At 57.2% G+C, this 224,227-nt stretch overlaps 4 protein-coding genes across 12 annotated transcripts; all 4 read left to right on the forward strand.

The window, feature by feature from the left end:
• Positions 1-3,677: 3,677 nt before the first annotated feature.
• PNPLA3 (patatin like phospholipase domain containing 3) lies at positions 3,678-19,726 on the forward strand. The gene is made up of 9 exons (XM_043562851.1): positions 3,678-3,957; positions 6,535-6,767; positions 8,369-8,434; positions 10,489-10,698; positions 11,532-11,592; positions 13,928-14,143; positions 15,778-15,910; positions 16,878-16,983; positions 17,410-19,726. The coding sequence occupies exons 1-9, from the start codon at positions 3,771-3,773 to the stop codon at positions 17,482-17,484; spliced, it is 1,287 nt and encodes a 428-aa protein (XP_043418786.1). The 5' UTR covers positions 3,678-3,770; the 3' UTR covers positions 17,485-19,726.
• A 2,323-nt stretch (positions 19,727-22,049) lies between these two features.
• On the forward strand, positions 22,050-56,901 carry SAMM50 (SAMM50 sorting and assembly machinery component). 3 transcript variants are annotated; one of them, XM_043562850.1, is made up of 15 exons: positions 22,050-22,068; positions 27,005-27,115; positions 30,196-30,297; positions 32,148-32,235; positions 34,105-34,211; positions 35,065-35,195; positions 35,436-35,523; positions 37,767-37,895; positions 38,297-38,368; positions 39,065-39,151; positions 41,699-41,769; positions 44,248-44,315; positions 48,824-48,970; positions 49,643-49,784; positions 56,717-56,901. In XM_043562850.1, exons 4-15 carry the CDS (start codon positions 32,151-32,153, stop codon positions 56,760-56,762), a joined length of 1,173 nt encoding a protein of 390 aa, XP_043418785.1. In that variant the 5' UTR covers positions 22,050-22,068; positions 27,005-27,115; positions 30,196-30,297; positions 32,148-32,150; the 3' UTR covers positions 56,763-56,901. The 3 variants fall into 3 exon arrangements, with proteins under 3 accessions (XP_043418785.1, XP_043418783.1, XP_043418784.1); XM_043562848.1 differs by lacking the exon at positions 22,050-22,068 and adding an exon at positions 22,504-22,698; XM_043562849.1 differs by lacking the exons at positions 22,050-22,068; positions 41,699-41,769; positions 44,248-44,315 and adding an exon at positions 22,504-22,698.
• Positions 56,902-77,359: 20,458 nt separating this feature from the next.
• On the forward strand, positions 77,360-182,513 carry PARVB (parvin beta). 4 transcript variants are annotated; one of them, XM_043562852.1, is made up of 13 exons: positions 77,360-77,553; positions 128,463-128,552; positions 131,618-131,688; positions 146,198-146,300; positions 153,147-153,287; positions 155,072-155,187; positions 158,000-158,058; positions 160,711-160,730; positions 166,694-166,755; positions 169,300-169,368; positions 173,162-173,263; positions 178,122-178,194; positions 179,681-182,513. In XM_043562852.1, the coding sequence occupies exons 1-13, from the start codon at positions 77,439-77,441 to the stop codon at positions 179,755-179,757; spliced, it is 1,098 nt and encodes a 365-aa protein (XP_043418787.1). In that variant the 5' UTR covers positions 77,360-77,438; the 3' UTR covers positions 179,758-182,513. The 4 variants fall into 4 exon arrangements, with proteins under 4 accessions (XP_043418787.1, XP_043418788.1, XP_043418789.1 ...); XM_043562853.1 differs by lacking the exon at positions 179,681-182,513 and adding an exon at positions 177,756-177,875 and having other exon boundaries at positions 77,385-77,553; positions 178,122-178,200; XM_043562855.1 differs by lacking the exon at positions 77,360-77,553 and adding an exon at positions 104,736-104,832.
• Positions 182,514-182,620: 107 nt separating this feature from the next.
• On the forward strand, positions 182,621-206,960 carry PARVG (parvin gamma). 4 transcript variants are annotated; one of them, XM_043562857.1, is made up of 13 exons: positions 182,621-184,187; positions 186,006-186,100; positions 188,588-188,652; positions 190,397-190,499; positions 191,178-191,318; positions 192,251-192,366; positions 193,468-193,523; positions 194,822-194,844; positions 198,147-198,205; positions 198,408-198,476; positions 200,776-200,877; positions 206,115-206,187; positions 206,638-206,960. In XM_043562857.1, the coding sequence occupies exons 2-13, from the start codon at positions 186,022-186,024 to the stop codon at positions 206,745-206,747; spliced, it is 996 nt and encodes a 331-aa protein (XP_043418792.1). In that variant the 5' UTR covers positions 182,621-184,187; positions 186,006-186,021; the 3' UTR covers positions 206,748-206,960. The 4 variants fall into 4 exon arrangements, with proteins under 4 accessions (XP_043418792.1, XP_043418793.1, XP_043418794.1 ...); XM_043562856.1 differs by lacking the exon at positions 182,621-184,187 and adding an exon at positions 184,197-184,325; XM_043562858.1 differs by lacking the exons at positions 182,621-184,187; positions 206,115-206,187; positions 206,638-206,960 and adding exons at positions 184,195-184,325; positions 205,928-206,108.
• Positions 206,961-224,227: the final 17,267 nt, after the last annotated feature.

Here is a 224,227-nt window from a genome sequence, read left to right on the forward strand (position 1 = left end):
TATTGGAGATGCGGGAGGGAATCACGTGAATGCATGCGCATACACGGAATGTACCAAAGGCGGGAGAAATCTCTTCTTCAGTTCCCGACTGGGACAGATTTGTGAGAGAAGCATAGTTATGCATTAATATAAGTAATGTGACACAGGAGGCTTCATATAGAAATGAAGACCCAAGGGCACTTGGGTGGCTCTGTCGGTTAAGCATCTGACTTTGGCTCAGGTCACGATCTCACGGCTCTTGGGTTCAAGCCCCGTATTGGGCTCTGCGATCACAGTGTGGAGCCTGCTTCGGATCCTCTGTCTCCCTCTCTCTGCCCTCCCCTGCCTGTTCTCTCTCTCTCTCAAAAATAAATAAACATTAAAAACAACAACAACAACAAAGAAATGAATACCCAAAGGAAGGGTTCAACCTGAGCGTTTTAACGCTCAGTTTAACGAAGAGTGGAAAGTCGTGGAAAAATATGGGAGGACAAAGGGTAAGAGGTAAGTGTTGTGAACACGGCTGGAAACTTAGCAGGGCCCACTGGCTCAGATTCCTCTGTCCCTGAATCGTTGCAGACAAGCAGGCTCCTCTCCTCCGGGCATAGGGGAAGCCACCTCCCACGTGAGGGTCTGTGACCCGCTTCAGGGTGGGTCAGAGTCCCTGTAGCTGCCATTTCTCAGATTCCTTCAGCTGAAAATATTCACTACGCCAAGAAGCTATATTCTGGGGGGGTGTGTTCTGAACCCCATCGATACGTACAATGGACACTATTCGGCTTTAAAGAGGAAGGAGATTCTGACACCTGCATGATTGAAACTTGAGGACATGGTGTTCAGCGAAATAAGCCCGTCACAAATGGGCAGATGCTGTGTGATTCTGCTTCTTTGAGGTCCCTTGGGTATCAAATCCACAGAGACAGAAAATGAAATGGTGGGTGCCAGGGGCTGTGGGGAATGGAAGAGGGAAATGTTTAATGAGGCCAGAGTTTCTGTTCTATGGGATGAAAAAGTCCTAAAACGGACGGTGGTGTTGGCTGCATACATTGTGAAGGTACTTAGTGCCACTGGGCTGTTAAAAAGTATTAAGGGGCGCCTGGGCAGTTCAGTCGGTTGAACATCCGACCAGCTCAGGTCATGATCTCACAGTTCATGGGGTGGAACCCTGCGCTGGGCTTTGTGCTGACAGTTCTGAGCTTGCTTCGGATTCTGTCTCCCTCTCTCTCGGCTCCTTCCCTGCTCTTGTGCACATGCTCTCTCTCTCTCTCTCTCTCTCTCTCTCTCTCAAAAATAAACATGAAAAATTTATTAAAATGGTAAATTTTATGCTTGGTACATTTCACTACAAAGAGAAAGAAGGAGGCGTTGGAGGAGGAGGAGGGGAAGGAGAAAAGTGTGAATTTCAGCCAAAGCTCCGGAGGCTGAGCCCAGGGTGGGGGCTGAGGGGGGTGAAGGGAGGCTGACGCTGGGCTGATCAGGGGAACGCCTTCCCTGAGGCCACTGGTGGCAGTTAGAAAATGCTGAGCAAGGAATATGGCGGCAGAAGGGTCAGAAGCAAGTCAGGGGCACCAAGGGGAGCACAGAGAAAGGATCAGGACACCTGGTAGGTTGATAGAGAAGCCAAACCCTCAGGCTCAGTCCCCGGATGTTGGGGTTTCTTAACTGGGTGAAGGATGCCTGCCTTCATTTTGCCCAGCCCTGCAGGAGCAGGTGAGGGGACTGAGCGAGCACCGTCAGAGCAGACAACTCTGCGCTTTTGGTTCTGTGGAGGAAAGAACCCCCAGGGTCCACAGAACCCACCTGCTCCCCTTCACGGAGTTTCGGTGAAGTACAGCCAGTCTTCGTTATTCACAGTGGTTCTATCGCTGTGAATTATGCTTATGCTTAATCGGTGACCCCTGAATTGTTCTTATAGGAGATACAGGGTTGAGTTCCTCTGTGCCTCTGGTCGTTAACACTTTTGCCAACCCATCAATACAGAACCTTTAAGTTACGCGTGTTTTCCGTTTACAAACAGAAGTATATGCTATATAGAAATATCTATGTATCTAGATGACTCATTAATATTGAACTCAGAGCCACCACCAGCACTGTAACCTGTGCCTGGACGAATCGTATCGAATGCGGGTATTTTCTCTGCAAGGCACGCACAGCCTTCTCGGACTCGGGAACACCAGACAGCCCTTCAGCATCATGTGTGGAGCGATTGTAGATAGCAATATCAGCAACAAAAAGCACAAAAATGTGAAATCCATCCATGAATCAGCAGGCCACAAGAAGAACACCTGTTTACAACAGAGGAGTTGAAACAAGAAGGTTGGACATCGCCCTGTCTGACCCCAGCTGGGAAGGAGCACATTGAGCAATTCTCTGCCCTGTTCCCAGCTCCCCACTCCCACGGGCACAGGCTCAGCAAAGCAGGGGATGTCTCGGGCTCAGGAAGGTTTGTGGGTGGGGAGGTCATGCGCAATCCACATGTCCAGGCGCTTCACAAGTGGTATTTTGATATTTTTTTCACGTTTATTTATTTTTGAGAGAGAGACAGAGAGAGACAGAGCAGGAGCCGGGTAGGGGCAGAGACAGAGGGAGACACAGAATCCCAAGCAGGCTCCGGGCTCTGAGCTGTCAGCACAGAGCCCGATGCGGGGCTCGAACCCACAAACGGTGAGATCATGACCTGAGCCAAAGTCCCATGCTTAACTGGCTGAGCCACCCAGGCGCCCCCACGAGTGATATCTTGAATCCTGACAGGAAGCCTGTCATTTTCAGATGAGGACACTGAGGCACAGAAAGGGAGGGGTGACCTGATTCCAAAGCCCACACTCCTTGTAGTCCACACCCCGTCTGTAGAGACGGGAGGAGGTTTCTCTGTCCACATCGACAGGATAGTAGGATGGCCCGGGAGACCCAGACTTCTGGCTCCGGACAGATGCCTAACCTCCCTGCACAGGCTGCTGTGGAAATGCTCTGTGCAGGGCACAAGGGTCAGGGGGCATTTTTGGCACTTCCTAAAGATGCCCGCAAACTCCCTCGTTCCTGCACTGCCCACCCCCCAGCACCGGTTATCCCCAACTTCCACTTATCCATGACACGGTGGAACGGAAACCTCATGTCAGTATCACTCAAGGAAAAACCTCTACCACTTGCCAGGAAGTGAAGGCATCACACAAAAAACAAGCAAGCAAACAAACAAACAAAAACGGCAGGAAAATCAAGCAAAGACCTTCAACTCTGTTGAGACGCTGGTGCCTGCTGGAGGTTCGCGGTCCCGTGTGAAAAGGGAAAAGATAGTATCACAGGATCCCAAGGAGCTAAGAGGGCGACTGCTACCTGTCGCTGACTTAAGGGATGGGAAGGAACGGAAAGGGAGCGGTTTCTCTCCAGGACGTGCACGGCCACTTGGGGATGGAAAATTTCCCTCCTCCGCCGACCTGGGGGCAAGGTCCTCTTCTCTTCTCCGCCCCCGCCCTGCCTCCCGAGCCGAGACCCAGGAGCGCCCCCTCCCCCCTCCCCCTCCCCCCTCCCCTCCCCCTCCCCTCCCCTCCCCCTCCCCCTCCCCTCCCCTCCCCTCCCCTAGCGCTCTGGCGGCCCCTCATTTGCATGGCCCGAGGGGGCGGGGCTGCCGGGCTGACGTCACGCAGGGACTGCTTGAGCCGCGGCGTGGAGGCCGCCCCGGGAGCGCGCGCGGGCGCCGGCGGTGCGGGGCGGACCGCGGTCCCGGACCTGGACGTCCGTCCGCGGCGCGCGCGGACCCGAGAGCCCCCGCGCCGGGCCCCCGGAGCGCCGCCGCTATGTACGACCCCAGGCGCGACTGGAGCCTGTCCTTCTCGGGCTGCGGCTTCCTGGGCTTCTACCACATCGGGGTGACAAGCTGCCTGAGCGAGCGCGCCCCGCACCTCCTCCGCGACGCGCGCATGTTTTTCGGCTCCTCGGCCGGGGCGCTGCACTGCGTCACTTTCCTGGCTGGGATCCCCCTAGGTATGTCCCGGGCCGCCGCCGCGGCTCCGCGCGGGGACGGGTCGCGGGGCGCCCGGTGGAGCTGACATTGGACGCGGACACCGCGGGGTGCATCCCCGGGGCCCCTGCCCGGACAGAGGCTTCCTCCGAAGTGTCCTCTCGCCCTGCGCCGGCGGGTGGCTCACTCGCCAGCCTGGGAGATGGACGCGCCTGGGGTTGGCTGCCGTGGGCGTGGGAACCCCGAGCGCATCCCCACCCCAACCCCGCCCTGGCGCCCGGGCTTGCAGGAAGCCCTTCGCCCCGGGACTGAGAGTGGGCTCATCTGGAGCGACGCGGAGGAGGGAGCAGGACCGGGGATGGGGCGTCGAGGGTGGAGTTGGCCCCTATGGTCTCCATCAGCTCACAAAGCTTTGGGCGATTTGCCCTGGCTCCGGAGCAGGGCGGGCCTGCCCCCAGGAGCAGGGCGTTGGCCTCTGACCCAGGGTGGGAGCCTTCTTCGCTCTGGCGACTACAGGGATTGGGGACATCCCCCCTCCGCTCCACCTCCTGGGGGCTGGATAGCCTTTCGGGGGGAGGACAACCCTCCAGAGTTTTCCTGAGCAGGTTTGCTGATTCGAGGTTAAAGGGACAAGGCGGGGTGGGGCGCATGTTGTGTGTGTGTGTGTGTGTGTGTGTATTGGGGGAGTGCTAGATATCGTTCCTAGGGGCTGGGGTAGATCCCTGGACATCCCCCAAGCCATCCTTCCACCCACCCCCACCCTGCTCAGTGCCGCTGGAAGTGAGGTCCTGTGCATTTGAATCTTGTGCTAATGAAACATCTGTGCATGTGGGTAGTTGGGGGAGGGACAGATGTGGAGCTTGTGCCCAGCTGGGCCAAACTAGGGTGTGGCCTGGGGTTCTGAGCCAGCGGACAGGACCTGGGACTGGTGGCAGCTAGAGCTGTTGGCACCCAGAGATCCCCAGACCGGAAGACCGTGCACCTCACTGGCCCCTGCTCAACTTCCTTAGCAGTTTATTCTTTGCCTTTCCTGGGAATGGGGACTGTTAGACTCCACCAGCAGGGAATGACTTTGATCCCCGTGGCCAGGAATCCCCTGCAATTAGATAGGATCAGTGAGCAGACCTTGGGCTGACTGGGAGGTGGGGATTAGGAGAGAGGCCCCAGCTGGCTTCTCCACTGACAGGGAGGGGAGCAAAGGGCAGCAGGAATTGTGGCCTCAGGGAGGATTCGTGTGGCCACATAGCCAGTCTGCCCACTCTGGGCTTCGGGGGGTGATAAAAGACGACCTTTGTGTGTCAAGGCGGCCTGTGCTGACTCTAGTATAGAGAGGGTTCCTAACTGGCAGAGGACAGGTGCAGTCCTGGTCTGTGCCCTATAGAACAGGGGGAGGCTTGGGGACCACCAGATCCTTGGAAAGTGGGGTCTGGAGGTTTGGGCAGGAGCCCTGCTTTAACCTCCTGTCTCATTTGGGGACCACTGAGGAAAGTTTCCTAGGGCTGCAACTTGGAAAGAGTTCCCGTGAGTGCTTCTAAGCCAGGTGCTTGGCAGGAGAGGCGGGCAGAATGTGCCAGCTGTGTGCAACTTTGCCCCTTCCACCTGGGCTCCGTGGGGCCACACGTGTCGGGAGAGTTGAGTTGAGGTCAGAGGTGGGCCAAGACGGGCTGGCTTATGTCTGTCCTTCCGCATCTCAGGGTTTGTGACCCAGGGGTCAGGGTGGGGACTCGTGGTCCTGCCGTGCCAGCGCCGTGCAAATCAGCCAGAGCGGTCCAGGCCGCTGAGTGAGGCTGGACGGAGCACGAATGTGGCCCATGCCCACTGGACAGCGGTAATCCTGGTGTCAGAGCCTGAAGATTAAATCTAGTCCTTCACGAGGAGCCTTCTCTGGGTTGAGTACCTTACAGATGGTAGTGTATCTAATCCCCTCTGTCCCCAAAGTGAAAACGTGCACAATCTGAGACGGAGAGAGGCAGTGAAGCGACTTTCTGAGGTCGCTCGGCTAGTAGGAGCTGGAGGCAGGCTTCACACTGGGGCCCCAGCCTGCACTCATTCTCTGCTTCCTGCAGTGTTAGGTAGGTCCTTTGTGCTGACGCTCCCTTCCTGAGGAGTTCCCGCTTCGGGCTTTGGGGGCGTGTAGGTGAGAGCGAGCTCCCCTGGGCCTCTGCGGGCCTGTTCCCGTGGCGGGGAACCTGGGCCCACAGTGTCCAATAGAAAGACAGTGCAGCTGCGTGTGCCGTGTAACATTTTCCTAGTCGCCGAGCTGAAAAAAAGCGAAAGATACAATTGAAATTAAAATGTCATTCATCCCAAAACAGCCAGCCTATCATTTTCATTTTTACAGCCAATCGATATAAAAACATTATTAATGACATATTTTATTAGATTTTTTTTTTTTTGTATGAAGCCTTTGAATTCCAGTGCGTCGTGTATACATCTCGGATTGGACTGAGCCGCATCGGAAGGGCTCCGTAGCCGCCTGTGGCTGCCGTATTCGTGCAGGACTGGAAAACGGTTGGCAGCTTCCTTGCCGCCTGGTTTCTGGTCACTGCCATCTCCACGGGGCACCATCCTTTGTATATTTGTGTCTTGCCGCCCCCCAGACAAGATCATGCATGTGCTCATGGACCTCGTCTGTGCTGCCAGGAGACGGAACATTGGCATCTTCCATCCGTCCTTCCGTGCGACTAGCTACATTCGAGAACATCTCCACAGACACCTGCCAGCCAACGTCCACACACTCGTCTCTGGCAGAATGTGCATCTCACTCACCAGAGTGTCTGATGGGGAAAGTGTGCTGGTGTCTGATTTTCAGTCCAAAGACGAAGTTGTGGATGTAAGCAGTTTGCTTCCCCGGGGGATTGTCCAGTAAGAAAAGCGATTTCACTTTGGCTGCAACCCAGAGAGGGCTGTCATAGGCCACTGGCCTCGTTTCTTAAGACGCAGGGGAACTGGATGAGGGGGGATGCTGGTTGGCTTCCTGCCCCCATGGTGACGTTAACTGGGTGTGCCTCCGGTGGTCGGGTCCTAGCATAGGTGAACCTTGGATGCCCGCAGTCAATTTCAGTTTCAAATATCACCTGCCCCCCTTCAAGACGTGGCTCGTGACCACGTCTTCCAAGGATCCCGATCCCCACGATGTGTGTTCCGCGATGAGCATATGTGGAGTAAGGTCCCACGAGGGTGGGATTACTCACCTCTGGCCTAAGGGTCTAGCTCGGAGAAGATCACTTACGGTATCAAAACCCCGTTTATTTATTTATTTTTCTTTTCTTTATTAAAAAAAATTTTTTTAATGTTTATTTATGTTTTGAGAGAGACAGAGAACGCGAGTGGGTTAGAGGCAGAGAGAGAGGGAGACACAGAATCCAAAGCAGGCCCCAGGCTCTGAGTTGTCAGCACAGAGCCTGGCGCAGGCCTTGAACTCATGAGCTGTGATATCATGACCTGAGCCGGAGTCGGTCCCTCAACCGACTGAGCCACCCAGGCGCCCCTGTTTATTTTTCTCTTAAATGTTTATTTATTTTTGAGAGAGACAGAGACAAAGCGTGAGCAGGGGAGGGGCAGAGAGAGAGGGAGACACAGAACCCGAAGCAGGTTCCAGGCTCTGAGCCGTCAGCACGGAGGCCGACGTGGGGCTCGAACCCATGAACTGTGAGACCATGACCTGAGCTGAAGTCGGATGCTTCACTGACTGAGCCACCCAGGCGCCCCTCAAAATCCCATTTAATTTGGCTGATTCCTTTTACGAGAGTTACTCGGACTATATTGCACTTAATATGCCCCATAGGAGCCAGCAGCCTGGCACGTGTAACCAGTAGCATCTCAGCAGCCAGGATCAACCTCTGTTTAGCCTTGGTTCCAGAAGCCTTGTCTAGATAGCCTGCACTGGCCCATGCTCGCAGGAGCCGGATTGTCTCAGGGGGTCGGTCCTGCTTCCCGCCCCATGGCTCCATGCTACTCAGTGTGCTGGTTGGACCCCCAGCATCAGCAGCACCTAGAAGCCTGTTCCGATGGTAGGTTCTCGGGTGCCTCCAGCCTGCTACGTCAGAATCCTGGGGTAGGCCGTGGAGCGTGTGGGCGGCATGCTTTCCATGTGATTCTAAGGAAGGTCAGCATTTGCAAAGCCCCTGTCTGGTGTCTTCCCTGTCAGTCAGCGACGCTGGGTCCCGTCTGCGAGGGCCCCGTACGGCTCTCTCCCGTGGGGAAAGGGACAGGAAGTTGATACCCACAGTGTTTTAGGAGCTTATCCTTAGGCCTGAAATAGAAGTGTGAGGGTTTGTTTGTTACCTATTCAGCTCGTTCATGAAAGCACCCCATCTCCAAAGAGCACTCGAGGCTTGCTTCTCTGTTCATTTGAAGAAGGCTCATGCTGGCCCAGGGGAATCGAAGACAGGCTGTTCTGGCCTGTAATTTCACTTCTTTTTGTCTCCTCAGGCCTTGGTTTGTTCCTCCTTCATCCCTTTCTACTGTGGCCTAATCCCTCCTTCCTTCAGAGGCGTGGTGAGTCTGCTTTGGTTTTGTTTTTTTTGTTTTTCATTTTTTTTAATGTTTATTTGTTTTTGAGAGGGAGACAGAGCACGAGCAGGGGAGGGGCAGAGAGAGGGGGAGACACAGACTCGGAAGCAGGCTCCAGGCTCTGAGCCGTCAGCCCAGAGCCCGACGCGGGGCTCGAACTCACGGACTGCGAGATCATGACCTGAGCCGAAGTCGGACGCTTAAGCGACTGAGCCTCCCAGGCGCCCCGAGTCTGCTTTTAAACTAACTGTACAGCTCCTGCCTGTAGAGCACTTGCTTCAGGCAGCCTGGGACCCGTCCCCAAATGCAGAGTCTTTTGCTCTCTTGGCCTTTCAGACAGAGGTTCCCTAGCCATAGCCCCCTTCTAGGCTGCCCGGGGAAACAAAACCACCTTCATGTAGAATTAATTATCTGGCTACCTGGAAGGTAAGCTGATTCACTTAATCTTTGCCAGAGCACCAAGGATAGGTCCCCGGTGCCCGGTTAAAGTATAAGATGCTTAAGGGTCTGTTACTTGCTTAAGGTAGTGCTTTATTCTCAGGGCTGGAGGGTTTCAGCCCACCGTGGGTCCGATTCTGCCCTTTGCGGCCCATGGCTTTGGGCAGAAGCTGCCAACAGGGCTTTGGATTTGGTTCCATTCCACAAGTATGTGTTTTGGCCCATTGCTGAGCCCTACTTGGGATGGGGAAACACAGGCCGAGCTGTCTGTTCTGCAGGCATATGTATGGTTTTTTTTTTAACTATTTTTTTAATGTTTATTTTTGAGAGAGACAGAGAGAGAGACAGAGAGAGAGAGACAGAGCACAAGTGGGGGAGGGGCAGAGAGAGAGAGGGAGACACAGAATCCGAAACAGGCTCCAGGCTCTGAGCTGTCAGCACAGAGCCCGACGTGGGGCTCGAACTCACGGACCGTGAGATCGTGACCTGAGCCGAAGTCGGACGCTTAACCCACCGAGCCACCCAGGCGCCCCAATATGTTAGTTTTTTTAATGTGTATTGATTTTTGAGAGAGAGACAGAGTGCAAGTGGGGGAGGGGCAGAGAGAGAGGGAGACACAGAATCAGAAGCAGGCTCCAGGCCCCGAGCCGTCAGCACAGGGCCTGAGGCGGGGCTTGAACTCACAAATCGTGAGATCATGACCTGAGCCGAAGTCTGCGCTCAGCCGACTGAGCGCCACGGGTGCCCCTAAGGCGAGCATGTCTTCATGCTTAAGATGTGGCTGAGCATGGGCCGTTCTCTGCACTCGTTTAGGCCTCGGGAAGGACTGGCTGGGGAGTCTTCGGGCTATGATGCTTGAAGGCCTTCCTCTGTGGGCACAGACAGCTGAGCTGCGATGGCCTTGGATTTGGGAATCATTCTAGACTTCACTTCGATGGGTGCAGACTTTGTCCAAATTGTACCAAAACCTGCCTATGCCAGCGTAAAGTTGTGGGAGGATATGGACGTAGGGAAATTGATGCCCACAGTAGCTGATCCCAGATGCCACTAGGCCGTGGATACAAAAAATGTTTTTCTGGCTGCCTTGATCCCAGGTTCACGGCCATTTAGGTCTCCAAAGCTCCTCAAGGTGCTCGTTCTGATTTTCCAAGCAGCAAGAGGGGTCTGGAATCTAACCGATGACCCCTGTCACTTTCACGGCAGGGTCTACATCATACTCTGTCTCCAGCGCACACAGAGCTCCTGCCCAAACAGATCCCTTTCATGCAAATTATATGGGCACACCTAGAGGTGGCCTCCTGGGCTTCAGACTTGGCCAGCACGATGTGGGCTGGGCTCCAGCCTCTGTCCGCCTCGTCGCCGGGCACTTTTTGTGCAGTGCACAAACTACACAACAGGATATAGCAATCCTGAGTGCCAGCCTAGAGCCTGGTCTGGCATAGAAATGTTCAATGAGGATTTGTTGACGGAAAGTTTCCAGAACCTTGTCTTCTCACCATGCCAGCCTGAGGCTCTGAGAGGCCTCTCCCCATAATCTGAAATACACATAAAACACCAGCCCGGAGTTTCTGACGCTAGGTCCTTTTTTCTTCCCATAAAAGCGATACGTGGATGGAGGAATAACTAACAACATCCCCTTCTTTGATTCCAAAACGACCATCACCGTCTCCCCCTTCTTTGGGGAGTATGATATCTGCCCTAAAGTCAAGTCCACAAACTTTCTTCATGTGGAATTAACCAAGCTCAGTTTGCGCCTCTGCCCGGAGAATGTCTACCTTCTAATACGAGCGTTATTTCCTCCAGATCTCAAGGTGAGTTGGGGGCTGTGTGTTTTGGGGGTGCAGCTCTTCTCTGCTTCCCCATTTGCGGGGATATCTACCAATGGCTCTTTCCACAAACGGAATCAGATCCCTCCCCTCCCTCCCCTCCCCCCAGTGAAAAGGAACTCGGGGAAGAGTGTCCGTCCTGGGAGCTCAGTGCTGCCCCACTCTGACCACTGGAATCACCTGGGAAGATTTAAACAGCCCTGTAGCTCAGATCCCACCTCCAAGGGGCTCTGATTCTTATCTCCAAGTGTGGTCAAGAACCACACCACATTTGGTGGTTTAATCTTTCTCGATTGTTGTAGGAGGTTTCTTCTCCCTAATATTAAAACAAACAAGCAAAAAACAAAAACAGAAAACCAAAACGTAATGGTGCTCTGGGGAGAAGGAAGGCTGTGTGTAGGCTGTTGTGTGGACTGCGTGTGTTCCAGGCGACAAGGGGAGGCTGGACCTTGGTTTGCATGTGTGGTTTGTATTCAGAGGAGTAGAGACGGCTGCCGTTAACTGTCCCAGTGACAGCTGGAACGGGCCCCGGTATTTGTCAGGGTGGAGGCTGGTCTTGGGACGGAGGGGGCCCGGAGAAACCAGCCCCCGTCATGCTGGGCCACCAGCAAAGGCTCCACGGAGGGGATGTCCTCTGAGCCCAGCCTTGCATGAAAGTGGAACTTGGGCTTTTTCAGAGCACGGAGCCCTTTGTCCAGCGTCTCTGGGGCTGTGCTGGGCCATTGAGCAGCTCGGGGCGGGGAGGGTTCTTCCGTTTGTCTCGGGAGCCTTCGGAATGGCCCCCTCCACTGCAGTGACCTTACTCGATGTGTTGCCAGGTGCTTGGAGAGATATGCCTTCGCGGATATTTAGACGCCACCAGATTCCTGGAAGAGAATGGTATGTATGGGCGAGGCGGGGGGCAGACGTGTCCTTCTAACAAGCTTTTCGTTAGCAGTCAGCAGCTGGAGGTCGGGGTTAGGTAGAAACTCGGGGCTGAGGGTCTTCACTTCGCAGCTTGCTTACCCCGCATGTTAGCGCTGTGAGAGAGGACATCTTTGTCCCATTTTATAAAGGGGGAGATGGATGTGAGCCAGGGGCCACACTGCACTCACTGAGCGGCAGGGCTGGGGCCGGGACACCGGGTGTCACAGTTCCAGAGCTCTCTCCCTCCTTAGTGCCACCTGTCTGAACCGTTCTGTTCGTTTTTCTTTTCTGCTCAAACTATTTTGAACGTTTCGGTAAACGAGAGAGGAAGTTAAGCAAGGTATCCGGCCCTGAGCCCCAAGTTATCTCCAGCCAGGTGTGGGTCACACCCACGAGGTCAGCTGACGTCCTTTGTGGGACAGTTCCTGCCTCTGGGTCATCTGGCTGGTCTGGGCTGTGGGAGTTGGGCTCTCGCAATATTAGATGTATTTGGAGCTATTTTTCTTGAATACTAACCGTTGGTTCCTGGGGCGCCTGGGTGGCTCAGTCAGTTGAGCGTCCGACTTCGGCTCAGGCCGTGATCTCACAGTTGGCGAGTTGGAGCCCAGCGTCAGGCTCACCACTGGCAGTGCAGAGCTGCCTTCGGGTCCTCGGTTCCTCTGTCTCCCTCTCTCTCTGCCTTTGCCCCGCTTGCGTCCTCTTTAAAAAAATAAAAATAATAAAAGTACGTATGTTTTCTGTATGGCTTCTCGGAATTAGTCTTTGGCCAAGACCAAGGAGAAGTCATGGTTAAAAGGACATGCACGTATCTGTCCGCTCCAGAAAGCGTTGACTGTATACCTTCTAGGTGCCAAGCTGTTGGCTCTGTGCCAGGGATGCCACAGTGAATAGGCAGATGTGGCCCCTGCCCTCCTAGAGCTTAGTCTGGTGGTCAGGTGGGCAGATAAGTAAACGGAAGGATGACGTGTGCCGAGTGCCCTGATAGGAAGATACAGGATGCTGTAGGATCACGCAGGAGGGATCTGCGTGGCCTGGGGGAAGGCATGGCTTCAGGAAGATGTCAATCATGTTGCAACTCTGGGATGGATGGGAGCATCCTACGCACGGGGACACGAATAGGAGGCTTGCAGACCACAGAGGGCATGGTTGGTTGGAGGATGGGAAGAAGGCGCACGTAGCTGGAGTGGCAGGGGGTGGGGGACGCTGAGAGGTGGGCAGAGAAGGGGGAGGGGCAGGGCTGGACCTGGCTGACTCCTGACGCCTGCAGCCGTAGGGAGCCACTGAGGGCTGCTGAAGCAGGAGTGAGGGAGGTCAGCAGAGGGCTTTGGCTGCAGGTGGAGGGGGCAAGATGCTGGTCTCTGGGGGACTGGCGAGGCCTGAGGGGATAGGGCTCAAAGATGACCAGTTAGAGATTCAGGAAGGGGAAGAATCTGGAACGAAGTCCCGGGTCCTGGCTTTAGCAGCCCGGGCAGGGGATGCTCTGTCCCCCGGTTCAGGGCTCTCAGGAGGGGGAGGGAACGTGTTCTTTGGGAAGGGTGGCCTGCTCCTTGCGGGCCGGGTGGGTGTGCAGTGCCCCAGGGACATTTTTGGCCACTTGTGCTGGAGGCAGTTGATGTCAGGGCCCAAAGTGCTGGAGAGCCGTCTGGGCTGGGGACGGAAGTTGGAGGGAACCTGGGAATCGGTGACAGCAGCAGACCCCTTAGGCTCGCACTCAGGTGATTCAGTGACTTTCCTAACTCGCTGACTTTGGACAAACCACCTCCCTCCCAGGGCCTCTGTTTCTCCATTTGTAGCAAAGGGAGTTTGGATTAAGAATGCCCAGGTTGGAGTCTTGGTAATTCCAAAGCCTGGCCTTTGCAGCTTCTGTGCTGGGTTTGAGTCTAAAGATCTAAGTGGGGCCCTCAGGCAGGCTGGCCTGGGTAGGGGTTGTCCTCTGGGAACAGATTATTATGAAGTTCCTAACTCAGGGCCCACAACACAGGCTTAGCCGGTGGTTCAGTCGTTACCCGTTAATTAGAATTCCCGTTTTACCTTCATGCCCCCTCGTGTGCCTGTGGAGCCCACACAGCCAGTGGGTGATCAAGCCAGAGCCGGCCAAACTCACATCTCTCTGGCTTCAAAGCCCCACCCTTCTTTCTCCCTGGCAGGGAACGCCTGCCCTCGTGGATCCCCGCCTCGCCTCGTAGTTGGCTGGCAACAGGCCTACGGCCCGTGGCTTTGCCCCCACGTCGTTCTGTGGGTGGGTGTGTGAGCAGTGACCCCGGCCGCCCAAGTTCACCTGGTGCCTGGTTTCCCGCACCCTTGGTAGGCATCTGCAGCGGGCCTCGGCCGGGCCCGAGTTTATCTCCAGAAGAGTGGGGCTTCCTCGTGCCCCCCTTGGAACACACGAGGCCGGGGTCTCCCCCGAGGGCGGCTGCCTGGGGGACGAAGATGGAGGGAGACGAGCTGCTGGACCACCTGCGTGTCAGCATCCTGCCCTGGGACGAGAGCATCCTGGAGACCCTGCCGCCCAGGCTCACCACAGGTGCCGGCAGCTCGGGTGGCGGGGGTGGCAGGCGGTGTCGTTTCCCGTGACAGCGACCCAAGGGGCTTCTTTTCTGTGTGTTGTGGAGGAAGGTGACCCGGCCCTGCAGGAGATGGAGAGGGTGGGGTGTGGGGACCCCGTTCCTGGTGCAGGCCCATCACCCCCCTCGGGCACCTTGCTCAGTCTCTCTTCCCGTGGGGTCATGGCCAGAGGAAAGCTGACTCCAGCTGTTTTGAGTACCAGGCACACTGGATTTCCAGGGGCCACGGGGGTGGGTCTGTTGTTTCAGAACCGCTCTTTGCCTGCCCACCCGTCTCAAAGCCTTCTTTCTTGAGGATCCCCCGCCCCGGTGTTTCCCTGCCTCCCCAACAATGTTGAATCTCCGTTGGGTGGTGATATTTTGTTTTTAAGTTTTTTAAATGTTTTTATTTATTTTTGAGACAGAGACAGAGCACGAGTGGGGGAAGGGCAGAGAGAGAGGGAGACGCAGAATCCAAAGCAGGCTCCAGGCTCCGAGCTGTCAGCACAGACCCCCGACACGGGGCTCGAGCTCACAGACTGTGAGATCGTGACCTGAGCTGAAGTCGGACGCCCAACCGACTGAGCCACCCAGGTACCCCAAGTGGTGATCTATTTTTATCACATCATCAACTATTAGGTGGACAGGAGTGCACAAGCCAGCTTCAGATCAGGCACTTGGGGAAATTCAAAGACGGACGGGACATCATCCCTTGCCCCAAGGCACCAACACCCCTACTGTGATAACCGTGCAAGCCAGCAGCTGCCTGGGTTAATGTGATCTGAGGTGTCGGGAGGTCATTACAAAAGGGTGACAGCAGGTGGCTTAGTAGGTTAAGTGTCTGACTCTTGCTTTTAGCTCGGGTTATGATCTTGTGGTTTCAGGAGTTCTGGGATCTGCGCCGGCAGCACGGAGCCTGCTTGGGATTCTCTCTCTCTCCGTCTCTCTCCCCCTCCCCCACCCGTACCGTTTCTGTGTCTCTCAAAATAAATAAACAAATTCAAACAAACAAAAAAAAAGGAGGGGAGGGGTAGCAGGCCAGAGGGTTCCAGGCCGAAGGAAGCAGAGTGCGGCTGTAGGTCCAAAGAAAAGTTCATAAAGTCGATGGGGTATTTGGGAAGCTTGTGTATCCCACCAAAACTAGCTATTGTTAAAAATGTTTTTAATGCTTATTTATTTTTGAGAGAGAGAGAGAGAGAGAGAGAGAGACAGACAGACGAAGTGTGAGCAGGGAGGGGCAGAGATAGGGGAAGACACAGAATCCGAAGCAGGCTCCAGGCTCCAAGCTGCCAGCACAGAGCCCGAAGCAGGACTCGAACCCATGAACTGTGAGGTCATGACCTGAGCCGAAGTCGGACGCTCAACCGACTGAGCCACCCAAGCGCCCCTAAAAATGGTTCGCATTTAAAAGAGAGTTGTTCATTGGGAACCCTTTGTCCTGTGGGCTATCGAAGGGCTCTTCTGGGCTTACTCCCCGTTGGATCTCATTTGTGAATGCGTGTGATTCTTTGTACGCCAGGATTTACGTATTTCACAGAAATTCCAAGCACTAGCTGGACAAGGTGGTTTGGTGTTCACACTGGTGGGAGGCACGCCTCCAAATTGTATTTTTCAGCTCTGAGTGAAGCAATTAAAAGCCGGCAGAGATGCATGAGCAGGATTTGCAACTCCTTGCCAGTTAAGATCTTGTCCTTTGCGATGCTGCCTTGTACGTTGCCCGTGGAATCTGCCGTTGCTGTGGTCCAGAGGTGAGCATTTTTGTGTGGCTTTGTGCCTTCCTCCCTGGTTGGCTGCAGATGGGGAGAATCCACGTGAGCGTCTTCCCCCGTGGCCTGGCTCCTGGTAGAGCGGGATGGAGCTCCCTGTCTGTAAGGAGCACCCCGAAAGGTGCCTCACTTTTCTCGATGAAGAGCCCCCCTCTTTTCTTGATGCTTTTCTCGTTTGCTCCCTCTTGTAGGTCTGCGCTTTTCATTTGGGGATTTTATTCATGGTGTGTCGGGAGGGCATGAGGCAGACTCTTGAATTCAGGGTATTTGTGTCACGTCTGCTTTCTTCAGATTCACGTTGGCGTTTACGGTCTTTTTAAGGGGGCTGGTTGGCATGGCCTTCCGTCCACCTTTTAGAGGCCAGACCCCCCTTCAGAATCCAGCTCAGTCCTCTTGTCCTTGGTGAACCTGTCCAGATCCCTTCCCTGCTCTACTGAATTAGCCGTCTGCTCCCCGACACCTCTGCCCTGGGGTGGGGTCTGATCAGGCGTTCACAAAGCCTACCACACAGGTCCTTTTGGCGACCTGGGCGTCAGGGGTCGGGGGAGTCTGCTGGGCTCGAACACAACCCTGGCTACCTTGGCTACGAGATTCTCTGCGTAAGCTACAGCGGGCACCTTGCCCCAAGGGGGAAGCCTGGCAAACCAGGCCCTTTTTCTTTTATTTCCACGTGTACCCCTTGAGCTTTCTGGAGCCCAGAAAGCAAGCCCAGAGTGACCTAACTTTGCTCTGGGGCTTTTACGTCGGTTTGTCTTTGGTTGACCGTCCCTAATCCACCTCCTGGGATTGATCAGATTAGAATTAGAGGAGTGCCTCTGGCGGTTTACCTGGACAAAGGGCATGGTGGTAAGATACCCGCCTTCCGTTTTGGTTTTGTGTTTGTTTGGGCTCGTTTTCATGCGGATACGTGTGTGTGTTTTGTGTCTGTATCTTGTTTTTATCCCTGCAGACTGGTGACGTGGCTTCCAGATATTCCTGAGGACATCCGGTGGCTACAGTGGATCACCTTGCACACGTGTTCTCGAGTGGTGACGCATCTCTTCCCCACGCGCCAGGTAGATGATTTGGTTGTGGGTGTGTGGGTCTGGCGGGCACCCCTTTCATCTGGAAGTGGGGGTGTGCGTGCCTAGTCATGTAGATTCTCGTCGGACCTCAGACTTGCCGGTCAGAAGGAGGAGGCCCGGGGATGGCACGCGGTGCAGGCTGGTGGGTGAGCTGGTCTGTGTGAGGAAACTGATGGGCTCTGTTGTGCCCGTGGGCATCCAGTGGGAAGTGTCCAGGTGGCTGGGAGGGCCACAGGCTTAGAATCCCAGGATGGTGACATCACCCCAGCACGGAAGCGTGGGGGACGCCGTGGCTTTGGACACCACCACCCGGAGGCGCCCGGAGCGTGCATGGTGGGGCGCTCAGCTTTGGCTGGTGGTGTCCCTCCATTCTTGCAGAGACTGAAGACCTGAGTTAGCGTCCTTCATGTGTTTCAGACCCCAGGTGCCGGCAAGCAGCCAGCGGCCTTCCCCGGGGAACATGAGGGCGTTTCTAGCCTCCTGGCTCCCTAGAGGACCTGCACACCTGTGGACGTCCAGTAGGGGCCAAGCCGCTCAGCAGCGCCACCCTCCTGTCCGGCCTGGCCTTTTGGAGCTGGGGTTGGGCAAGACCCCTACTTCCCTACCCTCCGAGGGCAGACGAGTTTCTGAGTCACTTGAGGAGACAAGTTTAGGACGTCCTCTCATAGATGCTAGGCCTTTCTGATCTTTGCATGGGTACTTGCACGCTGGCGTCTAATGCTCCAGTGTCTGTGACGCGTGGGGTCCTGCCTCTGTGCCGAATTTACAGATTGTTGAAACCCAAAGCGATGTACCGTGTTTACGAAAAGCCAGGCTCAGGGTAAGCTACTTTAGGGTGTGTGTGTGGTGGTCGGGAGCATAAGGAAGTCTGATATGTAAGTTCCTGTGTCTGTTAGCTCATCTGGCTGGGAAATGCAAACGGGAAGCCCGGTGGGGAGGGGCATTGCCAATCCGTCTTGTAGCCCTCCCAGCGCAGGGTTCCTCACACAGCCGGTGTCGTGACAGGTGGTGGGAGACTTGTGGCTGGGGGCTGGGCTGCCCGTTGTGCAGTCTTGGGGGCTGCAAGGAAGAGAAACGTGATCCCATCTCCCATAGAGGAGGTGGTCAGTGGGGGGCGGTGGGGGGGGGCAGCCTTCTCCAGGGAGGGCGCTGCTGGTCATGGCCATTAAAAGGCGGTAACTGACTTACGTTTTGGAACACTTTTTTGCCCTAGCCTAAATATGTGATAAGAGTTTTGCATAAAATATACAGGAATCTTATTATCTGTTGCATTATAGGTTATGTGAATCAGTGAGGTGTTAGCAAGCCTTAGGAAAAATCCGGTGCACAGACAGGCATCCCGGGCCCCCAGGCAGGAGCCCAGCACAACAGAAGGGGCTTGTGGTCTGCGCCCCTTTTTCCTCAATGGCCCCTTCCCGCTTCTGTACTCCCAGAGCCTCAACAGAGACAAAGAGACAGGGACCTACCTTCTCCCCAGGTGTGGTTTGTCGGCAAGGACAGAGTAATGTGACTCAAGGTGAAACGTGCTGTTTTCATCTATGCATTCGAGTGGAACAGAAAAGACACCGTTCAGCTCAAAATCCTCAGCATCAGCTCACAAAGCCGCAGCCGTCACCTGTGCTGTGTAAGCACGTTGCAGCTGAAGAACCAGCAGGTTCAGACGGAGCACTTCCTTGCAAACACATCCCCTTGAAAAGAGAATGTGGTTCTAGGAACAGCCTCTGTGTGAGCCTTGAGCTGCCATGAGATTGGGACCTCCCAGGCAGGCTCCTTGTGAACATTCGGGGCCACCGCCCAGCGCACGGAACCCCGCTTTGTGGCTCCTTGCTGGGTCCTTGTGTCTCCAGGATGTGGGCACCAAGGCTCCTGTTCTGAGAGCGCTTTGCCCCCTCAGTGAGGCAAGGGCTCGTGAGCGGGAGGTTCTCCCCGCCTCTTGAGCCCCAGAGCAAGGCACTGTCCCCCTTGCTGAGCTGGCCTGGGGGTAGGAGAGGCCGGGTCCACACCCACCTGGGCAATTTGGGGCATACCCTCGCGCCTTGCCCTGAGCCCCCGATTCTCAAGTTTCCCGATCACCGCAACTGTTAACGGCTGGTAGAATATGACATGCAACTTACTTTCTTCCTACTTTTTTGAAATGGTTCAACCTCCTGAAAATGAACACGTGTTTTATCATTTTTAGAAAATGTGTGCTAAGACAAAGGAGGATAATGCTCTTTTAGAAATGGCCAGGGCTCCACTCACCACCTGTGCCTTAAATGCCACCCCACTCGCACCCCCCACAGGCCCTCACCTCTCCGGCACTGCTGAGGGTTCTTCTCAGCGCGGAAGCACATTCTGAAGTTCCTACCACCTTAGCAAACGAACCCCTTCCTCCTTATGTGGTACATTTGTGCTCTGGAATTTTCCATTGTCAGGAATCAGCCCTGTGTAGTCTACTGAATGCCAGGGAGCCACAGTCTTTGTTTGGGGAACAGATAATGAAACTTGGTGCAGAGCATGAACCTAGTCTTGGTTTAACCATGACAACAGCAACAGCGACAACAAAAGGTGTGCACGTGGGTCTATGGAGAAAAGACTGAAAGCATCTTCACCAGAAGCACTGACAGTAGTGATCATTATGCTGTTATCCGTAATCGTAGTTTATTTGTTGCACTTGTGTTTTGCAAATTTCTATGGTAAATACTTATCACTTCCACTGGAAAAGATCTCCTAATAAATGTGATGTTGAAACGTTTTCCGTCGTGTCTGCGTCCTTTCCCAGAAGCCCTGCTTTCGTTTTCTTCCCTTGAGCCCCTTCAAATGCCCCCCCCTCCCCCAGGTTTATGGCCCCGCCAGCCAGGTGGTCTCCACATGGACCCTATCCTAGACACTGGCCCAGACCCTCCCCTAGGGTCCCTCTCCTTCTGGGACCCCAGACTGTCCTGAGTGCTGGGCTTGTCCCCAGGGTTCAGCCTTGCCTGCTGTACTGAGAGTTCACAGCTGCATCTGGGGGCCTCACCTTGAGGGAACCCCCCCCCCCCCCCCGTCTCTGAGCCCACCTGGCCACCTTCACTGGCCATTCCTCGGCTACTCACCAGTATAACCCTCCAGTGCACAACTGCCCTGTGCCTGTCAGATTCCAAGTCACCTGAGCTGGGCACCAGAGACTCCTTGAACCCATTCTCCCCTGCCCCCTCCAGCTGGTCCCAATCTTGCTGGACTATGGAACCCAGCCTCTTGTCCTGAGCCTACTCACTGGAGCCCATGCCCGGAGGGTGCCATGTGGGGCCACACGCTCCCGCGAAGCGCCAAGGCTCACCTCCCCTGACCTCGGGAGTAGCCTGGATCCAGGTCGGAGCCTGCTCCCCTCTGGCTGCCTGCCCGGATCCTAACAGTCGTGTTCCAAGCTAAGAGGTGAGTGACCTCTATGGGCATCTGTGGGAAGACCCAGTGTCCCTTCCTCATGACCTCTGAGATTTGAGGTTTCATTTTATTAAGGGAGCCAGTGTAGTCACTAAACTGCATTTCGACTACTCACAGGGCCAGATCTATACTTCGTGAACCAAGTTTCTCAAAAGCTGGTGTCCTTGCGGGTATCACTAAGGGATTTGATCAGTTAGGTTAGTCTGGGTTAGGTGGCTTTTAACAAAGATTCCCCCAGAAGGTTGATTTCTTATACTGCATACCCATCAGACTTGGCTGGCCTAGCCTGAGACTGTCCCCCCATCTGGAGGGTCACTGATTGCAGCGACAGTGGGAAAGGAATATGGTGCTCAAACGTTGTCATCCAGAAGTGATAACTATCCCTTTGGCCTTCAACCTGTTGACCAAAGCAAGTCACATGGATGGGGGCGGGGAAATGCTACTCTACCTTTTGCCTGATGAACACTGTCACCGAGGGCTGAAGAGCCTCAAAAACCAGAACCCAAAGTCTCTATGACCCAATCAATTCAGGAAATACCGGCTTCAAGAAAGTGAGATCGAGGTACTGCAGGACTTCTCAGAGCCTTCAATATGTTAATGTGCATTCTGACTGTCAGACATAGTGTTTGAGGATAAAGCTGTCTGTGTTCCTGATGTGGCTTCTGTCACTGTCACCAGTGCCTTGTACACAATAGGCTCTTGAATATTTGGCTCAGGACTCATTGCCATCTGCAGGTCAACCTCATGGATTACCTTTCGGAAGACAATAATGAAGGAGAGAATGCAGGAAGATGTAGTTTATTCAGTGTCTGCAGTGAGCCAGGCCCCACGCTTTAGCTCATCAAATCCTCAGTATACCGCCATGCCTTGGGAACTGCTATCATCCCCATTTTCCAGATGAGGAAACGGGAACTGGCAGAATGAATTCTGAGCAAGTGTCCAGCTTGTGTGACTTGTGCTTAAAGTCTGCTCCTAGATTAGCTTTGAAAATGTCCAAGTTTTCACATCTCCAATAGCCTCTTGAGTCTGAGCTGGGGTTCAGGAGACACCAATAGACTCACTTTGGTGGTCAGGGTCAGGTTTCCTGAACCCCAGAAGCGGGGTGGGTGGGTGGGGGGGAGTGTAGATGGGTAGGTCAACCTGCAAGGGGTGCTGGGAGGTTAGGACTTGGCCCTAGCAGCGCTGGCTTGGGTTTCTTCCCAGGCAAGAAGGGGAATGTGGTCTCCAGGGCCCCTGGGGACTTGGGGTGCTATTTAAATGGGAGAGGGTGTCAGGAACTCTGGGAGGGGGTGGGGGGGGGGAGAAGAAAAGGAGTTGAAATGATACTGTTATCAGAAGGGACAGGACACATCATATGGTCCCTCTTCCCTCTTCCCCCATCCCATCACTCAGCTGTTTCTCCCTGCTTTCATCACTACACGTGGCTACTATTTACGACATGGTTTTGACGGAGGGAAGGGGGCTGCTGCCTCCACCGAGGGGCGAGGTGAAGCCTCGTGGCCATCCGGTTCTCCGCCCCTGGCCCGTGCCCGGGGGGGTGGGGGGTGGTGGTGGAGTCCCCGCTAGCACTTATGGGCTCGGTTGTAAGGACGATGGTCGTGCACCTACGGCCCACCCAGAGCCTTGTGCTGTGCCGGGCGTTGTCACGCTCCCTGATTCCTATCCAGAGACGCGGTATGACCTTCCCCTTCCCTTTACCAAACGGGGACAGCCCTCGGGGGCTTCCGCGACTGTTAGGACCCGGGCGGCCGGCCGGAGGGGGGCAGGCGCCGACCCGGATCTGTGCTACCCCCGAGGCCAAGGGAGGCGAGCCTCGGCGGTTCGCGGGAGCGTGGGGTCCGCACAGCATCCGCCGGGCCGGGGCGCCAGGAAGACTAAGAGAGGACCCTGGCTGAAGCCCCGGCGCACCCACCAGCGGGTTTGCTCTTTCCCGGGGGCGACTCCGGACTCCCGCTGCCTGGGATCCTCACTCCGACCCGCGCCCCACGCGCCAGCAGCTACACGGGCGTCTTGGGAGGCTCCGCGCTTGCGCGGTCTCCAGGCCGCGGGACTTCCCGAGGTCCGTGCGAACATCCGGGTCATGGGCTCTTAAGGACCAATGAGCGGAAAGACCGTGAGCCGGGGGGCGGGTTATCATGGCTGCCCCCAGTGCTCCCCGTCCGAGGGCTTGTAGGCGTCGTACTGACTGACGGCTCCGCCACCGCGGGCCCGCCCTCTGCCCTCGCCAGCCGTGCCGCGTTCGGGTCCGGGTAGCTCTGCGAGGCGGCGGCCGGAAAGGGAGCCATGGGGACAGTGCACGCCCGGGTAAGAGGCCCAGCGACCCGCGGGCCGCGTGACCTCTGGGCAGGCACCGCGGGGAGACGCTCTCGCCGCGGCGCCCGGGGTTCCTCCCAGTTGCGGGGGCGCCGGGGGCGGCGCGGCCTGCAGGCCGGGTGGAAGGCGGCCGCAAAGACCTCCGAGCAGGAGACCGGGCCCCAGAGGAGGGACGTGACTTGCCCAAGGTCGCTCAGCGAGGCAGTGGCCCCGAAGGGACTAGCGAGCTTTCCGTGGTGACCTGGAGCAGAGCAATAAGCCTTTCTCTGCACCACCTGACTTCTCTACCTTCAGCCGAGCCGGGTTACCGGTCGCCTTCCGCAGGCTCCCGCTCAGCCCCTGCCGGGGTCGCGGTGGACCCTAGAGCAAGTATCCTTTGAAGACCTCCGGCCCAGACCCATCTAGAAGCCTGCCTTTCTCCTGCTTAACGGTGCAGAGACAGAACCTCTCCATGCTTTAGTTACCCCTTTTAAAGTGGAGGCGGGAATAGTACTTTCCAGTTTGTTGCGAGAATTAAGACACGATAGGTGAAGGTCCTTGGGTCCTTGGTGCGTCCTACCTGCTGGCCAAACTGCTCTCCTTGGTCCTAATCTTAACTGAGGGCCAGAGAATGAGTGCTTGGCCCAGGTCACACTTGTTAGAGCCTCAGAATGTTACAAAACTCAGACCTCCCAGCCTTCCAACGTTACTTTTATACTACGACACGGGTGGTTTCACTGGTCCTGCTCAGAAGTTTCCCGTAGTTGGCCGTGAGCTTCCCCAAGTATTTCGCACAGGCCCCTCGGCTTGGCCCTGGGAGATGGACTTCACTCGGCCTCACAGATCACGCGTTCAAATGAAACACCGTGGCTGTGCTGACACACTCGTTGCCCTGTACTTGCTGTTCCGCGGCTCCTGGCTCACCCCCCCCCCCCCCCCCCCCCCCCCCCCCCCCCCCCCCCCCCCCCCCCCCCCCCCCCCCCCCCCCCCCCCCCCCCCCCCCCTGCAGCCCCGGGACACAGTCCCATCTTCTAGAGCTCAGTTCAGGCCACTTGCTGCATACCCCTCCTCCTTATCTGGCCTCATTTGGACGCGCTGACTTCCTTGATATTGTTCCTGTGCCGCCCGTCTGAGCGCTGTTTGGATTTTTGCCTTACCCTTTTCCGGTCTAAGTTTCTAGATGTTACGACAGGAGCCGCATCTGACTTGGTTCGCATCCCTCGTAGCATCTCCGACAAAGTAAACCTTCCGCTCATTTATTACCGTAACATTTACCGGTGGTCTGCTAGGTGCCTGGCATGGCCATAGGCGCTGGCGATTCAGAAAACAGCGGCAAAAGTCTTTGCTTTTATTGAGCTCCTTTGACGCTGACGTTGCTGCTCCTTTGATTCGTATGTTGGCAAGAAATGTTCTTTGATTTGAGCGGCACACGCCACCGGCCAGTGTTATTTGGACGTTTCGGTCAGGATTCGCAGTGAGAAGGCATTTTATGTTTGGCGGGTGGTGTTTGCTATAAATATCAGTTTTGTTTTCTTATTTTTCTTATTTTTTAATATTTATTTTTGAGAGCGCGTGCGCCGTCCGCATGGGGGAGGGACAGAGAGAGAGAGAGAGAGAGAGAGAGAACAAGTGGGGGAGGGGCAGAGAGAGGGAGAGAGACAATTCCAGGTAAGTTCTGCTCTGTGGGTGCAGAACCTGATACGGGGCTCGTACTCACAAACCATGAGGTCATGACCTGGGCCAGAGTCGGACACTCAACTGACTGGGCCACCCAGGTGCCTCCAAAGTTTGAAATTCTGATTAAAGGTTATAAATGGGAGTGGCAGATCTTTGGTAGACCATATTTCATGCTTTGAAATTTCAGGAACTGTAATGGAATTTTTTTTTTTTTTTTTTTTGCATAATGGACTATGCACCTTGTGCGTATTTGCTAAGCATTCAGATCGAATAGAGTGACTACGTGCATATGTTCCTAACCATAGTATATACTCTGCAAAGTTTGCACAAATTTTTTTTTTTTTAATTTTTTTTTTTCAACGTTTATTTATTTTTGGGACAGAGAGAGACAGAGCATGAACGGGGGAGGGGCAGAGAGAGAGGGAGACACAGAATCGGAAACTGGCTCCAGGCTCCGAGCCATCAGCCCAGAGCCTGATGCGGGGCTCGAACTCCCGGACCGCGAGATCGTGACCTGGCTGAAGTCGGACGCTTAACCGACTGCGCCACCCAGGTGCCCCAAGTTTGCACAAATTTAATATACTTTTTTACACTGTGTAAACTTAAATACAGGAAGCATATGTGTGAAATGGTGCCGGTAAAAAGTTACTTTTTCAATTAGTTAACATTTTGAGAAATACAGTAATGATTCAGTTTTTTGAAATATTGCACAACAGGGGCACCTGGGTGGCTCGGTCGGTTAAACGTCTGACTTCAGCTCGGGTCGTGATCTCCCGTCTTGTGAGTTTGAGTTCAAGCCCCGCGTGCTGTGCTGACAGCTCAGAGCCTGGAGCCTGCTTGGGATCCTGTGTCTCCCTCTCTCTCTGCCCCTCCTCCTATCCCTCTGTCTCTGTCTCTGTCTCTGTCTCTCTCTCTCTCTCTCTCTCTCTCCCCCTCCCTCAAGAATAAACGTTAAAAAAAAATATCGCACAACAAAAATGAAAAGATGACGATATGAAATAAATGATCTGTTCTTTGTCCAGCGTGGTCTTCCCTTTTCAAGACTCATGTAAATATCCCGCTTCCGCCACTGTGAGGCAAGGGCTCGGTCTGTCTTGTTCACTGCTACATCCCCGGCTGTTAGCCCGGTGCTCAGCAGACAGTAACACAGACTTCCAGTACCTAGAGGTGTCCCACTACGGGAAGGGCAGGTTCTGCCCCAAGAAGCCTGGCTCACATAGCTGACGTTTAAGGCAGATCGTTTTAGGGAGAAAGTTATTCTGGGCCAAGAGAACAAGGTATGCGCAGACGTGTGCGTAAGAGTCAGGGGAGTGGTGGGGGTTGAACTTGGAGGAGCAGGTGTGGGCCTTCTGGTGGCAGTCCCTCGCACGCCCTGCTAAGGAATCTCGTTGGATTCTCTATCTGCAGGCACTCTTGAGGGCCATCGCAGTCTTTTAGAGCAGGAGTGGAAAAGAGGACATGCCAGGTCGTTACCTTTCCAGAGAACCGGTGACGTGTTGGAGGAAGGACGTACTGACAAGAGTCTGTCTTGTGTCTGGGAAAAGGGGATAGTGTCCCAGAGTCTCCATTGCGGCACACGCTGCAGAGTCAAACGCTTCTGTGCGCTTTGAAAGCACCTATTTGTAGAGAATTGGGGGAGCAAGAAGCAGCCAGATACTGGTTAGGACAGTGTTCCTCCAAATCTGCGAATTTGTGCATTTGCCTAGTGCCACACTGGCCCTGAATCCATACCCGGGAGGGCCTGGGAGTCCCCGTACTTAGGCAAGTCCCCATATTAAACATGTAATACGTGTGTGTGCGCTTAAACATTCTGTTGTATTATCATGGCCCCCTGGAAGTCTATACCAGGCACAGCCTGTGCAATTCTTATTTCGAAGTTGCTTTAATGCTTTTGAGATGATGTCAGTTCAGATTGCAGCAAGTGACTGCTTTCTGGCACATTTTGTGAACATACGCAGCTCCTTTTAATGTGTGAATGAGACTTTCAGGGTGCGGAAAAATATGTTTTAGTAACTTGGTTTGTCAACGTAGTTATCCTATCCTAGGATGTATCCAATCTGGATGAAAAAAATTAGGATAATTTCTGTAACACCAAAACAATTTGTTTTATCTTTGATAAATGCCTTTGTGGCGTTTTATTTTGAACTACTTTTTTCTCGAGGTGAGCCTTAGGTAGACAGAACCAAACAGTCATAGTCGCATAGACCTCAGTTCGTGACACAGTCGTGAGTAATACACTGGCCACCAAGGGCTCACTGCCTGTCTGGGGCTTGTACGTCAGCAGTACTTACGTCTGCCCTGTGCTCCCCAGCCTCCACTCAACAGAGGGAAACACAGTACCGAGCTTTCTGGAACACCATCTAAAGACAAAACTCAAAAGATTAAAAAAAATTTTTTTTTTTAAGTTTATTTATTTATTTTGAGAGAGAACGAGAGGAGAGGGGCAGAGACAGAGAATCCCATGCAGGCTCCGCACCATCACTGTGGAGCCGACGTGGGGCTCAAGCTCCTGAACTGTGAGATCGTGACCTGAGCCGAAAGCCAGAGTCAGGCCCTTAGCTGACTGAGTCACCCAGACGCCCCAGAGATTTTTGTGTTTTTGTGTAAGTTTATTTAACTGTGTTTTCTCCCTCCCTTTCAGAGTTTGGAGCCTCTTCCAGCCAATGGACCTGATTTCGGGGCATTAGGAGAAGAAGCTGAGTTTGTTGAAGTTGAACCTGAGGCTAAACAGGAGATTCTCGAAAACAAAGATGTGAGTTTTTGTTGAAGTGCTTGATGAAGTCACTGCCAGAGACATTGGCTTCCATAGAGCCCCAGGGAGACAGAGGATTAACCTGTCTCAGTGCCTTCATTGAAGAAGAGTTTATAGCCAACTGTTTTGGAAAGGCTGGTGACTTTTAGAAAAATAGCTTCTGGTTTTAGAGAAATAGTTTATTTATTTTATTTATTTATTTTTTTATATACTTTATTGTCAAATTGGTTTCCATACAATACACAGTGTTCATCCCAACAGGTGCCCTCCTCAGTGCCCATCACCCACTTTCCCCTCTCCCCCACCCCCCATCAACCCTCAGTTTGTTCTCAGTATTTAAGAGTCTCTTATCGTTTGCCTCCCTCCCTCTCTGTAACTTTTTTTACCCCCTTCTCCTCCCCCATGGTCTTCTGTTAAGTTTCTCAAGATCCACTGTCTTTCTCTGCCTGACTTATTTCACTTAGCATAATACCCTCCAGTTCCATCCACATTGCTGCAAATGGCCAGATTTCATTCTTTCTTATTGCCAGGTAGTATTCCCGTGTATATATAAACCGTATCTTCTTTATCCATTCGTCAGTTGTTGGACATATAGGCTCTTTCCATAATTTGGCTATTGTTGAAAGTGCTGCTATAAACATTGGGGTGCAAGTGCCCCTATGCATCATCATTCCTGTATCCCTTGGGTAAATTCTTAGCAGCTATTACTGGGTCATAGGGTAGTTCTATTTTTAATTTTTTGAGGAACCTCCACACTATTTTCCAGAGCAGCTGCACCAGTTTGCATTCTACCTGGGGAAGTTTAGACAGACATTTTTATATTTATGTTATTTAAAAAAACAAAACAAAAAACTAAGTATTTCAAGGACAAACCCAAATCATAATTAAGTTTATACTGTGTCCAGAAAAAAGAGTGAAACGTTTCCTAAACCTTGCTCCCTTTGAAATTTAAATCCAGCTGCAGAAGTGTAAGCACGTTTTCAGTGATTATGTGATGAAGACCTTTTGCAATATTCTGATTACCCTCAGTTATGCATTTCTTTAATATTCCCTATTATCTCTGCTTTATTTCTCTGTTACTCATTGCCATCTACGAAACTGTAAACTTGTCTATTGCAAGCCCCTTTAGAAGGTAAGCTCCACTGACTCAGGAATTTATGTCCTGTTCACTACTATATCCTCAATGTTTAGAATAAAACCTGGCTTGTAGGTAATCGGTGCAGTGCACTGTCACTGAATAAATGAATTAAATAAGCATCTACAGACCGGGAGGCGAGAGGCTCTGAGCCAGCATGTATCACGCTTATTGAAATGCGCACAGGCGCTCTAGCAAGATGCGCAGTTATTAAGTTGGAGGTCATAGCATCAGCGATCATCTGGCTACAGAGACCTTGTAAGTCTCAGTCACAGGAAGTAAACACCTGGCAAAATATAGGTTCAGATGACCAGTTGTTCTAAAAAGGCAGGAAAATAAATAAAGTCTGGAATGAAGAAGGGTGGATCATTAAACTTGAAAAAAAATCCTTGACTTACTTTTCAGACATTTGTCTTTAGCCTTGATCTCTTGTTGTGTCTCATACCTAATAATCAGTGTCCTTTTACAACTACGTGCAAAAGAATGAAACTGGACCACTGTCTTTCACCATACACAAAAAAGAAACTCAAAATGGATTAAAGACCTAAATGTGAGACCCGAAACCATAAAAATCCTAGAAGAGAGCACAGGCGGTAATTTCTCTGACATCAGCAGTAGCAACTTTTTTCTAGATGGGTCGCCTGGGGCAAGGGAAGCAAAAGCAAAAATAAACTGTTGGGGCTGCATCAAAATAAAAAGCTTCTGCACAGCAAAGGATACCATCAACAGAATGAAAAGAGAACCTACGGAATGGGAGTACATATTTGCAAATAAAGGGTTAGGATCCAAAATGGACAAAGAACTTATATAACTGAACACCAGAAAGAGACAATCCAATTAGAAAATGGGCAGAAGACATGAACAGACATCCAAGGAAGACATCCAGATGGCCAACAGACACATGAAAAGATGCTCCACATCACTCATTATAGGGAAATGCACATCAAAACCACGTTGCGATATCATCTCACGTCTATCAGAATGCCTAGAATCACACACAGAAGAAATAATAGGTGTTAGCAAGGATGTGGAGAAAAAGGAACCCTCATGCACTGTTGGTAGGAATGCAGCTTGGTGCAGCCACTGTGGAAAACAGCATGGTGCTTCCTCGAAAAGTTAAAAACAGAACTAACCTATAATCTAGCAATTGCACTACTGGGTATTTACCTCCAAAACACAAAAACACTGATTCTAAGGGATACATGCACCCCTACATTTACTGCAGTATTATTTACAGTAGCCAAATTATGGAAGGAGCCCAAATGTCCATCAACAGATGGACACACACACACACATACACACTGGAATATTACTCAGACAACAAGAATGAAACCTTGACATTTACAAGGACGTGGATAGAACTAGAGAGTATAACCCTAAGTGAGGTAAGTCAGAGAAAGACAAATACCACATGATTTCACTTGTATGTGGAATTTGCGAAATGAACAAAAAGAGACAAACCAAGAAACAGGGTTTTTTGTTTTTTTTTTTAAGTTTGTTTATTTTTGACAGAGTTGTGGGCAAGGGATGGGTGGAGAGTCAGAGAGGCACAGAGTCCGAAGCAGGCTCCAGGCTCTGAGCTGTCAGCACAGAGCCCGACGTGGGGCTCGAACTCACAAACCGTGAGATCATGACCTGAGCCGGAGTGGGATGCTTCACTGACTGAGCCACCCAGGCGCCCCAAGAAACAGGCTCTTAACCATGGAGAGCACACTGATGGTCACCAGAGGGGAGGTTGGTGGGGGGGGATGTGTGGAAATAGGTGAAGGAGTTAAGAGGGCACTTACTGTGGGGAGCACAACATAATGTGTGGAAGTGTTGAATCACACTATACACCTGAAACTCCTATAACACTGTATGTTATCTCCACTGCAATTGGAAAAAAAACCAAAACGGCATTGAAAACAAAAAAAAATGACAATCAGTGTCCCTTTGTCACATTTAGGTGGTCGTTCAACACGTTCATTTTGATGGACTCGGAAGAACCAAAGATGATCTCATCATATGTGAAATCGGAGATGTTTTTAAGGCGAAAAACCTTATTGAGGCAAGTTCTCTCCGCTTGGCCCTGTTTCCCATTCCCTCCCGAGGAACCTCCACGTCTGTCTCAAACCACTGAGCTGCGCCCCAGCCTCTCTGCGCATGACCTTGCCCCCCACCCTGAAGGGGAGCCTTGGTGCGCCCAGGCTGAGCCTCCCCATTCCCCCCGAGCGCCTCCCGCAAACCTAATGTGTGTTTGCACGCGCCCTCGCCTCTGGTCCCTCCTGCCTCAGAGGCTGGTCCGTCCCGTGTTCTTCGCCGCCCGCCAGCGTTGTCGTAGGCACCTCGGCTGGCTCTCTCCCTGGCACCCCGCTCGGTGCTCCAGCGTGCTCCCACATGTGGTGGGTGCTCCGCTGTTAGCCACTCCTGCTGTCACCTTGCGGCCTTGGCTCCGTTTATCCCCTGGTCTCTGTCCTGGATGTCAGCATCTCCGGTCCTCTCCCTGGAGGGCGCCTTCTGTCCTTCTCGGCCCTTGGAACCACATTGGACATGTCCGGGCAGAGTCCCCCAACAGCCTCCTCCAGGTGGCCCGTCAGTACCTGATGTGGGAAACTGTTGGGGTTCGGAGCTGTTGGCCAAGAGAGAATTCTTGAGATGTCGTGGGTGCAAAAAGGTGGTTTTATTAAAGCGTGGGGACAAGGAGCCGTGGGCAGAAAGAGCTGCCCCAGGATTGTGAGGAGTGACTGGTTACATACTGGGGGAGTTGGGGGAGGTTTCCAAAAGGACTTTCAGATGCTAAAGAGGATTCCTAAGATACTGGAGGCCTGGCTGCGGTCAAGCTAAGGTGGCTTTTCCCTCCAGCAAAGCATTAACATTGAGACCTTAGGGAGCTCCTGGAGGAATGTTCTACTCTGCCTGCCTCAGGTGTTTGTCAGTGCGCTGCAGGTGGTAAGGAAATTTAGTTCTATCTACATTTCCTTTTTGCCTTTGTTCCCCACATCAGTACCCAGCTGTTTGGCCTTTCTCACCTTAAGGAAATTGCTATTAAGGGGCGCCTGGGTGGCTCAGTCGGTTAAGCAACTTCAGCTCAGGTCATGATCTCACAGTCTGTGAGTTCAAGCCCCGCGTCGGGCCCTCTGCTGACAGCTCAGAGCCTGGAGCCTGCTTCAGATTCTGTGTTTCTCTCTCTCTCTCTCTCTGCCCCTCCCCTGCTCATGGTCTATCTCTCTCACTCTCAAAAATGAATAAATGTTAAAAAGAAAAAAAAAAAATTGCCGTTAAAAAAAAAAAAGACTAAAGTTGGGCTCTACCCTGACAGCCTGGAGCCTGCTTCGGATTCTGTGTCTCTCTCTCTCTCTGCCCCTCCCCTCTCATGGTCTGTCTCTCTCACTCTCAAAAATGAATAAATGTTAAAAAAAAAAAAAAAAAAAGACTAAAGTTGGGCTCTGCCCTGACAGCCTGGAGCCTGCTTAGGATTCTCTGTCTCCCACTCTGGCCCCCCTGACACGCACGTGCAATCTCAAAAATAAAGAGAGAAACATTGAAAACAGAGATTAAGGTAATACATAAGCACAGTGTGATGGTCCCCAGGGCATTGAGCTGAAAGGTAGGTATCCCCTCCCCCGCCGGCCCCGGGCTCACTCTGCAGAGGTGGCAGGGCTGGGGCTCCTTGTGCAGCCTTTCCGTGATAACCGCTGTGTTTCTGCACCTTTCATTTTTGACGCTGCGTGGAGAGCTCTTTTGTGGAACTCGTGCCCACCTGCCGGGTGAAATACCTGGCCGTCGTCCTCCAGTGCTTCGTCCGTCCCCTCACGTGTCCCGTCTCAGCGGGGCTCTCTTCTTGGTGGCTCGGCACCAAGCACTGAACCTCCGTCCTGGCCACTGGAGGAAGATAAGTCTCTTTTCCTTCTCTCACAGGTGATGCGCAAATCTCACGAAGCCCGGGAGAAATTGCTTCGCCTGGGAATATTTAGACAAGTGGATGTTTTGATCGACACATGTCAAGGTACCTACCTGTTGTTGGCCTAGTGTCTCTGACTTCCCCTCCCGCCCATCCTGCAGGATCACGAAAGCTGTACGTGTGGCCAGACGTAGACTGCTCCTGGAGGTGTATCGAGCACATAGGCAGTTAGCCGTCCCAGGGGAGTAACTGGGATGATGGTGGTGAGTTTTATGTCAGGCTGAGGGAAGACTGGTGAACTTTGAAGGTACTGTCGTCTGAACCTGTAGATGGTGCAGGCGTTCTGAGAAGGATCGCGAGGAAGGGGGCCAGGCTTCGTTCGGGGTGGCCCAGCCCAGCAGGTGTCCGAACGGGCTCTTGGCAGCCAGGTTCCACCTACACATGTGCTTTAAACAGGAGGGCGCCAGGAATCAAGATCTCACTTTTTTCGTTTTTGCTCATTTGCTCGTTTGCCGTCTGACATTGTGCGAGGCTATCAACCTAGTCAACGTTTCTTCTTTGACCGGTGAGCACCTGCTTCGGGCAGGCCCTGTGCTCGGTACCAGGGTGAGTCCAGCGGCAGACCTTCCAGTCCGGTGGAGCAGGGCCGGGGCGGCCAGCTCCTCTGTGCCCTCGGGGAGAGCCCCGGGCGAGGCTCTGCCCTCCGCATGCGTCCAGCTCCGTCCTCACCAGAACCTGGGCCCGGGGCTAGTGTTGTTGCAGGAAACGTGTTTCCAGATAAGGAAGCCAGGGCTCAGAGAGGTTTAAGTTGCCCCAGTGACCCAAGTGGCCCTTGCTGCTGCTCCAGAGTGCTCTCCTCCTGGCAGGTCTTGTTGGCAGCTTGTAGCCTTTGCGTTCTCCTGCCTGTCGTAAACGTGACGTGCATGTGGTCCATGGGGGCGCTTCTGTCGGGTTCTCCGCCCCAGCTGCCCGCTAGAATTACCCGGGAAGTTGTGAAAAAGAACGGTTAGGGCAGTGAACTGTTCCGTGTGGTTCTGTGGCGGGGGTGCTCGACCTCAACCATCTGTCAGACCCTCTAGGATGTACAGCACCGGGAACGGACCGTGCAGATCTCCCTGTATTTCCTCCTGATGTCTCGCTATTGAGGTGTGACTTGTGACAGACATCCCACACCGATGCAAGATGATCGGAGACAGAAGTGTGTTGGGGTGGGGGTGGCTCTATGGGGACTGTCTATACTTTCTGCCTGATTTTTCTATAAACCTAATGCCTCTCGCAACAGTGAAGTCTATTGATTTAAAGAAAAAAAAAATGGTGCCAAGGCTGCACCCTGGCCTGTGTCTGAGGATCCAGGAGCCAGTGTTTAGGCAGCTCACCACATGTGGCCGCTGCCCAGCCAGGGTGGCAGGGTGGGTCCTGCCCTTCTGTGAGCGGCCCCCAGGCCTTGCAGAGCTCGGCCCTGCTCCCTGGCACCCTGGGGCACATGGCGGGCATCGAGGCAGCTGCAGGCACCGCACCCCTGGCTTCTCAGAAGGACGAGGACAGTTGCCTCTTAATTTGTGCTGAACTGCTTGCTCCTCCTTCGGGGTTGCCGCAGTCCCTCTGGTCACAGGAATTCTGCATTTAATGTCAGTTGCATGGAGGCCCCACGTGTTTTCAAGGACCCCTCAGCAAATGCCCTCCGCACATGACGTGTGCTGAAACAAATCCTGCTGCTTATCGTTCCCTCCTTGTAGCAAAGTCTGACTGTTTCTGGTCTCTTCTGCCACAGGAGCCAGACACAGCTTTTCAGGTGTAGGAGTGCATTGTGATTTCTGTGTTGGAGCGTTCTCAAACTTTAAGATAGAGGGTGTGTTTTCCGGAGATCGTAAAGCAGGCTGACTTCAGAAGGCTCTGTCTCCTTGTTAGCAGTGGGACCTACGTGGAACCTCAGGTTCTAGCTGTCCTACTGACCAGTATTTCTCGTTCACTTAGGTGATGACGCCCTTCCAAACGGGTTGGACGTTACCTTTGAAGTAACCGAACTGCGGAGACTGACGGGCAGTTACAACACCATGGTTGGGAACAACGAAGGCAGTATGGTATGATGTACTTCCTCGCGGTGGAACTTTCACTTAGGAGCTTTGAAACTGTGCCCGTTCTCAAAACTGAGGGTGGGTTTAAGACTCTGTCACACACCGCCGTCTCTGCGGGCTAACGCGTGGATTCTCAGCGATCTTCCTAGAATTGATCGTAGTATGTTGTCGTTTTTAATTTAATTATGCTTCCAATGAATTAACATGCCGTGCTACATTAGCGTGGGCACTCGAGGTAGCGATTCAGCAGCCCCACGCACCGGACCCCCGGTGCCCCTCACCTGCTTCACCCATCCCGACCAGAGTACGTTATAGATTGTTTGACAACAATAGTAACGTCAGTGGTTCATTAGGGACGATTTGGGGAGTGTTTGCATTAAGTTTTCTAGTTCAAATTCTCCTGATTCCCTGGCTTTGCAGTTAGCAAGTGGGGCCTGTCTGTCGTCATCAGGCGTATGTGGGGAGCACATGCACTCAGCATGTTTGTTTTTTCTTTTTTAACGTTTATTTCTGAAGGAGAGACAGACAGAGCATGAGCAGGGGAGGGACAGAGAGAGAGGGACACATAGAAGTCGAAGCAGGCTCCAGGCTCCGAGCCATCAGCGCAGAGCCCGATGCAGGGCTCAAACCCACGAACCGTGAGATCGTGACCTGGGCTGAAGTCGGACGCTTCACCGACTGAGCCACCCAGGCGCCCCCAGTGAAGGCATGTTTTGATGAGCAAAAGCAATTCCAGGTGAAAGGCAGGCCGTTCAGTCTGCATTTTTGTCCTGTGTTTAGGAGGACCCCTTGGCAGGGTTCTTCTTAACAGTTGCCATTCCTCCCGTTCAAACCACCGCTGTCTTTCTGTTCCTCTTAGGTGCTTGGCCTCAAACTCCCTAATCTTCTAGGTCGTGCAGAAAAGGTGACTTTTCAGTTTTCCTACGGAACGAAAGAAACTTCGTATGGCCTGTCCTTCTTCAAACCACGGCCTGGAAACTTCGAAAGAAAGTAGGAAGCCAAATAGATCGTTGAGTACGGTGGCTTGGCTGGTTTAAGAGTTAAAGTCGAGGCCTTGGTTGCGAAAAGACACTTGACAGGATCGGCCGACGCTTCTGCCCTGTCACAGCGTGCCGTACCTTTCCTCCTGAAAATGAACCCCAGAAGTGTATTTTTAAGTCTGTTGATTTAGATGTGTACAAGTTATAATCCCTGTTTCAGCTGTTAAAGCTCTGTCCCGTTGTCTCCTAGTTTCTCTGTAAACTTGTATAAAGTCACCGGCCAGTTCCCTTGGAGCTCACTGCGGGAGACGGACAGAGGGGTGTCGGCCGAGTACAGCGTGAGTGACCTCCCGCCCTTCCCTTTCGTGCGCTTGCGTGGGGGACCAGGCGCCTGCGTAGCTGACTGCCAAAGTCAGCACGTGGGGGCGGGCCGGGGGCGGGCAGGGGGCGGGCAGGCCTGGCAGCGGGCTGGCTCTCGCAGCGTGCGCGTCGCGGCGGGGGTCACCCTCTCTCCTTGGCCCTCTGCTGTCGGCTGCTTTCCCGGCCGGGTGCCTCGCCACGGGCCACGCTTGGACTGCCGGGGGTCAGAGAGTGGCCCGGCTCCGTCATGGCGGCTGTGCTTCTGGCTTCCCGTGGGGCCGTGTGCTCATCCTTCCGCGGATGTGCTGAGGCTGACAGCTTCTGAGAGCCGGCAGGGTCGCGTCAGGTTACCGAGGGCCTCCCTCGCCGGTTTGCCCTGAAGGGCGCTTCCAGCAGGACGCGGCGAGGCGCAGCAGGTGGCATTCCTGCCGTCGGACCACTTTTTGGCTTCCTGACGACCTGCCCTCTTTCCCTTCCTTTTTACACTCGTGCCGCCTCCTCCCCTCCTGTTCGGGCTTCGGTTAGTGAGGAAAGTCGGCACGCGGTGCCGAGTGAAAGCAGTTCTCCAGGGGTGGCCTTGAGACCAGCAGCATGGCCTCGCCTGTGAGCTGGTTAGAAATGCAAGTTTCTGGGCCCGCCTGCCTGCCGAACCAGCATCTTGGGGCGTCTGCCCGCCTGCTCCCTGGCGGTTCTGGTCTGAGAGCCCCTGCCGGAGCCCTGCCGTCACCCCCGGGGCTCGAGCGCTGCTGTGCCACTCGGCCCTTGTCGGCACGGGGGACGCTGGCCACTCGGGCTCCTCAGCCTCGCAGACAGACCAGGGTTGGGGAAGCCCCCGGCACGGAGGCGGACCGGCGGCCACTGGCTCAGGACGCGACGTGAGCATTTGTAGCTCCGTTTTCGGTTCTCCGTGTGGCCACCTGCCCTGTGTGACAGGAGTAGCCTTCAGACTCCTTCCCGCCCTGTGCAGGGTGGGGAAGGCCCCCCCCCAACCCCGGCCGATGCTGCCCTCTCCGGAGGCCATCGGCAGTGTGCCAGGGACTGCAGGCTTTCTCCCCATCCTTCTCCTCTGTCCCCCTTTATCCCTTTGTTCTAAGCCTTTTCTAAATAGCAGATTCTTAGAAATACCTCCTTTATCCACAGGAAATAGCAGAGGTGGAAGCTCTGTTGGAATAGGCCGTGGGGGAGGGGAACAGGGAGAAGAGGGACAGAGGGCACTTGTGGCTGGCAGCCCTGGGGTTGAGAGACGAGCTCCTGGAGGCATGGTGCGCTCTTGGTGCCAACGCAGGGTGGGGCTCACTGCGGGAGACGAGAGGCACCATCTGGCCTCTGCCTCGTCCTCCTGACTGTGCACACCGAAACATAAAATGTGTCTTCTGTGGGCAGTTGTGTTTCTCTTGGGGCGAGCTGCCTTATAAGTTTTGGAAGAAATGATTTGGCCAGCAGTACACCTGCCTCAGGCCTTTTGGGGGAGCAGCGGGGTCTCGTGCGGCCCTAAGGGCAGAAATGGCAGGTGACCAAGGCTGGCCTGTATCTTCTCTGCTTTGCCAACACCTGACGCGGCGCCTGGTGGGTGCTTGATAAGAGATCGAGTTGACGCGGGTGCCCCGCGTTCTCACCCTGAGCGAGGCCCGAGAGGGTGCCCAGCGCCTGACTCGCTCCAGGGAGTGTGAGGTGATCTGGTTTCCTCGTAAGAGTCACCTCATCGTCGCACCGAGGCCACCAGCCAGCGTTCACTGCTCACAAACAACCTGGGCGTCTCAGAGATGGGAACGTAGGTGGGCCTGACCCGGGGGCCGGAGGGTCGGGGCGAGAGGCAGGTCCCACTCGCCCCGGGTTCACTTGGCTCAGGCCTTTGGCCGCAGGAGGGACGCTCTTCACTCAGCAGCGCCTCCGTCTCCCTCTTCTCGCCGGCCGATGTGGGTCACTGCCGTCCCCCGGCCTGGCTTGGGATCCAGGGCTGGGAGGGTCGGGTGGGGCCAGGTCAAGCCATCCTAGAGCCGGAAAAGAGGCCCGTGGGTTACAGAGCTGAGTGCGGCCCTCACACAGGCGGCCCGTCTCCTCCCCGGGGCACGCTTTGAGCAGTGTCCCCGCTTTATCCCCTCCCGCTGCCCTTCCTGCCCACCATTCAAAATAATGCATCTTAGGTATTTAACTGGTTGGCCGTGTGACGACGCCTCCTCCTGAGGCCCGACTGGGGACGACTCCCCATGTGTGCTTACAGTTTCCCATTTGGAAGACCAGCCACACGGTCAAGTGGGACGGCGTGTGGCGGGAGCTGGGCTGCCTCTCGAGGGCGGCGTCCTTCGCCGTGCGGAAGGAAAGCGGGCACTCGCTGAAGTCCTCTCTTTCGGTAAGGGCTCCCCTGTCCCACTGCGGTTCGCAGGCGTTGGGAGGGTAGTCTCCACGGCACCGGGGACCGAGGAGGGCCGTGGGTTGGGCGGCTGGTGGCACCGCCCCTGTTACCGTGGGTACCGTCAGTGGTGCCAGCAAAGGTGTGCCTGAGAGCCGGTCCTGGGGTGTAGCCGGAAGCTGGCGGAGGTCACTCAGGTCAGGGTCAAGCTCCTTGAGAGGTCTGCCCCACCCTGTGGGCCCCCCCAGCTGTGAGATAGGGACGAGGTGCTGCTTTCCCAGAGGGATTTTCTGACGACGAAGTGATGTGATAGGGCGAGGGGGTGCGGCCGGGAGTCCAGTCTGAGGTTGGTGCTCAGGAAGCGCTCCTTGTCGCCCGACGCGCCCGCACGTCTCTTCCAGCACGCGATGGTCATCGACTCCCGGAATTCCTCCATCATGCCCAGGAGAGGTGCTTTGCTGAAAGTTAACCAGGTATCCTTCCTTCGCAGCGTGGGACCTGCTGGCCGGTGACCCGGGAGGGGAGAGCCCCCCACACGGGAGGCACGTTCTCTATATGGCGCGCCTTCCTTTAATTATGGAGATTGTTCTAGAACGGCTGGAGGGGGTGTCGGCTCTGGACCCGTTCCCCATAGTGCCGTGTCCTGCGTCCACAGACGGAGCGGGGGTGGGGTTCTGGCCTTGGGACTAGGAAGTCCGGGAGGAGGGTTGTGAGTGGGCTGAATGAGTCCCTTGGCACTGGTTAGACACCTCAAGGCAGAGACTGTGGATGTCGGCCGGGTGGCACCCTGGTTGTCCGCCTGGCCTTCGGGATGAGAGGACCAGCGAGAAATCAGATTTTTTCTGGGGCGGGCCGAATTGTACACGATGGGCGAGTTCCGTTTTCCAAACGCTGGTTGGGCGGAACGAGCCGGGCTGCCGGTCTTTCTTGCTCACGTGTGGAGTCACCGTGCAGCTGTTCGCTAAGTTTGAGGCCTCTCCGTTTCTGACAGTCCCCCGGTGCCTTCTAGAACAACTAGAATCGAGCTTCTAGGACACAGACAGAAGCAGTCTCTTGCCCGTTTAAAAGTACAAAACAACAAAATTAAAGAGCCCTCGCGGTGACGTGGTGTCGAAGCCTGGGCCTAAGTCTGACTGCTCCATTTTGACCTGCGGATTATTCGCCCACAGGAACTGGCCGGCTACACCGGAGGGGACGTGAGCTTCATCAAAGAAGATTTCGAGCTTCAGTTGAATAAACAGCTCATATTCGACTCGGTGAGTGTCCAGCCGGAACGGCCACCTGCATTTTTGTCCCCCGCATTTGTTGTCAGGAGCTCAGGTCCGAGGTAGTGAAGGCGTGACCCAGACCACAAGCGCAGAACATTCGTGCTGACCTTTTCAACCTAGCCAGGGTTGAGGAAACTCTGGGGAGAGGCGATCCTTCTTCTCTTTATAAGGAACCCATCAGCCATTTTATGCGGGACCCAGGAGAGCAGCTTCCCCGTTTGTCGGCTCGGGGCCGTCGTGGGAACATGTACGGAGGACAGAGGAATGTGCCTCCTTTCCCTCCTAAGGTCACTTCCATAGAAATTCTGAGTCTTCACCTTATTTTGCTGAGTCTGCAGGGCTCTGGGCACTTCTGGGAATTTCTTTTCTAGATCTTTAATCCAGTTTGGTCTGGTTTCTCCTGACTTGCTCAGGAATGGGGAGTAAGCGACCGGATTCTGACCGAGGCACAGGAGCCCCTGACGTGTTCTCCCGTCCTCCCAGAGCCCCGGGGACTGGGGACGGCTCTCTGTGCCCTGCCCTCCCTTCCCCCGACCTGTGCTCTTTGCTACCGTAAAACTCGGGGTGAGGGGTGAGGAGCCAGCGTGGATGAAATGATACACCGGTCTGTTTCTGAGGTCCCTTATCACTGCCCCTGGCCAGGCCTGGGCTCATCACCCCTTGAATTTCCTTCCTGCCTTTCCCTTGCTGCTGCTGGTCCGGTGGCCTCGCTGTTGTCCAGTTCAGTGAGCGGCTCCGGGTCCCCTCCCCGGGCCTTGCCACAGCCCGCGACATCGTCATCACTGCGTGCCGTCGTTTCAGTGGTCTCGCTCCATTTCCTCTTGGTGGAGTCCTGTCGTGGCCTGTCACACTGCCCCCGGATTCTCGGCGAGAGGTCCTACGCAGCCACGGTCCCTGGGGCGTCTCGTCCCGCCTGGGGCTGCAGCTCCGTCCTTGTGCCGTGCTCCCAGAGCTGGGCAGAGTCCTCCCTCCCGCCCCCGGCGTCATGTGCTGCCAGGCCTTTTGACTGTGTTCCTCCTCGCAGACGCTTCAAATTCGGCGCGTCTGAAACCAGCTCTTCCCTGCCTCCCAAATCTGTACCTGACCCGGGCTCCCGAGTCCACCGGCTCACACACCTGTCCGCCCAGCTGCCCTTGACTGCCCTGACCGCTCAGAGCCCTCGCCCTGAAGGCCACCAGGCGCCAGGTCCCGCCTCTTCTGGCCGCTCAGTGTCACTCAAATGCCATGCCGCTCTTTCCCGCCTTGGCAGGGATGTCCTTTTCTGGGCCATGTCTGCTCCCCCTTCTCCTCCACACCGCAGACGTGCTGGTCTTTCTGAAATGCAAGCCGTGGGGCACCGCTGTCCTGCGTGAAGGGCGTGCTGTTGACGGGGCACGCAGTCTGTGGTCCCGTCTCTGTCCCCTCCTCCCCGTACTTTGGCTCTGCTAAACTTACGTCCCGTCTCCCAGAAGGACGAGGATCTTTTACGTCCAGGCGCTGGTACTTTGTCTTCTGCTGGGGTCCCTTCTTTCTGCTGTTGGCTGGCCTCTCGTCCCAGCCTTGTTAACAGTTTGGCCCCGGGCTCACCTCCTGCAGGCCTCCTCTGACCCCCGGGCCAGGTCGGGGCTCCTGCTCGGTGCTCACAGCGCCTGTGCTTGTCTCCAGGTGTCACTCATCACCACCCCTCACCCAGCACATCTGTACCGGCTGCCCAGCACCGTCTGGGCACCGAAAGTACCTCAGGAAGTAGAACGCGGCTCCTGCCCCCTCACGTTCTAGTGAAGGGAGACCCGCAAGCAGGTCCGAGTGTGTGTGCAATTTAGCAGGCGGCGAGCGTCCTGAGGAATGAGACCACAGAGTACAGAGAAAGCGGCCCCAAGTGGGTGCTGTCTTCTGTAAGATAGTCCGGGAAGGCATCCTGGGTGAGGCAGCAGAACCCAGGGCAGAGCAGGGGAGCCAGCCACGGGCTGTCTGGGCACGAGCTGGGTGGGGCCTGTTCCAGGATGAGCCAGGGTCTGCCGGGGCCAGACGGGGAGGAGGAGGGAGAGCGCAGGGAGGACAGAGGTTGGACCAGGCGGCAGAGGGCTTTGGGCACCGCCGTGAAGGTGAAACTGGTTTCCTCCGGGAGGGAGGCCCAGTTTGGTGTCACCGTCAGGGTGAATGGGCACCCGTAGGAAGCGGGGAACGCTGCTGGGGGCCCGAAGGGCCCGCTAGAGATCAGGACACGTGTAAAGGCGCCGTCCCCTGGCCGCGTGGGGCGTGTCTCCCACCTCGCTCAGCCTCACCCCTCCTGGAATCAAAGCCCTGGAAGCCACACCCTGCTGGGGCTTTGGGCTTGGGGTTTGCTTGTGTTCCCGTGTCTTGTTTGAAATTGGAAGTGGCAGGGTTTCAGAGTATCCACAAAAGACTGTCACCAAGCCAGATGTTCCTGGCGTGTAGCCCCCAGCGCAGAGCTCTGCACCTGCTCGTGGCCAGATCTTGGTGTGGTTTCCAGCCCAGGGGGCTCGTCGCCGGGAAGGGGCGCGGAAGAAAACGGCTGTGTGTCTGTTTCTGCAGGTGTTTTCCGCATCTCTCTGGGGTGGGATGTTGGTGCCCATTGGCGATAAGCCCTCAAGCATTGCCGACAGGTAAGGAGTAATGAGCGAGTGGGTATCTTGCACATGCTTTCCTTTGGCTCTTTTTGGTTGGTTTCTTAGAAGTTCTTTTAGAGAACCTTAACCATTTGGGAGAGGGAATATTTTAAATTTTATTTCAGTTTTTATGTTTAAGTTAACTTCAACATATCCAACATACCTCATGCTGAATAGGTTTTGCTTTTTTGATGGGGAGGGAGTTAACTTACTTCATAGTATTAAAAATCTTATATCCCCTTCTGAGCATGAGAGAATATAGTTCACATGCATTGCAGAAACATAAATATAGACATTTAAGGAAGTAAAAAAAAAAAAATCCTGCTCGGGGATCAACAGAGTTAACATTTGCAATTATTTCCTTCCAGTGTGTTATTTGTGGACGTGTGCTTGTGTGCTTGTGTGTGTGTGTGTGTGCGTGCATGTGTGTGTGTGTGCGTGTTCACGTGCACATTATGTTGTCAACATACTATAATTTGCATACGCTTTTGTGGTCTCTCTGCTTTTAATTGTTTTGCATTTTGTTTTAAAGATTTTATTTATTTATTTATTTATTTGTTTAATGTTTATCTTTGAGAGAGATGGAGAGACAGAGCATGAATGGGGGGAGGGCAGAGAGAGAGGGAGACCCAGAATCTGAAGCAGGCTCCAGGCTCCGAGCTGCCAGCACCTGGTTCCAACCCATGAACCATGAGATCATGACCTGAGCCGAAGTCGGACACTTAGCCGACTGAGCCACCCAGGTGCCCCTTAAAGATTTTAGTTTTGGGGCCCTTGGGTAGCCCAGTTGGTTGGGCGACTGACTTCAGCTAAGGTCATGATCTCATGGTCTGAGGGTTCCAGCCCCACATCGAGCTCCATGCTGACAGCTCAGAGCCTGGAGCCTGCTTCCGATTCTGTGTTTCCCTCTCCCTTCTCCTACCCGCCGTTGTGTTCTTTCTACCAAAAATAAGCAAACGTTAAAAAAAAAAAAAAAAAAAGACTTTCATTTTAAGTAATGCCTATACCCAACATGGGGCTCGAACTTACAACCCCAAGATCAAAAGTTGCATACTCCACTGACTGAGCCAAAACAGGTGCCCCTGTGTTCTCCCTGCTTTTTAAAAAGTTTTAAAGAAATTTTGGACTAAACCATTCACCAAGTCATGAGAAATTGTTCGAAAGCTACATTTTAATGTTTCACTGTTTGCATCTAAAGAACCCTGTGAAGAATATGATTTTTTGTTTTATTTTTGAACAAAATGAAGTTTTGTTTTATTTTTGTTTTATTACTTTTTTTTTTTCAACGTTTTTTATTTATTTTTGGGACAGAGAGAGACAGAGCATGAACGGGGGTGGGGCAGAGAGAGAGGGAGACACAGAATCGGAAACAGTCTCCAGGCTCCGAGCCATCAGCCCAGAGCCTGACGCGGGGCTCGAACTCACGGGCCGCGAGATCGTGACCTGGCTGAAGTCGGATGCTTAACCGACTGCGCCACCCAGGCGCCCCTACTTTTTTAAATGTGTACTTATTTTTGAGAGAGAGAGAGAGAGAGAGAGAGAGAGAGAGAGAGCAGGCAGGGGAGGGGGCGAGAGCTAGAGAGACACAGAATCCTAAGCAGGCTCCGGACTCTGAGCTGTCAGCACAGAGCCCGACACAGGGCTCGAACCTACGAACTATGAGATCATGACCTGAGCCGAAGTCGGACAGTTAACCAATTGCACCCCCTAGGCGCCCCGAGAGTAACAATAATTCTATTTTGGTCTGTTTTCTTTTAGTATTATTTTTCGCTTTCTGTAAGTTGGGATTGTACTATTGTATAATTTTTATCTTGCCTTTTTAAAACTTAATGTCACACTGAGCACATAGGAGGTGGTTTTTAAACAGAGCTGTGACGTAATGAATTCTTATAGACAGTAGATAATTCCTTTGTAACGGACAGTCCACACTGTCCCTCGTCTCTATAGAGACGGTCTATAGACCTCTATAGAGAGGTCTTTGTGTCTCCTATCTCACTTACATCCTCCCCCAGAAGTTTGAGGTGTTTGTTTAGATTTTGGTTGAGATTTTTATGAAATGCCCCAGTACTCCTGTGCATCTTCCCAGTCCTTCAAAGTTTTGCCATGTGACAGTGTCGCTGATAATCCAGTAGCAGACGTGAGCCTCACTCGAGTGTTTTCTGCATTTCATTGTAGCTTGTAGGTTTTCCCCTGGTGACTTTCTTGTGCCATCTGCCATTCTTTTTTTTTTTTTTTTTTTTTTTTAATTTTAACGTTTATTTATTTTTGAGACAGAGACAGAGAATGAACGGGGGAGGGTCAGAGAGAGAGGGAGACACAGAATCAGAAGCAGGCTCCAGGCTCTGAGCCATCAGCCCAGAGCCCGACGCGGGGCTCGAACTCACGGACCGCGAGATCATGACCTGAGCCGAGGTCGGATGCTTAACCGACTGAGCCACCCAGGCGCCCCTCGTGACATCTGCCATTCTGCTCTAGGTTTTACCTCGGAGGACCGACCAGTGTGCGTGGATTCAGCATGCACAGCGTGGGGCCACAGAGCGAAGGTCAGTCTCTGCTCACGGTACCGCTGCGCCGAAATTAGGGTCACGTCGCATTTTTGAAAGCGTGCGCGCCAGACCCTTGAATGAAGCGGGCCACCCCCCTCCCCCACGCAGGTGATCTGAGCATAATTTTGGACTTCCCGAAGACTCCACGACGAATGGCCTACCGGAGGCCTCACTGGTAACAGTCAGTCGTCACTTACTCTGTAGGTCGTGTGTCTCATGTACTCTATCCTCACACTAAAGGAAGCTGCAGAAAAGAGAGGGCTGTGAAGGAAATCGTGAGGAGGAGGAAACACTTTTAGAAAACTGTACCCAGCGAACATTTGTGTGTAAGCGCACCTGCACGGCCCGCAGCGTGTCGTTCAGGGGTCAGCTCTGTTCCGGTTCCCACAGCACCACACGCTCCTGTTTCCCCACGGCGCAATTCACACCTAACACGGCGCATATCCCACGGCAGGCACAGGCAGGTAATTGTTGAGGGAACTGCGGAAAAATGAGAAAGTCTAAGGAAAAAACGCTCCGCGCCGACGCGTGGTCCCGCTCCCCAGCGATGATACGCGCGAGCGTTCGTCGTCTGCACAAGCACCCCTTCGCGCCGGTGTTCTGGTCCGTCCGCCCGCCGTGTTCCAACCTGCTCCCCTCACCGCCCTCAGGAGCGCGTACGAGGAAGAGTTTTACGGGAACGAGGACTGCGTCGTTTTTAATAGCCTTCGTCTTTTTTTGTTCGTCTTACTAAACATACCGTAACTTTTCTAAATGAGTAGATTTTGTTTTGGGGAACAGTTTGAGGTTCACAGAAAAGTTGGGCAGAAAGTACAGAGAGTTTCCACGTCCGTCCCCTAGCGTCCTCGATGACCGGCGTCTCGCGTTAGTTTTCAAGTCATCTCCGCGTCCAACGTGGGGCTTGAACTCACAACCCCGAGGTCGAGTTGCCGTCGTAAGGCAGTACTGACGCATTCTCACTAAATCCCCCATCCACATTCGGGCTCCCGCTGTGTGCTGTGGCGTTCCGTGGGTTCTGGCACGCAGCCACGGTTACGGCGCCCTCCAGGGTTCCACCCTCCCCCGCCCCATGCCTGACAACCCCCGAGCCGCCTCCTGTCTCCACGGTTCGGCCTTTTCCAGAGGCTCGCGTAGTTGGAATCCTGCAGTACGCGCCCCTTTCACACCGGCCTCCCCGAGGTTCCTCCAGGTCTCTTACGGCGCGTTTGCTCGTGCCCTTCTGCCGAGCGGCGTTCCTCGCGTGTCTGCGCCGTCTCCGTTCGCGGGCAGGTTTTGTCTGGACATAAAACCACAGCTGTCGACTGACCTGGGGAAATAGCAGTTCAAGCGGTTGCTGGGTCGGAGGAGAAAAGTGTGTTGCCTTCGTACGAGATTGCCAGACCGTCTTCCAAGATGGCACGGCGTTTGCACTCCCGCGAGCGGTGAGTCGGGGAGACAAAACCCTGGTCGGTTTTCACGGCCGCGCATCTCATCGTGTTGCCATACTCTCATCTGCCCGGACCACATCCCAAGCGTTGGACACTCAGGCCTTCTTTTTCCGCACGATCAGGAAACAGTGTATCCGTGAATAAGCTGAGTCTCTGTGCTCCTGTCTAAGCTTTACTCTATGATGTGAAGTTGTAGGTGTGGAATTGCTAGGTCAAGGATTTTGAATGTTTCAAAGCTTTGCGTTGCCCTCTGGAAAGCCTGTTTCAGCCATACTTGCGCCGCAGCGTGTGAGAATTCCTGTTTTCTAGAACCCTCTCCGACATTCACACTCTATCCGAGGTATTTCCGCACGTTACTAAAAACATGAAAAACATCCTTTAAACGGATGTGTGCTATTCCGTTACAAAGTCTTGGGCCCTGATTTTCTGAACTGTTCTTTCAGTATCTTTGTTGTCTCCGTTCTGTAGTGTGACAAATAATGGCTGCGCTGTGCATAAATTTTTGGACAGAGCATACATTTCTTGTCACTTGTTTTTAGAGTAGTTTATTAGTGTGTCATTTTTTTTTTTAAAGAGAAGTAACACATCAGGGGTAGTGTTATCCTTTTCATTACAAGGAAGTATTATATAGTGACTCTATGGAAGTTTAGGAGTTTATCACGTGCCTGAAAATTAAAACACAATGACAGTCCACATGGTTCCCAATCAGCTAGGCCCTTGGGAAGAGTCTGTGGGCAGGAACGTAAATTGTATAACTTTTAGTGAAAGTAGTTTGATATTTCATAGTCCGTATCAAGAGCCTAAAATGTGCGAGGACTGTTAATAACAGCTCCGGACTGAGAACTAGAAACCAAATGCCCGTCGACCCTGGAGTGGGCGAGCAATAGCGGTATCTTCACCCCGTGGACTACGACCCAGCGAGGAGGCCGAGTGAGCAAGAGCCCCTGGCCGAATACGCAGGGATGAGCCTCAGAAATGTGCAAAATCAACAACAGCAAAGCCAGGCCCAGGGGAGGCGTCAGATGGGATTCAATCCACGTAAAGTCTAGAGACAGGCTGGAGTGATCTGTGCCTCGGACAGCAGGGGAGTGGTCAGCAAGGAGAGCGGAGCCTTCTGAGGGCTGCGCACGCCTGTTTCTCAGTCTGGGTGTGTTCCCCGTGGGGAAACTGACCGAGGTGTGTGCTTAGGACGTGCGTACTTTGCTGTGTGCATACTATACTGCGAGACAAGGGTTTAAATGTGCGTGCAGGGGACTCCACGGGTTAGTGTCCACCTGTGTCCAGAAGTTAGACACCAGTATGACAGTAGACAAGTGTGGTACACAAGTGATTATTCAGGCATTGAAATCACGTTTCCAACTATTAAACCAGCTTTTTAAAAGCAGGACTAAACTATACGTGTATGTGTGTGATGACTCACATTTCATTTTCTGAAGGATTCATCACACTTCACTGGGTGAAAGACACCAGCATGTTAGCTGATTGAGTGTTTTAATAGTAGAGATGAAAAGACAGGGGCACCCGGGTGGCTCAGTCGGTTGAGCGTCCGACTTCGGCTCAGGTCGTGATCTTGCGGTTTGTGAGTTCGAGCCCCACGTCGGGCTCACTGCTGTCAGCTTGCCAGTCAGGGCAGAGTCCGCTTCTATCCTCTGTCCCCCCCTCTCTGCCCCTCCCCTGCTTACGTTCTCTCAAAAATAAATACGCATTAGAAAAAAGAAAAGGTATTTCCCTAGACTTACCAGATTTTCTGCAATGAGTGTATTACTTTCATGACCAGAATAAAATAGGTTGTTTAAAAGGTGGGCAGTTACTGGCGAACTACAGAACTGGCGAACAAACACAGCTGACCTCCTGTTACTGGTCATTTTTTTCCCTCTAGAAGGTCGGTCCTAGAACAGGGACTGAGGAGACGGCTGGTCTTTGGATGAACAAGCAGGTTGTTCCTTGAGGTTAATCTTGGAGACACCACAGTTTTCTTTTTCATGATTCCGTCATTTTGTATTAAAGAGTACTGAGCAAGACGCTCTACAAATAGTGTCTTGCAACAAAGTATAAACATTCGGGGTTATTTTTGTTTTCTTGTTGCTTTAACATCATGGTCATTTATAGTTAAAAAGGACTGGATGGGAGCATTTTTTAGAAATAATACATTTATGTGTCAGTGGATAGCCTTCAATTTTGGCCAAAGTAACCTCGGTCAAAAAGAAGCAAGCAAACCGTAGGCGGCTACGAACCGTCAGCCATGGGCCCCTGCCCTGCGCATGTGGAGCCGGCCCGCTGCTTCCCCACACCGTGGGCCGTGGGCGTGCTGGGCCTTCTGATGACGAGCACGGACGGCCGTTCCCGACACCGCAGACCCCGTCCTGCGTGCTGGCCCGTGTCGTGCTCTCGAACTTGTGGCAGAGGAATCCACTTCCTTTGCCGGGCGGCCGCGATCCGGTAACCTAGCAGTCGTGGAAAAGGCGATTTCCAAGAGCTCTCTCGCCTCACCCCACGTACTCTACAGATAGGATACATTTCTCATGTCATCCTTTTCTAAACGACACTAGCATCGTTCTTCCAGTCCAAGCTTATAAAATAAACCAGGCGAGAAAGAAATGCACCAGGTGAGGCCAGCATGGAGCCCCTGGATGGCTCAGTGAGTTGAGCGTCCCGACTCCTGATTTCGGCTCGGGGCGTGGCCTCACGGTTTGTGGGATCAAGCCCCGCGTCAGGCTCTGCACCGACAGGTGCCGGCAGGGAGGCTGCTTGGGATTCCCACTCTCCCTCCCTCTCCCTCCCTCTCCCTCCCTCCCCCTCCCTCCCTCTCTGCCCCTCCCCCGCTCTCGAGCGCACTCACTCTCTCAGTAAAGAAATAAACTTTAAAAAGAGGAAAATAAAAGAAACAAAGTGAGGTGGCCAGCACGGGGACTTGGCGAACTTGCGCAGTGTGTGGCCTGCACCCACACATACTGCACACACCCACACACACACACACACACACACACACACACACCCCTCGCTCGTACAGCTTGTGGGGCTTCAATGTGATTCTGCACGCGTGAGCCTTTGTTTTCTCTGTACCTGTTCCTTGACTAGGAGACTACCTGGGCGGAGAAGCGTACTGGGCCGGCGGCCTGCACCTGTACACCCCCTTGCCTTTCCGGCCAGGCCAGGGCGGCTTCGGAGAACTCTTCCGAACACACTTCTTCCTCAACGCGGGGAATCTCTGCAATCTCAACTACGGTAAGGCCTGGGGGGCTCGCAGACCGCCGCGGCATCGTGGCCTTTGTGTTTAAAGCACGGCGCGCATGGCCTCTGTGTTAGATTTCGTAGTCTTTACGTTTAGAGACGGCCTCGCCTTACAAAAACTCCTTACGACACCTGACGTGGTGCTGAGAATAAAATTGGTGAATGGAACACAGGTGAAAAATCGTCATCAGATGCTGTCCTGCAAAAATCTGCTTACACATTCACTCAGCAGACATTTCTGGAGCACCTGCTCTGTGCTGGTCATTACGGCCACAGAGCTGAGCTGGGTTTGCTTCCTCCTCACGGGGCTCGGGGCGGAGGAGACTGAGGGCCAGCGCATCCGGTTAGGGGGCTGTGAAGAGGTGTCTGGAGAGCTCCCTGGAAGACAAGGCCCTCAGACGGAGGCGTGGAGCAGGAGGTGTGCTGCTGGTCGCGGGCTGGGGAAATGCCCTTTCAGGCCGAGGGGACAGTATGTGCTGGGCCCGGAGAACTGCTTCCGGGGCAGTGAGAGGAAGTCTGCTCCCAAGCCCTCTCTTGATTTCAGTCCTAGACCCACTTCATGTGTTCTCCTTGAATAGCTAGGCCACATGGCAGGGAAGAGAGCCAGGGCCTGTCTGAGGACAGCTCACGTGAGGTCACATCCTCTTTCCTCTTTCCTCTTTGCAGGGGAGGGCCCCAAGGCTCACATTCGTAAGCTGGCTGAGTGCATCCGCTGGTCCTACGGTGCCGGGATCGTCCTCAGGCTCGGCAACATCGCCCGGCTGGAACTTAATTATTGTGTCCCCATGGGCGTGCAGAAGGGGGACAGGTAAGTGCTCAGAGTTCTTCCCCGCGGTTACGTTGTTGTACCGGCTAGTCATCTTGTTTTGGTTTGCACCTGGTTAATCATTTTGTCCGTGGCCTTTAAGAGTCAAGATTTTTAGTAGAAAATTGCGGAATAGCTAGCAAAACAATGAAAATAGGGGCGCCTGGGGGCTCAGTCGGTTGGGCATCCGACTTCGGCTCAGGTCACGATCTCGCGGTCCATGAGTTCGAGCCCCGCGTCGGGCCCTGTGCTGACAGCTCGGAGCCTGGAGCCTGTTTCAGATTCTGTGTCTCTTTCTCTCTCTCTCTCTGCTGTCCCCTGCTCATGCTCGCTCTCTCTCTTTTTCTGTCTCTCAAAAATAAATAAACTTTAAAAAAATTAAAAAAAAAAAAAAAAGAATGAAAAAATATTTTTCTCCGTGGTGTTTTCCTCCATCCAGTCTGGAGGAAAAATGTGACGTGTTCCCATCCCCCTCCTCACCCTGTTTGCACTCCGTTACCAAATGATGAGGGCTCCTCCGTGGGTCCGGGTCTGGCTGGAGGAGTTGATGAGGCATAATCGATCCTGCTTGTTAAAAATGGAATGAGGTATTTCTGGTGCGTGACTTTGCAGGCCAGGAACTCAGCACTGGAATGGACAAGGCTTTGCTCCTGGCCACAGGGGACTCGTTCTCCAGAGCCTTCTCTTGGGAGCAGAGCAACCCGCCATCTTGGCCTTTCTCCACCAGCCCCCTTACTAAGCAAGATTTGTTCAATATTACGTGGTTGCATGTGGCCTGAGGTCATTTATGGTTACACAGATCAATTCCATTTCTTGGTTTATATGGTATCCACCATATACGTTGTAAGAAGGCCAGAAGTATCGTCCTGGTCTGCGTTACATCAGGCTGCTTCGACGGAATGTCACAGACGGTAGGGCTTAAACAGCAGACACTTAACGTCTTGCACTTCTGGAGGCTGGGAAGCCCAAGAGCAGGGTACTGGCCACTTCCGTTCCCGGTGAGAGCCCTCTTCCTGGCCAGTAGACGGACGCCTTCTTTCTGTGTCCTCACATGGCAGAGAGAGCACACCAGCCCTGTGAGGCCTCTTCTTATACAGACACTAATCCCACTGTGGGGACCCCTCCTTCATTACCTCATCTAAACCCAGGTACCCCCCAGAGACCTTCCCTCCAGATACCATCTCACGGTTGGGGCTTTAACATAGGAACTTGGGGGGGATATAAACATTCTGCCCGTAACGGTGTTTATACTGTCTCTTGTCATTTTCATGTTGATACTTCAGTGCCGTAGGCTGTGTTTTTCTCTTCTCTGTGTTCCTTCTGCACTTACGTGGCCACCGAGTGGCGGTGCTGTCTGAGTCATAGCCCGAGTCTCAAGCGTGATGTTGGAGATTGTCCTGACTTAAGGAAAGACTACTGGCTTTCCTCCCACTGTCTTCTACTTCGACGTGGTCGGTGGTAGTGCTTTCTAGAGGGTAGCCACGTCGCCAGGTTTTGAGAAAGGACTCCTTCTCAGGGCGTCTGGGCCGCTCAGCTGGTTTGAGCGTCCCGAGTTTTGACCTCAGCTCAGGTCTCAATCTTCTGGTTCGTGAGATCGAGCCCCGCATCGGGCTCTGTGCTGACAGTACGGAGCCTGCTTGGGATTCTCTCCTCTCCCTCTGTCTCTGCCCCTCCCCCGTTCACATGCTCTCAAAATAAATTAAAAAAAAAGAAAAAAACATAAAAAAAGAAAGCACTAGCTGTTAGGTGCAGTTCAGGGTCTGTTGTCCGGGTCCCATGCGGTTATCTGCTCCTCAGGCTCTAACAGGGAGGTGATTCTGGCTGCAGGGCCGCCCTGGCTCCCAGTGACGTTAGCACCCTTCCTTCCGGTGCCCCCCGCAGACAGCAGCCGCCCAGATGACTCACCTCCACCCCGTGTTTGTGCGGGAGCCCCGCTGTCCAGGCTCGGTGGTTCTGTGGCTGTGTGACCCAGGGTGAGGGACTTAGCCTCTCTGGTCTCAGTTTTCCTGCCCAGAGAATGGGCGCTGGTGACCTCGCCCGGATGAATGAATGTGCGGGAGGCACTTGGAGCAGTGCTCAGCGTGCTGTGAGTAAATGCTGGTTATCGCTCACGTTGGGCCTCGTGGACTCGCTGTGGCCCTTTGCACGCAGGAAGCAACGCGTGTTCCCTTCAGAGACATCTTCCTTCTGCCTACGCACTGGCCGCCCCCTGGCCGTGTCTGAGGTGCTGTGGATGGGACTTGGTTTCCCGATTTCAGAGATAATGAAACGTGAAGACGGGAATTTTTCTCCTAGAGCAAGGTTTTCACGTTCGGTAACTTTCTAGCAGCTTCCATACCTTTACAGTCTCGGGGAAATGAGCCTAGTCTTACAGGCTGCTTTCTGCAAAGCCTTCTTCCCACCACAGGTGCGAATGTGGGTCTCCCTGGCTTGAGCACCAGCCGTGCAGGTGTCGAGGCCACGCCAACACCAGGATGAGGTCAGATGTGGGTGCTAAGGCCCCCTGAGCCCGCGCTTCTCAAAGTGTCATGTGCCTCCGTCTGGGGTGGCCCTGACACTGCATCCCTGACGCGCTCTCTTGGCGTGGCTGTTGCTTGCGGACCGGCCGCGCCGAGGGAGACCCACTCTGTGTCTTCCGAGAGCCACGAGAACGTTTGCGGAGGGAAGGCGATCATTCGTGTTTATTGAACGCTTACCTTGCACGAGATGCCGCGCGAAGCCCCTGGTTTTGTTATAGAAGCCTCTCGACAGCTCTGTGCAGAGGAGGGTGTTAGCCCTGCTGACAGGTGAGGACGGCCAGCCTCGGCGGGGCCAGCAGTGGGTCCGCGGCAGAAGCGGGGGCCAAAACTTGTGTCTTTTCCTCTGCACCAAAACCACGTGAGCACGGACTGCCCCCCACCCCCCCAGTCCTCTGAGAGACCAGGTGTGGTCTCATCCCCACACTGGCTTTTCTGCACCTCGAGTATTTTTTTTTAATGTTTATTTATTTTTGAGAGAGAGAGAGAGCGCGCGCAAGCAGGGGAAGGGGGGAGAGAGAGGGAGACAGGATCCAAAGCAGGCTCCAGCCTCTGACCTGTCAGCACAGAGCCCAATGCTGGGCTCGAACCCACGAACCGTGAGATGATGACCTGAACCGAAGTTGGACGCTTAACCGACTGAACCACCCAGGCACCCCTCTGCACCTCGTGTACTAATCATGGAAAGAGAAAAATCACCTCTTCCTCACTCGTCTTCTTGGAAGATCTCCTTATTCAAACTCAAATTCTGTAGTTTCTCATTTCAGAGATTACATAGCTTGTTTCCATGACACTCAGTGTATGTTAATTGTGCTGATGTTAGTGTGAATTATGTAAGTGCATACATTCTAACTGCTTTGTATTAGAAAGAAGTGCACGTGGGCTTTGAGCTGTAGCTACACCATCTGTGTAACCAAGTGACCATTGGCTGCCAAGAACTGACTGCTCCTCTCTTGGCCAGTTTTGAGATGGCAGGAGATGTGTGGTCTCTTGGCGGGCCCTGCCTTGTCTCACCCCGGCCTCCTTGCGACTTGGGACCAGTGCCTGGGGCTGTGGGGCCTCCTGTCCTTCAGCTCAGCCCTCCCGCTGCCGTTCAAGGCCACTGGATGTCGCTGTGCTCCCAGGATCCGTAACCCGGCTCTGGAGCCGCCCCCAGGCTTTCCTCCACTCACAGAATCTTCACCGAGAATGTTTCCGCTCACCTTTCAGCTTTGCCTCTCTCTGAGTCGGAAAATCTGTTTCAGACACAAATATCAAGTGTGGTTTCTTCTGGGAGGAAGAGGCATGCTGTGCATATGGTATTTAAAGACCCAAACATGAGGAAACCGCCGTCCCCGCCCGGCTCTGCTCTGTGGCCCCCGATCGTGGCTCTGCTCTGTGGCCCCCGATCGTGGCTCTGCTCTGTGGCCCCCGATCGTGGCTCTGCTCTGTGGCCCCCGATCGTGGCTCTGCTCTGTGGCCCCCGATCGTGGCTCTGCTCTGTGGCCCCCGATCGTGGCTCTGCTCTGTGGCCCCCGATCGTGGCTCTGCTCTGTGGCCCCCGATTGTGGTGGTCGCAGCAGGTGCTGCAGTGTCCCCTACGCAGGCTCAGCCTGGCACCCGGGACGTGGGACCCGCTTTTACCCCACGTGTGGCTTTGTTGTGACGTTTTATCCAGCTGGGCGTTTTGTGAAGCTTGAGTGATATCATCACAGTTTAATCTTCGTTTCTGAAGTTAGGCAGTCTCAGGACAGGGATGGCGTGTGTGTGTGTGTGTGTGTGTGTGTGTGTGTGTGTGTGTGTGAATCACCTGTAGGTTTCCCCCCACTCTTCACGCAGACTCTATAATTAGCATTTCAGGCCTTTACACAAACGGAAACGGCTTAGAAATGTTGGCTGCGTTTCATACCGGGGGCGGGGGGGGACATGGTGACAGGCACACTTGTCTGAGACCTACCTGTGTTCTGTGGCTCCGGTCTCCCTGAGTGCGGCCCCCAGAGACTTGGGGATGAACATGGGGGGGCTCCTGAGACAGACATGCACCGCGAGGAGGAGGAAGAGGAGGAAGAGGCTCCTCCCACCTGGGGAGGGTGTCCGAGGGCTTCCTGGGGGAGGTGGTTTCCGGGATGAAGCTTTCTGACACAGACAGCTGGGGACTCGCAGGGGAGGGCGCTCCAGACCTCAGAGCAGCCCGAGCCCAGGTGTGCAAGCGCAAAGTGCCAGGGGCACCAGGACTGTCCTCGTGTAGGCGCGGGAGGGAGGTTCGGGCAGCCCTTGGGCCCGGTCGCTCTAGTCTCACATCCTCTCTCTCCGTTTCACTTTGGGCGCACACGCAAGGGCTTCGAGTTCCGGCCCTCGTGTGCCTGGTTCGCCACCACCTTCCCCGTGTCTCGGCTGGCACCTGGTGTTCCCGTGTCCCTGGGGTCTGTGCCTGTCCCCCAGCGTGACCTTCATCGAGACCCCGTGGCGGCCCTCACGGTGCTGAGTTGGAGGCGGGCAGGGTGCAGGCAGGGTCGTCGTCTACGGTGGCACTGGAGGGCACGCGGCCAGGCCCGTTCGCAACCCCGGGGTGGGAAGGGGCCCTGGGGAGATTTGGAGGACCTCCTTCTGAGGTGGACACGCGACGGGAAGGTACGTGTGGCCTCTTGTAACCCTGCGACGCTGTTGTGTTCGTGGGGGGAGGTTTTCTCTGTTGTGCCAGGACGGGCTCCAAACGCGGTTCGAGTGAACGAGCCTTTGCTTGTGCCCGAAAGCCGGGGCTCGACGGACTTGTAGCTTATTTTCAGGCGTCTGTCTGAGGAGTGAGTGCAGGCAGGGACGGCTTTCATGGACCCCAGGGTGTAAAATACAAAACAGATCACTTAGGTTCGAGCAGAACTAACTCATAAACGCAGCCCTGGTTGGGGCTGTAGATCTTCGCGTTTCTAAGGACATCGGTGCGGTTTACCGTAGACCACAGGGGCCCCCGTCCCTTCTGGCTGGAGCACCCCTGCGAATGCAGTTGGCCCGCGAGCAGGGGTGCCGCAGGGGTCCCAGCGATGGCGACGGGCCCGCCTCGAGCCTCTCACGGGTTGGGTGTCCTGTTCCCTCACTCGCAGGTTGAAGAAGAAAAACTTCCTGCTGGTTTTCACACGCCATAAACCCCGAGGCTGGGCCAGGGCACAGGTGTCACGACGATAAAAATGCCAACTTTTCCTCAGAACAGAGGAGCCACCCTCGTTGCCCATCTTCTGGGAATTGTCCGCGGCTTGCGAAAACGCCGTGTCCCGCGAATGCGCTTGTCAGCGGCCATTTGGGCTCAGAAAACTGTTTTTCCTCGAAGATTCCGCTTCCTGGCGTTGACGTCCCCGGGCCAGGCCCCTCTGCCCGTGTGCAGCGGGGGTCCAGCCCCTGGGCACGGCCTCCAGGTGGGCAGTGCCGCGGGCCGGCTCGGCTCTGCCCTCCCCACCACGACCAGCCCTGCGCCAGCGTGGGGTCCGCCGCACGGGTGCCGGGTCTCCTCCCCCGGGTGTGGCCGGGCCGCGACCCTGCCTTTGCGCAGACAGGAGGCCCCATGGCTCGGGCCCTCTGGGCTCAGGCAGCGCGGCCCGCAGGTGCCCTTGTCTCTGGGCACGGGGTCCCGCTCTCCTCCTGCTGCGACTGGGGCCTCGCGCATCCTGTCGCTTATCTGAAAATGGGCCCCGCGGTCTGCCGGCCGCACGTGGAGTAAAACCCACGGAATAAAACCTGTGGAGTGTCAGCCTGTCGTCAGCATTGTCGCCAGGGCGACTCCTTTGCACCCGTCCTTTTCCTGGGTCAGGAGCAGGTTCTCCCTGTGGGGCTGGGACGCTGCCGCGGCCGTTGGCGGCCCCGGAATCCTGCTAGAGCCCGGGCGGCCCAAATTCCGCCGGCTTCCCATCCCCCTCATTTCTCCTGCACCGTCTCCCTCCGCCAGCCTCCCCCCTCTGCCTCCCCCTGGCCTCCCCGACCCCACTGAGGGCTGTGTTTGTCCCCGCCTTCCCCAGCCACCTCTGTGGCTTCCAGGCGGGTCACCTCTCTTGTCACCGCTCTGCTCCGCATAGCCAGCCTCTCACAACTCGCTGCTTGCCCGGCAGCCTTAGAAATAAACCCAAAGCTGTTGTTTTTCCCTCAGGGGTTTTCTTATTGTAAACATTTCTCTTCTAGGTCCTTCTTTGCTTTTTGCCTCTTGGGGCAGGACTGGAGGACATGAAGGGCACGAAGGAGGGATCTGTGCCCGCTCATCTTAACCATCTGTTTGTCCTCCAAAGGCTGGTTCTTAAGCCAGCAGAGGAGGAAGCCGCAGGGCTGGGGGGTGGGGCCCCCAGGAGAGGGGCCAGTCCGCCGATGGTTCTGGAAGGCCGGTGCCCGTTTGTGGTCTCGCGATGCCGGGGGCGTGAGCAGAGCAGCCACGGGTTGACTTTCTGCCCTTTGCTTTTTTAGGATATGCGACGGTGTGCAGTTTGGTGCCGGGATCAGGTTCCTGTAAGCTGACCGTGTCCTCTGGACCCCGCAGGAGAAGCCCTGGGACTCGGTGGCAGTGAGTCACTTTCCGAGCAGACGCGTCGGGCCACTCTTTGCCATCCTTGTGGGAAAGCACGTCAATAAATTTTAAAGACGGATACTCAGCGGCATCGTGGACGTGATTTGCTTTCCCAACCTCTGTGTCCCACGCTGGCTTTTCCCAAGGACCACGTGGAGGGGACGGGGCATTTAAAATGGCCACGTGTTCTTCCACGGGGACCGCCCCCACGGAAGGTCCCGTCAGACAGCCTCCCGAGTGCTTTCCCTCGCAGGCTCCCCGAGCCTCCGTGTCTGGTTCCCTCATACCGGAAAGTACTGGGCAGAGCCCCAGGGACGCCCGGGCTGCTGGCGGAGGGCGTGTGGGTGGGGTGCGGGCGATGCCGAGGGGGGACCGCTCTGGTGGCCGCTGCAGTCACAGCTCTGGGTGTCGGAGCCCTTTAAGCGCATGTGGGTGGCGTGGAAGAATCACGTGGAACGCTGGGGACAGCGAGGCAGAGGGGGAAAACGTGTTCTTTAGGGGTAATAGTGTTAGTAAGACAAGTCTACCAGCTCCCGGAGCTGCTCTAATGAGTTACCGCAAACACAACACAGTCACTGGAGGTCGGAATTCCTGAATGGGCCTTATGAGACCAGCGTTAGCCTGACTGCGCTCCTTCTGGAGGCTCCAGGGGAGAGTCCGCTTCCTGGCCTTCTGGCCTCCTCGGCTGATGGCCGTGTCGTGTGTTTTCAAAGCTCACCACCCAGCATCTGCCCGTGTCCCTCTGCTGCTTGCCTTCTGGTGCTTTCTCAGACCCTCGTGAGCACGTGGGGCCCCTCTGGACAGCCCGGCTGCTCTCTTCACGTAAGATCAGCCAGCTCGGGTCTGTCTGTGACCTGAATTCCCCCTGGCCGTGTTCTGGGACAGTCACAGGTTCCCGGGATGAGAACACAGGCATCTTTGGGGGCCCTTATTCTTCTGAACACACCTCGTATCTGTCAAAGTCACATTTCCAAGATATACATAGTTGGCCACGTGAAAAAAAAAAGTGTTTTTGAAAGTGAAACCTCTCTGAATTCTCCCTGTGGAAGAAATGTCGGGGCTGGAGACAGTGCCCGGTAGCATTTTACTCTCTCTCGCAGCTGGGGCTGAGTTCCTTCACTTCCAGGCCTCCCTGTGATTTGTTTGTGTCTTTGCCCAGTGAGCTTGGCTGTCGGGAGCAGCTTGGGACCACGGCCCTCGAGCCCACCAAGCCCAGTCCCCCCCCCCCCCCCCCCCCCCGCCCTGCCATTGCCCGTGTGGCCTACAGGGATGGTGCAGAGAAGATGTAAGAAGCATAACAGTGGGACCGTTCCAATTAGTTGGGAACATGGGGAAATACACGTTTTCCCCTGAGTTGCTTTATCATTTACAGTCTCCCATTTATGCCTTTGGCAAAGTAAGAGGCCCTTGTGACAACACTGCCACGTTCAGACCGTAAATTAACAACAGAAAGACCCGAGTATTTCTCTCAGACACCGTGACCTTTGAGGATCCATCTACTACGCCACCGGAGAACTGGAAGGAGAAGTCATTTTGAAAGGGTACGTGTCTCATCAAGCCCTGCCCGGGTCACTGGCACCAGCTCCTTCATTAAAGCGCACCCACCGGGTCCAGCCGCCCCAGTGCGCTCAGGGCACGTGCCATTTGCCAACGAGTGGCCCGGTGGCCGCTTGGCAAGCAGATGTGAAAACGGCAGCGGGTGGAAGTCAGACATCCGCGCGTTCTCAGGCGGAATCGGGTGGGCAGACTGGAGCCGCACTTCACACGGCGCTCCCCGTGGAAGACCAGAAGCCAGGCGAGTTTCGTCGTGGAAAGTAGTCTCCCATCACTGCTGTCTGAGGGCATCACATGTGAGGGGAAGGAAACCCGAAGAGCTAACCAATCCCTCCGCAGAGTACCACCCGGCCTCCGTGAATCTTCGCACCCCCAGTGTACTCCCTCCATTTTTCTGTAAGTCCCTGCGTGTTCGGGGCTGGAAGAGAGCTGGATGTTTGTTTCCTTAACCGCCGGCTCCAGGCTGCGGCCAGTGGGCCACGAAGGCCGCTTCTCTGTTCTGACCGGGACGCCGCCCCGTCCCGCGCTGGGCCGCTCAGCTGTCGCTCGTAACGAGGAGACGAAATCAGTGAGCCCGTTCTCCCTGGGAGGCAAGCCCCTCGTGACGGCTGGCGTCCTCTGTCACCGCGGACGTGTGGTCTCTGCACCACTCGGGTGACCTTTCCACGCGGCTTCAGCAGCAGCGTGCTCACCCAGCGGTGCCCGTCACGTCTGCCGGTCCGATGACCCAGCCGGGAGCAAGTGCCACAGTTACCGGAACAGGGGACGGTCCAGTCGGCCACACCGAGACGATCTGCCCCTGGCGTTACCGGGTCACCTTCCCCCCGTGCCGGCTCCTACAGGGGCCCTGCCCTCCCCATACGTGCATCTCCCTAAGCTAGGCATCCTCTTTCTTTGTGGATTTCCTTTTTCTTTTTGAAGACCAGATAAACTAACCTTTGGGACAGTTAGATGTGTTCAGGCACACCGTATGGGTAAAGATCTGCAAGGGAGAGAATGCCTCAGTCTAGAGAACCAGAACCAGAGAACTGCACTTTAAGTCAAGTGTTTAAACTCCGGCATCTGCACTCAAAATTCAGATCTCTAGCTTCTCGTGAAAAACTGGGTCTGACGACGAGAAGCCTTCCTTCCGAGAGCAGCAGAGGGCTGGGGCTGGGAGGTGGTGTTCCTGTAGCCTGCGGCTGCCCCGCTGGCTTCTCCTCTGCACTTCCTGCCTTTGGCCCGTCAGAAGGGGCAGCATGTTTGGGGAGGAGGCAAGTTTCCGGGGGAAACTGTCGGGGTGGAACAGCCCTGGGTCGGGAGCCTGGCTCTCGCCCTGTGGGCTGTTCACCGAATCCCCATCTGGCCTCCGGGCCTTGGGTTGTCTTCTGTCAAGGAGAGGATTTTGGTTTGGCACCTTTCGGCGATGGCTTGCATGGCCCTGGATGGCTGCCTGCCGCCTGTGGGTTTTCCAAGGCTTTCTGCCCCCAAAGAAACGCTGGCTGATGCATAACACTGTTGACTGTTTCGCCTGGTTTTGAACATTCGGTGCAGGGGGTGAGGAGTCGGCACCTGGTTGGGATTCAGACCGGACGCCATCCCCCGGCTCTGCCACTAGCTGGATAAGGCACTTGCGGCACGGGTTAGGACACTCCCAGAAGTCTCTGAGGCTCTCAGTTCCCGTTCCCAAATGGGAGCGTGGCCGATGATCTCCACAGTGTAACCACTTGAAGCTCGCTCCCGGCACCCAGCACGGGAGCCCTGGGAACAGTAAATAGATTCCTTTTTTTTTTTTTTTTTTAATCTTTTTACTGATCTTATCAGACGATTGTTAAATATAACAGCAATTCTCAAACGTTTTGGTCTCAGGACCCCTTCACATTGTCAAAAATTGTGGAGAACCCCCAAAAAGCTTTGGTTTATTCATGTTAATCCTTACCATATGGGGTATGAAGACTGAGAAGTAAAACAAAATTTTTTTTTAATGTTTGTTTATTTTTGAGAGAGAGAGAGAACAAGAGAGAGAGAGAGACAGAGCATGAGCAAGGGGAAGGGCAGAGAGACAGGAAGACAGAACCGGAAGCAGGCTCCAGGCTGTGAGCTGTCAGCACAGAGCCCGGTGCGGGACTCAGACTCATGAACCACTAGATCGTGACCTGAGCCGAAGTCAGACACTCAACCGACTGAGCCCCCCGGGCGCCCCAGACCCAGAAAATATGCAGCTCTTGCAAATAGTGGCCCAGTCATGATCGTGTAAGGTAAAAAGATCACGGTTGTTAATGCCATCGCCGATTTCATCAGAACCCTTAAGCTGCCCAAGTTCGTGGGGGCGGGTATAAGTTCCCCCAGAGTCCAGTTTTTGCCCGGAAGCTCACATTTTATCACTGACGGTGAATACTTGTCAGTCGCTTTCCTTGAGGCTCACTTCATTTTCAAGGAAACGCCGACCAAATACCCAAGTCTGAATAACCAGTTGGTCACTCCTCCAAGCACAAACGATCGACGCTGCATGACAAGGGTGGCTGGTTCTGTCTGAAGCCCCACCGCGTAGCGTTTTCTTGGAGCGGACGTGCCTCCGTGCACAAGCTCGCCGCGTGTCGTCACACAGAATGTTAAAGCGGCCGAGATTTAAGGGGATTGGGCATTTCTGCTTCCCTGAGGCCACCGCTCAGCGAGTCTGGCCTCCCGGCTTTGCCCGGCGCGTGCGGGGGAGAGCGCGGTGACCGTGGGAGGCGGGGACTCGGGCACTGGCACTCCCACCTGCCGCACGGTGCAAAGCAGGGAGTACAGATGTCATTGTGAGCCAGATCCCTAAGTAACGCCTTGGTCTTATAACAACGGTTTTGACCTCACAGACCCCGTGAAAGTTTCAGGGGCCCGGGGACCACACGCCGCCGTGAGCCGCTGATCTCTCCTCATCATCTCCCTGCCCTCAGGTTGCTCTTCTGGAGGAACCTGTGTGTAGCAGGAAGGGCATACAAAGGGCCTGGCGCACCAGAGCCCCGGTTGGGGGCGGAGTGGGTATGGGGGGGGGGGCTGGGGTACAAGGGGTGCAGGAGCGCAGTCTGCATCGGTGCACGTGGCTCTGCCTTGGCTGGTAGATGTGATCCAGAGGACGGCGTTAGCAGGCAGAAAGTGGGGTCTCTTCTGCAATGGTATCGCCTGGAAGTGAGGGAGAGAGGAAATACAACAGCACACTCTTGGAATGAAACGGACGCGTCTTACGTTCCCACTTAGTCCCGTTTGGGACGGGAGCTGTGGGACGCCGTCTCAGCACTGCTCTGCTGGGGTCAAACCGGCTGCCCTGGTTTTGAAAATGAACAAGGCTTTGCTAGAGCGGGGCTTACGGTCGTCTCGGACATCGTGCCCCCGCGCCTGGGTTGTGACTTTCCACGTGGCGTTTTTGTGACGAGTAAATCACCGGATTCCTTTGCCAAATCATCAGACGCCTCGTGAGAACAAAGAACACTCATACAGAAGGAGATGCACCATTATCTTGCTGGGAAAATAAATAGTTTTTGAAGAGAACACATTCTGTGACTTTGGACAAACTGAAAATTACAGCCTCTCTCTCCTGTTTTTTTTTTTTTTTTTCTTTCCTCCTTTTCCTTTTCAATCAATTCATGTCTAATGGAGGAAGCATTTCCTACATTTGTCACTAGATAGATGTGCTGGTCAATTAAAATACTCTGACTTCAGACGGTTGAGATAATAGCAAGCCTGGATCCATCCATCACTGTGAAATAGAAGGTGACCTCCCCGTATGGAGTGAGAGACCCAAGTACAATTGCTTCGATCTTATCATACCCAGAAATTACTGCTCATCTAAGTGTAATTTCCCTGAAATACGAAGCAGGCAGAGGCACTGCTAGAAATATTAGAGCATAATAAAGAGGCTGTGGTATGGCCTTGACGCTGAACACGGAGGGATGGAAACTGACACGCCGTCCTCACCGGGAGGAAGTGCTGAGGTCAGCAGGGTGGCGTTTCCCCAGATGTTATAGGTTTCGTAGGATTCCTCGGGCAGCTTTACCCCAGACACGTTTGCTCACCAGGCGCCGAGAGAAAGAACTACCCCGGGGCGGTTTGGGGGGGGGGGTCCTGCCTCTCCATCCGGCAGCTTCCGTGCTGCCCCCCCCAGGGCCCCTGCCTGTCTGCACGCTGCCTCCTGCCGTCTCCTCCTGGCGGGGAAAGGAAACAGGCCCGGGGTGGAAAAGCACCGTTTGGGGGTCAGAGCCGTCTCGAATTGTCACTCCTGCCACTCCCGTTGTTCGTCTGCTCGTTCATTCCACACACGCGTGCTAGGGCTGGGCCGGGGCCAGGGGCGAGGGCCAGGGCAGGTGCCTCCAACCCAGACGGATTCGTTCTGGTTCTCGGGAAACACGTGGTCCTTATCAGGGTCTGTGTGGATGTCACCCTGTCGTCAGAGAAAATAAGTATGTAAGTTTCCCCTTTTTCTGGGCTTGAGTAACGGAAAAAACAAAACGCCAATCAAGCTAGATATTTACGCAGGCGACTTGGTGGCAGAGCCCAAGGCACACAAAAGGGGAAATGCATCAAGTGCCCCTGGCGCCCCCTGCCGGCCGCGGTTCCCCGGGCGCCTGAACGGGTTCCGGTTTGCTGCGGGCGCAGACGCGCCTGTAGTGTCCCGGGCGCCCCCTGCCGGCTGCGGTGCCCGGGTGCAGGAGCTGGGTCGGGTTTGCTGCGGGCGGGGCGACCCCCCCCCCCCCCCTCAGGCCTGACCTTGCACGACGCGACGAGGCGGCCCTTCCACGGTCGCCTCCGTTTCCCTGCCGTGAGCCTACGCTGCCCCTGTCTTCTGACTAAGCCAGCAGCAAAACGGTTAATTCTGAAGTGAATTTTAAGGAAGGTTAGGAACCATTGGTCCAAAAGGATTCAAAAAATAGACGATTGATTTGGAAAGCATCTTGGGGGTGCTGCATCTTGTTCATAACACATTCCCCGGCCGACCCCCTTAGGCGCTTTGAAAATTCTAGAAATCTTTATTTTGCAATAAAGGTGGGGAAAACGCAAGAGCTCTGTGAAAATCAATGATGGTATTTTTTTTTTTTTTAATTTTTTTTTTTTCTCAACGTTTATTTATTTTGGGGACAGAGAGAGACAGAGCATGAACAGGGGAGGGGCAGAGAGAGAGGGAGACACAGAATGGGAAACAGGCTCCAGGCTCCGAGCCATCAGCCCAGAGCCTGACGCGGGGCTCGAACTCACAGACCGCGAGATCGTGACCTGGCTGAAGTCGGACGCTTAACCGACTGCGCCACCCAGGCGCCCCTGATGGTATTTTTTTGAATACACTTTCCATTTTGTAGTTTTAGATTTACAGACAAATTCTGAAAATGGTGCTGAGTTCCCATATACCCCACACCCAGCTTCCAGTATTAATGTCTTACGTTAGTCTGAGTGCATTTTGTTACAATTAACAGACCAACATTTCCTGTTTCCATCGCACGTCCTGATTTGGCCCAGCAACCCGATCCAGGATCCCACATTACACGGAGTCACCCTGTCTCCTGAGGCCCCTCCTGGCTGTGACAGTTTCCCTGACGTTCCTTGTTTTTGACGACCTTGACGTTTTGAGGAACTCTGGGCAGGTATTTTGTAGACTGTCCCTCAATTGGACTTGGTGGTGCTTTTCTCCCAAAATCATGAGAACGTCTGTGGAGTTACGGGGTTTGGAGAGGAAGACCGCAGAGGTAAAGTCCCCTTCCCATCATGCTTCAGGGCATGTGCCACCCACACGACCCACCTTCATCACCTGGCTGAGGTGTGTCTGCCAGGCAGGTTTCATAAGAAATATTGGTTTAAAAGGAAAACTCGGGGTCCCCTGGGTGGCTCAGTTGGTTAAGCGTCAGACCCTTGACTTTGGCTCAGGCCGTGATCTCACGGTTCGTGGATTCGAGCCCCACGGTGGGCTCCACATTGACAGCTCAGAGTCTGCTTGGGATCCTCTGTGTCCCTTTCTCTCAAAATAAATAAATAAATAAATAACTACATAAATAAAAAGAAAACTTGGATGAAATAGGGAAGGTGTATATTTCTGGTGATTTAAGTCCCAATCCCGTCTTTTTTTTTTTTTTTTTTTAATGTTTATTTTTGAGAGAGAGAGACAGAGAGACAGAGAGTAAGCAGGGGAGGGGCAGAGAGAGGGAGACGCAGAATCCGAAGCAGGCTCCAGGCTCCGAGCTGTCAGCACAGACCCCGACGAGGGGCTGGAACCCACGACCCGTGAGATCATGACCTGAGCCAAAGACAGACGCTCCGCTGACCGAGCCACCCTGGCGCCCCAAAGTCCAATCCCGTCTTGATGCTCATCCCGAGATGTAAACGTTAAAATCTGGAGTTTGCATTCTTTGCTAATGGAACAGAAATGAAGAGGCAGCCTAGGAAACAAGTGGGATCGATGTGAACTGCAAACAGACCTCAGCAGGTCGGTAAACGCTGGGAATGCAAACAGCCCTTTCACTGACGTGGCTCCAGATTTGACGGCTCCCAAAACAGGGCTGCTGGTGCCTGTGGGAGCCTGGATGGTTCTGGAAGGCCACAGCAATGGGGGCGGAGGTCAGCGGTTCCCCTGCAAGTTCTTGGCTGTTTCATGGGGAGATGAATTAATGCGCCCCTGAAACTGATAAGGTGCAACCAGACACACGGGCAAAAGGCTTGTAGAGGTGCCCGAGTTTGAAATCCAGCGAGGAGTATAAACCTCAACTACCACCGTTAGTGTCCTGGGCCCTGCTGTGGAGTCTCGACCTCCAGTCAAAACAGTTCTCTCAAACGTTCCTTGTGAGTATTTCCAAATGTCATCTTTCCAACCAGTAGCAGAATTAGATCAAGCACTTGAAAAATGTCTTTCTCTCTCCAAGGAGAATGAGTACTCTCACATTAAAATCTGCCATAGGGGTGAAGAATTCGACCCTTAAAAGGGCAAAAGGTTGCCAGGAAGTGTTCTATCATTAATAATTTTTAGCCATTTAAAAATGTAAAAATAAAAACCAGGGCGCCCGGCGGGGGGGCTCAGTCGGTTATGTGTCAGATTCCGGCTCAGGTCATGATCTCACGGTCTGTGGGTTCGGGCCCCGCGTCGGGCTCTGTGCTGAGGGCTCAGAGCCTGGAGCCTGTTTCGGGTTCTCGGTCTCCCTCTGTCTCTGCCCCTTCTCTGCTCATGTTCTGTCTCTTTCAAGATAATAAATAAACCCTAAAAAATAAAAATAAAAATGCACAAACCGTCCTGAGCTCGGGGGCCACACAAAACAGCCGCAGGCCACATTTGGCCTTGGGGTGTAGCTCGCGGACCCCTGAGTGGGTGAAACTGGAGACCACAGGCCAGCGCTGGACCCGAGACGTGTGTGGGAATTCTCAGTATCAATGCTGGGTCCACACAGTGCTCTTCAGTCACGCCAACCTACCGCATGTGTGTGCGTGTGTGATCTGTGTCCCGAACGTAAGCTGTGTAAGGAAAGCACTCAGTTGCTCCCCCGTGTGATACCGCTAGACCAGAAGCCCGTCCGAGGAATGGAAAGACAGACGCCCCCCGGGGGGAGTGGCCAGCCAGGTCTGCGAGGGAGTCAGGCTGAAGTGACCTAGAGCAGGGTCCCCAGGGCAGGAGGGTGCCCGCCAGCCGGGCAAAGTGGGCAGAGAGCCTGGGGGGCTGTGGATGGCTTACTTGGGAGGCTGTGATTGGCGCGGGGCTGACGGGAGGCGACGCTGGGCACTCGGGAGGCAAGACCGTGGGGGCCTCGGCCAGCAGGCCCGGCAGGGATGAGCCATGAAGGCCGGGAGGGCAGTGATGAGCTTGGGTTTTACCCGTTAGGAGATCTTACCTTGATCCAGCTGAGAGACGGGGGTGTGAACGCAGGCTTCCTGCGGGGGTTGGGGGGGGGGCTGAGCGACAGGGACACTGAGGAGGCCGACCTCACAAGGCTTGGGGTGCGGCCACGGGTGACGCCCCTATCCCTGCCCGGTGGCTGGGTGAATTCACTAAGAATGGCAGTGCCGTCCTCCAAATACGCCTGCTGTCCCTTGGGTGCCCCTCTGCTAACTTGGGGCTGGTTGTGGCTGGACCCCACTCGAGGATGCCTCTGCACGTCACCAGGCCCCGGAGCGAGCGAGGGCTGCACCAGCGGGGCACGGGCGCCCGCCTCCTTGGTACCCACCGCTCAGCCCAGCCTGTCCTGGGTGGCGAACGAAGACCAGATTGGAGGAGGGGTGGGCTTTCAGGGAAGAATCTGCCCGAAGTTTGAGGCGTGGGAGAGTGTCTGGGCCAGAGGCGCAGACTGGAGTCGCACCACAGGGGGGCTCTGAGGCCCGTGGGGATGAATGACAGCACCCAGGGGCGCGGCCCAGGGACAGGAGGCTTCTGGGGGCAAGACCCCGCCAGGACAGGGTGGGTAGAGGAGCCCGTGCTCGGGGAGGGCAGCGTGGGCCTCCTAGAGCCTCCCTAACAAAGCACCGCACACCGGGCTCCTGAAACGACAGGCGTTGATCCTGTCCCCGTCTGGAGGCCCCAAGTCCAAACTCAAGGTGTCGGCAGGGCAGAGCTCTCTCCAAAGACTCGGAGAATCCCTCCCCCGCTGCTCTCATCTTCTGTGTCCCCAGGAGCCCTTGGTGCATCCCGGCCCCAGCGTCCACCTCCGTCTCCACGTGGGCTCTCCTGGCCGCATCGGACGAAGACCCACCTATGGCGTACCTGAACTCCATTACACCTGCCAAGACCCCATTTCCAAATAAGGTCACATTCCTGGGGACGGGGTGGGGGGGGGGACGGGGGGATGGGACTCAGCCTATGTTTCTTGGGGAAACGGTTCAAGCCACGGCCAGCGGTCACCACGTCGTAACACGTTGCGGGGTCTGGGCCGTGGTGTCTGGACTGGCTGAGAAAGGCATCAGGAAGGGGGAAGGGAAAGCGGCAGGTGTGGGGGTGGGGTGGGGGTCAGGATGGGAGAGGCCCTTGGCCTGTCCTTTGGAGCCTCGTGTGGTGACTCCACTTCCTTTCCTAAAACGGGGGGCTGGGGGCCACCTGGGTGGCTCAGTCGGTTAGGCATCCAACTCTCAATTTCAGCTCAGGTCATGATCTCACAGTTTGTGAGTTCGAGTCCCACGTCGGGCTCTGCTCTGACAGTGTGGAGGCTGCTTGGGATCCTCTCTCTCTCTCTCTCTCTCTCTCTCTCTCTGCCCCTTCCTGCCTACTCGCTCTCTTTCTCTCTCAAAAATAAATAAACATCAAAAAAATAAAAACAAAACGAGGAACTGGATTTCAAAGGAGACCTTTAGGTGTCGGTGCAGGGGACGTCATGATGACCTTTGTGCCCTTCTCTTGAACAGAGGACGCCTCCTCCCTGTCAGGGGTCAGCACCTCCCTCTCCCACCACCGCCTGGCTCCCCCCCGGGTCTCCTGTTCGCCGAAAGGGTGGGGGAGAGGGGAGATGGCCAGCACACGAGTTTTAGAAAGTAGTTATTTGAAACACGTGGTTGGCTAACACACTGTGAGTGCGGAAATCCCAGGCACAGGCCTGGTCCCTCGGTTGCCACTGTGCCGCCTTCGTGGCGGGTGGGGTGCTGTGCTTTACTTCGAGGCAGCTGACGCTTTAAAGTCGGTCTCCCTGGCCCCATAAACATCAACATTGCTGAGAAGGCAGCTGGCGTCCCTAGCGGGCAACTTCTCACTCCAGAAACCCAGGGGGGACACTTTGGTCAAAGAGCCTCTCCACTCAAAGTGCGGTGCAGGGGTATGGAGGGCACCTGGGTTGGACGTGCGGAATCCGGGGCGCAGCCCAGCCCCACTCCGCCAGGACCTGCGCTTTCCGGAGACGCCAGGTGACCCGCGTGTGCCTTTTAGACCCACCGGGAAGCGCGGGGAGGTCCGAACCGGCAGCCTCTGCCTGGAGGCTAGAGCCCGGCTCCCCACCGCACCCCCCCTTGCCCTCCACAGCAGAGCCCCCCTGAACAAGGCTGGTGACAGTGAGGCTTTGTTCCTAGTGTTTCCATGCCATGCCGTCCTCTCTTGTGTCCCTCATCACTAAGGCTGTCACTGGGGCTGAGTGCATGAGGAGCTATAAATAATTTGCATCGATGGAGAAGAGCTTTCCTGCAGGGGTGCAGACGTCCCCATAACCCCAAGTGGCCATGATAGTCTTATGCAGTCATTACCCCCAACCCACTGTCATCAATCATTTGCCTTTTATTCATTCACTCGTTCATAGACTCATTCATTCACTCACTCATTCATTCATTCATACACTCATTCACTCACTCATTCATTCATTCACTCATTCATTCATTCATTCACTCATACACTCATTCATTCACTCATTCATTCATTCGCTCATTCATTCATTCATTCATTCACTCATTCATTCACTCATACACTCATTCATTCGCTCATTCATTCATTCACTCATACACTCATTCATTCACTCATTCATTCATTCATTCGCTCATTCATTCATTCACTCATTCATTCATTCACTCATTCATTCACTCATACACTCATTCATTCATTCACTCATTCATTCATTCATTCACTCATACACTCATTCATTCACTCATTCATTCATTCATTCACTCATTCATTCATTCACTCATACACTCATTCATTCGCTCATACACTCATTCATTTGCTCACTCATTCACTCATTCATTCACTCATTCAGCAAACACAGCTCTTGGTGTGTGCCAGGCCCGGATGTGGGGCACAAAGGCACAGATGATGACCGTCTGGCAGGGAGCACAGACAAATCAGCTGGGAGGAGGCCCCGATGGGGTCAGCTGGGTGCTCCGGGGTGGGGGTGGGGGGCTGGAGGCGACTTTGCCTAAGCAAGGGCCATTCCCCCTGTGCCTGCTCTGCAGGTTAGCGGGGGGCCTGTTTGGTGGCTTCCTCCACCACCCCAGGGTCTGTTTCTATTGCCTTCCCCACCTCCGGCCTTCCCCTCAGGGTCCTGGTTGCTGCTGCCTCAATCTTCTTCGGCTCTTTCTTTGCCAAAGGCCGGCCCTCCGGTGAACCCTTTGCTGCCCCTGACACACCCTCTTACTCTCTGTTCTTCCTTCTTTGTCAGCTCTGTTTCCTTGTCTCTCTTTCCTGCTGCCTCTCCTCTGTAGGAAGGGCCGGGTCTCGCCTGCATCCCAGTGCACTACTTTCCAGTTTATTAAAATTGCCTTTAGTTCGCGGGCTTGATTTACTTTGGGTCTTAGACACAGGATGTAAAAAAAAAAAGTTTGGGGGCACCTAGGTGGCTCTGTTGGTTAATCATCTGACTTGGACTCAGGTCATGATCTCGAGGTTCTTGAGTTCGAGCCCCGTGTCAGGCTCTGTGCTGACAGCTCAAAGCCTGGAGCCTGCTTCGGATTCTGTGTCTCCCTCTCCCTCTGCCCCTCCCCTGCTTGCGCGCTGTCTCTCCCTCTCAAAAATAAATAAACATTAACATTTTTTAAAATAAGTAGATAAAAATTTAAAAACCTGTGGTTAAAAAAATAAAAATGAGAAACATTGCGGTAACATATACATAAGATAAAATTTACTATTACAGCTATTTTTGTAAGTTTATTTATTTTGAGAGAGACAGAGAGAGCATGAGCGGGGGTGGGGGGGCAGAGAGAGAGGGAGAAAAAGAGAATCCCAAGCAGGCTCCCCGATGCCAGCACAGAGCCCGATACAGGGCTCGAACCCATGAAACCACGAAAGCGTGACCTGAGCCAAAGTCAAGAGTCAGATGCTTAACTGACTGACCCACCCAGGTGCACCTGTTGCAACCATTGTCAAGTGTATGATTCTGTGGTATGAAGTCCATTCGGAGTGTTAGGCAGCCCCCAGTCCCCTCGGTTTCCAGGACCCTTCGTCTTGCAAACCCGAAACTCTGTCCCCGCCCCCGGCAGCCCCTGGTGACCGCCATTGTACTTTTCGTCTCGATGACTGTGGCTCCTCTAGGGAATCATACGAGGTTGTCCTTCCGTGTCGGGCTCATCTCACCGAGCACGACGTCCTCGGGGTTCATCCGTGCTGTGGCCCCGGCTCAGAATCTCAGGTGTATACACGTGGATTGACCACGTTCCGTTAGTGCGTTCGCCTGTCGACGGGCACTGGGGCCGTTTCTCCCTTCAGAGACAGGCTTTTGTGACTCATCCGCTATTCACGAAACATCTACTACGCGTGATGCTTCTAGAACAAAGATTCTCGTTTCACATCTCTGTTTCAGATTACGTGGAAACGACCACATTCGTTGTTGACAAATGTTTTCAGTCGCAGGTCTTCTTGGACGGACTCTGCGACACAAGGGCCCGCGTTCGGCTGCCGTGGTGCTCCGGGCGGGGGGGGGGGGGGGGGTGGTGGTGGTGGAAATTAAGCTCCATATTTTAACAGTTTTTGATACTAACCACTTAAATAGCACTGATGATTGAACAGTCTTTTCAAGCCTTGCATTTTACTGATTTCCTGAAGTTTGAAATTTTGACAGTCTTGAGATAATTTGCCATACACGGTGCAGCTTCACGTTTTAACACTCCCGATTCGAGAGCATAATTGGCTCACAGCTGCTCAGCCTCTGATCTCCGTCAGTAACAGACTGTGGGAGGTGTGGCAGGTGGATAATCCTGGAACACGCTTCCCCCTGCGAGCTGGGAACCCGAGCGAACCACTGATAAATGACACTGTTTTCACCTGATGCTCCGGCTCCGCCTGAGGATCCGCTTTCTCAATCACAACCTGTTCCAATTAGCCCTGAGGTCAGTTCTCCTCACTCCGCGTGAACACCCATTTGCAACTTTTTGCACTGACCGGAAGGCAAAGTTCGCGTTAGTCGTTTCCCCTTGACAGCGTATCTGGAGCTTAAAAGGTGGGCTTCGGGGCGCCTGGGGGGCTCAGTGGGTTGAGCGTCCGACTTCGGCTCAGGTTGTGATCTCGCGGCTCGTGGGTTCCGGCCCCGCGTCGGGCTCTGTGCTGACGGCTCAGAACCTGGAGCCTGCTTCGGGATTCTGTGTCTCCCTCTCTCGCCGACCCTCCCATGCTCATGCTCTGTCTCTGTCTCAAAAATAAATAAAACATTAAAAAAAAATAAATAAAAGGTGGGCTTCCCTAAAGGTTTGTGTACATGTGTAAAATGTATGCGTGTATACACATGTACATAAAACGTTTGCAGGGGTGGATGTGGGTTTTACGGATCGCTAATTCAGTTCCCTGGCCGTTAGAACGTAAGCTCCACCGGGCAGGTCTTTGCTTCCGCTCCGAGTGTGTCCCAAGGTCTGGGATCATGCTTTTCCGCTCGAAACCACACCACGGATGGTACATCCGCGCGAGAAAACATTCGCGAAATGTTCTCTCGGTGCAGCTGGACTCTGCTATGATTTACGTAATCACGGATGCACATTTAGGTGGTTCCTATTTTCCAAGAAGACAAGCTATGTTGCAATATACTCCTACTTTATATAATAGCACAGAAAGTTTTATAGAATAAAATACGTAAGAAGTGGGATTGTTACCAACCCACTCTTGGAGGTGCTAAGTTAAAAAGGCATTTGTAACACGAGGAAAGGTTTTGTGTACTTCCTCAGAGCTCAACACAACAGGATCTGAATCCTGGTCATCTTGTAGACGATGATTTTTAGCAGTCCCACCATCGTTACCGCTGTTAGGGCTTTCTGGCAAAAATGGGCGGTAAGTCAAATTCAGTTTGGGTTTGGGCACGATCTGCTCCCGGATCTGGCCCAATGCCTATTTCTGTATGGCCTGTGAGCTAAGAATGGCTTTACATTTTAAACAAGGTTTTGGGAAAAAAAAGATCAAAAGAAGATCTTTTGTGACAGGTGAAAATGCTATGAAATGTAAATTTCTGTGCACATAAATAAAGTTTTATTGGAACACAGCCACGCACATTTGCTTATGTATTGTCCACGGCTGCTTCCGGGCTGCAACAGGACAGTTGAGGAGTTGTGACAGGCCGTATGGGCTGCGAAGTTGAAAATATCCACTGTCTGCCCCCTAACAGACCCCTGCCCTATGCCACTGCCCTTCCCGGCCCCAGAGATGTCCTCATGATGGGCTGTGGTGGCCGAGTCTGCTCCCTCCAGCAGCCAGGAGGAAGTGGGTAGTGCCCTACCCTTCATCATCCTCCCCGCCACCCAAAGCATGGCTGTCATTCTCTCCCTGCTCCCACGTTAAGTGGGAGGAGGAAAGCAAAGCCTTTCATTGTGTAGGCAGATGATACATATATAAGGCAAGTTAATAGTGAAAGAAATTCAGACTAAGGTGTGAATGTCTAATAGGCCTGGCCTCCGCTCTGCCCACCCATATAAAAAGTACAGGCATTTTTCAAGGGGCTTGCTCCCTAAAAGCTTGGGGGAAGTCTTTCTTGAGGGGGAATGCATCATCTTTCAGGGGGCCCTACCCACTCTCCTCCGCGGAAGGAAGCGACAGCTCCGTGCCAACCTCTCGCCCTCTCCTCATCTATAAAATGCTTTCAGGAACAAAGCGCCTATGTGGTTTAGTTTGCCTACTATGCAAAATGGAAACTCAGAGGAGTTGCTAATAAGTGGAAATCCAACTTCCCTTGTTGCAAACTTTGCTGATGTTTCCAAAATCACCAAGTGAGAGGCTGCTGATCACTGCTGTCAGGGATTCCTGTTTAATCCGCACGCGGTAGGGGAGAAAGCGTTACCGCGCCAGGTTTTAAATTCCAGGCGAGTGTGGTCATCTTTGCGCGCTCCCGGCGTTTCCCGTGAACGTCGCGCGGTACTCTCTTGCCAGATCCTTCCGGGAGCAAACTGATGGCATCGCACCCCCGAAAGCCGACTTTAGAGACGGTGCGGGCGCCCCGTCACTGAATTAATGATTCCCTTCGCTTCTCTACGCACTTGGGACTCGCCCACGACTGCTAGGAGGTTTGAAAATGAGCAACACAAGAAAATGTTTCACAGGCTCCATACGCCCTTGGACGGGTTCCCTTTCCTCTCCCAAAGAGCTAAGGGCTGGTTTGCGTTTTTGGAGAGACACTTGTTTTTAGTTCTGTGAAGGGGCAATAGAAGAAAGCGGGAAGCTCTAAAACCCTCCTTAAAAGCTTCGAGAGCCGAGCTGCGGTGCCGTGAGAGGCACGTTTTTAAGGGAACGGAACCCCAAAGCAGGCAAGGTAAAGAACTCAAATTGTCCTGCCTACAGGTGTCGTTGATTTTTCCCCCAGACGTTACGGAGGGAGAACTGATATGCAGGAAAACGTGCAGACCCTCGGCATGCAGGTCTACACCCGTGTGACTACCACCCACACCACCGCACGGAACGTGCGCATGGCCAGGTGCTTCCCGGTGCCCGCATCCGGGCCAGTCCTTCTGCCCTTGGTGGGGGGGGACCACTGTCATCATAGCAAAGAGGCCATCTGTTCTTACACGTCAAGTGAGTGGATGCCCTCAAGGGTGTACCCTCGCCTCTCAACAGAACGTCTTTGAGAGATCTCTGCCGAAGCGTTAGGACAAATGGCACGCACTCAGGAGACATTTGTTCCCTGTCCTCGATGAAGCTCCTCAGGAACTGGCCTCTTTGGAAGCCACACTCCAAACGCACGTCAAATGGTTTTCTTTCACAGGGGCAGCTGCGTGTAATCCGATTTTCGTAATTATTCTCCAAATGTAAAATGGATGTAGAGCACGGGCGTGGGCTCTACGTGTGTGACATGCTAAGAAGAGGGAGGCCGAGTTGGCGAGGACAGAACTAAGATCACGTTTCTGCTCCTTGTGAAATTCTCTCTTTTTTAATGAAAAAACAGTACTTTCCAGTCTTCAAGTGAGTATCGATGTTTGCTGCTCTGTACCGCGATTTGGAAAGTGGTTTTGGTTAGACTGCCCCAGCGGAAATGCTGTATAAAATCCCTAAGAGCCAGGCCAGGAGGGAAGGAGAGTTTTGGGGGGTTAGATCATTGCCCCTCCTTCGGCTAGCCCTGAAAAAAAATTACAAATTAATCCACGGCCATTAAGTCGATTCTTGATTGTTATTTGTGGCACACACACGAGACAAGCCATTACAACGAACGCAATAATTTAAAATAACCTTCAAAGCTGCATTTAATAAGAGATCATCCAATTCTCCAGCCCAAAATGTGCGAGGAAAATTGTGTGTGTGAGTGCACGTGTTGTCTCTGCAGAAAAGGGAATGATTATAAACAGGACTGAGACATCATCACTTTGCACGGATTTCTTGGTAACAAGCACCACGCCTGCATTTAAACCATGATTATATTTTTGTGCAAACGATTCCTACAAAACTCCAGGAACCCTACTATCCTGTAAAGCCCAGCTCAGTTCCTGTTACAGCTAGGAATCACTTGGTTGTAGTGAGGAGTCCTGCTGGGAACAGGTGGGCCAGGCGTCTTCTAGAGAAATCTGTTCATGGTGTAATGACATTTATTTATTTCTTTTTTAAATTAACTTATTCTTTTGAATGTTTATTTTTTTTTCAACGTTTATTTATTTTTGGGACAGAGAGAGACAGAGCATGAACCGGGGAGGGGCAGAGAGAGAGGGAGACACAGAATCGGAAACAGGCTCCAGGCTCCGAGCCATCAGCCCAGAGCCCGACGCGGGGCTCGAACTCACGGACCGCGAGATCGTGACCTGGCTGAAGCCGGACGCTTAACCGACTGCGCCACCCAGGCGCCCCGAATGTTTATTTTTGAGAGACAGAGCATGAGCAGGAGAGGAGCAGAGACAGAAGGGAGACACAGAATCCGAAACAGGCTCCAGGCTCTGAGTTGTCAGCACAGAGCCCGACGTGGGGCTCGAACCCACGAACCTTGGGATCATGACCTGAGCTGAAGTCGGATGCCCAACCGACTGAGCCACCCAGGCGCCCCTGTAATGATATTTTTAAAAGTAGGTTTCCACCTGTCTCCACAGCGTTCAAAGTAGCAGCTAACAAGCAGAAACTGTAAATTCTGTGTGTTCCCGGGGAAGCCGGACCCACTGATGAAATACTCAAAATAACTGATTATTTACTTGGGGGGGGGGTGGGCACAGGAATGTATCCTCTGCTCCCAGGTCTCGTGGCCCAGGAGCACGGCTCTGCTCCCTTTTCCTTCCCACGGCTACCTTTCCACTCGCTGGGACCTGTGATGGGTGTGCCGAGGGCAGCGGGAGGGTGGGGGTGTCCATGGGCCCCTCAAAGCGGTAGTGGACTTCTCGCGTGCACACTTCTCTAGAGTAAACGATCAGTGCTGTGCATAGGATTCTCAAAGGGGTCAGAGCCACCCGCCCTGGATGCCAGCCTCCCTCCCGCATCCAGAGAGCTCTGTCTAGCCCTGACTCTGCCATGACCCCATTGGGATGTCAATAACCGAGTTCACAACCTTTCTGTGTTTTCCCCAGCCCGGTTAGAGACACCCCCCCCCCATCAAAAGGGGTGTTGGAAGCCTCTGGGACCTCTGACCCTGACCCTGACCCCCAGTTATTGTCCAAATGTTGTGGTTTGCAACCCTGAGAGCTCAGTCTTGTCTGGGCCCTTCCCTCTGCCACGGCCTCCGAGACTCTGGCCTGGCCCGTTTCAGTGACTTGTGAATTGCTCTCGGGCCCTGGGTTTTGCTTCCTTTCATCACTCAGTTTTCCCATTAATCCAACGTGTCCGGTCTCTGCTCAGACCCTCTCAGTGGCTCAGGGCTCCTTGAACACGGCATTGATCTGGTTCCCTCCACCACAAAGGCTCGATCCACGCCAGGCAATGTGCCTTTGTTTCTTGTCACTTCACACCCCCAGGTGCCTGTCTTTACTTAGCATCCTCTCCCCGGCCGACACCCCTTCTGCCTGCCTGCCAAGTTTTCTCTCCCTTTACCGAACCAAGGCAGAAGGTTCAGATTTCACCCGGGGCCCAGGTCAGACGGCCCTTTCCGGACAAGCCTCCTCTCCCCCACCTCACGGGGTTCCTAAAGGCATGACCTGTGAGTCCCGTATTACTGCGGGTCAGCATGTGCTCTCCTGGAGGGCAAGGCTCTGTCCTTGTGGTCTGTGCACCCCCAGCGGGAGGACGGGGCTCGGTACCCGCTCAAGAGCACAGAGTGTGCGGGGGGACACGGAGCAGGCACGACGGGGACAGGGGCATGGAGAATCAGCCTCAGGCCATCCTTGCCACCCGAACTCTCCTACCCTTCCCGGCCGGCCGTCCCCCTCTGACAGCCCTGCCTCAGACTGACCCAACCCCTCAGCCCTGGCCCGGCAAGAAACAGCCTTAACTCTCTGTCCACTTCCCTCCTAAGTCACCTCGGCGCTGGAGCTGGTGCCTCAGACCCCGGTCTTACGCCTTCACCCACCGACCCGCTGCCAGCAGCAGTCAGGCCCGTGAACCCCAATCCAATCCCGTCATCCCAGTCTGAAAACCCTCTCTCAGCCTCCAGCGCTTACAAGGTCTGCCCTGCCCTCTTCTCCCCTTCTCCCCTCCCTGGAGCCCCCATCCCGTCCCCTCTGGCCCCTCTCCTCCCTCTGCCTGAACACCGACCCCCCGATTCCAGGTCAGCCCTGGAACGCTCACCCCTCGGGAAACATCCCGAGCTCCCCTAGGACCAGGGGAGGGGTTCAGAGGGCGCCTATCGGCCTGCGCGGCCCACCCCACCGCTGCTTCTTAGGAGTGGGGACAGTTCACAGGGGGTTCCCCCAGCCCCGGGCCTGGTTCCGGGCAGAAGTTCAACGAGCGAAACGCGGTTCTTTGCCGCACGTCGGCCGCGCTCCCCACCGGAGCCTGGGCACCGGCACCAGAGCCCTCGGGCGCGGGGCTCGGGCGTGTAGGACAAAAGGTCGCCGCGAGCCCCGGGGGTGCGGCCCGCGCGGCCCTCGCGAGCCGAGCCCCTTCACTTCTCGGAGCGGGGAGTACGGGCGCGCGGCGCGGGATCGGCCGAGGGCTCGAGGCGGCGACCGCAGAGCCGGGACGGCCGTGGCCTCTGCGGCCGCGCGTCGGACCCGGGGGCGGGGGGATGGGGGCGGGGACCGAGGGGGGGCGGGGGCGGGGGCGGGCGGCGGGGGCCGCGCCCTCCGGCCCCTCCCCGGGCGAGCGGGAGGCGGCGGCGACCCGGGCGGTTCCCACTCGCGCTGCGCCCGCCGGCGGCCCCCGCGCGGCCCATGTCCTCCGCGTCGCTGCGCTCGCCCCCCCTGCGGCCCCCCAGGATGAAGAAGGACGAGTCGTTCCTGGGCAAGCTCGGCGGCACGCTGGCGAGGAAGAAAAAGGCCAGGGAGGGTGAGTGCGCCGGCCGCGCAGGCGTCCCCGCGCTCCCCGCCCGGGTGGCTCCCTCCCTCCCCTCCCCCCCACGCCGGGTCCCCGCGTCCCCGCCCCGCCGGGCCCCGCGCACGCGTCTCCGGGCTCTGCCGGGGTCCACGCGTCCCCCGCAGGGGGTGGCTCCCCGGCCCGCGCGCGCTCCGGTCGCCTGACCCCGCCGGCCCGCGCGGCGCGCCGCCGTGACCTTCGGGAGAGGCCTTGACCCTCGTTCCTCCTTCCTCCCGGGCCCTTTAAACGCCAGCCGGGGGCACTTGGGCGAGCCGGGCCGCCCCCTCCCGCGGCGGGTCGCGGATGGGCGCTCGAGCGGAAGGCGGACGTGGAGCGGGAGGCGCGTTGCCCCGCGGCGCGCACGCCGGCTCGAGTCGCCCTCCACCCGGACCGCCTGCGGGCCGACCGCACGCAGCCGTGCGCGGTCACCCTCCCTTCGCCGGGCATTTGCTGGCTCGGCCCGGGCCGGGGGGCCCGGCGGGGGTTCGGTGCGGGAGCCCCTGCGGGGGACGCCGCCCCCGCCCTGGAGCGGAGAGGAAGGAAGGGGGCCAGAGTGTGCAGAGGACCCGGGCCGGGGGTGGGGGCGGGGGCGGGGGCGGGGGCTGCGACCTAGGGCTCCGGACTCCCCTCCCCCTTCTGTGTGCTTCGGCAAATAATCCTAAAAAGACCGCCTGCCTTCCCTTACATTTTAAAAGTTTTCGAAAAGAGTTGCCGGGGACTTCACTTCTGCCGGCCTGTGTGTGCTTCAAATGCACTGCTGTTCCCAGGGCCTCTCCGAGGACTTGCATTCCTGAATTTTCCCTTTGTCTGGCGAGGAGATTCCTCCTCTGGGACAGATTCCGGATGGGCCTGGGTGAGCCGCGCTTACAGGGAAGGGAAGAGGCAGCTGTGATCAGGCAGGTGGGGGAGCTGGCCTCAGGCAGGTCCTGGAGAAAAAAGGACCTGAGAGTTAGGGGTGTGTCGACTGATCTCCTGAAGCCACCTGGGGCTGACTTATCCTCTAAAAAGTCCTTTGTTTTTCCAGGTTGATTGTACCCCCTGGGACACATGTACCCCAAGGATGCGTACCCACAGGGACACTAACTCTGTTAATTTCCCCCTGGGACGTGTGTATTCCCAGGGATGCCTGTGTGACACTTTTCCCTCTAGGGGATGCGTTCCCTTCAGGGATTTTGGTGGAGGTGGGGGGTGCACCCTGGCATCTCCCATCAGGGAAGCTGTTACCGAATTAGATTATTCAGTTCCCGTCGGGGGAGGACTTTGTCACCTTTTAGTGGCTTCCCCGTATTCCTGAACAAATTGGCCACTCCTCTCTCGGGCCTTACGAGTCATACCTCCCAAGTGAGATGATATACGTGAGAGTCACCCCTCTGTGTCATTCAGTCTGCCTTGGTGATGTGTGTCCGCATCCACAGTCACGTTGCCCTCAACAAAAGTCATTTCAGGGCTTCAATTGCAGACATAAGCGACATTTCCTCTCCCAATTTGTTCAGCCTCAGAAGAGACAGCCAAGGTTCTTCTTCTTTTTTTTTTTTTAATTTTTTTAAGCTTATTTATTTATTTTTTGAGAGAGAGTGAGCAGGAGAGGGGCAGAGAGAGAGAGAGAGAGAGAGAGAATCCCAAGCAGGCTCCGCACTGTCAGCACAGAGCCCGATGCGGGGCTTGAACTCACAAACTGCGAGATCATGACCTGAGCCAATATCAAGAGTTGGACGCTTAACAGATTGAGCCACCCAGGCGTCCCCAGCCAAGATTCTTGCTTTCCTGGAACAGGGAGTCCGTTGTGATAAGTAAACAGACTAGTAGCACTAGAATAGCGTGTGGTCTGAAGGAGACGTGGAAAGTGCAGGCCGACAGAGAAGGGCTCAGAACAGGTCATGTTTGGGTTGAGATCAGAAGGAACCAGGGGAAGACAGCTCCCGCAGAATAGCAAGTAAGTGGAATGTTCTGGACTGCTGCAGCTTTTTAGGGGTGACATCTACGCTCCCGGAATAGGAAGAACACAGGCCTGGAGTGATGGACTGGTCCCGAGTTCCAAAGTGAAATGCTTCTCGTCTTTGCCTTCTCGGAACGAGCGTGCGTCTAGTAAATTGAGGGCCAATCTGGTCTGATGCGAATGCACCAAGAATCCCAGTGGTCAGAGGCATCCTGTGATGAAGAGGGTGGGCAGGGATGCTTGTGGCTTGCTGTGGTTGCTTTTGTGTATGTTAGGCAGGGAGCTCTGCCTCGGTTCTCAAAGTTGGGGTGCCTGGCATACTGGGGGGGGTTCCCCCATACAAACCAAAGGCCCAAAACCCGAATTGAGCTCAGACGTAGGCACTGGGGCAAGGCTGGGCCTAGAAGGGCTTATTGGCTTCCGACTGGTCTTCTGGGAGGTGGACCGCACGGATGCAGAGACTGGATAACGAGGTCCTGAGTAATTGAGGGTTGCCAGGACTCTAGGAGGCCAGTTGCTTGGCCGTGTGCCCTCCCGATCTCCGTGCTGTTCATGCAGTTCTTGAGCTGGGGCGGGACCTGGCCCGGACCTCGGGCCCCTGCGGGATGGCTCTCATTTGCCTACCCTGGCACCATCAGGAAGAGGGTGGGTGCTTAGAGATTGTCAGGCACTGACAGGTGTATGGTGGGTTTCGTTTTCGTTTTTGTTACAAAGTTGGCGGTGATTTCAGGAGCGTGGGTGGTGACGCAGCCCCTGTGGGGGTGGGGGTGAAGATTCTGGAGGTTAGAGATGTGGGGAGCCTGCAGGCACTGCCCACTCCCCACCAGATTGGCAGAGGTTGTGGTTGTGACAAGGCACAGAGAGACACGTTGGGGTGAACGTCCTGTCTTCTGCAGGACGAGATCATTTTAGGAAATGCGTTGTTCTGGGGTTCGGAGGAGCCGGTGCAGGAAGTGCCCATGGATGAATTCATGGCGTGATTAAGGCTGATGTTCTCCGGGAGGGAACCACATCGTGTCACGTGGGGGCCCGGTTTAGAAAACAGAACTGTGACTAACTGTGGACATCGGAAAGTGTGGGAAGGAACCCTTGAAAAACCCCAGAGCTCCCCGTAGAAGGCCCGGAGACTTTTGGGAGCAACTTATTAGAAGCTGCTTTGGTTTTGCTGGAGCTGGGCAGAGCAGGTGCAGGGGAAAGACTGCCCACGCCAGGTCCCCCTGGTGACCACGGATGAAAGACCCTAGAGGTCCAGTGGGCCACGAGGTGGGGCCAGGGGACATTCCAGGGACCGCAGCTGCCTTGTTAAGTCTTTAGAGGTGAGCAGCCAGCTCTGGGGCCAGGGTGGCCCTGGATGGAAGGGGCCGAATGGAAGGCCCAGATACCTGTCCCTCCTTTCTGAGGAAAGAAAGCATTTAGGAAGTTCTTATTGTCTTTTTTTTTGTAAAAGTACTTTCTTTTTTTTTTTTTTTAGCATTTTAATTTAATTTTGAGAGACAGAGCATGAGCAGGGGAGGAACAGAGAGAGAAGGAGACACAGAATCTGAAACAGGCTCCAGGCTCTGAGCTGTCAGCGCAGAGCCTGACGCGGGGCTCGAACCCACGGACTGTGAGATCATGACATGAGCCGAAGTCGGACGCTTAACCGACTGAGCTACCCAGGTGCCCCATGTAAACGTACTTCCTTAGAGCAGCCAGGTTCTCGTTCCCTGATGACTTTTATGCGGAATGTGCCGGTTGGTGAGGTGTCTGTTCAGATCTTGGGCTCTTTTTTAATCGAGTTGTTTGATTTCTTACTGTCAGATGCTAAGAGCTCCTTGTGTGTTTCAGATGCACCGGAGCGTTTTGTAGATATTTTCTCCTAGTCTGGGACTCGTCTTCTGCTTCTCTTCCTGCTGGCATTTGATGCAGAAACATCGATCAATGAGCAAGATACTGATGGAGACCTCTCCCAGGATCTAAATCTAAAGGGACCATGAGGTGGCTGTGACCTTGAACTGAAGGTTGAAAGCATTAAGCTTCTTAAGTAACTTCCAGGAGAAAATCTCTACACCACCCATCTTACATTTTTTTTTTTTTAATGTTTATTTTTGAGACAGAGAGAGACAGAGCATGAGCTGGGGAGGGCCAGAGAGAGAGGGAGACACAGCATCCGAGGCAGGCTCCAGGCTCTGAGCTGTCGGCACCTGGTTCGAACCCACGAACCTTGAGATCATGACCTGAGCTGCAGTTGGATGCTTAACCAACTGAGCCACCCAGGCGCCCCTCTACACCACCCATCTTAAGCCCTGTCTTTTACGGAGTGATCAGCCGTGTTGATTCTGCGTACACCCCAGCACAACCCGCTCACACGTTGCTCTATAATAAGAACACCGGGATAGAGATGCTATGTAATGTAGCCCTGCGAGGTAGGAATTTTTAACTCACTGCAAGTTCTACGCGGGGCAGGAATTTCCACCTCATTTTATAGCTGAGAAAACACAACCTCACCCAGTAGCCACTTCACCATGGGTTTAGTGGTTCTGGGGGTGCCTCTGCCCCCAGGGGACGCTGGCATTGTCTGGGGACATGTTGGGTGGTCACGACTGGGGCTGGGGGTGCTTCTGGCATCCAGGGGATGCGGGCCAGGAATGCTGTGCACGTCCTACAAGACACAGGATAGACAGCTTGTGCTGTAACAGCACATAGCAGTGAATTACTGGCCCCAGATGTCCGCTCAGAGTGCCAACGTGGACGACCCGGATGTTTGTTTCTGGAGGTGTCTCGAGAACTCCAAGAGAGGGCTGAGTAGTCCCAGCTGGTGGGGAAGCAGCTCCGGGCTCAGCCCCTGGAGTCGAGAAGCCCCTGCAGCCCCGCCGTGAACCTGCCTGGCCTGGGGCTCAGCATCTGGGGCTCTCTGCTCAGTTTCCTGAGGGGGAGAATCCGCCTGGCCTCCTTGGGCCCAGGCACCAGTCGCAGGCTCCTGGTGAGCGAGGTCCCGTTGGGGGGTAGGTTCCCAGAGTGTGCAAGATGGGAGAGCGCTCCTCCCCGGAAGAAACGAACTTTCAAACTTTCCTGAAGGTTCAGAGGACGTGCAGCCAGACCCCCTCCCCCCCCCCTGAAGGGGGAGGGGGACGTCCTCCCCTTCCAGGACAGCAGAGGGAGGAGGTGGCCCTGACTTCTAGGGCCTAAGGGCACAGGTGGAGGGGTCTTGACGGGCGCTTACCTGGCAGGCTGGGAGCTGATGATGGGGCAGTGACGGCCACAGGCCTGTCCTCGGGAGATGGCGATCGAGACCTTTGGGGGACACACAACCCGTTCCGGCTGGAGGAAATGGTCCCCCTGATGGCATGCAAAGGAAGGCTGGGAATTAGCCAGGAGGGGGTGGGTGTGTGGGGCTTCCCGCCAGGGGCCCTGGAGGAGACCCCGGCTCGTCCCCGGCTTTTGGGGAAATGTAGGCAGTTCACGGTGGCTGGGCTGTGGTGTGGCATGTGGGTCGCGGTCAGCCGCCACCCGCGTTACTTTAGAAGGTCTAGTGGGTGCCGGGGGTGGGAACGGCCACCTTGCGCACGGGCACAGGTGGACTTCCCCCAGGGGGTGCGGTGGGTGGGGAAGAATCTGGATTCCCAGACAGTGAGGACAGAGCAGCTGCAGAAGTCGTGGCCCAGAGGCCGCTCTAAGAATGAAGACGTTTTGGGTGAAAACATCAGATGAGGCCGCGTTCTCCGCCTCGTCCCCAGCTCCCAGTGCGTGCAGGGCTGACACACCCGGGTCGCCACTGGAGTGGTAGTTTGCAGCCCATTCAAGACATTTTGCAAACTTTGAAGTGATTTCTACATGCTGTTTTATAGCAGAGCTCAACAGCCCATTGATTGACTTTTATGTTTTTATTTTTATCTTTTATTTTTTTTATTATTTTTAAAAAATTGTTTTTAATCTTTATTTATTTTTGAGACAGAGAGAGACAGAGCATGAATGGGGGAGGGGCAGAGAGAGGGGGAGACACAGCATCGGAAGCAGGCTCCAGGATCCGAGCCGTCAGCCCAGAGCCCGACGCGGGGCTCGAACTCACGGACCGCGAGATCGTGACCTGAGCTGAAGTCGGACGCCCAACCGACTGAGCCACCCAGGCGCCCCTATTTTTATCTTTTAAAATTTATTTATTTTGAGAGAGGAGAGAGAGAGAATCCCAAGCAGGCTCCGCACTGTCAGCACACAGCCCTACGTGCGGCTCAAATTCACGAACCGTGACCTCATGACCTGAGCTGAAATCAGGAGTCAGATGCTTAACTGACTGAGCCACTGGGCGTCCCTGATTTACCTTTAAAAATAAAAACGGAATGGTGCCAACATAGAGGGAAAGAATTTGTAATGAGCTTCGTGTCTTTGGCCCGGGAGATGGGACTCTTAGAATTCCTTGCGTTTCCAGGCACGCACGTGATCGTTTTGCCGATCTGCAGGACCCTTTGAACATGAACTGCAGATCATGTTTTAGGTCAGTGGGACTCCTAACCTGTGAGAAGGGAATGGGACCATGGAGGCGAGGACCGGGGCCAGGCACACGGTGGGTTCTAGAATAGTCTACGGTACGAGGAGCCAGTGTCGGGCCCACGAGGTTCTCTGAAGCACTCCGCACCCTTTTCTCCAAACGCAAATGCCTCCTCTTTGAGCCACTTCTGTTCATGGGCCGTGCGGAGGGGCAGCTCCGGTCGGAGAGGAAATGCACTGTCTGTTCATCTGTGACTCTGTTCAGCTCCTGGATTGCGACAGATTCCTTAGGGAGGTGGGGTAGAAATCACTGGAAACCGCTGTGCTGTTTTTCCTCTCTCTGGCCCAGAGGAAGTGGCTTTGAGGGAGCTTTTGGTGTGGCTTTGTAGTTTCCTTTGATTATTATCCTGATGGCGATCTTCAGGCCCAGCATTTCTCCTTGTTTGTTTCCCCAGGTCATGGGGGTGGGGAGCGGGCCGGGGCAGGGGTGGTTTTTACAAGAGAAACACACGTAGGCATGTCAACTTGTACCAAACTGGGCTCTTTTTCTTGGTGGCCCACTAACATCTCTTGGAAATCCTTGCTTCGGTGAGAAAGGGAAACTGCCTCGGAGCCCAGAGCGGTGACTTTCATGCTCCTTACCTTTCTGTGCAGAGACGGCCTCTTTAGGAACAGCTAACTCTGGGTGGTTCTCTTAGCATCCTGGTCCCACCTGCCGGGCCCCAGAAGCATCAGTCGCCTTGGCAACCCCACACTCATCAGAGGAGCTCTGCTCTGAATGCCTGTCTTAACTCCCCGGAATTAATATTTATCGCACATCCTGAACTTGCTCTATCATCGTGCTCCCTGTCCGGTCGTCAGAATAATGAAGGGATGTTTCTAAGACGTGAGTGGGTACGTGCTTGCTGGGAGTGGTTTCTAAGTGCTCCGTGTGATCGATCCCCGCCCCCCCACCCCCGCTGTGGTTGGCAAAGGCCAGGTAGGTACCTTTACCCAGCCTCTCTTGGTTTCCAAATAGCCGGTTCTGTCACATAAAAGATGTACCCTAAAGGAAGCAGGTTTCCTCTCTGGCATCAGCTCTCGCTTTATGTAGGTTTCAGATGCAAAACTGCTTTACTTCCTAGCGAGTCTGTTTGCTGTTTATTATGTTAACGCAGGGGCTGAAACAACAGATTAGGAGGTTTAGGAGTGCGCTGTAAATATGTTGGCTTGGTGGCGTGAATCTGCTTGTCTGTACTAATTGCTGTTGGGGTAAAGAGAGCATCGTACGGAATGCGCTCAAGTCGAGAATTTTTGGCGGCTCTCGCGTCCTAGCGACCCCGCTTTCTGGTTGTCGCTGAGAACGGAGTGAGCAGGTCTGGGAGCCGTGGGATCGGCTCCGCGAAGCTGGCGGGGGGGGGGGGGGTCCTTTACTTCTCTCCCGACTCGGAGTGTGGGGCCGTGGGAACCCCCTCGAGGCTCCGTGTTCACGCTCCGGAGGGGGAGTGCAGGGGAGATAGCACTCCGCGGTTCCCAGCTGGCTCGTCTCGGCTGTTCCTCAGGAGCGCGGTGTGATCCAGGGGGAGGCCGAGGGCGGCGGAGGAGCCAGGTCTGGGCTTTGCACCCTTGCCGCGTGCGTCTGCTGCTTCACCCCTGAGCCTCTGTCCTGACGGGGCCACGCGGAGCCCGGTGGCACTGGCCCTTGGGCCATGCGTGTGAGGATAGCAGGCTGGCGGAGGTGAAGTCTTACGAGCGCCTGGGGGCGTGCCCAGGCCGTGGTCCTTGAGGACGATGTTGGCAAGTGAGGGCACTGACACGGACACCAGAGCCGCTTAGGGGCCGGGCAGGGGCGGCGTGACGGCTGCCTCTTGAGGGCGGATGCCGCTGCTTTTCTAACGACTGCTTGCTCCTGGGTTAAGGAGGGTTCTGAGGCGGCGTCTGGGCTCAGGGGGAAAGCGTGCTGGGATTGATCAGTCCAGTCGAGCCTGCCCTGTGCTCGGGAGGCTCACTTCCTTAGTGACGTCATCCCCCGGACAGAAGCCCCTTCCCTCTTCTCCTCCGGGTCCCGTGTCGTTTCAACAGCTCTGGCTTCTCCTTTCTCACTGCGTTTGTTCCGCGGAGCAGCTAGTTAGCTCTTGGTAACAAAGGCACGTGAATCCTTTAAAAAATACGCGTTTGAGGGGTGCTGGTGCTCGACCTTGTGTCCTGGCCCGCCGTGACCAGGAAGCGCAGCGCACGCGCCCTTGAAGGGTATGACTGCAGAGAAGTGGCAGCTTCCTCGCTTTACTGAGCAGCTGGTGAAGGGAGGTCAGCTGGGACCCTGGGAAGGGCGGTCAGCTCAGGTGCGCGTCGTCCGCCTGGGTCTCCGATGGGGCTTCCTTGCCAGCTTAGAGAACTGAACAGTAGGCAAAGTCTACGTGGTTTTATGCTTTCGTGTTCGTAGTCGAAAGTAAACGGGTTCGAGCTTAGGCATTTTGAAAGGACCGCTCTTGGTTGGGGGTCTTCGAGCCTTTGCTCGTTAGCCAGAATCCGTCACGAATGTGGGTTGCCCCAAGTAAGGCTGTCTTAATCTGCCTGTTTTATTTTTTTGAATTTAAACAAGTTTTTAAATTTTTTAAAAATTTTTTGGAGAGAGAGAGAGAGGGAAGAAGCAGGGGAGAGGCAGAGGCAGAATCCCAAGCAGGCTCCACGCTGTCCGCGCAGAGCCCGACGCGGGGCTCAAACCCACGAACCGTGAGATCGCGACCCGAGCCGAAGTCAAGAGTTGGACGCTTAACCGCCCGAGCCACCCAGGCGCTCCACGCCTCTTGTTCTAAAAACTTACACACTTTTGTACTTTCATTCGAAAAACCCTAATTTCAAAGGATCTAGGCTTTGCTCTAATAGTAAGTTATTAGGGAGGGAACAGACGTTGCCTGACTCCTGGGGCTCGCTCAGAGCTTGCTTGAACCCAGCAGTCCAGGAAGCAGCTGCCGGTTCCATGGAACCGGCGGCTGCTCTCAGTGTTTGCTCCCCTCTCCCCCCCACCCCCCCTCCCCCCACCACGGAGCCTGCCAGAACCATGCAGGTGCTTCTTTGTGGACAGAGCATCCTCGCAGCAGGCTGGGGAGAGGGGGACGCCGTGCTGGTGCAGATGGAATTTAAGGGAGCTCCTTCCCAAAGCCTCATTTGAAGCGTCTTTATCCCTCTCTTTTTTTTTTTTCTTATTTTGAAAATGAATACTGTCTTTCAAAGTAAGACCTGAGCGCATCCATGCCTGATATACACAAGCTCGATAGAAGATCATCAGGGAAGACGTGAGAGAAAACGATTAAAAGAAGAAACAGGAAGAAAAGCCAGAGTGGGGTCTCCCGCAGCCGCAGCCACGGCCACGGCCACGGCTGAGCCTTGTTGGGCTCTTGTAACGTTCCGGGCATCACCCCGACTGTGGCTCATTTTGCAGATGAGCAGACGGGGGGCTGGGGGAAGCGAGGTCCCTTCAGAGGTCATGCCCCCAGCCGGGGAGATTAAAACCCCAGCAGCCTGGCTTATAAGTGGGCCAGCCTTGCAACCTGGAGAAGTGATTCAAATGTGAATAATTTTCCCAGCTGGCTCACAGTAAAGCTGCTTTCTTCTCTGGCATTTGACATGCAGTCAGCCACGGTGGCAGGAAGGTGCTCCGGAGGAGACAAATGACATCCATTCTGTGCCGAATGGACTCACTGGCATTTACAGAAAGAAGACAGACCCCCGGCGGCTACAGTCCAGAGCCTTGCTGAGTCTGTGTTTTCTGCCCTGCAATCGGCCAGCCCCCGCCCCGCCCTCCCCCTGCTCCCCCCGCATTCTTCCCTGGCTGGGGGCCCCTTACAAACGCTGTCCCTCTGCCCCTTCGTGTCACTGGTGCCTCCAGCAGGTTGGGGCCCCTCTCTGCCCCCTTGAATGTTCCTGACAGAGTTGCTGGCCCAGCGCCCACCTCCCTCCCCCCCCTGGCCTGAATCCTAGGCCTCCTGTGTCCTCTCGGAAGATAATGATAAGAAATGACCTTGTGTCACTCACCCTGTGGTCTTTGTGTATTTGCCCGGTAAGCAGGAAGCAATCAATCCACGTGGCGGTTTAGGGCCACGCATCTTGGAGCCCAGCCTCCAGGGTTTGAACCGAATCCCGCGGCGCTCTGGGGCCTCGACCTGGGGAAGGGTACTTCCCAGCCCTGAGCCTCGGGTTCCTCTTCTGCAGAGAGTACTTACCTCTAGGGTTGTTGGGCAGTTAAGTGGGTTATTAAATGATGTAATTTGAACTGGGCCCAGTCAAGCCACGGAGTGGGAGAAAATACTCCTAGGGTTCTGGTGCTGGTTCCCCTCCCATCACCCACTGTGGTGCCGACAGAAATTCTGATGTGGGGGTTCTTCTCCCCAGCACTGCTAAGCAGTTCTCTGACACCAGCCGGGTGTCCTGTAACTCAGCCCGATTCTGACACTCTCTCCAAGGACAGGGCTCAGCCCCACACGTCTGCCCCAGCCCTCCAGGTGCCGGGCACAAGTCTGGGCCCTCACCCGTGCTTCTGACCCGTGGTGACAAATCAGAGGTTCCCACGACCCCTCCTTGGGTGCCCTTGATTTCCTACCACGGCTCGCAGAGCTCAGAGGAATGTTCTACTCGCCAGATCGCTCGCTGGCTTGCATGCAAGGGTCACTCAGAAGTGACCCCCTCGCACGGAGGAGATGCACGGGGCGCCGTGGGGGTGGGTGGGTGCCAGTCTCGTGCACTCGCATGCGCTCACCAGCCCGGGAGCTTTCCCAGCCCAGTCCTCTTGGGTTTCTATGGAGGCTTCGTTACATAGGCACGAGGGATGAAATCATTGGCCATCGGTGACGGAAGTCCCAGCTGTAGCCCCAGAGGGCCGTGTCGGGGTGGGGGAGGCTGAAAGAGCCAGCTCTCTAATCGCCTGGTTGGTTCCCCCTGGCAACCAGCCCTTTCCTTGGGTGACTGTCTCTGTCATCACGTAGGAAGTTGCTAGGGTTTTAGAAGCCCTGGGCCAGGGAAGACCTTGCCGGAGGACCAAACAGATCTGTTTCTGTTTGGGAATTAACACAATTCCCCAAGCACCTAGCTGATAAAGGACTGCTGTCCATGATCTGTAAAGAACTCCTACGACTTGATAATAAAGGAAAACACGATAGAAGGGTAGATAAAAGGTCTGGACAGACACTCCACCAAAGATGTACGAATGGCCAACGTGCATCTGGAAAAGCATCATTAGACGTCCAGGAAATGAACCAGATACGGTCCACACCCACCGGAACAGCTGAAATGGTCAGCCGAGACTTGGTGGGGATGAGGGACAAACTCTTACTTTGTGCCCTGTGGGGGGCAGGGGGCGGTAGGATGGTGCAGTCACCTAGGAAGTTAGTTGGGTAGTTTCTAAATTAAAAAAAAATTTTTTTTTTTTTTACACTTATTTATTTTTTTTTTTTTAATTTTTTTTTTCAACGTTTATTTATTTTTGGGACAGAGAGAGACAGAGCATGAACGGGGGAGGGGCAGAGAGAGAGGGAGACACAGAATCCGAAGCAGGCTCCAGGCTCCGAGCCATCAGCCCAGAGCCCGACGCGGGGCTCGAACTCACGGACCGTGAGATCGTGACCTGGCTGAAGTCGGACGCTTAACCGACTGTGCCACCCAGGCGCCCCTACGTTTATTTATTTTTGAGAGACGAACTGAGACAGGGTGCGAGCGGGGAGGGGCAGAGAGAGAAGGAGACACAGAATGCGAGGCGGGCTCAGGCTCCGAGCCGTCAGCACAGAGCCCAACGCGGGGCTCGAACCCGCGAACCGTGAGATCATGACCTGAGCCGAAGTCGGACGCTTAACTGACTGAGCCACCCAGGCGCCTCTTGAAAACGTTACTAATACAATATTGGGGGGAGCTGCCTGGGCCAGGCGCGTAGCGAGCCCTCCACGGGTGACAGCTGTCACTGTGACCGCTGCCTCCAGACCCTACTTTGCCCATCGCATAGAGAAGACGGGTGAAGACAAGACCAGGGGACCCGCAGTGGCAAATGGGCGGAAATAATAAAACAGAGTGAGATCATCATGACGTGTTTGGATGGTTGCTTCCGTTTAAGAGCACTTAGGAGACAGAACGTCGGCGAAGGGCCGGGAGCTCGTCAGTTGTCGTTTCTGCCTGTCGCCTGATCAGGTGCGGGCCGCAGGCGTTTGCAGCGACGGGGCGGGAGACGCGGTGCCCCGAGAGCTGTCATCTTCAAACATCCCGCACTGCTGCTGCTTCTGAGAACGTCTGCACTTTGTTAGGGGAAGAGAGTGTTTTAGTGAAGTCTGACTAGAAAACATATTATTAGTCTAATGAGATTTTAATGATTTGAAATTTTGTTGGAGCAGCACGCGGAATTTCAACCTTATCGTGTGCAGCTGGGCTCTGCTTTTGTTTCATTTTTTGCTTGGGCCTCCTTGCAAGGACACGTTTCTACAGTTATTATTTCGTTTTTCTTTCTTAGAGCCCTGCTTGTAGGCTGATCTAATTTTCTTGCTGAGAAGATCTCTTGGGGGGGGGGAGAAAAAAAATACTCTTTTTGTACACATTTAGCTGGCTTGATCACTTCCACGGTGTGAGTGCTATCACTGAAGGAGATGTAGGTTTGTTTCACATTTATGTGGAGGCTCTGCTGATTGTTCGGAATTGCCACGAAGCGGAAACGGCCCCGGATGCCCTTCAGCAGATGGGTGGATGAACACGATACGGTCTAGCCAGACAAGGGAACACTATTCGGCAGTAAGAGGGAATGAGGTACCAATGCGTTCCGCAACTTGGGGACCGGATACTCAGCGACAGAAGCCAGACCAAAGGCCACAGGTCGTGTGGGGCCGTAGTTACGAAATGTACGGAACAGGCAAATCCACAGGATGGGGTAGGAGTTTCGTGTTTGCGACAGGCTTGGGAGGACGGGGAGTTCCTGGCAGTGCAGGTACAGGGTTTCTTCCTGGGGTGATGAGAACGTTCCTGACCCGACTGTGGTGACGGCCGCAGAAGGGGTGAATATCCTCAAACCCACTGAATCGCGCACTTGACACGGGTGAATTGCACGGAGTGTGAATTCTCTGTCAGCAAAGCGGTTACGGAAACAGCGCTTGGGCTGAGAGCTGAAGCCTGAGCTTGTCAGTTTCTCTCCCGCCCTAAGTCAGTGTCTTTGCGTTTCCAAGGTGGGCTCTTTAACCTTGGGGTGAGGATGGGCGGTCCGGTCGGCCGTGGGTTGGTGGAGTCTTCCTCCTCATTTTCCTGTCCCCGGTCCCTGCCTGTTTTGGTGGCAGCTGTCCCCCACCGAGGGGCTGCTGCTTGCTCAGATGGTCTCATCCGATCACCGCTGCGATGCGTTGAAGCGGGTCTGATGCTGTCCTCGTTGGGGAAGAGAGAATGGGGACCCCCCAGCGTTTGTGTGTGCGGTTCTGCTGACCTTGTGTGCTTCGGGAGGGAGACTTTGATGAGGTTCCTGTGGGGCTGACAAATGGTCAGAAGGTCTGAGCTGGGACAGGTGTCTGTGAAACTTTTAATTTGACCTTGCCCCCCTGGTAAGAAAGGCATTTTACACAGAAGCACCAGTTCAAACCTACATTTATTCATAGCCACGGACTCCTGTCTTCCTGTAAGTGAAGCACGTTGGCCTTTTCTATTCGATTCTGCTTCATTTCATTAGAGAAACGTGCTGGTCACACTGAGCTGATTGACGACCCACTGGGTCAAGATGATGGTTTCAGTGTGTTGCTCTGAGAGATGTAAGGAGGGAAATGAGTTAGTGGATGTTATGGGGCCCAAGGAATTTAACCTTTATTTATTTTTGAGAGAGAGAGAGAGAGAGAGAGCGCGTGCGCGCAACAGCAGGGGAGGGGCAGAGAGAGAGGGAGACACAGGATCCAGAGCAGGCTCCAGGCTCCGAGCTGTCGGCACAGAGCCCGACGCGGGGCTCGAACTCATGAACCGTGAGATCACGACCTGAACCAAAGTCAGACGCTCAACCGACTGAGCCCCTCAGGCACCCCAAGGGGCCCAAGGCATTTGAGGACTATTATTGTTGGGCCTGGTGTCGATGCTCAGGCCTGGCTTCTCAAACTTTCAATTGTTCCCTGTCGTTCGTTATCCTTTGGCCTCCCAGGCAGGGGGTCACTCCTCTATGCATTTGAGCCCCCCTGAGACCAGGGGCGGGCCGGGGGTGCAGTGGCCCTGCCCTGATGCTGGCCCAGCGCTCACGGTGCTGATGGGCTGGCAAGACCCTGTCTGGGGGCCCCGCCTCGCTCTTGCTGTCCACTCTTTATTCCCCACAATCTTGGCCCCCTTGCTCAAAGTCAGTTGACCATCCGTGTGTGGGTTTACTTATGGGCCGTCCCTGCCGTTTCATTGGCCGGTACGTCTGTCCTATGCCAGTCCCACACTGACCTGGTTGCTGCGGCGTCGCGGTAAATGTCTTCCACTCTGTCCTTCGTTTTCGACATTGTCTTGGCGAGCTGCAGTCCCTGAAGATTCCCCATGGATCTGGGGGCGGGTTTTCCTATTTCTGTAGGAGCCGCCACGGGGATTTTGTAGGCATTGCATAGAAGTTGAAGATCGCTTGGGGTAGTATCATCGTCGTAACAACGTTAAGCCTTCTCATCCCCGAACGCGGATGTCTATCCATTTATTTAGGTTTTCTTTAAGCTGCTTTAGCAGGTGTTTTGCGGTTCTCACTGTACAGGGCTTTTTGCCTCCTTGGTTAGGCTGATCCCCGGGAGGTTTATCCCTTTGGGTGCCGCGTACGTGGAAGATTTCCATGCCCGGGATTAACCGGGTGTCTAGGCTTCAGCCCTGTTTCCTGGCCGGCAGGGACCCTCTGAGTGGCCCACGTGCTGGTTCTGGCCCCTCCGTCTTGCTGGTGTCTCACTCTGAACCCAGAGGGGAGGTCGAGGCCCTGCCGATGGGGGTGGGAGCGGGCTGGCTGCAGGGGGGTGAGCTCCTGGCCCCAGAGGAGGAATAAGCCAGCGGCTCCCAGGTGTCCACCTGGCAGGTCTGATAGAGGCCAGGCCCGGGCACAGGGGCCGGTGCATTTGACCGTCATTGAGCTGCATCGCAGCCTGTCTTGGTCACATGTTATCTCCCTATGCAGCCCCCCTTGGACTCACCCGATTAACGGAGGTGCAGAGGGGCGTTCGTTGCTCTGATAGCGTGAGCCGGGGTGTCGTGTTAACCACAGAAGGTGCTGCGGAAGCCTCGGTGAGATCACGGGGGTTTGTCCCGGTTCGTTGTGGGCAGTGTGGAGGGTGCGGCGGGGGCTTGGAGGATGAGGTCAGAGTCTGCCGACTGGAGCCTCAGGGCCCTTATCAGTGAGGCTGGGAACGGCAGCCTGATGATCTCTGATGGCTCTGACGATTAAGCAAAGTCACGCACGCGGAGGTTGAGCACAGAGCCCAGCTGCAGGGAGGCCCGGGGCCCCAGTGTCCTGTCTTCCTCCTCAGCTGGGAGCACACCCGCAGCGCTGCATGCTTGTCGCGCCTCCGTCCTCACAGCAGGGCGCTGTTGGGACCCATTTCGCAGATGAGGAACATCGAGGAGGGAGACGAGAGTTTGAACGCTCTGGCCTGGGGCCCGGCGCCTTGGACTTGGGGAGCTGGGAGCAACACCGAGCCTGTGCCCCCGGCCACCGGGCTGTACCCCGCCTTGTTGCCCTGCTTGCATCGCCGTCACCCTCCGCCTCGGTTTCCTCGTCTGTGAAATGGGCACGAGGAAGGCCTTCCTAAAAGACTCGTGGGGAGGTTTCCCTCCAGACGATACCTGGGACCCACGGCGGAAGTGCAGGGACGTATTCAGGGGCCCTCAAAGCCACCCCAGGACACGGGGATAAGAGTAGAGCCTTGAGACCCGTGTTCCTCCAGCTGCCTTCATTCACTCGCTCACTGGCTTCTTTGTTCCTTCAGAAGGCGTCGCTGGGGTGGGCATTGGGGGTAGAGCCTGGCCCGTGGCCAGCGAAAAGGCATGCCTTTCTGCAGAACAGGCGGGGGCAGATGAGACCCTCCAGGCCTGCCCCGGGGAGGAGGGACCTTAAGGCATGTGGTGGGGGCCAGCCCTGCCTGGGGGCCAGGAGGGCTCCCCTTAGAGGTGGCTTTTGAGCTCATGCTGGAGGGTGAGCGGGTTTAGCACGTGGGGTGTGTACAGCCATAGGGAACAGCCTTCGGGAAGCTGAGGGGGTGAGTCGCATTGCCCCCCCCATTCCTGTGCTGTGAACCCAACCCCCAGCCCCCAGTACCTCCAAGAGAGACCTTATCTAGAGGGAGGGTCTTTGGGGCGGTCCCTGATCCAATGTGCATAGTGTCCTTATAAAAGGGGGAAATAGGCACAATAGGACATAGGCACAATACCTTGATCCTGGGCATCCAGCCTCCAGAGTGGGGACAGAGTAGGGAGAGCGTAAGGTCCTCTGTCTACAGCCCCGGGGCTGTGGCCCTTAGTGACTGCAGCCCCAGGACACAAATACAGCCTGTGTGGCTGGAATGCAGGGGACAGCGGGCAGGAGTGTGTAAGGTGAGGCGGGAGGCCATGCAGAGGCTGGCTCAGGCCCCTGTCTGGTCGTGACCACCAGTGACACAGGTGACACTGTCCTTTCAGGTGAAGGATCAACGTCAGGGCTGGCCACAGCCACAGGGAGGCCTGGCTCCTTTGTCCGCTGCCTCTTTCAAGGTGTGTTTATTTAAAACAATTTTTTTGTTTGTTTAATACTTATTTATTTTTGAGAGAGAAACAGCACGAGCAGGGAAGGGGCAGAGAGAGAGGGAGACCCAGAATCGGAAGCAGGCTCCAGGCTCTGAGCTGTCAGCACAGAGCCCGACACGGGGCTCGAACTCATGGAGTGTGAGATCATGACCTGAGCCGAAGTCAGACGCTTAACCCACTGAGCCACCCAGGTGCCCCTAAGTGTGCTTATTTTTAAAGAAGGGACCTGGCAGAGGAGACCCACTATCCAGCTGGGCAGGAGGGAGACAGAGCTGTTAATTTGGGGGAGGGGGCATTCAGTCCTGGGGGGGGGTCACAGTTTGGGGCAGAGTGTGGCCCTGGTCAGGGACATCTGTCTCTCAGTGGGCACTCAGATCCCTTCCTGCCCCAGAGACGTTGCCAAAAACCCATCAACAATAAACGACAATCCCTCCCCTCCCCCAGGATAAAGACCAGGGCCCCAGGGGGCCTTGCACTTGAATGAGGTGAGTTTAAACAGAATCCTCATCACTGCTTCCGTGTGGAGAGAAGGTCCCCCCTCGCTCACGGAGCCGCAGGATTGTTCAGGTGGTCGGTGACAGAGATCCGGCTTGCAGTATTTCGGGCAGGAAGGTTTGTCTTATGTACGCAAGCCTAGAAAGGCAGAGGAGCGGCCTCAAAGAGCCTGACTCAGGGATGGGGGCCCCGCCGTGACCCTGCCCTGCATGTGTGGCTCACGTGCCTACAGCATCGCAGGGGTGGGGGGTGGAGGGCCCTGCCTCCCCTCCCCCTCCCCCCGGCCACCAGGTCGGCCCCTGGTGTCCTATCCCGAGGCCGGGTCACCCGTGCACCCTCCTGTGTCGAGCTGTGCTGACATCGGCCCCACCACCACCGAGATCTTGTGGCCACGTGACCCTGGGAGCTGGCTGCAGGCCCGGGTCCCTGGCCTCCCGGCTGTGCTCAGGGCTGGGAGAGAAGTGAAATGTAAGCAGAGTCTCCTTGTCAGGAAACGGAGGCCCCGAGAGGGGGTGGGAAGCCGGGTCTCTTGCCGAGCGGCCTTCTCCCCGAAGCCGGCAGGCTTCTGTGTGTCGCTGTCAGAAGGGACGACCCCGTCCACGAGCCAGGGCATTCTTTTCCTTCCCCCTTTGCCCACTGAGCCACCGGACGAGGGCCTTAGCTCGCCTTCTCGGGGTGAGCTGCAGCCTGATGAATCCGGGGGTGGTTCCGCACCTCCCCGCCGGTGCGCGAACTGGTGTCCTCCAGGTGACAGCGGGAACAGGGGACTCACGCGGTGCTGCTGGCGCGCCGAGCCCCGTTAGGTTTCTCCGGCAGTAACGGGCCCTCCGAGGCATCGGCCCCACGGCTGCCCAGGCCCCACTGACTGGTTTCGATTTTCCTCTGTGTTGGAGCCGTTCAGTTTGAAGCGCGCCTTCTGAGCGCCTTGCGAGAGCTCTAGGGGCTGCGGTGGCCCTGGAGGTGCCAGGCGGAAATCCAGCTCGAATTGGTACCTTGTTGCCCTGAAAGGCGGGGGCCCCCTGTCTGCCCAGGACGTGGGCTCAGCCACCCGGAACGGGACGCGAGTGCATTTTGGGGCACCGGCCGCGCAGGCCTCGGCCTCTGCGCGTCCCTGGCAGGGGTGGGCTCGCTGCGCCCACCGTGAGCGAGCCCCGCACCTGCTCCGTACTGTGGGCAGGCAGCGCCTGGGGTGCCTGTGCGGGGCTCACCCAGGTCCCTCCCTCCACGGCTCAGCCCCTCCCCCCACCCCCGCCCCGCCCAGCAGGGTCTGCAAACCTCCGCTTGCAGAGAGACAGATGGGAGGTTCTCTAGCCTTCGTGGCAACTACTCCACTCTGCCCTTGCAGCCAGAGAAGATCGTAAACGGGTGGGCGTGGCCGGGTTCCAATAAAGCCTTATTTACAAAAAACAGACCAGAGGCCAGATTTGGCCCCCCAGGGGTTCACTGCCCCCCAGTCTGTGGCATAGACTCCATGCTCTAGATCCGAGGTATGTATCCTTTCTGTCTTCTTAAACTGTTATTGGAAAAGAAATGCCAATGGCCCAATCCCTCCGGGACCTTCCGCACCTGTCAAGACTCTATATGCTACAGACTGGGAGGAAGGCACAGGACCTAGGTCACTTGTCCCCTCTTAGCTCGGTGACCTTGACATGGGCCCAGCTTCGTCCCGTTGTCTGAACAAGGGCTTTGATGGCAACAGCTCTCTTACCAACGCCAGGATTGTTCCAAGAATTAAATGAGTTACGGGGCGCCTGGGTGGCTCAGTCAGTTGAGCGTCCGACTTCGGCTCCGGTCATGATCTCACGGTGCATGGGTTCGAGCCCCGCGTCGGGCTCTGTGCGGACAGCTCAGAGCCTGGAAGCTGCTTCGGGTTCTGTGTCTGTCTCCCTCTCTCTCTGCCTCTCCCCCCTCCCCCGCTCCTGCTCTCTCTCTGTCTCTCTGTCCAAAAATGAATACAAGTTAAAAAATCACAAAGAATTAAATGTGTTGACACGTGGGAGAAGGCCCCGTAAGCTGTGACGTGTCACCTGAGTGTGCCCGCATTTGTCACCGGGTGCAGAGAAGAGAAAATTGGGCAGAGAACTTGCCGCTGGGAACAGGCCGGGGGTTTATTGTTGCCTGTGCCATGCAAACGCCCCTTTTAGGTGCTGGGGTCTGCTTTTTGCCGTCTGCTCTGTGGAACGAAGTGCCCGGTGCCCTGTGGCTCTCTCCCTCTCGGTGCTGCCGGCTCCTGAGCCCTGTCTGTGCTGAGTAACAGCCACGAGAGGAGAAACAGATCTTCCGTGACACTTTACCCAGGCAGCCATGAAAGTCTTCCTGCCAGTTGGTGGAGAGGGTCTCCTTTGACAGGTGCCATGTGATCGAAGACAGGTGCTTTGTGGCTGCAGATTCCCTGCTGCAAAACACACATGTAACCCTGACGAAGTGAGAGGGAGAGCCAGGAAGGGGGGTTATATCACGCGGGCTGTTCGTAGGCGCTGGGTGGGGGGGGGAGGAATTACAAATAAAATTCAGCGGAGACCGTTCCGCTGGCGAGGCTGCGGCCGTCTGCAGCCTGTGACTCCATCCCTGGGCGTCTGGCTGTTAAGGAGGGCCCTTGAGGCCCAGCCTGGACGCGAGCCAGGCGAGGGGCTCTGTGTGTCCGTGGGCTGGTTTCAGACTTGGCCACGGCCGCCAAAGGGAGAGGAGGAGTTGCCCGCACTCCCTCTTGGTGGAAGGCGCACTTTCTCTGGTTGGCGTGCGTTTGGTAAGTGACGCCCACAGCAGGCAGCACTTGGCTTAGGTTCACATCAGTGCAGCAGACCAAGAGGTCTCCGCGATGGGTTGAATCGTATTAACCGCCCCCCCCCCCCCCCCACAAAAGATGTCCTGACCCGCGGGGCCTGTGAATGTGACCTTATTTGGAAATAGGGTCTTTGCGGATGTGATTTAGATGTAGGTTAGGATGAGGCCCTGGAGTGGGGCGGGTCCCTGATCCGATCGGGTTGGAGAAGAGAGATGTCACACAGGGGCAGACATAGAGGTGAGGCAGCCACGAGCCGCGGAGCCCTGGGGACTGACAGTCACCAACAGACACCAGGGAGAGGGAGGGAGGACCCTCCCCGGAGCCATCAGAGGGGACACGGCCCTCCACCTTGCTCTCAGTCTTGGGGCCTCCAGAGCCGTGGGTCTGTATTAAGCGCCCTGGTTTGTGGTCCTTGGTGATAGGTGCTGTCGTAGTCTCCGTCTGGCCTCGGACCTGCTGACTGCCTCAGTGGGTCTCCAGCCAGGGTGGCTGTGAGTGAATTTGAAGGTCCCACGTGGACGTCAGGGTAAGGCACTGACCCGGAAGCGCTCCAGGCCTGGCCGCCCCCCGAGAGGCGGTGTGAACGCCGACCAGGCAGGGGTCCAGGTGGGTCTAGGATCCAGGAGAGGCCGAAGGACGTCAGACTCCCCCTCCTCCCCCCAGTCCCAGATCCCCCGCCCCTTGGAAGTATGGAATACGTGTGTTACGAAAAGCCGGGAATCTTTTCTTGCAGGGGTCCAGAGAGTAAATATTTCAGGCTCTGCGAGCCATCTGGTCGCTGTGGAAGCCGTCAATGCTGCCGCTGTCGTGTGAAAGCAGCTGTAGGCGATGCCTAAACGTATAGGTGTGGCCGTGTGCCAGTAAAGCCCGTTGCAAAAGTAGGTGTCGGGACAGATTTGGCCCACTGGCTGTCCTTTGCCAATCCCGGGTTTTTTGGTTTTTGTTGTTTTTTTATTATTTTTAACTTTTATTTATTTTTGAGAGATACAGAGACAGAATGCAAGTGGGTTAGGGGCAGAGAGAGAGAGGGAGACACAGAATCCAAAGCAGGTTCCAGGCTCTGAGCTATCAGCACAGAGTCCGACGTGGGGCTTGAACTCACGGACCGCGAGATCATGACCCGAGCCGAAGTTGGAGGCTCAACAGAGTGAGCCACCCAGGCGCCCCAAGAATTTCCATTCTTTCTGAAGCTGAATCATATTCCGCTGTATGGATGGACCACGTTTAGCTTATCCGTCCGTCCATGGATGCTTGGTTAATCATGCCGCCGCGTCGCAACGTATCAGTTAAGCGTCTGACCTAGCACGTGGTGGCAGGCTCCCTAAATATTTGTGAGAAGGCAGGATAATTTTATGAGCCAGTCGAGCCATATATAACGGGATTATTTGGGTCTCAAACTAATGAAGTGACTGTAGGGCAGGAGCAGCTGCTAAAAATAATCTGCGCTGGTGGAAAATCCAAAGACCGAGAAGAAGCTGGTTCTGGCTTCCAGCCAGGAACGAGGCCCAGAGGGAGCTGGCACACGGTGTCCCGGGAGCTGTCCGAGGGCCCGTGTGGGACCACGCTTCGGAGCCTGGACTTACCCGCACTCTGAGCAGACCTGTCTCCGGGGTGCACCTGCCTTGGCCGAGTCAGCGGGTAGAACCGAACGCACACCCACTTTGCGGCTTTAACGGCGAGAAGCGCGGCCGGGGTCCCGAGTCTCGGTCCTCGGCCCCCGGCGCCTGGGGTGTGACGGAGCGGGGGGGGGGGGGTGGGGATCCGTCCCTCCTTGCCTTGTCCTCGTGTCTGGTGGTTCCCACGGTCCTTGGTGACAGTCGGCTTGTAGACACGTCGCTCCAGTCCCCACCTCTGTCGCCGCACGGCCACCTGCCCTCTGTGTCTGGTTTCCAGACTTCCCTCTGCCCCTCAGCACACCAGTAGTGACCTCTTCCTTTTTGTTTTGTGAATTTTTTTTAATGTTTACTTGTTTTTCAGAGAGAGAGAGAGAGCATGAGCAGGGGAGGGGCAGAGAGAGGGGGAGACACAGAATCCCAAGCAGGCTCCAGGCTCCGAGCTGTCAGCACAGAGCCCGAGGCGGGGGCTCGAACCCACGAACCGTGAGATCACGACCTGAGCCGAAGTCGGACGCTCAACCGCCTGAGCCACCCAGGCGCCCCTGACCTCTTCTTAGTAGCACCTGCAAAGGCCCCCTCTCCAAGTGGGGTCACGTTCGGGGGTTCCAGGGGGGTACGAATTCTGGGGGGACGCCGTGCCTCCCACAGTGCCCCGCACTTAGTACGTGCCTCAAAGCCGTTAGTTATCATCACTGTGATTCTTTTCATGGACGAGGGTGTGATGACGATAAGCCGTAAGCCCATGGTTGATCATGTTTTATCTTGGTGCTGCACACTTGGCGGTTGGTCTTGAAGTCTGTTCTTGGTTCTGAAGGGAGAAGGGGGGTCGGTCTTTGCTTTTCATTTGAAAAAGACCGTGGAGCTGTGTGTCTGCCCGGTGCCCCCAGCTTACAAATCGAGAAGCCTATTTATGTATTTACTTATTCTTATTTTTAATGTTTTATTTTTAGAGAGAGAGAGACAGAGACAGAGCGGGAGAGGGGCAGAGAGGGAGACACAGAATCCGAAGCAGGCTCCAGGCTCCGAGCTGTCAGCCCAGAGCTCGGCGGGGGGCTCGAACTCACGGACCGTGAGATTGTGACCCAGGCCAAAGTCAGATGCTTAACCGACTGACCCACCCAGGCGCCCCTCGATAAGCCCTTGTAGATTCACTTCTGCTTTATAATTTCATTCTGTACAGTTTTTTTTTTTTGAGGCATAAGGTAAACAGCAGTTTCTCCTGACATCCTCTCCTTTAAAACAAACACAGCTCATTGGTGGCCTTGGGGGGCTTTGATGAGCGGGTATAGTGTCTCTTTCCTGTTTTTTATTTCTTTTAATTTTTATTTATTTTGAGAGAGAGAGAAAGAGAGAGAGCAAGCAGGGGAGGGACAGAGAGAGAGAGGGAGAGAGAATCCCAAGCAGGCTCTGCACTGGCAGCACAGAGCCCGACGTGGGGCTCGAACCCTCAAACCACAGGATCGTGACCTGAGCCGAAATCAAGAGTTGGACCGTTAACCGCCTGAGCCCCCCAGGCGCCCCTCTTTCTTGTTCTTCCGGGAGCAGGGCTGGCCGTGGGCGTTGGGCGTAAGTTCAGCATGCCATGTACTTGGTGTTGATGGTGTTGTGGCTGAAAGAAAGGCTGTCACACGCCGTCTTCCTCGCAAAGGTCTCACTTGGCTTGTTTGACAGCTAAGGAGGTGTGTTATTAAGCAGGTACAAAGACTGCTGTCGTTTGATTTCAAACAGCGCTTGTCATCATCGGGGTGCATTCGCCTAGCACGCCGGAGGGGCGGATGTGACAGTCCTGGGTCGCGTGTTTCCCACGGCAGCGCTCTGTCTCCTGCTTGTCACCAAAGGAAACCGTTTCCTCCTGTTCTGAGAAGGTGGGAAGGATTCAGAAACGAAGGGTGGCTTCTTGCCCGGGAGTTTGCTGGCTGCTTCCATGGCTGGGGTGCGAGGACCTGCTTTCAAACGGAGACTTTGAAACTGTCGAGCAGGACGGGGGCGGCTGGGTGGCCCAGTCGGTTAAGTGTCTGACTCTTGGTCTAGGCTCGGGTCACGGCCTCACGGTTTCGTGGGTTCGAGCCCCGCGTCGGGCTCTGCGCTGACAGCTTGGGGTTCTCTGTGTCTCCCTCCCTCTGCCCCTCTGCCACCCACACTGTCTCCGTCTCTCTCAAAATAAGTAAACTTAAAAAAAAATTGTTTTTAAGTAAAAGTCGAGCAGGACAGACTTCGGCTGAGCTGGCAGTGAGGGAAATGGGTGGTGAGAAGGGTGGCTGGAGCTGGGCGGTTTGGGGTTCAAGTCCTGGTGTTTCTGGCCCGGGCGTGAGGACACCAGACTCTGCGTGAGTTGCCCCCCGTGGGCCGGCGTCATCTGGGGACACAGTGCCTGGACAGAAGTCGGGATGAGCCCGGCTCCCTCGGGCCTGGACCGCGAAGGTAGAGCTTGGCGTCACTCGGGAAGAGGAGTTGAGGAAGAGCGAGACAAGGGGGAAAGAGGGCGCCGTTCCTTTCTGGAATACAGTCAGTTCACGGTTCTTACGTCCTCCCCGCAAACACTCGTCAGCAGATACGGAACCGCTCTTGGCGGGGGACACAGCGCTAGGTTCCTTGGGGCATCTGGTCACGGTGTTCTCACGAACCGATGAACGTACAGCCTTGTTTTATGTGTGCTCCTGTTTAAAGAGACCTTATTTTATATTTTTGATTCATTAAAAATTTTTTTGAATATTTAGTTTTGAGAGAGAGAGAGAGAGAGAGCAGGGGAGGGGCAGAGAGAGAGGGAGACACAGAATCCGAAGCGGGCTCCAGGCTCCGAGCTGTCGGCATGGAGCCCGACGCGGGGCTCGAACCCACGGACCGCGAGATCGTGACCTGGCTGAAGTCGGACGCTTAACCAACTGCGCCACCCAGGTGCCCCTAATGTTTATTTTTGAGAGAGAGAGAGACAGCATGAGCTGGGGAGGGGCAGAGAGAGAGGAAGACAGAGGATCCAAAGTGGGCTCTGCGCTGACAGCAGCGAGCCCGACGCGGGGCTCGAACCCACGGACCGCGAGATCGTGACCTGAGCCGAAGTCGGAGGCTCCACCGACTGAGCCACCCAGGCGCCCCAGTTGGTTTCCTTTTAAAAGCTAGGTAGCATTTCCTTTCATGACTGACCCTCTGTTATTTTTGTCCCCCTGGGAGCTGAGCACCAGCTCCGGGTATCTGCTTGGCTGACTTGGTGGCACAGAGGCGCTGACAGGACCCCCCCCCCCCCCACTCCTGTCCCAGGCTTTGTGAGCAGGGGACGCCCCATCTGCCCGGGCGCTCGCGGTCTCCTGGCGGGAGCTGGCCAGGGCCTTCCTGCAGGAGCTCCGCTCAAGCTGAAGCGGCATCTCCCCGGGCACCGGTGCCATTTGCCGTCCTGGCCACGGGCGCTCTGTTAATTTTGGTTGTCCAGGGTTGTCCTAACAAAGCACCATAGGCCGAATGGCTTAAACCACAGAAACTTATGTGCTCACAGTCCTGGAGGCTGGAAGTCGGAGGTCAGGGCCCGTGGGATTGGTGTCCGTCCCTGGCTTGCAGGGGGGTGTCCTCCCTCTGTGCGCACACCACTGGCACGCGTCTCTCTGTGTGTCCGAATTTCCTCTTCTTATAAGGACACCGGTCAGGTTGGATCGAGGTCCACCCATGGGACCACATTTTACCTTAATCTCCTCTTTAATTTTTTTAAACTTTTTAAAATTTATTTTCGAGAGAGAGAGAGACAAAGTGTGAGCAGGGGAGGGGCGGAGAGAGAGGGAGGCACAGAATCCGAAGCGGGCTCCAGGCTCCGAGCTGTCGGCACAGAGCCCGACGTGGGGCTCGAACTCACGGACCGCGAGATCGTGACCTGGGCCGAAGTCGGACGCTCAACCGACTGAGCCACCCAGGCGCCCCCTTCATCTCCTCTTTAAAGGCTCTGTCTCCCACCACGGTCACGTTCTGATGTCCTGGGGGTGAGGACTCTGACATTTGAATTCTGGGGGGATACAGTTTAGCCCATAGACCCCCAAACACGAGAACCAGCCTCGGGACTGCACTGGCTTCGGGTCGCTCATAGTTGCTGTCCCAGTTCCCCGGTGTCACCTCTGCGTGAACCTCGGTTTTGTACCGTGTCTAGTTGGGGGGTGGGGGGCGGCGGCTGGGCGGCCCTGGAGGCTGGGATCCCGATGCCCATGACTGCTCGTGGCCCTTGCCAGCCAGAGGCCCAGCTCCGGCCGCCCGTGTCCCCGCTGGGCTCACGCACTTCTGTCTGAGCAAACCTGGGAGCTGGAGAACGTACTGAGCGGCACCTACAAGGAGAATGTGTTTCCGGGAGTTGGGGGTTGCTTCATCATCGTCGCAAAGAAGAGCTAGTAGCTAATAGTGCTTCCCGGTGCCAGGTGCCGTGTGAACTTGCCTATCCCAGTGACATCCCCACTCTCTAGATGTGGAAACGCAGACACGGGGCCTGTCCAGGTCCCCCAGCTCGGGGGAGGGGGGGGGCAGGCGGGCCCGGCCTTGAAACCAGATGGCGTGTCCCGTGGCCAAAGCAGGGAGAAGGCCGGTTTTTGTTTCTGCGTCGCGTCTCCCCATTGCGGGCTGTCCCCTGGTCCTTCCGTCCCGGTTAGCCAGGAGGCACCACCCAGGGCACATCGACCAGCCTCCACAGTCTGGCCGCGGCTCTGGCTTCGGCTGTCTGTTTCTGGTGTCTGATTTCCGTTGTCGTGGAGACGGGGTGACAAACGTCCTCCGCGCTGGCCCTCCTGACGCGTCGTTGGCGGCCAGGATGCAGCCTGGGGCGCCGCGGGCCTGCCCCGTAGCCAGGCCTCCGGCGTCGGGCCGAGATCGGAGGCTTATCGGAGGCCCCAGCCCGCCGTGGTTTTTCCCAGAGCCAAATAAACACGAGCTGGGTCACACCGCGGGAGTGGACACTGTCTTCCTTCCTTCCCTGTGCCCCGTGGGTTGGTTTTCCCGGAGCAGTTTGCTTGCCCACGAGGCCGTTGGCAGCGAGGATAGAAATAGCTCTTTGTGGTCGGCGGAGTTCTATCGTCGGAGAGCAGCCCCGTCCTCCGGGCACCCCGATCCCTCACAGGCCTTCCTCAAAGCCCTAAAGAGGCCCCTTCCTCAAATTGCAAGTCATGCCGTCCCCGCCCGTGTCCGTATATGAACGTGACGCGTGCCCCCCGGCTCCCCGCCGGGTGCCCGCTGGCCTCCCGTTCCCCTGCATTTCTGACGCCTCCTCCAGCCGCACCCCCACCTGGCCAGTGAGTGCCCCCCGTTTTCTGACCGTTTTCGGCAGGAGTTAAACCCAGGCTGGCCCTTACCCCGTCCCTGCTTCCTGGGGCGAGGGCTGTTCAGACAAGGGAGGGCCCCGGGCTGGAGGGACTTTTGACTTTTCCTGGGAAGGCGTGAGGACGGCGGGGTAGGAGGGTCCTCGGGAACCTCACCTCGGCCCAGATGGACGGGCACCTGCTCTGGGCCTTGAGGCGTGTGGGACGCTTCCATCCCTGGGTCTTTGGGCCCGGAAGAGTGGCGCTTGGGACGTCTCGAGGGACGGACGGATTGCCACCAGGCTTCTGTTATGGGCTCCCCGATGTGACGGGTTTTCCTGCAGCGACCTTCTGGTTCTGTCTTCCCCCCGTAACTGGCTCTTCCCGTTGCCCCCGGATGAGAGATTCATCCTGTGTTTTCTTTGGCCACGGCAGATGGTGGAGGAGTTTGTGTCGAGGGCATGGGGGTGCGCCCAGCTCTGCCCTCATCAGCACGATCGTGGCAGCTGGTCACGGTCACTCTGATGCTGTGTGTTCCCACCTGAGAAACGGAGAGAGGGGGACAGGCGAGGTGTCTCGTGCCAACCTCGTAACCTCGCAGTTGAGGGCACCGAAGCCCGGAGGGGCCGAGTGCCCCACCCGAGGGTCACACGGCAGATGAGACCTGGAGTCGGGTTCGTCTGGAGCCCTTCTCGCCGGCCACCTCCCTGGGGCCTGGAGGGGGGGCGGTGAGATGCCGGCTGTTCAGATGCTCCTGTGCCTCTGACAGCGAAAGACGGCTCCGTCCCACCCACCTGGTGGAGGAGAAGCCCCGTTTCTCTGGGACTCTGCCCGCCGTATCCTTACAGAAAAGGAGCTGATGCTCAGGTGGGCAAGGGAGGTCCCAGGCTGGGGCGCCTGGGGGGGCTCAGGCGGCGAAGCGTCTGACTCTGGGTTTCGGCTCAGGTCATGATCTCACGGTTCATGAGTTCGAGCCCCGCATCGGGCTCTGTGCTGAAAGCATGGAGCCTGCTGAGGGTTCTCTCTCTCTCTCTCTCTCTCTCTCTCTCTCTCTCTCTCTCTCTGTCTCTCCTTTCGCTCTGCACTTCCCTGCTTGCTCTCGCTAAATCAATCAATCAATCAATAAATGAACAAACTTGGGGGGGAGAAAAAAAGAGGTCACAGGCTGATTTTTGCCCGTGCCTTGATCACGGGCTTTTTGTGGGCGTGTGGGGACATTTCTGGAGGGGAAGCCGGCAGTTGAGGGAGGAGCTTAAGGAGACTGAATGCAGGGGGCTCTCTGCTTGCTCCTCTGCCGCCCTTCAGAGACCGAAGGCCTTACGGTGAGGAGCAGAAAGCATCTGAACCGGGCCTCTGGCTCTTCCCGTGCAGGGGTGGGCCGGGGAGGGGTGGGGGGAATGAATGGGTGGCTGGTGGAGGGGCAGACCCTGCCACCCTCCCCTCAGGCCGTCACGGGACCTTCTTGCCCCTTCTCCCGAAGCGCCGGGTAGCTGCCTTCCCTGTCTGTTCCCTGGGAGAGGCACGGGGCACGGGAGCACAGTAAAGGCTCTGAGAAGTCCTGCAGAAAAGGTCCCGTGTTTAGCTCCACTTCCCCCACTCCTTCCTCTGCTTCCTCGACCCTGGCTTAATTCCCGCCAGACCTGGGAGCGCCCAGGTCCGGGGAGCCCACGTGGGGACCAGAAATGACAGGGATGAACGGGCAGGCATCTTGCTCACCTGGGCCCCATGGTATTCCCATTTTCTCGGGGTCTGCTGGGTGTCCCAAAGCTAGTTTAAAGCTGTGCCAAATGTACTCTCTGCCGGGAGCATACGGTGGCCGAAGGAGGTGGAGGTCCGTTAAACTCTCGGTTAGGAAAGGGGCCCCGGGCTCCCAAAGCTTGGGGACTGACGGGCAAGTACCCGGCTCCGCGGCCGCCTGCCTGCACCCAGAGGCCTTTTCTGGAACGGCGCCCGACACCCGCGTGTCTGTCCCCCCCTGAGGCTTGCGGCCTGCTGAGCATGCGGGCAGGGTAGGCGTGACGGGGCTCAGGGTAGCAGGTGCGCATTTATTCTGGACGCTCAGCTCGTGGGACGGCGGCATACAGATCCCGGCCCCTCTCTTCCTGGTCCTGGGGCCTCGGCCAGTCCTCTCTCTTCCTCGTCTATAAAGTGGGGATAAGGGAGGTGGCCTGCCTCACTGCACTTAGACCCCCCACGGCCATCCACGGGCACCCGGAAGGCACCGCTCTCCCCGTGTCGCTGCCTGTTGTCGTCTCGTGTTCTGCCTCTCCTCTCCCTCCTCCCTACCCTCCTCCCACCCGTGGGGATCTTGGACCGGGAGAGGTGTCTAAGGTTTCTTAACTGCCCGTGACTCCCCCCGACTGCTGCGTCGTGGGCAGCACTTTGTCGCTGGGGAGACTTGGTTCCAGTAGGAATGTCAGCCTTGGCTGCCTCTCCTCGGGTAGGTCGGCTGTGTGCAGAGCCTCAGGTCCCCGGTCTGCAGCGGCAGGGGGAGCCCGAGTGAGCTCGTGGAGGAGGATGTTGGGGGGCGGGGGGGGGCTCCCCATAGACAGACTTCCTTCCTCCGCGGCGCCAGGTCTGGCCATCTCTGTCCCCACCCCGAAGGCCGTCGCTCGCTGCCCTTGCGGGTGGGGGATTTCGAGGTGGGGGTGGAATGGGGCAAGGCAATGGGACCTTGAGAACGGAGAGGTGGCAGTTTGTCGAGCGGGACTTCACAGACATCCTCTCTGCCCGGCTTATTAGCCAGCCTCCTGCTACAGGAGGTCCCAGAACAAAAGGACACACGTTTCGCACCTGCTGGGAACGTGGGGCCGGGGACTGGCACCGTCTCCCCGCCAGCTTGTGGGCCAGGGTCCTTCAAGACTCAGTTCCAAGGTTACCTCCTCCAGGAAGCCTGCCTGGACTGCCGCCCGTTCCCTCTCCGGTCCCTCCACTATTTGCGTCCTGGACGCTGAGGCCTCGGGGCAGGGCCTGTGTCTGCGTCCTTGCCCTGCCAGGCCTGGTTGCTGGTGGATGTCGCTAGGGGTCGCCGGGTGAGTAGATGAGCAGAAGTAAACTGAGCCCAGTCCCCTCGCGGCTCAGCTGTAAATGTGCATCGAAAGCCAGCCTTCTTCTGTGAAGTGGAGGAAATCTCGACTGAAAGTGGACGAACACAGGCGCGCCTGCCCTCCCCACCCCCTGACCGTTAACCCCTGTCTGCCAACAAAGGGGGGCCAGGGACTGAACCGCGTCCCTCAGTTTCTCCAAACGCAGATGTTCTGTGCAGCTGGGGAAGCAGGTGCGCTTTGAATTGGGGTCCGCTGGGCAGAAGTGGGGGTCACCCCACTCCCACCCGCGGAGGCCCGGGAGGGAGCCCCCCTCGGAAGGGGGGCCGCAGGCCGTGGGGTGACCTTCCCCACCCCTCCCCCTCCGACCCGACCTGCTCACCAGCCCACACTCAGCGGCCCCTCAGAACTTCGTGCTAAAGCCGTGCGGTCCTGTCGCCTGTGCGGCCGACTGCGTCAGCAAAGCGGACAGAGGGCGGTCGCGGGACCGTGACCCTGGGCTGGGTCAGGGGAGCATTCGACAGCAGCTGTCCCGGCCGCACACTTGGCTGGCGGGTCCAGCCGTCCCTGCCTAGCCCCTGCTGTCACCATTGTGCAGAGCCTCACCCTGCGGGAGCCGTGGCTTCCTTGGGGACGGAGGGGGCCTGGTTGCCGGGACAACCAGAGGTGAGGGGGTGGGAGGCCAGGCCTCCGGCAAATGGCTGAGCCTCCCGCAGCCCCAGAGAGCGAGCGAGTGAGCGGGCGCCCCGGCGGGGCGGGCTGATCCTGGACTGCAGGGCACAGTATCAGAGGATCCCTGTCAGCACCTCCCCCCTAGGAAGGGGGTACGGGGTGGGGGGCAGTAGGCGTTACTCGCTGCCTCCTCCCCCATGTCCCCACCGCCCCCCAGCTGCCTGGCGGGGCCGGGGAGGGTGTGTGGGCACGAGCGTGTGGCCGAGGGCCCAGCGCGCGGCAGGGTAACGAAGAGAGATGCGCACAGCTGCTGAGCTCGGCCCTGCCCTCGGGCCCCCACCCCGTGTCCACACTGGATTCGTCATCCAGCAGAGGGACAGAAGAGCGGGCTGTCCCTCTGTGCCAAGGACACCCACCCCGCGTGTTCCCCGGAGGCCGGAGGTGGGGCCTGGGTGGACCTTTGTCCCGAGGGTCTAGAGTCAGGGACCCTGCCCCACCCCGGCCACGTGGGCTGAGGGATGCCCACCCCCTACGCCTAGTTCTGCTCTGTTATCGTGCGAGATCGTCACGCTGTTACTATTTTAATACTCCGCATCGTCTCCGACAGGAACAGGTGCTCCCTGAGTGCAGGGCCCTCTGTCCCCTCGGAGCCCAGGGTGCGGTCTGCAGAGCCCAGGACGGCCGGGCGGGGTCCCTGACGGCCCCGTGAGATTCCAACCTGAGCGAGGGTCCCAGGGAGTCCCCGCCCGGCCAGCTTCTGGGGGTCCCGAGGCGGCCGCAGTCGGGTGTGGAGCGGCTTCGCGCACTAGATGCCAGTAGCACCTCCTGCCTCCAGGTGGACGGCCGTATCCGCGTCCGGACGCTGCCAGGCCCCTGGGGGACAGAACTGTCCCCGGAGGCTGGGCGAGGGGCGCCGGCGAGATGCAGGGGACAGCGTCCCGGCGCTCAGGGCCGCGCGCGGCTGTGCACGGACGTCTTTTGAAGGACGGCAGGACAAATCCCTGTTTTCCCGGCTCCGTGCAGGAGTGGGAAGGGTGTCCTGTGCCTGCCAGAGACCAGGTCACGGCCGGTCCGGGCCCGCGGGGCGCACGGCGGTAGATCCCTCCGGCCCCTAAGCTGAGGCGCCTCTACCCCACGTGCAGGTGAGAACACGGAGGGTCCCGGGTGTCCACAAATGCGGAGGGTGCCTGGGCCCCACTCTGCCGCAAGAGCCCCGCAGACGGGTGGCTTGGCAGAAACTCATTCTGTCACCGTGGGGAGGCCGGAAGTCCAAAGTCGGGATGTCAGCTGCGTCGTGCTCCCTCGGGGGCTCGAGGGGAGGATCGGCCTTGCCTTCTCCGGCCTCTGGTGGCTTCAGGCACTCCTGGGCTTGTGGCTGCTCGATTCTGGTCTTTGTCTCTGTCTTCACGTGGCTGTCTTCTCTCTCTCTTTTTTAAAAAAAATTTTAAATATTTATTTTTGAGAAAGAGAACAGGGAAGGGGCAGAGAGAGAGGGAGAGGGAGACACAGAATCCGAAGCGGGCTCCGGGCCCCGAGCTGTCGGCACAGAGCCCGACACGGGGCTCGAACCCACGGACCTCGAGATCATGACCCGAGCCGAAGTCGGACGCTCAGCCGACAGAGTCTCCCGGGCGCCCCATGTCTTCGTCTTCGGGGCACCAGTGGTCAGGGTGGCCTTGTCTCAGAAATATCCGCAGAGACACTGTATCCAGATAAAGCCACATTCGGGGCACGGGGGCGAGGGCTGCACCATGTATTCCGGGGGCTGAACTTCAACCCTTCGTAGCACGTGATGGGTTCTTGCACATCTTCCGGATCTGGCTGCCTCCCAAGGGCCGGTACAACCCAGAGGAGGGAGGCCTCCCTGAAGAAAGCGTGCGGGGCTCCGAGGAGGGAGACGTGCCCGGCGGGCCTCTGGGAGGCAGGCACCCGTGTCGGCGTTTGGGGAACCGCGTGGGCTCATTGTTCGTTCTGATAGAATGTCGTCTATCGCACGCAGCTCTAGAACTCAGAGATACGACCTGCAGGGCTTTAAACTTTACAACAAAGGAAGCAGCCGTTCGAGGAGCCATAAAGAGTCACACGGGCGGCGTGTTAGTCAGGCTTGGGGACGTAAGTGCAAAGGCCCGGCTCCTTGAAAGCCAGGGGCGGCTTACAGAGCGTGGCGGGGAGCCCTGGATCGGCGTCCCAGGCCCCGGTCCTGCCCCGCTCCCGGCCAGCCCTGCTTGCCTCCTCATGTCGGAGCAGAGACCGTGGCGAGCACTGGGAGAAGCTGCCTTGCCGGAGATCACAGCCGGGTGGGTAGTGAGACCGGACCTGCTTCACCTGAGTCCTCCTCCTGCCCAACCCCCCCCCCCCCACCCCTGCCTGCACCTGGAGAGCATGCTCGGTCCCGGCACACGTGGGCCAAGCCGCAACGAGGTACCTTTTCTTCGTCGGCTTGCTGATGAGTTCCCGGTACCGGTGTCCCCCGAGGCCGGGCGCCGACTCTGGCGTCTGGGCCGGTGTTTCCTGTTGGTAGCGACTTGAGCGATGACCTCGAGAAAGAATGGGTTGACAGCGGCTGGGGCTGCTGCCCCGGATGCCGGGGGGGCCGAGATCTAGAGCAGCAGAGGTGGGACTCAGAAGACGCATAGGGCAGGTGCTCCTGGGGCCTAGAGCCAGATGCAAAGGGTCAGGCCCAGAGAGGTGGTCGGAAGGGGCAGGCGCCTAGCACATCCCCGGCTGCTCCCCGTGACCCGTTCAGTAGCCAGGCGCACGAGGAGGTGAGGAGCACGGTGGCCCCGTGGGCCGCTGTGGTGGCCGGTCCTGAGCAGCTGCGGGGACGGGAGCCACCTCGGGTCTCGCGAGGACACGAGTGCATCCTGTTCCTTCTGCAGCTAAGGTAACAAAGTGACTCGTGTTAGTGGATTTGCCACCACGAAGCCGACCTTCTCCGGCCCCATCGTCACACGAGCGTGACCTGGGACGCTCGGGGACACTTGCGTTTTTACCCACGGCGTTGGCTGGACGCATCCTCTGTGCTCGCGTGTGTCTGTTCCGCTCGCGTGACCCAGGCTGTGCCTGTTTCAATAACGGTTGTGTCCCCGGGGGCTTATTAGCCTGGGGTCTGGCACACGGTAGGTGCTCAGTAAAACGGGAGCAGCCAAAGAATGTTCTGGGCCTCTTGAAATGACGTGGCATAGCTGGGGCCGTCTCGTGGCCGTGCGAGTTTCCTGTGGTTGCAGTCACAAATGCCCACGTTCAGTGGTTCAGAGCAACACGGACGTACCGTTCTGGAGGTCTTACGTCCTCAAATCCAGGGCTGCCCGCCTTCTGGAGGCTCCGGGGAGATTCCGTTTCCTTGACTTCTCAGCTCCCAGAGGCTCCCGTGTTCCTTGTCGTGGGGCCCGTCCTGCATCTGCAAAGCCAACAGCGCGGTGTCTTCGGATCTCTCCCTGTCTCTGCCGTCTCCTTGCTCACGGTTCACTTGTGTCCTTTTTTAAAGGACCCTTGCGGTGTCTTTGGGCCCCCCTGGATGAGCCAGGATAATTCCCCGTGTCACGATCCGTAACTTAATCACACCCACAAAGGCGTTTTGCCGTGCAAAGTCACGGGTTCCAGGGATGGGGATGGAAATATCTTTGGGGGGAAGCGGGGCGTTATTCAGCCGGGCACGGGGGCCCTAAAAGAAAATTGCCCTTAGGAGCTTCAAAGAGGAGCACCGGAGGGGGATGTCAGAGTCCTGAAACGTTCCCTCGTTCGTTCATCGACAGTTTCACCATTGACTCGCCGTGTGTGTCCTCTGGGCCGGGCCCCGTGCACTGCCCTTCCAGCAGCAGGTGCACACAGATGCCTCAGACGTGGTCATACTCGAAAGGGCGACAACAGCACGGGGCCCACGGGATTGTGTGGGGTGCCGTGGGGAGCCTCACTTTGGCTGACGGAGAGGGGTTCTCCCCATTGGCTTCTAGCTGCTCCTTTGGGGCTTTCCCTCCGAAGGCTGGTCACCGGGAAACCCTCGTGGGTCGTGATGGTCCTTCCCCTTTGTTGCCTGGAGTGTTGCATCCATTCGGGGTGGGTGTGGTCCCGTTTGCCCAGGCGGGCCACCTGAAATGCCACGTCGGCCCCTGGAGTATCTCAGGTGGGGGCGTAGCCGCCAGCCCCAGGGCTGCCCCAAAGCCACCTGCTTTGGGAAGGTGCCCCTCTGTCCAGCGGACCTGATTCTCTAGTTTGGATGGAACCTTTAGCAGATGGTATGTGGTCTAACTTGCACTGGCGGAGATGGGCCACTAGAGGGCGCCATCCTTCAGGCGGTTTCCGCACGCGCTTCGCTAGTTTTTTCTCTAGTTGAGGTTTCTTGTGGCAGGTGCACATCAAATTTTGTGTGTGTGTGTGTGTGTGTGTGTGTGTGTGTGTGTGTGTGTTTAACGACTTAATGATTTAATCTTCTTATTTTCTCAGCAGAGCACGCTTTGGATTTCCCCGAATACAACGGGACATTACTGATCAGGTTAATTAATACGAGTTCGCCGAGCAGGGACCAGGCGAACTTGCTTCACTGGGCTTTGTTTTTCCCTGCCTTTTCCATTTTCTCTTTATTAAGCAGACTTCTCTCCTGGTGTGTTAACCTTGTTGGGCTTGTCCGCTCCTGGAAATGACCAGATTTCCTTACTCGCACCCCCCCCCCGCTTTGGTCGGGGCACCCTGCCCCACTTGGCCCCAAGGGGCCGTGGCCGATACGCATAAAGGGAGACGTCGGATGTCGATGTGGCTTTTTTGATAATTCTGAGTTTCATTTGGGGGTGGTTTCCCTCCTCTGCCCCCACCTAATGCTTATTCTAGATCCTTCCTCCCTCTTTGTTGACTCATGGCAGATTTTCATGACCAGTGATTGAAATTGCTTCCACGTCCTCACCGAAACCCGGCACGATTGATTGGTAGAAATGTGATAAACTCACCATCCGCAAATCAAGGGAACAGAGCACACACATCCCATCCAGATTAGCACGGATGCAGCCAGGATGCGGTGATTACCAGGCGTTTGTGTGAAGGGCGGGGGGAGGGGGACCGAGAAAGCAGGAGGCAAAACCGGACGGCCCTTTCGGGGGTCAGGGGAGGCTGGCCGCGGGGACGTGGGTCCAGCTGATCGTCAGCTCACGGACATGTGCTGAAGGGCACCCCCTACGTGATATGATGTTGGCCCTTGAGGTTTTCGGGAAGCCAGGATTCTTCCTCACTCTCAGAAAAGCAGGTTTGCCTGGTGGGGGGGCTCTCCCCCATCCTTTGTTCCTGGCACGTATATGCATTTTAATTTCACTGTGAGTCACTGGAGACATGCTTCTGAGCCTCCCGTGGGCTCTGACTTCCTTGTCCTGGTCGCCGGTCACCATTCACGGTAGCTGGCCTTGGCTCCCTGCTGGCAGACTTTGGGCGGCACCTTGGACTTCAGAATTGGCGTGGCGGGGGGGGGGGGGGAGGGGGGGTCACACCGTGTTGCTGGCACCGTCCAGCCGCCATCGTGGTGTTTTATGTAGAGTCGAGGTTCTGTTACAATTCAGCCTGATTAGCGTCTGTTTTAAATGCTCGGCCACCGTATAAAGATGTTCGCGGTGATGCCTGTGCAGTAAATTAAGGATCTTTGAGATCCGATCATGCCTGGTTTGCAGTGAAGTGGATGTTTCCACGTCTGGACTCTTTGGGAGTGGGTGACGTGGGGGTTCGTGGCCTCTTGTCATCTGAACATGCAGTTAATGAGGCCGTCCCACCCCTCGATACTCACAGATGCCTGAGGCTGTCGGGATTCGGTTCGACTCGGTCCCATCAGGTGAGCGTACCTTCGTGGGGTCGTCTCCACGCGGGGCCGACCCCTGGGGACGCAGGGGTGAGGGAGGCCGGCCTCTGCCTCCGGGACTCTGTCATCCGGCGGTGAGACGTGCACACACCCCCTAGGTCGTAGCCTCCGGGAGCACCGGGGCTGTGAGTGAGCTCATGGCCAGACCCTGCAGACTTTCATGGTGCCTGGCCCCCCGGGTGAACCTGTCAGGTGGGTGACTCTCCATGACGCTGGGCCCTCCCTGTCACCCAGCACAGATGCTGATGGCGGGACCGAAGGGGAGAGCCAACACTTCCCGCTCTGCTGTTTCTTGTTAAATTAGTTGTCACGACAACCTCACGGTCGCGTCTGGTTATTATCCCTCTGCGGGGGAAAGACAGTAAAAGACGGAAGGAGATGAAGCTTGTGCCCAAGGTCATTCTGTGATGCACCTGCAGAGCCTCTGTGCTCTCTGTTCTGCCCGTCCCAGCACCCACCCTGGGCCCGGGGGGCTTCGGAGGAGGGCGCAGGGCCCTGGAAGAATGGAGGTTGGCAGCGAACTGTAAGAGCGCACGGCGTGTTGGGCTGGTTCAGCTGCAGGCTGTGGTGCTGCTGGAGGAGGCACAGCCTGTGCAAAGGTCCTGGGGCGCCCGTGCCCGGCCCCGAGCTCTTCAGTGGCGGCTGGGGGTAGGGTGCCACGGGGAGGGATTTGGTCTTTGTGCAGGGAGGCAGTGGAGGATGGGGACGGTCTGTGGGCACAGGAGTGACCTGATGGGCTGTGTTCACGGGACACAGTCTTGAGAACCTGTGGGAGCTGGACCGGAAGGGAGGGACCAGGAACCCGAGACCCGCAGAGACTAGAGCGGACGCCCCGGCCTCACGCTCGTCCCGCCACAGTATCCGGCCCCCGAAGAGTCTCCCTGGGGCATCCGGGAGCTTGAATGAGCTGACCCACTTGCTCCCCGCCTGAGCAGCCGGCACGTCGACTCGCCCCTAAAGGATCAGTCGCCCTTCGTGAGCCAGCAGCCCAGACCCCTCCCGTGTCCCGGTTTCTGCTCGCCAGGTGGTTTATGTGGTGAAGCGGACATTTCACGTTCACCTGGAAGTCTTTCTTCCCGCCTGCTTCCCACAGACAATTGGTTTTTCTGTGGTCCTGGCGTTTTTCTGATCAGCCAGGGCGAAGGGGAAGAAAAGGCCTGATCTGGGTCGGGAAGTTCTCTGTTTGACATCAGCCTCTGAGCTCCAGGCTTTTTTTTTTTTTTTTTTAATATTTATACTGAAGCAACTTTTGGTATTCAGAAGGCCTGCTTTCCCGGAGACGGGCGGACAGCTTTGTTCTTGCCGGTCTCTGCTCCGGGTGCCTGCAGCAGGTGGCTGGTCGGCGTGCACCCGCTGGCGGCCGAGGTCTGCTCCAGAGGTGGCTTGTCCCAATACGTCCCTAATTGCAGAGCAGAATCCTCCCTCCCGGGTCCTCGCCCTCCGCACAGCCACATCACAGTAATTGGGTCCTTGGTGACCCACGACTGCCAGGCTAATGTAAGCCTTAATGGAAACTCTCTTTTTCCACCCAATTAAGTGGCTGGAGGTGGAATGTTTTGCAAGAACACTCTGTTCCCTGCTCTTCTGACTTTGTGCCTCTCACCAAAATTCTCCGCTCCGTTTTGTCTGCGTAAACACGTAGTCGTTCATTCCTTCCCTAAATATTTATCGCACGCTTCGTGTCAGGCTTTGTGCAAGATACGAGGTCGTGGTCCGGACCAGCACCTGGCGCCTCTACAGCCCTGGGGGAGGGGGGGGCAGGGTGCAGGGAGGCGGACACACCCCACAGCCACGTGACAGGGGGTAAAAGATTGTAGTTGTCGCGTGCAAGGGGCTTGGGAACCGGAGGAGCCCTAACTCTGTCTAGGGCCTGAGTGCAAACGGAACGCTGTCCTCACAAATCCGGGGGCTGTAGTTGGAGTTAGCCGGATGGAAGCAGGTCGGGTTCGCTCATCACGTGTTTGGGGGGTTTGGGTTTTACCCCGGAGCCGGTGGGAGCCGTGGTGTGGATTACACCATGGTTAGCTTTGCGTGCCGGGAGGACTGCTGCTTCAGACGGGACTCAGTTTGCAAATGGCAGGAAACTCCACCCAAAGTGGAACAGGAACAAAACAGAATCCCCCGTTGCGTTTGACAGAAAGAGCTGCCTGTGGCTGGCCTCAGGTAAGGCTTGATCCAGCACACAGATGGTGTTGCTGAACTGTTCCCTCCGTTCCGTTGACCCTGTCTTCATTTCCAGGGTCGGCTGGGGGGGTAGGATGATAGTACCGCTCCCACGTGCATCCTTGCCGGATCGAGGCCGTTGGGAGAAAGTGCCCGTCTCGTTCTGCATTCCCAGCATGGTCTCCCTGGGGCCGCTGACCCTGATCAGGCCAAGCACGTTCCTGCCTCGATAACTGTGTTTTGGGGAGAATAGCGTACCCATTGGCTCCACCTGGGGTTGGAGGCAGATCCCCACCTGGATTGTAAGTCCCGAGAACGGTGGGTAGATGCTGGGCTCTGTTTGACCAGGAGAAGGGCGACCGGGCGCTGGAGAGAAGAAACAGCAGAGTCCAGGATGGTCACCTGCAGAAGCGGAGAGGCTGAGGCGGGACCCGCGGGAGGTCGAGTGGCCCTCCTGGTGACGGGTTCCTCCCCTCTCCCCACCGGCTGCCCCTAGGACCGGACACAGGATGCAGGGTCTGAGGAGGGTCCTGCCTAGCGTCTCGGTTCCTCTCTGTGCCCTTTGCGTGTATATGTGTGTCGGGAACTTTCCACCTTCAGTCACCCACGGCTCCAGATGGAGGTTATCATTTGCGGTGGCTTCTTGTGGTCAGGGCTGTGCTGTGGGGTTCCCTCTTCTGATTTCTCTGTCCCTCCAGATTGCGTGCTGTGTCCCCCGAGGCTGGGGCGGTGCTGCTGGGGGAACCCCAGCCCGATGGTGTGGGCGCCAGCCCTTTGGAAAAGAGGGTCTCGGGAGAAGCCGGGGTGGCAAGATAATCGCCGTGGGGACAGGCAGTTCTGCATCTGGCTCAAAATCGAGAACAGGGATTTGGAGAAGGAATGAAATTCTGGGTTCCCCCTCCCGCAGGCGGGAAACGGTCTGTGCTTCCCTCCGACCCCGCTAGAAGCTGGGAGATGTTGTGGTTTGGGGCCTTGCAGGCCTCGGGTGCTCGGACCCTTCCCTAACCAGCTGCGCCAGCTCGGAGGTGGCTCGCTCTTTTAGAGACCTCGTCCCCGGTGGGAGCCTGGCCTGATAGCTCGGGGAAGATGTGCTCAGTAAATCTCCTTCCTTCCTGGGGAGGCAGTCACCTGGGGCAGGCGCTGGCCAGGTAGAAAGTTGCTGAAACGTGGCCCCTGTCTTCATCTCTGAAAGGGACACAGAAGTCACTCACCAGTTTGGATTTCGGGGGGCTGGTGGGGTGTGCTCGTGTCTTCTAAGTTCTTGCTGCTCTCGGCCCGGCATCAGCAGCGTCACCCTGGGGTGATGGTTACTGACGCTGAGCCTCGGACCCCGCCCAGACCTGCCGGATCAGCCTGTGAGCCCAGGGGGATCCCAAGTTTAGTGCTTCGGGGGTGAGTGGTTAGCCAAGGCCCCAGGGCAGGCTCTGGCTGATGACGGGGGGGGGGGGACGATTGGCATCCCAGCGGTGACAACAGGGGTGATGTCTTCCTAGGGCTGGTGTCCCTCTGCAGGTGCCCCCTGCTGGGTTCCCCAGGATGTGGCCCCTGAGCCCCCCTCCCACGCCCTTCCCAGGCTGATCCAGGCGGCGTGCATTTCCCCGGTGTCACTGGAGACAGAAGGCGTGGAATGATCTTTTCCGTCAAAGCACAGAGGAGCAGCACAGGGTCTTAAAACGGCGCCGAGGACAGGGGATTCCAAGGTGCTGAGCCGTGTAGATGCCTCTTGCATCCAGCAGAAGATATGCCTCTGAGCCTGTGGGTGATGACAGCGACCTATTTCTTCACCCCCAAACTTACGGCTTCTCTCTTGCCCACACGTGAAGGCCCAGGCGTGTGGCCCTCTGGGACTTCCTCGGGGTGGGGGTGGGGGGTCTGCTGCAGACAGAGCTCTCTTCCCGCAGGGCCGCCTGGCAAGGCGAGTTCTGCGCCTCGGCCCTTCCTGGCCTCAGAGGTGAGCACCCCGGGACAGGCTCGGCTGCGGCAGGGCCCCCTCCCCTGCGGCATTGGCTGTCGTGAGCTTTGGGGCCGGGGGCACTTCCTCCTACCACGATGTCCTAATAACTTTACTTCACAAGAACGTAGGAATACGGCCATGGCCAAGCCTTCCCCGTCTCCTCCTTTCCTCTGCCCTCCCCGCTCCCAGAGGTTTAACACTGTCCTTGTCATTGGGGACCGGGGCCTTTCCTTCTCTTCTCTATGAGTTTAGATGCATACACCTAGGAATATATCGCTTTGAGTTTCTGATTGTGCTGTTTGCATAAATATCACGCCGGATTGTCTTGAAACCTGTTTTTTATTTATTTTTTAATGTGTATTTATTTTTGAGAGAGAGAGAGAGAGCGAGAGAGAGAGAGCATGAGCAGGGGAGGGCCAGAGAGGGGGAGACCCAGAATCCGCAGCAGGCTCCAGGCTCTGAGCTGTCAGCGCAGAGCCCGACGCGGGGCTCGAACCCACGAACCGTGAGATCGTGACCTGAGCCAAAGTCGGACGCTGAATGGACTGAGCCACCCGGACGCCCCTGACACCTGCTTTTTATAATTCAACACCATGATGCATATTGAACTTAATTAATTATACATTGGGCACCTGGGTGGCTCAGTTGGTTAAACGTCCCAACTCTTTTTTAAATTTTTTTTTTTTTCAACGTTTTATTTATTTTTGGGACAGAGAGAGACAGAGCATGAACGGGGGAGGGGCAGAGAGAGGGAGACACAGAATCGGAAACAGGCTCCAGGCTCTGAGCCATCAGCCCAGAGCCCGACGCGGGGCTCGAACTCCGGGGCCGCAAGATCGTGACCTGGCTGAAGTCGGACGCCTAACCGACTGCGCCACCCAGGCGCCCCTGCGTCCCAACTCTTGATCTCAGCTCAGGTCTTGATCTCAGGGTTGTGAGTTTGAGCCCTGCGTGGGGCATGGAGCCTACTTAAAAAAAAAATACATACATACATACACACACACACACACACACACATATATATGTATATGTATATGTATATGTATATGTATATGTATATGTATATGTATATGTATATGTATATGTATACCTACATTCATCCCATTAGTGCTTTCTCTGCTAGGTGCTGGGCCAGGCCGTTGGATGCCAGGGGCTAGGACACATCCTTCCCCTCCGTCTCCTGCCGGCTCGCCACGATCGGCACAGTGAGGACAGTCTCCGTCTCGTTCTCCCCTTAGTGCCCGGCCAAGCGGCGACAACGTAGGTGACCCTCGATGGGTGTTGGCTAGATCAGTAGGCTGTAGGACCCGGCCCGAGGCTTGCTTGCTGCTGCCCCAACAGGACAGATCTTTAGCCGCGAGCTCTTGATGTGAGGTCAGTAACGCCTGCTGACCGCCTGTGGATTTCGCTTTCTTGAAATGCTCGCACATTTATTTTCGCCTGTAAACGTCGAGAGCCGGGGTAGAAGCGTGTGCCCCGGCAGAGCGAAACCCCATAAATCAGATGTCAGACCGAGCGACCCGTGTGGTTTGGGTAACCGTCACGGTACTTTTTTGTTGCTGGGGTGGTGTCCGTGCGGTTCAGGCACTCATCCTCCGCCGAGAAGTGACCGCGAGTTAAACACACACAAATATACGGAGCTCGTGACGGTGGGCCGGCGTGCTCGCGACGAGGCCAGATGTCATTCCTCAGGAAGAACAAGCCGGATCTGCCACTTTAAAGGTTGAGAGGCTCAGGGGCGCCTGGGTGGCTCAGTCGGTTGAGCGTCCGACTTCGGCTCGGGTCACGATCTCGCGGTTCGTGGGTTTGAGCCCCGCGTCGGGCTCTGGGCTGACGGCTCGGAGCCTGGAGCTGCTTCGGATTCTGTGTCTCCCTCTCTCTCTGCTCCTCCCCCACTTGCGCTCTGTCTCTCTCTGTCTCAACAATAAATAAAACATTAAAAAATTTAAAAAAAAAAGGTCGAGAGGCTGTTTTACGTTGCACTACTGGATCAGGTCGCTGGAAGTAATTTCACTCCTGTCCCACGTCCAGGTCAGGAAGGACAGCTGCCCCCCGGGGGACTGTCCGCTCCCACAGACTCTGACCCTGGGCCGAACACTGCCCTCCATCTGCTGTTAATTCCGGGGGTGGTGGAGATTCAGCCCGGACCCCCTAACCTCCTGGGAAGGACTGGGCCTCCCGTTTCAAGGCCTTCGCGAGCGTGATCCACCGGGAGTAACTCACCCCTTGGAGTTGTGATCCGTGGCTCGCTCTGAACACGGAATCCAGAGGTGTCATGGAGGGCTGTTCATGGCTTCCCCTCCCCCAGCCGTGGAGCGTGTTCTTGCTTAGATCTTCCTTGGGCCCTGTTTTTATGTATGTATGTATGTATTTATTTATGAATGTTTACTTTTGAGAGACAGAAACAGAGTGCGGGCAGGGGAGGAGCAGAGAGAGAGGGAGGCACAGAATCCGAAGCGGGATCCAGGCTCCGAGCTGCCCACCCAGAGCCCGACACGGGGCTTGAACTCGGGAACCGTGAGATGATGACGTAGCCGAAGTCGGATGCTTAACCCGCTGAGTTGGGCCCTGTTTTAACTGAGCTGTGAGATCTTCACATGAAGTACAATTTGATTTATTGTCTGGAAGAACCACTGTGTTAAGGTCTTCAAGGCTGATGCATTTAGTTATTCTCTTAAAAAAAAAATTTTTTTTTTAAGTTTATTTTGAGAGGGAGGGAGAGGGAGAGAACGTGTGCACATGCATGCGAGTAAGGGAGGGGCAGAGAGAACAGGAGACCCGACTCCTGACTCACAGGGCTCGAACTCACAAACCGTGAGATCGTGACCTGAGCCTTGGACGCTTCAGTGACTCAGCCACCCAGGCGCCCATAATTATTCTGATAAAGTATAACTTCTGCAGAGAAACGACCCCCCTGAGCGAGGACAGAAGCCGGAAAACTCCCCGGAAGCCCTCACTATTTGGCAGGGGCCTGGAAAGCCTCATTGTTGGGTCTCCTAAAGCACAGGGAGGTTACCGTCCCCCCGACTGCCCTTGTCCCACCTTTGGTGGGGGGGAGGACACGTCCCTACCCTCCCTCACTTTTCCTGGCAACTCCGAGGACGCTCAGTTCCTTTGAGGACCGGCTGTGACTGCAAGTGGGTGTGTTTGGACCCGGGCCGGTAAGCTTTCCTTCCGGTTTCAAGTTCCTCCTGTAGACGGGGATCGGGTGGCCCGCACGCTGTTTTTGTTGGAGTTTTCTCTTTGAGCTGGTCCACACGGGGCTGCTGAAAATTCTCCCCCTGATGTGTTCGGCACCAACATCAGGACGTGTACATAACGGCGTAAAAAGTCTCCCTAGGAGGCAAAGCATCGTGGAAATGACACCCTTAGAAAAATGGCAGAAAATGGAGTTGTCACTCTTGAGCTCCAGAGGCCATGGCTCACCCCCCCCCCCCCCCCCCCGCCGTGAGGCCTCTGGATCCTCCGCGAAGCAAGTGAGCCCCCAGTGGGCTCCCTGCACCCCGTCGTGGCAGGCCTTGTGCTGTGGTCCCCCTTCCTGCCCCGGCGCCCCTCACGGAGCGAGAAGCCGAGAAGCCTCTGTGCATTCAGACCTCTGCCTCCCTGACCGTGACCTTCCTCCGTGAGCCAGCAGCTCTCAGAGTCGGGCTTTTGCAGTCATGTCAAAGGGGAAAACAACAAGGTGCCTAAAAGCATTTTTTTTTTTTTTTTCTGGGAAAGAGCCTGGGTATAAATAAATAAATGAAACCCATACGAAGGAAAAGATTAAAAAAAAAAAAAACCAAAGATGAAGCCTTTGCATTTGGCCTGGGGTGTGAGTAGCAGGCTTTTTATGAGATGTGCTTTCAAGTGTTGAGGTTGTGGTTTTCAATTGTCGTTCCTCCGTTTTATGTGCTCCTAATTCCAAGCAGGAGAGGTGGGGTTTTTTTTTGTCTTTTTGGTTTTTTTTAAGCCTTGCCCAGTCCTTGGGTGGGGTGATGGAAAGGGAACGGGGCTTTGGAATCATGCCTTCGTGCATCGATTCAACAGATGCTAAAAGGCGAGCGTTTATGGAGTACTTCCTGCGTGCCTGCCCAGGATCAGCTCGGTGGCGGCCGAGCCGGGATCCGAAAGCGACAGGAGGCTTCTGTTGTGTTGTTACCCAAATGCGAAGGCCTGTTGTGTGCACGGGCCGAGTTAGCACTGGTGTGGATGGGGGCGTATGGTCCAGGAAAGAGAGAGTTCTAGGGCCGTGTGATGTGAGCTAGGCAGAGGGGAGCCCGGGGTGGGAAGGGAACACCCAGGAGGGCTTCCTGGAGGAGGTTGCCAATAAGCTGAGGCTTGAAGGTGGGGAGGACTTAGCTGGGCGTAGGGAGGTGCAAGACCAGGTTTGGTCCTGACTCTGGGGCTCACGGGGGGGGGGGGGGCGGGGGGTGTATGTCAGGTGCGTTCACAGCGAGGAGACTGGGGCTCAGCCAGGACCCGGCCACTCCCTCCCGCACTTGTTAGGAGATGAGATGAATGGGTGGCATGGAAGGTGCCTGGCCCATAGTAGGTGCTCAGGAAATGTTAGCGGCCCTCAGTCCACATCCCACGGACAGTAAGAATGTGGATAATCCGTTCACTGCCACCTGAGGTCGCAAACCGGTGACCCCTGGTTGGCCAACAGAACTGGAATGATTTGCACACGTTTGTAAGTTGGGAGATTCCACACTAAACCCTGAATTTCGAGCCTTTTTGAAAGCTCGTGACACTGGTGACTGCTCTCGGCCTGCCCCTCACCCCAGGCCGAGCGACGGGCGGCCGCTTGGCTCTGTCTCCTGACCCGGGCTTCATCCTGTCCCCCAGGCTCCCGGCATCTCCCCAGCCCTGTGTCCCCTGTCCCACAGCCACACGGTCACCCCCGCAAGCTGAACTTGGGTGCCGTGCGAACCTTGGCCATCGATTTCCTCCTGGTTGGCTGTCAGGCTTGGTGTGGACAAGGGCGTTCACCTCAAAACAGTGATGCACACTCAGGAAATCAGTGAGTCCCCAGCCTCGTGACACGGAGCCCCCGTCCCTTTGAACGTCCACACCTGTTATACAGCCCAGACGCCGGCCCTCCCAGGCCAGCGGATCTTTCTCCGTGACTCAGGGCAGCTGGCAGTTTGCATCTTTGAAGCGTTCCACTTTCTGGCACATGGACCAGTACTTTAGAAACCAGAACATTCCAGGGATCAGTGGAAAGCCACTAAGCTGGCAGAGTAGGGTCCTTGGGGAGGAGCCACCGCGGTTCAAGCAGAGCCCCTCCTTCCAAATGTCAGACTGACCGTCGGAGGACGGTAACAGATTCAGACAGAAAGGTCCTCCGTGACGGGGCTGTGTCCCTTGGGGAACCCCGTCTGTGAGGAGCAGCGGAGTCCTGAAGAGGCGTCTGTGGAACCCTGCCGTGGCTCAGGTCCACGTGGCTGCCACGTTGGGCTTCCAGAATCCCGGCTCTGATGTGTCACCCGTATGCTTTGCAGAATCAAGATCCAGATTCTTGATCGTTCAAGGCTGCACCCAATTGCTTCCTCCTACAAGAAGCCCTCCCTGGTTCTTCCTGGGATGCCTCCCCTTTTCCCTCAGTGCCTCAGAGCTTGTGCTGTGAACCCGGAGCTGAGCATTCATGATCTCGCTTATTCCTCAGAACCCCTGCGAGGCGGGTACTGCCACCGCTCCCACATTACAGACGGGAAAACTGAGGCTTAGCAAGACAAAGGGACCCACTCCAGACCACGGGCCCGAGCGTGTGGTAAAGTGAGATTCCAACGCCAAGCTCTGTGGGCACAGCCCCGGGGCTCATAACCGCCGGCCCTGTCCTGTTCCCCCCCCCCGCCGGCCGGGCTCTGAGCACAAACGCCTTTGGAATGTGAGTCCTTGAGCCAGACAGAGCCTGGGTCGTTCTGCGAGAGCGTTTCTCGTTTATTAAGGTCGAGAAATCTCAGGTCCTGTTTAGTGTTATCTTTGATGTTCAAGGGCGGGGTGGAAACTTCTCTGTGTTCATGTGACCCAGTTTCTGTGCTTTGAAAATGCGGCTCCTTTCTCTTGCCCTGCTCCCTGTGTCTTTGAGACCAGGCGGCAGGGCCCTCTGGAATCATCTCTGTGTCCACGTGCTCTGGCTCGCGTCCTGTGTCCCGGTGGGCGGACGACCCGTGTGGCGTCTTTCCTAGAGGTTCCACGGGCTCGTTGTCGTGACTCACCTGTGTGGCGCACCTGTGTCCCAAAGCCCACCTGGGCCACCCCCCACTGACATGAGTCCAAAGCCTTTTGCTCTCCTGGGCTGTGAGCATAACCACGTCTCGGGCGGCCTGGACCCCAGCGGACCTCCTTGGCCCCTCGGTCCTTCTGTGATGTCGGCCTGGGAAATGGGATTTAGGAGCTCAGGGTCTCTGCATACACCCACAAGTATGCGCCTCGTGTATACGTGAGGACTTCCTCTGAAAGATCTCTTTTCCTCTTTCCTTTTTCTGCCTTTGAACAACGATGGGCTGGTTAAAATGGCTTTTGTAACTCGTTACATAGTAAGAAACAATTGCTGAAACTGGGCGGCTGTTTTCTCGGCTGGCCTGGGCCACCGGTGGGCGTCGTCTTCAGAGTATTGCTGGGAGAGTGGGGGTGGGGACTTCTCAGAAACCCACCTGAGCATCCTTTACGCGTCAGGGTGGTGACATTTGTCTGGATCTTGCACGGAGTCAGGCTGAGGGCTTGGGGATGAAAAGACGGCTGTGCGTGGGGCCAGTTCCTAGGATGCGCCCTGTGGGGGTCGGATTAGGTTGTGTGCGTGCGAGGGGCCGACCGCCGGGCCGACCTCCAGACCGGATGTTGTTGGCAAAGCATTCGCTTTTCCTTTCCTTTTTTCTTCTCTTTTCTTTTCTTTTCCTTTCCTTTTTTTTCTTTTCTTTTTCTTTCCTTTTCTTTTTTTTCTTTTTTCTCTTTTGTTCCTTTTTTCTTTTCTCTTTCTTTTCTTTTTCTTTCCTTTTTTTCTTTTCTTTTTTCTCTTTTCTTTTTTTCTCTTTCTTTTCTCTTTTCTCTTTCTTTCCTTTTCTTTTCTTTTTTCTTTTCTCTTTTTCTTTTCTCTTTTCTTTTTCTTTTCTTTTCTTTTCTTTTCTTTTCTTTTTTTTCTTTTTTCTCTTTTGTTCCTTTTTTCTTTTCTCTTTCTTTTCTTTTTCTTTCCTTTTTTCTTTTCTCTTTTCTTTTTTTTCTCTTTCTTTTCTCTTTTCTTTTCTCTTTTTTTCTTTTCTTTTCTTTTCTCTTTTCTTTTTCTTTCCTTTTTTTCTTTTCTTTTTTCTCTTTTCTTTTTTTTTCTCTTTCTTTTCTCTTTTCTCTTTCTTTCCTTTTCTTTTCTTTTTTCTTTTCTCTTTTTCTTTTCTCTTTTCTTTTTTTCTTTTCTTTTCTTTTCTTTTCTTTTCTTTTCTTTTTTTTCTTTTTTCTCTTTTGTTCCTTTTTTCTTTTCTCTTTCTTTTCTTTTTCTTTCCTTTTTTCTTTTCTTTTTTCTTTTCTCTTTTCTTTTTTTTCTCTTTCTTTTCTCTTTTCTTTTCTCTTTTTTTCTTTTCTTTTCTTTTCTCTTTTCTCTTTTTCTTTTCTCTTTTCTTTTTTTTTTCTTTCCTTTTCTTTTGTTTTCTGTTTCTTTTCTCTACTTTTTTTGTGGTAAAACATACATAACATGAAATTGATCATTTTAACCCTTTTTAACCCTTTTTAAGTGTGCTTTTTCAATGGCGTTCATTCCATTCACAGTGTTGTTGTGCAGTCACCACCCTCCCATCTCCTGAAGCTGCTTCTCGTCAGGAACTGAAACTCGGTCCCTCTTAAGGGGACTCCCCCTCCCCCCCTCCTCCCCCTCCCCCCACCATTCCACTTCAGGTCTCTGGACGTGACGACTCCGGGTCCCTCACTGTGTGAGCAGAATCGTACAGTGTTGGTCCTGTTGTGAGTGTTTCAAGGAGCTGACGCCCTCCAGGTTCACCCATGTGGTAGCTGGTGTTAGAATTCCCGTCCTGTTTTTAAAACTTTAAAAAAATTTTTTTTCAAATTTACTTTTGAGACAGAGACAGAGTGTGAGCGGGGGAGGGGCAGAGAGAGAGAGGGAGACACAGGATCCGAAGCAGGCTCCAGGTTCCGATCTGTCAGCACAGAGCCCGACGCGGGGCTCGAACCCATGAATCGTGAAGTCGTGACCTGAGCCGAAGTCCACTGCTCAACTGACTGAGCCACCCAGACGCCCCCTTCCTTTTTTTTTTTTTTAAGTTTATTTATTTGAGAGAGATGTGAGCAGGGGAGGGGCAGAGAGAGAGAGAATCCCAAGCAGGCTCTGTATTGTCAGCACACAGCCTGACGTGGGGCTCGAACTCCCCAAACTGTGAGATCGTGACTTGAGCTGAAACCGAGTCCGGTGCTTGACCGGCTGAGCCCCCCAGGCGCCCCAGAATCTCCTCCCTTTTTCCGGGTGCACAGCATTCCATCGTGTGGGTACATCACATTCTGCTTCATTCTGTCACCCCTTGCCGGGCACCTGTGTTGTTGGCCACCTTTTGTGAATCGTGCTGCTGTGGAACATGGGAATGCGAAAGTTGACCGCGTAAAAAGCCTCGCCTCAGGCCCTTCACCGATGTTAGAAGCAGGCGACCTGGGGCCCCACTGCTTTTGTCCTTGTGCGGGGCGGAGGGTCGGCTGTCCGTGGAGCCCGCTGTGTGCCTGGCTCTGGGCTGGAGACCTGGTGTTCATCATTTCATCCTTCCAGGGGCCCTGACATTTTGGGGAAGGAGGCTCAGAGGGGTCACTGGGTCTTGCCTGGGGTCACAACACTAGCAAAGTTGGGGGGATCCCCCCCACCCGCCTGCCCCAAAGCCGTCAGGCCCTGTCCCCATGCTACTCTTCACATGCCCAGGATCGGACGTGTGGTTGGTTCACAGCGACTGGGGTATTGAGAGAGAACGCGTGAGAACGTTTCTCGGAAGAGAAGACCTGGGCAAACCGGTGACCGATGGAGAGGCCGGTCTGTGGCGTGTGATGGGGACGGTTGCCCAGTGTCCTTAAGCAGGGCTGTCAAAGCAGCAGGTGCCCAGGCCCCACCCATTGAATCGGATCTTGCGTCTGGAGGCTGGAGTCCCAGGAGCAGCCGGGCGCCAGAGGAAACATAGTGTGACAAGGGCAGGGGTGTTAGTCCTGGGGGTCCTCCATGGTGGATGTGACTCCAGGCATTCTCCTGGAGGGCCTCTAGTGTGGGGAGCGAAGGATCCTCTAGGATCCGAGCCCTGTGACTGTAAAGTGTGCCCTCTACCCAGCACATGCACGCACGCGCACACACACACGCACACACACACACTCACACACACAGACACAGGCTGGTGCTATCTAGACCCGAGGTCATGGTGCCTCCAGCTCCGAGCCTGTGGTCTGGTTTGTTGGATCCTATTGTGTGCTCTAACACCACAACCCTGGCCATTACCTGCTTGTCAGCTTTCTGTCCCCTTGAACCTGGCCGTCAACAACAGCGTTGCTTTAAATTCCGGACTTGTGTGTGCACGTGCTGGGAGGGGCCTGCACCCCCAGATTCCGCGGCTGAGGACACAGCTCTGCCGGGAGCAGAGGGGCGCCCGCCTTTGTAGGCCCCGTCGCTGTGATATTCCAGCTTTGTCCATCTCAGCAGCCGTGGGAGGGTCTGGAAGCATCCAGAAGCTTCCGTGTCTTACTCATGTGTTCCAAAGAGCAGCGAAAACAAGACTGGCAGGGCTTGGCGGGCCCGAGAAGTCCTTGGCGAGAGGGAAGAGCCGGGGGATGTATTCTCGGCTCGGAGCATTTTCCCTCGGACTCTTTCTGGGCAGCAGGCCATTTAGGAATGTTTGCTAAAGGCTTGGAAAACAGGAGTTGATTCCTCCCTGTTTCTGCTGCCAACGTGCGAGGCCACGGAATTCTGTTCTCACCAACCCTTGTTTTCCTCTCTCTTCCTGCTCCACAGTGAGTGACCTACAGGAAGAAGGCAGACATGCCATCGACTCGCCGATGTCCCCTGCCTCGGTGGACGTCCACCCCGAAGACACTGTGCTAGGTAAGGCGGGTCCTGCCGGCCCCCTGTCGTGAGCGGGCTGGCCTTCCGCGGCGTGTGCCCGGGGTTGGTGAGGCTGACGAGGGGCACCGTCGGTCGGCGTGGTCTGCGGATCTCACATCATCCCAGCTGGCGTTTGAGAGTCGGGGCTCCTGGCTCAAGGTCACGTTTAGAAAAGGCCGTAGGAAAAACTACATCTTCCTCTGAAAGTTTCCGCCTCTCTGATTTCAGGTGTGAGCTTTGTTAGTATTTAGGTACAACGCCCACAGATCAGGGGCTGACCACCCCTAAAACGATGGCCTGTTACACGCACAGTTCCCGGCAGGGGGGGGGGGGGTTCCTGCCAGGGGTGGCTGGGAGGCAGGAGGGGAGAGCGGGGCCTTTCTCTCCTTGCGGGAAGGGCTGGGTGGGGCAGGGTAGGCAGGTTTGGCTCGGCGAGTTGATCATCTCCGTGGGCTCTAGAGGCTCTCTGGAGAGGTCTGTAGCTGCCCCCGGGTGATTAGGGACATGTGGGCAGGGGGTGTGAGAACCCAGTCAAAGAGGTGGCTGGGGCTGGGCTCCCGGTTGGTTGGTTTGCCCAGAAAAGGCAGTCACGGGGGCCTTGTTTGCCATCTTAGGAACTGGCCAGCCCGGGAAGGGGCAGTAGTATCTCTAGGTCCACAGGCCCCGAGGTGTCACAGCATTAGCGAATATACAAAGGAAGAAACGTAATTAGTACACCCCCATCTGTGCGCGAGCCAGAGCTATCCCAAAGCCACGGGCTTGCTAGGGAGGACCCAGCGAGTGGCAAGGCCCCTGCACCCACCTCCTTGGGGCCACGTCACAGCCGGCACTTGAGGAGGCGACAGGCGACGTGTTTTTCTCAACGCGCGTTTTGGGATCTGATCAATCTGAGAGGCCGTTGTGGAACATTCCGTGTATTTCCAAACCCTGGTTCAAAGGGAAGTCCTGGGCGGTCCCTCCCTCGTGGTTTCCACGACAGGGGCAGGCCAGCGGGAGCTTGTGGAGAAATGCAGACACGGGTTCAGCCTGGCTTGAAGCCCAGTGCTGGACGAGCCCCCTGAGATCCTGCTGGGGTCCACTGTGGCCCCTCTCTCTTCTTGGAAGAGTGTAACCCCTCGCTGTCCTGCTTTTGGCTGTCTTCAGCCAGGCTGAAGTTGCTGTCCAGGCAGATGCTCCCGGGTGACCCTTTCCAAGGGGAACGCGGGGACTAGCTGGTGGGTCCGGAAATTAGCCTGACGCAGAACAGGGTTCTTCACCTCGGCACTGTGGACATTTGGCACTGGGTCATTCTTTACTGTGGGGCCCTGTCCTGTGCGTTGTGGGTTTGAGCATCCCTGACCTCTGCCCGCTAGATGCCACCAGCTGGGACGACCAAAAACGTCTCCAGACATTGCTATCGCCCCCCTGGGGTGGTGGAGGGACTGTCAGTCCTGTTGAGAACCCTGCTTTAAACCAACAGGAGGGCTAGAAGGTTAATTGGAAACATCTGTCAGGCTGTTGTTTTGTTGATAATGCCTTGAACTTGCCTTTGCCTGGGCCCTAACCCTCCTGTTTTGCCATCTTTATAAATAGCTGCTCTTGGGCAAAGGAGTTGGTACCCTTCAGTTGGCTTCGTAACATTGTACTCGTCCCTGAAGCTTGGGTGACCTCGATAAGGACTGACCTTGTTAGCACCTGGAACTGAGATCTGAAGGCCAGAGGGGTTGTGGAGTGGGGGGAGAGGGTGTCAGAGGGACAGCGGCATGTACCAAGGCCCTGCGGCAGGCAGTGGTGAGGCTTGCTGAGGGGCAGGGGAAAGCTGGGAGGGCTGGAGTGGAGAGTGCCTGGGACAGCTGGGGAAGCCAGGCTGCAGAGGGCCTTGGAGGCCACGTGGAAGGGTCTGGCCTTGGTCCCAGGAGTACCAGGAGGCCGCTGAGGGCCCTAGCAGGGACATCACAAGGGACCCCTGTGTGGTCCCCCGTATGTCACCTGGAACATCCCTCTCAAGCATCAGATCTGCACGACTCCAAAAATAGTTCTCCACTTTGTCACGTTTTAAAATTTCCTGCTGTGAAGCCAGTTCCACTCAAAGCCCTTTCGTCCCCTCCGGCACGGACTGGGCCCCAGGAGCCTGGTCATTGTCACCTGTGTGTCCTGCGGGCCCACCCCTGCCCAGGCCCCGAGGCCTCCCTCTCCGCTTCCCCCGCACGCAGTCAGCCGTGCCTCCCACACCCCCTCTCCTTCCGGGCCCTGGTCGGTTTTGTTCTGGTTTGTGTCTGGCCCCCGTGGATCTTCCTTATTGTCACATGAGTCCCTCAGGGGCAGCTTGCTGGGCCCCAGCGTCCTTGGATCAAGGCCTGAACATGGAGCGAAAACAAGTGACAAATAAACAGAACAGGGATGAACACGTTTTATTGTGAAACCTCGCCCACTGTCACCCACACTTATTTTTGCTATTTTTTCCTAATTTTTTGGTCCGTACTGTTTTACGTAGTGGTGAGCTTTCTCAGTATACGTATTTATTTATTTATTTATTTATTTATTTATTTATTTATTTAAAAATTTTTTTTTTCAACGTTTATTTATTTTTGGGACAGAGAGAGACAGAGCATGAACGGGGGAGGGGCAGAGAGAGAGGGAGACACAGAATCGGAAACAGGCTCCAGGCTCTGAGCCGTCAGCCCAGAGCCCGACGCGGGGCTCGAACTCACGGACCGCGAGATCGTGACCTGGCTGAAGTCGGACGCTTAACCGAATGTGCCACCCAGGCACCCCAGTATACGTATTTATTAACAGTGGCTGCGGGGAGCTCTTCCCACAGATCCGATTCGGGCCGTGTGCGTGCCGTCCTCTCCCTACGTCCCCAGCCAGGGGCGGCTTCCTGCTTCCCGTTCAGGAAGGGGCCGGGCCCATCCACCTTCCAGAAGTCGGCTGCCCGCTCCGGCTCGTGTGACTTGATGTGGCACCGTGCGGGGCCAGTGGCTCTCTGCTCTCAGTCCGTCTGCCCCACTTTGTGCGAGGGGAGCCGGCCGTCCCCGTGCCCCCGCACGCCCACTGGTGCTGACCGTGACTCTTTTCCCCGGCAGAGGAGAATGAGGAACGCACAATGATCGACCCCACGTCCAAGGATGACCCCAAATTCAAGGAGCTGGTCAAGGTAAGGAGCGTCTCGGTTAGCACGTTCCATTCGTGCTGCGGGGCTGCATCGGGGGGGGGGGGGGGGCGGAGGGTGAGGGGCTGAGCCCAAAAGATGTTCCCCGGGGCCAGGGAGGCAGTGATGGCAGGGTGGGGGGGGGCCCGGGACTGCTTCCGAGCCACGGCGGTGCCTTCTGCGTCCCCCGCCTGATTTTCTGAGCTCTGGCTCAGCGGTGAGGCCGTATTTGTGGCATTTGTGTGTGTCCTCGTGTGGACTGTGGTTTTGACTGCTCTGATCTAAACCACAACAGGGCTTCAAAAGGCAATCCTTCTGACTTTGAGCAAAGGCTCGGGGCGCTGACAGCGTGCTCCCCGCCCCGGGAAACCCGGCTCCGGGCTGCCTGGGCGGCCGTGGAAAAGGTTTCTCTTCTGCAGCTCGAGGTCGGCTCGGGTGACCCCCCCAAGGCGCTGAAAACACCGTGCACGGCCGGGCCACAGACACAGTCTATTAAAAGCGCCCCTCAAACACGTTTCTCCACCTCAGCCTCCGCCGTCGGACCCGAGGTGCCTGCTACACGGCCGTGTTCTCACGGGGGCTGACGCAGAATAAAGAACACCTTGGCAAATTGTGTCCTTTTAAAAACTGACCTTGACGATGTCCGTTTTAGGACCCACCCCCAAATGTGGATTCTTAACAACTTAAATGGCCTCGTTTATTTTTTGAAGAATTTTTTTCTCCCATCCCACACGAGAGAATTGGTGAGAAGAGTGACCCTCTCTTTCAGCCCCCCAAGACGTTATTACGGGGGATGTCGAGGTAGTGGAAAGGGTTCGGCTTCTCCGGAGAAACGGAACCAACAGAACGGATCCACCCGTCTCTCTGTCTGTCCGCCTGCCTGTGTATCTCTGGGACGTTTATTGTGACAAATCGGCTCACACGATTAAAGTCCCACGCTCTGCCGTCTGCAGCCGGAGACCCAGGAAAGCGGGTGCTGTCGTTCAAGGCCAGCGAGCCAGGAGAACTGAGGACAGGGGTCGATGTGCAGAAGAGGACGATTCCAGCCTTCCTCCACCTTTTCGCGCCATTCGGGCCCTCCTGTGGGTCGCGGGAGGTCCCCTCTGCAATGGGGAGGCTCCTGTGCTTTGCTGGGTCCTCCAATTCAAATGCTAATCTCTTCTGGAAACACCCTCACGGAAGGACGGAAGGACAGACGCAGCCAGAAGGAATGTTGAATCAGACCTTCGGCTGCCCACGGCTCAGTCCTGCTGACGCTTAGTATTAACCACCACTGGGCTTTCTCCTTCTCTGACATGTGAGCAAAGCTTGAGAGTTCACAGCTTGAAGCACCCCCAGGGGAGCCGGTGCCCTCCTCCCTTTGACACGGGGACAGAGAGGAGAGGCACCCCGCCCCCCCCCCCCCACCGCCAGCTTACCGTGTGTGTTAGTGAGGTGCGCCTTCACTAACTGTGAATTAAGCTGCGAATCTCCACAGGAGATCGGCCGCGTGGCGTGGCCGAGCATCGACTGGGTGTTGTTCCAAAGCCGTGGCCAGCTCCGTGGTGCCCCTGCCTCGCCTCCCTTCTGGTCGCTCTTGCTGGTCTGGGGTTGCGCCCCCCTGCCGGCAAGGGAGCAGCAGCGAGCTTGGCCCCGGGCGCTCTTTCTGGGCCAAAGGGGGTCTGCAGACGTAACGCGGGGGTCTTGGTTTGAGAGAGGACCCTGGGATGCCCGGGTGGGCCCAGTCCCGGCACAAGGGTCCTTAGAAGAGGGGGAGATTCGACCATGGGTGTAGATACAACCTGATGACAGGAAAGCGGGTGCTGCATTGTGGGCTTGGAAGGCGCAGGAAGGAGCCGTGTGCCAAGGAGTGCAGGCGTCGTCTGGGAGCCGGTGAAGGCGAGGAAACGGATTCTCCCCTGGAGCCTCCCGAAGGAGCTGGCCCTCCCACCACCTTGAGCTTAGCCCCGTGGAGCTGATTCTGGACTTCTGACCTCTAGGGCTGGAAGGGGATAATACGCGGGTACCGTGGAGGTCATTTGTTAGAGCAGCCGTAGGAAACCTCGTCACCAGACCACGTCACCTCCCTTCCCCAAGGTGCCTCCTCCTGGCTACAGCTCCCGGTTCGTTCCCTAGTCCCCCTGGGTCACTCTGTCAGTTCCTGGAAGGGCCAGCTGCGAGACGCTTCGATGTGGCCGTCCCGCCAGCTTGGAGCACACGTGCCAAGAGATGGGCCATTTCCGGAAGGTTCCGCCTGCTTTCGGGCTGCAGGCGGCATCTCGAGGCAGGCTTGGGGGCGTACTTTTTACTTCCTCAAGCGTTTTCCAAAATAAGCGTTAACACGGCAAGCGGGACGGTGGCACTGGGTGGGCATCGGCGAGACATCAGCTGCCGTGGTGGAGTGTGGAGGGGCCGACGCGAAGTGTTCGTTCTCACTAACTGCGGCCCCCCCCTTTTTTTTTTTAAAGTTTATTTATTTTGAGAGAGTCAGAGAGCAAGTGGGGTAGGGGCAGAGAGAGGGGGACACAGGATCTGAAGCAGGCTCCGTGCTGCCCGCACGGAGCCTGACTTGGGGCTCGAACTCGCAAACCTGAGCCGAAGTCGGATGCCCAACCGACTGAGCCCCCCCCCAGGCGCCCCGGTAACCACAGCCTTTTTGACCAGAGTCGCGTGTGGGGTGCTGCGTGCGGGGCCCGCGCGTGTCCCTGAGTCGGGGTTCGCTTGCGTCAGCACCCGCTTCTCCTGGGAGCAGCGTGCGTGTCCAGTGAGGGGTGAGCCGGGAGGGTCACCTGCCGTCCTCTCCTGGGGCTGGAGGCCGGGACCGTGGCCTGCCCTCGGGGGCCAGCAGCCTGGGCCGCGTCGCCTCCCAGCTTCCCTCTTTGCTCCCCGTGCTCGAGCCCCCGGCCTCTTTGCTGCCGAGCACGTGCCCACCCGGGTGTGAGGTTAGAGCCGCCGGTCCCCCGAGCCCGCCCTCGCTTCTGACGCCAGTTAACAAGTTTGGGGTCCCCAAGGCGACATGGAGGTTTGACCCCAGAAAGACTCGCACAGCTCACGGAGTGCTGCCGTGCTCTCAGCCGTGCCTCGTCACGGTGGAAGGACGCAGGTTAAAACCCGCCGAGGGGGGAGGAGCTCAGGGCAGGCCCAGGAGGGCACCGTCCACTTGCCTTCTGGCGGCATCGAGGACAGCGTCACTTACTGGCGGCGATATGACCGTGTTCTTCGAGCGCTGCCCGCCAGGGAAGCTCCCAAGCCTCGTGGTCCGGAGTGTTTAGGGGAGCACCACCCCGTGGGCGGAACCGACTGCCCTCGCGGCCGGCTGCCCCCAGCCCTTCCGCCCCGATGGACGGAGGGTGACCCAGAGCCCCCATCCTGGGCCACGTGGGTCCCTTCTGGCAGCCCAGGCTCCCGCCCCAGGCACGCCGTCTGGCAGGATGCCCCGGGGGCCTGAGGCGCAGGCCAGCCCTGTCTGGGCGCACCTGTCTGGGCGCTCCTGGCCCCCCGCGTGGAGTACCTTTCTCCGCTTTTCCACTGCCTCCTGCCACTCCCTCCTCCAGCCCCCTCCCTTCCCCCGGGGCACTTCGCACCTCCTTGCCCTGCCTGGTCCCCTCCCCTCCGCTTCCTGTGGCCTGGCACCTGGCTTTTGGTCTGGCCTGTCTTCCGCTGGGTCCCCAGGGCCTGGGCGTGTGCCTGCACACAGCGATGCTGATCCGCACTTGCAGGACGAGGAGTGAACCGACGGGGGCGGGGAGGGGGGGCACCAACGTGTGGTTTTGCGTCGGCACCACTGCCGAGGACGTGCGGCTTCGGGACGACCCACGTCTCCTTGCCCCCTCCCAGCCCTGCAGGGTCTGAATCTCGGGAAGGGGGCTCTGGGAGCACGGGGCGGGGGGCGGGGGCGCTTGTGGATTGGACGCTGACACGGGGGGGGGGGGTCCCCGGAGTACACCCTGGGAACCGGGAGTGTGGACGGCCGGTCTTGGTGGTCCCAATGGAACGCCTCCATGCCCTTGACCTTCGTGATTCTTGCTGCTTTCCAGACCCCCTTTCTGCACCGGGGACTCGCCTGGTCCAAGCCTCTGGTCGATCATGTCTGAGGAGGCCTCGGCAAAGGGCACCTGCCTATGGTTCTTTTCAGGGATTTGGCTCAGAACCGGGGTTTTTGGTGGGGAGTGTGGACCACGCGCAGGCCTGAACGGGTCTGGGGTGAGGTCCGCTGGCCACGTCCCAGTCTGGGCACCCGAGGGACCCTTCAGCGGAAGTATGGTCAGCCCTCTCCTTTCCTTTCTCCGTTCTCCGTCATCTGGTCTTTTTCACCTCTTGTCTTGACCCCTGTCCTGTCTCCCTCTGTGGACTTAGCCCCGCCAACCTGCTGCCGCGGAAGTGTCACCGTTTAAGATACTGTGAGCTGCCCTCTGCTTCCTTATAAAAGACAAGCCCGGCTCGGGCTAAGCCAGCTCATAAGGACGAGGCCGTTCGTTCAGAAATTCTCTTTGAGCATCTGTTGTGCATAATGCAGTGTTAAGGGGCAAAGGTGGGCTTGGAGTCTGGCCTCCTCCATTCACATCCCGGCCCGGGTTAAAGCGGGAAACGTGGCGTCGTGACCGTGACGGAGGCTCCGTTATCGCCGTGTGGCAGGTGCTGGAACGTGAGCACGTCCCGGGCGGTGCGGGCATGGGAGCAGAATGGGTGGGCCTGCGGTGGGAATCGGGGAGCGGGCACGAGCCTTCCGTGGGTTCAGGAGCCCGACAGACCTCCCGCGGCTCTCTGCTGGTGCTTTGCGCCGCAGTAATTTTCTCTAGCACCTTCCGGAAGCTCCCCGAACTGCTTAACGGGGCGAACGGCTTGCGTGGCCCGGGAAGATTGCAGCTTATAGACGAGACGCTTTGTGTTTTGAATGATCCTCGAAAGAGGGAGCACGGCAGCTGTCATGCTCTCCTGGAACAGACGGCCAGAGAAAGGCCTGCCCCCCGGGAAGCCACGCCGGTCTGAGGCGAGCTGGCTGTTTTCCTCCCCGTGAGCAGATTTCACATCTCATTTCCCGGCTTCTCGGACGAGACTCTTGCTGCTTCTTGAGTTCTGTTTCCTTCCTCCCTTTGTCCCCGTGAAGAACACAGCTGCATATCAACGGTCTGGGCGGAAGGCGGTGCCGTGAGAGCCAGAGCCGCTCGGAGACGCCCCCTGTGATGCGTCCTGGCCCTGCACCCAGCTCCCGGTGGCCTCCCCGCCCGTCGCAGGAAAGCCCGCCTCAGTGGATTAAGCAGCGATGAGCCTGTTTGGAAGTGATTAAAACATAACTGTCATAGCTTTGGGGGAGACAGGCCGCAGATCCTGATTATCATTCAGGAGGAACTGGAGACACGGTAATTTTTTTATTCTGCTTAAGGCAAGCTCGTAAAGCGGACGTGCACAGAGCGCTCTGCCACGGGCATCATTAATTTGTGTCCTAGACATTTGCCTGCAGGATTTGGGGCTTGCAGATGAGTACGTCCGAAAAATAATAACGGGCGTTCTCTGTAAAAAGCCTTTTGTGAAGCAGAGGACGGAGAGAGGGACCAGCCGGGAAGTAGGACGGGGTACTTTGTGGTTGGCGTCCAGGCGGAGGTTGAGTCTCCCCGGGGCCGGTGATGAACTTGGGTGCTGGACTGCTTTCGCTCCCCAGAGTCGACCCCCGTTGGCCTGTTGTGGAGAACATGCTTTTCATCCCTTTCTGTCTTGTTCTGTACTTCAGCTTTGATCAGGTCGGCGATCAGATGGCATTTTTAAGTTCTCGTTTCTTGGTAGCAGAAACGTTGTCTCGTGTTTAACGGCAGGACTGTGCTCCGGGCCAGGCGGCCTCTGGAGCCAGATGTCCGGGTGCCCAGGAGACCGGCCCTGTTCTGTAGGCAGTGCTGCACTTGATCGGAGCGCCTTGCGTGGGTCTGTTCCAGGTTTAGCCACTGGGGATGTGTCGCCGGGCAAAACAGAGGCCCCACCCTTGCGGAACGGACAGGCCAGCTGGAGAGACGGATCTGCCGAACTGTGGTCAGATGGCCGTGAGCGCTTTGCAGGAAGCCAAAACAAGAAGCAAGGTGGCTTCCTGTCCCTCTGTGGGAGGTGTGGTGGTCAGGGAGGTGGCATTTGAACCGAGAGCTGCTCGTTGGTACCTAGGGGAAGAACGTCCCCGCGGGGGCAAGAGCAGATGCAAAGGTCCTGTGGTATGCGTGTGCCTGGCATGTATAAGGACCAGCGAGGAGGGCAGTGGTCAGAGATCAGGGAGGCGGGGGGCGCCTGGGTGGCGCAGTCGGTTAAGCGTCCGACTTCAGCCAGGTCACGATCTCGCGGTCTGTGAGTTCGAGCCCCGTGTCGGGCTCTGGGCTGATGGCTCAGAGCCTGGAGCCTGTTTCCTATTCTGTGTCTCCCTCTCTCTCTGCCCCTCCCCCGTTCATGCTCTGTCTCTCTCTGTCCCAAAAATAAATAAACGTTGAAAAAAAAAATTAAAAAAAAAAAAAAAAAAAGATCAGGGAGGCGGCAGGGATGCCCATGGTGTTAGACTACCAGCAGGACGGGGACCAGTTCTTTCTAGTCGCCGTGGGAGCATTGGGGGGCCCGGCTCCCGTGTCCCCCCGTGTGTATGCTCCCTGCACATGCCCTTCCCAGCAAGCAGCTGTGACACCTTAACCGCCCCGTGTGGGGCAGAGATGAGGTCGTGTTTATATCTCCAGTGCCTAGGGGGGCCTCTGGTATATACGAGGTGCTGCCGGCTATGCTGAGTGAATCAGAACGGGGCTTTTGACGTGCGGAGAGCTCCGGGGATGGTCACTTGCGAAGAGCTCCGGGGGTGGCCACGCTCACGTCTGCGGGGACCGTTGTAGCCGCTTAGGACTGCCAGCCACATCACCTCCCCAGATCCTCAGAATAACCCCGCGGAAGCAGATGTTACCCTCTGCCTTCCTGAGAGTCATTCAGTCACCGCTTTATCGGGATGGAGTTCACATCCCGAACGGTTTGGCGGGAGTTCGGCTGCGCCTACAGTCACGCGGCCACTGCCTCCGTCAATTTAGGAATGCTGTCATTGGCCTCACTCCCAAAAGACCCCCCCCTCCCGACCCCCGCCACCACCATCAGTCAGTCCCTACTCCTTCCCCTCCCCACCGCCGGCAGCCACTGTCCCTTTGGAATTATTCTGTCTCCATAAACCCGCCCGTTCTGGGTATTTTGCATAAGGGGAATCATACGGTGTGTGGCCTTTTGTGACTGGCTTCTTTCACTTGACGTAACATTGGAAAGATTCACCTGTGGGGTGAAGTCAGTTTGAGCGTCCGACTTCGGCTCAGGTCGTGATCTCGTGGTTCGTGAGTTCGAGCCCCGCGTCGGGCTCTGTGCTGACGGCTCGGAGCCTGGAGCCTGCCTCGGGTTCTGTGTCTCCCTCTCTTTCTGCCCCTCCCCAACTCGGGCTCGGTCTCTCTCTCTCTCTCTCTCTCTCTCTCTCTCTCTGTCAAAAATAAACATTAAAAAAAATTTAAAAAGGGGCGCCTGGGTGGCACAGTCGGTTAAGCGTCCGACTTTAGCCAGGTCACGATCTCGCGGTCCGGGAGCTCGAGCCCCGCATCAGGCTCTGGGCTGATGGCTCAGAGCCTGGAGCCTGTTTCCGATTCTGTGTCTCCCTCTCTCTCTGCCCCTCGCCCGTTCATGCTCTGTCTCTCTCTGTCCCCAAAATAAATAAACGTTGAAAAAAAAATTAAAAAAAAAAAATTAAAAAAACAAAAGCATCCGACTCTTGGTTTCCGCTCAGGTCATGATCTCCCGGTTTGTGAGTTCAAGCCCCGTGTCGGGCTCTGAGCCGGCAGTGTGAAGGAAGCTGCTTGGGATTCTCTCTCTCCCGCTCTCTGCCCCTCTCCCTCTTGCTCTCTCTGTCTCTCAAAATAAATAAATACACTTAAAAAAAAAAAAAGATATATCTGTGTTGTAGCAGCTGTTCCTTTTTTATGGCTGAATAACATTCCATGGTATGCTGGATGGGCCATATACCCCCCTTCATCTGTTGATGGACCTTGGGTTGTTTCCACCTTTTGGCTGTTTGAAACAGGGAAGGTATTGAACATCTGTGTGCGAGACTTTGCGGGGACACGTGTGTTCAGTTCTCCGGCATTGCTGGGTCAGCTGATAATTTTATGTCTCACCTTCTGAGAAATAGCCAGACTGGTTTGCAGAGCGGTTCAACCGTTTTACGTTCCCTTCAGCAATGTATGAAAGGTCCTGGTTTCTCCATATCCTTGCCAACACTGTTTATTATATGTCTTTTTTTTTTTAAAGTTTTCTTAGTGTTTATTTATTTTTGAGAGAGAGAGAGAGAGAGAGAGAGAGATGAAGAGACAGAGCACGAACAGGGGAGGGGCAGACAGAGGGAGACACAGAATCGGAAGCAGGCTCCAGGCTCCGAGCCGTCGGCACAGAGCCCGACGCGGGGCTCGAACTCACGGACCGCGAGATCGTGACCGGAGCCGAAGTCGGCCGCTCCACCGACGGAGCCCCCCAGGCGCCCCGATTATACATCTGTTTGATCACAGCTACCCTAGGCGGTACGTCCCCATGGCTCTGACTTGCATTCGCCTCATCGGACGTGGCCCACGCTGACCATCTCTTCGTGCACACGCGTCCTCGGAGAAACGTCTCTTCAGATCTCTTGCCCATTTTAAAACCGGTTGTCTTTTCGTTGCTGAGTTCTGAGAGCACTTTATGTATTCTGGAGAGAAATCCTCTCTCGAGATTTGCAGAATCTTCTCCCATTCTGTGGGCCGTCCGTTTACTTCCTTGCCGGGTATCCGTGGAGGGACAAAAGTGTTTAGTTTTGTTTCAGTCCGGTGTTACCTGCTTTTTACTTTGGTGGCTGGGGAGATCTCTTCGCGGCTCTCGGTGGCGTTCTGTTGGTCTCTGTGTCCGTCCTTAGGCCTGTGCCGCCCGCTTTTATTACCGCAGCTTTTCAGTTACGTTTGAAGTCGGGAAGCGGGAGTTGTCCAACGTTTTTTTCCTCTTCTTCAAGATCGTGTTGGCTCAAGGGGAGCCCTTGAGTTTCCATATGCGTTTCAGGACCTGCTTGTCCGCTCCTGCAAAGAAGCCATCTGGATGGTGATTTTTTTTAATGGTGTTTATTATTACTTTTTTTCCTATCTACCACAGCAATATATACGGACACGCTGTGGAACCCTGGAAGACAAAAATCAAACAGAAGGCAGTGGTAATTTTATTTGTGTCCCTTCAGGCTTCGTGTTTTGCGTATATAGCTTTTCCTGCGCCGAATTTAGAATCGTTCCAGCGTCAGTCAGTGTCTCAGGGGCACGTTTGGATGAGTATCTTGGCGGAAGCTTCTGGAACTGGAATCGCCGGGTCCCACAGCACACACGGGGATAGGAATTGATTTGTCGTCTTTTTCATGGAGACTCTGAGGACCGCAGGGGCTAAGTGACAGGCCCAAGGTCACACGGCTGAAACCCGGGGAGAGCCGGGCGTCCAGCGCGGACCCCGGGTCCCGCGGCGCGGCGCGTTTCGTAGGTGGCGGCGGCGGGGGCGTTTGCATGGGACGCGGATGCTTGAAATGTGTGACAGAATATGGCGTTTTAAGTTTTCTCTCCACCTGTAGCCAAGTACCCGTTCAGCCGCTTAAAGCCACATGCGTTTATCCGCGCACAGTTCTGTAGGCCAGAGGTCCGCGTGGTGTGGCCGGGCTCGCTGCTCAGGGTGTCACCGGTTGAGTTCCTTTCTGGAGGCTCCGGGGACGCATCAGCTCTCCGCCCCGAGAGGCCTGTCCTCTCCGGAGGGGGGGGGGGGGGCGCTGTCCTCAGAGCCAGCAAAGGAGAATCCCCCCTGCGTGTTGCCCCTCTCTCTCGGACTGTGGTCTCTGACCTCTTGGTCACGTTCAAAGGGCTCACGTGATTAGGTCAGGCCCTCCTGGATAGTCTCTCTTTCTTGAGGTCAACTGGGTCCAAACGAGCCTAATCAGGGGGCGTATACCATCATCTTCACGACCCTGGGAGGTTCACAGCAGGCCGGGCTCTTAGGGGGCATTTTTAAACTCTGCCCACAGGGGCGCCTGGGTGGCTCAGTCGGTTAAGCGACCGACTTAGGTTCAGGTCATGATCTCACGGTCCGTGGGTTCGAGACCCACGTCAGGCTCTGTGCTGACAGCTTGGAGCCTGGAGCCTGCTTCCGATTCTGCGTCTCCCCCCCCCATCCCTCCCCTGCTTGTGCTCTGTCTCTCTCTGTCTCAGAAATAAACATTAAAAAATTAAAAAAACAAAAACGCTCCGCCTACAAAATTGTTTGAAAGCCATTAGCCAAAAAATTATAAACGACATTAGGGACGTGATTAGTAGTCACTTATCTGGTATTAGCTATTTTTAGGTAAAAAAATAGCTATTAGGTATTATTTATTTAGCTATTTTTTAGGTTAAAAAATAGCTATTAGGTATTATTTATTTAGCTATTTTTTATTTTTTAAAGTTGATTTACTTATTTTGAGAGTGAGCGAGCGTGCGCGTGCGAGCGAGGCCTGGATTCCGCCGTTCCCTCCACTCTTGCTCATAATTCATCCTCTGCGCCCGTCTGCCAGGGGAGCGCCGGCTCCCGGAGGTCGGGGACACCTTTGCCCCCCACAGCCTGGCACGGGGAAGGTGCCCAGTGCCAGCTGTTGTGTTAAATGCGAGACTGTCACTTGGCTCCAATAATCGCTGTAAAATTGTCGATGGAAGGACCGTGGTGGAGCTTTGTGGGATTAAGGGATCGAGGGTGAGGGGTTCCCGCCGGGAGTCGGGTGGCTGGTGGCCAGGGGGAGGCGAAGGCATGGCGTGGGTCTCTGGGGTCCCTGACTCCGCCCCCGCAGCTATGTAACTGGGGTCCTGAGACGGCGGGCGATGGGGTCCAGATGCCTTGCTGGGTCTCTGCCTCACCCCATGGATGTCGGGGCAGGAGGGGGACAGATGTCCTCCCGTCTGCAGATGCTCCCGTCTGCTTCCAGATCTTTCCCTGCCTCCGTGGACTGGCAGCTGTCTCTTCCCTCATGGTGCCTCCAGCCTGTGGTGCAGGTGCAGGTGTCCTCCCTTCCCACGTCATTCCCGAGGCCTCAGCACCGTGCACGTGCCCCACGCACCTGCCCAGCCCGTCCCCCTCCCTCCCTCCCTCCCACTCCTGGTCCTCCGCCCTGTTCGCCTGCCCGTTCCCAGGGGCATCTCCGACCCCTATTCCCGCCCTACCTGTGTCCTCCGTCATGTCGGGTCCAGCCTCTGCCCCCCTAGTGTCCGCGACCACTCTGCTCACCACTGCCCTGAACGGCTGCCCGGCCGCTGTCCTCGAGGCCAGGTGGACGTTCAGGGCTGGCTCTGTGTCTCCCTCCCCGGTCCTCCCACCCCAGCATCCTGGCCTGGCACGTCCCCTGCCCTTCCAGGTGGCCACGTGGTTCATGCCCTCCTCCTTCCTATCTCTGCTCAGATGCCTCCCCGCCAATCTGCTGGTCCCTGATACCCTCTCTACCCCCCAAACTCTGTCCTGTTCTTTCCAGCAGACTTTTTTTTTTTTTAAGTTTATCTGTATTTATTTTGAGAGAGATAGAGTCCGAGCAGCGGAGGGGCAGAGAGAGAGAGAGAGAATGAATGAACGAATCCCAAGCAGGTTCTATGCTGTGAACACAGAGCCCAACGCGGGGCTTGAACCCACAAACTGTAAGATGGTGACCTGAGCCGAAATCAAGAGTCGGACTCTCAACCGACTGAGCCACCAGGAGCCCAGGCGATAGACTTGATTATATTTCAACAGTTTGAAATTTACAGAAAGACAGCAAACATCCTACAGAGGGTTCCCATATGCCCACACCCAGTTTTCTCCATTATGAGCCTCTCCTATCACCGGGGTGCACTTGTTCAGGATTAATGCATTGTTATTACCCAAAGTCCACCTTTTATCCACATTTCCTTATTTTCCCGTCCGTTTTCTGGCCAGGACCCCCTCCGGGACCCCACGTTACAGCGGCATCGCGTCTCCTTAGCGCCTCGGGGCGGTGGCGATTCCTTGCTTATGATCACCTTGCCCGTTTCGAGGAGGGTGGATCAGGAATTCTGTATAATTCCTCTCGGTGGGAACTTGCCTGAGGTGCTTCTCGGGGTCAGACTGGGGCGATGGGTTTTAGGAGGAGCCCCAGTTGCGTGAAGTGCCGACGTGACTGACCCCATGGGCGTCGGCCTCCATCACGTGGCTGACGTGCCTGACGTGGCTGACAGGCTTCTCCGCTGTGTCCTGCCTTGTTTTCTTTATAATATCGAGCACAGTCCAAAGTGTGTCTGTTGTGTTTCCTCTGATGTCCGATTAGAACGTAAGACCAGAGGCCCCTTTTGTCTTATTTATTCCCAGAGCCTGGCGCGTGGCGGAGGCTCAGCAAATTAATTAATCGACTCGGTACCTGCTTCTAGAGCACCAGTGCCAGGCAGGGGTCCCCGCGTGCTGGGGACAGAGCCCCTAAGTGCCATAGTTCCCGCCCTCAGAGAGCTTCAAGTGCACTGGGGGAGATCATTACAGACAAAGGTGTGTTCCCAGTGTAGATGTGAACAGGGAAACAACGCTTGGGTGTGGGGGGGGGGCGGCCTGTGGCCTGGGGGGGGGGCAGGGTGATCAGAGAATGATACAGAAGCTTGAGACCCGAAAGATGAGTGAGAGCCAGCAGCCAGCTGGTGGGGAGGGAGATGTGTTCAGGGTGGCAGGAACGGCATGTGCAAAGGTCCTGAGGCAGAGAGGACTTGGGAGTATTTAAAGAACACCAGCAAGGAGGCAGGATGCTCCATTGGAACCAGCCTTGCTTCGGGGAGGTGGTTTTGTCAAGGGGAGTGAAGAGGAGGGTGTGAAAAAGTGGACCCAGTTATGAGGTGGGCAGAAGTGGGGTGAGGGGGGAAGTCCAGGCTCTTGAAAATGGTGGATGCTGTTCTGCTTCTTTCCTAGAAAAAGGGGCAGGTTTGGAGGGAGATGGATTCTTTCAGAGATGCTTTTAGGAACACCTGAGCTGAAGGATCGTGGAGGTGGGGCTGTATCTTGAGGGGTTTCTGATTTGGGGACAGCGTCGGAAGGTGTGGGAGGGCATGAGCTGGCCTTGGAAGAGAGTCATCCAGGGAGAGACCTTGGAGACCTGCCTTGTAAAGGTCAAGGAGGACCCTGTCCTCAAGCGAACTGGAGGGGGGGGCGGTCAGAGAGGAGGGCACACGCCGGGCAAGCATGGTGTCCGTGGAAGAGAGTTCTGGAAAGCGGGCGGGGAGGCAGCTCGCCCGGGGGCTGATGGTGCGGTCAAGTCACGGGCAGGGGAGTGGGGTCCAGCTGCTGTGTTGGGATCCGGTCCGTCCAGGCATCCATTTCGTTGCGTGACGTGCCTTCGTCAGGCTCGGCCAAGGAATCCTGTTTCTCCGTGGATCTTTTCCCCGCTGAAAGCTGTCTTCTCTTACAACACGTCACCGGTGAGGAGAACGGGAGCCTCGTCGAGAAAAGCCTCCAGCGGAAGGCTGGCCTGGAGAAAAGAGCGCGGGTCCCCGTGGGGACTGGTGCGCCCACATCACAGCCATCACTCAGCGAAGCCAAAAATGTGGCGCCAGCCCGGACGCCCATCACCCGACGAGTGGATCAATGACACGTAATAGATCCGTGCGCGGGGATATTATTCAGCCACAGGAACGAAAAAGTACTGATATGTCGTGCGTCGCCGCGGATGAGCTTTGGAAGCAGCCTGCCCAGCGAGAGGAGCCAGACACAAAAGATCACATATTATACCGGCATGTAATTTATATGAAATCCCGTTTGTGCGAAATATCCAGAATAGGCAAACCCGTAGAGAAAACAGCTGAGTGGTTGGAAGGGGCGGGTAGGGGGTGCCTGCTCCTGGGCGCGGGGTTTCTTTGGGGCGAGGAAGCTGGTCTCCAGTGAACAGTGGTGATGGTTGCATGACCCTGCGAGCAGATTAGAAACCGCCGAATTGCACACTTTCGAAGGGTGAACTGTGTGGCGTGTGAATTTGGTCTCAGGAAAGCTGTTGAGAAGGACGGGAGTTGCTCAGAGCCCGTCAGTCACGGGCCATAGGGGACCGCCTTCTCTCCACGGCCTTAGGCTCAGGGTGACGTGAGCTGCAGATTCTTTGGGAGAGGAGGGATGGACATTTTATGGCCGCGGGCCACGCGGGACAGAGCCGCTAATGTTCCTCGTGTAATCCCTCCTCCTCCAAGCCACGGTGAACGAGTTCATGCTTTCCTTTTGCTGAGAGTTTCCCCATGTACCCAAGTTCCTGCCAGGAGGACGTCCATGGCCACCGTGGTGGCTGCCCCCTGCCCGTCCTCTCATGAAGTCCCACAGGAAGTCTGGCCGCCCAGGAGGTGTTGGGGGGGGTGCGGGAGATGGGCCTTTCCCATCCTGCCCCCCCGGCCGCTGGGCCGGGGCGTGTCTGTCTCAGTGTCCAGCCGCCTTCAGTTCTGGGCTTGCCCAGTCATCGCCCTGGTCCACGTGGCATGGCGGGTGAGGCCATAACACTGCTTGCCCCCAGGTTCTCATCGACTGGGTCAACGACGTGCTGGTGGAGGAGAGGATCATCGTGAAGCAGCTAGAGGAGGACCTTTACGACGGCCAGGTGCTGCAGAAGCTCTTGGGTGAGTCCTCGGGCATGCCCAGCACAGGGCCACAGCAGGGCGGTCCCGGGGCCGGGACCGGGGCTTGATTCCCACAGGGCGGCACGGGTCACACGTGCTGAGAGCCTTAGAGCCGCAGCCCTGAGCCCACGCTCCTCGGCGGTGGCTCCCGGGCCGCCTGCTCTCTGATCATGTCCACGGTGGGCATTCCGCCAGAGCCCCTGGCCTCGGGGCTGCAGCAGGCCACACAAGGCTTCCAGAGCAGTCCTGTGGGTTGGGGGGGGCAAGGAAATGGGGCAAGAGCATCACCCCTTCCTGTGCGGGTCAGCCCTCCTGGCGGCCTCGCGTGCTCCCACATCCCAACCGTGAGGCCTGTGCCGGTTTGTTCCGCGTGGGTGGGTGGGTGGCCGAGGGTCCCCAGCAGATACTCTGTGAGTGGCTGTGCCCTGGGGGGCAGACGGGTGTGGGGTGCGGGTGGTGATGGCTGTCGGCTGGGGCCAGCGGAAGTCCCGCACCGAAGCGACGGATGCAGGGCGCCTGGCACACCGTCTCCCGCCAGCGAGTGGTAGTTAAAACAAAGACAAAGCGCCGAAAGCAAGCGCGGGGGCTGTCGAGTCCCCCAGCTCCTGTGAGCGGCAGGGCCACGGTTTCTAGGTGTGGACGCTGCCCTTTCGTCACCACAGGGGCTGTGGGCTCCTTTTGCTGGAAGTGAAAGGACTGTGTGTCTGGGTCCTCCCCCCCCCGCCCAAGACGCCGGAAGGGTCCCTCGGCTTCAGGGCGCTCTGATGTGTTTTGGGGGTCCCCGAACACCCTGCGAGGTGGCCTCAAGGACGCAGTGTCCCCTTGCATGTGGATAACACGCTTCCTAGAGGTCAAGAGCAGATCCTGAGCCCCCAGCATCCGGGGGTGGGGGGTGCCTGCCAGCCTGCTGCCTGGGCTCCCAGCTGCCCTGGGACCGCATTTCTCCCCGTTGTTGTAGCAGAGACTTGGCAGCTGTAGGGCCTGGGGGCCGCTGCTCAGGGGAGGGAGCCCAGGGAGGGAGGACCCTTCCTCGGGCGGGGCGTTCCTGGGCGGGGCGTTCCTGGGCGGGGCGTTCCTGGGCGGGGCGTTCCTGGGCGGGGCGTTCCTGGGCGGGGCGTTCCTGGGCGGGGCGTTCCTGGGCGGAGCTTGAGCCCTCTGTGCGTGGCCTCTCGGACCCTCTGATTGGAGGGAACCCTGCGGGAGCTGGGAGGAGGGAAACCGCCCCAGTAACCCGCACCGAGGACGCAGGATCGATGGCCCACGTGTCATGTCCTTATCCACCTTGCTCTCAGAAAGTACCTTTGTCATGTTTGTTTTGGTCATTCCTCTGTTGGGCAACGTTTCATCGTGTGGCAGGTGTGGATCTAGGCTCTGGGGACGCAGTGGTAGCAAGAGGGAGGGGGTCCCCCTCGCCCAGCTGTCCCCCTACATTCTGGCAGAGGGAAGAAAGAGAAATATCATGGGTCGCAAACAGACGCTTTAAGAGAGTGGCCAAGGGCGAGGAAGGAAGCCAGAGGGTCATGGGGCAGAGAGGGGGCCGGGCGGTGGGGGCAGCCCCTCTGGAGATTGGACGTCTGAGCAGGCGTCTGCACAGCCAGCCTCAGAAGAACGTTCCAGGCCAAGACTCTGAGGTGAGGAAGAGGCTGTAGCATTTAGTGACAGTGACAGGAGGCTGCGAGACGTGGGGGGAGGGGGTGGGGGCCTGGATAAAACCAGATCACATGCAGCTCTGGTGGACAAAGGCTTTTATTGCAAGTGACAGGGAGCCACTGGAGGTTTTGAGCAGGGCCGTGACATGATCTGAGTTAAGGGTTTTAAAAAGTCACCTGGGCTTCTGGGTACAGAATAGAATGGAGGGGGCGGGGGGCGGGAGTAGGAGCTGAGATAGTCAGAACGCTGTTAGGACAGCCTGGGCCTCAGATAAAGAGGCTCAGACTGGGGTGGAGGTGTAGACCCCGGGAGGGTGTGTTGGAGGTGGAGGCTGCCGGAGGAGTCAAGGCCGACAGCCAGGTTTGTGTTCTGAGCACCTGGTGAATGAGGAGCCCCTTGGGAACAGCCAGGTGGGTGGGGGACGAGGAGGTGGCTTTACCTCGGTGGGGGCCCGTCCTCCCTGAGTCGGCGGCCGGTGGGGGTGGAGCTCCGCGGTGCAGAGATGATGTTTAACACCGTGGGATCCGATGGCCTCTCCTGGAGAGGGTGTTCAGATTCATGATTTGGCTGGATGCCGTGCGGCCGAGAGTTCATAGGTATTTGGCTGAGCCAAGGATCCCCATCTTAGAATGACTTCTGCGGTCCAAGAATAAATCTGAAATGTAACGGGATTGTTAATACCGATCACAAGTTTATTATTAAAGATGTTGGGGGTGGGAGTTGCCTGGCTGGCTCAGCTGGTTAATTAAGCATCCGCCTCTTGATCTCAGCTCAGGTCACCGTCTCGCAGTGGTTTGTGAGTTCAAGCCCTGCGTTGGGCTCTGTGCTGACAGGGCAGAGCCTGCTTGATGCTCTGTCTCTCTCTCTGCCCCCCCCCCCTTGTGTGCACATTCTCCCTATTTATGAAAGAATAAGTAAACGTTTAAGAAACATTTAAACATTGAATGGTCAGGTTGAACCATTGTATTGTACACGTGAAACTAATATAATGCTGTATGCAAATTGTACGTGAATAGGAAACAGTGCCAGGATTTTGATGTTTTATTTATTTTCATTTGTTTAAAAAATGTTTATTTTTGAGAGAGAGAGAGGAGTGCGCCTACATGTGTGCATGAGTGGGTGAGAGGCAGAGAGAGAGAGAGAGCAGGCTGTCCACGCAGAGCCCCATGTGGGGCTCGAACCCATGAACCACGAGATCATGACCTGAGCAGAAGCCAAGAGTTGGATGCTTAACACCCAGGTGCCCCAGAATTTTAATGGTTTGGATCGTCGTGTGGATAGGGCCATTCTCAGGGTCACCCTCAGCACTGTCCGGGACTGCATTGTCCTCGGGGTCATTAAACTAGAAATATGTGATGGCAGACTCTCCTTTTCAATAGAGAAGGGGCGGGAGCCCACGGACCTTAGGCTGACACCGGGTGCGAGCAGCCTTCCGACGTGTCACCAGCTGCCCTCCTCATCCGTGGCAAAGACCTAGCTCCCCTTTGGCTCTCGGACCCAAAGAATTGGCTGCGGGTGATGCTGTTATTGAAACCTTGCCCTGACCTGGGGGAGATGCCTCCTAGCGTTTTCAGAAGCAGACTCAAGAGTATTATACTCCCTTAGATTTTTTCTTTCTGGTTCTTTTGCACATATCTGTGGCTCCATTCTCCCAATTGCTCAAAAAACGTCGTGTCCTAAGCCTTCGTGTTAGCAGGGTGGCCGCGGTACCCTGTGTCCGGGTCCCGGGACAGGCTGTGAATTTGCATCCACATTTCAGCCTTGGCTGCTCACGAAGGATGCTGGTGCCTCCCTGGTGGTGAGTGACGGGGCGTCTGTAGAGCAGGTGTCTGGTAAGGGTTCTCGCCCCGCAAGGCATGTCCTTTGGGTCCCCGTCTTCCGGTGGCCCCAGCGGGTGCAGCCCTGGGTCTGGAGCTGCTGTGGGACCGCCTGCTACGTAGGTGACCGCCTACAGACCGACGTGAGGCTCACTCTGGCTCCGGCAGCCTTTTTTATCACGGAGCAGACGCCCTCCCTTCCCATTGGAAGATCTTCTCTACCGCGTGTCAAGCAGACGGTTTGACACGCTCCTCTGAGGAAAAGAACAAAGGGAGAGAACATTCAGATATTAACAGGAAATCAGCTTGTCTCGCCCGGTTGTATCGCTGATGACGTCACCCGTGGGATCACGTGGCCCCTGAGCCCGGGACACCAGGAGTCCTATCGGGAGTGTAGACGAGACATTCGGCTCCCTGTCCAAGGGCAGAAGCCAAAGCCTGGAGGAGTTTGTGGCCGAGTGCCAAGGCCAAAGCTGACTTCTGTGCGTCTAGAGAGAGGAGAGGTCAGAGGCCTGGGCCCCGGGCGGTCGGGAAGGGGTCGGGAAGCGGAGGGGCCCGGAGAGGGGTCTGAAGGGTCCAGCCATGAGGGCGGAGGCACCAGGCAGGCGCCGTGTTCGGGAGGGAGGGGTAGAGGAGAAGGTGATTCGAGGAGGCGGGAGTGGCTGTGAGGACGCAGACTGGGTTGGGCCTCGTGAGATCACCAAGTGCAAGTCATTGGCAGGACCCCAGACGTGTCCCTCTTCTTGGGAGCAGACTCTGAGGCAGCTGCTGACCCTGCCATGTGGCAGGTTTTGGTGGATGTGACTCTTCTGCGGGTGGACCTTCTGTGGGCAGAGGGAGGGTGCCCACGCTGGGGACCCGGGGGCTCCCCGGCTGGCTCCTGTCCTGCTTCTAACTCCGGGCACTCCCTTCTCCTTGCAAGAGGCAGGCCCTTCCGGCGTAAGGAGTGTCCACGGCCCCGCATTCAGCATCACCCCCGTTTGCCTGTCGCATCCGAGAATCCGCCCTCCCCTTCCTCCGTCCCTTTCTGGGCTCTGAAGGCAGGCCCTGGCCGCCGCACAGCCCTGAGCCGCCCCTGCAGCCGGTCCGTAGGCAGAGTGATGCCTGGAAATGCCGGCAGCCAGATGTTTTATTCTCTCCCACGGGGCAGAACCCTCCAGGACAGCCGCAGGCAGCACCCAGGCGTAGCCAGCCTCCTCGGGTCCTGTCTTGGGCTGAATTGTGTCCCCCAGAATCCATAAGCTGAAGTCCTAACCCCCAGGTCCTCGAATGGAGACTGGGTCTTTCTAGAGGTCGTTAAGTTAAAATGAGGTCCTTGGGGGTAGACCCTAAACCCGTATGGCTGGTGTCCCTTTAAGGAGATCGGGACAAGGACACGTGGTGGGGGCTGGAGGGGCGAAACCCATGTGAGGACACAGCGAGAAGCGGCCCGTCTGCAGGCCAAGGAGAGGGGCCTCCGGAGAAGCCAGCTCTGTCCACCCCCTGATCTCAGGCTTTCATCCTCCAGGATCGTGAGCACGTACATTTTCACTGCTTAAGTCCCGGGTCTGTGGTGTTCTGGAACTGCAGCCCTAACGAGCTAGCACAGGTCCCTTCCCGTCTCCATCACTGCCCCCCCCCCCCCCCCCCCCCCCACCGCCCGGGTACCACGGCCGCGCTCAGTCTGCAGGGTCGGCTGGCGGAGCTGACGGCAGAGGTGTGCTGGGCGCCCCTTCTGGTGGGAGAGGCTCTCAGACCACACAGCTCTGTAACCCTCCTTCCTTCCCCAGGATCCCCTGCTCCACCCTGTAACACCTGGGGGGGGGGCGTTGCTGTGTATTTTCAGGGTGATCATGCAGACAGACAGCTGTGGGTTATTCAGCCAGGACCTACTCGATGCGGAGGGACATCAAAATATATAAATGGGGACCGTTCCCATCCCCTGCAGCAAAGTTTTGTTTTGTTTTTAGTACTCACCGCTGCCGACCTGATGTTACTTAGATGTGGTGCCTCCCCTCTAGAGAGCTCTCTGGTCTGTGCTGCACCTAGCCCCAGGACAGTGCCTGGTGCACAGAAGGTGCTCATATTGTGAGCTGATGAAGGGAGGGAGGTGGGTAGGTGGGCAGGAGGGAAGAGAGGGAGGGAGGAAGGGAGGGAGGGAGGGGAGGGAGGGAAGAAAGGAATGAAGGAAGGAAAGCAGGAAGGAGGAAGGGAAGAGGGGAGGAAGCAGGGAGGGAGGGAAGGAAGGAAGGGGAGAAAGGAATGAAGAAAGGAAAGCAGAAAGGAAGGAGGGAGAAAGGAAGGGAGGGAGGGAGGAAGCAAGGAAGGAAAGCAGGAAGGAAGGAGGGAGAAGGGAGAGAAGGAGGGAGGGAGGGAGGGAGGAAGGAAGGAGGAAGGAGGGAGGGGAGGAAGCAGGGAGGGAGGGAGGAAGGAAGAAGAAGGGAGGGAGGAAGGGAGGAGGAAGGGAGGGAGGGAGGAGGAGGGAGGAGGAGGGAGGGCGTGTCCCAAGCAGGCATTGCTGTATAACCTCATCCTGGAGGGAGCGTCCAAAGTGCTTGCGTTTCTTCTCTTCGAGGGAGGAGAGGACCTGGGGAGAGGACGTTGAAACAGCGGGGCGTCCAGAGCAAATGCTGAGCCCAGGGCTCTGGGGGGACCCCTGAGACCAGCCTGGACTGTGCTGCTTTTACGCTGCCCCTCCCGTCGGTGCCACGGCCGGCCCCCGCAGGTGCCTCTGCCTCTGCGGTGCCGCTGCTGTTGCTTCCCGGAGGAGACCCGTCCGGAGACACCCACGCCTTAGCAGGCGGGGACGTGGAGGGGCCCCGTGGCTGAGGCCGGGCTCGGGGTCAGTCCCCCACCTCCAGGTGGCCGGTCTTGTCTGGCTCCGCCGGGTTGCTCCCCGCTCCCCGTGGGTGATGAGGTAGCGGCGGTACCTGGGAGCTCCTCGTGGTCCTTACGCGGCGTCCGGGTGTCAGAGAACCAAGAAGGGCACCGTGAGCGCGGGGAGGCGGAAGGCCACATCCGAGACCCTCTGTGTTCTTCCTCGGAGCCCCCTTCCCACCGTGAGGCCACCGCACGGCCTCCTGGGCTCCAGCTCCCTCCCTGCACGCCAGCCCCCTGCTTCCGAGGGCACCTCGAGTCGCTTTTTCCACTTTGTGTGCACGGAGCGTTCCCAGGGTGTACCCTCGAACTCCACACCCCCTTTCCGTCCCGACGTCCTTCCCCAAGGAAGGACTGGGAAGCTCGGAGCTGCGGGGCTCCACGTCCTGACGGCTCCCCGCTGCTCGGGGACGACGTGTTCCCCCCCCCCCCCCAGCACAGGGCACAGGAGGGTCCCTGCTGCGGCCAGGCGAGCGGGTGGCCCTGACGCCCTGCCTCCTGCTCTTGCCCCTTCCTGTTGCAGAAAAGCTGGCCTGCTGCAAGCTGAACGTGGCGGAGGTGACGCAGTCCGAGGTAGGGCAGAGGCAGAAGCTGCAGACGGTGCTGGAAGCCGTGCACAGCCTGCTGCGGCCCCACGGCTGGGCGCTCCAGTGGACCGTCGACTGTGAGTAGTCCCGGGGGACACAGAGCCTGTCCCCTCGGCTCTCCACGGTGTCATTCGCTGGCGCTTCTGGGCCTGCGCTTTCCAAACCCGTTCAGGCTGCTGCCCCATGGGAGGCGGCTGGGACAGGACGGCGTCCCCATGCTTGGGAGCCAGCTCCTAGGTGAGAGAGGAGGTCTCCCGTCTTATCTTCTTGTCCCCCGTGCTTCAGAGGAGAGAGGAGCTGTTTCTGGCCTGGGGTGTCAGGGGCGGCTTGCAGAGGAAGGAGGGGAAAGACGGAGGAGCTCCGAGGGGCTCGTGGAAGGGACTCAACCCCAGGTCCCCGTGGCGCCAGCACCAAAAGGGCTGTTTCGCCCGTGACCCACTGTGGCAGGTCCTCGGGAAAGGAATCACGCCGGCCCCCGGGGTATGTCACGGAGCGTGCTGGCACTACAGGCAGGTGACCTCACGGTATTTCCAGCCTAGAGGCGGAGTCTGAAAGGTGAAGGGTTAAATGAAGCAAGAGGAGCCCCGGGGCGCCTGGGGGGCTCAATTAAGCGTCCAACTTCGGCTCAGGTCATGATCTCGCAGCTCACGAGTTTGAGCCCCGCGTCAGGCTCTTGGAGCCTGGATCCTGCTTCGGATTCTGTGCCTCCCTCTCTCTCTCTGCCCCTCTCCCACTTGTGCGCGCTCTCTCTCTCTCTCTCAAAAATAAATAAACTTAAAAAAGACGTTAAAGAAAAGAGAGAGAAGCCAGAAGGTGCCGTCCCCCCAGCAGGGCAGTCAGGGCCCGGCTCAGAGCCCCCCCCCCCCCCGCCCCCGGCAGCCACCAGGGGCCCCTGTGCTTCGGAGGGATGAGCTCTAGGCTGTGGGGAGGAGACTGGCGCCTGGTTTCTTGGCATCGAGACCTGCCACAGACCCCAGCCTACCTCCTGGGTCGTGGGGGCCGTCGGTGGGGGGGTTTTGCAAGCCGTGAAGTCCTGCTCAGGACTCACTGTGACCACGGCTGGGCCCGAGGGCTGGAGCAAAGCTGTATCTTTCCCCTTCCCTTCTGCTAATTTCGCTCTCCTGCCCATTCTGTCTCCTTCTCACACTACCCGGTTGACGCCTTTTAACGTTTATTTATTTTTGGGACAGAGAGAGACAGAGCATGAACGGGGGAGGGGCAGAGAGAGAGGGAGACACAGAATCGGAAACAGGCTCCAGGCTCCGAGCCATCAGCCCAGAGCCCGACGCGGGGCTCGAACTCACGGACCGCGAGATGGTGACCTGGCTGAAGTCGGACGCTTCACCGACTGCGCCACCCAGGCGCCCCCGGTTGACGCCTTTTAAAAATACCTTGCTTTGGAGGCGCCTGGGTGCCTCCATCAGTTAAGCATCCAGCCCTTGATTTCAGCTCAGGTCATGATCCCAGAGTTGTGGGATCGAGCCTCATGTCAGGCTTTGCGTCGAGTGGAGCCTGCTTGGGATTCTCTCTCTGTCTGCCCCTTTCCTACTTGCTCTCTGTCTCTCTCTCTCTCTCTCCGCCCCTCTTCTGCTTGTGTTCACTCTCAAAAAAAAAAAAACCCCAAAAGCCCCCAGACCCGTGCCCTTGAAAGTGGTTATACATGTTACCTGAAGCCGACAGGAAAGAAAACAGAAACGCAGGGTGCTCGTCACCATCGTGTTTCCGCGGCCCGCGCTGTTTTCTCCATGGTTGTTCTCTGCGGTCTCATTTGGACGCAACGTCTTCGTTGCCTTGTGGGCCGGGGCTCCGGGCTCCTGCCTCACCTGGTCTATAGCTGCTCCCTCTTCCCTCCCCCGACCAGCCATTCACGGGAAGAACCTGGTGGCCATCCTTCACCTCCTCGTCGCCCTGGCCATGCACTTCCGGGCCCCGATCCGCCTTCCGGAGCACGTGTCCGTGCAGGTGGTGGTGGTGCGGGTGAGTATGGGATGGGGCGGTGGGCTTGCCCGGGGCCTCCCGTAGGTCTCCTGCTGCCTTTTCTTTTTCCCCTAAGAGGTCACCTTCTGTCCTCCCCGCCTGACCCAGTGTGTGTCTCACCCTGGCTTTGGTCCAAATGACCGGAGCGGGAGAGCAGCGGCCCTGATTTGGAGAGGGAGGCGGATTCAGAGGCGCGAGCGTGTTGAATTTTCCAGACTTTTTCAAAAAGAACATTCATCTGTCTCCAAAGCCAAGTAGCTGGAATTCAGTTCTCTTGAACGAGCTTGCCCCTCACCGGAGAGGGCTGAGTCCAGCGGCATGAACAGATGCCCCGGTTAGAGCTCCTCCGGGTCTGTTCCCCGTTAGCCCCCTTGTTCCCCGGCTCTCTCTCTTGGAGTTCATTCTCTTGCTTTACTTGGAGACGTGGAAGCAGGAGCCAGGGCCCTCCTGACCGAGGAGGGGCCTTTCCTGCCGTGTCCCCTGCCTTTGAGGGGAGACACCCCTCAAGTGGCTTTGTGTTCGGCGCTTGTCCTGCGAAATGTGCATGAAGCACCTACTGTGCGCACAGGCTGTTGGGGACGCTGAACGCGGAAAACACTCGGGTTCCGAACACGAGACCCGTGAGGTTAACGCCCGGGGCCTGGACGTCTGCGTGCTTATGCACTTGTGATGCCCAGCTCCACACTTGCCCTCCTCTGCTCTGTGGGCGGCAAGGCTCTGGCCGGCCCCACTTTCCCAAAGCCGTCTGACCCCGCCGTTACCCCCGGAGCTCGGCCTTGACCCGGCCGGCAGTAACGCCCCTTTCTGGCATCAGGCGAGGGTCACCCACTGCCACTTGGCCCCGCTTGCTTCCCGAGGAGGGATGTTTGTGGTCAGTGGTGGTGATGGAGACAGAGACCATCCCTGCCGCCCTTCTCCTGGACGTTCACTCGCGGCAGCCAGCCGGGAAAGGCTTCCCAAGGACACGCGGGCGCGTCCGTCAGACTCGGGGGCCCCACGGGTGCCGTGTAGCTCGGTAATCAAGGTATTTCCTTTCAGGCCCGCACTTTGGTCCAAGAAAATCTCTTGGGTTTTTAGAAAGTTTTGCTGACCCGGGCAAGCCCTTGCTGGTGCCTCCTGCCTGACCAGGGTTACGGAAGGATTCTTAGGGCCACGTCCAAAGGGGTGTGAATCAAGAGGAGGTCCCGGGAACTGACTGGCCTCAGGCCTCAGAAGCCTGCCTCCCAGGCCCTGGGGCCTGTCCCTCCACGTGCGGTTATCCGGTCTGAGATGGGAGATGCAAGGAATCTGGGGGTCCATGGAGAAGGGATGAGGACAGGGGTCTCATTCACTACATAGCAGCATGGCCTTGGGAGACCATTTGATTTCTCTGAGTTGCAGCGAGTTCCTCATAGAACTGAGCGGATGCTATAAACCTTTGAAATACTCAGCTTCACGTGTCCGGGGTACTCAGCCCTGGGCCTGGCACCCAGGAAGTGCCTAATGCACATTGGACGCATGAGCGAGAGAAGTGTCTCCAACCTCCCTCGGTGGACTGAGTCTCCTGGGAATCAGGCCGAGGCCCTGAGGCCACTGATGGCCGCCCATGCTGGTTGCTTGAGAGTTCCCTGGAGGCCGAGCTGGGAAGGGGTGGGGAGCTCAGCTCTCAAGAGGTGTCCATGGTGGGTTGGCCAGCAGGAAGGGAGTTCCCCGTGTCTCGAGGGGCTCGAGAGTGGGCTCGAGGGGCTCGCAGTGGTTGGGTGGGCTGGCCGCCCGAGCTGCACCTTGCGGTCCCGTGACATGCAGGCTGCCCCCGATTCCCACCACCACCCCCTTCGGTCCCACCATTGCTGCCTCTTCACACCCGTGGGGCTTTCGGAGAAGTCTGTCACGCACAGGGTGACGTCCCAGGGCCTGCTGTATGTAACAAAATACTGCAACCTGGCTGTTTGAAACAACAGACCCTCGCCTGATGCCAGGAAGCAGCATTTCCACCTGCCGGGTCAAGGCCGAGCTCCCCAGGGTAACGGAGGGGTCAGATGGCTTCGGAAAACCGGGACCAGCCCGAGCCTTGCAGCCCGCGTTAGTAACGGAGGCCAGAAGTCCTAGTCATCAAGGGGTTGGCAGGGCCCCAGTCTCTCTGAAGCCTCCAGGCGAGGATCCTTCCTTCCCTCTTCCGGCTTCTGGTGGCTTCCGGCAGCCCTTGGCATTCCTGGCCTTGTAGTAGATGTGTCCCCCCAGGCTCTGCCTGTGTCGTCACATGACCTCTTCCCTCTGTGCCCGTGTGTGTGTGTGTGTGTGTGTGTGTGTGTGTGTGTGTGTGTGTTTCTCTCATAAGGACTCCAGTCATGCTGGACCACATTATGGCCTCATCCTAACTGTATCTGCAAAGACCCAGTTTCCAAACAAGGTCACGTTCTGAGGTTCCGAATGGACATGACTTCTGGGCGGGGGGGCCCCTGCCTCAGTCGAGTGCACCTCCCTATGTTGTGTTCCTCGTGCTCCTTACTTACTCTCCCAGCGGCACGGCACCAGGGAATCCCTTCGGGAGCTAGGGTTTCCCCTGAGACCCCCATAGCTGCCAGCTCTCAGGGCAAGGTGGAGAGCCTGGGGGGAGGGGAGGGGGCAGTTTCCAGCCACTGAAAGGGTCACCCGCTGTGGCCACCTGCAGCCCACCCGCCATGGGCGTGGCTCGGATGCTGTCCTCAGGCGGACTCCCGGCCCCAGGGCCATCTGCACACGGCTCGCTTACCCTGCCAGTGATGCCCTCCCTCCCGTCCCCTCTGCCTGCCCACGTATTTGTATATTTATCTGTTCGTTTTGGGCTTTGCAGAAGCGGGAAGGCCTGCTGCATTCCAGCCACATCACGGAAGAGCTGACCACAACCACCGAGTAAGTGGGCCTGTGGGAGCCGGGGACCCGCACGTACACGGGGGGCTGATTTCCGTGCGACAACCCCCCGCCCAGCCTTAGGATGAGATTTTCATGCAAGTCCTGCCCTCGCTTTATGTCCTGCGTGTGCTTTCTTCAAAGATTTTTTTTTTCTCATGAGGAAGGGCAAGATAGCAGTTTGGTTTGGCATTTATTTAAAAATTTTTAATGTAGGGGCGCCTGGGTGGCGCAGTCGGTTGAGCGTCTGACTTCAGCCAGGTCCCGATCTCGCCATCTGTGAGTTCGAGCCCCGCGTCGGGCTCTGGGCTGATGGCTCAGAGCCTGGAGCCTGTTTCCGATTCTGTGCCTCCCTCTCTCTCTGCCCCTCCCCCGTTCATGCTCTGTCTCTCTGTGTCCCAAAAATAAAATAAAAACGTTGAAAAAAAAAATTTAAGAAAAAAAAATAAAAATTTTTAATGTTTATTTATTTTTGAGAGACAGAGCAGGAGCGGGGGAGGGGCAGAGAGAGAGGGAGACACAGAATCTGAAGCAGGCCCCAGGCTCCGAACTGTCAGCACAGGGCCCCACGTGGGGCTCGAACCCACGAACCGTGAGACCACGACCTGAGCCAAAGTCTGATGCTTAACCGACTGAGCCGCCCAGGCGCCCCTGGTTTGGTATTTAAATGAGGAATTCTCCCAGATAGAAAAATAAATAATGTGCGGTGCAGGAATTAGAACGTACTTCGGCTGCCCCAACTCGTTTCTGGAAAGACACAGAGAATAATAAACAAGTAAAAATGTAACTGATCCCATTCAAGATCTCTTTACGAGGAAGAAACGGAAAAGGGGAACTTGAAACATGGGGCTTTTGTCGGGTGGGTATGCCAAAGTCTTCAAAGTTTTCTGTGTGAGAACAGAGTTACTCTCCAAAGCCTTTGGACTTTCACTCCTTATTTTAGAAGGTGATCTTAAAGAATGTAGAGAGGGGGCAGGAGGGAGGAGGTGTTCAGAATGGTTAGGGACCCCTTGTCCCTGCATCCGCTCTGTCGGAGAGGGAGCCACACGTCTGAATTAGAACTTGCCTTTGAGAGAGTGCCGAGCCGTCTCTCGCCTCTTAGAGAAAGCCAGAGGGCAATTTTTAAGAAGTCTAAAAGGCTTCAAAATCTATCGAAAATAGCAAATCAAATGGTAAATTTTGCGTGTGGCTTTTAGGAGCCCCCACGACACCCCTTGAAGGAGCTTTAAAATTCACTTGCCGTTTGTGCCTCTCGACCAAACCTGTTTCAGATGAAACAGAACATTCGAGATTGATCTTCTCGGTGAACCCTCCTCCCGCTCTGTTCACGGAGTGATTAATTACTGTGTCACGAATTCACGGACGGTCTCGCAAAACTCGAGGCTGACGCAGGAAACCACTCCCGGCATGGGAGCTGGCGAATTGGGGAGTCGCTGCCCGGAGGCCTGATGGGTGGCCTGATGCGCGGCGTGTCTGTTCCACGCCCGTGGCAGCGGGGGGGAGGGGGAGAGGGGAGACCCCGGCCAAGGGCCGTGGTGCCCAGCCTGGCACCCCTAGTGGGCCTATGGTAACCAGCCCGGCCTGTTTGGGAGCCGCAGGAAGGCAGCTTGAGGGGAATGAGGGGGGGTGGCCTGTTAGTTATCCACAATTGTGTAGCAAGCCACCCCCAGACCAAGTGGCTTAAAACAACAGACACCGTATTTGCTGACAGTGCTGGATCAGACTGGGCAGGCCCTCATCTAGTCGGGGGGTTGGGGCTGCCTGGGTGGCAGGCCTCTGTCCTTCCATCTGTCCCTCGTCCTCACGGGGCTGGGCTTCCTACCTTCCTTCCCATTTCTTTTTCTAGAGGCCACGCTGAGCTCACCTCCTCCGGGAAGCCCTCCGCGGTTGCCCAGCAGGAGTGGCTGGCTTCCTTTTAGTGCCCACGGGTACCCATGGGCCGTGGGGTTGAAATGGGGTTTATGAGGGCAGGGCCGTGGCATTTATTGGTATGGGGTGTTTGTTTCTTTATTTCCACGGCTTGCGCCTAGTAACTGCTCAAGAGAATGTTTGTTAAGTAAGACAGAGCCAAAGGACTTGAGCGTGGAGGGACCTGGGGACGAAATAAGGACCTCCGTGCCTCTCGGGAAGGTCGATGCAGGGGGAGGGCCTGCGTGCTGGAGGGACCAGCCTCTGTGCCTTGTGGTTTCAGCGTCTGCAGGCAGGAATCAGGGCCCAGCCTGCGCTATTCAGGATTCTTCCGTGACTCCCTGAACGAGAGGTGTGCTTGCACCGTTGCACAGGGCGACCCTTGGGCATTAAAGCTTACGGTTCAGCGGCTCCAGGAGACCCGTCTTCTGCTGAACCGTTCTCTCCATTAACCGCTGCCGTGACGTAACTCCCCACCAGTGGCGAATGGCATCGAAGGGATGTTTTGAAGAAAGGTGGCCGTTTGCTGCCGATCTTGGGCCGACATTTAGAAATCCACACGAGCACCTGCCCTTTGTAATTAGAGGGGCAGAGACTCTATCGAAACGGGATTTACCTCTTTATAAAAAGCCCCCCAACGGGGCAGCGGGGGGGCCGCGACTTCTGCGTTCCCTCCATCGTGGGTGGCCTCCTCACGCCGCGTTCTGAGCGACCCCTCTGACGGCTCCCTCTCTGTTCTGTTTGCAGGATGATGATGGGTCGCTTTGGTAAGTAAGCGTGGGGGTGGGGAGGCCCCGGGTCGCGGGCACTTTGGGGCGGTGACGGGAAGCTCACGCAGGGGGCAGGGCCGGCAGGACCCGGTGGGGTTTCCTACCGTCAGCAGCGCTGGGTCTCCGAGGAAGAGTGTGTGGATCCCCCTGGGGTCTGTCTGCTTCTCCGAGATGCCACCGGCCTGGGGGTGGCGTGTGAAACGGGGCTGGCGGGGGTGGGGGGGGTGTCTGGGATGTGGCAGGTGCTCTCTGGGACGGGGGGCGTTTCCAATGGCCGTTCCCGGAGAGCTGTCCCCTCCTCTCCGGAAGCATGGCACGACCCTGTCTTCATCTCAGCAAGAGGTGTCAGATACAAGGACAGCTTGGGGCGGCGTTCGAACCCTCAGGGGTGGGAGGCCCCCAGCTTCTTCTCAGCCGCAGCCAGAGGCCGACTGAGTGAAGCTCCTTGCTTTGGAGAAGATTTCAAAACACAAAGCCCTCCGCCCCCAAATCGCACGTTTCTCCAGTGAGCGCAGCTGTTAGAAGGAAAAGTGGAGGGGCACCTGGGGGGCTTCGCGGGTTAAACGTCCGACTTCGGCCCCGGACATGATCTCACGGCTCGAGAGTTCGAGCCCCGGGTCGGGCTCCGTGCTGACAGCTCGGAGCCTGGAGCTGTTACGTCCTCAAGCTTTCTTAAGTAGGCCTTAAGCTGCCCTGGGGAAAATCCCAGTCTTTGCTGTTTTTTTTTTTTTTGAAGTAAGCAGTTCAGTCCTTTTTAAATGTCTTTATTATTTTTTAAAGAAGGGGAGAGAAAAGGAAACCCTCCGGTGCTGAGGGCAACGGGGCGACAGAGGAGCTCAGCCCGCGGGGCCAGCGAGGGCACCTGGGGCGGACACGTGTCATGGCAGCTTGGCCCCCGCTGCCTGGGCGGGGGACACAGTGTACCCTTGTGTCACCTCCCTGTCACTCCTGTGTGGGCTCAGACCTCCGTGGAACTGGGGAGGTACAGAGGTGATCAGAGCGGGCCCTTCAGACCGTTGTTAAGTGTCTTTGATTCTCTGCACGTTGTCACGTCCCTGTTTGGCGGGGGCCCAGTTGGAGGTTTGGGGGCCCTGGGGGGAGTCTGCTCGGCCGGGGGCAGAGGGGGTGGGAGCCCGGCCGAGAAGCCCCCGCGACCCTGCAAATGGCGCAAATGGGGTGCAGGACCGTGATGCCTTGGGAAAGGGCCAGGTGTCACAGTACGAGAACGGACCCAGCTGCTGTGCCGGTGGACACGGGGGACGCGTGAGCCTTCAGGGGCCGCGGAACCACGAGAAGCTGGTGGAGTTGTTGCTACTTTATAGGCTCGCCCTGCTTAGGAAGTGCGAGCAGGCTATTAGCGGGGGACAGGCTGTTAGTTCCGCCCCCAGCTCCGGCTTCTGCTGGCGCAAGCTCCGAGGTCCCCTGGGTACCCAGATGGCAACCTCGGCCGCAGCTGGGCCTCCGCTGGCTCTTCTCCCGTGGGACCCTCGGGGTCCCCGACAGCCCTTGGCCCACCGAGGTCTGACTCTCCTTCCCCCCCCCCCCCCCCCCGGGTCCTGGTCCCTGGCTCACCCCTCGAGCTGGAGTCCTACTTCCTAAAGCGCCCCCCAACCCCTCACTCTCCTTCTTACCCCCCCACCTTGGCTTAAGCTAAAGCCACAGCCCTCGAAGTGGCCCCCAGACCCTCTCAGACCACCCCTTCGCACACCCCTCGCCTCCTCTCTGGCCTCCTCCCTCCCCCGGCCTGTCTGCCTCCTGTCACGCCCCCCCCCCACCCCCGCCCTCCAGCTCTTGCTCTTGGAATGCTCTCCCCCTGGATTCCCCCACGGCTCACTCCCCAGCTCCTACCCAGGAGGCCCTCCCTGACTGCCCTGCCCCCACCCAGCCTGTCTCTTCGCTCCCCTCGCTGGTGCTCCCAGGGAGCTGCCACTACCCGGCAGGCTCGGGGAGCCCTCGGCGCCTTCCTTCTGTGCCTTCACACGAGGCCTCTTGAACTATAAGCATCCTTTGGGCTGGAGCTGTGTCGTCCTCAGCGTGCATCCCCCTGCAGCCTCCAGCCCTGGGCTGCAGACCTGCCGGGAGCTTCCAGAATACCAGGTGGACCCTCCTTGGCTAATGTCTGCCCGCTGGGCTTTGCAGGGGGCGGGGGGGGGGGGGGGGTCCTGTTCAGCACCTGTTTTTCACCTGGGCGCTCTGAGCTCGGGAGGGAAGGGGGTCGCCCTATCCCCCCCCCCCAGGCCCCCCTTCCATGAGTCACCACTGTCCTGGCTGAGGTGGGCTGGGAGGCCCTTCTCCCCAGAGGAGCTGGGAGCTGCTGCTTGGTCTCCATGGCAACAGGCTTGCGGGCTGCCTCTCCTCCGTGGCGGCCCCTCCCCTGCCCTGGGCTTCGGGACAGGGGAGCAGCTCTCCTCTACCCATCTCCTCCTCACCTCCCTCCCTTCCTGCCGACAGAGCCCCCCCCCCCCGCCCCCACTGCAGCCCGACCGACCGAGCCACCTGTGCCCCTCCCGGTCACCACCCTCTGGGGCTCCTCGCCCTGCCCGACCCAATCCCTCTGAGCCTCCTTCCCAGGCCACGCTGTCTGCACCCCGCCCTGGCTTTCTTGTGCTTCTTTGTGCTTTCTGTTCCCTCTGTCTGGAATGCCCTTCCCCCTCCTCTTGTCCCAGCAAACCCCCGCTCGACCTCAGGCCTCCTGTGTGAGGCCTCCCTCAGGCCCCTGGCCCTCTGTCCCTGGGGGCCTCCAGGGACCAGGCCGATAACACCAAGGGGGGAGCGACGAGAGCATCAGGTGATGCTGTGACCCTCAGCCTGTGTGCCGGGTCACGGGGCGGGGGGAGGGCAAACTGGGGAGCCCACACCCCCACTTCCGTGGGCGGCTCGTTGACGCCAGGTGGGAATGCGTGCTGTTTGCTGCAGCTTCCCTTTCTTTTAGACAAGCCAGAAATGCCCACTTATGTTTGAAAACTGTTAAACAGACAACAAATCGGGATGAAAGTCAGTCTCCGCGGGGCGGGGGTTGACCTTGGACAGACAGGGGCATGTCCTGGTTGACTTGGCCTCTCTCTGTGTCCTTTCTGGCTCCTTGTGGGTTCCCGCTCTCTTTGTGCTGTACCTCAGTTTCCCCGTCTGCCTCTACCCAGCCTGTGCCCCTCCCAGGGCTTTACCTCTGTGACTGTCCCCAGAGTCTGCAGAGGGACATGAGGCTGGGGTGGGGCAGAGAGGACAGCTGGGACGCTGAGGCAGTGGGCTTGTCCCTCTGTCCTCTGTTTCATTCCTACTCCAGCCGTGAGGTGAGGTAGGGACTATCGTCACTCCCACTTTACGGAGGAGGAAACGGGTAGGGAAGGAAGCAACTTGCCCAAAGTCCGGGGCTTTGAAGTCGGGCGTCCGGGATTTGAAACGGGATCTATTTTCATTCCCGAGGCCAGGCTTCCCTCAGGGGTGCGGCGGAGGCTGGCCCGGCCGTGCTGTGGGGTGTCGCCCCTGTGCCCCCGGTGCAGGTAGGGGTGGCTCAGGGGCGGCAGGCCTCTGCACCCTCCCGTGGCGCCCCTGCACGCCTTCGCTCCGTGAGCCCAGCGGTGGCCCAGCTAAATATACGCGGCTGACGTCAGGCTCCGCTCTGCTCCCAGGGTTTTTCTCAAGCTGCATTTAAAGTTTGTATTTTGCTTTGTAAAGATGTAGCTTTTCTCTTCCCCTCCTTAGCAGGCTGTGGTATTGAGCTTAATCTGATTTAAGGGATTAGAAAAATAACGTCCAGCCGCCTTCACAGAAGAGCTGGAGGAGGGGCCCCTGCAAGGCCGGGCCCTCTGGTTGCTGGTGGCTTTTAGGCAGGCGAAACCGGGTGGCCCTCTCCCCAAGCACACGCGCCCCGCCATGCGTGTGTTGTATACGTGCCATGCACACACACACACACACACACACACACACACACACACGTACACGCACCCCACACATGCATGTTTATATGCTACACACATACATGACCAAGGACCCCCCACGGGTGCTCATGTACACAACAGACTCTCGTGCACACACAAGCCCTTCCATCTCTCCCTTCCTCCTTGCCTCCCACCTTCCCTCTCCCCACCCCCGAGGCCGAGGGGGTCGCTACCTGGGCTGGGCTGCGAGTTGCTTCCCGGCACCCTCGGCCTTGGACTTGGAGCGCTTTCCTCTTAGGGCCAGACCGGGGGGAAGGACTGGGCCGCCTCCCCCAGGAGACCTGGTTCTCTGGCCGGCTTGGGTGTCGGCCTGCCTTCTGATTTCTCCCTCTCTCCCCCTCCGTGGGTCAGGCCGGGCAGTCCTGAAGCCGGCCCTGGGTCAGCTCTGGTTCTGGGCTCCCGGCCATCTCCAGACAGGCAGTGGAGACTTCCTGCTCCCACCCCACCTGATCCGGCTGGGCTCCGCAGCCCCCAGAACGCCGCGCTGGGGTTTGCCCCCAAGCCCATGCTAGTAATAGAGGACCTCTCTGCTGGCTGGGGTCCTCTGAGCATATGTTGCCCCAGGCACCTTCAGGGAACAGCTGGCTCCTGGAAGACAGAAGTCGGGGCCCCAGGGCCTTCCAGATGCCCTCCTCCCTTTCCCCCTCTACCCTGCCAGGGAACCCCCACAGCCCCGCATCCACTCTGAGGCCTCAGTCTCCCTGCCTGGGCTCCAGGGTGCAGCGGGCTCCGTCCTGCCTCCGTGAGGCCCCTGCCATGGCAGCAACAGGCTAGAACCAGGTACCTGGCCCCCAGCCTGCCCTGCTCTCTCTTATCCATTGAGAGCCATGGTGACCTGGTCTCCATTGGCCTTAACGTCAGATGGGTTCTGTGTTGACTTGGAGGGCATGGCTGGGCTCTTGAGTAGCAGAGCGGGTTAGGGCTCTCCTGGAAGAAGGCAAATGGGTGGGACGTGATAGAACAGGCCGCCTCAGGCCCTGCAGATGTCCCCGTGGAGGGGGACACCCCCCAAAGAATTGCCAGGGAGGGATTCTGGAGCCGGGTCTCCTGGTTGGTTCATTTGCTCTGAGGCAGTGCAGGGAACCAGCGAGAAAGGTGTTTCAGCCAGCAAGGAGTTGAGAGGCCAACAGATAATATCCAGCAGACATGTAAACGTTAGATGTCCTTTCAAGTAGTGATCGAGTGTTACAGGCAGCCCACGAGGGTCAGAGGACAGAGAGCGGGTGTGGGGCCCTCTTCTAGATGTGGATGGTCGCGGAAGGCTCTCCGGGGGAGTGATACCTGAGAGCAACCTGAAGGAAGTATGGCAGGTGGACAGCGGGTGCAAAGGCCCTGTGGTGGGCCTATGAGGGAGGAGCGGCCTGGAAGCCAGGGAGGGTGCGTGTGTTGGGTGGGGAGGGGTGACTGTGCCTGCTGGATCCCATGGGGCACGGGAGAGGGAGCGAGCGACAAGAAGCTGTTGGAGAGTTTCGGTCAGGGCAGGGATCGGGAGGGGCAAGAAATGACCCAGTCTACCCTTTAAAGGGCTCGCTGTACCTGCTAGCAGCAGGGATGGGAGGGCTGGGAGTAGAGGAGGGAGGCCAGGTAAGGAGGAGGCCGCCGCCACGTGAGGGCAGTGGGGCAGGCGTGGGGCTGGTAGCCGGGCTGCTGGGGAGACGCGCTCAGAGGCTCCAGCGACATTTACTGGTACGCGCGGCGAGTGGGGGGAGAGAGAGGCAGACAAGGATTCCTGGAGTCTGAGGATGTGATGGGGGCGGGTGTTCAAGTGCCGCCCGTGAGCTCCATGTTGCAAGACAGAAACTGACTTAGAGGAAGCATCTTTTCCTTGATTTTGTCCCTCATCTGCGCCTGCCCTCGGGCTCTGGTGGGAATGAGGGGGATTCTAGGCGGGTGAGAGAGTCAGGGGGGGGCGGAACATCCCCGGGAGGCGGGCTCCGAAGCTGCCCGGTCCCCGGGGGTGGGCGGCCCGTGCGTTTCCATAAACCCCACCCTGTGTCTCTTCCCCTTCGCCTGTCCACGCAGAGCGGGACGCCTTCGACACCCTGTTCGACCATGCCCCGGACAAGCTCAGCGTGGTGAAGAAGGTAGGCTCTGGGCTGGGCTCTTTGCCTCTGTCTCCAGGCTTTTTTACAGCGTGAACTCGGTGCTGGGAAGAAGGTGGGAACACGTTTGCAATCTCTGAAATGTTTGCCACATGGATTGAAGTGTAATTATAGGCAAAAACGTAACTACAGTGCATAAAATTAGCACCTTTTAACTCAACATCTCCGCTCCCCGGGCGTCTTCCTGCCCGCCCCGCCCGCTCCTGTTGAGTGAATTATCCCGCCAGTGCCACCGTGGCGCCTCGTTCCGACTCGGGGCTCTTTCTCAACGTGGGAATGTTTTCAAGCATGTCCACCTGCTGGCTCTTGCAGGCCTCGTGGCCATGAAGCTGTATTCACAACCTGCCCGGTAAACAGGCAGGCCTTTGAGCTGCTCTGTGCGTGCACTTGGCCCCCACCGCCACGCTGGAGCGCAAGGAGAGGCCCCCTCCCCGCTCCGCCCCCAGCCCAGGCAGCCTGCGCATAAGACCCTGGATATGGAACAAACCGGGCCAACCGAGACTGGAGTCAGGGGCTGGGGAATGACCAGCTTCCAGGGGCATCCGCCAGGAGGGATTGTTCTCGCCCAGAAGGAATCGAGACCCAGCCCACTGGAGTTCTCTGAGCGCCTGCAGACGCCTCCCTCGGGGAGGCAGCGGGAGGGTGGATGCGCTTTCCGCCTTCCTGTGAAATCCAAGGAGCAATCGTTTCTGCCCTTGACCTGGGGGAGAGAGCGCTTTGTCTGGGACAATTTCCCAGAACAGGTTTCTTAATGCAGGACTTCTCAGGGCCTTTAATATGCTGCCGTGCATTGGAATTCTCCAAGAGGGGGCTTAGTAGGGAGCATTTTCCAAACTTGTTTGTCGATAGTGACATCTATTGATCCATTTATTTTGTTAAATGCATTAAATTAAATTCCTATGGAGCCCACTTTTGGAAAATGCCGGTCCAGCCTGGGACCATGAGATTATGAGTTCTTGGAAGCACTTTGCAAAAGGCTGGCACAACCATCCCAGTGGTCCTTCTGGGGCGGAGCCTTCTTAGCGTCCTTGGGTCACGAGTGGCCCGCCTTGGGGCCTCAGAGCAGTGCCCCTCCCCCCTCCCCCTGCCACATCTGGCCCCAGGCAACCCTGACAGAACCGTCTGGATGCACGGGGAGATTCAAATCTGGCCGCCCCATCTATCAACTGCGTGACCTGAGGCAGACGATAACCCGTACCTCAGTTTCCCCATCTGTCAGGGCCAAGGGCTCCCCTCTCCGGGGCTCTGTGAGAGCGGAATCTATTCAGGTCCAGCAGAGGCCTAGCACGAAGTGTATCAGCTATCGCTGAGTACGTGTGGTGTAAGGTTCAACTTTCAGTAGATAGGCTATTAATTCGTTCTTCGAAAAGCCATAGTTTGGGGCCCTGGGGACCCCAGTGATGACCAAGACCAAATCCTTTTATCTGCCTGACACCTGACGGCTTCCTGCTTCCAGCCCGGCCCTTCCCCACCCCCCACATCGAGAGCGGCCGTGTTAGTGGCTGCCCGTACCCCAGAATAAAAGCCAGGAGACCCTGCCCCCCTCTCCGGGGTCACCCCTCCTGCCCTCTTCCATCCCGTCACATCCAGCTGCAGCCTGAAGACCCCAGAGTGTTCGTGGCCTGGGTGCCCGCTCTGCCCACCCCCCACTCCCATCTCCCATCCGGCCTGCCCCCTCCCCCCACCCACTCAAAGGCTCCCTCCTCTGGCATCCTCGGGGGGCCGGAGGGGGGGTGGTCCACACGCCTGCCTCTGTGCCCAGCAGACCTTCCCGTCTTTCACATGCTCCGCTCTGGCCCTTGATTTCTCTTGTCGCCTCCACCAGCTGTGTAGGGAGAATCCTGCCACAGGCGTATCCAGGTGGGCCCCCCCCCGCCCCGTCTTACGGTCTTCGTGTCCCCAACGCCAAAGTGCCTGGCACGTAGCGGCTGCTCAGTAAATCTGGGGAGCACGGATGAGGACACGGCATCGTGTCTGGGGTGGGGCTGGTGTTGAGTCCCCATCGGCGTTGGGATTTGCTGGCTGAGAAAAGTGACAGGTGACAAGTTGTCAGCGTTTGCTGGTGAGAAGTCGGTGGCCCTGCCTCCCTGTGATCAAGCTTACTGAAGTGTCCTGAAACTGACGAGTGTGACCCCTCTCAGCCTTTGGTCGTTCGAGGTCACATCTAGGATACATTTAAAAATGTACTCATCTTCCCCTGATGGTGTTATCCTTCTGAAGGGCGCTGAGGATTCTTCTCGAGGATTGTTAACTACGTGTGTGTGTTGCGGGGGGGGGGGGGGTGCTGGGGGGGTTGGTGGATAGAGATGTGAGTTTTCTCCTCCAGCTGGGATAGATTTAAGCTTTATTCCATTAAAACTGAGGGTCGCTGTAAGAACGTATCATTTCCCACATGAGCCTTTTATTTTAGCAAACAGATTAGGGAAGCGTCTTACAAAGCCAGTGACGGCCAGTGTCACGGCTGTCCCGTTGGACGGGGGGTACATCTCTTGCTCACGGTTCCTGTCTCTCTCTCTGCCTTGACAGTCTCTCATCACATTTGTGAACAAGCACTTGAACAAGCTGAATTTGGAGGTGACGGAACTGGAGACCCAGGTGAGCAGTGTTTGGGTTGAAGCATGTGTCCCCGTTTTCGGATCCCGGGTGGGCCATGTGAGCAAGGCCGGTGCCACCTTGTTCGTCTGCAAGGAATGCTCACCCCACAGCCGGAAGAGCTGGCCCCCGCCGCTCTGGCCTTCTCTCGGGGCCTCTGTCCTAATTTCCTGGGGCTACTGGAAGAAAGAGCCCCAGACTGAGTGGTTTCTACCTGAGACATTTACGTCCTCACGGTCCTGGAGGCTGGACGCCCCAGATCAACGTTGGGAGGGTTGCTTCCTCCTGAGGCTGTGAGGGGGGCTCTGTGCCAGGCCTCTCCCCAGCTGCCCGGCGGGGCTGCTGGTGATTCTTGGCTTCCGTCGGGTGATAGATGCCTCACCCCATCGGGTTATAGATCTCTGCCTTCATTGTCACATGGCATGCCCCCCGTGTGCGCGTCTGTGTGTCCAGATTTCCCCTTTTAGTAAGGACACGGGTTAGGTTGGATTAGGGCCCGTTCTAGTGACCTCATCTTTAACTCAAGTTACTTTGGTAGTGACTATTTCCAAATAAGGTCATGTTCACGGGTTCTACGGGTTAGGACTCCCAGCACATCATTTAGGGACGCACAATTCAACCCGTAACACCCTCTGACTTGCCACCCCCCCCCCTTCCCCAGCCCCCTGCCGAAGGGCATTTGCACGTGCAGGTTTTTCAGTTTAGAACATTCCATCCCCCACCCCCCGCTTCTGTTCTCCATCACTATCCTTATTGAGCAAGTGCTCACTGAATACCTGTCCAGTGAGTGTGCACAAAATAGGGCTTCTGCAGGAAGTATATAAAATATACTCCCCCACGCCCTCGGAGCTAATCACATAGCGAAAATATGTTTCGAGGACTCAGCGGGCATTAAGCACAAAATATAATTTTCCCAGGATTAGCTGGGTGCTTGAATTTGTGGAGTCTTTATAAAGTTCTTGGTACAGATTCCTCCCACCCACCGCTGATCCTCTTAAACCCCTGGGTGATTGCCTCCCTCCGTTCCTGTCTGTTTCTTTACCTTTTCTCATTTGCTTTCCTAATTAAAAAAGTAATTCAGGTTCATTGTGGACTGTCTGAAAACGCAGATAAGCAAAGCAAATAAAAATCACTCCTAATCCCGACACCCAGAGATCGCTGTGCTGAGGGTTTCGTTCCGGACCTTTCTCTGCACGGCTGGCTAATCGTGGACAGTGCGGGTCCGTATGGGAAAGCCAAACGGTCCGTTTCTAATGAGTGTGTTTATTTGCGCACTGTTTGCAGAGACATTCATTGTTGTTGCAGTTTACGGACACTGCAACCCTCGCCTCTCAGTATTTGCTGTTCGGTCCATCAGCAGTCCCGAAGTGTCCTAACACGTCATCCTTTGTCCCTCCCCGTCTGCCCCCTTCGTCGTCTCCAGACCTCACTAACCACAGTTCACGGTCGATGTGTATTCTTCCAGATGGCTCTTACGCATAAATGTATTTTTTTTTTAACAACAACATATCATACTGTGCAGCTCTCTTGTGATGTGGTTTTCGTTACTTAATTTATTGCCGGCATCTTTTGGTTGGAGCCTGCCTAATCGTCCTCCCGTTGCCTGGTCTGTCTGTCCACACGCGTCGCCTCTGGGGACTGCCTTCTGTTCTGTCCTGGGGCTGCAGCGTGCTTCATTGAGGCAGCTCCTCATTGCCGCCTTGTGCTGGGCCGTGGGGAGCTGTCTGCACACAGCTCTTGGTCTCCTTCTCTGGGACGCGCTCCTGGAAATGGGGCCGTTGGAGCAAAGGCGGTGATGCTTTGAGGGCCCAGGAAGGTTTGCGCGCCTGAACATCATGGGCCGTGCTAGCCATTCCCGGCTGTCACTTCCCTGATGGCCCACGCACCAGGATCGGTCACCGGACGTCCGGACTGAGACATTCTCTTCAATTTGCATTGATCTTTATTTACTCGGTATCCACCCCCGCCCCCTTTCTTCCTATCACTACACTTAGCGTAATATCTGAAAAGTATTTTTAACCACTCCCTGGCCCAGCAGAAAAGATCACTGGCCATAGAAAGGCAGGCAACTGTTTTCTTTTGTTGCAATGGAATCCGGGTATTTGTTTTAATGTTTTATTTATTTTTGAGAGAGAGAGAGAGCAGGGGAGGAGCAGAGAGAGAGAGAGAGAGAGAGAGAGGATACAAAGTAGGCTCTGTGCGGACAGCACAGAGCCCAGCGTGGGGCTTGAAACTCACAAACCGTGAGCTCATGACCTGAGCTGAAGTCGGACACGTAACCGACTGATCCACCCAGGTACCCCGTTTTTTTTTTAAGTTTATTTATTTTTGATAGAGAAAGAGAGAGGGAGCGCCAGCAGGGGAGGAGCAGAGGTGGGGGGCAGAGGATCCAAAGTGGGCTTTGCTCTGACAGCTCAGAGCCCAAGGCGGGGCTTGACCCGCTCAGTCAGTTGATCGTCCGACTTCAGCTCAGGTCACGATCTCGCGGTCCGTGAGTTCGAGCCCCGCGTCGGGCTCTGTGCTGACAGCTCGGAGCCTGGAGCCGCCTTGCGATTCTCTGTCTCTCCCTCGCTCTCTCCGCCCCTCCCCCACTCGTGCTGCCTCTGTCTCTCTGAAAATAAACAAACGAACTTAAAAACAGTTAGAATTTAGGAACTTCCGTCTTACACGATGACGTGAGTTCCGGGAACAGACAGCAGTGATGGTCGCACGCGGTGCGAACGGACTCCGTGCCGCTGAGAAGCGGTCAAAATGGCAGATTTCACGTTATGTGTATTTTCCCGCCATGAAAGAGGACGCGTCCACAACATCCAGACAAAGAAGTGTCTCGTTCCAATAGGTGCCGCGGCCTGTCGGGACAGCACAGGCTCAGACACCCGGAGGCTGGGGTCCTCACAGGGCTGGCCCCGCAGGGGACCCAGCAGGTCTCGACCCTTCAGAGACGCCATGTCTGTCCTCTGTGGGGATGGCCAAGACCCCCCTCCCCCCTCCCCCCGGGGCCTCCTGTGCCTCTCTTGTCCCCTCGCCCTCACTGGTCTCCGCCGCTTTCTCTTTCAAAGCTGGAGCTGCTCCCTGGCTTATTGGGGTGGGGGAGGGCTGTCTGCCAAAGAGGGGGGTCTTTTGTTCTAGATGCCCGGTCCCCCTGCTGTGGGGGCAGGTGCTGCTGGGCCGGGTGGCAGGGAGAGGGGCTGGGGGTCTTGAGTGAGGGCCGCAGCCCGACCCAGTGCCACCGGCCTTCAGGGCCCGGCTAGGTGCCCACGTAGATGGACACACGGGAACTCTTCGTCACTGGGGCTCGAGCGTGGGAAAGCCTTGTCTGGCACCGTGAGCACAGCTAGAAGTTGTTCCGTCAGCTGCCAAGGTGAGCGGGCGGAACGGGGCAGCAAACCCCACGCCAAAGCGTAGGGCCCCCCGCCCCTCACGGGTGGGTCACGGCGGCGGCTGACTCACCCCTGCCGGGGCTGCCCGGCCCGCCCTGTTGTCCGCATGCCAACCCTGAGAGATGGGGGCAGTGTTCCCCCAGGGGCAGCGGTGGGGGGCAGGTCTAGCAGCCGGGCCATCTGTTTCTAGCGCCGTGTCCCTGACCGCGCGGACGTGCTGCAGCCCCAGACACCTGCACGGCCCCGTCAGTCCCGAGCCAGACGCTCTGCGCCCGGGGCCTTCCCCTGATGGCGGGTTCCGGCCCGAACGAGGGACGGAGCTCTTCCCTTAAGACGTCTTCCTTCTCTTGAACGCGTGTGGAAGGTTCGCCCACCCCGTGTACAGCCCCGAAACCTCACCGAGTGCTTCTCTGCAGTTCGCAGATGGGGTCTACCTGGTGCTGCTCATGGGCCTCCTGGAGGACTACTTTGTCCCCCTGTACAACTTCCACCTGACGCCAGACAGCTTCGACCAGAAGGTACGTGTGTGGTCCCCGTCCTCAGAGTGGCCCGGGAATGTGCTCGTTACCAGGGCACCTCTGGCCCCCGCTGCTTCCCGGGTGCCGTTTTCAGTGGGGGCACAAGGTCCCACGGGGTGGCTCGGGCACCGCTGTCCCCCGGCTCCCCGTTCGGAGGCAGTTAACTTGCTTCTGCTTTTTTCCCATTAAAATAATAGGGAGGGGCATCTCGAACGTGTGTGAGTGTGTGTCCGTCCTTGTGGATTGCTTTCTAGGAAAATTCCCCAAATAGGATCGTTTGGGCCCAGGGGCCTAACCTTTGGGGCACCTGGGGTGGCTCGGTCAGTTGAGCGTCTGACTCTTGATTCCGGCTCAGGTCACGATCCCAGGGTCGTGGGTTTGAGCCCCGCGTTAGAGTCCGTGCGAGCGTGGAGGCTGCTTGGGATTCGCCCCTCTCCCTCCGCCCCTCTCCCCGCCTCGCGCTCTCTTTCTCTAAGATAACAGAAAAAAGGGGCCCAACCCGTGAACGTGGGCCGCCGCGTCCCCTGTGTCACTGCTGTTTGCGGCCAGGCGTCTTTGCCTCCTGCTCAGGGCTTCCTGAAGTTCAGCCCCTCCAGACAGCGGCTCGTGCGTTGCCTTGCGAAACTTGGCTTGCGGGGCCGTTCAGATTGCTTTGGACTCCCAGGCGTCTGTCATCTTATTTTCCCAAAGCGCTAGACCCGTGAGTCAGAGAGGCGGGCAGCGCCAGCGGGTGACGGCAGCCAGGGAAACATCCGACGGTGGGGCCGGGGCTCGTCAGTCCGCGTGCTTCTGGCCACCTCGCAGGCCGCTCGCTCGCGGCCGAGTGTTGTTCCTGCCTTGCTGCCGAGACGGACTCAGAGCAGAGCAGAGAGGTCCTGGAACGTTTGAGCCCGCGCTGAACAGAGACAGCACGAGCAAGAGGGAGCGAGCAGAGCTCCCAGCAGGAAACAAGGGCGTCTGTGCTGTTGTTCCGGAAACGAGCGTGCAGATCACTTGCTGAAGAGGCTCCTGCGTTCCCAGGCCCGACGTGGCTGGTCGCAGACGCGTTGCTTCCTTTGTTCAGGTTCATGACGATGCTGGCACGCGTGGTTAATTGAGCCAAGTGGCTGGAACCGGGCTTCTTTCCGAGCTGAGGCTGTGCAAATGGCCGGGGCACCATCTCCCCAGCCCCGGTGTTACTCCCTTTGAAACAGGAGAGTTTTTGTTGGTTGCTGGCCTGGCCTGGGAGGCGTGAGAGGCCCGAGTGGCCGACCGCCTTCGCCCCTGCGTGAGAGCCGTGAGGGGAAGGCTGTGTCAGGGGACGGCGTCCGGCACGCCGGGAGCCCGAGGCGGGGGGCCCCTGGACGCAGCTCTGTGGGCAGGTGGAGCCCACCTTGGGGAGGATGCTGGAATTCTGGTGGATTCTTCTCTGGCACCCCTGCCCCCTCCCCCGGATCCTCTCCCTGCTCCTGGGGAGTGATGGTCACCACAGCAGCCACTAGCAAGTTCTTTGTGCGCTCGCTCTCTTCATTAGCCTCCTGGTCATCAGGACCAGCTCACGGGCAGTGGTGTCTCCCACGGCATAGACTTGTACTCGCTCTAGGCTGGGCCGCGCACCCAAGCTCTCCAGCACTGCGTGTAGATGGGCAGGTGGGCCGGGGCTGCTGGGGGACCACCCACAAAGTATCCTCTGGGGCCCAGACTCTGTGGGGCGCGTTTGCTCCAACCCTGAGAATGTAGCAACTCTGTATTTCCAGGACGAGGGCGGCGAGCACTATGGTTCAGTGAGCAAAATGAGAGATGTATCAAGGGCTGGTCTCCCCAAGCAGAGTGAGGACCTGTGTTTTTAAACAGTCGTACTGGATTTTAAAACATGACACCAGACGGCTCAGACCCCCTAGGCTTCTGCACACAAACAGTACCCTTTGAACTGAGCCGTCGGTGCGACCAGTGGCTTTTTGTTGTTGTTGTTTTTTAATTGTTTTAATGTTTATTTTTTAGAGAGAGAGACAGAGACAGAGTGTGAGTCGGGGGAGGGGCAGAGAGAGCGGGAGACACAGAATCCGAAGCAGCTCCAGGCCCTGAGCTGTCAGCAAAGAGCACGACGCGGGGCTTGAACTCACGGACTGTGAGATCGTGACCTGAGCCAGAGTCAGAGGCTTAACTGAGCCACCCAGGCGCCCCTTTTTGTTCTATGATCTTCCTCCGTGGTGGCCACTTTGCTGAGTACCCTGTGCCCATCAGTTACCTTTCTGGAAGACTCCACGGCATCCCTTTCTGTGGGGACTGCAGCGCATCCTGGAGATTCAGCGGTGGTTCTTAACAGGCGTTCTCAGAGTGCTCCTTTCCTTCTGTCCCCCCATCTGATTCTCTCCCTCTGGACAAGGAAACAGAATCTCAAAAGGGCTGAGACACAGCCCAGGCTCACACAGTCAGCAGGGCAGAGCTGGAAGAGCCCACTCCTATTCTGGAACCTTCTATTCCTCCGTCACTTGGCCAGGTTTTCAAAAATCCTTTGAATTGCAGCGAGAAAGGATTGTGGGGCGTCCTGGCCGTGTGGAGGGCTCCCAGGGGCAGCGTGGGGCTTTGGGGCATGGCTGTTAGCTTTTCTGTCTGCCCCATTCCGGGGGCCCGGGCTCAGGGGGGGCTTCCCTGCGGGTAGGAAAGGTCAGTGGCGGCGACGGCGTGTCTGAGACGAGAGTAGGGTGGTGGTGACTTCCTATCTGGCAGTTTCCTCAGACTGAGAAGGAAGCAGGAGGAAACTTGCCCTGCTGAGCCCAGTAGCTGCAGGGAAGGGGGTCTGGGCGGGAACTGCTCTCTGCAGGAGCACTTTCGAGGAGCCGTCTCTCTCTCGCTCTCTCTCTCTCTCTCTCTCTCTCTCTCTCTCTCTCTCTCTGTCTCTCTCTCGGCGTCTCGGGTCAGGTCCCACTGTGTGGCGAACGGGGACACTCGTCCTGTTCGTTCCCGGCCTCTGCTCGGGAAGGACCCTCGGGCCTGGAAGAGGCCGTGAGAAGATGTCCCGAGTCGGGCCGCTCGAGGAGCCTTCCAGACCCAAGTCTTCTTCCTGTCTCTCCCTCTCTGCCACCCTGTCTCCGTCGCGACTCCGAGCCTCTTGTGCCCGTGTGGGGTAGGCGGGCTGGACGGTGCCGGCCAGCGTGGGAAGGGGCACGGATCCGAATCCTGCCTCCGACTCGTCCAGCCCCGAGCCTTGCTTGGCACAGGCCTCCTAACCCATCTCAGCCCCGGGGCCTCCTTCGCAAAGTGGCCGGGACATAGCCCACAGCCCTCCTCCGGGCCGGCTCCGTGCACCTCGGGCTGGGCGTCCGACATCCTGCCTGGCCTTCCCGTTTGGCCTTTTCCAAAGGCCTCGGGAATGGCCCGGGACCCTCCGGCCCCCTCCATCTGGCCATTTGCAGCCCCGCCCAGCCCTGGGTGTGAAGGGCCTGTCCCCTCATTGGACCCCTCCCCGCACTGGATGCCTCCCCACACCGGGCCCGTCCCCGACCTGGGCCCCTCCGCCTGCCAGTGCTGCTGGGGGGCCCTAGAGGCCCCTCCACGGTACCCCCAGGCTGCTGTGGGTTTGCCAGCTGAGGGTTATTTTGTCACACATCTTTTTCCTGGTTAATTATTAAAACTAAGTAAAATGCTCATGTTTCTGGTTCACTTACACTGAAATCCTGAAGGTGTTACTGTGGAAAGGATGCTTGATTACTCAGAGCCCCGGGGTCCTCTCCAGCTCTGACTCTGCTCTGTGTTTTATTTTTGGTGCCCCCTCATCCGATCTCTAACAACCTTTGCGCTCGGGAGACGGCTGGCTGTGCTTTGGTCACCCTGCGTCTCTGGGATCCAGGTGGAGAAACACAGCAGACAGGGTGTTATTTTCAATCTCTTCACGACGTGTTAGCAGAACACAAGCTTTCAGCGTGCTTGCGGGCCGAGTGGGGCCTTTTCGTTTCGGGAAGATTCCACGTGGGGGTGGGGGCGGGGTCCGCCTTCCTGTGACATCCAGCAGGTGGAGGCCAGCACCAGGGGGCCCCGCGGCCTGTCACCTGCAGCCACCATTGTGCTGGCGTCAGTCCCAGCAGCGTCCCCAGTGCCTGCCTCGTGCCTGGGCCACCGCTGCCCCCGAGGCCCGTGTCCTGCCCGGCCAAGCACACAGGCTCCGTGTGTGAGGCCCTCCCAGCACACGGTGGGTGGCCGCTCGGTGTGCAGGGCTGAGGGCCTCTGGGACGTGACTTGTCCTCTCTGAGCCTCATTTGTTTTTGTTTTTTTTTTAATTTTTTTTTTCAACGTTTATTTATTTTTGGGACAGAGAGAGACAGAGCATGAACGGGGGAGGGGCAGAGAGAGAGGGAGACACAGAATCGGAAACCGGCTCCAGGCTCCGAGCCATCAGCCCAGAGCCTGACGCGGGGCTCGAACTCACGGACCGCGAGATCGTGACCTGGCTGAAGTCGGACACTTAACCGACTGCACCACCCAGGCGCCCCTCTGAGCCTCATTTCTAAAACAGGGTCACTGCCACTTCTCATCGTGTGGCCCTCAGCAGAGCCGGCCCTTGGGGACGCCCGAGCCCTTGAGGGCGGGTTTTGTGCCTTCCCCCCCTGCACCTCTGAGCTGCCTCTGATCACTGGTGAGGGCAGTGAGAACCATCTAGTAAACATCTCCATACTTCCCTGCTCCCCCGCCCACCCCATGCCCTGCCCCTGCCCGCCCGTGCCCTGCCCTGGGCCGCTTGGGTCCCAGGGGATGTGCTGACTCCAGGGCTCCCTCTGGCCGTGTTTGTTCCCACCTCGTCCTTTCGGAAGAGAAGCAGCGGGCAGCCGGCGGGCCCGGGAGCGGCTGCAGAGCCTGACCCCTGCTCTTGCTTCCTGGGCAGGTGCACAACGTGGCGTTTGCCTTTGAGCTGATGCTGGACGGAGGCCTCAAGACCCCCAAGGCTCGCCCTGAAGGTAATGCCCTGCCCCCGGCCCTGCCTACCCCAGCCCCGGTGCCCACCCCCCCCCCCGCCCCGTGCTCATAGCTTCGGGGACCAGGACCCGGAGGACTGTGCTGGTTTTTAGCAGCCCCTTGACTTGGAGGGCGTGGCCTCCGCCCACGAGCCTCAGGACCTTTGTCCCCCTGCGGGTGCCAGCCCTCAAGCTGAAGATGCTCTTTCCTGCCTTGAAAGGATATTAAAAGCTTGCTGCAGTCAGATGACTGTTGGGTTGATGTCCCTGACGGCCGGCAAAGGGCACGGCTTGTGAGCAGGGACGAGGCGCGATCATGCCGTGTGGGGGTCTGAATAGCCGCAGGGAGGCCCGGGGAGCCGGTGGTGTGGCCGCCCGAGCAGGGAGCCTGGGGGACCAGGAGCGGGCCTTGTGCCTTCCTCGGACCTGCCCATTCACAGAGGGCAATCGGGCCTGTTGGCCGCCTCCGGCTCGGTGGCTCCTGACCTCCCGTCGCTTGCAGCCGTGGCCGGCGGTGGGAGGGTGCCGGGGCCGAGGCCTCAGGACCGGGGAGCCCCTGGGAGCCCCGGGTGCCGGTGGGAGCCCCTGAGTTCATTCTGAGGGTGAACCGGCGGGCAGGCCGTTTCTCCTCTGCGAGTCTTGGCCTCCTGTGCCAAACGGGAAGGCGGGGGGCAGGGGGAGGGTTATGCCGGAGCCCTGCGCTTGCCTCCTGCTCTGACAAGCTGGGCTTGGAAACGCTCTGGGACTCCGTGTAAGGACAGCTGTTGGCTCACGGCAGCCCCTCAGCCTGCCTTCCGTAAGAGATGCTATTTTTGCTTCTGGGGTTGAGTCCCTGCAGGGGGAAAGCAAGGTGATCGTGCTCTGGCCCGACAAGGGGCTTTTGCATCCCTTGCCAGTTCTACGGGGGAACAGGACTGGGGCCCAGAGCAGGGATGTCACTTGTCTGAGGTCACAGGTGAGGACACCCAGGTGCCCAACATCCAGGAGGACTGGTCCCTCTCCCACCAAAGAAGGCAGCCTAGACTTAGTAGGCTGTCGTATCCTCCGAGGGTCCTGCCGTGGGCTACCCCCGGCCCCGTCGCCTGACCTCGAGGGGGCAGGATGGAGTAGCAGCCCCCACCCCGCCCTGCCCCAGAATGCCCACCGTCGGTCCTGGCACCGGATGGCCCGTGGGAGTTGGACCCAGCAAGCATCCTTGGCTGTTGGAGACCCCGCACCACGTGGACACCACTGGTCCCCAGACCGGCCTCGCCGCAGACTCCGTCCCGGCCATCCCAGGCGCTCACTGAGCGGGCAGGTGGCCTGGGGGCCCCTGTGGCAGTCTGTGTCTCGGGACGGCGCTGCCCAGGGCGTCCCGGGTGTGGTGGCTGTCGGTCTTTAAGCCAAAGTGCTCCGCTGTGGACGCGACAGCTGCCCCGTGTGCTCCTGTGTGCTGGCACTCGGGCTCAGGTGTCCTCACCCCGCCCACGCTTTCTGTTTCCTTCCGCAGATGTGGTGAACCTGGATCTCAAGTCCACACTGAGGGTCCTTTACAACCTGTTCACCAAGTATAAGAACCTAGAGTGACCTCGGAGAGCAGCGGAAACCCCTGTGCAGGGCGGGGAGGCCCGCTGGCTTCCCCTCCGAGCCAGGGTTATCCCCGCCCCCACCCCCACTCCACCCGGCCCTTTCGGGTCGTTGCTCTCAAACTCCCTTGTGCAACTCCTGTAACTCTGCAGCGGGCAGGACCCTTGCGAGTCCGGGGTCCTGCGCTCCTGTCTCGTTTGTGGCTCCTCCGGTGCCCTGGTCGCACCCACACCTCCCAGCCCGTGGGAGGGACACCCTGCGATCCTCTGGACCCAGCGATGAACCGCCCCGGGCGGTGAGAACAGCATCAGTAGCTCTGCCCGAGCCGAGACTCAGCTGGACCGTTCTGGGGGAATCTCCATGGAAGCCAGACCTTTTCCGTAAAAAGCATTTTACGGTTTTAAAAACTGCTTTTAAAGTCCCAGAAACTTTTGATGGAACAGGAGGGCCTGTGCCGTGTTCTGCTTCTCGACCGGTGTTCTTTCATTCACTTTTTGCATGAACATCCAAGACCCAGATGACCCGCTGCCGTGGTGTGGGAGGAAGGATTTGCTGAGGCTATTTCTGTATTTCTTTTCTTCTTCTTCTTCTTTTTTTTTTTTTTTTTTTTTTTTTTTGCAACAGCCAAATGGGTTGTGTTAGGAGCTACACCTAAAATGTTGCTCCATCCATCTCAGAGGCCCTGTTTGGGAATAGATGCGTTTTTCAAACTTCTAGAAAGGGGAGTCTATCAGCTTGCCAGGGGCTTCTAGAACAAGGTGCCACAGGCAGGGGGCTTAGGCAGCAGAAGTGGGTGGTCTCCCAGCTCTGGAGGCCAGAAGTCCCAACATCACGGTGTTGGCTTATAGATGGCCGTCCTCCCCCCTGTGTCCTCGTGTTGTCGTCCCTATGAGTGTCTGCGTCCTGATCTCTTATAAGGACACCAGTCATAATGGATTAGGGCCCCCCCATGGGACCTCATGTTAACATATGGACCTCTGTATAGACCCTGTCTCCAAATACAGTGACATTTTGAGGTACTCGGGGTGAGAGCTTCAACGTACGGATTCCAGGGGACACTGTTCAGCCCTTAATGGGGGGATATGAAGTGCTCCTCCCCCTCCTCCCGAGTGTGGCTTTCTAGAACCCTGCTGGCCTCTCCCGCTGGTCGCTTGGTGCCACCCGCCCTCCTCCCCTGTCTACCTTGGCTCAGGAGAGAAATAGGGCCGTCCTGCTGTCCGTAGGCACCGTCGAGCTGGTGTGTCCTACTAAATCGAATGCCAGTGCTCACAGCTCACAAAACGGCTTAATATTCTGGCTCAGCCCCGCTGCTTCCAGGCTGGGGCTAGTTTCAGAATCACCGTTTTGATGGAGGTGGTTTCCCAACGGGGGAAAGAAATAATTAAAACAGCAATACCGTGGTTCCTACGGATGCAGTGACATTAAAGATCCACGTTGACAAAATAGCCAAGGCTGGAAGGTTCCGTGCTGACTTTGTTACACGCCTAGAATGCCAGCATCCTGAAAGCCGTGGAGACCAGTCGTCCGGCCCCGTTCACAGGCAGGCTTGGCGAGGGTGATCCCTGGGGGCCCAGGGGGCTGAAAGGGGGTAGGAGTGGGGACACGGGATTTGGAAAGCACACGACCTTGGGGTTTTCAGCCCAGACAGGCTCCGCACCACGAAAGGGAGGAAATTGCCCTGGAAGGCAGGGGGGCTCCGCGTTCCCAGGCGACAAACCCTCTTCAAGCCCTGTGTGTTTCTGGTCGAAGGGTAAGAGGGATACTAAGATCCGGGTCAACTATGAACAGGCACCTTGGCCTCACAGTGCTGACTGCTAAAGGTCGTGGGTCCGGCAAAAGATGTCACCGCTCCAAACCGGTTTTATTCGAGTTGGATCAGGGGGGTGGAGGTGCCTTCCCCACACCTGTAAGGGGCCCTGGAGCTGTATGCACCTCAATTCCCTCCCTTCCCCGTCCAGTGAGAATCGGAGTTGAAAGCATGGCCTGGACATTTGCACGGTGGTGGGGGGGAGGGGTGCAGATGTGAGGCGGAGGGCAGGGCCACCTCTGGGGACGGTCCCCCCTCCTCTGATCAGCCCCATTGGCCACACTGGGGCATCTTCTTGGGGTGACGGGCAGCAGAAGCAACTTTCCTTAATCCCGGAAAGTTCTAGAACCCTTCCTCAAGTGACCCACATTTTCAGTGAATTGTGTTTCCATGAAGGAGGCCCCTCCACAGGAACTAAGGAAAAGCCAGCTCGTTTGCGCCCGAGTGGCGATGGCTCAGGGTCTCCGGGGCCCGAGTGCGGGGTCGGGCGGGGGTGGTGAGCTGGTCACCTTTGATCCTTCTCCGGGTGGCTTTTGTTCGCATCCTCCGCCGGCCACGGGGAAGCCGCCTGCAGCTTCATTTCCCTTGTGACAACCGCGAGCCCCGTGTGCCCCAGTGTCCTAACTGCATGTGACAGAGAGCTGTGTTTTAAAGGAACCAGATGCTTTTTTCAGCCCCTTCGTGTGCCAGTGTTTCACAGTCTTTTTAATTGTTTGAAGCCATGTCTGTTTTGGGTTTCTGGATATTAAAGAAAAGCCGCTAAAACCCTGGCTGTGCTGTTATGCTGCCCGCCTGGCTGGCCGCGGGAAACTGAGGCTTTTCCTGAGTGCCGCTGGCCAGCACCCTCTATGCAAACCTGATCTGTCCTAAGCCGGAGACTCGTCAGGAGGGTGCCAGGAAGTGCCAACAGTGTGCTGTTATTTATTCCAATAAAGAACTCGAGAGCGTGGGGCCGTCCGCTGCTTGTGTCTGGTGTTTCTCTCCTGTGCTTAGGGGTCATCGGTTCGCACCAGCCCGGTGCTGGGGGCTGGGACGCACAAACTCCAGGAGCTTCCAATCGGACCAGGCCTGCTGGACAGCGGCGCTGTCTCAGGGGGTGGTGTCCTTACGCTGCAGGGCGAGGGACCCGGGTGACCCTCGACGGTGGCCAAAGCCTCGTGCTCCACGCTGGCCCTGCTGTGAGCCTTCCCTGCGGAAGTCACGGGGTGATTCGGGCGCCTCGAAAAGAATCCCCGATTGCCGCCCCAAAGAACCCAGGCTTCGGAGAATTGCCTGGTCCAAACCCGCTTTGTTCCCATGTGACTGCTGGCTGGTTAGTTCTCCCTCGCTTTCCACGGTGGGAACGTCCCTCCAGTTTCCCTCCCTACAGAGCCACCTTCCTTAGTCCGGGTTCGGTTGCCTGTAACTGGGGCCGCTGTAGTTGCTCGAGGCAGAAAGGAATCGAACGCAGGAAATGAGGTGACCCCAGAGCCACGGGAAAGCTGGCGCGGCAGGCTGGGGACAGACCCCCACGGAGGACGCTTCGAACCGCACCGTGGTGCCGGCCGTCCCTGCCGTGACCAGGAGGCTGCTGAGTGGCTGCTGCCCCGCGGTTTCAATTTCGAGCCGGATACTTTCCGTCCACCTCTCCAGATGCCTCTCCAGCGTTTTCCGCGCTGGCCTCGCGGACTGCGTTCGTGCGCTGCCTTGCCTCTGGCTTCTGTTTGGACTTGGCCGGTGGGAGGCCCCGGCAGGAGGGAGCGTGGGGGAGAGTGAGCGAGGTCGGGGGGTTTGTACTCCAGGGCCGCCCCTCTGCAGGGCCACCGGGGTCAGAGGGCCCCTCTACCACACCCCTGGCTGGCGGATCTCTCTCTCTGGGCTCTGGTGTCCACTCTGGCCTCTGCCCCGTCGGGCCCTGGGGTCGTGATAACTCGCTCATGTCGCTAGTCTTGGGCTGTGGCACTGTCTCTTCTGTGTTCCCTTAACCCGGCCCCGGTAGGCGCTTTGTCCAACACGCTTCAGTTTCCCTGCGTGGATGGGCCATCTCTGCCGGGATGTGGCGGTGCACCTGGCCCGGGAAGCAGGGGACGCAGGGCCACGCCGTGCCCGCCACACCTGCCCCAACAAAGCGTGCAGCTGCCCGTCCCCACCATGCTGCAAACTGCCTCTGCCTCTTAGGCTGGTACCTCTGTGAGCAGCAACAATAGTACCTGCCTCGGAGGCTGGTTCCAGTAAACTTAAAGACCTTAAGGGGCGCCTGGGTGGCTCAGTCCACTGAGCGTCGGACTTCAGCTCAGGTCGTGATCTCACGGCTCATGAGTTCGCCAGCTCCCCGTGGCGGGGAGGTGGGGGTCCCTGGCCTCAGTGGCTGGCTTGGCTGGTGCTGCCACTTGGAGATGGGGAGACCACAAGGGACTGCTGGGGTTGCGAGGCGGGGAGGGGAGAGGGAGAGAGGGAAGAAACGGCAGCGTTGCGTCTCCTGCGAGGCATCTGAGGGCCCGGAGGTGTGGCTGGGTGGTTGGCGCTCGGGGGGCAGAGCTTTCCGTCGGGGCCGTGGAGGCACCAGGCCCTGAGGCCCAGCGAGGAGGAAGCTCCCTGCAGACGCAGCCCAGCAGGCCCTGCGGAAGCCGCAGGCCCGGAGGAAGTGAGCGGCGTGGGGGGTGGGGGGTGGGGGGACCCTGCCCTCCCCCGGCCCCTCCAGCCCCCAGGGTAGGAACTTACTTTTCTCTGGAAGCCGGTGATCACGATTTGAGCTCCGCGGCCTTCATTTCATGGCAGCCAGGTGAGTCTCAGCTCCCGGGAGCCCTGGGCTGGGGGCTCTCTGCCCGTCTGTAATGTTCAGGAGCGAGAGGGCACAGAGGGAGGGCTCCGGGGGTGGGGGCTTGTGGCAGCCGACCCCAGAAAATACACCCTTAGCTGAGGGAGGGACTCGGGCCAAGCAAAGCCCTGAGCCCCTGTGCACCTGCCCCCACCCCCCGGCCACCCACGCGTCGAGAGGCACATTTCCTCCCTCCCGGGACCGGACAGGCAGAAGGGCACGATCCCACCTCCCCGGTAGCCAGGTGGACAGTCTCCCTTTCTCCGCGCCATCTCCCCCGAGCGTCATCCGGCGTGGGGGGTGGGGGGGGAAGAAAGGCCACCCCGTTTCAGATGAAGAAACTGAGGCCCAGGGCGGGGAGGGGCTGCCGGGGGAGGGGAGATACCCTGAACAGAGCTGGGGCAGACACCCCCCGTGTCCGCTCCACTGCCCTCAGTGAGCTCTGAGTCCGGCCCTGTCTTGTAAAGACCTTCAGGACCAGGAAGGGACGGGATTCGCCCAAAGTCACGTAGGGTGAGGAAGAGCAAGCCTGGAACCCGGGCCTCCTCCTAACCCCCAGGCAGGGCTCTTTCCTCCTCTCCGGCCACGTCCCCCGAGCCGAATCCTGTCCAGAAGGAGGCTTGGGAATTCAGGGGGCAGGACCGGTCCCACAGCTGTGGTCTCCCCCATCCTCTGTTCGGGATGGGGCCTCAGAGGTTCCCCGCAGGCCGGCTGCTAGGGCGATGGGGTGGCCCCTGCCAGTGTCCCCATCTCGCCACAGCTCTGGGTCCCGCTGCTGTAGCCAGGTTTCCCCGGTGGGGGGGGGGGGAGGGGGAGGGCTGGAGCTGCCCCCCATTCTGCGGCCCCCCTGTCTGTTTGGGGCCCGAAACGCTGGGGAAACGCGGGGGGCCGAAGAGGAGGGCGAAGCTGCCGGCTGAGCAGGAGAGGAAGTGAGCCCTGGGGCAACAGGAAGGAGGCCCGGCTGGCTTCTCCAGGGGCCCCGTCCCGCGTGGGGTGAGCCCGGCCCCTGCCCAGAAGGAGCACACGAAGGGGGCCCTCGCGTGCCGGCCCCTCCCATGCCGACGTGCGCAGTGAGGCCCCCAAAGCGCAGAGAGGCTGAGCCCGCCGAGCCCCACCCTGGACAGCCTCGTTCCGCGTCGGGCCAGGCGGGGCCAGGCCGCCCCCCGAGAGCCAGGCCCCCGTGGAGTGGCAGCCGAGCCTGGGGGATGCCGCCATGCCAGCGTGGGCCCCGCGTCGGAAGGCTGGTGGTGCCACTCCGTGCCCACCTGTCTCGGGCTCAGGGACCTGGAAGGGACAGATCCGGTGCCCCCCTCGCCCTGCCCCCGCGGGAACTCAGGCACCGTAGATGTCACCCGTCAGTGGATTCGCCTCAGCCAGCCCTGCCATACGCCCACCCCGGGCATCCCTCTGGAGCTTAACTCCAGGGTTTCCCGGATCTTGACAAGCCCTCTGCCGCGGGCCTCCCTCCACCCCTGCGTCCCGCCAGAATGGGCCCCACGGCCTACTTCTCATCAGGGAGACCCGTGTCCTTGCCTAGGCAGCCCCCGCCCACTCCCGGTGCCTCACGGTCGGGAAGGAACGACGGCCCAGAGCCAGCGTGGGGCTCCTCGGATGGTGATGCCCCCTGTCCCCTGCATCCCCCAGGGCCGGCAAGGCAGAAATGGAGCCAGACTCCTTGTACAACCTGCTGCAGCTCCCGAAGGCGGTGGGCCGGCCGGCGGAGGAGGAGCTCCCACAAGGTGCCGGGCCCAAGTGGGGCTGGGGGGTCCGGGCAGGGCGGAGGGGCGGGTCTGCGGGCAGGTCGGGGCCCTGCCTTGCTTCCCAGGTTGTTAACTGAACACCCAGTTTGTGCGGCCCCTGCCTATGCCTTCTGCTTTATCCTTGACAACTCCCACCCCCGCTTCTGGAAGCTTTGGCAGGTACCCCCATACCGCTCATAACCACACATCTCGCGTTTGAGGATGACACTGGTAACGCGATATTAACTGCTCCTACGTGCTGTGCACGTCCTACAAGCTGCACCTCGTTTATTGCTCTGAGGGTAGGCGTTCCTGCCTCCCTTGTGTGCGCGAGGAAACTGAGGCCCAGTGAATAATGTAGCAGTGGCAGGTGACTCCGTTGACGCGGAGGAGCTGGGGTTGGGGACCCAAGGAGGGGAACCCCAGCATTCAGGTTCCCCTCCCGCCATGCCCTACTGGCAGATATCTGCAGACATCCGACTTGGCGGGGGATGGGGGTTATCGATCTGCTTCCTTCACTCGTGTGGGTCCCTTTAAATAGTGGGTGGGCACAAGGGCGCCTGGGTGACTCAGACTTCGGCTCGGGTCACGATGTCCGTGAGTTCAAGCCCCGTGTTGGGCTCTGTGCTGATAGCTCAGAGCCTAGAGCCTGCTTTGGATTCCGTGTCCCCCTCTCTCTGCCCACCCCCCTCAAATATAAATAAACATGAAAAAAAATTTTTTTTCATGTTTATTTATATTTGAGAGAGACAGAGACAGAATGCGAGTGGGTTGGGGCAGAGAGAGAGGGAGGCACGGAATCCGAAGCAGCTCCAGGCTCTGAGCTGTCAGCACAGAGCCCGATGCAGGGCTCAAACTCACGAACCGCGAGATCATGACCTGAGCCGAAGTCAGAGGCTCAACCGACTGAGCCACCCAGGCGCCCCCCAAAATTTTTTTAAAAAGTGGGTGGGCATGGGACGGGGCAATTCAATGGGTGTGGGTCCCCCTTTTAGCAAGCCCGTTTTCTGAGCTCGGGGAGTTTGTGGCCACTGCCCCTGAAACCTCCCTTCCCAAGGAAATGTTTGGAAAGGACAACGCAGGTACCCAAAGCTGTCAATCCCCCTGTTACAGAAAAGAGGCGAATCAGGAAGCAAGCCAAATGTCCCGCTCAGCAAGGGCGTTAAGTGAACTCACTAGAATTTATGGAACCTTTAAGACATAAATATGATGACAGAGGAAAAGTGTGACATAGTTGAAACCTAAGAGCAGAACGCAACTTGAGCTAGACCCTGTGAACACAGCCTGAATTTTAAGATGGGCCATGTGGCCGAGAGACCCCGGAGCAGTGAGCGAGACCCGGGGGGCCGGGCGGGCATTGCCCAGAGTCGAGAAGCTGACTTCCTTAACTGCCTGGTGCTCTGTGTTTATAGATGGTTTAACGCTGGAAAGCATCGCGAGCAAAATTGCTGTTAGCGGTGGAGCTTGGTTATTTGAAAAAATATTTATTTTTTGTTTTGCAGTGGATTTAGAAATACTCAAAGTACTGGCAGGCGCAGCTGGAACATGGGATGATTCAGAGCGGCAGGAAACCTGCTCCAGGAAGGAGCTGGCGGGGGGTGGGGGTGGGGTATCGCCGGAGGCTTTCACCCACCCACCCACTCCCCACACATGGGTCCAGAGACTGCCCGGGCCCAGCGTGTTACATACCCCCGCCTCTTGTCAGGAGATACGGGGCCAGGGAGAACTTGAAGGTTTTCAGATCATCTAGGAAAAGTCTCCAGCCGCGTCGTGGGAAGACAGAGGCATTGCATTTTGTGAACCTGGGCAAGGCAGTGCCCCCCGTGGTGACTCAGTTTCCCCCATGTTCATCGAGACTAGATCCTCTCAGCCCTGCCATTTGTGGGTGCTGCGAGTCTGAGGCATCGGGAAGCTGCTGACCAGAGGGTCAGCCAGGGTGGTCTCGGCATCCTGCCCGTGCCAGGGAGCCAGACAGACTGGGGTGAAATCCGCCGTGGCCCCCTGGTGCCCGGCCCCTGGGCTCGTGCGAGCCCCTCTGCTTAAGTACGTGGGTAGAATTGCCAAATAAAACACAGGACACCCAGTTAACATTTGAATTTGAGGCAGGAAACAGTTTTCCAGGCGAACTGTGTCCCCAAAATATATTGTTGTGCCTGAGGATGAGCTGGTGCTCATGAGGGGAACCCAGAGGGAAGGGCATTTGGGGTGTGGCTGGAACAGCACGGGCAAAGAAAGAGGTGTGGAGGACGAGGCGTGTCTGGGAGGACCAAGTCTCTTTAGATGTTTGATGCTCAGGGTGTGTGTGTGTGTGTGTATCTGTGTGTGCGTGTGCGTGTGCACGCGTGTGTATCAGTGACCGTGTCTGTGGATCTGTGTGGGCGCGCGTGTGATGCAGCAGGACCCAATTCCCCGGGTGTCGAGGTGCCAGGCTGCCCAGCCCCCCCTGCAGGGACCCCACACGCGTGTCATGCTCGCCTCTGCTTCCAGGAGAAAAGAAGAAGTACCTGCCACCCACCTCGCGGGGGGACCCCAAATTTGGAGAGCTGCAGAAGGTACAGCTCCTTCCGCGGTCTCCCCCCCCCCCCCGCCGCTTTCTCTGGGGGCAGTCTTTCCGTCCCCTTGGGGCGGGGTCTGTCCCGCTCCTCCCCTCTCTGACCTCCGCCTGGCGGGTGGTGACCCTGCAGGTCCCCGGGAGACCTGTTGAATGGCTACGTGAGGGAACATTTATTGGGCACCGACTGCGTGCCTTTACGTAGATGATCCCCACAAGCCTCACGACGGTTGAGAGGGATCGGCCGTCCTGAGTCCCATGGAGTGAATAGGAGGCTCAGAGGGGTGACCTGGCCTGTGGGGGACACAAGGCCGGCCAGCAGAGTTTGACCCAGGCCCCAAAGCTTGTGCACTTGCCCCTGCTCGGCTGCCCACGGCAGTGGAGAGCTGGCAAAAGGGGCAGAACAGGGGGTGAGTCGCCCGGGCCCCCCGCGTCTCTCCTTGGCTGGGAGGCTGCCGCTGCACCTGCTGGACCAGCTCGGTATAGGCAGGTTCAGGCCTCCGTTTTCGTCTGCCTTATTGCTCCAGTCTCCACGTGGCCTTTCTGGTGCCTCCTCCAGGGAGGCCTCCTGGCCTGCACCACCTTCCATCCCCCCAGGCTGTGGCCGTTTTCCCGTCCCTTCCTCTCTCCCTCCCGTTCCCTGGCTCCCTCCATCCCGCCTTCCCCACCGTCAGGCACTGGGACCCGAGTAGAACCAGCGAGGCCCTTCTTGGAAACCTGATGGGGTGCCGACACATCCTAGTTGGGGCTCCTCCTGGAGCTTACCCTGAGAAGGATTTGGGTGCAGGTAGTGAGCCAGGAGAAAGGAAAGCAAGTGGGCGGGCCCCTCCGGGAGCAGGTGCAGAGACGGAGTAGCTGGGTCCCAAGTCCGGAGTAGCCGGTGCTGCTCCCTTAAAGGCACGGGGCTCTGCTTCCTGTGCTCCCGGCCTGTTGAACCCAGGCGGGGACAGACGCCCTGGCAGAGGTGCAGAGGGGAGCAGGGGTGTGCGCCTCAGTCGTTGAGTCTGGGGGATCAGGCGGGACCCCAGCAGCCCCTGTGTGGGTGTCCTGGGGCTGGTGCCACCGAGTACCATGAGCCAGGTGGCTTAAAGCAAGGGGAGTTGAAGGTCTCCCAGCCCGTAGGCCGGAAGTCCTCAATCGAGGTGTGGGCAGCGTGGGTCCCTCCCGGAGGTTCCGAGAGGGAACCCATCCCAGCCTCTTGCCCGGCGTCAGGCAGCTCCGGTGACCCTTGGTGCCCCTTGGCGCCTAGACTCGCCACTTGGGTCTCTGCCTCCCTTGTCACGGGGCCTCCTCTGTGTTTCCAAACTCACGTCCCTCCTCTCCTTCTGGGCTCTCCCCAGAAGTGCCTACTTAGATCCAGATTTCTCCCAACAGCCTCTTCAGGGCAATTCAGGCCTTTCCTGTCGAGGGCCTTCAAAACTCTTCCCATTATCCGGTTCCACGGCCACCTCCCCACTCTCGGGTACTTGTTATGGTGGCCTTCTGGGACCAGCACCTTGCACAGGACAAACAGCACCCCCCCCCCCCCCAGGGCTCAGGTTCCTGCTGAAGAGAAGCAGAGGGTCTTTGGGAAGTCAGACTGAGAGGGCAGGGAGGGCTTCCCAGAGGAGGTGATGTTTGACCTGGCCTTGAAGGTTGGTATAGGAGCTGGTGGGTGGGAGGAGGGCCTTGCGGGTCAGAGCTGAGCCAGGTGGGGGACCCGGTGAGGAGTGGTCCCGGGTCAGCCATCCCCTTGGGGTCTTCAGGTGCTGATGGAGTGGATCAATGCCAAGCTCCTCCCGGAGCACATCGTGGTCCGCAGCCTGGAGGAGGACATATTCGATGGGCTCATCTTGCACCACCTTTTCCGTAAGCGGCTGCTCCCAGGGTACATGGGCCTGGGCCCCAGCACCTCTGCCCCCCCCCAGCCTGGCCCCTTCAGGCCCCAGGGGTGGACTCCTCGACAGCCGCCCCCTCCCCGTCACCGTTGTGATGTCGGGTTTGGTCTGCGCACCTCCCTTCTGCCCACAAAGCTGTGAGGTCCCAGAGGGCAGGGGTGCCCCTGATTCTGGTCCTCGGCTGACCTGGGGCCTGGCTCAGCAGCACCCTTTGGTAGTTGGACAGAACGATCCTGCCAGCCCCTTCCGGAACACCTGCCAAGGAGCAGGTGTGGTTAATCCTCAGAAAAACCCTATCCTCTTATTATCCCCATTTTATGGATGAGGAAAATGAGGCTCGGAGAGGCCTCGTCACTTGTCCAGCGTCTTGCAGTGGGGAAGGCGGGGGAGTCAGGGTCTGAGCTTAGGAGTCTAGGCCACCCCGCCTTGCGAAAAGGAAGTGCACGTAGCTGAGCAGAAGGCTAAGGTCAAGGTGAGGTGGGCCAGTGGAGGGCGGCTCGGAGGGCCGGGGCCCGCTCGGGTCACAGGGCTTTTGGCGGTGGAGGGGAGCCTGGGGGGGCACGGTCCTCACCCCTCCCTCCCTCTCCTGCCTTTCTCCGCCTCTCCCTCCGACTCCCTCCTGGGCCCTCTCCCGCTCTCCTGCCCTCAGAGATGCTGACCGGGCTCCGGCTGGACGTGGAGGAGATGGCTCTCACGGTCCCCAACCAGAGGCGCAAGCTGGAGGCCGTCCTGGAGGCAGTCAACCGCAGCCTGCAGGCAGAAGACCAGCCGCTCAAGTGGAGCGTGGACGGTACGTGGGACCCCGGCTGGGGCGGGGTCCCCGGGAGGGCGGGGGAGCCCGGGTCCCTGTGCAGCACCGGCCTCTTGTTTCCTCTGCCTCTGGGGTGGGGGCACCCTGGGGGCTTCCGGGGAGCCTCCCGTGCAAAGTCGTGCACCCCGTTGAGGGCCAAGAGCCCTACACGCTTCTGCGTCCCGGAGGTGTCGCCGCAGCAAAGCCCGCGGCCGTGTAACGGCATAAACGCGGTCAATGAGGCCCCTACTGTTTGAGCTCCAAGCACCACGAGCTCCCACGTATCTCGTCAGATGGGTGCTACCGGTCTCGTTTCGTTAATTGATTTAAGCTCTACCCGCGGTGCCTGCTTTGGAGCGAATGGGAGCGAGCAAAGCCCCCACTCTGATCTCCGCCCCCTCCCCCATCTTCCAGACTCATCTGGAAGGCTCAACTGAGACTCAAACTGAGGCTGAAGGGGTTGAGTGCCTTCTCCGAGATTGGGAGGTGGTGATGTAACAGTTTTCAAGCCCAGTTTTTGTTGGGTTGCGTGCCTTCACCGCTGCATTTAACGTCCCGCATTCAACAACTGATGGGCACAACGTTGGCCCTGAATTAAGCCACACTCATCTGAAGCCAACAGTTTCTTGCACTGGGGCCCCCAGTGTAGGGCCTCGAGCGGCTCAAAATTGTAAAGAGTGGCTGTCTCTGTGTCGAAAGCCCCGTCCACTTGGGGAATTGTGCCCGTGGGCTGTATTCGCAGAGCAGGGTGTTGAGAGCACAGGGTGGCTATTTTGGGTTCCGAATAAGTATCTCCAGCCCTCTGCCTTCCAGGAGGCTGGAGGCAGATCTCCTTGGTCTTCAGAGGGTTGTTGGGACAATACGGAGCCCTCCGTGTGGCCCCGGGTATCAGTGGCCCCTTCCGCTCTGACCTGTGCCCTCTCCCCTCCCAGCCATCTTCAACAAGGACCTGCTGGCCACCTTGCATCTCCTCGTGGCCCTGGCCAAGCGCTTCCAGCCCGATCTGCCCCTCCCGACCAATGTCCAGGTGGAGGTGATCACCATGGAGGTACGGGGCTGGGTGCTGGGGGGACCCCTGTGTACAGGCTGAGCATCTTGGGTCCATGTCACCGTACCCTGGATTAGGGGGTGCTGCGTGGGGAGGGGCTGAGCCAGGATGTTTTCTTAGGAGCCTCAAGATACATCACATCCCTCCAGGACTGCAGAGGGGCCTGGGCTGGAGCTGTGGGTGGAGATATTGAGAGTCCGTGGTGGCGGGGGGCCTAGGGTCACATGGTCACGTGGTCACATGGGCCATAAGTGGTCATCTATCTGTCCAGGGCCTTTCAGGAGCCTTCATAGTTTTGGCCCGGGCCACTGCGGTGGTGTCCCTCATTCACCAACGATGGCTGTGACCGTGCAAGGGAGCCTTCTCGTTTCTCCACCTGCAGGGTCCCCTTGCTCTAGCATATGCACGACTGGTGCTGAAGTTCATGTCCCCGGAGCCCATGGCTTCTCCCTCAGGCAGAGTCTGAGCATCCCAAACGGGGCCCCCACCTTCTCCTGCTCCCCATTGCTCCCTCCCCCAACTTCTGAGTGCCTGATGAGCCAGGGGGCTTCCCGTCTTGGAGCTTACGTTTCACTCAGATGAAATCATTCTTACTTCTCTCAAAACCGTTGATTAAAATTCTCCACTAAGCAGTGTCATGACTTTGTTTATACTTCTTATATAAATCAGAGGTGACTTCATTCCTTCATTCCTTCACTCATTCACTTATTCATTAATCCATCCACCCACCTACCCACCCACCAATCCATCCACCCATCCATCCACCCATCCATCCATCCAGTCATTATTCATTTGTCATTCAGATCAACACATGTTTATTAACTCCCTGTGAGCCAGGGACTGAGTGAGACTCTGGGGATATCTGGGGAACAAGACAGACATTGTCCCCATCCTCATGGGGCCCAAGGCTCATGAGCAAGAAAGACAGTTGAGCCAGGCCACGGTGATGAGCACCGTCCAGGAGCCGCCCCGAGGAGGGAAAGAGGTAGAGCGAGCTGGGTTTTGGGGCTGCGCTGGCCACTACAGTCTTTCAGTGGCTGCTGGCGTGGGTCCCCGAGTTTTCTGGGATTACTCAATTTCTTCCCTGTTTTTCTTTCTTAGAGCACCAAAAGTGGTCTGAAGTCGGAGAAGTCGATGGAACAGCTCACTGAATGCAGGTGAGGGAAGACTCAGGGCTTGCAGCACAGGCCGAGCTATATTATTTGGGGAATGGGTAGCAGGGCCTGAAGCTGGGGACAGAGCTGCCCGCCCTTTGTGGGAGGGACCCTCACATCTCGCCAGCTTCCTCTCAGCCCCCAGAGGGCCTCGCTGACCCCTCAGCCCTGCCCGGCGCCTTTCCATCTTGCTGGGCCTCACAGGGCATGGCTCTGGCTGTTAGGCATGCCCCCCCCCCCCGCCCCCTGCCAGCTCGTTTGTCCTCTGCACAAAAGCAAGCAGAGTTGGGGACAGAAGGGGCTGTGGCTCCCAGTCATGAGGTCACACTATCGCCATTGTGGGCCAGGAGGAATCTAGACCTGGGGTCACAGGACCCCGATGCCATGTCGCTTCCCAGAGCCTGGTGGCCGAGGGCTGGAGCCAAGGGCACCAGACACCAGCATTTATAGAGCACCTAGTGTGTGCGGGGCGGGAGGCTCTGTCCTTGCGTGTCCACGACAGCCAGCTGCTTACCTTTCGTGCGTCTGGACAAGCAGGTTGCTCGGCTAATGGGCTCTTCCCTCTGCCCTCCTGGAGGTAAAGCCTGGCTCTCTGTTTCAGGCTGCCCTCTCTACCCTGCACAGCCCAGTCCCCTGTTGAGGGCCTTGGTCGCAGGGCCCACCCGGCCCTCCTGGGACAGCTTGGCCCGCTTTGGGCCCAGAGCCTTGCTTCGAAGGGGTGTGGCTGGGGTGGAAAATTTGACACAAGGTCGAAGACAAACCATTCAGAACAAGAGAAACAGAGTGAAAGAAGCCAGACGCAGAAGAGAGCGTGATTTCATTACACGGGCTCCCAGAATAGGCTAAACCAGTTCACAGCGGGAGGAATCAGGACAGGGGTGATCTTTGGTGGGGGGGGGGAGCGGGGGCAGGGGAGAGCACATGGGGGTGCCGGGAAGGGTCCATATCTTGTTGGATGCTGATCACACAGGTGCGTGCATATGGAAAAACACACGCGCCTTAATCGTACAATTTGTGTGCTTTATGTATGACACCGCCCACCTGAACTAAAACAACCACAGAAATGACAAAATCCAGACATAACTAGGTGTGGAAGCCTCCAGGGTGGGGTGTGGGCCTCTTTCTGCCCCGCGCCCTGTGCAAGGGCCCTGCCTGCTTACGAACTGCAGGGAAGAAGGGAGCTCGCCCGTTTCTCTGTCAACCTTGCTAGTGCTGAGTCTTGTTGTAGTAAGAAACTACAGGTCTGAGGATATTTTTTAACCACGTGTTTACCTTTCTCCCCCCTGCAACTGTCCCTTTAGCACAGACAAGGACGCAGCTACCAGTGAGTACTTTTCCCACCGGGTGTGTGTTAAAACAGACGGGAGGATGAAGGGTCCCTTGCTGGGTGTTCTCTGCTCTTGCCTCTGCGCCCCGCTACTTGTATCTCGAGCCTTCTTCTGCTCCGTTTGCCCCTTCTTCTCTCCGTCAGTCGGTCCCAGGATCGGGCTGTTTTCTCTCACGATACTGCTCGAACGGCAGGGAGAGGTTTACAGTTCCCGCCGGTGGTCATGGTGGAGTTGTTATGAACGTGTGGGCTCTGAAGCCACATGGCCCGGGTTCAGACACTAACGTGTCCTCTTGTTAGCCATGTGAACTTGGGCAAGTGACGTAACTTGTCTGTGTCTCAGCTTTCTCATCTGTAAAATGAGATTGATAACGGCGCCCACCTCTTGGACTGGGGAGGAGGGTTAAAAGATGATTTGTGAATGTGTTTAGCCCAGAGTGAGTGCCCCATAGTGACTGTGCAGTGGTGTGACCACTTCTTTTGTGACAGACATCTTCCCCTATTGAGGGATTGGTCCATCCATGTCTTCTTTCATTCATTCACTCAGTTGGCCTAGTCGGCTGTTCATCCATCCATCCATCCACCTACCCACCCACCAATGTATCCTTCCATCAATCCATCCATTCACCAATACATCTGTCCATCCACCCACCCAACCACCAATCCATCCATCCATCCATCCATCCATCCACCAATCCATCTGTCCATCCACCTACCCAACCACCAATCCATCCATCCATCCATCCATCCATCCATCCATCCATCTATCCATCCACCTACCCACCCACCAATCCATACATCCATCTATCCATCCACCCACCCACCAATCCATCCATCCATCCATCCATCCATCCATCCATCCATCCACCAATCCATCTGTCCATCCACCCACCCACCCACCAATCCATCCATCCATCCATCCATCCATCCATCCATCTATCCATCCACCTACCCACCCACCAATCCATCCATCCATCCATCCATCCATCCATCCATCCACCTACCCAACCACCAATCCATCCATCCATCCATCCATCCATCCATCCATCTATCCATCCACCTACCCACCCACCAATCCATCCATCCATCCATCCATCCATCCACCTACCCACCCACCAATCCATCCATTCATCCATCCATCCATCCATCCATCCAACCACCAATCCATCCATCCATCCATCCATCCATCTACCTACCCACCAATCTTTCCATCCATCCATCCATCCATTCACCATTCCATCTGTCCATCCACCCACCCAACCACCAAACCATCCATCCATCCATTCACCAATCCATCCATCTATCCACCAATCTATTTGGCCATCCATACACCAGTCCACATCATCCACCCACCCACCCACCCACCCACCAAATTACCCATCCGTCCACCCACCCACCAATCCATCTGTCCCCACACACGCCCACCAGTCCATCCATCATCCATCCATCCTAACATGATTTTCCTCCCTGAACCCTCCCCACTTAGAACACAGATCTGTATGGGCAGGGGGTTCCATGAGGGGTGCTTCACCTGCAAAGGAGGAAATAATGACCTTTGAGGGGCTTCTGAGAACAGGCTGAGGGAAGATGAGTGGGAGAAGGAAGGGAAAGGGAGGTGCAGGGAAGCTGGCCAACATGTGTGTGTGTGTGTGTGTGTGTGTGTATGTGCAGGGCAGCATGAGGACATGGGGTGTTCTCAGGGGGCAGCATGAGGGTGGGTCACATGGTGAGGGGAAAGGAGCCGGGCCTCCCCACCACCCCGTCTAGCACATTCGTGCTGTTCTGGCTCATGTCAACCGAGCACACATTCGCCTCCCCACTTCCTGGCTCCTTCAGAGACCCGATTTCCCTGGCCACCCAGGCCAAGGGGTCCGAAGGGACTGGTGTCTCCACCATGATTCCTGGTGCACGATGCTATCTGGTGCTACCTTTTCCCTTTCACTAATGAGAGAACCGAGGCACAGAGAGGTGAAGTGACTTGCTCAGAGTTGCACAGCTGCTGAACATCAGCATCTGAAGGTAAATCCTTCTAGCCAGCTTGGGCACTCGGTGCCCGAGGACCCATCTTCCCTGGGGAGATGTGTTGGCTGCACATATGAGGAGGGCTGCTTGTGGGAAAAGGGCATTTGGCTGAGGACTCGGGTGTCTGAGGTGGGACGAGGCCCGGGGCTGCCAAGATGCCCCCCTTTGTTCCTAAACCAGGCAGGCGTGACTCAGCTGCTGAGGGTGCTGGCCTTTGGCATGACGCGGGGCTCCGTGCCCTCATTCTGCCAATCCAGGAACGCAGGGGAGGAGACGCGCGGGCCAAGTGTCTGTGTGGGGCTGGGCCCTGCTCGGTCACCTACGGCAGCTCCATGGGCTCCGTGGGCCTGCGGGTGGAGGGGGGGGGATGGGGACGAAGGAGAGAAGCTTTCCAGGGGGAGGAGCGGTGGCTGAGCAGACGCACGGACATCCACGGCAGAAAGGATGACCTTTTTGGGGTGCCTGGGTGGCGCAGTCTGTTAAGTGTCCGACTTCAGCCAGGTCATGATCTCGCGGTCTGTGAGTTCGAGCCCCGCATCGGGCTCTGGGCTGATGGCTCGGAGCCTGGAGCCTGTTTCCGATTCTGTGTCTCCCTCTCTCTCTGTCCCTCCCCCGTTCATGCTCTGTCTCTCTCTGAACCAAAAATAAATAAACGTTGAAAAAAAAAATTAAAAAAAAAAAAAAAGAAAGGATGACCTTTTTTTGTTTTGTTTTATTTTTAAAGTTTTGTTTATTTATTTATTTAGAAAGAGAGAGAACATGAGTAGGGTAAGGGCAGAGAGAGAGGGAGAGAGAGAGAGAGAGAGAGAGAATCCCAAGCAGCCTCTGAGCTGTCAGCACAGAGCCCGATGCAGGGCTCGAACTCACGAACTGTGAGATCATGACCTGAGCCAAGACTCGGATGGGTAACCGATGGAGCCACCCGGGTGCCCCAAGATGAAGTTTATCGAGGTCCTACTGTGTGCCCAGCCACCGAGCCAAGTGCGTTATCTGGTACCAAATCTCATCTTTGCGAAGACGCCTTCTGGTAGGTATGATCAGCCATGATGTGCAGATGAGGAAACCAAGGGCCAGAGAGGGCAGGCGACTCCCCCTGGGCTACACGGCCAGGGGCGTAGGGACAAAGACGCGGGCCCATGTTTTAATTCGAGAACCGTTGCGATGACACTACATCTCTCTGCGGACTGGGTATTCTGAGAAACTTTTATGGAAATGCGTCCCTGTTTGGCGCAAGGATAATAGCATCGTAATGAGGCGTTTATTGGATCTGTCTGCAGAGGACGTCTTTGATGAATTATTTAAACTGGCTCCGGAGAAAGTGAACGCTGTAAAAGAGGTAAGAGAGATCAAAGCTCCCAGTCACCTTCCCCCCCCCCCCGTCTGCCTCGTGTCCTGGGGGGTGCAGGGGAAGGGGCAAGGCCCTCGCTCCTCACCTGCTGTGCTTCGGGCGCCATGCGGGGGCCTTTCTGTCCCCCCTCCAAAGCGGGAGGCGGAAAACCTGAGCCCCGGGCCTGACGTCCGTGCTCTTCCTTGTGTAGGCCATTGTGAACTTTGTCAACCAGAAGCTGGATCGCCTGGGCCTGTCTGTGCAGAATCTGGACACCCAGGTAGGGTCTCAGGTGCAGGGTCCCCGGGTAGGGAGGGGTCACGGGGTGCAGGCGGGGAAGAGGGTCCTGCGGGGCACGGGGAGCCTCGATCCGCCCCCGTGGGGCCTGTGATGTGTCACCTCTTGGAGACCTGGCGCCTCTCCGATGGCGGACGTAGCTGGTAGGTAGGCAGCCTCACCCACCAGGGACACCGTGGGGATCTCGTGAGGCAGGGACCGTGGGTGCGTTTTACGCAGGGGCTCATCTATGCCGTGGGAGCTCTCCTGGTGTGATTGCGTCTGCTCACGGCTTTGAGCTAGCTGCCGGGCGTTGTCTTAGGTTCCGCCACAGCCCTGGATCTGTGGGCCCCCCGGCTGCTCGGTCCCCCCGGGGCTGACCTACACCTAGTCCCCGCGTGGGGCAGGAGCCGGGTCTTGCACGGTCGGCATCGGCATTCCGCGGGGGGGCCACGGTTTTCCGTGAGGATGCTGTGCACCTGCGATACTCCCTCAGCACGGAGGGAGCAGGGAAGCCGACGGGCTGATCGCCGGCGCGGGGCCTTCTGGCAGTGATGAGCCCCCGGACACCAGACACATCAACCCGCCGTGGCGGGGTCGGCGCTGGGCCACCCGGGTTCTGCTCACGCGCCACGGTGGCGGTGGGGGAGGGAGGCGGAAGTCAGGTCTGGTCCCTGGTGGACCGAATGACCTGTGGTGACTTCAGCCAGAGGTGCTGACTTCTCAGACACACCCTGACGTTAGCCAGAGACGGACGGGGTGTGATCTGCTCCCGTGCCTGGTTTCTTTTTTTTTTTTTTTTTTTTTTTTTTAAATTTTTTTTTCCTCAATGTTTTTATTTATTTTTGGGACAGAGAGAGACAGACCATGAACGGGGGAGGGGCAGAGAGAGAGGGAGACACAGAATCGGAAACAGGCTCCAGGCTCTGAGCCATCAGCCCAGAGCCCGACGCGGGGCTCGAACTCACGGACCGCGAGATCATGACCTGGCTGAAGTCGGACGCTTAACCGACTGCGCCACCCAGGCGCCCCCCGTGCCTGGTTTCTAAAGCCAGTAAAGCCCTCACTATGCGCCAGGCTCTGCGCAAAGTGCTTTATACCTACGAACTCATTGACTCCCCGTGACAGTCCCCAAGGTGGGAGCAGATACTGCCCCGTTTTATACAGGAGGACGCTAAGACACAGAGATGTTAATTAACTCGCCCAAGGTCACACAGTGATAGAGCAGAAGACCTGGGATTCGAACCCAGGGTGCCGAGGCCACAGTGTGTCCTCATCACCACATCACATGGTGGCCACGTGAGAAGCCTGTGCGTCATGTGGCACGGTGACGTGGCAGGGCGGACATACGAGGCTCGGAAGCCAGGTGGACACGTGTGGCCCCTGGGCTTCAAGGCTCCTCCACATTGTCTGCACGGCCTTGGTTCAGACTTCTGTGGACCTCAGACCCCTCTTCTTTTAAAATGAGCGTAAGGATACGAGCCTCGTGGACCTGGGAGTAAATATACAAGACAAGCAGCCCCCAGAGTTGACTCCGCTCCCTGACACGCTGTGGACACACAGTAGACGACGAATTGGGGGTTTCGGTGTCGTTCATGTGGGTGCGAACAGGATGATCCTGTGGACTTCCACTTCACCTGTTTTATCTCTCTCTTCCTCGATGAAATCATGGCGCTTGGAAAATATTGGCTTGGGTGACGATGATGCGTAGAGACTGTCGGACAAAGGGGTAGTCAAAGCCTCTGGTATTTCGGGGATATCACGGGGGCACATCAGCAGGCAAGATTTCAGGCCAAACTCATAACGGCGAAACAGACCTCGTAGGAGGGAATTCTGTTAAGGACGTCGAGCTTGAGTGGTGGTTTTCCCTCCAACATCCAGTCTTGCGTCTGGTATCTTTGAAGAGATTGAGTAGGTTGATATGAGCATACGATATGCGGGTGGCGGGGCGACGCTTTGTCCCTGAGCGTACAGACAGCGCAGACAGAAATATTAATGTGGTGGCCAGCGACACGAGCCCGCCGTGCTGTGGAATGATGTTACGCTCGACTCCGTTTTCTCCTGTGCCTCTGTCGCTCGCGGAGCGGGTTGTGGTTTCAAAGGCGACATCCGGCTATTTCCCAGCTAATGGAAAGACAGCTTATTTTATTGGGCATGTGCTTTGCGCCAGGCAGTGGATAACTGCTTCCTCCCTGCCGCCGCCCATGTTTACAACACGCGGCAAGGTCGGGGGTGTCGTCCTTGAGTCGCAGAAAGGCAGCCTCCCGCAGCGCCACTCTGCCCCCCGTGATTCTCCTTTGCAGTTTGCAGACGGGGTCCTCTTACTCTTGCTGATTGGACAACTGGAAGGCTTCTTCCTGCACTTGAAGGAGTTCTACCTCACTCCCACCTCTCCTGCAGAAATGGTGAGTTCTCCAGAGGTTTCCTTGAGGGTCTGTTCCTGAATGGACAGACTTGTGAAATTGACAATACCTGTCTCCTTATTCACTTCCAGGTGAGGTGAAACATGGAGGGGAAGTTTGGTCATCCACGTGTCTACACATCCATTCACCCATCCATTCAATTCATTCACCCATTCACCTGCCTGGCCATCCATTCATCTGCCTATTTATCTTCTCATCTATCCACTCATCCATCCATCCATCCACCCACTCATCCATCCATCCATCCATCCATCCACACACTCATCCATCCATCCATCCATCCATCCATCCACATACTCATCCACCCATCCATCCATCCATCCATCCACACACTCATCCATCCATCCATCCAACCATCCATCCATCCATCCATCCATCCACACACTCATCCATCCGTCCATCCATCCATCCATCCACCCAACCATCCATCCATCTATCCATCCATCCATCCATACATACATACATACATCCAAACATCCATCCAACCATCCATCCATCCATCCACCCACTCATCCATCCATCCATCCACCCAACCATCCATCCATCCATCCATCCATCCACTCATCCATCCATCTATCCATCCATCCATCCATCCATCCATCCAAACATCCATCCATCCATCCATCCATCCACCCACTCATCCATCCATCCATCCATCCACCCAACCATCCATCCATCTATCCATCCATCCATCCAACCATCCATCCACACACTCATCCATCCATCCATCCATCCATCCATCCATCCATCCACATACTCATCCATCCATCCATCCATCCATCCAACCATCCATCCACACACTCATCCATCCACCCATCCATCCATCCATCCACCCACTCATCCATCCATCTATCCATCCATCCATCCATCCATCCATCCATCCAAACATCCATCCATCCATCCATCCATCCATCCATCCACCCAACCATCCATCCATCCATCCATCCATCCACCCAACCATCCATCCATCTATCCATCCATCCATCCAACCATCCATCCACCCACTCATCCATCCATCCATCCATCCACCCAACCATCCATCCATCTATCCATCCATCCATCCAACCATCCATCCACACACTCATCCATCCATCCATCCATCCATCCATCCATCCACATACTCATCCGTCCATCCATCCATCCATCCAACCATCCATCCACACACTCATCCATCCATCCATCCATCCATCCACATACTCATCCGTCCATCCATCCATCCATCCAACCATCCATCCACACACTCATCCATCCACCCATCCATCCATCCATCCATCCATCCACCCTCACACCAATCCATTGACTTGCCTATTTGCTTATCTGCCAGTTCATCCACTCACTCACCTGCCCGGCCATCCCTTCATCTGCCTATTTATCTGCTCATCCATCCACCCACCCACCCACCCATTCATCCATCCCAAAGAAGGATTTCCGTCCCCTTTGGCATGGCTGCATCACCGGGGAGGGTGAGAGCCACGGTTCTGGGGTTGGATCAGACCTCGTGACCTGCCTGGGGTGGGGGTGGGGGGCTGCTGGGCTCCATCCTGGCTTGGCCGCCCCCCCCAACACACCCCGGTCCCTTCCTCCAGGCCCCTCCCCACACATCCACAGCCCTGTCCGTCCGTGTCCCACCGACTCCTGGTCTCAGCGTCACAGCCTACCCGCAGCCCGGTTTTCTCGCGTCTCCAGGCCTTTTGCCCAGATGGCTCCTCTGCCTACCCTGCCTCCCGCTTCGTTCCCACCTGCTTAGCCGGGCTGTCGGCTCCGACCGCCTTCGTGGCTCATCCAGGCTCCTCGGTGTTCCATGGGCCCCCGAACCACAGCCTACTTCGGGCCTCACCTGGCCCTTTACCCCGTTTCATCCCCACCCTGCACCCCTGCGGGGGGACAGGGCATGGGTTGTGTCTCCGTTCGGCAGAGGGGGAAGCTGAGGCCCGGAGAGGCTCTGGGGCTTGCCCAGGACCACTCCGCTGCTCAGTGGCAGGTCTGACACGAGCACTGGCCTTCTGACCCTCAGCCTGCTCTTCTCACCCTTACACCACGGAGACACGGTCTTCAGTGGGCACGGCCTCCACCTTCCCAGGAGGCAGAAGCGCGCTTGACTGGAAGACTGATTCGGGGCTCGGACTCTCAAGGGCTCGGCTCTAGGGTGAGGAGCCAATCGGCTGGAGCCGTGCAGCGTTTGTGGTTCTAGAGGCAGGAGCAGGAACAGTGGGCTCGCTGTTTGCCTCCAAAGCCAGAGCCTTCTCCCTGTTTCTGGGGAGTCAGGATGAGCCCTAAGGGAGGCAGAGGGGGTGTGAGCCTCTCCGTGGCCAAGAGGGAGGCTTGCCCGAAGCTGCTGGAGGCTCAGGAGGGTCAGAGCCCAGCCGGGGCGATGGTGTTAGCCCTGCACCCAGAAGGCAGGACACGGAGGCAGGAGAAGGCAGGAGAGCGGGGAGGCGGATGGAGAAGTGAGGGCCACACGCAGGCCGGGGAGCCTTGGGAAGGGGCGCAGAACCAAGACCCGGGACGGCACAGGGGTCCCCTCTTTGTTCCTCGGCTGTCGGGCTCCATGGGGACCGGTGTTTTCGCGAGACTGTCATTCCTTTCGGGAAGACGAGCTCTAGGGACGGAGGGAGGGAGGCGACGGTCTGCTCTGCCGAAAGCAACACACCGGTTCCGGGAATCGCGGGCCTCCTCCCACGTTCAATTATTTCTCCCCGGGGGGGATTTGAGCGCAGCCTCCTGGGTTACAACCTTCCCCCCGCTCCGTGCAACGTGGTGCCTCTGTCACCATCTCACACCGTGCACGGAAGCGAGGTGACGCTTAGGGAGGAGCGCAGGAGACAGATCTGGAGCCTGCGGCAGCTCCGCGGGGCTCGGGTCGAGCACGGGCTCGACAGGTTGAAGCAAGTGTGGTCGTTCTCACAGTGTCGATGGTGGCGGTTCTCAAAGCACAAATTCCATGGGGGCAGGGAGCGGGGGGCGGGGGGTGATTTTGCCCTTGTCACACAGCCAGCCCACAGTAGGTGCTCACAAGTATTTTTTAAGTAAGTGAATGGACCAAGTGTTTCCAAAACACTGGTCCCCTGAGGGGCCCCATGACAAGTGGATCCTACGGTCAAATAACTTGGGCAACCACGCATTGTCTCGAAGGTTCGCGGTACGCCGTAGACAGTCAAGGCTCTGAGAAGTCCCGCAGCGAAGGATTTCCATCGTACTTTAAGCTAACCTTTCCCCAACCCGTTTGGTCACAGACGCCCTTTCCCTCTATGCCCTGGGTCACGCTCTGGGAGACGCCGGTGTGGAGAGTGAGTCCATCAAAGGCAGGGCTGGGAGGCAGGAGAGCACTGTGCCGAGAGTCCAGTCTCAGCCTTTCATTCTGACGCTTACCTTGTGGGCAGCCGGTGACTAGTGTTCACGATGAGAATGTGAACAACAGCGGCCCTCATTTTTTCAGAATATTCCGGGCTGGGGGGAATCCTTGGGGACACAGTGACAGCAGCGAGCAATGGAGCCGTGACCTGCTCCCTCTGAGACTTCCTACCTGCGTCTGCACGGCCCCAGTGGTGTGTCCCACCTACCTGGGGGCTTCGGCACCACTGACAGCCTGGGGCTCCTCCTGACCGGCTACAGCGCCGCCCCTCTCCCATTCTTGCGTCTCGGACCCCCCACCCCCCTGCCTGGGTCTCTGTCCATTCTCTGCGGCAACACCTCTCCCCGTGGAGAGGGACCCCACAGACGGCCCGCCTTGTCCCCGCACAACCTGCCGTGACCAGCCACCAGGGAGCGCTCCGCCCCTTGCCCCAGATTGCAGCGGGAGTCCTGGGGTGGGGGGGGGGGGGTGGAAGGTTCTCCCCGGCCCCGCCCAGTGTCCTCGGACCAGGACGGGGTGACCCTCGGGAGAGCTCTCTTAGGGGCTTCGAGCCCCCCCCCCGCAACGTGTCCCATCTCCTGGCCCCCGCGGGAGCCCAGACACAGGGAATTTGCAGGGAGGCCCCGGCCGAGGCCAGCCCCCCGCTGTGCCTTCATCACCCGCCTTCAGCTCTTGCTTTGTGGCCTTCGTTGCGTGTCCGTCATCATGTTTGACCCACGTGGCAGCTTTGGGGAGGCAGGCTGGAAGACGCGCTGTGCTCGCTGCAAGAGGGGGGAAACTGAGGCCCAGCCAGGACGGGTGACTTACCTGACCCGTGACCCGTGAGCTGGTGGGGGTCGGGGCACGGACGCCCCGTCCAGGTCACAAGAGTCATCCTACCCAGAGCCACTGGGAGGCCACCGGGCTGGGCCGGCTTCCCCAAGTGGCCTTGCTCGGCTTCGGGGCCTCTAGGCCACCGGTGAGGTTGCCATGGGGACCGTGGGAAGCTGGGGCGGGGATGGGGCCGCATGGCTGGCCGCCAGTCGAGGCCTTCCGGGGCCCACAGTCACCCTGTCGGGGGCCGAGACCATTGAAGGGAGGGCCTGCTTGAAGTCACAGTGAATGAGGGGTTTAGCTGCCTTCAGACCTGCTTCACCCCACCCCGCACCGTCGCCGTCACCCCACACCGTCTCCTTCTAAGACACCAGGCTGCTGCCCCAAGAAGGGAAGGGACTTTTTGATCGTATCGAGGCCCCAGGGAGAAACTAGCCGTGAACACGGAAATCTCCGCTAACAGAGCGTCTCTTCAGGGCTCCCCAGGGCGCGCCACCCAGCATCCGGATCAGGACACGGGGGAAATGGTGGGGACCCCGCTCTGCAGGTGCGCAAGGCAGGCCCGGGGGAGCCTGGAGGTTGCTCGGCGACCGAGCAGGGGTCTGAGCCCAGGTGGGCCTGGGCAGGGGCGCTGCTCCAGCCTCCAGCCTGCTTTGCACGGACCTCAGAGTGAGACAGACCTGGTTCTGACGCTCTCCGTCTTGTAAGCTCAGACGAGCCCCTTGGCCACTCAGAACCTCAGTTTCCCCATCTGTGCGTTGCCCCTGGAACTGAGCTGCTTCTGGTGGCGTCTCCGTTGCCCACAGCGTGGGGGCTGCATCAGAAAAGGTCAGGATAAACCCCTGGCTACGTCCCCTCCCTTGGCAGGACTTACCTCTAGACGTCACCTCCCCCAGGAAGCCCTCCCTGACGTCCGGACTAGGTGCCCCTCGCCGTAACTGCCTTTCCCACTCGGGGTGGACTCCTTGAGTGGTGGGCGGGCCTGGTACTTGGGGACCAGCACCTGGGTGGAGGCTCCCGCATTTTGCCAACATCTGGTGGGGTCTTATCACAGCTGCACAATGTCACCCTGGCCCTGGAGCTGCTCAAGGACGAAGGCCTGCTCAGCTACCCCATCAACCCCGAAGGTGAGGGTGCGGCTCGAGGGGGTGCCGCGGTGTCAGGGGACAGCATGTGGCCGTGCGGTCCCCTTGCGTGGCATGGCAGACACCGAGTCTCTTCAGGGACTTCCTATGAGGGGGTGCGGTGCCCACAGCTTCCACCAGCCCCAGTGGGGGAGGGGTCACAGGGAGAGGAGACGGGGGATTGGGGACCCTGGGGCAGGCTGTCCCGACAGGGGTGGGGGGCACCGGGGTGCAGGGGAGGAGCAGGGAGGCAGGGCCACGTGAGGGTCCTGGGACTCAGGCCTGGCGTGACCAGCTGTCCCGCCGGACAGGGATTCCCCACCCCCCGGGTTTAGCACGGAAGTCCCGTGTCCCAGGAAGCCACTCGGTCCCGGGCAACAGTGGGACGGTGGTCACCCCCTCCCCACCCCCGCCTAGGCCTGACCGGCTGTCCTGTTCTCCTCTGCCCTGCAGACATCGTGAACAAGGACACCAAGAGCACGTTGCGTGTCCTCTACAGCCTGTTTCGCAAGCACAAGCTGAAGGAAAACGCAGACGGCACGCCCCGTGGATCCCCGAATTAACCGTCACTGCCCCCCCAAAGCTGCTTCTCTGAGCCTGCTTGCAGGACCCAAGGGAGGGCCCAAGGGCCACAGAGGGACCTCCCCCACCATACAGCCGGCTGCCCTCTGTTTCCCTGTGTGTCTGTGGCACGCCTGCCCCTTCCCCCCATCCCTGATCCGCGTTTCCATCCGAATATCTTTGAATTCGCTAGGCCTGGATCTGTTTTGAACCAACCTCTGGCCTCACTCAGTTTACAGTAACTAATGTAGTTCTGGGAGGGATTGGGGGAGCCTGCGGTGCCCTGGGAAGGACCCTTCAATATGCATAAGTACGAGCTGACCCCCCGAAGCAGTTCCCCTTTCCATGGGGCGGGGCGTGGAAGGTTCTCAGGGTGTCATCTCTGAGGGCATCCGTGGGAGCAGCGAAGAGACCAATGGTGCTGACCTTCACTCGGGCTCCTGGGTCCGACTCTGGGAGCAGAAAGGACTGTCAGGTGTCAGGGCTGAAGATCGGAGGCCCCAGCCTGCCTCTGTCTCAGCGTGATGGGCCCCGGGATCACCATCCAGAGGCAGGAGTCTCACCTGGCCCCCAAACCAAGCCCCCGAGCCCCTTGGGGGAAGTTAATCGACTTACTTGCCAGAGAAGCCATGGCCCAGAGCCACCCCTACAGCTCGATGGTGAGCCTTGCCCGGAAGTCACAAAGGAGAAATCTTTGTGGCTGACGGGTAGGTCGGATGGTCTCCTGGTCTGTCCCCAGGGATGTGCCATCATGTCACGCTCTCTCTGGTGAGAACTGGCCCTTGCTGCCTGTGTTTCTCAAAGAACAAGTCCCTGCAGGGGGGTGGAACGTGGCCGTCCTGGGAGCTGATGTGTGGCGGGAACCAGCCAGGACAAGGCACAGGGGGTGGGGGTCGGGGCTGGCAAGGGGACGACTGAGCTGGGCACCCCCAGGGCTGCCTCTCCCCTGCCCTCCGGCTCTGGGCCCCCGCTGGGTCTGGGGTTATACCAGTTTGACAGCCTTGGATCTGGGGGCGGGCGTGGGGGGCTTTGGGGTGGGGGGCTTGTGGCGTGTGGGAGGACGTCCCATGGGGTGTGGCATCAGGAGTTGATGTCTGAGGGTGAGATGGTCTCAAGAGGTCTCTCTTCCACCCCACCCCCATCCACCTGCTCCCCTCCCCTCTGGACTCACAGGCGATTAAGTATAGAGGAGTTCTCGAGGGTGGGGCCCCGTGATGGGATTAGCGTCCTAATAAGAAGAGGGAGAGACACCAGGGCTCTCTCTCTCTCTCTCTCTGTGTCTCTGCCGCGTGAAGACCCAGCCAGAAAGTGGCCATCTGCAAGCCTCGAGGAGGCCTCTCACCAGGAGCTGAACTTGCCGGCACCTTGACCTCGGACTTCCAGCCTCTAGAACTGTGAGCGATGAATGTCTGGCGTCTAAGCCCCCCGGTCTGCCGTATGCCGTCACAGCAGCCTGAGCTGACCAACCCGGATTCCCCAGACCGTCGTTCCTTAGGGAAGTAAAACCACCAGACTGCCCGCCGTGCACCTCCTATCACGGCGAAGTTGAAGAGTCTGATGATATCAAGTGTGGGCAAGGACGTGGAGCCCCGGGACCTGGCACACGTCGCGGGTGGGGATGCGGGTTCGGCAAGGAGTTCGGCGGTTTCCTTCCGGACTAAAACAGACCCTCATCGTCCGACCCGGCCGATTCACGGCTAGGCGTTCATCCGAGAGAAATGAAAACATACGTCTACGCGAAGACCTGCACACACATGGCGGTGCTGTTCACAGGCGCCTCAGATCGGGAAGGACTCAGACGCCCGTCGCTGGCAAAGGCATACACGGGTCACAGGGCGTCCGCGCACTGGGTCCTGCGTGGCCCCGAGGGAGGGGGTGCCGATACAGAACCAGCGGGCGGGACCCCAGGAGCACGGGGCAGGTGACAGACGGGAGGCCCAGCAGGCGATGCGCTGATGCTACAGTTTGTAAGAAATTCTAGAAAAGGCCAAACTGCGGTGGGGGGGGGGGGGGCCGGGGGCGGTTCCCAGGGGGGCTTGGGGAAGGGTTCCGACACCAAAGAGGCACGAAGGGACCTTTGCGGGAGGCGGCACTGCCCTGCGTCATGAGAGTTGGGGCGGCGGTTACGTGACTATATGCCTTCATCAGAACTCATCAAATTGTGCACTTAAAACGCTGGGGGGCCCTTTCCTTTTATAGGTTACCCCTCGATAAGGCTACAGAAAACTAAGGGACACGTTTAAATTTGCCGTGACACTGCACAGGGGTCAACATTGTCCACCTGCACGAGCGAGGCAAGAGGCTGGGGCGGCCCTGACTCGTGCTTTCTGGAAGCCTGGTGTGAAGGGGACCAGGGCCGAGGGCCGAGGCGGGGAGTGCAGAGGACCTGGCCCCATTAAAGGCCTGCCGGGGACGGCGGGGGATCGCCTGGTGGCTCTTGGGTTAAGTGTCTCCCTCTTGGTTTCGGCTCAGGTCGTGATCTCACGGTTCGTGGGTTCAGGCCCCGCGTCGGGCTCCGCGCTGGCAATGCGGAGCCTGCTTGTGATTCTCTCTCTCCCTCTCCACCCCTCCCTCTCTACCCCTCCCCTGCTCCCTCTCTCTGTCTTGCTTGAAATGAATCAATAAACTTAAAAACGATTTTTTACATAAAAAATAAATGACTGCTGGAAGGTTCTGGATGAGAGAAGGGGGTGGGGGAAGAGGGAGACGTTCAAAGTGTGGGAGGGGGCGACAGGCGCAGGGAGGGCGGGAGGGGCGGGTGTGGGAGCAGGCGGACAGGATGCTCACCTGGGGCCCCCCGGGGAGTGCCGTCTGTGCTCTCCTTGTCCCCTGGAGTGTCTCCTGCGCTGAAACCTTTGTCTGATGCTAACACAGCGAGCTGTCATTCCCATCTTGCTACACTGTGTCTCTGTATGTAATGAGGATTCCTTGCAGACACAAATAGCTGCGTCCTTCTGGCCAATCTGAACAGCTCTGCCTTTTAATTGCACTGTTCCGTCGCTTTATTGTGGAAAAATGCACCTGACGTCTGGAGGGCACCGATCAGTGGCATTAAGGTCCTTCACGTTGTCCCGCGACCATCCCCACCATCCGTCCCCAGAACTCCTTCCGTCTCGCCAAACTGACCCTCGGTCCCCCTTGGACGGTAACTCCAGCCCCCACCCCCCAGCCCCTGACACCCACCATCCGCCTTCCCGACCACACCCCCGTTTCCAACTGCCCAGGGCCCGGCGTCCCTTGGGTGGGGGAGGGGGCCCCGCCCAACTCACCAAATCCAGGTCAGCCCTCCCCCCTCCCCTGTCCGACCGCCTGCCTCCCCATCTCCAGCCTCCTGGCCGCCAGACTCCAGACTCCTCTAGACGCTCCCTTCCCCCACTTCCCGGGGAACCAAGTCTTGCCCTTGCCTCAGTCTAGCTCCCTGGTCCTGGCCCCCCACCCCCTCCACCCCGGGGAGTCTGGCTCCTACAGAGGAGGAAGCAGGAAGCAGGATGATGACAGTGGCTGAACAGGAGGCCCTGAGGCCTGAGAAGGAGCTGGCAGTCTGGGGCTGCGTGTGCAAACAGCTTCGGAGCGACGGGAAATGCCTCGAAGGACGGCCGGGGTGCTGCGGAGTTGAGCCGCTTCCCGAAATAATCCAGGGGGCAGCTGTCTCCGATTCTGAAACTGGGTCTGGCTGCCTGAGCTACAGGAAGCCCCGGGCCCCACACCAGCCCCGCTCTGGGAACAGATGGCACTAGGAATATTTTTTCTTTTACCAAAGTCAGCTGGGAAGCAAACAGCTTGTCTGGGGAAAAGTGTGTTCCTCCCCCCTCTCTCTGGCAACAGACCAAAGCCCCCACCTCCCTCCTCCAGTCCCCACCCCCGTGGGCTTTCTTTCCCTGTAAGACCCAGGCAGCGGAGGAAGGGGGCATCACGGGCCTCTCTCACCTGGGAGATCAAATGGGTCCTCATATCCCCCCCGATGGGTTTATCCTAGGGGGCAGCGGGGGCTGGTCGGTCTGTGGGGGCCCGGGCTGAGCTGGCACAGGAGGTTCTGGGAGGCCCGGCTGCTTGGAAAATGGGCAGCGGGGATGGCCCAGGCATGCTTCTCCCGGGAAGAGCCGGCCAGCTGATCTGGGTTGGCCAACAACTGCAGGAATTCATTCATTCATCCGTGCGCATTTCGGATGGGTTGGTATGCTTCCTGTCTGCAGGGGTATCATCAAGGCACAGGTGGGATTTCACATCCGTACAAATCACTGTGCACAAACCGTTCCTAACAGACCTTCCCCGCGCACCTACCCTACGCAGGCCCTGGGCTCAGAGCCGGGGATACAGACGGCCTGTTGGAGGCTCTGTCCAGGAGGAGCTCAGTGCCTCTCTCGGGGCATCGGCTGCCCTGCAATGCTGGAGTCAGGTCCCAGGGCGTGAATCCTGGGTGCAGCCTCCACCTGCCCTGTGACGCAGGGGGAATCGCTCACTCCTCGGAGCCCCGGTTTCCTTCTCTGGTCAAATGGAAGCGAGAAGGGAATTTGCGTTTCGTCGGGTTATGACGAAAGTTAAAGAGGGTCCGTCTCCCACCCAGGCACTGCCGGGCGCACAGCGTTCAGGATTGTCGGATGACATCGCTGCCGTCACCAGAGTCAACTTCACCATTATCGGCCCTATACCTGCAAAAACAGAACTGAAAGTCCTTCCTTCCGTGGGTCCTGGTGAAAATGCTGTGCCGTGAGGTCAGGGCCCCAGCTCGTGGTGGGAGTTCGGGCGCTAAAAATCTAGCTCATCAGGTAAGCCCTACCTGGGTTTCGCATGTCTCCTGCTCCCAGGCTCTGCTTGTTGAAACCTACAACACTACCCACTGACACGGACCTCTTAGCTGCACTGGGGTGGGGCAGATGCCGACCCTGGGGCCCAGGCCGGCCACCCTGATGCCCCAGGGAGCTGGTGTTAAAGCTGAGCTCAACTCTAGGCTCACGGCCCTGACCTCCGATCAGTTTCCTCAGCCCCTGGGTCCACTGGAGCCTAAGCTGGGGGGGTTCACCAACTCAGCTGAACACACAGAGGCCAACGGAGGACCCCTGGCTCCACGATCCCTCTCCTTTCCCCTGGTTGTCCGGAGAGAGAGGCAACGGTGTGATGTGGCGGGAAGTCCTGGACTCCGATCCCAAGCTCGGCCTCTCAGCAGCTGTGTAATCTTGGGCAAGTCACTGCCCTTCTCTGAGCATGAGTTTCCTCATTTGGAAAATGGGAAGGCTGCTCCCCGCTTAGCTCCATCCCCAGGGTGGGAGTCACGAGGATTAACGGAAGCAACGATGGGCAAGGTTTTCAAGAGTGCCGTTAGCTAAATAATGGCTGTGGCTGACACTTACTGGACCTTCGTGTTTCTTCACCTGCCGTGGTCCAGACGGCCTGGCCGCTCAGCAGACCCACTTTCTTTTCCTGCTGGGCGCACAGCTAGCCCACATCTCCCAGCCATGGAACGGACTCCTAGTCACCGAGATGTGAGTGAAGCAAGATGTACCCTTGCGGGGCCTGGTCCCCAAACCTGGTCCCCGTATGACCCTTGGTGCTCATACGGGGATGTTCATCCAGGAGGCCCGGGTGATGCCCTGGTGCGCAGGCAATGGGGTGACATTGGTAGCCACGTGCTGGAAGATGGCGGGGGCCACAGATGGAATCGTTCTGGGAGGGAGGGCTGCCGGGTAGGAACACCCGCTTTGAACTTTCTTGAGCAAGAAATGTGTGAACTCACCCCTTGGATGGGCGTTGCATTAGCTGGGGGTGGGGGTGGGGGAGGGGACCTTGACCACAACGGCTACATTGACTCTGCTGTTTACTTCATTTTATTATTGAGCTGGCGCCTGAAGCCTGGTCTGCGGCGGCTGCCTCTTGTTTGCGTGGACGCTTGCTCATGGTGCTTTTTCCCTTGTGTGTCTTCTGTGAGCTTTGCCGGTGGTCGTTTCTACCTGCTGAGAGTCACTTCCATGTGGGTCCCTTTCACTAGAGTCTTAGTTTGAGCTTTGTGGTCCACATGGCTAGGTATAAAATCCACACGAGGGCTGCTTTGTGGTTATGACTTCAGGGGAGAGTGTTTTTCCTTTTGTCCTGTGCCAGGATGGATAAAGTAAGTGTTCTCTTCAAGTTTCCCCTCTAATTAAAAAAAAAAAAATCTGTATCTATATCATCTATCTATACATATATATGTTATTGTTTATTTTTAGAGAGAGAGAGAGAGCGAGGGAAAGGCAAAGAGAGGAGACACCGAATCCAAAGCAGGCTCCAGGCTCCGAGCTGTCAGCACAGACATGGGGCCCGAACCCATGAACGGTGAGCTCATGACCTGAGTCAAAGTCAGATGCTTAACCGACAGAGCCACCCAGGCACCCCACCCCCTGCCAACTTATTTCAACAGTGACATCATAGCCCTTTGGAAAACCGGGCTTTACGTGGGCTCCCTGACTCTCGAGCAGGACAGGCCCAGGCTTTCCTTCCCACCCCAGCGCCGTGAGTGGTCCTGACAAAGGAAGGTCAAGGTGACTGGGCTTGGCAAATGCTCCCGCTGGGCAAAACCAGCTTAGGCAGTGGCTTACCTCTGGAGAATTCCAATTCCATTTTTAGTTCCTTGGCTCGTAAGGGTCTTCCTTGCTCTTGCTTGCTCTGTGTGATGCATATTAATCTGTCCATTATCCATATCTGTATGAGTATATGCACACAGAAAAAAATACCTTCACACGCACGCATACACATGGCACTTTTCTGTTGCTTTGCAGCGTGGCTCGTGCTCAGCGACTCAGTCCATCGTACTGTGGGACGGGGACGTTGTTCTCTGGTCTCACGTAACAGATTTCTAATAGGCAGCAACGTATCTTCACCGATCCCTTTCGCCGTGTTGGCCCCTCCTGGAGTCTCCACATGGAGGGAGGGATCTGCTCCCCCATCACCCCCTGTTCCTTGTCGAGACCCACTCCCCTTGCCCGGGCCTCTCATCCTGGACCCTGACCCAGGCCGCTTTTGTCCGTGAATCATCTCCATCACGGCAGTATACGTCACTAACAAAAGGCTTTGGGTGCTTCCTTCTAGGGACACAATTAGCGTGGTGTTAGCAAGCTGGAATCTTCTCGAACGGCCGGTCCTGGTTGGTCGGGGGGACAGGTCCCACCCGGGGGACAGTGGGGGGCGGGGTGCTGAGGCAGCAGCTCGGGAGGAAAGAAATCGGCCTAAAGGTCCCAGGCAGAGGGAGACAAGGTGCTGGGGAGCAGACACCCTGAGGTGGAGACCTGGCCCCGGCAGCTCACCCGGGGGAGTCAGAGGCCGGGGAACCCTGCGTCGGATCCGGTAGAACTTTCTAACAGGCAAGGCCCATGGAAGGAAGGTGTGGGCTGCACAGGGTCCCAGCATCCCATGGCAAGGTGGGAACAGAGCACGCCTAATGGGGCCAGGTGCCCCGCTCAGACCACCCTGGGTCATCCAAATCTGGGCCGTGATGGTCAGACGGGCCGGCCAGCTCATGTCCATCCGCCACTCGGGGCCTCCGGGGACAGGAAGTACACCTGGGTTTCACGCCATGCACCAGGCAGCGGCTCGGAATGCACATGTGCGTTGCTCACCCCGGTGATAGACGCAGACTCTGGATGGCTAACGCGCTCTGGGAGGCCCGGAAGCTGCCGGTCCACGGACCACCCTTTGAGAAGCTCCAGGAAGGCGGTTCCCATCTTGGCTGCACTTGGACTTCTGATCCTGGGCCTTACCTGTGCCCGTTCTCGGTCCCTGGGCCGGGTGCGGGTTGGGCGCTGGGAGGTCTGGACCCTGTCCGGGTGATTCTAACGGGCAGTTGAGCCTCAGAACCATAGTTCTAAAGGCCACCGAGAACGGGGAACTCATAGGCCCTCCCGTTCATCTTCCATCGACAGAGGTTTGGGTGTGGAGAAACACCTGTCTGCTCTGAGAAAAAGTGGCACAGAGCTAGCGACCGGCTGGCTAGGACACAGAGACCCAGAGAGGGGCCCCCACAGACCCTCAGGGCCTTGTACGGCCACCGTAGGCAGGAAGGAAGCCTCGGGCCTGGCTGGGGTTTATCTCCTCACTGCGTGTTGCAAGTTGCCCTGTCCCGCCTCGGTTCCTGTCCTGCCACGTCTGGGTCAACAGTTCTTGAACTTGAACCCACACCACACGTGAGCTCTCTGTGCCTTGACCCGCTCTGCTGGAGCCCGAGTTCCGGGGCACAGAGCCCTGCTCTGAGAGTGCGGTGCCCACGGCTGGGCCTGTCTTCCCCGGCCGGTGGGCTACTTCAGGGCAGGGCCTGAACCTGCCTCCCTACTGAGTGCCCAGCGCCCAGCAAGGTGGGCACGGGCAGTGGCCGGTGAGGATCTGCTGAGTGAGTGCGTAATGGGCACGCTCTCCCCTCCCTCCCTCCCTCCCTCTTCCACCTCCCCTTCTCCCTTCTCTCTTCCCTTCCCTTTTCCTTCCCTCCCACTCACGCGACAGCCCCATGGGGCACAATGCCCAGGGACACCAAAGCAGACAGACTAGCCCCTAACCTCAGGGGTTGTCATTCCAGGCGACAGGACCCTTCCCCTCAGGCTCCCCACCTTTAAGGCCAGGTGCTCCGAACTTGGGATTCCCGTGGGATCACCCTCCCTGCTTTGGAACTCTTAGAAGGGCCCCTCCTACCCCGTCTCAGACCCCGTGTTTGTGGGGGGCAGCAGGCCCCCAGGGGGATTTTCTGGGCATGTGTGGTCTGTGATGCGGTTTGGACAGGGCAGTGACGAATCCTGGTGACACAGTGCTGGTTTCTGGAACAAAGGTTAGCCTTTTTTTTTTTTTAATGTTTATTTATTTTGAGGCAGGGAGGGACAGAGAGAGAGAGACAGAGACAGAATCCCAAGCAGGCTCCGCACTGTCGGTGCAGAGCCTGACTCGGAGCTCGAACTCACGAACCCTGAGAGCGTGAAGGCTCTGGGCCTTCTCCCTCCTCAACTCACACCTCCCTCCCTGCCTTCCCACAGCCTGGGGGTCCTGCACGTCTAATCCAGTCCCTTGACTCAGCCACCAAACTGCCCTCTCGCAACGGGGTGCATAGGGGAGGGTGGAGCTTTAAAGGCGGGACTTCTGGGGCGCCTGGGTGGCTCAGTCGGTTAAGCGGCCGACCTCGGCTCAGGTCATGATTTCGCAGTCCATGAGTTCGAGCCCCGCGTCGGGCTCTGTGCTGACAGCTCAGAGCCTGGAGCCTGCTTCCGATTCTGTGTCTCCCTCTCTCTCTGCCCCTCCCCCGTTCATGCTCTGTCTCTCTCTGTCTCAAAAATAAATAAACGTTAAAAAAATTTTTAAAAAAAATAAAGGCAAGACTTCTATTAAAATCGTGCTCTGCCCTTTATCTGCCTTGACCTTGGGGAGGGGACTGGAGTTTTCGAAGTCATATTTCCTCATTTTTTTGGGGGGGGAGGAATCTATTAATAACACTTCTTCCCTTACAGTTTCCATGGCTCTCTGGTCACCCCCCCGCTTACCTGCGGGTCAACTCAGCAGCAGGAGAGGACCACTCTTGTTAGGCTCCTGGCCTCTGCAGGGGTGAGCTCAGACGGGCCAGCCCACCGCTCTGCCGTGGGAGGAGGGCTAGAAAGGCTGGGGGTGTCACCTGAGGTGTCTCAGGGGCATGCCCGGTCCCCCGCTGGGCTTGGCTGGCCCCGCCGATGGGCCGGTGCCCGAGCACGGCGGCTGCTGGGCACCTTGGGATTCTCCTGGCAGGAGATCGGGCTTCTGAGTGTCCCAGGAGGAAGCTGGTGGCCTTTGGTGACCCGGACTGGAAGTCAGGCGGCGGGAGTCCTCCATGTCTGTAGCTGACACCGTCACCGGCCGCCGTGGACTCGGCCACGCTGAGCGTGAGATGTAAGAAGCGGGTGTTTCTAGCTTTTGCTCGTGCGAGGCCGAGACGGAGACCCCCGAGGAGACGCGCAGAGCAAATCGACCTGGAGACAGGCTCCGGCCTGAGATGAACCGGGCCAGTGAGCCCGGCAGGGGAAGGGGCCTCAGGCAGGCCCCGGGCCCAGTGTGGCCGTGTCGGGCTGGCCTCTGGTGGTGGACAAGCCAGGTCCTCTCCCGGGTGAGGACAGAATGTTTTAACGGCGGTTTTCCTGACAAGAAGGCTTCTTCTGGGCCAGCTTGGCACGCCCGGGGGGGAGCTGGAGGAGGAGGGCCGGACGCTGGCACAGAGAGCTTGGCCTTGGCAGGCGGAGAGGGGACAGGGTCTGGGGCCGCACCCTGCGACCGGTTCCCGTAGCCCCGCTCCTGCGGGCGGTCCGACAAAGGATGTGCCCCTCCATCTGCGAGTGAGTTTTCGGGGAAAACCTCCCCCAGGTGCAAAATCCTTAAATACACCGAGCTGTGCATTTTACAAGCTGCCACCATTGATAATAAAATTACACACAAGAAACATCAGCTTTAGGGGCGCCTGGGTGGCTCGGTCGGGTGAGCGTCCGACTTCGACTCAAGTCACAATCTCGCGGTTCGTGGGTGCGAGCCCCGCGTCGGGCCCTGTGCCGACGGCTCGGAGCCTGGAGCCTGCCTCGGATTCTGTGTCTCCCTCTCTCTCTGCCCCTTGTCTGCTCACATGCTGTCTCTCTCTCTCTCTCTCTCTCTCTCAAAAATAAACATAGAAAAAAAACAACACAGTAGAAACATCCGTTTGGGGCAAAAATACCCTCTGGTTAGCACACGTCAATTCAGTCACTTGCTGTTGGGACTGAAGGCTCATGGGCGTGTTTGGACGTAGGGGCCACTCCCCGAGCGCCAGGTCCTGGCTGTGTGGCCTGGGAATATTGTTTCCAAGCTTCCCGATAACGTGAAATGGGAGTTCTCACACTCGCATGTGGCAAGAGCCCAGAGAGGTGGATGGCAGGCTCCAGGCCACACAGCTGTGGCCTGACAGAGCCAGGAGCCCCAAGTGTGGCCCAGAGCGGGGACTGGGGGCTGGAGCCGGAAGCTCAGAGTCACACGACGTGCAGAGGCACAGGGTGAGGGCCCCCCGCCCCCGCCCCTGCCCTGGGCCAGTCCCCTCTCCGCCCGTTCCGCTAGGGTTCGGCCGAATCTGCACCTGAACGTGTCCCAAATCACCACGCACTGGGTGCCTTAACATAACAGACATTTATTGTCTCCGTCTGCACATCGGGGTCAGAACAAGATGCGGTGGGGTCGGCCCTCCTGGAGGCTCTGAGGGAGGATCCGTCCCAGGCTTTCTCCAGGCTCCCGATGCACCCGCGACCCTCAGCATCCCTGGCGAGGCCGCACCCTTCCTCTCTTCTCGTCCTCACAGCCTCCCCTGGGCGTCTCTTCTGCGTCCGTGTCTCAAATGTCCCTCTTCTTTCTCCTTGAAGGACACGCCAGTCATTGGACATGGGGCCCACCCTAGATCTAGGATGACCTCATTTTAATTCTATCCGCAAAGACCCTATATCCAAATAAGGTCACGTTCACAGGGACCGGGGGTTAGGAGGCAGACGTCTCTTTCTGGGGGCTCTTTTCAGCCCACTACCACAGGGAGGGGAGCCTCTCTGGGGCTGACCCGTGGCAGGAAGTAATCCTGAGGGTCCCGGGGAACAAGGCTGGGCCAGGGGGTGAGGCTGCAGGGGCTGGGAGTCATACAAGGGCAGCTGTAGAATGCCCAATAAGCCTAAGCTGGGGCCTCCGAGGCTGCCGGGAAGGAGGGTCCCCAGGGGTGGGGAGGGGTGGGGAGAGCAGGTTCGGCTCAGGCTCCTGCCACAGAGACCTTGAGGGGGCGGGGGCGGGGAGGGGACCGGAGGGAAACGCAAGCCCGAGGGTGGCACACACTCGCAGGGCCCCTCTGGGCTCAGGGCGGAGGCGCAGGGCCCTGCCACCAAATGACCCATCGCCCCTTGTCCAATTTCTGCTCCTGGGACTGACCCTCCCCAAGAAGGACATTGAAGATGGCCACCCACCTCAGGGGGTGGCCCCCCATCCTCAGAGGCCAGCTGGATCCCGCCACCCCCCCCCCCGCCCCCGCCACTCCGTCCTCTGTCCGGAATGCTGTCCTCTGATAGTCACACGTACGTGAGCCGGGTCTCAGTGAAGTTGTCACGGCTCCGGGTCATCCGTGCGAACCGCCCTGTCACTATCTCACGCCGCCCAGAGCCCCTGCATTGCCCCACACTAGCTGGTAGCTGTCTCCTCCTGCCCCTCCTTCGGCCGTATGCGTGGGTTCCTGTTGGTCCACTGAGGGCAGGGGCCCTGTGGGCCTTACTCACTGCATCCTGTGCCGAGAGCAGTGGTCAACACGTTATAGGCATGCAAAAGAGAAGTTGTTCAGAGAAAAGAACTTTCTAACGTGTTGAACCATCTCACGATGATGCTTGTGATAGTGAGCTGCCCGTCACGGGTGGCATTCAAGCAGTAGCTGGATGGGCGCTTGTCAGGGCGTGTTGGACGGACAAAGGCAGGGGGGAAAGCCGAAGCGGAGGGCGGCCCCAGATGCCCTGCAAGGGCTCTGACCCTCCTGCGCTCCCTCCCTGTCTGCCACCACCTTTCTGTGGGATGCTGGGTAACGCCCCCCGCCCCCCAACCGGGCCCCAGTCTCTCCACACTTCTAGAAAACAAGAGGCGGCCGTATCTATTTGATTGAACCACCCAGAAGGAAAAGGCTGCAGAAGGAAAGAACAATATTCATGATCATGTTCAGAAATTAGGCTGGGGAGCCACAAACAGGCGTTTCCGACGACAGCCAGTCTGGCCCTGCCTCTCGGGCTCATGCGGCAGATTCCTCGCTCATGTCACGTCCTGCAGCCTCAAGATGGGTTTGGCTCATCTGCCAGCCGCTCGGGTTGTCCTCCGAGGCGACGAATGGGGAGATGGGGCGTCCGACGGCCATCAGGGTGCGTGCCGCTTGAGGCCCCACCTGGGGGCTGGCTGAGCCTCCGTGCGGTTCGGGGACTCCCCCCACGGAGGGGACCGTGCCCGCTGGACCAGGGCAGGTGCGGTGAGGGTGCCGGCTGGGACGGGGGCTCGGCAGATGTCCCCCCCACCCCGGGACGGCTTCGGCACTCGGGCACCCAGCTCGCTCCCCGTTTTCGACGGGCCTTCGGCCCTCTCTTGAGAGCAAAGCTCCCCATAGGAGCAAAACCCCTCCCTGTCTTTTGTGAATCCCCCCCCCCCCAGAGCCCTCCAAGCGGGCTCTTGACCCCATGGGTTCCCTGAAACGGCTCTGGATGAACTCAGCAGCGACCCCCACCCTGAAACCCGCTATCAGCTGTCAGATTTCGGCTCCGTCAGCAGCACCCAGCTCTGTGCATGGGTACCTCTCTCCTCCTGGTCGCCCTCCCTCCCCTGGCTGTCCCCTCCTCACCTGGATGTCCTCCCCTCCCCTGGCTGTCCCCTCCTCCCCTGGCTGTCCTCTCCTCACTTGGCTGTCCCCTCCTCACCTGAATGTCCTCTCCTCACCTGGCTGTCCCCTCCTCCCCTAACTGTCCCCTCCTCCCCTGGCTGTCCTCCCCTCCCCTGGTCGTCCCCTCCTCCCCTGGTCGTCCCCTCCTCCCCTGGCTGTCCTCCCCTCCCCTGGTTGTCCCCTCCTCCCCTGGCTGTCCTCCCCTCCCCTGGTTGTCCTCCCCTCCCCTGGCTGTCTTCCCCTCCCCTGGCTGTCCCCTCCTCCCCTGGCTGTCCCCTCCTCCCCTGGTTGTCCCCTCCTCTCCTGGCTGTCCCCTCCTCCCCTGGCTGTCCTCCCTTCCCCTGGTTGTCCCCTCCTCCCCTGGCTGTCCCCTCCTCCCCTGGCTGTCCTCCCCTCCCTGGTTGTCCCCTCCTCACCTGGCTGTCCTCTCTTCCCCTGGCTGTCCCCTCCTCTCCTGGCTGTCCTCCCCTCCCCTGGCTGTCCCCTCCTCCCCTGGCTGTCCCCTCCTCCCCTGGCTGTCCCCTCCTCACCTGGATGTCCCCTCCTCACCTGGCTGTGCCTCCTCACCTGAATGTCCTCTCCTCACCTGGATGTCCCCTCTTCACCTGACTGTCCCCTCCTCCCTGGCTGTCCCCTCCTCTCCTGGCTGTCCCCTCCTCACCTGTCTGTCCCCTCCTCACTTGACTGTCCCCTCCTCCTGGCTGTCCCCTCCTCCCCTGGATGTCCTCCCCTCCCCTGGCTGTCCCCTCCTCTCCTGGCTGTCCTCTCCTCCCCTGACTGTCCCCTCCTCCCTGGCTGTCCCCTCCTCTCCTGGCCATCCCCTCCTCCCCTAGCTGTCCCTTCCTCCCCTGGCTGTCCTCTCCTCACCTGGCTGTCCCCTCCTCACTTGACTGTCCCCTCCTCCTGTCTGTCCCCTCCTCCCCTGGCTGTCCTCTCCTCACTTGGCTGTCCCCTCCTCACCCGAATGTCCTCTCCTCACCTGGCTGTCCTCTCCTCCCCTGGCTGTCCCCTCCTCACCTGGATGTCCCCTCCTCCCCTGGCTGTCCTCTCCTCACTTGGCTGTCCCCTCCTCACCTGAATGTCCTCTCCTCACCTGGCTGTCCTCTCCTCCCCTGGCTGTCCCCTCCTCACCTGGATGTCCCCTCCTCCCCTGGCTGTCCCCTCCTCCCCTGGCTGTCCCCTCCTCCCTGGCTGTCCCCTCCTCACTTGGCTTCAGGACCCTGAACACTCACTCCCTTGCAAATGCTTCCTGTGTCTTTGACTTTGAACCCATGCGGTGTGGCAAGACTCAGTCTCCGGACTGTGCCACCTTTTACTAGCCACGGGCTCCCTTAGTGAACCTGCGCTGTGGATTTAAACCCCGTCCAGATGCCAACGACGCCCACAGTGTCCTCCATCCAGCCTGGTCGCCCGTCCTCTCCTCCAACCGGGTTTCCCGCTGCTTCCGCCGTCCCGCTTGGATGTCGGGGCCACGTCTTCTCAAGCTCAGCGCGTCCACCACTGAGCCCCCGGCCTCCCAGCCTCCCCGCCCTTCGGCCGCTCAGGCCCAAGTACCTGTGCTCAGCCGTGGCGCCCCTCTCACAGCCCACGTGCCGTGGGCGGGAAACCACGTTGTCCTCTGCCGTCGAAGCACATCCGGGACCCGACCACTCTCCACCCCCGCTGTTTCCATTCTGGTACAAGGCACCTGCCTCCGTGCGTCCGGCGGTCTGTCCTCAGCACGGCGCTCAGAACAGTCCTTCGAGAACAGGAAGCCAGGGCGCCGGGCTGGCTCAGTCGGTAAGTCGAGCACGCGACACTTGATCTTGGGGTCGTGTGTTCGAGCCCCATGTTGGGCGTAGAGTTTACTTAATAAATAAACAAATAACCAACCAACCAAATAAATAAAATCTTAAAAAAAAAAAACAAAACCGGGGGGGCTCTGAGCCTGGGTGGCTCAGTCGGTTAAACTTCTGACTTCGGCTCAGGTCATGAGCTCCCCGCCCGTGGGTTCGAGCCCCGCGTTGGGCTCTGTGCTGACAGCTCGGGGCCTGGAGCCTGCTTCGGATTCCGGGTCTCCTTCTCTCTCTGCCCCTCCCCCACTCACACTCTGTCCCTCAAAAATAAATAAATAACAAAAAAAAACCACAGCAGAACCTATCACTCCTCTTCCTCTGCTCAAAACCTTGCAAAGTCCCCCACCTTTCGCCTGAAATGCAAGTCAAAGTCCTTACAAGTCCTACAATTTTCCTGGACCTTCTCCAGGACCCCCGACTGCCTCCTTCACCCCAGTCTCCATGCTGTGAGGAAGCCCGAGCAGCCGCGCACAGAGAGCCCATGGCCAGCCTTGGGCAGGTGGGGGGCCTCATGCGGAACCCTCCAGCTATCTCAGCGCCCCAGAGAGCCCCTAGGCTGAGCCCACAGAATTGTCACAGTAAATGGTTGTTGGTATTTTTAGCTCCTACGTTCTGGGGGGTTTCGTACGCAATGATGGACACCTAAACGGCCACCCCCCTGAGGACTGGTTTTAAAATGCGCTTTAATGACATGAACACATACATGCAGATATTATGCACAAATGCCAGAATGTGTTAACATATGTGCAATTTGTTTTATTGGCAGTCTTTTTGTTCTGTTTTCCTATTTTGCTTGGCTCCCTTTCCCCTTGCCCACACATCACACCCTATGTCCTCAAACCATGTTGTCTGATTTGTTGGAATATGCACGTCATTACTTCTTGATGTGTATGGACACAGGGGGAGGTCACTGTGCTGCAAAAATGTGGTCGGGGGGCGCCTGGGTGGCGCAGTCGGTTAAGCGTCCGACTTCAGCCAGGTCACGATCTCGCGGCCCGTGAGTTCGAGCCCCGCGTCAGGCTCTGGGCTGATGGCTCGGAGCCTGGAGCCTGTTTCCGATTCTGTGTCTCCCTCTCTCTCTGCCCCTCCCCCGTTCATGCTCTGTCTCTCTCTGTCCCAAAAATAAATAAATGTTGAAAAAAAAATTAAAAAAAAAAAATGTGGTCGGGGCGCCCGGGTGGCTCAGTCGGTTGAGCGTCTGACTTCGGCTCGGGTCGTGATCTCGTGGTTCGTGGGTTCGAGCCCTCTGTTGGGTTCTGTGCTAACAGCTCAGAGCCCGGAGCCTGGAGTCTGTTTCAGATTCTGTGTCTCTGTCTCTCTCTCTCTCTTGCTAGCACTCTCTCTCTCAAAAATAAGTAAACATTAAATAAAGAAAAAAAATTAGGGCTTGAGTTACGTTTCACTGGTTGTCTGGACTTGAGAAACACTAACATTAATAATGCGAATCAACGTCAAAGTCACGTCTGTGGCTGGGGCATTGGGAAGAGCACAGACAAATCAAGGAACGAAAACTTGCCCAATTCAGCGAAGAGGGCGTTCGTGCCATGGCCAAAAAAGTCTCAACACGTCTTTGGTTTCACTTTCTACTCTTTTCCCGAAAACAGAACGGCCAATGAACGTTCACGTTGGATCTAGACGTGCTCATTGGTTGCAAACCTCGGTGGGCTACAGGTACGAGACTTTGGCAAAAACTCAACAAAAGCACCTTCTGAGAATGATTTGACTGTGTAAAGTTCATAGCCCAGAGTATCGTATATTTTATTATTACTCGTAAACTCAGTGCCACACATCCTTTATGTTAGTCAATTTTATGATAAATATAAAGTGCATGCATTTTCTTTGCCCCCTGGAGGAGGCTGGATTGTTTATCACGGAGCCGCACGCCTCTGTGTCCGTCCCCCTGTGGATAAGCATCTTTTTGTTTCCTTTCCAACACGGAGCCCCCTTCCATCCATGCTGGGTCAAATGGGGTATGGATTTTTAATTAAAAAAATTGTTCTGGAAAATTGTTTTTCTTTCTTTTCTTTTTTTTTTTTTTTAGAGAGAGAGAGAACGAGCAAAGACAGAGAGAGAGAGAGGGAGACAGAGGATCTGAAGCAGGCTCTGTGCCGACAGCACAGAGCCCGACACGGGGCTCAAACTCACGAGCCGCGAGATCGTGACCTGAGTCGAAGTCGGACGCTCAACCAACTGAGCCACCCAGGCATCCTATGATGTTTATTTTTGAGAGACAGAGAGACAGAGCATGAGCAGGGGATGGGCAGAGGGAAGGAGACAC

This window comes from Prionailurus bengalensis, chromosome B4 (genome assembly GCF_016509475.1).
Source record: "Prionailurus bengalensis isolate Pbe53 chromosome B4, Fcat_Pben_1.1_paternal_pri, whole genome shotgun sequence".
Taxonomy (NCBI): Eukaryota; Metazoa; Chordata; class Mammalia; order Carnivora; family Felidae; genus Prionailurus; species Prionailurus bengalensis.

Coding starts and splice junctions, on each gene's coding strand:
- PNPLA3 (XM_043562851.1), top strand. CDS start 3,771: ATGTACGACCCCAGGCGCGACTGGAGCCTGTCCTTCTCGGGCTGCGGC. Junction 6,768..8,368: donor CCAAAGACGAAGTTGTGGAT/GTAAGCAGTTTG, acceptor TTGTCTCCTCAG/GCCTTGGTTTGTTCCTCCTT. Junction 10,699..11,531: donor TATTTCCTCCAGATCTCAAG/GTGAGTTGGGGG, acceptor ATGTGTTGCCAG/GTGCTTGGAGAGATATGCCT.
- SAMM50 (XM_043562848.1), top strand. CDS start 22,678: ATGGGGACAGTGCACGCCCGG. Junction 37,896..38,296: donor CGCTGAAGTCCTCTCTTTCG/GTAAGGGCTCCC, acceptor CGTCTCTTCCAG/CACGCGATGGTCATCGACTC. Junction 38,369..39,064: donor CTTTGCTGAAAGTTAACCAG/GTATCCTTCCTT, acceptor ATTCGCCCACAG/GAACTGGCCGGCTACACCGG.
- PARVB (XM_043562852.1), top strand. CDS start 77,439: ATGTCCTCCGCGTCGCTGCGCTCGCCCCCCCTGCGGCCCCCCAGGATG. Junction 169,369..173,161: donor TGACGGAACTGGAGACCCAG/GTGAGCAGTGTT, acceptor GCTTCTCTGCAG/TTCGCAGATGGGGTCTACCT. Junction 178,195..179,680: donor CCCCAAGGCTCGCCCTGAAG/GTAATGCCCTGC, acceptor TTCCTTCCGCAG/ATGTGGTGAACCTGGATCTC.
- PARVG (XM_043562856.1), top strand. Junction 186,101..188,587: donor GGAGGAGGAGCTCCCACAAG/GTGCCGGGCCCA, acceptor CTCTGCTTCCAG/GAGAAAAGAAGAAGTACCTG. Junction 192,367..193,467: donor TGGAGGTGATCACCATGGAG/GTACGGGGCTGG, acceptor TTTCTTTCTTAG/AGCACCAAAAGTGGTCTGAA.